The 288,358-nt window shown below is 40.4% G+C and overlaps 1 protein-coding gene and 1 long non-coding RNA gene across 5 annotated transcripts; one reads left to right on the top strand and one right to left on the bottom strand.

Annotated features, from left to right (window-relative positions):
- Positions 1 to 42,213: 42,213 nt before the first annotated feature.
- On the bottom strand, positions 42,214 to 48,170 carry MARCKS (myristoylated alanine rich protein kinase C substrate). Its single transcript, XM_047762987.1, has 2 exons — positions 47,649 to 48,170; positions 42,214 to 45,856 (listed from the first exon to the last, which is right to left on the bottom strand). The coding sequence occupies exons 1-2, from the start codon at positions 47,748 to 47,750 to the stop codon at positions 44,960 to 44,962; spliced, it is 999 nt and encodes a 332-aa protein (XP_047618943.1). The 5' UTR covers positions 47,751 to 48,170; the 3' UTR covers positions 42,214 to 44,959.
- A 2,287-nt stretch (positions 48,171 to 50,457) lies between these two features.
- On the top strand, positions 50,458 to 241,570 carry LOC125117228 (uncharacterized). 4 transcript variants are annotated; one of them, XR_007132549.1, is made up of 6 exons: positions 50,458 to 50,813; positions 51,310 to 51,430; positions 53,479 to 53,616; positions 161,947 to 162,026; positions 212,036 to 212,136; positions 240,906 to 241,570. It is a non-coding gene; the product is annotated as an uncharacterized LOC125117228 (long non-coding RNA). The 4 variants fall into 4 exon arrangements; XR_007132548.1 differs by lacking the exon at positions 212,036 to 212,136; XR_007132550.1 differs by lacking the exons at positions 161,947 to 162,026; positions 212,036 to 212,136; positions 240,906 to 241,570 and adding an exon at positions 130,779 to 130,959.
- Positions 241,571 to 288,358: the final 46,788 nt, after the last annotated feature.

Raw genomic sequence — 288,358 nt, 5'->3', positions numbered from 1 at the left:
GATGATCAGTCAATATTATTTAATATGGTCACAACCCATTTACACTCTTCTCATGAGGTGACATCTAAAACTGGGCAGGCTTTTCTGATTGTGATGCTATGTAACTTCCAAGGCAAATTCAAAAAAGGCAATGATGGGAGTTCCCATACAGCGGAAATAATCCAACTAGTATCCATGAGGATACGGGTTCGATCCCTGCCCTTGCTCAGTGGGTTAAGGATCCAGCATTACCATGAGCTGTGGTGTAGGTCACAGATGCAGCTCGGATCCTGTGTTGCTGTGGCTGTGGTGTAGGCTGGCAGCTACAGCTCCAATTCAGCCCCTAGCCTGGGAACCTCCATATGCTGTGGGTGTGGCCATAAAAAAATTTCCAACTTGCTTGTGGGAGTACTTGCTTTTGAAAACTTCAGCTTCTCTATAAGTAGCCTGACTATCTGAGGCTGCCATGTTGTGAGGGAGCCCAAACTCATCTATGTGGGATATTGAACATAACTCATTCATTTACTGTCATCATTTAGATATCACATAAAGTGGGGGCTGGAAACTCCTGGTCTCCTTGCTTTGGAGAGATGTTTAAATTTTCAGATGCTTAGGAGTTGGATGGGGACCCTGAAGGGCATGGTTTTGAACCTAATGACCCCTTTAAAATGAGATTAGAGGCTGGATTAAGGTTTGGTGTGAGCCAGTATAAGGTTGTTAGCAGGTAGGATACACAATAGCTATCAAATAACTTTGAACCGTCTGCTTTTTCACTCCTGTTTTAGGCTAAGTGCTCAGTGCACTGTTCTTTCCTTTAGTTCAGCGTTTGAAACTCTTTATTTCTTTAAAGATAATTTTACCTAAAACTTAAAGACTTACCATGGGCCCTATGATGTGAAAAGCCAGGAAGAAAGTGGTTCTGGCATGTTTGGGTGAAGCTAAGGTTGGAGGGACCCCAGTGCCAGAGGACCTGCGCTCATTCCTTTTGTCCTTCTGCCCTGCTACTCATGCCCCTGTAGCACAAACATTCTTAGGGAAAACAAAGTCCACTGACCTCATTCCAAGAAAATCAGTAACAAACACCCAGTTGTCTTTGAGAAAGAAAGGAGATGATATTGAGAAACACAACAGAGAAAAAGAGCTAGAACTCCTGGTTACTCTTTGATAAACAAAGCACAGACAGGAAGGAAGCTCAAAGTCAGAGGAGGGGGCTGGCAGGCCCATCCCAAGTAGGGACAGTTGGAAGAGAAGCCTGGACCTGGGGACTCCTGGGGAGGCCTCTTCTTCGATTTTGTGTGTGTGTGTGTGTTTTGTCTTTTCAGGGCCTCACCCTCGGCATAAGCAGGTTCCCAGGCTATGGGTCTAATCAGAGCTGTAGCTGCCGGCCTACAACAGCAATGGAAGATCAGAGCTGCGTCTGCAACCTACACCACAGCTCACAGCAACACTGGATCCTTAACCCACTAAGTGAGGCCAGGGATTAAATCCGCAACCTGATAGTTCCTAGTCAGAATGGTTTCCGCTGCACTATGACGGGAACTCCCTCTTCTTCAATTTTTGTGTCCTTCTTTCTGAAACAAGGATTCTGGGGACACCCTCTGGCCTGGTGGGACGTGGGGGAATCTGAAGTGCCTGGAGAGCAATAAATGCAGGTTTTCTGCTTGTAAGTGGGAGGAAGTGGGCAGCACTGGAAGCTATCAGGGTTGAGGGTAGGAGGGACATTCTTGCCAAACCTGTTCCCAGGCTTTCTAACTCTCTAGGAATGGAGGGAAGAGAATGCCTCGGTCAGTTTCCTGTAATTCAGTCCCCGGAGCCAGGGCCCCTCTGAGAAAACAAATGCACAAGAGAAAAGGACAAGAAGGAGGAAACGCCAGCTAGGCAACTCCAAAGGGATCCACGGCTAAGCTCACGGGCAAACTGCTTCAGTGCAGGAAGTAAGTAAAGCGCAAACAGGATCTGAGCGAGGTCATTTGTTTGGGAGGAGAAAAGGGGTGAAGGGCAGTCCTGTGAACGTGCAGAATTATGTCAGAGCTTCCAGATCCTGGGCCACCCCCACCTGCCTCACATTGCAGTGTGGAGGACTCCGCTGGGCTACACAACTCTCACCAGATCTGTCAGGATCATTAAACAATGAATATCCCTCTAATCACAAGATCAACACCAAGAGTTACTTTCCTGGGGAGCTGCCTGGCGGGAGGGGAGGAGCAGAGTGAGAGTTCCTAAAAGAACTTTTGTGATCTGCTCAGAATACTTTTTGCAAATTTTTAGATGTATTCCATGAGTTTCCTTTTTTAAAAAAATAAAAATAAAAAGCCATTCCCTGAACAGAATCTACTGATTTTTTTTTTTTGGAGTCAATTCTTCAGTACACTTTTACTTTATGAACTTGAACCATCAGCTTTCTGCATGATGTTACATTGGCAGAACAATGGATACTAGAACTTTCTCCCGGACTGTTTTATTCTACATTTAGCTTTTCTAGAGGCAGTGTTAGGAGCTTTAAAGTATGAAAGACTATCAGCATGGCCTTATCACATGGTATTCCTTGGTACCCAAAGATTAATGAGTTTAGATATTAGAAAAGAAAGCATAAATCAAGAATCCAAAAAGGTCAATAGCTCAGTCTTTGAAGAAATAGAGATTCCTTCCCTCTTGGGTGGTATTTCCCACTCCTAACAAAAGGTAATACTTTTATTTTTGGACTTGATTTGGTTCATATTTTCCAGAACTCCAAGTAAGCAGATTTTATAAACAAAAAAGTGGGAGTGGGGAGGTCAAGTGCTCAGATTAAACCGCCCCCCCCAACCTACCTCTCCTAAGGACTTTTAAGTGGATTCAGCTACTCTCACCTGATACTTACTATCTTCTCTGGCACTTTCTACTCTGGGCCACGTCATACCAGCCACATGAGCTCACCTGTCGCCTTTGTGGCCCTAGAAGCAAAGGTGAGAACACGTTTCTACAATCCTGGACCCAGGATAGGAGCGCAAAGGGAATGAGTGGCTGGCCAAATTAAAAAGGCAACTTTGTATCCCAGGGAGTTCACCCACTGCTTCTGGACCTAAACATGATGCAGCACCATGATTGCTCTGTAGGCTCATTGCATGTGCCACAGAGAGGGCCCAACTTGAGCCCATCTGTCTTAACATTTTCCTTTACACTTTTTTTCCACCTGATACTCTAACGTGATGATTTTTTTATTCCCTAGAAAAAATCACCTGGTAAGGGTTAGTCCTAGATATCACTCAGGGGTCTCTAGACACACAACTGGATTCTTACACTGGTAGAAATGTGTCTTTTTCTTTTCTTTTTTTTTTTTGTCTTTTTGCCTTTTCTAGGGCCGCACTTGCGGCATATGGAAGTTCGTAGACTAGGGGTCGAATCGGAGCTGTAGCTGCCAGCCTATGCCAGAGCCATAGCAACACAGGATTGGAGGCACGTCTGCAAACTACACCACAGCCCATGGCAATGCCGGATCCCCAGCCCACTGAGCAAGGCCAGGGATTGAACCCACAACCTCATGGTTCCTAGTTGGATTCATTAACCACTGTGCCACGACGGGAACTCTGAAATGTGTCTTTTAAGTAGAGTGTCCTGAAATGATTCATGGGGAATCCAGTGAGCTCTTTGTGGTAGAAGGCTTTGTTGCATAGTTGTTAGTCAGGGCAGTGCTTTTTCAAAGTAGTAGAAGTTACAATGGAAACTTAAGACAATTTAAGATCTATCCTATTATTTCTCTCCTGCTGCTCTTCTATTTTTGATTGCATGCTTGAAGCGGAAAGCATTCTTTCTAGAAGAAGTCATAATAACTATTGCCCAGTGGTTGGCTCACAAGATTGAAAACTGAAGAGTTCACTGTTGTGATTATTTAAGTATAACAGCTACAACAACAACTTCAAATGCCTATATTTGATTTCATTAGAGTCTCATAAAATGTGTGTTTAAATTATCCAAATTCACCCATTGAGGTAAGAGCTGGTAATTGTGCCCTCTAGTTCTCTCAATGGCAAGTTATTTGGACTGAGCTTCCAACAGAGGCTGACCCTTCAGATGTTGCTCTACCCATAGGGCTACTGCTGGAGGAAAACATCGCTTCCTGTGACTTACTTAGAGATTATGCGGGGGAAGGAAATTTTGAGATCAATTTTTACTCTTCATGATTGCTATTTTACATGTATATAGGGGTAAATGATGATATCCCAGGCCTGTTCTGAGTAAGAAAAATGGGGTTCCCCAGGGCATTTTGGATGTACTTCTATTGACATAAAGGCTCAGGAGTCTTCTGGGAGAGACAACTATTGACTCATATGAGGAGCCAAAAGCTCATCTCTCCATTTGCTAAACTTGGGGAACAGGTAACATCATTCTATCCCTAAAGCATAGGAGTTCTGCTGTGAATATTCAGGTTAAAAGATGTTCTAGTGACCATTTTCATAGTCTCATTTCTCATCTATCCCAAAGATGTGTGGAAAGAAGTATGCACAAGACCATTCGCTGGAGAGTGTATTTGTATTTTAGAAACAACTCAAATATTGATCACAAGGGGACCATCAACTGTGAAAATGAAATTAATGCAATGAAATATTACATAGCTATAAAAAGAAATGAAGAGTAATATCTCAGTAAAATCCTATGATAAGATCTCCAGGATATATTGTTAATGAGTAAAGTTTTAAGACATGTTCACTAAAACAAACAAAAGTGAACATTTGAACTTATATATTGGATGAATGATGGAACATCCTCTCATGGAGAAAATATTTCAAGTGACTTTAAAACATGGGAATTGAAGATTTCTCTGGTGGCCTAGCATTTAGGATCCAGCGTTATCACTACTGTGGCTTGGGTTGCCACTGTGGTGTAGGTTTGATCCCTGGCCTGGGAACTTCTGCATGCTGCAAGCATGGACAAAAAATTAAATTAAATTAAAAAGATGTAATTGACTGTAGACCCCAAGTAGGGTATACATATCCTTAAAATGGAAAACAAAACCAAAAAAACTTCAATACTTTCAATAATTACATTGTTGCTATTGTTAGTTGGATATGTTTTATGGGGTAAAATGAATGAGTAATTTTGTAGGTGTTGTTGGGAAGCAGGATTCGGGATATGAAAAGACGTATGACAAGGGCATATGAAAGGACATAAGACAAGATCAAATAAAAGCCCTATGGTCCTGAGCTAGAATTTGCATTGTAAACATTAGTATAATGTTTTATCTACGTCTGTGTGTCTACCCATCCTTCATCATCTGTCCATCTCTAATCTCCTAGCAAACAAGAAGACTGTTGACAGCTACTCTGGTTGTGTCAAAGGAGTTAAGAACTGCCTTTCAGGGGCTCTCATTTGAATAGCCATAAAAATAGTAACTAAAATCAACCGAAGAACATCGACTGTGTTTAAATCTATGTCTCTATCAAAAAAAAAAAAAAAAAAAATCCCTGGAAATGGATATCAGGGTGGCAGTAACAAATCCTAAGGACAGGTAAAGGGTGGTGCCAACTATGTGACCACATCAGTGGCAGCCACAAGGCAGCCGATCAGGGATGGGGACTGGCACCTGCCAGTGGGCAGCTCTGGGGCGTGGGCGCCATGTGGAGTCAAGGCCTGTCCAACAGGGACTGATGAAGACCAGCAGCCTCTGTGTGGTCTTGGTCCTGATGCTGTGACATGGTAGATGAGACTTAGGAGCGTAAACTTTAAGGACACCAAAGTCAGTCATCCTAAGAATCTCATATTATTGTAGAAAAATCTAAAGATAGAGCTTTATTATTAAAATCAATGTTATTGGAAGCCAGGAGTTCTCTAGTGGCACAGTGGTTTAAGGATCCAGCATTGTCACTGCAGTGGCTCAGGTCACTGCTGTGGTGCTGGTTTGTTGTCTGACCCAGGGAACTTCCATATGCTGCAGATGCAGCCAAAATTTATAAAATAATGGCAAAACTAAACAAAAAAATGTTAGAAGCCAAGATATTTTCCTGCTCTTTTACTTCAAGTATAAAATTTGCCTAAAACTAAGATCTTGTGCAGCCATCTTCCTGGGATTCTTATCTGAGAGGGGGTTTTCACTCTCAGTTGAAACTCTCCTCAACCCACTGCTAACCCTTCTTCACACAGGCTCTGGGGGCTAAGTAAGTGATTCAGCTCCTACTACTTGAAATCATAGCTACTGCTGGGTGTTTGGTGGGGTGTTTGAGCAGGGACTGGGGCTAAGCTTGTCGGGCTTATCAAGCCTGATTTTTTTTTGACTGAAGTGCTATGATTGAATTTGTTTTTATGACTGCAGGCTTATTTCCTGGTTTTTCAGATTTAAAGCAACTATTTGAAATAATAAACTTCCTTTTTCTCTTGTGATTGAATCTAGAGTGGTAATAAAAAAATAAAGAACAGCTGTGCAGAGGGGTAACCATGGCTTCATAACTTCTAGCCAACTTTGGATGACAACAGAGGCCTGAAATGCAAGAAATGAACATCTTCTTTGGAGCAAACATTCTGGTCAGTATCCTAACTCTTACAGTATCCACGCCACGTGTTTCTTATTGGAGACAGAGATTCATAGGGTTTTAAGCTTTGAGACGGAATTGGGAGAAGCTGTTTGGTAGAATTTCCTTTTTGCTACTTGGTCTCATTTATTGGTAAATCTAAGCCCTACCATCTCTCCCTCTTTTCCTCTTTCCCAGTACGCATACTCTCCCAACTTCCTAATGAAAGTAAACTTCAACATCAGATCTCAGGGGTTCCCACTGTGGCGCAATGGATTCAGCAGCCTCTTTGGAATGCAGGTTCAATTCCGGCTTGGAACAGTGGGTTAAGGTTCAGATGTGGCTTATATATGATACTGCAGCTCAGATTTGATCCCAGCCCCATGGGGCGGCCAAAAAGGAAAACAAATAAAAGTAGATGAGCCAGGGAAAGAGAAAACAGTGAGTGTATGTACTGCGTCAGAAGGTGTAGATTTTGCTCAGTGGGCACTGGAGAATCGCTGATGAGTTTTCAAACCAGGGAGTGACATGGTCAAGTACACACCTTAGAAAAACTCAATTTGAGCAGTAGGAACTGTAGATGAAAGAGGAGCAGACCCTACAAGTGAGACTATTGCTTGGAAGAGAGTTATTTAAAGAATGACCAGAAATCCCATTTGCTAGAAAATATTAGTTCTGAGGATGCCAAGATCTGAGCGACATGGGCTAAATTCCCATGATTTTCAGACTAAAGAGTGCTATGGGACTTCCCTTCTTGGCTCAGTGGTTAATGAACCCTACTAGGATTCATGAGGATGCAGGTTCCATCCCTGGCCTTGCTCAGTGGATTAAGGATCCGGCATTGCTGTGAGCTGTGGTATAGGTTGCAGATGCATCTCATCCTGCGTTGCTGTGGCTGTGGTGTAGGCCAGCAGCTGTAGCTCTGATTCGACCTCTAACCTGGGAACTTCCGTATGCTGTGGGGTGTGGCCCTGAAAAGTTAAAAAAAAAAAAAAAAGTGTGCTTTCATGTCTAATGTCTAATGTACAGCTAGAATGCAGAGAGTCATCAGACAGCTAGGAGTTGATTTTCTCCAGAAATTGCAAAGAAAGCAAGAATGCACTTGAGTGAACAGAACTTGAAAAGGGCTGTAAGTTTCCAGAAATTTGACCATTTCTTCTAGGTTGTCAAATTGTTAGCATATAATTGTTCATAGTGTTCTGTCATGGTTTTTTGTATTTCTGTAGTATCTGTTGTGACTTCTCCTTTCTCATTTCTTATTTTGTTTATTTGGGTTTTTTTCTCTCCTCTTCTTGGTGAGTCTAGCTAGAGGTTTGTCAATTTTGTTCACCTTTTCAAAGAACCAGCTCTTGGTTTTATTGATTTTTTTTCTATTTGTTTAAAAATATTAATACCATATGATATCACTTATATCGTGAATCTAATATAGAGCACAAATGAACCTTTCCACAGAAAAGAAAATCATGGACTTGGAGAGTAGACTTGTGGTTACCAATGGGGAGGGGGAAGGAGTGGGATGGATGGGGTGCTTGGGGTTGATAGATGCAGAGAATTGCCTTTGGAATGGGTTAGCAATGAGATCCTGCTGTGTAGCATTGGGAACCATGTCTGGTCACTTATGGTGGAAGATGATAATGTGAGAAAAAAGAATATATTCATGTATGTGTAACTGGGTCACCATGCTGTACAGTGGGAAATTGACAGGACACTGTAAACCAGCTATAATGAAAAAAATATATATAAATCATTATATTAAAAAAGAAAAAAGAAAAGGAAAAGGGTACAGAATATTCTAGTTCAGATGTGAATTGTGGAAACTGCCTATGTCTGCCTAATCCCTTCATAGCACCACCTAGACTAGTGTTTGCTTAAATAATTGGGAGATGTTCTGTATAAACTACAAAGTGTCATCATCACCCTCCCATCCTGCAGCTCTCCTGAGAGAATATCCTTATGGTCCACCTGACCCGGAAGCATCCTAGAAAGGAAATTCTAGGAATTTGGTTCAGACTAACTATGTTGACAGATGATACTGCCATTCTAAGACCATTTTTTTTTTCAGGTGGAGAGCAGTATTCTGAAAACTCTGAGAGCTGGAAATGCAAATTACATTCCTTCTGGTTTTGCTAGCCATGAGGCTTAACTTTGTCCATTCAGTATTGTGAGGCTTTCCTGCCATTGAATGAGAATGTCTTATTTCAGAAAATATGAACACTTTTGGTACACTTTCTTTTTGTATTAAATAAGAATTAAATTAGAATTCTCTTATGGCTCAGAGTGTTAAGGATACTGCATTGTCATTGCAGCAGCTTGGGTCGTTGCTGTGGTCTGGGTTTGATCCCTGGCCCAAGAATTTCCACATGCCACAGGTACAGCCAAAAATAATAAGTAAGTTAAATAAAAAGCCAAATTTCTCTTTAAAATAAATAAATAATAAAGACATACATTCAATTTAATAAACTAGACTAAATATTTACAATTCAAATAAGGGACAGTCATATTAATTGACCAATCTTAAAATCAGAACACCTAATTTTCCAAGGAAAAGTCAGAATGCCATGGCTTAGGTTCTAATTAGCTTAGTTACCTTGACCAAATCATTTACCCCCAAACCTGTATCTGAGTTTTCTCATAAGTAATAAGTGTGAAGTGACTGGTCAGATGTGTTCCAAGTCCCTTTCAAGTTCAAGAAGTCTCTTGACAAAAATTTATAAACACCTCCTACCACTCAATACCAAAAAAGCAAACAACCCCATCAAAAAATGGGCAGAAGATCTAAACAGACAATTCTCCAAAGAAGACATACAGATAGCCAAAAAACACATGAAAAGATGTTCAGTATCACTCGTCATTAGAGAAATGCAAATCAAAACCATCATGAGGTACCATCTTATACCAGCCAGAATGGCCATCATCAAAAAGTCTACAAACAATAAGTGCTGGAAAGGGTGTGGAGAAAAAGGAGCCCTCTTGCACTGTTGGTGGGATTGTAAATTGGTGCAACCACTGTGGAAAACAGTATGGAGATTCCTCAGAAAACTAAACATAGAACTACCATTTGACCCAGCAATCCCACTCCTGGGCATCTATCCAGAGAAAACCATGACTCACAAAGACACCTGTACTCCGATGTTCATTGCAGCACTCTTTTCAATAGCCAAGACATGGAAACAACCTAAATGTCCATCGACAGAGGAGTGGATCAAGAAGATGTGGTCCATATACACAGTGGAATATTACTCAGCCATAAAAAGGAAAGAAATAATGGCATTTGCAGCAACATGGATGGACTTAGCAATTATCATGCTAATTGAAATTAGTCAGTGAGACACCAGCATCAAATGCTTTCACTGACATATGGAATCTAAAAAAAGGACAGAATGAACTTTGCAGAACAGATACAAACTCACAGGCTTTGAAAAACTTATGGTTTCCAAAGGAGACAGTTTGGGGGGTAGGAGGATACGCTGGGGTTGTGGGATGGAGCTCCTATAAAATTGGATTGTGATGATCATTGTACAACTACAAATGTAATAAATTCATTGAGTAATAAAAAGAAAGTCTCTTGGCAACATTCATAAAAGAAATTGTAAGTTATTTCTTAAAAACTGTCTATTTGATGTTATTGACTAAACTAGTTACATAGAAATCCACTCAAATGACCCCATACCTCCTAGTAAACTAGCAACAGTTCCTATTGTTTTCTCTGTCTGTAACTTTCTAGCAATCTATATTGTACCAAGGGCCCATCAATGTCTTACAAGGTAATCTTCTTAGCTTCTGAATGCTTCACACTTCACTGGATGGGAATCTGAACTGCAGTGGGTTCGCTATATGAAGACTAAGCTGACAGCTGTTGCGCTGTCATGGAACATTATCATGGAACATCTGTAACATTGGAGAGGCTCGTTTCCTAAGTCCGAAATGAGCACACATAAGATCAGGGCTTCCCAGCCAGACTTGAAGAACATTGACTCTGTTATTTTAGTCAAGTTCTGGTCTGGCTCTTTCCTGATTTGCTTCAGGATTTCAGCAATATGCACTAGTCAGCCTTAGGTTCCTAAAGAGAATGAAGATGTCTGGAAGTAACTTCACAGCTGATATTTGGTTCACATGAATCATTTTTTTCCCCCTAGGAGGTGCTCTGTCTATCAGGGGGGTACGATTATCATCAAATTCTTGGAACAAGCTCCTGGGACAGGATCTGGTAAGAACAAGTCAAAAGTCCAGCTATTCTGCAAGAAAATGATGTCAAACAGTTGAGTTGCCTCCACTTTTGATGGGAAGAAACACGAATGAGAGCAAACTAGTGGCAAATTCTCATTCTTCTCCACTTTTTTTTTTAAGAAAGAAAATAAATATAAAATATCAAGTCAAGCAACATAGTAAAAATCTCAAAAGACTAAGACAATGTAAGTATGGAGATGGAAGGTATGAGATTGCTGAAAGGAAAGAGCAGAGAAGGGAAGGGAGGAAAGGGGACGGGAAGGCATCTAGGCTGTCTTCGGCTGGATAGACACCCAGTTCCACCTGCTGCTCTGGCCTCCCTCAAGTGCCTGGACTTTCTATTAAAGAGTAGTCATGTGAAAAGCCATCCTTAACTTACATTGCTGAAGTGATTCAACAAATATTTATTAAGCCTCCACTAAATACCAGGCATATGGCATAGATGAGAGCTGGAGAAACAGCAAGGGGCCAAGGAAGGTCTGCTGTGGGTAATTCTCTTACTGTGCCTTTTCTCAGTCTTGTGCCAGTCTAAGTAGGAATAGATATCTGAAATGTGGCATTCTAGGATAAAAATCAGAAGGTTCACTAAAGGAAAGCACAAAAATGCTATTTCTCTGATGCTTCTGTGTTTTTATTTTCATAGAAGGAAATTATGATTATTACCCCTTTCTAGACATTGCTAGGCAGATGTTATATTATTTATCCAAAATTATGCTTGTCCCCCCCCAAGTTTTTTTGCTTTTTAAGTCTGTGCCTGTGGCATATGGGGGTTCCCAGGCTAGGGGTCTAATCAGAGCTGTAGTCGCTGGCCTATGCTAGAGCCACAGCAACGTGGGATCTGAGCCATGTCTGCAACCTATACCACAGCTCATGGCAACGCCAGATCTTTAGCCCACTGAGCAAGGCCAGGGATCAAACCTGCAACCTCATGGTTTCTAGTCGGATTCCTTAAGTACTGAGCCACGACAGGAACTCCTCCCAAAACTTTTTTAATATAGATAACAAACAAACAAACTCCAGTAAAGCTGTGATTTTTCACAACCTTAGACTTTGACCATCAATAATTTTCCTTGGGCCTTCAGGAATTGAATTTGTTTAAAAGTTTATAATTATCTTATCAGAGCCCTTGTCTTTTAAATATAGAGACTTAAGTATTTCCTATTGAAATAATGTGATGTCTGGAATTTTCTTCTGAATAATCTGGAGGAGAGAAAGTATGGGAGGATATGGATGAAGAGGAAGGAGTTGATGCTTATGAAAGCTAGGAAATGGTTGCATATCACTCTTTATACTCTTTGGTCTACTTTATATATATATTTACATATTTCATATATATATAGTATGTATTTGAAAATGTCCACAGTAAAACACTTTTTATACTCTCATGTGCCATATACAATAATATATCTAATTTACATGGACATATGTCATATAATATATAATGATGTCTAGTATTAGATATATAGATTACATGACTTTTTGAGTGCTTAGAATCAGAATGTGAATGACAGATGAATTCAATCCATAGAGTGAGAACCCTGCCACAACAGTCCTTCAACAGAGCTTTCAACCCCTGAGTGAAATTCTAATGCGGTTTTATAAGTCAAGTTGATGGTCTTTATAACAACATTTCATGTGTAATAGCCTTGAGGGTGATGTTCTTGAAAAAAATTAGATAACTAAGAGAGAGAGTGAAAGAAAAGGAAAACCTGTTAACATCTCAGTTGTTTAACTGATTTGGGAGGAGAATAAACGAAAGTGTTTTTAGAGCTAACTTGAACGTTTGGTGTCTGTGGAGAAATGAAAGTACTCTGTGAGTTGAGATTGTAGATCCAAGACAAAGGATATTACATAACCGAATGGGGAACTGGGCTGAGCTGTCACATTGTGTGTGCCGTAAGCGCCCTCGCCTGCTGACCCCACAGGCCACATGTTTTGTAAAAGTGCTTAAGTGATTCTGTAAACACAGACTATATGAAGAATTGGGTCTTGTGAGACAGCATCTATGCAGTAACAGGTACCTGATTGGAAAGCTTAAATTATAATCAGTTTAGAACATCTGGGGGTGTTCCCTGGTGGCCTAGTGGTTAGGACTTAGAGCTTTCATCACTGCAGCCCAGGCTGGATCCCTGGTCTGGGAACTAAAAGCTGACATCTCAGTTCTCAGTGCTGCACACAAGAGCCCCCAAAACTAAACAAACATCTGGGCTTCTGGTACTGGTAGTACTTCTGGTACTAGTCTTTACTGAATGTTTATGCTTCCTAGGCTTTGCTTCAGGAGCAGAAACAAGATGAGCAAGTTTTTGCCTTTCTGAGGCTTATGTTCTAATGGAAAAAGTTAGACAATAAACATAACAAAAGTTAGAGATATAGAGAGTTCTCTGGTGGTCTAGCAGGTTAAGGCTCTTGCATTTTCACTGCTGTGGCTCAGGTCACTGCTGTAATATAGGTTCAATCCCTGACCTGGGAACTTCCACATTCTGTGGGTGTGGGAAAAAAAAAAAAAAAAAAAAAGAGGGAACCTGAAATAAAAGTTGCAACTCTCATTAAAAAAAAAAAATTAGGGAGTTCCTGCTGTCACTCAGCCGTATCGAACCCGACTGGTATCCATGAAGATTCGGGTTCGATCCCTGGTCTCGCTCAGTGCATTAAGGATCTGGCGTTGCTGTGAGCTGTGGTGTAGGTCTCAGGCATGGTTCAGATCTGGTGTTGCTGTGGCTGTGGTGTAGGCAGGCAACTGCGGCTCCAAATTGATCCCTAGCCTGGGAACCTCCATTTGCTGTGGGTGTGGCCCTAAAAAGACAAAAACAAACAAACAAAACTGAGAGATCTATATGTTGAGAAGGAAAATAAGGCAGGACCAAGCAACAGGGAGAGTAGGAGTTGGGGAAAGGGAGCTCAGAAAAGAGCTCAGTGAAGAAGAGACATGTGGGCAAGTCAACCACACAGACAGACCTCTGTGGGGGAAAGGATCCAAGTGGAGGACAACAAGTCCCAAGGCCCTGGGGTAACTGCCTACCTGAGGCATTAGCACCAAGGGGGCCATGTGTCTGGATAAGAGCAAGCACAGAAAGGGATGGAAGATGAGGGTGGATCTTGCAAGGTCTCTCCACCCTCCTGGGGATGTTGGTAGCAGAGACTGGTCAGAGAGTGGTCAGGCCTTGGTCAAAAATGGTGGAGTCCTTGGGCCACCACCCTCGTCCCTGGCAGGGCCGCTGAGGAGATACTGGAAAGCTGAGGATGACCCTGATGAACTCAGCTTGCTCCCCACAGCTGAGCAGAAGTCTTTCTGGAAGAAGGATCTGAGCAGAGATTAGACACATATTTTGAGACACAAGCAGAGCCCCGTCTCAAGTAAGTAAAGTGTCCAGACTGACAGAAATATCTTCAAGCTCACTTCACACTCAGAGCCTTAGGCTTCCTTGGCCTGCTTTAGGCTTGGAGAACCCTGAAGGTTCTCCTTGTCTCACCTCTCTCCCAGTAAGTGAGTCTAGCCTGGAAGTGGTGCGGTGGGGGGAGAAGAGGTTAGAAGGAGGAAGTTTCCATCCACTGTGCAGTGGGGCCCTAGGGCCTAGTGAATAGTCAGTGCTGATGATCTCAGAGGCAGGGCCAGGACTAGGGTCCAGAGTGAGGCCCTCACCTGGGCACAAAATTTAAAGGGGCTCCCCAAAATGCATTAATCGTGGTAAAAATAATGTCTTATTGGAATTTTTTCTTCTTTTTAGGGCCACACCTGCAGCATATGGAAGTCCCTTTCCATTGCACCCATTCATAGCTCACACACCCTCTTCGCAACCATTTTGCATCTCCCCAGTAAACCGTGATTTCCTCTAAATCACAAACACCTTTCTTGAATTTCTTCAGGACCTGCCGAGTATCTGGCACATAAATACCTTGAATTTTCTCTCAAAAACCTACTTGGACATTGTTGTTTCTTGTTTTATTTCTTGGCTGCACCCACAGCATGTAGAAGTTTCTGGGCCAGGAATGGAGCCCAGGCCACAGTAGAGACCTAAGAAGCTCCAGTGACAACATCAGATCTTTAACCTATTATGCCACAGGAGAACTCCTGTTGTTTCTTCTTTTAAACTATTTAAGCTATTCCATTTTACCGATGTACGATAGTTTGTTAAACAGTCACCTAGAAGTGATTACGTTTTTTTAGTCTTTCGCTGAAAAAATAATGCTGCAGTGACTATTGTTGTATTGATATTACTTTGCACATGAACTGAATAAATATTTGATCAACAATTCAGAGACAAGGAAGAATCACATTTGAGATTCTGTTCAAGCTCTATGTTTTACCGAGACATCATAAACTTTTAAATTCTCACTATGTAGCACCTTCTTTAGCTTTTTTCTCTTTTGCATATGTCTGATTCACAGAATTGTTTAAATCCTAAAATAGCTTAGATACAAACAAATTAAATGTCTGAGGCATCTTTATCCAATTTTTTGGTGAAGACAGTGAAGCTCAGCATAAAATTAATGGAAAAAAAAAGAAAAGCAGAGGAAACACAGTCATGACTCCAAGGCATCGATTGTGGAGCAGCTCTGCTGGGACAGATCAACCACGTGGAGTTTTCTGAGTGTTACTTTGCAGATTTAAGGAAATAGCTACACATGAAATCAATTACACAGGGGAAAAAAAAATCAAAAAAATTTAAAAGAATTTTTAGGATAAAAAAATGCAGCAGAAACACGTTTAGAAACATCTTTGAAATTCAAACTAGATTTCTTCTTTTTTTGTCTTTTTTTTTTGTTGTTGTTGTTGTTGCTATTTCTTGGGCCGCTCCCGCGGCATATGGAGGTTCCCAGGCTAGGGGTTGAATCGGAGCTGTAGCCACCGGCCTACGCCAGAGCCACAGCAACGCGGGATCCAAGCCGCGTCTGCAACCTACACCACAGCTCACGGCAACGCCGTATCGTTAACCCACTGAGCAAGGGCAGGGACCGAACCCGCAACCTCATGGTTCCTAGTCGGATTCGTTAACCACTGCGCCACGACGGGAACTCCAAACTAGATTTCTTGAGTTATTTGGAGTGACTGGAGGGCAGATGGGAAGAACCACATACCTCAGACACAAATGTCTCCCCACCAATTCTGTTGCTGTTCTGTAAGGTATTGTGTATGTGTGTTTATAAAATATAATGTTCAAGAAAAAAATATCATTCTAACCATTTATAAACAAATCATCAATTTGTTGATGATTTCCAAGAATTTTCTGACAAAATATCATCTCAGAATCTTAAAGCCCCCCAAACAAGCTAATTAGCTCAAGGCTGTCCTCAGAGGTTACTCTTCAGGCCGTGTTTCGGATGCACAGGGCAGAGCAATGGAAACGAATATCTGAAGGCTCGTCTAGTGCTGTCCTCAGTAGGCTCCACAAAAATGCAGCCGTAGCAGAGGAAGCCTCCATTTGGTGGTCACTTACTGACCTTTCTCCGGCCTCAGACCAGAGTGAAGGGGTCAGATGGGCAGCTGGGTTTCACCTGGAAGAAAAATTTCTACCTGAACCATGCTAGCTCTTCTGCCCCTCAGGTGAACAAAAACAGTCCAGCGAGCTCACACCACCCTGCAGACCTTGGGCCGTCAACGTGAGCCCTAGTGACGTACGTGAGCCCTAGCCCCTAAGCTCCTACTATGCCAGGTACCCCAAAGCACATAGATCCTCAGTGTGGGCTGAGGCTGGGAGCCCCTTTGCAGGTGTGCACACACTCGTTGTCGTCACTTCCCGGGATCCCTGGAGTGGGATCCTTGCCCCAGAGATAAACAAAAAAGATGCCTGCTGTTCTTCGTGCTCCCCTTTTCATTTCCCTTCCACCTTCGCTTTGTTTTTCTGTGATCTCTAACCCCAGCCCTCTCCAGTCTGATACTAAACACCAGCTTTGTAATCAAACAGATTAAGTCCTAACCTGATCCTGCCACTGAAACTGTGTGCCACCCTGGGCACCTTATGCCATTGCCCCGAAGAGCTGGTGCCTGTCTCCTCCCCTCTCACCGTAAACCCGAAGAAGCCCATGTTATTGCAACCCCCTGCAAAGCTGGCATATTCGTTAAGACAACTCAAAATGGTGCATGAGACACTCATACAGCAGTTGGGTATTGGAGGGGTGCAGGAACTGGGTGACTTAAAGACAAAGATGGGAGGGATACTTTCTGTTGCACCTGTTTTTGAACTTCTGGTTCTTGAACCAATACATTCTTCTACAAAAGTATAATAGAAAAATAAATAAGAAATGTGGAGTTCCCGTTGTGGTATAGCTGAAAGGAATCCAAGTAGTAACCATGAGGTTATGGATTCGGTCCCTGGCCTTGCTCAGTGGGTTAAGGATCTGGAGTTGCTGTGAGCTGTGGTGTAGGTCGCAGACGTGGCTTGGATCTCACTTTGCTGTGGCTGTTGCATAGGCCAGTGGCTTCAGCTACAATTCAACTCCTAGCCTGGAAACCTCCATATGCTGCTGGTGCAGCCCTAAAAAGCAAAAAAATAAATAAGAAATGCATCTGTAGAAAAAAATTCCCTCATGCTAATCAAATATACCTTTCTCATAGAGAAAATATTATAATATGAAGTTCCCTGGTGGCCTAGCAGTTAAGGATTCAGTATTGTCCCTGGTGGCATGGGTTGGACCCCTGGCCCAGGAACTTCCACATGCTACAGGTGCAGCCTATATATATATATATATATATATATATAGCTTTATTTTGTTTAATGTAGATTAATTTTGACAAATGTTTTCCCTTTTACTGAAATAAAAATTGTATTTGCATTCTAGTATAAAGCAATAAAGTAAAAACTTCAATTTTCCTTTCCTTTTTTTTTAGGGTCATACTTGAGGCATATGGAAATTCCTAGGCTAAGGGTCAAATCAGAGCTACAGCTGCCAGCCTACACCACAGCCATAGCAACACAGGATCTGAGCCTCGTCTATGATCTCCACCACAGCTTGCGGCACCTCCGGATCCTTAACCCACTGAGTGAGGACAGGGATCTAACCCATGTCCTCATGGATACTAGTCAGATTCGTTACTGCTGAGCCACAACCGGAACTCCCTCAATTTTCCTTTCTTATTTCATCCAATACATGACAAATATTTCTTGAGTAAAATGTTACCATTTGTAAGGCACTTTAAAGTTTGCAAAGTCCTTCCCACGCTCTACCATCTTCCCAGAAGCAGCCAGGCACAGTTCTTCACTTCCCAGATGAGGAAATGAGTTCTGACTTGTTCAAGGGCACAGAGAAAGCCAGTGGCAGAACTGGGATTTGAATTCAGTTCTCCTGGCTCTGGATGGTTCCATAATGTTTCCTCTAATTTCAGGCAGAACTCATACATGGAATGTTTAAACTTAGCTTGAAAGACTAGAAAAAGAAAAGTCAAACTTAAATCACGTGCTATTGACAGCACCATCATAACTCAAACATGCTGTGTTTAACGCTTCACTGTTTCCATTTCTCCACTCTTAGGTCTCCAGTGTGTTGCCCAGAAACGCTTGACACCATCTCAGAATCCACAGTGGACATATTTATAGTGTCTCCCTATTTTGAAAAGAGCTAGGAGCAGAGAGCTGAAAATAGTTGGTCTGAAGGGGAAATGAAAATCAAATGTTCTCTTACTCTGAAAAGCGTGATAAATGAGGATTAATAACATAAGATGCAAGATGTGCCATGTAGCACCGTGAGAAGAGATGATGCCTACATACTTTTAATTTAAGGGAAAATAGTAAGGATTTTTATGTATGTAACATATTATGAAAAAATGTGAAGAAAGCAGAATTTCACTGGTGTTGAAATTGATCTTTTTTTTTTTTCACTCCCACAAGCAGGTCTCTTTTTAGCAGTAACTAGACACAGCTAAATATTTATTTACATCTCTTTTTTTTTTTCTTTTTGGCCGTACCTGTGGCCTATGAAAGTTCCCAGGCCAGGGACTGAATTGGAGATGCAGCTGCAACCTATGCCACAGCTGCAGCAACACCAAATCCTTAAACTGCTGTACCAGAGGGGGAGCTCCTATTTATATCTTTTAATTGTTTCATTTTGGTTTGATCCCTGGCCCTGGGAACATCTGTATGCCATGGACGTGGCCAAAAAAAAAAAAAGGCGGGGGGAGGTTTCAGGAAAATCTCCCTAATGGCTTATACCACCTCTGGATGTCTGGGCCTCTCAATCCTACTCCTGCCACCAGCACTGAAAAGTACACCAGCACAGCTGTCGTGTCATTCAGCTAATGTGTCTAGGTGGGACTCAGCCTTCTTTCATCACATTGCTCTCTGCAGTGTGACCAGTGCCCAATGGATTTTCTTGGACTTGGCAAAGTCCCTTGTTCCCAGTTTGAAGCTCTCTTTGAAGCAATTGCCGTGTCTGGAGAAAAGAAGCTGCTGAACCTGCGGTCAAAACCTGGTACTAGACCTTTTATTACTTTGCAGAAGATAGAGTCATTTTATTATGGTGACCCCACTTAGCTTCCCCTTTTACTTCTGACTTATTGTTTCCTTTCTCTCTTTCTTCTTCTTTGTTAAGCTTCTTCTCCCAGATTTCTGCTTTTCATCCTCTCTTTTTTCAGCCGTCTTCTCACCTCAGGCTACGAAGACCCTCGGAAGCAGTTTGCCATCCAGTGAGTGAGGACATCTCAGACTATAATACAGAACAGAAAGCGCCTCTGTTCCTAGGCCCATGTTATCTGGGCAGCTTGAGTCACCTAAAAGCTTCACCCAAAGCTCTCAAGACAGAGAAGGAGACAGGGCTCTGTGCATCAGCCCTGTGGCCCCGGCGGCCCCACCTCTCTGAGTCTTAGTTACCCCAGCAAACACAACTGCACTTTCTGGTTAAAGCTTGTGTTATAAGTCAGAAGTGATACTTGAAAAGCCCTGGCCCCTTGGCACTGCAATGCAGCTGCCGTGCGATACACACGAACGAAGTTTGGAGGGATTGTGGTGAACTCATTTCAGTGTTTGGCATACGGTAGGCACTAAATAATGAGAGTTATAATTACCTCTCTTGGCAACATTCTCTGCCATTTTCTCTCTGAGCCTGGTCCTTTCTGTTCTTCTCCTCCGTCTAAGATGGGCTTTGTCTCAGTTTCTTTGCGCCCCTGCAGCAGCAGGTCCTTTCTTTCTGAGTCTAAAAACCCTGGCTTTGGTCTAGGGCACATGTCGCTTTTTCACAGCGAGGCGTTGGCAGTGCCAGGGCAGGAGCATGGGCTTCTTGACTGTGGGGAGGGGGCTTGTCCCTCATGGTGCCATCTGGCCTGGGAGGGCTGTGTTTGATTTTCCTTTCATTTGATTTTGCTTTCCTTTCCTGGAGAAGATCACAACAATAGCATTAGCAGTCACCAGCCCCTTTAACTGTCAGAATAATCCCTGTCTGTTTTTGTGCAGATGTTGTCTTGCCTCCCAGGCAGCTGGGAGTGTGTGAACTAGTCATCAGTGAAGTGGACACTGCCCAAAATGGTAATCAGCACAGAAACCTTAGAAAATTATCATTAGATCACGGCTTCTGTCTGTCAGCACTTTTGATGCCAGCCAGCCTGGGGGCTTGTTTGGTTTTGGTTTTGGTTTTGGTTTTGGTTTGCCACTGGAATAGGTTGCGATTGAGAACGGGTCTTTGTGGACTGTGAATGAAGCTGTAGGCTCACACCCAACTAAACAGCTTTGACAAATCACAGGGCACATACGTGATATATTTGCAAGAATGAACAACAAGGGACTTTTTTTTTCTCCCTTCTCTTCTCTTAATCCAGGAGGAATTGGGAATTCCCTGGTGGCCAGGCAGTTAAGGACTCAGCATTGTCACTCCTGTAGATTGGTTTTGATCCCTGGCCTGGGAATTTCTGCATGCCACAGGCAAGACCAGAGACAAAAAAAAAAAAAAAAATGCAGGGCTGGGAGTTCCCGTTGTGGCACAGTGCAAACGAATCCAACTAGTATCCATGAGAGCACAGTTCGATCCCTGGCCTTGCTCAATGGGTTAAGGATCCTGCATTGCCATGAACTGTGGTGCTGGTCACAGATGAAGCTCAGATTCCACATGGCTGTGGCTGTGGTGTAGGCCAGCAGCTATAGCTCCAATTCAACCCCTAGCCTGGGAACTTCGATCTCTGGCCCCCAGGAACTTTCACGTGCCCTGGGTACAGCCAAAAATAAAAATGGGTGAGGCCCTAAAAAGACAAAAATAAATAAATAAATAAATAAGTAAATAAATAAATAAAATAAAGATAGGTTTAACATTATTGCCATCCAAACAGTCCCATACACTATTTTCTCTACTCTTTTCTGTCTTCCCTTGGATGCATTTTCAGCTGTTTCCAAAAAAATCAGTTCCCTGTGAAGCATGAATTTGTAAATATTTAGATCAATTTTTGTTTTTGTTTTTATCTCTATTGATTTTAACTGAACAGTTTGTCCTGGTATATTATGTGAATTTAGATTTAAGAGGTCAACTTTTTTTTTTCAGAGCCCCACCTATGGCATATGGAAGTTCCCAGTCTAGGGGTCGAATCAGAGCTTCAGCTGATGGCCTACATCACAGCCACAGCACCATGGGAATGGAGCCACATCTTCGATCTATACCTCAGCTTTCAGCAACGCCAGATCCTTAACCCACTGAGCGAGGCCAGGGATTGAACCAGCATCCTCATGGATGCTAGTTGGGTTCTTAACCCACTGAGCCACAGCAGGAACTCCCTGATTCTTTTTAATGTATGTTCTGCACTACATTTGGTTTAGAAAGTATTTCTAAGTTCTGTGCTATTTTGTGTTTTAAAAAGTGAAATTATAAGTATTAAAAAGGTAATATTTTAAAACTTTACAAGCACTGCAGAAACCAAAATCCTATAATTAATGTAGTGTGCCACAGAGATCATCAACACAGTGATTTAAACTAATATTGCTAATGCATTTAAATGTCTTATTAGGTATCAGATACTATTTTCCATTGTAATTCAAATGGAATAGTCTGAGGCCTTAAACTTCACCATAAACACTGTGCTCTAAAGCAAACCTCCCTGTCCTTATCATTAGTCTTGGAACCCAACCAAGGGAGTTTCGTTACTGAGTTGCTAACATAAAGCCCTCGTTGAAATGATTCTCCCTGTTAAGTGATCCTAATAGTTAGAATTCAGCTGTTATCCTGTAGGTAGCAGTGTGTTTATGTCAAGTCACTGTATTCCATACCCAATCAAAAGGACACAGGGAAACTTCAAAGCTTATTAATACCATGCTGACTAACATCAAGTAGCTTTTCTTTTCTTTGTAATTTCCAGCTCAGCAGTATCTTCCAGTAAAATATGACAGGAAGTCTACAAACTCGAAGCCTAGCCTTTCCTGCTATAAATTAAACCTGTTTCCTTATTTATAAACAAAATGCTTCATTATCACTCTCCTCTTTCACAGTCCTTTCATAGCACTCAAGAATCTTTGGTCTTCCTATTTTTCCACCTCGAGAGAAGGACATTTTTAAAACTTCCACCCTTCGAAGGGCTTACCTAGCAACCAGATGTAACTAAAAAACTGGGTAGAGTATTCCCCGTGATAGCTGAGTACTTGCTACCTACCAAGCACTGTGTATAATACTGTACTTTTACATAGATTATTACCTCATTTAATCCTCACAAAGCCTTAACAATTAATTCCGTTATTCTCATTTTACAGGTGAGAAAACTGAGGCCCAGAGAGATTAAGGTTATGCCATTAGAATTCAGCAGAGCAGAACCTGTGCTTTTAACCACTGGTCCCCACTCCCTATTTCCACTTTGTATTTGCTTGTCTGGTAGCCAAATTTTTTTCTTTTCTTTATTTCTTTTTTTTTTAATGATTTTTATTTTTTCCACTATAGTTGGTTTACAGTGTTCTGTCAGTTTCCACTGTACAGCAAAGTGACCTAGTCACTCACACACACACACACACACACACACACACACACACAGACACATATTCTTTTTCTCACATTATCCTCCATCATGGTAGCCAAATTTCTAAATGCTGATGATGCATGTAGATTTAATTGCCTTCAGAACACTCTGCTGGTGTTACTGGAAGTCAGGAGTAGGCTTGCTAACTCATCATTACAGAAGGAAGGAATGCTCTGAACATGCCTGGCCTGGCACTGTCTCCTCCCAGACCACTCCCACCCTGTTTTTTGATTGATTGATTTTTTGTTTTGCAAATGGTGCCTTTGATATTGCTTTTTCTGTGTTGAATTTCACTTTAACTGTGAGATAGTGTCTGTACAGCATTTTAAAAGGAACTAAAAGGAGCTTCCCTTGAGGTTATCAGGTTGAAGATCCAGTGTTGTCACTGCTATGGCTCTGGTTACAGTTGAGCTGTGGCACGGGTTCGATCTCTGGCCCCCAGGAACTTTCACATGCCCTGGGTACAGCCAAAAATAAAAATTAAAAAAAGAAAAGGGGAGTTCTTGTCGTGGCGCAGTGGTTAATGAATCCGACTAGGAACCATGAGGTTGCGGGTTTGATCCCCGCCCTTGCTCAGTGGGTTGATGATCTGGCATTGCCATGAGCTGTGGTGTAGGTTGCAGACGTGACTCGGATCCCGCATTGCTGTGGCTCTGGCGTAGGCCAGCAACTACAGCTCTGATTACACCCCTAGCCTGGGAACCCCCATATGCCGCAGGAGCGGCCCAAAGAAATAGCAAAAAGACAAAAAAAAAGGAACTAAAAATATAAGAAAGTACATAGAAAACTTTAGAATTGGTAGTTGAAACTTAAAAAAAAAGATAAAATGTCAAATATAAAAATAATATAGTCTTCTGAATTTTTCATAAGGCAGGCTAAAAGACTTCCGTAGAAATAATTTTCTGCATGTCATTCTCGCTCAACCACTAAATGGTCTAAGTGTATGTTTTCAAATAATTGGGGCAAAGCTAATAACTTCAAAGTGATAGAAGTCAAAACAAACTATTTGAAGGCTAAAAGCATATTTTCAGTAAGTCTAAATTTTCATACTTGAATTGCTCAGGAATGTTGTTGGCCTTGGAATTGAGATACAGCACACCAGTGACCTTGTTGTGTCACTGGTGAGCTTTCCCGGGCCCCTTCCACCTCTTCTCTTGAACAGGTTTCCACTCAAGTGCCATAGATGTTCTTACAAAGGCCATTAGAGATAATGGCCTTTATCACAGCTTATCTTTTCCCAAGACATATAGTATTCAGGATGAAAAGCACTCTCCTGGCTAATTTATAGTGCTTAGAAAACCAAAACAGATAAAGGAATCACCTTTAAAAATCACCACCACACTGTAATATTATCAAGAACTGGGTAAATTCAACAATGGAAGGAAGTCGAATAGACTGACCTTTCCCACGTTGTTTTAAAACTGACATATGAGTGGAAGCTACTGGTGTGGTTTTGTTGCAACTTCTGTTTTCCTAAGGAATTTGCAATTTGAGTGAGGAAGTAGCTTTGTTCTTTAGACGTAGAACGAGAGAAAGAATACACACATCCTTCTTGGGGTTGGGGTAGGGGTATTATTGTAGCTGGGATTCATCTCCCCAAAAGACACAAATCAAATCACCAGCCCGGAACTTAAATGAGAAGTATTGTTTATCTCTTACTACTGACCCTCGCAGTTCTATACACTGGTAGAGCTTGAGAGGAACAAGGACTCCAAAGGAGTATTAGAACACACAGGGTTAATAAAAGGTCTCGTCTCTCAGAAGTTTTTTCAACCTAACTCAAAATTTTTGCATTTTAAACATGTTTGAAAGTATCTAATTTCTTGAATTATCATTTGTCATTTTATTTTTTTTCTTTCTTTCTTTCTTTTTTTTTTCAGGGCCGCACCTGCAGCATATGGAGGTTCCCAGGGTAGGGGTCTATTCGGAGCTACAGCTGCCAGCCTACACTGCAGCCACAGCAATGCCAGATCTGAGCTGCATCTGTGACCTACACCACAGCTCACAGCAATGCTGGATCCTTAACCTCCTGAGCAAGGCCAGGGATTGAACCTATGTCCTCATGGATGCTAATCAGAATCGTTTCCACTGAGCCACAACAGGAACTCCATTAGTTGTCATTTTATTTATTTATTTTTTATTTTATTTTTTTATTTTTATTTTTTGTCTTTTTACCATTTCTTGGGCTGCTCCCACGGCGTATGGAAGTTGCCAGGCTGGGGGTCGAATTGGAGCTGTAGCCGCCAGCCTACACCACAGCCATAGCAACATGGGATCCGAGCCGCGTCTGCGACCTACACCACAGCTCACGGCAATGTTTATTTTTATTTTTTTATTTTTATCATCAGTTGTCATTTTAAAAGTTATGTCTAGGAGTTCCCATCATGGATCAGTGGAAACAAATCTGACTAGCATCCATGAGGACGAAGGTTCGATCCCTGGCCTTGATTAGTAGGTTAAGGATCCAGTGTTGCCATGAGCTATAGTGTAGGTCACAGACAAGGTTTGGATCTGGCATTGCTACGGCTGTGGTGTAGGCTGGTGGCTGCAGCTACGATTCAACCCCTAGCCTGAGAACCTCTATATGCTGTGGGTGTGGCCCTAAAAAAACAAACAAACAAAAAGTTATGTCTATAGTTATGTTATAAAAGTTATGTTTATAGTGTCCACATAAATTATGATTCCTGAGTTTTCTAACACAGTACTAAAATACCATGTATGTTGTATATTGTATTGTCTTTTCCTGTAAATACTAACAAATTATCATAAAAGTAGAAGTCATCATTAAACCATGGGGTTTTAGTTGAGTTTATAAACTATGGTGACTTGAACTATGCCTCAGTGATATTAGTGGACTTACCCAGTTTGTACTTAGCAGTCAAAAAGCAATGTTCCTTCTGCCCACTATTGTGTATAGAATGAATAGTCAGTGGGGACCTGCGATAGAGGACAGGGAACTCTATCCAATATTCTATGATAACCTATATGGGAAAAGAATCTGAAAAATAATGGATGTGTGTATATGTTCAACTGAATCACTTTGTTGTACAGCAGAAATTATCACCATGCTATAAATCAATTATACTTCAGCAAAACTTTAAAAATGAAAAAAAGGTAACACCCCTAAATAAAACAGTGTCAATACATTTCTAACAGCTGATAATAGAAACAGAACCCAATGATCAGTCATTCCTTGGATTGTATATTCCTCCATAATCATCCCATGTTTGAAATCTTCAACTTCAAACCGAGAATCAAGGTGTTTTCTACTCGTCTGTCTTCACCGCCCTTAATCCTATTCTGGGTCCTCTCCACGCTGCTCATTTCCCATTGTCTCCCCTTTCTTCTCAATTCCTGTCTAGAAACGCAAGGTCCATCACCTTCCCATCTCTCACACCAGAGTCCTTCCACATTTCTTTGTCCTCCTCCTGCACTTGTTCTGTCCACCTTCAGTCTGGTTTGTTATCTGTTTTTCTCTGCATCTGAGTCAGTGGAGAAAAATCTCATCACTGTGTTGATGGCAGGATTACAAGCTTGTATGTTTTGACTTGGCTCATCTACTTGTTCTTGCGTCTCTTATTCATTTCCTACAGAAATCCTGCCAAGCTTTTGTATTCTCTCGGTGCCTTCCTTCTTAACCTGAAAAACTCATATTCAAGGAATGACCTTGCCTTCCCTTCCACACAGAAATAGCAACCATCAGGGTTATCCTCTTAATTTCTTCTTACTACAATGTACCAATATTTTCAGGCCATCTTTTCACTCTTCAAGCCCTTGCATAAAAGCTAGTCTCAGTCATTGTTTCTCATTACAGGTCATCAGTTTTCTGTTTTCTGAGCTCCAATCACATTATGAATATAATCATTGTTGAAACGATAGATTTTTAGAAAGAGATTTGAAGTTTCCTCCTCTCAACTAAGAATATTTGATGAAGCAAAAATTCCTATTTTTAAGGCAAGACAAAAAATTTAAATTAAAATCTTTTCTCTGCCCCTCGGCCCCTCCCTCCCCACATCGTGCATTGACCCAACTTCCCCAATGGTAGAGGTATCTGCTCAGCTATGAAGATCAAGTTTTCTTCTTTTGGAGCCAGCCATGTCGCTCCTTAGAAGGTGACCTTCCTACTTCAATCCTGCAAGGGGTCACAGTGACTCACCACTCACCCATAAAGGTGCACACTCTTTGGTGAACTTTATGTACAATGCTGTTATAGCATTTCCCTGAAAGATAGTAACTGGTGCAGAACAGATTGGGTCAGATGACCTGGGAGATACAGGGCCTCACCTAATGGAAGTTCTTAGCTTAAATACTTACTTATGACCTCAGTAATGTTACCAGCTGTATTACTTGTATTCTGCCTATTTTACAAGATTATTGTTTCTTGTGCTACAAAATGTGTGACTGAGCCTCTGATAAAATTAATGTTGAGTAGGTGACGTGAAATGATTGATCAGATATTTAGACCTATGAGGAGTTCCCATCATGGCTCAGTGGTTAATGAACCCGACTGGTATTCATGAGGACATGGGTTCAATCCTGGCCTCGCTCAGTGGGTTAAGGATCTGGCGTTGCTGTGGCTGTGATGTAGGTCAGCAGCTACAGCTCTGCTTTGACCCCCAGCCTGGGAACCTCCAGGTGCCGTGGGTGCGGCCCTAAAAAGACAAAAATACCAAAAAAAATATTTTAGATCTATGAGATCAGTGATGATAATTGTATAACCCTAGATATGGGAATAAGTCACAAAAGGGAACAATTTCCTGGACAGTAACAGACTAGTGAGCCAGGCAGTCCTGAGCCTTTTGGCTTCTGTTAACAGGGCCTATTCCAGTAATAGCATGTTGAGTGGGCCTATCGATGAAATCCTCTCCTAACCAGGGAATGAGCATTCCTGGCAACATGGGACAAGTTGGTCGCAAAATGCCTCCCAAACCTTGGTAGAAGTGAAGACCGTAAAGGAAAGGAAGGAGTTCCCATCGTGGCTCAGTGGTTAATGAATCTGACCAGCATCCCTGAGAACACAGGTTCAATCCCTCGCTGTGCTCTCAATGGGTTAAGGATCTGGTGTTGCCATGAGCTGTGGTGTAGGTCGCAGATGCGTCTCAGACCCTGCCTTGCTGTGGCTTTGGTGTAGGCCAGCAGCTGCAGCTCCAATTCGACCTCTAGCCTGGGAACGTGGATGTGGCCCTAAAAAGCAAAAAAAACCAAAAAAACAAAAAAACAAAACAAAACAAAAAAAGCCAGGAAAGGAATTATAAAATAAAGAATGCTAGAGTTCCCTGGTGGCCCAGCAGGTGAAGGACCTTGCATTGTCACTGCTGTGGCTTGGGTTCATTCTCTGGCTCCAGAACTTCTGCATGCTGAGGGTGTGGCCATAAAAAGAAGAAGAAAAGGAAAAAAAGTATGTTGCTCATTATTCAGTTCTTTAATAATCAAGCCAATGCAGAGACTGACCTACTACACCCCTGAAAGGAATTCAGGATGAAGATCAGGATGAGGCCCTTTGCGCTCTGGGAAAACTGGCAGAACCGGCCTTCACGTTGTCAGAGATTTTCTGGAGAAAACTTTATGAACTCAGTTTCTTGCATGTTCCCATATGCAGAAGGCCTCTAGAACTATTAACTAAGATAGCTGTTCCTCACAAACAGCAGTAACCCTGCAGTGAGCTATGTGACTGATCGCATACCTCCTTCTTCACAAATCACACATAAACTGGCCTCCCACCAGCTCTTCAGATCAGCTCGCAGAGCTTTCCTGAAAGACCATTTCCCCAGTTAAAATCCTCAGGTTGCTTGAATAAATGTTTTCCATTTCTTTTTTAGATTGACTTTTGATTAATTCTTTCATCAGCATATCATCGGGAAATGTAGCTTATAATACTTATCATGTTGTAATTTTTAGAGTTTAACTTTTTATAATAGATATACATTTATATTGCACAAAATTCAAAAGCTAAATCAGTGAAGATTTTTTTTTTTTTGATGCTTTTTAGTGCCTCACCTGTAGCATATGGAAGTTCCCAGGCGAGGGGTTGAATCAGAGCTGCAGCTGCCAGCCTACACCACAGCCACAGCAACATGGGATTGGAGCCACGTCTGCAACCTACACCACAGCTCATGGCAACATCGGACCCTTAACCTACTGAGCAATGCCAGGGATGGAACCTGAATCCTTCTGGATACTAGACATGTTCATTACTGCTGAGCCACAATGGGAACTCCTATGAACATTCTTCCACTGGGTCTAGCAACACAACCTCTTATGTATTCTCTAGAGATATTTTTGGGGAATATAAACAATTAAGCATTCTCCTTCATCCACATTTTTCTGTATATACAGATACTATCATATTGTACACACTGTATTATACCCATCAATTAATGATGGATACCAGAAATTATTCCAAATCAGTATATGAAGTATTACTTCTTTCTGTTTTACAGATGCACAGTTTGGTGGATTAAAGATGGTCACAAATTCTTTGCCATACTTTTACTTGAGGGATGGAGTCTGTTTCTTTCCCCTTGGATCTGGGCTGGCCTTATCATTTACTCTGTCAATAGAATGAGGTAGAAGTGATAACTTCCAAGGCTGGCCCTTAAGAGATCTACAGCTTTATGCTCTGGCAGCACTCCCTCTTGGAAGCTTGCCATCCTGCTGGAAGGAGCCCAAGCCATGAAGAAAGGCCACATGGAGAAGAGCTAATGCTAATACACTCTGGTCAACAATCCCAGCTGATTTTCAGTCCAACAGCCAGCACCAACTGTTAGCCATCTGAATGAACCATCTTGGACAAGACAACCTAGCTGAGTCTCCATTGGACTGCAACCTCAGGTATATCACCTAGAACAGAGCTTCCCAGCTGAGTGTGGCCATCCATAGGATTTTGAGAAAGAAAAATCAGTAATTGTTATTGCGTGAAGCCACTATGTTTTAGGGTGGTTTGTGAATAGCAATAAATAACCCCAGATACACAGTATTCCATCACATAGATGTAGCCTACTTTACTTAACCTCTATTGATGGATACTCAAGTTGTTTCTACTCTTGCTCCTTTTTTGTTGTTACCAACAATGCTGCAACCAATAGTACTATATATGTGTCATTTTGCATGTCTGGGTATGATTGTGGGATGAATTCCTAAAAGTAGAATTTCTGGATGCCAGAAAATGTGCACTTAGAGTTTTGATAGCTATTACAAATTGTTATCCTCAGAGATTTTACTAACTGAAACTTCTATCATGGAGTTCCCATCATGGTGCAGCAGAAACAAATCTGACTAGGAACCATGAGGTTGTGGGTTTCAATCCCTGGCCTCACTCAGTGGGTTAAGGATCTGGCATTGCCGTGAGCTGTGGTGTAGGTCATGAGCTGTGGCATAGGTCGCAGACACAGCTCAGATCTGCTGTGGCTGTGGTATAGACTGGAAGCTGTAGCTCCGATTGAACCTCCATATGCCACGAGTGCAGCCCTAAACAGCAAAAAACAAAAAACAAACAAACAAAAAAACTTCTATCAGTAATATAGTAGGGAAGAATCTTTGTTCTATTACGAATTCATCACTAAAGGGATGTTACCTATAAGCTTAAATTATACATCATGACCCATCTCTGGGAACCTTGCCTCCCAAGTAGTGAGCATTAAACTAAAATACCTCTGTTTAGCTCATAGGAAACATCCTGACTAGGCCCACCGGTGAATGGTGGCAGGAAAGAAAAATGAACACATCCCCTGGCAAGAATCAGGACTTTATCCCCTCCTCCTTTTAGTATAAAAGAAGCCTGTAACTCCATTAGGGTGGTTCCTTGGAACACTAGCTGACCATCTTCTAGGTCTGCTGGCTTTCCAAATAAAATCACTTGCCCCAACAACTTGTCTCTCGGTTAACCAACATGTCATGCAGTGAGCAGTATGGGCCTGGACTCAGTAATAATAATATAGGAAAGTCATTGTTCTCTCACACTCTTGCTAACACTGTTTTATCTAATATGTAGAAAATGGTGTAATTTCAATTGTATTTCTAATTTCATAAATGAAGTTGAATATTTTAATATATTTCAGAGCCATTTATATTTTCTCTCACTTAAGTGAAAGATCCATATCACTTCCTCAGACTCTATTAGGATTTTTTTTTTAATTTATAAAAAACTTTTCAGGGAATTTAACCCTTTATAATAAAAACTGTATATTGGTCATTTTTTCTTTTGACTTTGCTTAGAGTAACTCTTGCTATGTGTAACTTTTTATTTGTATGTGGTGAAATTTATCAGAGTGGGGTCTTTCACTCTGAGAAATTCTGTGTTGGATATTTCTAGTACTTCTTTTTATATTTTGATTTTAATTGTTTTTAGCATTTAAATCTTCTCCAAGATGTGCATCCACTTTTTTTTTTTTCAAGATAGCTTTCTGTTGCATTTTATAATCTATTTACAGGTATTGCTTGTAGCCCTTGTAGTCCTCAAGGGCGGGAAACCTGTATCTTTCATGAATGTATCCTGAAAACCTAGCTCATATATAAAGACTGTCAATAATTATTCATAACTGTATGAGAGAAACTTCAGTCCTGCACCCAGTTCCACAGATAAAACTGCTCTTTCTGGCATTATCTGGTAGGAATCTGTGAAGAAAGAATAAGGAAGCTACCTTTTGAACCAGCATGTTGGAAACACTAGGAATTCCTCAGTGATAGAGGAATGTGTTAGAGTCTCTTTTTTTACCTAAGTCTGTCCCTCCATATCCTCGGTGATACGTTCCTGGACCACTGATGATACCAAAATCCCTTGGATGCTTAAGTCCCTTATATAAAATGGCGAAGTGGAGTTCTTGTCATGGCTGAGCAGTAACGAATCCAGCTGGTATTCATGAGGATGCAGGTTTGATCCCTGGCCTCACTCAGTGGGTTAAGGATCCTGAGTTGCTCTGGCTGTAGCATAGGCCAGCAGCTGTAGCTCTAATTGGACCCTCACCCTGAAAACTTCCATATGCTGAAGATGTGGCCCTAAAAAGACAAAAAATGAAAAATAAAATAGGAGTTCCCATCGTGTCTCAGCGGTTAACGAATCTAACTAGCAACCATGAGGATGCAATTTCGATCCCTGACCTTGCTTAGTGGGTTAAGGATCTGGCCGTTGCCTTAAGCTGTGGTGTAGGTCGCAGACATGGCTCGGATCCTGTGTTGCTGTGGCTGTGGTGTAGGCTAGCAGCTACAGCTCCGATTTGACTCCTAGCCTGGGAACTTCCATATGCTGCGGATGCAGCCCCCAAAAGGAATAAATTAATAAATAAGACCCTAAAAAGCAATAAATAAAATAAATAAATAAAATTAAAAATAACAGAGTATTTGCATATAACCTGCACACATCTTCCTATATACCTTAAATCATCTCTTGATGACTTATAACACCTAATACAATGTAAACACTATGTAAATAGTTGGGAATATAATATAAATGATATGTAAATAGTTGCCTACACAGAGCAAATTCAAGTTTTGCTTTTTGCAGCTTTCTGGAATTTTTTTTTTTTCCCAAATATTTTCTGTCTGTTGCTGATCGAATCTGAAGAAGTGAAACCCACATGTACAGGAGGGCTGACTCTTATTTACTGTCTACCAGGTATGACTGCTTTTTCTTCTGATGCTAATTATTAACTTAATACTTCAAATGCCAAACCCTCGTTTATTATCTTACACACACAGATCTCTACTAGAGGTCTGGAATGTTGGTGGGTAGGTAGGTACTTTAATCTGGTCTAACCTCTATCACAATAATTAATTTTAATTACTCTTCACCTTGGGTACATGATCTCCCAACTCCTTGGTAGTGGTATAACTTTGTAAAAAAACTAATTAAGTGGGGGAAAAAACCCTGATATAAACTTCCTAAAAAAAATGTGAAATATGTTTTAAACATTCCATAAGCAAATATATAAGCTGACCAAACAAAGGAAACGTGTTGTTTTATTGCTCGTTTTGGGTGTCTCCTCTATTCTCCCAAGGAATGTCACAGTCTTCAATTCTGTTCCTCAGCAGACACTTCCTGCTCCTGTAAATCACCATGCAATTATCTATGATCAAAACTCTCTAAAGGAATGAAATTCTGGCATTTTTAGCAACATGGATGGACCTAGAAATTATCATGCTAAGTGAAGTCAGCCATGAAATGAGACACCAACATCAAATGCTATCACTGACATGTGGAATCTGACAAAAATGAACTTCTTTGCGGAACAGATGCTGACTCACAGACTTTGAAAAACTTATGGTCTCCAAAGGAGACACATTGAGGGGTGGAGGGATGTGTTGGGGTTGTGGGATGGAAATCCTGTGAAATTGGATTGTGATGATCATTGTACAACTATAAATGTAATAAATTCATTGAGTAAAAAAAAAAAAACCAAAAAAACTCTCTACTACCTGGTCACCACTCTAACTCTAGAATTCCAAGTGACCAACGTTTTTAATGGTTCTCAGGAATCTCTCTGATATGGAACTGTATGCAAGTACATGTGCACTCAAAGATTCTTTTTTCCTTCTTTTCATTCCTGTGTGCTTTAGTCTGAAGAGGAAATGTTTTAGGAATGAAGTTATAGTAAGAAACATGAGAAACCACTGGTGGTACTTGAGATGAGCTCTGGTTGAGGTAAACCCAAAAGCATGACATGAAATGGTTCTTTCTGTCCAAGTACAGCTGCTTACCCAGAAAAGTAAGGATGGTTAATACATTTATTTAATTCCCCTTAAATGAATCCGGTCCCTCTCTTCCATGGGTAAACCATACTATACACTGCCTTTCCTTTGTGTTTCTCAAAAACAAAAAACAAGAAAAACTACAATAAAAAATTCTCCTAAGAGGTTTACTTGATATATTTCATTGACATTTTTTTTTTTTTTTTACTATTTCTTATGTTAGATGGACACAGTTCACATAGTGGATGAACATGTAAGAAAGATACATCTTTACCATGGCTTGATGGCATTATGCTATCCTTATAGAAAATTGTATTTATTCAGAAATTATGAGGCCATCTATTGGAAATGATCTCTAGTAAAGTTTGTTAAAATACAACAGATTCATTTGTAAAGCTACAATTCTCCCCACCTACCACCTACCACCTTTCACCCTGCCCCAACCAACTTTTTAAAAAATAGAATTCTTGAAGTTCCCATTGTGGCTCAGCAATAATGAACCCGACTAGTATCCTTGAGAAAGTGGATTCAATCCTGGCCTCATTCAGTGGGTTAAGGATCCACATTGCTGTGACTGTGGTGTAGGCTGGCAGCTGCAGCCCCAATTCAATCCCTAGCATGAGAACCTCCATATGCTGTAGGTTTGGCCCTAAAAAGAAAAAAAAAAAAAAAAAGGAATTCTTTTAAGTTCAGTAGATTCCCAATAGGGAAATTCCCTAGGAAAATAACATAAATAGAATCTGATATATCTACCTCAAATGGTTTTACTGAATCATGTTTCAGTGACTATGGAATCTTGATAAGAAATTATAGCCTAAAATATACCATTAAATGATACAATATTCTCTAATACAAAAACAATGGCGCCTACCATATGACTTTTGTATTATATCCAAAATGCACCCATTTATAATAAATGAAGGCAGGGGTTCCCTTGTGGCACAATGGATTAAGGATCTGTCGGAAAGTGAGCATAGAGGGAACCTCCTGCAACATAATAAAGGCCATATGTGACAAACCCACAGCTAACATCATTCTCAATGGTGAAAAGCTGAAAGAATTCCAGCTGAGATCAGGAACAAGACAAGGATGTCTGCTCTTGCCACTACTCTTCAACATAGTTTTGGAAGTCCTAGCCACAGCAATCAGAGAAGTAAAAGAAATAAAAGGAATCCAAATTGGAAAGGAAGAAGTAAAACTATCACTATCACTATTTGCAGATGACATGATACTATACCTAGAGAATCCTAAAGACTCTACCAGAAAACTGTTAGAGCTCGTCCTCGAATTTGGCAAAGTCGCAGGATTAAAATTAATATGCAGAAATTGATAGCATTTCTATACACTAACAATGAAAGATCAGAAAGAGAATTTAGGGAAGCAATTCCATTTACCATCACATCCAAAAGAATAAAATACCTAGGAGTAAACCTTCCTAAAGAGACAAAAGACCTGTACTCTGAAACTATAAGACACTGATGAAAGAAATCAAAGATGACACAAATAGATGGAAAGACACACCATGCTCTTGGATTGGAAGAGTCAATATTATCAAAATGACCATTCTACCCAAGGCAATCTACAGATTCAACACAATCCCTATCAAATTACCAAGGATGTTTATCACAGAACTTGAACAAAATATTTTAAAGTTTGTTTGGAAGCACAAAAGACCCAGAATAGCCAAAGACATCCCAAGAAAGAAAAACTGAGCTGGAGGGATCAGGCTCCCTGCCTTAAGACTATACTACAAAGCTACAATCATCAAAAACATATGGTACTGGCATAAAGACAGAATTATAGATCAGTGGAACAGGATAGAAAGCTCAGAATTAAACCCACACACCTACAGCCAACTCATCTATGACAAAGGAGGCAAGAATATACAATGGAGAAAAGACAGCCTGTTCAATAAGTGGTGCTGGGAAAACTGGGCAACCACATGTAAAAGAATGAAATTCCTAACACCATACGCAAAAATAAAGTCAACATGGATTAAAGACCTAGATATAAGACCAGATACTATAAAACTCTTAGAGGAAAACATAGGCCAAACACTCTCTCACATAAACAACAGCAACATGTTAGATCCACCTCTTAGAGTAATGACATTAAAAACAGAAATAAACAAATGGGACTTACTTAAACTTAAAAGTTTCTGCACAGCAAAGGAAACCCTAAAAAAACCAAAAAGTCAGCCCACAGAATGGGAGAAAATACCTGCAAATGAATTGACTGACAAGGGATTAATGTCCGAAATTTATAAACACCTCCTACCACTCAATACCAAAAAAACAAACAACCCCATCAAAAAATGGCAGAAGATCTAATCAGACAATTCTCCAAAGACATATGGATGGCCAAAAAACACATGAAAAGATGTTCCACATCACTCATTATTAGAGAAATGCAAATCAAAACCACTATGAGATACCACCTTGCACTGGCCAAGATGGCCATCATCAAAAAGTCTCCAAACAGTAAGTGCTGGAGAGGATGTGGAGAAAAAGGAAGCATATTATACTGTTGGTGGGAAGGTAAATTGGTGCAACCACTGTGGAAAACAGTATGGAGATTCCTCAGAAAACTAAACATAGAACTACCATTTGACCCAGCAATCCCACTCCTGGGCATCTATCCAGAGAAAACCATGACTCGACAAAACACACATAGTCCAATGTTCATTGCAGCACTATATGCAATAGGCCAAGACATGGGAACAACCTAAATGTCGTCAACAGAGGAGTGGATCAAGAAGATGTGGTACCTATATACAACGGAATATTACTCAGCCATTAACAGGAAAGTAATAACAGCATTTGCAGCAACATGGATGGACCTAGAAATTATCATGCCAAGTGAAGTCAGTCAGAGAAGGAGACACCAACATCAAATGCTATCACTTACATATGGAATCTGAAAAAAAGGACACAGTGAACTTCTTTGCAGAACAGATACTGACTCACAGACATAGAAAAACTTAAGGTTTCCAAAGGAGATAAGTTGTGGGGTGGGGGGATGCACTGAGGGTTTGGAATGGAAATGCTGCAAAATTTGGTTGTGATGATTGCTGTACACTTATAAATGTAATAAAATTCATTAATTTAAAAAAATTAAAAAATAAGTTTGTAAAAGTTAAAAAGAAAATAAAAGAAAAGGCTTTGGGAATGGAGCCATTAGCCTCCCTGTAGCTAGATAAGAAAGACAGTTAAGTGAATATTTACCTAAGAGTTGCCGTAGTTTAATCTCCACTTATTTTGCCTCTTGTCATCATAAAACTTTATTTCTAAGTCTTGTAACAAAAAGGGGCAAAAAGATTTCCCATAAAATATTGAAAGTTTATAATACAATAATATTTCCAATAGCTATTTACTTGTAATTTTGACAGTATACATGTTTGTTATAGGTAACATACACACACACACACACACACACACACACACACAATGTTGTAATATTTTAAGTGTGAAGAATAAAAAAATGTTTAATAAAAAAATAAAAAGGATCTGGCATTGTCACTGCTGTGGCTCCGGTTGATGCTGTGCTCCGGTTGATGCTGTGGTATGGGTTTGATCGCTGGCCTGGGAACTTCCACATGCCATGGGTGTAGTCAAAAAAAAGAGAAACAAAAAGAAAGGAAGGAAGGAAGGAAGAGAAAAGAAAAGAAAGAAAAGAAAAGGAAAGAATGGAAGAAAGGAAGAAAGAAAGAAACAGTTTTAGGTCTCCTAATCCTAGCAAACACCCCATGAAGAAAAATGAAGATCCCAGACATATGGCCCCAATCTAGTCTTCCCAGCAGCTCCCAGCTATTCAAGCAACCCCAGCTGTGGCCATAGTCACACACAAGACACAAGCTGTCCCTTCTGTGTTTGGTCTAATCCCTGACCCAAGAATCATAAGCATCATGGATATGGCCATTATCTTGATTTCACTGAGAGTTTCACAGTTGTGTATGTATTTGTATCAAATTGTACCCTTGAAATATGAGTAATTTATTGTACATCAGTTATGTAACAATAAAATTATTGAAAAAAATTTTTAATCATTGTTCTGTACCACTGAATTTCCAAGAGGTTTATCATCTGACAATAGAGATAACCCGAATATGTACCTTCTTCATTTTATGTTCATTTTTCCCTGCTATTTAGTAATATTAAAATATAAACTTGACCTATACATTTAAAAGATACATCAAGTACTTTTAAAAATAGTATTCAATTTGTTTTTATCTAATGTCTATATAATCAAGATTATAAGATAATTAAATGTGTTTTCCTCAAAAAATCTTATGGGTAGTAGTATTGGTATTGGTATTGTTTTTAAGTTGAGTGGTTTTTCTCACCAGAACATATTCTAGGCATGTACTATATTCATTCCTATGTTCCTAGATCCCAGTCCCTTCCCTTTTCCTTTGTAGGTGTTCAACAAATGTTTACTAAAATAATAAATGAAGTATGAAGTAAACACAAGTGGAAAAGTGCAGGGAATTTCTGTTGTGGCACAGCGGAAATGAATCCTACTAGTATTCCTGAGGATTCAGGTTTCATCCCTAGCCTTGCTCAGTGGGTGGCGGATCTGATGCTGCCATGAACTATGGTTTAGGTTGCAGACACGGTTCAGATCCTGCGTTGCTGTGGCTGTGGGGTAGGCTGGCTGCTACACCTCTGATTCGACCCTTAGCCTGGGAACTTCCCTGTGAGGCAGGTGCAGCCCTAAAAAGGAAAAAAAAAATGTATTTGTTTTAACATCTTAATCTTGGACCTCTTAATTAAAACATATTGAGGAGTTCCTGCTGTGGCTCAGTGGTTAAGGAAAAATCCGACTAGGAACCATGACATTGTGGTTCCATCCCTGGCCTAGCTCAGTGGGTTAAGGATCTGGTGTTGCTGTGGCGCAGGTCTCAGAGGTGGCTGGGATCTGAGCATTGCTGTGGCTCTGGTGTAGGTCAGCAGCTACACCTCCAATTGGACCCCTAGCCTGGGAACCTCCATATGCTGAGGGTGCAGCCCTAAAAGGACAAAAGACAAAAAAAAAAGGGAAAAAAAAAAAAAGAAAAAATGATTGCAGAGCACCAGCAGACTCTCTGAGGTAGAGTAGTCAATATTAAACCAAAAATGCAGACACTATGGAGTACATAATACTAGCAAACATTGATTGAATACATCCTAAATGCCAGATGTCAGACTAGGTACATTCATTCCTACTAACTGGCAGGCTTTTCAGTCTCGATTTTACACGAGGACATTGTGGCTCAGGTAAATAAGTACCTAATAATGTGAAAAGTTTGCACGTGCCAGAGCCAGATTCTTTTGACTCCAGCACCTTAGTGCCTAATCACTACTTCATCCTTGTGTTTCATTAGAAAATAACACTCTGACCACAACAATAACCAACAAAAATAAAGCCTACAGAAGAACATTAAAGAAAAGTCATTAATCTTTATTTGCCCATTTTCTTCTTTATTGTATGTCACATGTTCATGATGATTATTATAACCTCACATCATGAAAGATTCCAAATTAAAGAATCTCACACAAAGAATTTTTAGAGAAATCAACTTCTGGTAAAAAAAATTCTCTTTTAATCTTAAACCTCATTCCATCATTGTTATCTATAATCTTAGGAAACATTCAGAAGATACGATACTTTCCGAAGATTTCAGGTAGCAAATGAGGGAAGTGAATAATTAAAAATGGAGGAGAAATTTTGTTTAAAAAATTTTTTTAACGCTTTTTAGAGCTTCACCCACAGCAAATGGAATTTCCCAGGCTAGGGGTCTAATCCGAGCCACACCACAGCCACAGCAACGTGGGATCTGAGCTGTGTCTTCAACCTACACCACAGCTCATGGCAAAGCCGGATCCTTAACCAATTGAGCCAGGCCAGGGATTGAAAGCACAACCTCATGGTTCCTAGTCGGATTCATTTCCGCTGCACCTATATGGGAACTCCTAAAAATTTTAATAGTAATAATAACCAGAAGTTTCCTGGTGGCTCAGCAGATTAAGGATCCAGGGTGGTCACTGCTGTGTGGGTTCAACCTCTGGCCTGGGAACATACGAATGCTGCGGGCACAGCCAAAAAAAAAAAATAGGGAGCACACATTCAGATTTTTGCTTATGTACATATGTATTAGATCCATAAAATATATGTGTGCTTACTATTAATTATATATATAACTTTATATATGAAATATATATTTTACTTGTATATACTTTTTTTCTTTTGATGGCCACACCTTTGATATATGGAAGTTCCTGGGCTAGGTGTCAAATGGGAGCTGCAGCTGCAGTCCTATGCCACTGACACAGCAACACCAAATGGCAAGCTTGCAGCAATGGTGGATCCTTAACCCAACTGAGCGAGGACAGGGAACTCCCAAAACTAAGTAATTTTTTTTTTTTTTTTGGCTGCCCCTTGGCATAGGGATTTCCCAGGGCCAGAGATCTGAGCCGCAAGTTATGCTGCAGCTGTGGCCACACCAGATCCTTTAATTCACAGTGCCAGGCTGGGATCGATAATCTGTATCCTGGTACTACAGAGATTCCTCTGATCCCCTTATTTGAACTTAATTACCTCTTTAAAGGCCCTGTCTCCAAATACAGTAGCATTCTAAAGTACTAGAGTTTAGAGCTCCAGTATGAATTTTGAGGGGACAATTTGGCCCACAAGTCCTTTCAGTATTTCACTGTGTTTATTTGCAACATCCATACTATCTTAACTACTTAAAATGGTTTGAAATCTAGGAAAAAACTTCAATGTTGACTCAAAAGCTAAGCCCTTGAAATTCATGGAATTAATTACGCAAGGTACACTTTGCAGTCTGTGGCCCAACATTCCTAGTCATTCCTTCACTCTCAGACCCTCATTCTCCAGACGTGTGCTCTCCAATATGGCAGCCACATGTGACCAGTGAGCTCTTGCAATGCAGTGGGTCCAAATTGAGATGTGCTGAAAGTTTAAAATACTCTGAATTACAGAGACATAGTAAGAAAAAAAAATGTCAACTATCTCAGTAATTTTTATATTGATTCCATGTTGAAATATTTTGTATATATGAATTATTAAGATTAATTTCATCTGTTCCTTCTTTTAAAGAATTATGGTTACTAAAAAAAAATTTAAGTTACATATGCAGTTGGAATTATACTTCTACTGGATGGTGTGTTTCCAAAATGTAGGTATGTGTCATCTGAATTAAGACTTGCTTTGGAGTTCCCATTGTGGCTCATCAGAAACCAATCCAACTAGTAACCATGAGGTTGTGGGTTTGATCCCTGGCCTTTCTCAGTGGGTTAAGTATCCAGTGTTGCTGTGAGCTGTGGTATAGGTTGCAGACTCGCTCAGATCCAGTGTTGCTGTGGCTGTGGCCAACAGCTGTAGCTCCAATTTGACCTCTAGCCTGGGAATCTCCATACGCCACAGGTGTAACCCTTAAAAAAAAGAAAAAAAAAAAAACAACAAGAAAAGACTTGCTTTGAGGACTTTCTTAGATTTCCAATTTATAACTCTCCCCAATATTTTCTTTTCTCACCTCCACTGATTCTAGCACTATATCCAGTCCTTAACTCACATTTCAAAACTAAAGAACACTTGCCTGTTTATTAGGAAGACAATCTGTAATGCTAACTTAACAAATTCAACTAAAATGTTGTATTTATTGAAATGCTAAGTTATGGGTAATGCTATTGCCTTTCATCTTTACCCAGAAATTAGAGAAGTTGTAATAATAACAACTGATAAAGATATTCTCATTTCTCACTTACCAGTAGTACTAAAAAGGTTTATACTCTAATTTTATCAAAACACTGCAACTGAGATGATCATTTTCCAAAAATTGTGAAATGATTATTTTATGTACTTGCAACTACTAGATCTTATGATGGGGTAGATATTTTGGGTTGTTTTAAAGCTGATGTTGAATCATTGAGAGAAAGAACTACACATAGGAGTATTTCAAGATCAGTAATTCATTTTTTCAGTAATATAAAATATGATTAATAGTCACACCTTTTAAAAGTATTTATTTTCCATTTTAAAAATAGCATTGCTGGGTGTAATTTAAAGGAGTGCTGGAACTTGAATCCCCAGTGGAGACTCGAGTATTCAGATTGAAAGCATTTTCAAATTTCTTTTTCCAGAGATCTCTTGTGGCACAGCAGGCTAAGGATCCTGTGTTGTCAATGCAGTGGCTTGGGTTGCTGCTCTGGTGCGGGTTTGATCCCTGGCCTGGGAATTTCCATATGCCAAGGGTACTGCTGAAAGAAAAAAAGAAAAAAGAAAAAGGAAATAAAAAAATCCCGTTTGTTACACCCTGCTTTAAGCACTTTCATATAATTGGGAGGTGGAAAGGCAAAAAAATGCTCAATTAGCAGAGTGAATGATTAAGATAAAAGCTAGTAGCCCTGTTACTTAACCAAATTTTTTAATTTTCAAAGCTAAACTGGCCTTTGTTAAAGTACATGCCCTTCCTAGCTGGATCTACCTAAAATACATGAAACCAAGTCACCCTTCCCCCAAATCCTTAATCTCAACAGCAAAATGGTACTAAGTTTATTTTCATATGAGGACAATGTGAATAAATGACGTTGTTTCTCAAATATGCTATAAAGTTCTATCATTACAATTTGTATAATTCACCTTCAATGGATATAATTTTATATCCTAATTCTAGTGTCATGCATGCCTTCTAAATTCCTTAAACAGTACTTATCATCAACACAACATTTAAAAATTTTCTCTAAAACTTGTTTTTAAAATTAAATTTATAAAAAATCCTATTTTAGCAAGCTTGATTATATCAACTGGTAAAACTTTATTTTACAAGCAATAGGAATTGGATCAAATGATTATTATAATCCAGAGGAAGTATTTTATAACCACAGCAAATGCCATTATACATACTGCCAATACAGACTTAATAGACAATACTGAACTGTACAAGAGTTATTTATTTTTCCTTAATCCCAAAGCTATTTTAGTAATACAAAAAGCCATATTAACATTTTTCCATTAGAAAACAATGTGATGTACAAAACTTTGGATGAAAAGATATATGTCAAATGTCACTTAATCATTTGGTGGAAAATCCACCACTCCATCAATACCACCCAAAGTGTTTTAGGCAATGATTAAAATCAAAGTAATGCATCTTAATAAATTCCAGCTGTTAAAAGAACAAATCTAGCAATATAGTTGACTACACAGTATTTTTGACTACTCAGGAGTTACTTTTTTAAATGCATTTTTTTTTTTTTCTGAGTCCTACCACATACCAGGTGCTGTACTTGTCCAAGCAGATATTTAAGAAAAAGTTGGTAAGGAGGAAGACCCCATAAAGCAGCCCTTTGGTTACCAGATTTAACTTCTAAACATCCTCCAAGAAACCCCAACTAAAAGGACACAGGCTTCTAAGTGTTACTTGCTTTTATCAGTGGGGAAGGTATTTGGTAAAGAGAGGTCATGAACTATTATTTATGATCTATTATTCCAATTAAAAGAGCATGTCAAAAGCTAATTTGTTATTTTTCTAATGAGTTTAAGATTTGGCATTCAGTTGTTACAAATGTGGTTCACTGATTCATTGTGAACCCTACAAGGCACACTGCTCAAAAACAGCAAAGCAGGTGTGCATAAACATTTTGTTTGCATTTAGTGAAGTAATGGTATTTAATACCCATCTTTATCTTAAAACTCAGTTCAGTTTAGGGTCCAGTGAAGAAAATAAATCCAGTTATGGGGCGGAAAAAGTAAAGAAAGTAGACTAGTAAGGATTATTACTATATAAAGGAGTTTTATTCTCTTTTCCTTTGAATAACAAGATGCTAACACTACTTTCATTAAAATAAACAAAAAAACCGCTTGCAACTACTGAATTGAGGCAAGTACTAAAGGCCCATAAACTGACAATGTCATCCATTCATTACCATTACTTCTTTACATAAGCCTGTTTTCCTAAAGCATAACACATAATCTAAACTATAATTTGGAAATCAGCCAAGCACTAACAATTACATTGGCAGGTAATACACCATCAATTTTCAAAATATATTCAGTCACTTTTCATGATCCATCTGCAGTTTGGATTAAATAAGTAAAATTTTATTTCTGGACCTGCATGACAAAAAATGTAGTTTTTATAAAATTTTCACATAAGACATTTAAATAGTCTTCGGATCATACCATTTTCATACTTAAGTGATTCATCCTGACATGCTATATAACCAGAATAAAAATAACGGTTCAATTTTTAAATGAAAACTAAATGCAGATAAATGGTAACAGATTTGACATGGAATGTTGTAAGATACTTCTATCAGTAATCTTATACTACTTTTTATAAATTTCTGAGTTTGAAAGCTTCAGATTAAAAACCACAAGATCTTGATGGCATGTGAGATCTTCCTCAAAATGAAACTAAGACCTCAAAGTCTCAGTATTTTATCAGAACATAAAGAAACACAACAAATTTGTACATTTTATTCACATTTATTTTTCGCTTTTAGTGTGCTCACAGAAAATTAGAACACCTTAAGCAGGAGTTTAATAGCAATTTTTGTAAGCAAAGTTACATTCCATCTCTAAGTCAAATTGGTCAAAGCTTCTCCAGTATTTACAAAACATGATAGACAAGATGCTACACAAAACCATTGCATCTGAAGTTTTTCCTTAATCTCAAAGACGACTGGAAAAGAAAGCATTGTCTGCTGTAATCAAAAACATACCACAGTATAAACAGTAACCATTCCACTTATCACAGCTTGGTTGAGTTTAAAATTTGTGTTTAAAAGGTCCAAGATGACTGCAGTTTTACAAAAATGGGCAGGGTGGAAAGTTGCAAACTTCATGTGCTTCTGGATATCAAGATTTGTTTTTATACAATAGTCACAGTTAAAAACACCCTGCTGGTAATACATAATTACACTTTATTAAGGTCATAAACCAGCAATAAACAATAAAGCCTATACAACTTGTAGTTCTACTTAATCACTGACTGGTACAGCTAACATGAGATAAGTGAAAAGTTCCTATGGTTTAAATGAACTCCTAAGACTATGATCTTTTTAAAAATCTGGGTATTGGGTTTTGTTTTTTTTTCCCTCTCTTTCCTTCTTAGTCAAGACTTGTAGTGTTGTAAACCTGCCTCACAAAATACATCGTAATAACTTTTCTTTAAAAAAAAAAAAAAAGACTAAGCCTTTACACCATTTCTAGTGGTACATTATCTTGGCAATGTTACGTACCACTTAAATTTCCCCATCCTGGCCGCTATCACTTCATCTGATATCCCTTTTTGACCCACCCATCTCCTTCATATATGGGCACGTCGTCCACAGATTGACAAAGAAAGTTTACATTTTTGAATAAAGATGCAAAGTATGCAAAAAACATTAATACTGATGCAAAAAATAAAAATAAAAGAGAAACAAGGCAGAGGAAGGTATTTAAGCTCTCCTCCACCTGTTGGAATGGTGGTAACAGAATGATCTGAGATGGGATCTGCGGGGAGGGGAGAAAAAAAAATTTGCTGCTTAAAAAAAAAGTAAAATAAAAAAAGACATCTTTAAAATCAATCCCTGGTTGTAGACAAGTTCTCCAAAACCAGTACCTGGCACCACTCCAACAAACAAACTGGGGGGAGAAAAGTTCTTCGATTATCTCAAAAAATCTCGCCCTTTTACTCTGCCGCCTCCGCTGGGGGGGCTTCTGGACTGCACTCGGGCTGGGTCTCCTGTGAGGGGGCTGCGCAGGCTGACGACGCCGCGGCGGCCGCCTCCTCCGCGGGGGCCGCCTCCTGCTCCGCTGGGGCGCCGAGCCCTGAGGCTGAGGGCGCCTCGCAGGCAGCCGCGCTGGCACCCGGCTCCTCGACCTTCTCCTCGGCCTTGCTGGGCTCCTCGGCGGCCTTGGTCTCCTCGCTGGCGGGCGGTTTCTCCGGCGCGACGGCAGCCTCTTCGGGCTTGGCCTCCTGCGGGTCGCCCCCCGCCGCCCCCTCCTCGCCTGCAGCAGCCTCCTCGCTCGGCGCCGCCGCCGGCTCCCCGGAGGCTGCGCCCGCCTCACTGGCCGCCGCAGCCGCGCCCCCGGCGGCCTCGTCCTTGCTGCCTTCGGCGGAGGCACCGGCAGCACCCTCGGCCTCACCGCCCTCTCCCGCCTCCTTCTTGTTCTTCTTGAAGGAGAAGCCGCTCAGCTTGAAAGATTTCTTGAAGGAAAAGCGCTTCTTTTTTTTTTTCGGGGTCTCGTTGCTGGGTGAGGGCGTGGCCCCGTCCTCGGCCTTAGGCGAAGACGTCGAGGAGGCGGCCGACGCGGCCTCCCCCTCCGCAGCCGTGGGGGAACCGGGCTCCGCGGCCTCGCCTTCCGCGGGGGCCTCTTTCTCCGCGGAGGTGGCCCCAGCTTCGGGGGCGGTGGCGGCCGCCTCATCTTTCTCGGCCCCGACAGGCGACGCCGCCCCGCTCCCGGCGGGTGCGGGCTCCTCCTTGTCAGCGGCCGGGGCGCTGCCGTTGGCCTGCAGCTCCTCCTTGGCGCCGGGCTCGGCGGCCGCAGGAGACGCGTCGCCGTTTACTTTCACGTGGCCATTCTCCTACGGGCAGAGAAAGCGGGAGCGTCACTTGAAGTGGCCGGGGCGCCGTCATTACCGCCCCCGCCCCTGGAGCTGGAGGGACCAGTGTTCTCACGGGCTAGCTTTGGAGGCCCTCTCCCTTACGGGGACGCGGGATCGGATGCCCAGACTAGGGTTCCTGGAGGAAGTAGGGGCAGTGCTATTTCAGGTGCCTAAAGGTACAGTGGGAGCCTAGACGACTCAAAAAATGCCCAGAGGACTAAAAAGGGCCGAGTCCAAAACGTGGAGAGCAACGGGTAAACCATTCCAGCATTCCTTCACGAGCTTTGGAATAAAGGAGCCATGTAATATGATACACCAAACGCCCTTTGGAAGAAGGCACAGAAGCCAGAGCTGGTGGTGATCTGCGCCTAGACTGCACATCCCTCTTTCCCTCTAAACTCTAAAGGCAGCTTCAAAGCACCAAGAACTCCCAGGGGGCAGCCCAGCGTTTCTGCCAGAAGCGCCTAGGCTGCCCGCGCAAACGCCTTTCGCCCGCCTAAGGCCTGGGGTCGACAGGGGGCGCTGCGCCTCCACCGCTCGGAGCTAGGCGCAGGAGGGCGCCGAGGGGCGGTGCCGCCGGCCACCCCGCCCTGCCGGGTCGGGCCCTGCCCGCTGGCCGAGGCGCCCCCGAGCCGGGATCGCGCAGCCCAGAGTCCGCAAACAAAGCTCAGGTGGCATCCTGGTTGGGATACAAACAAGGCAGAGAGAAACCCATTATTTCGTAGGTCTTGCCTTTCTTCCACGCCCACCTTCGCCCGGGATTCTGCGAAGCCGCGGCGCACCCCAGCTGTTCATTTTGCATTTTTAACGGGTTCAGAGCCTCTTGGCAGAGCTCGCCTTCCCCATTAGGTTAGGGCAAGCGAAGCAACACGGCCTCTGCTCTAGGAAAAGAGGCGTGGTGCGTGCCCGGTGTTTGTGAAGCAACCACCCTTGGCCGACCTCTCGCGCCCACCCAACCGTGGCCGTCCGCCTAGGTTTGGGCAGCGCCGGGGCAGCCCCTGCAGTGGTCCAGGCGCCACGCACACCAATAGCCCTGACTGAAACACACGAATTGCCTCTTGTTGACCATCTGGACAGGTTCTTCAAGGACCCAGTCTTCCCATCCACTTAAAAGTCAGATGTGTGTGTAATTACACAGACAGCTACGAACAGAGATTTAGAACAGTAGGAAAGCCCATCAAAAGGTAGTGAAACCCTTCTGTCCACTTCCAGCCAGCCAACCGGCCAGTCACCTTTCCAAGAACCCAGGGCACGCCGCCTCGGCATACAATGAGACAGCCCTTCCCTCCTAGGCTTTCTCCACCGCCATCCCTATTGCGCCCCCCCACTTCCCTACCCACTTACACAACCACACCAGTTCAGAAATCTTGAAGGCGACTCAGTCTCGACAACAAACACGAGACACCCAAACACCTTTGTGCCCACCCAACAGAAATGCAACCTGCCTGGGGGCGGGGGTGTGGGGTAGCACCTAGCTAGTCACGTTCTGCCAAGCTCCAAACACGCCATTTTAGACAATTTATCACTTCTTTCCTCCCGTCTACACGAGAATTCGCCAGGATTCTCTGGGAACCACCACTTTGGGGCAGGGGGAGACCCCACCTATGAGAAATTTACAATTTAGGCTATCGCTTCCCATTCAACTTTCATATTGGAATCTGGCTCTCTCCTTTCCGCCTAATGCGCCTCAGGCACGACCAGGAGGGAAGGGGAAGCGTAGGGACTAGAGAAAGATACCAAAGAAATGACCAGAACCACAGGTAGAAATTACCTGCCCATTCGCTTTGGAAGGCGACGAGGCCACAGCCGCCTCCCCGGGCCTCTCCCCAGCGGCTTCTCCCTTCGAAGCGGTCTTGGAGAACTGGGCACCCATGCTGGCTTCTTCAACAAAGAAACTCAACAGATCCAAGGGGGGAACAAAGAGCTTCGGGTTGGTGTAACGATGGGGCGAGCAGCAGCAGCGGCAGCAGCGGCGGCGGCAGCGGCAGCAGCAGCACACACACACCGGAGGGAGGGGGGAGTGGGGGTGGTGAAGAGGACAGAACAGAGTCGATTAAATACACTCCGGATAAAAAAATTTTAGTCGAAGAGATCAAAAAGCAGCAGCGCAGGAGGGAGGGAAAAAGGGTGGAAAAGTCGAGCACAAAAAAAGGAGCCCAAGTGTAGTTTAAAAAAAAAAGAAGTAATAAAAAAAATCCCAGATTTGTAGCCGCACTGTAGACAAGAGGAAAATGGAGAAATCTCCCTGGTTGCTAATAAGATGCGGAGTCCAACGCCCAAGTGCACAGATGAATGGGCTCACGGGCGCTGACGCGGCCCCCGCGCACGCCGGCCAATCCGCGCGTTGCACACAAAGCAGGGGGCGGGGCCAGCGCTCGCCTCGAACAATGGAGCCGCGCTTTGCAAACGGTTTGAAAATCAGCCTCTTACCGAGAATTAATGTCCTCCAAATAAATAAATCAATTAAAAAATACATGCCTCTCGCCTCCCTCGGCTTAAAAATAATAATGCATTACTTGATTGGTTTGCTTTGTTTGTAATTAATTAAAGCGGGAGGGGGAGTACTTGTGGATGGGGGCGGAGAAAACGTTAACTTGACTTGCTTTGACTCTCCTCGGTCTGTATCTGCGTCTGTCTCCTTCCACCCTCTCACCTCCCCCATCTTTCCGTGTGTTTATGTGTATGTGTGTCTATGCGAGTTTTTAAGACAATGGTTGGGGTTTGTGTGCAGCATGTTTTCTTTCTCTGTGTTCCATATTGACTTCACAGATACTCAACAGCATTTTTTTTTTAACGGTTGCAAATGCGAAATCGCCCCAAATTGAAAGGTATTTAAACCAAGAAGATCGAATTTCATCAAACGAGATCGCGAGTTAGAATTAGGTCTGTAGGCCAGATGTGGAAAATGCAAAAGCAGCAAGCAGCCGAAGCCACACTCCCTTCCCTATCCCACATTGGCATGAAATAAAATATTTCAAGATTGGCCTGCGGCGCTCATCAACCTTCTCCCCCGCCCCAATCCAATTAATGATTCCCCCCTCCCCCCAACAAATTAAGTGAGGGCCATGTACAAAAGATCGAGAAGGTTTACATTTTATCGCTGTGTGAAATGACAGTTTTCTCTAGGGTGAAATGAGATCCTACAGCATAGAGTGTACGAATCTATATTTACAGTTAAGAGGCAATTCGCGTCGATATGAATTTTTTTCAGCCTACTGCCAGGATGGGATGGACTCTTTTTTTTTTTTCTGAACGTGCGTAAGTGTTCATGCAAGCCAGTGGGCTCCTGGAAGGCAGGGAGACGGCAGTGATGAAACTCTGAACAACCGGATTGACTATTACAGTTCTAAGGAGAAATTACACATTGAGAGATAGCAAGAAGAACCCTGAACGCTTCAAGTCTAACTTGAGTTAGAAAGGAAGCTTCTATTAAGGAACCCAGGGTACCTCCATCTGTAACCCTTGCCACTGAAGTATCAGAAGCTATTTGTGCGTGAAAGACAGAGCACTGATTTAAAGAATAGAAGGTGAGAGGGTGGGGCTAAAAATCAAGGATACACACTTATAAGCATTCTCCTATCACCTACATTTCTGCTCCCAAAGTTTTCACTTGTGTCCAAATCAGGCTACCTTTAGTGATCCTGAAATGAATTATCTTCTGCTTATGGAGGTGAGAAGCAGTCGAAGTAGTGGTTCATTTCTCCTGGTGCTGGCTCTGAATTCTAAAACAGTTTTATTTTTCAGCTCATTGTAGGGAAATGGGTCACACTCTGAGTGAAAAAGACGGTTAGTTCAAGCCAATAACTCTTTGTTCAACTATTGCTTTGAAAATCAAGCTGCATATCTTTTCATGAAGCCTCGTCTTCTCACTGTCCACTTATTCAGATGCATCATTCAATCATGAAGTCATATCCCCCAGAACTGATGTTAAGGTGTTTCCGTAAAAGTGTATCTTGCCAAACGTGTTATCACCCTTAAGGGAGCCCGCTGGCCTGGCCCAAGACCCCAGTCGCCGCGTTGGATGCGAATCCCTTGTATTAGCGGAGTTCCAACTTGAAAAGCCAACTGGGCTGACCCAAACCTACCATCCAGGCGATTCTCAGAAGACTTTTAGGCTGTTGATTACCGCCCCCGCTCCCCAAAAGTGAACCAAGTCCCTTCGTCTACATCCCCCTCCCGGTTAAATTTGGGGTGACTGGTAGCTCGTTTTCAAATTTTCTCCAGACGTGTTCTTAGCCCTCCATTTGGGGGCTGCTTTTATTGCTTCTTTGTTACCAGGCTGCCTTGTAGCTTTCCCCCCTTTTCTTTCTCTAATGCCTATTTGCCTCGTATCGGCTTGTCTCCTTGGCAACGGCCGGGGAAGATTCGGAGCCCCGAGCGGGGGGAGGGGGAAGGGGCGGAGCCGGCGGGGGAGTTGCAGGGAAGCCAAAGGGATGCTGAGCGAGAGACTGGAGACAGACAACCAAGCAGATGGCCGCGCAAGGGGGCGGGGTCCAGGCGGGGCGTGGGGGGGGGACCCCAAGCGTCGCGGGCGCGAGGGAGCCAATCAATTCTCTCCGCAGCTCCGGGGATAGAAAACAAGTGTAAACACATAGATTTCACTCCCCACGAGCGGTCCGTAGTTTGGGGTAGAAAAGATCTTTTTCTTTCGATAAGAGCGCATTTCTAGCGTAGGTTGGGAACCCGACACTCCCCGGTAACTGGCAGGGGGAGGCGGTTTGCGGGACGCTGCCGGGGGGGCGCTGAGCTTTGTGCCAACCTCTCCCAGCGTCCGGCCAGCCAGGAGAAAGCTGCGAATGCAGGAGGGGATGAAGGCGGAGAATGGGTGAGGAAGGAAGGGGCTGGGAAATGGGAAGAGGTCGTTCTGCCCCCGAAACTACATAATGGCTGGGAAGGACCGCCAAACAAGACTGGAACCAGTAGGAAGTTGTACGGTGTAAGTACATAGTTCCTCAGGAGTTCAGCGTTTTCCAGAGCTAAAGGTTTCAAATAAAGCTCTAAGTATAGAAATATGATTACTTATATGAATATGATTAAAGAGCCCAGTGGTCATAGTGAAAATGTAGAACTGGTAATGCCTATAAACCAACTCACCAGGAGGAAACAGGCATTTATTCTTTATTTGCACTCTTCCCCATGCACTAGGATATTTCCAAGATGATGACAATTTGTATATGTTTTCTCTGGAAAAAGGACGATTTATTTAGGATACCTCCAAGTTATCTTTTCTTTAAAATGTTAGCCGATAGAAGGAATTTTTAGGGAGATTTTCACAAATTCTTGAGGGCCTGCTGTATGCAAGACATACTGATGGCCTTGTTTTCACATCAGTGAATGAGAGATACAGTCCCTGTCCTTGAGGAGTTTACAGTGTAATAGATTATCTGCTTTAGGTGAAGTGGATCATCTGGTTTCATCTCCTCTCTTGCCAGATGAAGAAACAGGCCCATGGAAGCTTCCAGATTTTGTCAGATGGTAGATTCCAAGTCTCCAACTTCTACTGCTGCTTGGTGCTGTCTAACCGTCCCTTAATGGCACAGATTCACTGGACAGGTTGGTTATTCATTCCTGAAGTGTTTATTCAGCTTCTGCTAAGTACCAGGAAGAGGCTGGACATCAGCTGCCACCAGCAATAAGCATGAACATGTCTGTCCTCTCCTGTAGCTCCCACTTCACATTATCTCTTAAAACTTCTTAGAATATGAAGAAAGAGAACAAAGAACGGGATTAACTGTGTGCTTAAAAAAATGATAAAAAAATAAAGACGAGAGCCACTATTTAGATTGCCTTTTTCATCTGAAAGCATTCATTTACCATGTATTCATTCACAAAAGATAAGATTCCACTGTGTTTATGGCCCTGTGCTCCACTTTTCATCTTGGATTTTATATTATCTGAACTTTAATTCCTCAGAAATTGAATATAGTGTGGAGCAGAACAGACACAGCCCCTCATTCATTCAAAAGATATTTATCCACTTCCTATCACGTGCTAGGTGTTTGGAACATATCAGTGAACAAAAGAGATAAGAAAATCTTTATGAGGCTTACATTCTAGAATGGGGAGAAAAATACAATTTAATAAACCTAAATTCTATGGAAATAAGCAAATTCTATGGAGTACTAGAAGTATGTAAGTGTTGAGTTGGGGCTGGGGCTAGAGGAAGTAAGGGGGTTGTGAGTGCAAGGTTGAAATTCTATATAGGAGGTCAGGGGAGGCCTCACTGAGAAGATAAACTGAGCAGATTTGAAGAGGTGAGGGAGGTGATAAGGTACTTCTGGCAAGAGAAGGAGAAGTCAGAATTGAACACAAAGATCACAAATAGATAAGTAATTGTAAAAGATCAGCTTACAATTGATCTAAAGGGTGCTATAAGATATTCTAATTTAGTTCAGATTGTTTAAGAATGCCTTTTCAAAGGAGTGACATCTAAGAGGAAACCTAAAGGTTGAGTAGGCCAGAGCCAGGGGAAGAGGTTGGAGAGTTTGTGTTCAGATAGAGCGAAACCCCTAAAGGGAGAAGAGTTCAAATGGGTTTGGGAGAAAGTTCTAGAGATTGGTTTGGCTATATTTTGAGGTGTCTATAAAATATCCTAGTGGGAAAGCTAAATTTGCAAAAGAGCTCAAAGACTAGTTTGGACTGTAAATATAGATGTGATCATTGCATATGTACATATTTTCTGAAGCCAGAGTAGACAAAGAGAGTGCAGGACCACACCCTAAATACATTTCACCTTAAGAGACTGGGTAGATATTTGTCCACTATACCTTAATAAAGCCAAGAATAATAACATAAAGTAATAAAGTAAAATAAAAATAAATGAAGAGAAAAAAAGAAAGAGGTTGGGTAGAAAAGGAGGTTGTCTGGCAAGGAAGACTGAGAAGGAAGAGTTCCCCGTTGTGGCTCAGTGGAAACGAATCTGACTAGCATCCAGAGGACGCAGGTTTGATCCCCGGCCTTGCTCAGTGGGTTAAGGATCCGGTGTTGCCATGAGCTGTGGTGTAGGTCGCAGATGCGGCTCAGTGCAGCCCTAAGAAGCGAAAAGACTGAGAAGGAATCCCCAAGGAGAGAGTGTGGTGTCTGGAAAATCAATGAAGACAATGTCTCAAGGAGTGTTTAGTTTGGTCAAATGCTGTTGAGAAGTCAAACAAAATAAAGACAGAAAACTTTCCATTGACTGTTGCTAGTTACAGAACAGCATTCTGTATACTGAATACAGAAGTTACTAGATACAGAGTCTAGAGCCATTTTTTTCCTGTGTTGAAAGTGGAATCCAGATTTAGTGTGTTGAGTAAATGGGAGGTAAAGAAGATGGCAGCATAAATAGTCCCTTCTTTATGAAGTTTGACTGGGTCCAGAGAGTGTAGAGAGACAGGGCAGTAGATAGAAAGGGATGGTGTAGTGTTTTTTTGTTTGGGTTTGTGTTGTCTTGGATGCAAAATAGTAGAGCAAAGTTGGCTGCTCTGGAAATTAATCCAGTAGCAGGGAAAATGTTATAGCTATAAGAGAGAGAAGGAAAAGAGGCCCCTAAGAATGAAGGAGGGGATGGCGAGGGAGGGCACATTGCCAAGTTTAAAGCAGAGTCTACTTTCCTGTAACAGAGGAAGAAGAAGATGGCCAAGATTTACTGGTTGGAAGACGAGACAGCTCCCTTCTGATGCTTTCAATCTGCCTTTGAAATTCATCAGCTAAGGGTGAGGAAGAGATGGGAGAATTGGAGTTTGATTATGTCATAGAAGGTGAGGAATAATGATTGGGATGCAGGGGACTGAGACCTTTGGGGCCTAGTAAGATTTTCTTTTCTCTTCTCCTTTCTTTTCTTTTCTTTTTATTGTCTTTTTATGGCCACACCCATGGCATATGGAAGTTCCCAGGCTAGGGGTCAGATCTGAGCTGTAACCTACAACACAGCCACAGCAACTTGGCTGAGCCTCGTCTGCAGCCTATACCACAGCTCACGGCAACGCCAGATCCTTAACCCACTGAGCAAGGCCAGGGATTGAACCCTCATCCTCATGGATACTGGTCGGGTTCATTAACCACTGAGCCACAAAGGAAACTCCTGGGCCTTGTAAGATTTTAGAGCAATGATGAATGCCCATTTGAGATTGCTAAATTCCAGTGATGCCTAATCAGCATATCAAAGTTTTTCTCTCATATAAACTTTTAACTGAATAGCTGTATCTATTACAATCTTTGTTAAGGTTACCATCTATTCAGCTTCCCAACTTATACCCAATTTGTATTATACCTATACAGTCAATATGTGCAAAAAATATTTAGATTAAAATGGCTTTGCTTGTATAAAACTCCATTTTAGTTAATCCTCTATGATTTTGTACAGATATGGATAAACAGAATGAGGAAGGGAAGAGAACCTCTTGGAAGACATGTGAGCCTGTGCTAGGCTTGTGTTTCACCCTTCCAGCAAACCCATGGACCAGTATTATTATGCCCATTTTATAGAAATTGATGTTCAGCAAGGTTTGGAAAATGAAATTCAACTATTGTGTTGCCCATTGTCTGTTGAAGGCTATCTGATTTTAGGAATCTAATAAGATCTCAAATGGTCCTAATAGCAAGTGGGGTCCCATATTTTGTTTATAGTAGGAGCTTTATTAACTTTTTAAATTGGTACCATGTACTGAAACTTTAAACTTTGCTTTAGTGTTCTTTATTAACTCTCCAGTAGTACTCAGATTCTTTCACAGTTAGGAAACCTCAAAGTCACTGATTATCTGATCTGAAGATTCTAGGACTAACACACCTACAATAGGAATGAAGTTTCTGAAACTTTAGACCCCCTCCAGATACTTAGCTGATTACCACAAAAACCACTAAAAGCTTGAGTATATTTTTAATCACTGCTCTTCAGGCATATTGATTGGCTTAGCAAGAGTTTTTTATATTGGAAAAGATTACCAAAGAGTAAGATATATTGTAAATCAGAGAAAGATGAAAAAAAAGTGCAAGGAAAAACAAAACAAAAAAATTTTCTAAAGAAATTTTGAATCAAAGCTTATCTACATAGCATTTCCTAGAATTTGCAGTATTTAACCCTCCAAGGGACAGGCTGAAAACTTCCCATATCAGCTTTTGAAAGAGCTGAGTTGGGAGAGGGAGATAATTCCCTTCCCATCTTTGTTTCCAGAGGTAACAGGCAAGTAAATAAAGAAAAGCAATCAAAGATTACATTAAAAGAATCGGTTTCCTAGTCTTAGAGAGTTATCTAATTAATGGGTCAGCCAGAAGTGAGAGTGGAAAAAAGAAAGTTAACTTTTCAGCATGATAGCATAGGAAGCATGCAAAGGTTAATTTTCCATTGTTATTTTGAAGTCATAAATACTTTCTGGTATTAAAAAGTAGATTAAATCCCTGGCCAGAAGGAGATACTTGAACTATTCTATGGCTCTAGAAATTAAAGTATAAATATATTGAACATTTATCTTTATTCCAAATGGTAATGTAGTTTTTATTTTTTAAGAAAAAATATTTTATTTTAATTGATTTACAATATTCTGTCAATTTCTGCTATACAACAAAATGATCTAGTCATACATACACACTCTTCTTCTCACATTATCTTCCATCATGTTCTATCACAGTGATTGGATATAGTTCCCTGTGCTGTACAGCAGGACTTCATTGCTTATCCATTCTAAATGTAATAGTTTGCATCTATTAACCCCAAATTCCCAGTCCATTCCACTCCCTCCCCCTCCCCCTTAGCAACCACAAGTCTATTCTCTGCCTGTGAGTCTGTTTCTATTTTGGAGACAGGTTCATTTGTGCCATATTTTAGAATCCACATATAAACGCTATCATAGAGTATTTGTCTTTCTGTTTCTGACTTACTTCACTTAGTATGAGATTTGCTGGTTGCATCCATCCATGTTACTGCAAGTGGCATTATTTTGTTCTTTTTTGTGGCCAAGTAGTATTCCACTGTGAAATGTACCACATCTTCTTAATCTACTCCTCTGTTGATGGACATTTAGGTTTTCTCCGTGTCTTAGCTATTGTGAATAGTGCTGCAGTGAATTTAGGGGTGCATGTATCTTTTTTTTTTGTCTTTTTTTGCTATTTCTTGGGCTGCTCCCACGGCATATGGAGATTCCCAGGCTAGGGGTTGAATCGGAGCTGTAGCCACTGGCCTACGCCAGAGCCACAGCAACGCGGGATCCGAGCCATGTCTGCGACCTACGCCACAGCTCATGGCAACGCCGGATCGTTAACCCACTGAGCAAGGGCAGGGACCGAACCCGCAACCTCATGGTTCCTAGTTGGATTCGTTGACCACTGCGCCACGACGGGAACTCCCCTGCATGTATCTTTTTGAATAAAAGTTTTGTCAGGATATATGCCCAGGAGTGGGATTCGATTACTGAATTATATGGTAGTTCTATATTCAGTTTTCTGAGGAAACTTCATACTGTTTTCCATAGTGGTTGTATGATAATGTAGTTTTTTAAAAAAGATGTTGATCTTTGGAAATCACTTGTTGCAATCAATAAATGGACAAGTTTTTACTAAGCTTGCTAAACCAGACCTCAGTAAGACTCCCCAAGTCTGATAGGCTTTCTGATGGAATGATTGGGAAGGATGACATTTGTTTTCTCAACCCATGTTTATTAAGCACCTACTTTATACCAGGCACTGGGTGATTGTGCTTTGCCTGCGATAGCTTATTGAATCCCCACAGTAATTTGCTTTTTATTTTTATTTTATTTATTTATTTATTTATTTTGTCTTTTTGCCATTTCTTGGGCCGCTCCCGTGGCATATGGAGTTTCCCAGGCTAGGGGTCTAATCGGAGCTGTAGCTGCCAGCCTATGCCAGAGCCACAGCAACGTGGGATCCGAGCCGTGTCTGCGACCTACACCACAGCTCACGGCAACGCCAGATCCTTAACCCACTGAGCAAGGCCAGGGATCAAACCCGCAACCTCATGGTTCCTAGTCGGATTCGTTAACCACTGCGCCACGATGGGAACTCCGTAATTTGCTTTTTAGAGCCACCCATGTGGCATATGGAGGTTCCCAGGCTAGGGGTCGAATTGGAGCTGCAGTTGCCGACCTATGCCACAGCCACAGCCACAGCAACACAGGATCAGAGCTGCATCTTCAACCTACACCACAGCTCATGGCAACGCCAGATCCTTAACCCACTAAGCAAGGCCAGGGATCGAACCCACATCCTCATGGATACTAGTCAGATTTGTTACTGCTGAGCCACAGTGGGAGGAACCATTACTTCTTTTGTTTTCACAAATCAAGTCCTACAGAGGTTACATAACATGCTCAAGTTTTTGCTGCTTGTTAAGTGGTCTGGGCTGGGTTGGGTTCTGAATCCTGCTGTTGGTGGTTCCAAAGCTTGTTGCACTGTTTCCCTGGATACCATGCTGTCTTAGGGTAAGAATTTTATGGGGTATTTCCAGTTCTTCTGGAGGTTACAAAAATGCCCCAAAGACACTAAAAATTAACGAAAGGATATTCAGCTTTATCTATGCACTGTGAGAGAAGTATTTAGTGCCACATCTATAAAATGAGAATTAGCATTCAAACACACACACACACACACACACACTCTCTCTCTCTCTCTCTCTCAATCTCTCTCTCCCTCTCTCTCACTCTCTCTCTCCCTCTCTCTCTCAGAATCTGACAGATCAGCTTCTTGAACCTGGAAACATCTTTAGTAACTTTATCCAGGAACTAACTGCATTAGTTATCACAAATTAGATATTGGTTGTAACTCGATAACATGGTTAGGTTGCACCCGGACCTCACTTCTATCTTTTCTGGAGGCAAAGTGTGAGTCTTGCCAAGGGCAGAGTGAAGCCATTGAGGTGTCGGTAAAATAGGGTGTTGAACTAGAGAGAGGAAGTTATGTTTGGGAATGAAATCAAGATATGTGGCTGGGAGGTCAGAGCAGAGATGAGAAGGTGCAGACCTTTGCAGCACCACTGTAGGAAGGCTGTAAGCATTCCTGGGAAGAAAGAGAATCATAACAGAGAATGTAGGGGTGATAACAATCGGGCATTCTTCCATTAAGTCTGCAGTTGGAATGTGATTTACATTTCAGTTGTAGGTTTTAAAATTTAAAGCAGTTTCATACATGTTATTTCATTTAGTGCCCACAATAAATTGACATCAATTAAGTTAATTCCCAATTATAAGAGAGTTAAGTAATTTGCTTGAAGTCCTAACTCTAGGTTCTTGGAGCAGCCAGTATCTCGTGGTCAGCTGGAACAAGCAGGAACTTTCTTACCGCACCATCTTGCCTTGTTTAGCATTTTTTTTTCCCACTTCCATTCTACTTTGATAGTAAAAAGAGTCATGGCATGTTACTAATTGACATTGAGTTTTATTCTCATTGCTTCAAATACTGCCTCAGTGCTGGTGATGACACTAACATCATAATTTCCCATCCTAATTGCTAGCCCAAATTCCACATCTCTATTTTTCTGCTGCCTCCTTACTGATCTGAGCATTTCTGTATATTGGTTTCTCCCCTCTCCCTCAAACTCAGGTTATCATTTTCCCACCCAAACCAACATCACATTCCGAAAAGCTTTCTTGGAGACATTTTTGACTCATTCCTCTCCCTCACTTTCCAGGCTAAGAATAGAACTACATATAAGACCTCCTTAGGATTCAGTATGGCTAAACTCTCTACTACCACTTATTTATATATGTATGTATGTATGTATGTATGCATGTATGTATGTATGTCTTTTTGCCTTTTCTAGGGCCACTCCTGCGGCATACGGAGGTTCCCAGGCTATCGGTCTAATTGGAGCTGTAGCTGCTGGCCTACACCAGAGCCACAGCAACGTGGGATCCAAGCCTCAACTGCGACCTACACCACAGCTCATGGCAACACCATCTCCTTAACCCACTGAACGAGGCCAGGGATCAAACCGGCAACTTCATGGTTCCTAGTCGGATTCGTTAACCACTGAGCCACCAGGGGAACTCCTCTACTACCATTTAGAATTAAAAACTAAAATGAAAAATAAATGAAAAAACTAAAACAAAGCCTAAAGCTTTGGCTTGTTTGGTGAGCCCACAAACTTCTCTTTGCATCTCCACTGTCTTCTTTTTATATCTAAGACACATTTTTCCTTATGTTGCCTTTCCTCTCTCTCTCTCTCTTTTTTTTTTTTTGTCTTTTGTCTTTTCAGGGCTGCACCCACGGCATATGGAGTTTCCCAGACTAGGGGTTGAATCGGAGCCACCTCTGCGACCTACACCACAGCTCTAGGCAACACCGGATCCCTGAGCAAGGCCAGGGATCAAACCCGCAACCCCATGGTTCCTAGTTGGATTCATTTCCGCTGCGCCACGCCGGGAACTCCCTTTTCCTCTCTTTAAAATGACTGTTAGTTCGATTTTACGAAATATAAAAATAATTCAGTTGCAAGGAAAGTAATGGAATTCTCATTGTTTGATTTACTACAGCTCAGAACACCCCATGGATTATCTTTGTCAAGTTATGTTCATTTTTAAACTTTCAAACATCTCCGGTATTTTCCTAACCAGTGCTAAAACTGAAGTAGAGCTTTTTGATGTGTTCTGCCTGAGTTACCTCCTAGGTAGTTCCTCTCCTCTCCAGGCATTAAGGCCACAGATTTCTCCCCTGGAACTCCCTTCATCAAAACCTCACTTTCAGGAGTTCCCAATGTAGCGCAGCAGAAACGTATCCAACTAGGAACCATGAGGTTTCAGGTTTGATCCCTGGTCTCTCAATCAGGATCCAGCTTTGCCATGAGCTGTGGTGTAGGTCGCAGATGTGGCTCAGATCTAGCACTGGTGTGGCTGGGGTGTAGGCCGGCATCTGTAGCTCCCATTCGACCCCTAGCCTGGGAATCTCCATATGCTGTGGGTGTGGCCCTAAAAAGGCAAAAACAAAAAGCAGAAAACAAACCAAAAAAAACCAACCAAACAAAAAAAACCACCTTACTTTTGGTTACCTGGAGTCTAACCCTCCCTGGCTGACTCCCAAAATTTCTTTATAATCTGTCCCATAATCTCCAGGCAGAGGAGTGGTTTGGGTCACAGTGACATTTTATTAAACTCTTCCCTATAATTTTTTTTCATCCATTTCCTGGCAAAGAACTAGCAATATTACAAGTTTTAGCATAGCTCTATTAAATCTTCTTTTTTTTAAAAAAAAAAACAAAAAACTTTAAATTTATTGTCTTTTTTAGGGCCACACCTGTGGCATATGGAATTTCCCAGGCTAGAGGGTTGAATCGGAGCTGCAGCTGACAGACTACACCACAGCTACAGCAATGCCAGATCCTTAACCAATTTAGCAGGGCCAGGGATTGAACCCAAATCCTCATGGATACTATTCAGGCTTGTTACCACTGAGCCACGATGAGAACTCCTAAATATGCTTTTTTTTAAAAATTTTTCTGTCTTTTTGTTTTTTTAGGGCCGTACACACGGCATATGGAGATTCCCAGGCTAGGGGTCTAATCGGAGCTACAGCTGCCGGCCTACACCACAGTCACAGCAACGCCAGATCTGAGCTGCCTCTGCGATCTACATCAGGGCTCACAGCAACTCTGGATCCTTAACCCACTGAATGAGGCCAGGGATGGAACCCACAAACCTCATGGTTCCTAGTCAGATTCATTTCTGCTGTGCCACAATAGGAACTCCAAGATATGTCATAATTTAAAACAATTTAGGAAGCCAGTTCTCCACTAGCTTCTCTTCTTAGGGGTGAAAAAGGAGCAGGTTTAAAGGGCATGATGGACTAATCTCCCTTTTGGCCCAGGAGAGAGCCTTGATTTTGAAATTCTCATGTATTTTTCCAGTATGTTTGACTCAGTTGAAACCACACAACTAAGGTGGGAATTGAACTTAGCCAGAACTCAGATTGGGACCTGCAACCAGTGCCTTTTAATTAAAATCACACACTTGGTGTCAGGACTTAATGAAGCTTAGGTTCTTTATGTCTCAGCACAGAAAGAATTCAGTGAGAGACAACATGAGAGGTAATTGGATTTATTTAGAGAGATACACATTTCATAGACAAAACACATCTCAAAAGGCAGCTCTTGGAATGCCCATTGTAGCTCAGCGGTAATGAAGCTGACTAGTATCCATGGGGACGCAGGTTCAATCCCTGGCCTTGCTCAGTGGGTTAAGGATCTGGCATTGCCATGAACTGTGGTGTAGGTCACAGACTCAGCTCAGATCCTGCATTGCAATGCCTGTGGTATTGGCCGGCAGCTGTAGCTCTGACCAACCCCTAGCCTGGGAACTTCCATACGCACAGGTGCAGCCCTTAAAAGCAAAACAACAACAACAACAAAAAGGCAGTTCTCTGGCCCCAAATGTGGGGTAGTTAGTTTTTATGGACTGGGTTATTTCATAGGCTCATGAGTGGGAGAATCATTCCAATTATTTTGGAGAAGGGGTGGGGATTTCCAGGAATTGGTCCACCACCTACTTTTTTGCCTTTTATGGTTAGCCTAGGAACCGTCATTTCGCCTGTGGGCATGTCACTTAGCATGCTTTAGTGTTATAATGAGGCTTGAGGACCACAGGAAGCTGAATCTGCCGCCATCTTGGATCTAGCTGGTTCTGATCAGTTGTATCCTCCTCCATGGTTCCATCATTCTTTGAGGGTTGCGTCCTGCCAGCTTCCCTCCTGTTTCACAACCATAGCAAAAACTGCACCAGAAGAGGCAAAATGTTCCCTTAAGAGGAAGAGAAGAGAAAACAGCAATTGGTAAATCAGACATTTCTTTGTGGTTATGTAGATAAGACCAGGTTTTCCTTTTATTTTAACTTTTAAAATTTACTTTATTGAAGTAAAAGTTATTTACAATGTTTTGTTAATTTCTGCTGTACAGCAAAGTGATTCAGTTTTATATATATATTATTATTATTTTTCTTTTTTAGGGCTGCACCTGTGGCATATGAAAGTTCCCAGGCTAGGGGTTGAAATCATGAAATCAGAGCTACAGCTGCTAATCTACATCACAGCCACAGCAATGCTGGATCCTTTAACCCACTGAGCAGGGCCCAGGGTTAAACCCCCATCCTCATGGATACTAGTTGGGTTTGTTACCACTGAGCCACAATGGAAACTCCCTACATATTCTTTTTTATATTTATTTTCATTGTGGTTTATCTTGGGATATTGAATATAGTTCCCTGTGCTACACAGTAGAACCTTGTTTATCCATCCTGTATGTAATAATTTGCATCTGCTAATCCCAAACTGCCAATCCAGCCCCCCATCCTAGTTTTTCCTTCTTTTTTTTTTTGTATCTTCTAGGGCCCCACCTGCAGCATATCGAGGTTCCCAGGCTAGGCGTCCAGTTGAAGCTGTAGCTGTGGCCTAGGCCAGAGCGACAGCAACACGGGATCCAAGCTGTGTCTGTGACTTACACCACAGCTCATGGCAGTGCTGGATCCTTAACTCACTGAGGCCAGGGATCGAACCTGCAACCTCATGGTTCCTAGTCAGATTCGTTAACCACTGAGCCACAATGTGAACCCCCCAGTTTTTCCTTCTTGATGAAAATATTTTTTCATATCCTTACCATTTCATTTTCTCACACTAACACTTAATTTCCTTGGCCAGATCTCCCTGTCCCCCCCCCCATACTTTTTTTTTAACTCAATGAATTTTATTATATTTACAGTTGTACAGTGATCATCATAACCCAGTTTTATAGTATTTCCATCCCAAACCCCCAGCCCATCCCTCACACCCCCCCAACCAGATTTAGATTCCTCATATAAGCGATAGCATATGACATTGGTATCTCACTGTCTGACTACACTTAGCATGATAATTGCTAAGTCCATCCATGTTGCTGCAAATGCCATTATTTCTTTCCTTTTTATGGCTGAGTAATATTCCACTGTGTATATGGACCACATCTTCTTGATCCACTCCTCTGTCGATGGACATTTAGGTTGTTTCCATGTCTTGGCCTATTGCATATAGTGCTGCAATGAACATTGGACTATGTGTGTTTTGTCGAGTCATGGTTTTCTCTGGATAGATGCCCAGGAGTGGGATTGCTGGGTCAAATGGTAGTTCTATGTTTAGTTTTCTGAGGAATCTCCATACTGTTTTCCACAGTGGTTGCACCAATTTACAATCCCACCAACAGTGCAAGAGGGTTCCTTTTTCTCCACACCCTCTCCAGCACTTATTGTTTGTAGACTTTTTGATGATGGCCATTCTGGCTGGTGTAAGATGGTACCTCATGATGGTTTTGATTTGTATTTCTCTAATGACGAGTGATGTTGAACATCTTTTCATGTGTTTTTTGGCTATCTGTATGTCTTCTTTAGAGAATTGTCTGTTTAGATCTTCTGCCCATTTTTTGATGGGGTTGTTTGTTTTTTTGGATTTGAGCTACAGGAGGGGTTTATAATCTCTTGTCAGTTGCTTAATTTGCAAAGATTTTCCCCCATTCTGTGGGTTGTCTTTTCGTTTTGTTTAGGGTTTCCTTTGCTGTGCAGAAACTTTTAAGTTTAATTAGGTCCTATTTATTTCTTTATTTGTTTTTATTGTCATTATTCTAGGAGGTGAATCTGCTGTGGCCCGCTGTACTTTAAACATTCTAAGTACTTTCAGTGAATTTAAACTACATAGTGTACATTAATTGACTAAAACAGGTAGTAACTTTTCCTACATTTGTTTTATATTCTTTTCACTAGATGGCAAAAAATATCTACAACTTTTGACCTTACAAAATCCATGTTATTATAATGGTGGGGTTTTGTTTTGTTTTGTTTGCTTTTTAGGGCAGCACCTGCAGCATATGGAGGTTCCCAGGCTAGGGGTCCAATCGGAGCTACAGCTCCTGGCCTTCAACACAATCACAGCAACACAGGCTCTGAGACAAGTCTGTGACCTATGCCACAGCTCATGGCAACGCTGGATCCTTAACCCACTGAGCGAGGCCAGGGATCAAACCCGAAACCTCGTGGTTACTAGTTAGATTCGTTTCCGCTACACCACAATGAGAAATCCTAATCATGGTGTTTTGAGAGTATCCTATAATAATCAAAAAGAACTTTTATGTATTAGACATCATCACTACTTTTTTGAAAATAATTTGATTTTTACTTTATCCTCTTTTTACTGATATAGTAAAAAGATTCATTCAATTTAGTGGCAGAAAACAGTAAAAAAAATATATATATTTGACACCAGACAGGCCAACACCTAGTTATCTTTTGTCAATGTTTTTATATTTAGTTTCTTTTTAAGTCCTTAATGGGGCTTCAAGACTATTTCATAAAACATTAAAATGTTTATGTCACTCTATAAATATGTATAGGGTACATTATGTATTGTTTATATTTACATTATACGTATTATATGTCACATATAATAATAATGTATGCATGAAAGGGGTAAAATATGAAGTTGAGAACATTGATTTCTATTGTCATTGTATCAGCATGCATAGAAACAAACAACTGTCCTTTGAAATGATCACTTTATCAGAACACCCGTCAGATAAATGTTGATCTTCAGATCAGTTTGGGGAACAATCCTCTTTGAGTCAGACCTCAAAAGCCACATTAGAAACTTCATCTTAATACTTCATAATTGTACTTATTTGTAAAAAATTATATATATTTTGGCTGTGTCTGCAGCATGCGGAAGTTCCTGGGGACAGGAATCTATCCCATGCCACAGCAGTGTAGAGCCACAGCAGTGACAATGCCAGATCCTTAACTTGCTGAGCCACTGGGGAACTCCCATGATGAAAATTTTTATTACTATAAATTGTTTTACCCATTTTTATCACTCAGTTTAATAATACTAACACCTTTTAGGTACATTAAAAAGTATTCAGTTAACTTTCAAAATATAATTTTATTCACTGTGCTTTTTGGCTGTCTCTAAAATTAATACTTGTCCTTAGAGGGTGTAATCACTCTTGGCCTGAAGCAGCCATGGTACAGCGGGACTACCATATTTGAGGACAGGGGTTCAATTTCAGGTGCCAACACCTGGTAGCTCTGTTGTGACCTTACATAGTTGATTCAGGTTCTCTAAGCCCAAGTTTCCTTCTTTGTAAGATGAGGATAAAAATTCATATCTTAAGTATTGGTTAAGATAATATATTATTGTTGTTTTTGTTGTTTTAAGGTGTGGTTTGTAAGAAGTTTTCTGTTATGATTTGAATGAAAATAGGTACATGATAAGATGAATATTCTGAGATAATACATGTATTAGCCTGGGACCTAGCTCTTAGTAAGTCCTCAATAAAAGCTGGGATTCTTTTTCTTCTTGGAATAAGGGAGAATCAGAGAAAACCTCTGAATAGATTTGGAAGCAAAAGGGAAATATGCAAATATGTATCAGCAGAGCTCTCCTTTAAGTGAGGACTTGGAGTGAACCCATGTCTTCACTTCTCCCTTGGGGCAGAATTCCTGAAGGAATTCTGAGAGAAGCTGACCAGAGACCAGAGAAAGTGCTAGAGTGCAGCAGAATTGGTTGTTGTCTTTTTCTTTCAGCAAGCCAGCAACTATCATGATGGAGGTAGGATTATATTTCACAATTAATATTTATTTTAATGAGCATTTAGACTTTTTACATGATTAAGAAACTGCTATATCCCCTCATTTTGCTTTTTTTTTATAACTATCTTTTCTTAATCTGTGCATTTCCTCAAATATCCTACAAGCCAGAGCTGTTTAATATAAGTCAGTGTTTAAACCTCCTTCCTTGGACATTTCTTCTGAAGCTTACCTAGCAGAGGCAAGCAGAAAGATGTTGGAATAAACAGTACTTGGAAAAAGTTGCACTAGATTTTTTTTTAATCCCACCCTTCTCACAGAAACTCCATATAAAGTAATCAGATTTCTTCAGCTTCTTTCTCTCCTTCTCTCTCTCCTTTTTTTTTCCTGGGTGCTAATTAGAAATCTTGTTAGCAGCAATCTACTAATAATTTACTTCTGCCCTGGATTTCTTTTTTTAAAGTTTTTTTTTTTTTTTTTGTCTTTTTGCTATTTCTTTGGGCCACTCCCGTGGCATATGGAGGTTCCCAGGCTAGTGGTCGAATCGGAGCTCTAGCCACCGGCCTACGCCAGAGCCACAGCAATGTGGGATCCGAGCCGCGTCTGCAACCTACACCACAGCTCACGGCAACGCCGGATCATTAACCCACTGAGCAAGGGCAGGGACCGAACCTGCAACCTCATGGTTCCTAGTCGGGTTCGTTAACCACTGCGCCACGACGGGAACTCCCTAAAATTTTTTAAATTTCTTATTTTTTATTTTTTTTCCAAGTTAGGTTTTATTTATTTATTTTTAATTGTTATTTCCCCAGTACAGTTTTTTTTTCTACTATACAGCATGGTGACCCAGTTACACATACATTCTTTACACATACATTACTGCATACATTCGTTTTTCTCACATTATCATGCTCCATCATAAGTGACTAGACATAGTTCCCAGTGCTACATAGCAGGATCTCATTGCTAATCCATTCCAAAGGCAATAGTTTGCATCTCTTAACCCCAAGCTCCCAATCCACCCCATTCCCTCTCCCTCTCCCTCCCCCTTGGCAACCACAAGTCTACTCTCCAAGTCCATGATTTTCTTTTTTGTGAAAGGTTCATTTGTGCCATATATTAGATTCTAGATAAGTGATATATGGTATTTGTCTTTTTCTTTCTGAGAGTCTCTAGTTCCATCCATGTTGCTGCAAATGGCATTATTTTGTTCTTTTTAATGGCTGAGTAGTATTCCATTGTGTATATGTACCACATTTTCCTAATCCAGTCATCTGTCGGTGGACATTTGGGTTGTTTCCATGTCTTGGCTATTGTGAATAGTGCTGTAATGAAAATGTGGGTGCATATGTCTTTCTTAAGGAAAGTTTTGTCTGAACATATGCCCAAGAGTGGGATTGCTGGGTCATATGGTAGTTCTGTGTATAGATTTCTAAGGTACTTCCATACTCTTCTCCATGGTGGTTGTACCAATTTACATTCCCACCAACAGTGTAGGTTTCCCTTTTCTCCACACCCTCTTCAGCATTTGTTATTTGTGTACTTATTAATGATGGCCATTCTGACTGGTGCGAGGTGGTACCTCAGTAGTAGTTTTTTTTTTGTTTGTTTGTTTTTTGTCTTTTTTTTTGCTATTTCCTTGGGCTGCTCCCGTGGCATATGGAGGTTCCCGGGCTAGGGGTTGAATCAGAGCTGTAGCCACCGGCCTACGCCAGAGCCACAGCAACGCGGGATCCGAGCCGCGTCTGCAACCTACACCACAGCTCACGGCAACACCAGATCGTTAACCCACTGAGCAAGGGCAGGGACCGAACCCGCAACCTCATGGTTCCTAGTCGGGTTCGTTAACCACTGTGCCACAAGGGGAACTCCTTTTTTTTTTTTTTTTTTTTTTAGTAGTAGTTTTGATTTACATTTCTCTACTAATCAGTGATGTTGAGCATTTTTTCATGTGCCTGTTGCTCATCTGTATATCTTCTTTAGAGAAATCTCTTTTCAGGTCTTTTGCCGATTTTCAATTGGGTTGTTGGCTTTTTTGCTGTTGAGTTGTTTAAGTTGTTTGTATATTTTCGAGATTAAGCTCTTGTCAGTTGCATCATTTGAAACTATTTTCTCCCATTCTGTAAGTTGTCTTTTTGTTTTCTTTTTCGTTTCCTTTGCTGTGTAAAAGCTTGTCAGTTTGATTAGGTCCCACTGGTTTATTTTTTCTTTTATTTCTGTTTGCTTTTCTCTGTTGACCTGAGAAAACATTTGTAAGGCTGATGTCAGAGAATGTTTTGCCTATGTTCTTTTCCAGGAGTTTGATGGTGTCTTGTCTTATATTTAAGTCTTTCAGCCATTTTGAGTTTATTTTTGTGCATGGTGTGTTCTAGTTTCATTGTGCCCTGGATTTCTTTGGGCTCCATTTTGTTATCCATATGCAAATTGTATTTTTGCAGTTTTTTTTCCTCCATTTTAAAAAAAAGTATTAAAAAGAGATAATTTAGAACAATTACAACCCTCACAATGATTATCATCATCATCATGATTACAAAATGTGATTACACAGGAGGCACCATACATTCTGTCTGTTGTAGCAGTTAAAAGTTCTAGAATTGGGAGTTCCCTTCATGGCTCAGCAGTTAATAAACCTGACTAGGATCCATGAGGATGCAGGTTCTATCTCTGGCTTTGCTCACTGGGTTAAGGATTCGGCATTGCTGTGAACTGTAGGGTAGGTCACAGATGCGGCTTGGATCTGGCATTGCTGTGGCTGTGGTGTGGGCCGACAGCTGTAGCTCTGATTTGACCCCTAGCCTGGGTATTTCCATATGCGACAGGTGTGGCCCTAAAAAGCAGAAAACAAAACCAAACCAAAAAGCTCTAGAATAAGCTTACCTTTGGGTCCAGGCTCTGTGAGGTAAGCCTTGGTATCATTTCAGTGATGGGATAGATACCAAGGACTGGAAAAGTGAAGAGATTTTACTTAGATCACCTGGAAATAAGCAGGAAAAAGTGGCTCTCAAATGCTGGAAACTGAATTTAAAAGTTCCCCTTCTGTTACAGAGCAAGGACCTTAGAACTTCATGTGCAATTAGACTTCAAATTGTGTTCTTGCTATGCAGAGCCATCAGTATCATGTGATTCAGGGTTTATATCCAGCCCAGTGCATGGATACACCTACAGCATCATCTGGCAGTGGAGTCATTAGCCCTCTGGAGTCATTGGATTCTTTAAGGAAAAATTATGGACTTTTACTTCATGGCTACATAGAAGGACAGCTTTAAAATTTGGCTTTGCATATACAGTTGTCCCTTGGTATCTACCTGGGTTTGGATCCAGGGCCACCTAGGATACCAAAATCCCTGGATGCTTAGGTTCCATAGTTTTCTCTCCTGTATCCACAGATTCCTTATCTGGGCAGTTAGCCAGCTGCGGGTCCTAACAAAGTATGTGATCCCTGGTTGGTTAAATCCATGGATGGGGCCAGATACCCAGAGCCAGCTGTATATTCATTGAAAAAAACGGGTAAAAGTGGACCCACGCAGTTCAATATTTTACTCTTACAAATTTTTTTGGTGCTTCTGTATTAGTCTGACCTTTAAAAAAACTAGAGCTATTTACATAAGTATGAAAAATAGGGAAAAGAAATGAATGTGTAACAAAAGAAAGCTCTAGACTTTCAGACTTTGTAATCCTGCTATTTTATTATGTGACCAAGTAGTTCTGTATTAGGTGGGAGCTTTGTTAATAAAAATACTCTACGTTGCTAACTTCTATTTTCTCCATAAAAGATTTTTTTTTTTGTATTTTTAGGGCTGCACCCACGGCATATGAAGATTCCCAGGCTAGGGGTGGAATTGGAGCTGTAGCTACTGGCCTACACCACAGGCACAGAATGTGGGATCCGAGCCACATCTGTGACCTACACCACAGCTTACAGCAATGCTGGATCCTTAACCTACTGAGTGAGTCCTGGGATCAAACCTACATCCTCATGGGTACTAGTCAGATTTGTTTCCACTGAGCCACGACAGGATCTCCTACATAAAAGTTTTTAATGAGAAAAGATAAATGTGCTAATTTCCGTTTTTAAAAGTGGGCTAGGGGAATATAAATTCAGTGAAAAAAAATTTCCTTTTACTTTTTCATCTTTTCAAAATTCCTGTATATTCTGTTAGCAGGTTGTGATGTATCTTTCTGAGCTTTTTCTACTTCCCTCCCTCCCTTCCTCCCTCCCTCCCTCCCTCCCTTCCTTCCTTCCTTCCTTCCTTTCTTTCTAGGGCCGCACCCACTGCATATGGAAGTACCCAGGTTAGGGGTCGAATCTAAGCTGCAACTGCCAGCCTATACCACAGCCATAGCGATGCGGAATCCAAGCTGCATCTGTGACCTACACCACAGCTTGTGGAAACACTGGATTCTTTAACCCACTTAGCGAGGCCAGAGCTTGAACCCGCTTCCTCATGGACACTAGTTGAGTTCTTAATCTACTGAGCCACAATGGACACTGGTTGAGTTCTTAATCTACTGAGCCACTTCTTTATTCATTTTCATGCTCACACACCGATATGGACCTGAGTTTTACAAGTGAAATGAGGGAAACTATTCTCTGTGGTCTATCTGTTCTATGTTATTATTGTTATTTTTTTGTCTCTTGTCTTTTTAGGACTGCATCTGCGGCATATGGAGGTTCCCAGGCTAGGGGTCAAATTGGAGCTACAGCTGCCAGCCTACACCACAGCAACACCAGATCTGAGCCACATTTTCGACCTACACCAGAGCTCACAGCAACGCTGGATCCTTAACCCACTGAGTGAGACCAGGGATAGAACCTGAATCCTCATGGATCCTAGTCAGGTTCGTTAACCTCTGAGCCATGATGGGAATTCCCTGTTACTTCTTTTTAAAACTTTGTCTTATCTTGAAGAATTAACCCCAAGAGTACTTATAGAAAAACCTCATTCTTTTTAACAGTCATGTTGTTTCATAGTTGATGTAGAAATATTAAAATGTATTTACTCATTCTCCCTGCTTGTGAATGTTTTGGTTGTTTTAAACTTTTCTCTACAGAATTTTTGCCATGGCTCAGCAGAAATGAATTTGACTAGTAACCATGAGGATGCAGGTTTGATCCCTGGCCTTGATCAGTGGGTTAAAGATCTGGTGTTGCCGTGATCTGTGGTGTAGGTCCCAGATGCTGTGGCTGTGGTGTTGGCTGGCTGCTACAGCTCTGATTCAACTCCTTGCTTAGGAACCTCCATATGCCGCTAGTGCGGCCTTAAAAAGACAAAAAAAAAAAAAAGTCTCTACTATATCATTAATAGTCATGTATATATTTATCCACATCTATAAGTATTTTTGTAGAATGGATTGTCAGGATTAATATTGTTTCACCAAATGCTATGATTAGTCATTACGATCCTTAATGTATTAATGGATGTTGCTGAATTGATCTACAAAAATCTTTTAATTGTTTGTTTTTAGAGGAATAGTGATAAAAATTCCCATTTCTCTATTCTGTTGTCAAAACTACGTAATACCGATTATTAAATTTTTTCCTAATATGATGAGAAATTATTAGCTAGATCAGTCTCTTTTCATATTCTTTGATCATTTTTCTTTTGTTCATTTTATTCTTTTACCTTATTAGATTGTTTTTCTTTTTATTATTGATTTGAAGGCGCTTTTTAATATTTACATATTATAGCAATTAACCTCTTTCTGTTATATGTTGCAAATATTTTCTTCCAGCAGTCTGTAACTTTTTTTAACTTAGTGTATATAGTCTTTTGTTCTGCAGAAATGTTTAGTTTCTGTCAATTTTTTCCCTTAAGGCTTCTGTTTTTCTTTTTCTTTTTAAAATTTTATTTGGGAATGACTTTGCTGGTTTAATTGTACATGTATATTCTCCTGTACTTTCTTCATGTTCGTTATAATTTTAAAATGTTATAATTATTAATTGAGTTGGATTTTATTTTGAAGCATAGTATGAGGAAGGGATCTCACTTGATTTTTTTTTCCCTTCTTATGTTCTACCACAACTGATTTGAAATGTTGCCATTAAGATATACTACTGGAGTTCCTGTTGTGGCGCAATAGAAACAAATGACTAGTATCCATGAGGATGTGGTTCGATCCCTGGCTTTGTTCAGTGGGTCTGGGATCTGGCAGTTGCTGTGAGCTGTGGTGTAGGTTATAGACATGACTCGATCTTGTGCTGCTGTGGCTGTGGTGTAGTCTGGCGGTCACAGCTCTGATTTGACCCTTAGCCTGGAAATTTCCGCATGCTGTGGGTGCGGCCCTAAAAAAAAAAAAGGATACACTATGGGTTTTGTTAAAAACATGGGTCTGTTGCTGGATTCTCTCTTCTGTTTTACTTAACTATCTTTCTGTTTCTATACCAATGTAATTACTGTAACATTGTAAGAAATTTTGATATCTGATATGAAAAGTTATTCTTTCTTGCTCTTCTTTTTTAAAAAGGTAATTTTTTAGTCATTTACTTTTTCAGATGAAACTTAAGATCAGCCTTTTTTTTTTTTTTTTCCTTTTATTTTAGGGCCTCACTCTTGGCATATGGAGGTTCCCAGGCTGGGGGTCCAATCGGAGCTGTAGCTGCCGGCCTACACCACAGCCACAGCAACACCAGGTCTGAGCTGGGTCTGTGACCTACACAATCGCTCACAGCAACACTGGATCCTTAACACACTGAGCGAGGCCAGGGATCAAACCTGAGTCCTCATGGATGCTAGTCAGATTCTTTCTACTGCAACACACAGGAACTCTAAGATCAGCCTCTTAACTCCAGAAACATGAAACCCTTAAGCTCAATCAGGCAAACCTCCTGCCTCTTTTATGAGGCAGTCGTACCTGGAATAAGAGCAGCTGGGGGTCTGGTACCCAGACAAGAGCTGGAAGTGGCTCTCTCAGGGTCTTAGCTTTTCATTGAGGAATGGATACTTCTTTTGCTGACTCAGGTTTCTCTACTAAAGTACATTTGGAAGGGAGCTTTGCATTGTGTAACTTGCCTGGTTGGCAGTTTTGTTACTTTTCTAGCCAAGATGAAGCAAGGGGCTCATCAAACCAAATTTGAACCTTCAACTCCACTTGAAAAATCATGGTGGTTGGTGTAAGAATCAGCAAAGTCTTTGAAGTTCTCTGGCGTGCAAGGGAAATTATAATTTGCTTCTTAACTGAAATGTGAGTTTTCTTTTGAGTTGTTTGGTATCCTGGGCACAGAGTTCCCAGACTTCCATAACCATCATCTTGGGGTAATTTTTGTATTACAATTATACGTTATGTTTCATCTTTCTCTCACTAGGTGTATTTCATCCTTTATTTGAAAAATTAGGCCAAGAGAATACAGATTTAGTTTTGAGTAGGATAAATTTAAGTTACATAAAAATCAAGTGATTATTGAAAAAGAAGCATTTCATTACCCTTGTGCTCTGTTTTTATATCCAGTAGAGCATCAGCAGTGGAAGTTTTTGTAATCAAATATGATAGAAGATCACTAAAAAAAGCTAATTTTTTTAATATATATTACCAGTTAATAGAAACGGATAGCCGGTAAAACAGTCAACAAGTACTTATTAAATGCTTCTGAGTGTAAAGATTTTAAAGTACTGCTATCAGACTATATTGTGATGATGAAAGAACTAGAACCTGGAAGGGCTGGTATTCTCACTGCACCAGATTTGAGTATATAGTTATAGTGGATCATTCCTTCAGTGAGAGGCAGCTAACTGACCCCTCCCTCACAACCCCCACCTTGATCACTGGCCTCCCATACTAAAACATGGACTGCTTGTTATGGTCACAGAAAATAGAACCATGAAGCTTTGGTGAAGTTTTTTTATTCTTTTTTGCCTTTTTAGGGCTGTACCCACGACATATGAAGGTTCCCAGGCTAGGGGCTGAACCAGAGCTGCAGTTGCTGACCTACACTACAGCTACAGCAATACCAGATCCAAGCCACATCTGTGACCTACACCACCGCTCACGGCAACGCTGGATCCTTAATCCACTGAGTGAGGCCAGGGATTGAACCTTCGTCCTCATGGATACTAGTCAGATTCATTTTTGCTCTGCTGCAATGGGAACTCCTGGTGAACTTTTAAGTTGAGGTAACATTATTGAAATTCACGCAATGTGACATAGCAGCGTGTGATCAACAACTGAAGTAAATGATTAGTATTCTTTATTTTTGTGAGATTAAGACAAACTGTAAGTTAAATACAAGCATGTATGGCAAGAACTTTCCTCTCTTCTAATTGCCCTGTTGTCTTGAAGTGCTTTTATGTTCTTTCTAAGCCCAATATTGCCTGGTTGGTTGGCCTGTGGTAAGTTACCCTGTACAAATTTTCTTCCAGGGCACAACCTTCTATATCAAGAGTTAGCAACATGTTTATGGAAAGGGTCAGATATTTTAGTTTTGGTGAATGTGTTAGTTTCCTAGACTGCCATAATGCCATACCACTCAATGACAGAAATTCATTTCTGTTAGTGGTTTTATTTATCTATTTATTTATTTATTTGCTTTTTAGGGCTGCATCCATGGTATATGGAAGTTCCCAGGCTAGGGGTTGAATCGGAGCTAAAGCTGCTGGCCTACACCACAGCCACAGCAATGCCAGATCTGAGCTGCAACCTACACCACAGCTCATGGCAATGCCAGATTCTTAACCCACTGAGCGAGGCCAGGGATCGAATCCACATCCTCATGGATCCTTTGGGTTTGTTACCAATAAGCCACAAGGGGAACTCCCTCTGTTAGTGTTTTACAACAACAGAAGTCTATTCTCTCACAGTTTTGGAGGCCCTGAGGATGAAACTCTTCATGTTTCTTTTCGAGCTTCTGGTGTGAGCTTGGTGTTCCTGGGTTAGTATAGCCTCACTCCAGTCTCAGCCTTTATCTCCACACGATTCCTTCCCTCTGTGTATCTCCAAGTCTTTTTTTTTTTTTTTTTGTCTTTTGCCTTTTCTAGGGCTGCTTCCACAGCATATGGAGGTTCCCAGGCTAGGGGTCGAATCAAAGCTGTAGCCACTGGCCTACACCACAGCCACAGCAACGCGGGATCCGAGCCTCGTGTGCAACCTACACCACAGCTCATGCCAATGCTGGATCCTTAACCCACTGAGCAAGGCCGGGGATTGAACCTGCAACCTCATGGTTCCTAGTCAGATTCCTTAACCACTGCGTCATGATGGGAACTCCTCCAAGTCTTTTCTTATAAGGATATTATCATTGGATTTAGGGTCTACCTACTCCTACTCCTACTCTTTTCTTATAAGAATATTATCATTGGATTTAGGGTCTACCATACTCCGGTATGACCTCATACTAACTTAATGTCATCTACTACAACCCTGTGATCTACATAAGATCACATTTCTTTCTTTCTTTTTTTTCTTTGGCTATGCCCATAGCATATGAAAGTTCCCGGGCCATGGATCAAACCTGTACCGAGGCAGTATCCCAAGCTGCTTCAGTAATGATGCTGGATCCTTAACCTGCTGCACCACAAGGGAACTCCATAAGATCACATTGTGAGGGTCCAGGCTAACATAAATTTGGGGGAGATTCTGCTGAACCTGCTACAGAGGACCATGTGGTTACTGCTACAATTCCTCAACTCTGTTGCACCAGAGCAGCCATAGGCCATACATAAACGAAGGAGTGGGCTGTGTTCCAATAACATTTAATTTACATGTACTGAAATTTTGAATTATATATAATTTTCACGTGTCCTGAAACATTGTTCTTCTTTTGATTTTCATGCAACAATTTAAAAGACATTTCTTAGTTTGTGGGCCATGCAAAAACAAGCCAGGGTAGGGGAGAGCCAGACTGGACCCACAGGCCATCGTTTGCCAACATCTGATATATAGTGTTGGTGAGCAGGCTGAGGTAACAATAGGGTAATTTTTCTTCCTTCTGCATGTAAATGAAAGAACCAAATTCTGAGAAAACCTGTTTGTGATTTACATCAAGCAGTTTTTGTTAGATTGCTTTGTGTTTCAGCAGAGAGGAAACCAGACTGATCAGAAATGATGGTCTTTGGCAGCATCATTCCTTGTGTGTTTGCCAAAATTTTGGTAATGTGAAGAGGCGATGCAGGCTTAAATGAAGAATGTGACCTGGAGTCCTTACGTTGAAGGATTAGAGCATTTCCTTCATGGGCTCTTAGTATTCCTGGTGCCAAGTGTTTGAATATACTTTTGAGGTGACTTTAAACCAAAGGCATTCTGGAGTTCCCGTTGTGGCTCAGTGGTTAACGAATCTGACTAGGAACCATGAGGTTGTGGGTTCCATCCCTGGCCTTGCTCAGTGGGCTAAGGATCTGGCGTTATCTTGAGCTGTGGTGTGGGTCACAGACGTGGCTCGGATCCTGTGTTGCTGTGGCTGTGGTGTAGGCCGGCGGCTACAGCTCCGATTAGACCCCTAGCCTGGGAACCTCCATATGCCATGGGAGCAGCCCTAGAAATAGCAAAAAGACAAAAAAAAAACCACCAAAAAACAAAAAACCAACAACAACAAAAAAAACAAAAAGCATTTTGTGACTCAATACTACCTGGTATTCTGGTAAGACATTGTCAATCCCTAGATTGACATTCAAGGCCAGATATTAGACAATACTCTGCATATCTGAACAGACTTTATCTTCTAATGCTAAGAGTTGTTAAGTCATCCTGGGGCAAAAATAAATCTAAACTTTCTGGTTTATCACACATATTGTTTCTAATAAGATTTGGGTAATAAAAATCTCTTGAGGTTATTATTAAAGATTATGATTATATAGCTGCTTTTTCTAATTATGAAACTGGTACATGATCTTGGTAGAAATGAAAATAAAGTTTCCCATAATCCCAAATTCCCAGGGATAATTTCTGAGGAGATGCTGGTAGTTATTTTTCCAAAAATTCCTGCCCCATCTAATTGTGAAAACAAAAGAAAAACATGTTTTACAGAGATCTGTGGACAACATTTATGACCATAAAGAATAAGTATGGAGTTCCCATTGTGGCACAGTGGTTAACGAATCCGACTAGGAACCATGAAGTTTTGGGTTCAACCCCTGGCCTCGCTCAGTGGGTTAAGGATCTGGCGTTGCTGTGAGCTATGGTGTAGGCTGCAAGCTACAGCTCCAATTCGAGCCCTAGCCTGGGAACCTCCATATGCCGCGGGTGTGGCCCCAGAAAAGACAAAATAAAATAATAAAATAAGGAGTTCCCATCATGGCTCAGTGGTTAACGAATCCAACTAGGAACCATGAGGTTGTGGGTTCGATCCCTGGCCTCGCTCAGTTGGTTAAGGATCCGGCGTTCCTGTCAGCGGTGGTGTAGGTCGCAGACGCAGCTTGGGTGTGCCGTGGCTGTGGCCAGTGACTACAGCTCCGATTCAACCCCTAGCTTGGGAACCTCCATACGCCGAAGGTGTGGCCCTAGAAAAGACAGAAAGACAAAAAAAGAAAAAAATAATAAAATAAAAAAAGGAAAAGTATGATTAGGTATGGATATCTAAGTACATGATAAACTCATAATATTCTGATAGCAGTACATGAAAAAGTCATATTTCCTGATCTTGAGATATAGCTTTTGTTTCTAAAAAGTGGAGAATGACCCAGTATAGATAATTACTTGCATCAGTCCTGTTATTCAGAAACTTACTATGCCTTGGGTTCAGCGCTGGATCTTTTCTCTCTACTGCAGAGAGGCTCTAAACAGGTACCTGACTTCTTTGATGTCATCCACACTTTAATGAGGTTTTATCATCCATAACACAGGGGTAGGAGTTTTATCTGGCTGGGATTGAGAAAATCCTGTGAGCTTCAGTTTGGTGGAGGGGAGAGTTGACTGCCAGGATCTCAGATGGATTTCAGTGATGACTGGCATGATTTATGCACTTAGCAGCCCAGAACAGAATGGCTGAATTATCATCATCTCTAGATGAAATGGAAATCTTGTCTACAAAAGTGGGTAGATAATCATCCACTTGTACGCAAAAGTGGATAATCTTAACACTTACAATATGCCTACAAGATGCCAACATACTCTATCACTAGTGTCTTACAGGCTTTGGAGCCAAGCAGATCTGGGCATGAATCCTAATTTTACTCTCATTGTCTATGGACACCTTAGATTACTCAAACAGAGTTTTGGTTTTCTTATCTCCAAAAAGGGTATAAATAGTACCCACTTTGTAGGAGTGTTGTAAAGATTAGTGTTAGTATGTATGTAAAGCGCTGAGCCAGTGTCTTGAACATAGAACTCAAATAATGTTATTTCTTTTCTTTTCCTTCCTTCCTTCCTTCCTTCCTTCCTTCCTTCCTTCCTTCCTTCCTTCCTTTCTTTTTTCTTTCTTTCTCTTTTTCTGTTTTTGCTTTTTGAGCTGCACCCATGGCATGTGGAAGTTCCCAGGCTAGGAGTAGAATCAGAGTTATAGCTGCCAGCCTACACCACAGCCACAGCAACACGGGATTCAAAATGTGTCTGCGACCTACACCACAGCTCATGGCAATGCTAGATAGATCCCAGACCCACTGAGTGAGGGCAAGGATCAAACCCGCATTCTCATGGACACAAGTTGGATTGGTTTCCACTGCGCCACAATGGGAACTCCCAATTTCTTTTTAATTTTTACTATTTGAGAGATCTTCAGATGATCCAATCCAGTCCTATTTAACAGAAGGAGAGATTGGAGTCAGAAGGCTTTTTGCTCTTAGGTTGCTCAGGTAGTTGATGAACAGAGCAAAAAGAATAATTTTGACATTCTGATCTTTATTCCAATCTTCTTTCCATTATTAACTTATTCATCCATTTATTTTTTTATTGACCATTTATTATGTACCCATTAATTTCCAGGTATTGTACTGAACCTTGAGAATATAAAAGAGAATAAAATGCAGAATGTCTTGGAGTTCCTGTCGTGGCACAGTGGTTAATAATCCAACTAGGAGCCATGAGGTTGTGGGTTCGATCCCTGGCCTTGCTCAGTGGGTTAAGGATCTGGCTTTGCTGTGAGCTGTGATGTGGGTCGAAGTCTCGGCTTGGATCCCGTGTTACTGTGGCTCTGGCGTAGGCCGGCAACTACAGCTAGGATTCGAGCCCTAGCCTGGGAACCTCCATATGCCGCGGGTGTGGCCCTAGAAATGACAAAAAGACAAAAATAAAATAAAATAAAATAAAATACAGAATGTCTTGAGAAGTTTATGGTCCAATGTAAAACAGATGCATAAACAGATAAATTATTGGCCAGTTTCTTAGATACTGTAATGGAATTACTTTATACATACTTAGGAAAAAATGGTTGAGATAATAATCTGATTCAGCTTGGGGAACAATTAAATCTTCATAGCGACAGCATGATATTTGAGTCTAGCCTTGAAGCGTACATTGAAGATGGCAAAGCCATTAAGCTTGTGTATGTGTTTTTGTGTGTGAGTGTATGTTTGGGAGGGGATCAGTGGTTGGTGGTGATATTTTAGGTAAAAGAAACAGCCTGTGCAAAAATTATAGAGATGTTGGAGCCTGGCAAATTCAGGGCAGCTTGGATATTTTGATGCTTTTGGGTTGTGGGAAGAGGTGAGACCTAATGATGCAACGCAAAAGGATCTGGAAGGCAGCACGTCTTTTTCTATTGGAAATGCTGTCATGTGTTGTTTGGTAGCTGGAGTACTAATGAGAGTTAAATGTACGTAAGGGGATAAGTGAGCTTCTGTGAACTGATTTGGGAGATGGCCTACCATTTATAGCACTCTTTTCGGATAAAATATGAGCCAACTTCAAAATAATAGGACCAAAATAAACATTTAGAACCCAAATTGTATGAAGAAATGCCTTATAATGATTGATATACCCATAGAAGGCACTGAATAAATACTGGTTAAATATTTTGTTTGTTTTTTAGGGCTGCACTTGCAGCATACGGAGGTTCTCAGGCAAGGGGTCGAATCAGAACTACAGCTGCTGGCCTATGCCATAAGCCATAGCAATGCCAGATCTTAGCAGTATCTCCTACCCACACCAGAGCTCATGGCAATGCAGGATCCTCAACCCACTGAGTGAGGACAGGAATCGAACCTGCAACCTCATGGTTCCTAGTTGGATTCGTTTCCACTGAGCCACAGTGGGAGATCCCTGGCTAAATATTTTTATACAGTGATCCAGTTATTGTAAAGTTACTTTTAATGTGAAACTTATGGGCAACATAGTCATTTATATGATTCTATAGAATACAATAAAACTTTGTTGACCTGTATTATAATGAGAGGTCTCCAGTTATAATTCACCATTACAATCTATTTGACTTGTATTCTTGGGATTAATCCAGATAAATTTGATTTTGATGGTTACTAATTGGGCAAGGGGAATAGTCTATACTGTCATAACTGTGTGTCCTTATTTAATTACATTATATTTCCATGTCCAGTTGAAGTTATGTCTATACTCAGTACTTTACTATCATTATGTATTACATGCTTTTATTTTGTTGAGGTGACTTGTGTAATTTTTTTTTTTTTGGTGTGATTAAAAAATCCCATCACATGTCTTTTCTGTGTAATCTAAATTATATCATCTTTGGAAAACAGTATTTGTTTTCAGTCTGTTGTCTAGGCCTGACATCCTGACATAACCATATTTCCATATTCCTTCATATTTTGTTGATTCTATGATATGTTATTTTTCTTCTTGGTTTTTCATAGAGTTATTGCTGGGGTGTGTTTATTGCATTCATTTACTCAGAAATCTTACATCTTTGTGATAGTATTGTGAATTTGATCTGATTATAGAAAATTTAGGCTTTGTTAAGAATTTCTTTTTTTCAAAACAAACAACTTTTATTTAAGTATAGTTGATTCACAATGTTGTATTAGTTTCAGATGTACAGCAAAGAGATTCAATTATATGTATATTCCTGTTGTTTATCTGTTTTCTATAGAGTAGTGTGCATATACATGTCTTTTGTACCTTTTTTTTTTTTTAAGGGCCGCTGCATAGGAAGGTTCCCAGGCTAGGGGTCCAATCGGAGCTATAGCTGTCGTCCTATGCCACAGCCACAGCAACACAGGATCCGAGCTCTGTCTGTGACCTACACGGCAGCTCAGGGCAACACTAGATTCTTAACCCACTGAGCAAGGCCAGGCATCAAACCCGCAACCTCATGGTTCCTAGTTGGATTTGTTTCCACTGCGCCACTACGGGAACTCCAGTGTGTATACACATGAAGTTCTACTTTATCCCTCCCCCTGATTTCCTCGTTGGTAACCAGAAATTCGTGTTCTGTGTCTATTTCTGTTTTGTAAATAAGTTAATTTGTACCAATTTTTTAGATTCCACATAGAAGTAATATCATATGATATTTGTATTTCTCTTTTTGATTTACTTCCTTTAGTATGATATCTTTTGTTATAGGTCCATCTATGTTGCTGCAAATGGCATTATTTCATTCTTAAACAGGATTTCTTACTTATATTCTCTAATGTGTGTCAGTCAGAATTATCTGCAGTTCAGAAATAAGAAAATCTAAATAGGCTGGCAGGCAGCTGCTCAGAACTTTGCTATGCTAGGCGCAGGGGTAGGTGAGGAGTGGCGAAGTGGTGGCATAAAGTGTCAATTTGAGGGTTTAGTTGAAGAGAAATGTCAGCTAAGGGAGTCTCTGACAACATTTTTTGCAACTGGCTTTTAAAAACTTAAAAACTTCTGTTTACTTCCTGGATCATTTTCAGGGATTCTTAGTCTTACAGAATTTGCTCGATCCCTTAGTTCCATCTTTTTTCATATAAAATGATAACTGCACGCAAATATAGTGTTTCAAGGTCTTAGAGGTCTTTTGATCATAGAGGTAGTTATTCCTTAAACAAGTCACTGCAGAGAGTTTTCTGGAAATTTCTCTAGCTATGGCAACCACTCTAGGCCAAGGCATCAGTTAGCTTTTGCTAACTAACAAACCACTGCAAAACTTAATTGCTTAAGAAAACAGCATTTGGATTTCACTTGTGGCACAGCAGGTTAAGGATCTGGTTTTTCACTGCAGCGGTTGGGTCACTGCTGTGACACAAGTTTGATCCCTGACCCAGGAACTTCCCCATGCTGCGGGTGTGACTAAAGGAAAAAGAAAAGAAAAGAAAACAACATTTATTATTTCCTCTGTTTTGCTGGGCTGGTGAGGTTGAGATTGGATCATCGAAGGTGGTCACACCCACGCACATGTTTGGGCCTTATCTGGCTGGCTTGGATGATTGAAATGCCTGGGGCCTTTCTTCAAGAAGCATCATCCTGCAGCTAGCAGGTCTGGACTTGTTCATAAGGTCCCAGAAGCAAAAGAGCACAAGTCCCAATGTGCCTTTTTCTAGTCTCTACTTCTGTCATATTTTCTAATAATCTCTTGGCCAAAGCAGATCTTATAGCAAAGCCCAGATTCAAAGGTGAAAATATAGACTCTACCTCTGGATGGAGTGAACAGCAAAAGGGGCTTGTGTACAGGGCTTAAATTTATGATCATTTAAAAACTGGTCCTCGGAGTTGCTGTTGTGGTGCAGTGGAGACGATCTGACTAGGAAACATAAGGTTGTGGGTTTGATCCCCGGGCTCGCTCAGTGGGTTAGGGATCCAGCATTGCTGTGAGGTGTGGTGTAGGTCATAGACATGGCTCGGATCTGACATTGCTGTGGCTGTGGTGTAGGCCAGCAGCTGTAGCTCTGATTTGACCCCTAGCCTGGGAACTTCCATATGCCGCAGGTGTGGCCCTAAAAGGCAAAAAAACAAAAACAAAAACAAAAAACCACCCAAAAAACTGATCCTCACTGGGAACTTATCCTCACTTATGATAGAACATGATAGAGGATAATGTGAGAAAAAGAATGTATATATATGTATGTGTGACTGGGTCACTTTGCTATACAGTGGAAAATTGACAGAACAACAGAACGCTGTAAACCAGCTATAATGGAAAAAATAAAAATCTTTAAAAAAGAATAGAAAGTAAAAAAAAAATTGATCCTAGCTGGTCACTGTTGGAAATGATTCTACATGTTCAGATAAGAGGTTATAGTAGTGAGCATAAATGTATATGGCTTCAAAAATTACCACACTCATATGATGTTTGCTACATGCTAAGCCTATAAATGTAAAAAAGAAAAAAGAAAAAGAAAAAGTAACCCCCGCAAATCTACCAATTTAGAGGCAGAATTTAAGAAGGGAGATAAGAAAAACCACCAACATTTCTGTATTGCTTCACATTTTACAAAGCACATTCATATATATTGCTCTTTAAAAAAAAAAATCTTTCGGAGTTCTGTTGTGGCGCAGTGGTTAATGAATCTGACCAGGAGCCATGAGGTTGCGGGTTCAATCCCTGGCCTTGCTTGGTGGGTTAAGGATCCGGCGTTGCTGTGAGCAGTGGTGCAGGTTGCATACGAGGCTCGAATCCCGTGTTGCTGTGGCTCTGGTATAGGCTGGCAGCTACAGCTCTGATTAGACCCCTAGCCTGGGAACCTCCATATGCCACGAGAGTGGCCCAAGAAATGCCAAAAAGACAAAAAAAAAAAAATTCTTTCAAGCCTCTTGATGAGGTATTAGATCATTATCTTCATTTCATAGATGTGAAAACTGATGTTAAGAATGTGACTCAAAATCACTTACCTAGTAAGAGAAGTGGGTTTTGGACTTAGTTCCTTTGGTAGCCAGGCCTGCTGACTGCACCCAGAAGTCTTTGGGTGCCTCATTGACCATGTAATGCAGCAAGGGACAAATAAAAGTAATTATTGGGGATCTCTGTGATTTTTTCCAGCCATACCATTACTCAATGAAAAGTTCAAAGATCTATATAATTTTTTTTTTTTTTTTTAGGAAAAATGGGTGTATAAATGGTACTCTCATTAAGAGCTTAGTGATTTTTGAATTCTCTTGTTCTGTCTGTCTCATTTCTGGAGTTCGTTAATATGTTTATTCACTTAATGTTTACTGAATTCACAAGAATTGCTGAATTTCACAAATTTTTCTGGAGCCTAAATATTAACAATTCCTACATCCATCCTACTGTAAGAAACTGGTTTATTTTATATATATACATGTATACTGAAATTATGCATATGCATGTGTGGGGGAGTATAAATATGTCTGTATACACACACACACATATATACATGTACATATATATATATATATACACACACACAGACACACACACGTATGCATGGTTCTCCAAGAGAACTTATGTATGTAAATATGTGGGAGTTGTGTATATAAATATAAATATATATATATGTATATATATCCCTGGGAGTGTGTATATGTATATTTATATGTCTATATATATATACGTGGGCATGGTTCTCCAATAGAACTTGTAGACTTTCCATGGACTCAATAGATAGCACCTAGGGAGAAGTAGGTTCCCAAAGATTTCTTTAGTAAGAGATCAACATTCCTTAAGCCTGTACTTTCACGTAAATGTCATCTGGATGGGAGGTTCAAAGGAGGTAATATAGGTAAAAATCATTTGTAAACCCTTAAAAGCTATAGAGCCATGAGCTATTAATATAAACATGCCTTAACAAAGTACCATTAAGTGGGGCCAACATAATTATTTTAAAGTCTTAATTACTAGGTTTATGAAAATTCAGGGATTTTGGGGGAATCTCTCTCTCTCTCTGCTTTTTCTATTCTTTTTTAAAAATTTTATTTATTTATTTATTTATTTTCTTTTCTTTTTTTTTTGCTTTTTCTATTCTTTAGGCTCACCATTCCTCAAGAAATATCCCAAATCTGGGAGTAATCACCACTGCTTGTGATGGTATGAAGCCAGGAACTTAGTCTAGCAGTGAAATTTTTATGGTTCACTTCTTGTCCCCATCACTGGGCCTCACCCCCCAAAAGAATGGAGAAGGCCTGCAGAATCTCCTGGGGGTCTGTCCAAGAGGCAATTAACATTCCTGCCTGACCTTCCTCTGGTCGCTCCCTTCACACGGCAGTACTTAGGCCAGTCCTCACCCTTGGTCTGGATTCTTTTAGTGAGTCCTAATTATATTCATGGCCTCAGCTTTCAGGCTGAGGTAACCTTTATGGCCAATGTATGGGCTATTTTCAAAGGAATTTCCTAGTGTTTTACAGGGATTTTATTTACTTTCATAAGACCCCATCAATGTATTCGTTATAAAGGACCATACTGGTTTGCTTTTCTACTCTTTCCTTCATGCTGCCACCTCTACAGGAAATTACATTGCGGGCAGAGGCTTCCCACAGAGAAAAGATGTCTGCTGATTCAGTGGGAGCAATTTCTGTCTTATGTGTTACTTTGACTGTCACAACGTTCTCAGGCATGAACCTCTCTCCCTTGATTAATATTTATAACCTCCTCTTTAGGTACCTGTAATGTCAGTGCCTGTGCAGGTAGGAAGCTCAGTACATGGCAGATGGGAGAGCTGCTACAGTCTGTTGATACATAAAGGGCCTGAGGTCATCAAAGGGTCCCACTGTCAAAGGAAGCCCTGGGACTAGTTGTGGTTGCTCTAAGTCGTCTTGATTGGAGGTGTCATGACCCACTGGACTTGGGGCAGGAGACCCCAGCCCTTTGCTGCTGCGTCTAGTTGCTGCTGGTTTGCTCTGTGACTTGGGGCAATTCCCTGGTGTTTGATACCTTCATTGCCCCAACTGTAACATGTGCCAAGTGTCTACATGGGGCTTATTATAAATAGGACAAATGGCATCTGTGAAGCTGCCTTTCTCCTGCTCTCAGAAAGATCAAGGGCTAGAGTATTTCCCTCCCCCAGGGTAGAAGAGACTCCCAGGAGCAGCGTAGTTACAGGCACTGAAAAGGCATGTCTGTATCCATCATCCGCTGGTTCTCAGATACTGCCCACCTCTGGAACGACACAGCTGTGTCACAGAGCTCTAGTAGGCTGTGAGGTAAGATCCGGGCAGACTTGAAGATTATAGAAAAGCAAAAGACTGGAGGAGTTCCTGTCGTGGCTCAGTGGAAATGAATCTGACTAGTATGCATGAGGACACAGGTTCAATCCCTGGACTTGCTCAGTGGGTTAAGGATCTGGCATACTGTGAGCTGCCCTGTAGATTGCAGAGGCAGCTCAGATCTGGCATTGTTGTGGCTGTGGCATAGGCCAGTGGCTACAGCTCCGATTCAACTCGTAGCCTGGGAACCTCTATATGCTTTCAGTGTGGCCCTAAAAAGACAACACAAACAAACAAAAGGCTGGAATGTCTAGTGGATTGATTACTGCTATGAACTTTTTACATAAGCTTTTTTAATCTTTGTCGTTAAGTTAGTGGGTAATTTTCAGTATTCACTAATTCATTCATTCATTGTTATTTAATCAGCACATATTCCTGAAGAACCTAGTATGTCTAAGATACCATAGAAGGCTGTCTAAATTTTAGGGTTCAAGTCTAATGCTGTCTTGTCTGTGAATTTTTTTTCCCCGATATCCTCAGTTGTAAATAATCTTTCTTTGCTCTGATTTCTTCCTCTCTAACTTTCTATAGTACATACCACATGATGATACTTTTCATATTATTTAAGGTACATGTTTCTTTCCTATCATATTTCTTATTTATCATTAAATACCTAAACTTCCTAGCAAATCCCCTTGTACTTCACAAATACTCAGTAAATATGTAATAGAAGACACATAGTGAAAAAAAAACAGTATAAGACAATATATGATGTTAGATGGGCATGTATATATATAATGCTACATATAATAAATGCTCAGGGAGATAAGAGAAGATCAGCTAATGTACAAGAAGAGCCAGTTGGAAGTAGTCAAGGTGGTAATGGATGGAGATGAAGAGAAGGCATTCCAGGTAGAGGAAAGGTATCAGCAACTGGCACATATGGAAATTAATACATCTTAGGGGAGCTAAGGGACATGATACAATAAATAGTCATTAGAGGATGGGACATTGCAAATGCCAAGCTAAGACAATTAGATTCTTCTGAAAGCAAAGGCTGCTACTCTAAGATTTTTGAGCAAGTGAGTGACAAGATCAAAGAGATATTTTAGGATGATTTCTCAAGTAATAGTATCAAGGTAGTGAGGCAGCCTGGAAACAGGAGGAATTAGAAGAATTAGTTGTTAGAGCAAGAGTGAGAGTATGTGAGCACGTGGGCTCAGAGGTAAAGGCATGAAGCAGTGAGATTAGAGAGCAGAGCAGATTCCAAAGGGTATGAAGCAAGGATCAACAGGATCATGTGGTTGAGTTTGATGATAAGGAAAAGGGTGGAATAAACACTGACCTCTAAGTCTTGTGTTTGGATGGCTTTGAAAATAGTGATACCATTTTTAACAATTGGAAAATCAATTTTAGAGGGAAAATAATGCATTCATCTTTAGACATTTCAGCTTGAGAAATGCTATCTGGGTGCAGAGGAGACAAAGTTCAAATTCAGGACTAGAATTAGAAGGGAGGTCAGGGGTTAAGATGTAAATATAGATAAAATAGAGTTGTTCAGTGACTTGCCTTTGTTATAAGCTCCTTGATGTTAGGACCAAGTCCTATTTGGTTTTGCTAACTACCCAGCACATAGTAGGCATTTTTTGAATCATTTTTCTTGAAAGCTGCCTAGAGTTATAGACAACTCTATGCTCCCCATGCTTGTGACTATGGTACAAAAAAATAAAACACTTAAATGTGAAATTCACAGAACAGTGAAATATTCAGGAAACAATCTCAGTCTTTCTCTCTCCTGGGAAATATTTCATTAGTACAAGTCACAGAATTAAAATTTATATTTTATTTAAATATAAAGTAACTTGAAAGGCTTTAAGCCTGTTGCAGATAGGATCCCTCAGTTAATTGGTATTTTGTACTGGCTGACTTCTCAGGTCCCTTAAAATTCTGAGACATATGTTTCTCCAAGTTAGGTAGACAAAAAAAAAAAAAAAAAACTACGTAGTTGAATCTACTAATCCTTGAAATATTGAGAGTGTCTATTACACCAAACATCTCTATTTTCCCTCCATGTTTCCCCATAAACTCATCCGGCATTGAGAAATGATTGCTGAACTTTGTGAAAGGGTCCTTTTTGGTTCAACTTCCATAGCTTCTTAATCTGCTTCTCCCCTCCCAGCCTGGGAGAGCTCAAGCAGTGCATCTTTCCAAGGATGGAGGGAAGAAGTCAGCTTCCCCCGGCTGGGTCAGTTCTCAGAGGTGCTGGACCGATGCCTGGTCGCCCCTGGAGAATTGTGCGGCTGCCAGTGCAGCTGCGTTCCTAGTTACACAGTGACCAAGAAAAGTCCCTTTCTATGCACTGATTTCTTAGCCTGTAGACACTGAGGCACCAGGAGGTTGCAGGGATTTGGGAGGGCCTCTGCCCTATAAATATGGCTTCTCAGAGTTGCCCCCTCCTCCTCCTTGCTCTAGTAGACCCTGCAGTTTACACTGTAAGACAGCAAAGACACTGCGGCAGCCTTTTCTCTCTTCAAGAGAGAGACTCTCCCCCCTGCTGAAGTGCAGAGAAGGGAGGGAGGGTGGGATAATAGAAAAGAGTCTTTTTTTGGGGTGTCCCTTCAGTGGTAGAGTCCTGGATTAGGACACAGCAGGAGGTCTGCTACTTCTAGCTCTGTGACACTTTTCAAGTGACTCTACTGCTCTATCTCCATTCCCTCTTTGCAGAAGGAGGAACTCTAACTAGATGATCTCTAAAGCCTATTTCCTCTCCTAATATTCTAGTTTTTAAAAATTTTATGGGATGAAAGAGAATAAACATTCCAAGGTAGTCTTGTCATAATCCCAATGGAGTACTGGGCAACATCGAGCTTGAAGATAAATACTTCTTTATGCTTTGTAAAGTTCTTTGGGAAGAATAAAGAAAAAGTAACAATCAGAGGATGAAATTGATCCTGACAATTCTATTATATGCAGGAAACTACAACCTACAACTACAGCCTTGAAGTAGTGTTCATAAATTGGCCAGAATTTGCATTTTGAGGAGATAACCACTTCCAGGCTGAACTTGTGATTTATGCTGGCCTTGAACAAGCCAGGGCTCCCAGCCTGAAGGAGGCAAACTGGCTTTTGATTAAATTGTTTCATGTTGCTTTGCTCCTGGTTGTTAGGGGGTGTGCTGTCAGTCACCACTGTGAGTGAGCAGTGGGGTCCATGTGGGTACTTGGTAAGGCTTGGCATTTATAGGGTCATGTGAGTTGTTCGTGCTGAAATCCTGTAATATCCCCAGGCAGTTTAATTCTGTGGTAGAACCAACTTGAATAATTAAACAAAGCAAAGATTTGACAACACTGTACTTGTGGTACAACACAGCTGTGATTCCATGAGCTCAGCGGAGAGAAGGAGTCGGGGGCATCTGTCATAGCAAAAGCATGCTTTGGAACAAATAACAATTTAGCAGACATCCAAGTGCTACAGAACAGAGGCTGCAAAGAAGATGGTATGTCAGGAGTGCAGGGGTCTGGGGTGTCTGCTTGAGGGATGTTAAAGGGATTGCTGATCACATCTGCTTGGGCCTCAGCATCTTTTGAAATGAAACTGTGCCGGGGGAGTCACCCCACCTTACTCTTCTTTCATAAACACTTTTTATCAGCTGATTTATAGGTGATGAGTAAGCAAACAGTGGAGGGGAGAAAAGGTCATTCTTTGGAACAGCTGCAAGTTTGATACCTTTGGTGCGTATCTGCGATAACCCTGAAGAGAGAAAAAGTCTACAGACTGTCTTTTGCATGTAACAGAAGCTGGTACATTTGAAGGGATTTCTTCCCTGCCTTTTCTTATTGGGTGAGGCTTTTTACAAAAATAAACAGATTCTTAAGGAGTAATTTTCTGATGCTGGACCCTGAGATCTCTATTGCAGTAGGATTCTCTTTTATTTTATCCTAAATGTGATGGCTCTTTGTGTTCCCCAGGAGTACAGAGTAGGTTTTGCAATAGCTGTTTCCTCCCCAGTCACATTCAATCCTGCAGAAGCCATTTGTACAGCAAGTGAGTACCAGAGCATGGTAAGCACAGGGATAATCCTACTGCACTGGATTTCCACAGAGGAGAAATGATCTAGGATCTTTTTTTTTTTTTGCTTTTTAGTGCTGCACGCGAGGCATTTGGAGAGTCCCAGGCTGGGGGTCGAATCAGAGCTACAGCTGCTAGCCTATAACACAGCCATAGCAACGCCAGATCTGAGCCGCGTCTGTGTCCCATACCACAGCTCACAGCAACGCCAGATTCTTAACCCACTGAGCAAGGTCAGGGATTGAACCTGCAGCCTCATGGTTCCTAGTCGGATTCGTTTCTGCTGCACCACGATGGGAATTCCATGATCTTGGATCTTAATGTTCAATACCTTTGAACTGTGGGGCTCAGTTACATAAACAGATCAGCATATGATTCTAAAAAGCAGTTGTATTATTTGTGTGTTTTGAACTTCAGAAATTTCCAAGAAAAGTTAAGTTACTGTCATGCTCTGTGAAAAAAATTTTTCTCAAAAAAATCAATTTATGTCAAAATTCAATTTTTCCTCATTTTTAACATGGGCAGTTTATGCAGTTTGAGATTCCAGTAAACTGAAAATATACATTTCAGATTTTTATGGAAGGTTGTGAAAACAAATATTAAATATTGATTTTTTTTTTTATCTCTTTAAATTCTTTCTTTAGATCTGGGCTGTCATGGCACTGCTTTTTTTTTTTTTTTTTTTTTCCCGCCCTTATCTTTCTATTCATTTTCCCCTTCCTGACTCCTCTTTTGGAGACTTTTCCTCCTGTCTGTGGAATAAGGTTCCTGTGAGTTGGCACTGTTTTCCTTGCACAGCATCTCTTCTGTACAGTGTTGTCATCCTGGTTCAGTGACCTCAGCACCATCCAAGTATCTGTCCATCCCTCTGGGTCCTCCTCCGTCAGAGTCTGTCTTCGCAGCCAGCTGATGGGTCAGTCTCCACAGCCCAAGTTGTTTTCTGCAGAATATTCTTCACTTTCCTCAGTTTCTACATTAGGCTGCCCTCCTCAGAACTCTCAGCTCTTCTCACTCTGTGGTTCCAGATCCCTGGCGAGTCTGTGTCTCCACGGCTCGCCCTCCCATTTTTAGTTCTCTCCCACCTGGATACTTTTACTTGGTCTCTCAGGCTGAGGAATGATCAATGTTGATCACTTCAAAATATTTCACAACCCAATTTCTTTTCTTTCTGGTGTGTTTACAACTCACTTTTCTTCAGATTCTTTTATCAGATGTTTCTCATCTGTAGGTATACCTTAGATTTATCCATACATAATTTTTTGGGCAAAGCTCCCAGATTCCCACTACTTCTATTTCTTCATTGCGCCACTTGTCCCTTTTCTATAAGGCCTTGCCTGCTGTCGGACACCTTCCTTCCACAGGTTTACTTCCAAAGATGCTTAACCTCTTTTCTTCTGTTCCAGAATGGACGCCCTCCTTTTCTTGGTCAAACCCACACCTATACCTTGTAGTGGTTTGGAACTTGCATGTTGGGACCAGACTGCCTAGGTTCAAATTCTAGCTCTGCCATTTACTAGCTGATTTGTGTTGAGCAGGGCATTTGATCTCTTTGAGTCCCCGTTTCTTCATCTCTAACATGGGAATGATAACAACAGACCTTACTTTATTAAGTTAAACAGACTGAGTTTGTTTATTTATTTATTTATTGTACCTGCAGCATATGGAAGTTTCTAGGCTAGAGGTCAAATCAGAGCTACAGCTGCCAGCCTATACCACAGCCACAGCATTGCCAGATCCAAGCCATGCCTGCAACCTACACCACAGCTCATGGCAACACCAATCCTGAACCCACTGACGTGAGGCCAGGGATCAAACCTGCATCCTCATGGATACTCATTGGGTTCGTTACTGCTGAGGCACAATGGGTACTCCAGACTGAATATATACATGAAGTGCTTAGAATGGGGTCTTGACAGAGTGAGCACTAGTTAAGTGTTTGCTCTCACTCACCTGCATTCAGTGTTTCACTGATCTTTACAGTCTGAAGGTTATATTGCTCTCCACAATCCCTTTTGTCTTCATCCTCTGAGGATCTAATATAAGATTCTGCACATAAAAGTTGCTCAACAAATATTTGTTGAAATAATCTAGACAGTGTTGGGAGAGCTGAATTCCCTGGTTTTGGAACTTGACTTTTAGTTGCCTGAAAATAGAGCAGTCATATGTCTTACACTGTGTACCTGGAAAAGGGCTTGACATGGGTAAATGCTTAAAAAAAAATTTGCTATAAATGTTCAAATAAATGAATAAATGAAGTGAATTATCATTTTTCTCCAAGTTTAACTTAGGAATCTCTTGGGTCACAAAGAAATGATTTATTTTTAGGTTGAAAATAATTATTAGTACAGATAATAGTATATATAGTATAAAAATATATATAAAATATAAATATGTAATATATGTATACATACAAAATATGCATATGTATGATATACAGTATATCTGGTAAGTATATATATTATAAAACTATATACCTATAATTTATATATATTTATACTTTTGAAAATTAAAAAAAGTGCTTAATCCCATAATCAAAAATATCTATTTGGTGAATGTACCTTTTTATTTCAGATATTTTTCTGCACATGTAAATAAAATTGAATCATACATACCTAATATTTTATAAACTCTATGACTTTATTTAAAATTATAGGTGTTCCCTGGTAGCTCCGTGGGTTAAGTATCCAGCCTTGTCACTGCTGTGGCTCCAGTCGCTGCTGTGGTACAGATTTTATACCTGTCCTGGGAACTTGTGCATGCCATGGGTACAGCTAAAAAAAAAATTCTAAGGTGAACTAGGTGTCTACACTATGATGAAAACTAAAATTGGGTCAAACAGGCTATCAAGTTTTTTTCTTTTTCCTTCGTAATCTTCCCTTTTAGTCCTTATGCTTATGAGTGCCTACTTTGAAATGGTTTTATTTATTTATTTATTTATTTTTGCTTTTTAGGGCACACCCACAGCATATGGAGATTCCCATGCTAGGGTTCGAATCGGAGCTACAGCTGTTGGCTTACACCACAACCACAGCAATGCAGGATCTGAGCCACATCTAGGACCTATACCACAGCTCATGGCAATGCCGGATCCTTAACCCACTGAGCAAGGCCAAGGATTGAACCCGCATCTTAATGGATCCTAGTCAGGTTCGTCAACCACTGAGCCACAAAGGGAACTCCAGAAATAGTATAATTTAAAATGCAATTTCCCAAGAGTGGGGAGGTAGGTCTAACTTATCCTAGAACATTAGCTTTCTAGAAAATATGCTTAATAACTTTATTTTACTCTACAACTTTGATTTTCCTTTTAAAGTGTTTTTTTAATATTTTATTTTACACAAATTTATAGCTGTAATTCCCCATTGATTTTAGAACAAGCACTGAAATTAAGGATTTAATAATAGAGCATAAATGTGATACACACCTAGGTAAATGTGTTCAAGGAGATCAAAAGTATTTTTTTTCTTTCAGCAACTATACAGTTCAGTTGTGTTGGAGGACCTCACCATCAGGTCTTGCTCCCTCTTAGTAAGTGTCAAGAGAGACCAAGGTCACTGTTACTTCTTCCAAATTCCATTTTATAAGGACTCTCAATTTTAAAGGTGAGTATAATGTCCAAGTGGCAGAGCAAAAGGGCACAGCAGTAGACAGAAAAATAACTACAACTTAACCAAAATGCCACCATTTACATTGTAAATGAGATAAAGTACTAGAAAATGTACGGAATCTAAATAGCAGTTTGGGCTGCTCTGATGAAATCCTCTTGCCTGGCTTCATGTGGTCAGGTCTGGAAGAGCCCCGGGTCTGTGCTGTTGAACCAGGAAGTGTCAGGTTGTCAGTAAGCTATCTTGGCTTTCACAAATATTTACCAACCACCACCCTCTTCTCCTCATTGCTATAGAAATCAAAAAACAAGGGGAAAAAAATTGAAAAAGGACATGAATTTCAATTTCAGGTTTATGAGGAATGCTAGATAAGGAATTATAGTTTGGGGGCCCTTTTTTGGTTTTATTTTAAAACAGTAAGGTATTTGACTCCCTCGATTTGGTTAAACAGCATAGTAAGTAAATGTTTAACGAAAGCTTAAGGTGTAAGAAATGAGTCTCAGGTAGAATCTATAAGTGAAAGGTGCCTAAATATCCAGTTTACTCCACAAGTTAGCTGACTTTTGTGTCTGGAGGCTAAAAGGATAGGAGAGGGGAAATAATGGTATATATCATATGAAGGCTTATAGGTATAATTTATTTATGGTGGAGATAAATAATAATATTTAATGAAATGAAATTACAAATGAAATCATATTTAATGAAATGATAAATCATAATATTTAATGAAATAACTAACCCTGCAGGAATAGATAATTTCTATAATGTCCCTACACTAAACTCTAAATTTATACAAACAAACAAAAATTACAGTGTATATACCCATCAGAGTGTCCTTATAAGTTTGTATGATTGCTTGCGGCATGTTTTCTTAGTCCATTGGTTAATATTATGCTCGAGTCAGATATTTATTATTCCTAAGATCTTATAAAATGAGTTTTTGGTAATGTCTCTGTAGCTACTGGAAGAAAAGTACATTTTTGTGACATTAAATTTTATTTGCTTAGAGTTTGTCTTCTAAATGTATCATGTCTAAAGAGAATGACAATCTGAAAGAGTGCTACTTCAGCTGGGCAGTTTCATTTCTCCCTCCTTTTAAATCTGTCTTTGGCTTATGCAACACCAACAGAATGGGGTGAATTCTAAAGTATTTATTTACTTTATAAAGATATTAATTTTTCCAACAGACTTCATATATCAGAAGGTCCTTGGGAATCAAATCTTATCTCTCTCTTTCCTTCTCCCTGCCCTCCCCTGTTTGGTAAAACTTGTAAATTGTTTCATTGACCTTGAACATTTTGTTCACATCCTTTGAAAAAAGGCAGGGGTGAAAAATGATGTTTTTCAAAGTACTGTATTACAAAAGAAAGAGTGCCTGTTAGTCCATGTTCTGGATAATAATACTTCTCAGGTTTCTAATTTGGGAATGCACAGATAACAAGAATATCAGAGCTAGGTGGAAAGACTTTTAACGATAACTTCAAGCCTTTGAGTTACTAGAACTGGAAGAGATTTAAGAGGTCACTTAGTTCTGCTCTGAACCTAGACAAAATATTGTCAAACAAATTTTTCTTAATATAAATATGATATAGAAGCTCAATGCAAATAATTGTGAAAAATTAAAAATACTCCTTTGTGATGTTCCCGTCGTGGCACAGCAGAAACGAATCCAACTAGGAACCATGAGGTTGCAGGTTCAATCTCTGACCTTGCTCAGTGGGTTGAGAATCTGATGTTGCTGTGAGCCGTGGAGCAGGTCGCAGATGTGGTTCCGATCCAATGTTACTGTGGCTGTGGCATAGGCCAGCAGCTGTAGCTCTGATTTGATCCCTAGCCTGGGAACCTCCACATGCTGCTAGTGCAGCTCTAAAAAGAGAAAAAAAAAAAAAAAACAAATCTTCTGTGCACTCTAGTTTGATTTTCTAATTTTTTTATGTTTTTTGTCTTTTTTGGGGTGGGCACACTAGCAGCATATGGAGGTTCCCAGGCTAGGGGTCAAATCAGAGTTGTTGCTGCTGGCCTACACTAGAGCCACAGCGATGCAGGATCCGAGCCACCTCTGCGACCTACACCACGGCTCACGGCAATGTTGGATCCTTAATCCACTGAGCAAGGCCAGGGATTGAACCCGAAACCTCATGGTTCCTAGTCGGATTTGTTAGCCACTGTGCCATGACGAGAACTACATCCTGATTTTTAAAATAAGCAGAAGGAGTTCCCGTCGTGGCACAGTGGTTAACGAATCCGTCTAGGAACCATGAGGTTGCGGGTTCGGTCCCTGCCCTTGCTCAGTGGGTTAAGGATCCGGCGTTGCCGTGAGCTGTGGTGTATGTTGCAGACGAGGCTTGGATCCCGCGTTGCTGTGGCTCTGGCCTAGGCTGGCGGCTACAGCTCCGATTAGACCCCTAGCCTGGGAACCTCCATATGCCACGAGAGTGGCCCAAGAAATGCCAAAAAGACAAAAAAAAAAAAAAAGAAAGAAAAAGAAAAAAAATTAATAAAATAAGCAGAGTTTATTTTTATTTTAATGAATTTTCTCCTTTAATCTTTTAGTGTGCCAAATAAAATTACATTCTCAAAACATTAAACTATTTCTTTTCTTGTGGTAAACCTAACTTGATCTTTATATAATATCTTTTGTATACATTGTTAAAGGCAGATTTATAGTAAAGCTAAGAGAATTGAAGCTTCAGGACCCCATACTTGCCCAAACACTCTCCAATATCTATCAATCTATTTGTACATTTCTGCTCCCAAATTATACCATTTTTGTTTTGTCTTAGATTATAAGATTGTCTAAATGTCACGTAGGACAAGATTTATATTATTATTTTTTTTCAAAAATTTTTTGGTTGTTTGATTACATTTTTACTTTATATATATACATATATATATATATATTTTTTTTTTCTTTTTGCCTTTTCTAGGGCCGCTCCCGCGGCATATGGAGGCTCCCAGGCTAGGGGTCTAATCGGAGCTGTAGCTGCCGGCCTATGCCAGAGCCACAGCAATGCGGGATCTGAGCCGCATCTGCAACCTACACCACAGCTCACAGCAATGCTGATCCTTAACCCACTGACCAAGGCCAGGAATCGAACCCACAACCTCATGGTTCCTAGTTGGATTCATTAACCACTGAGCTACGATGGGAACTCCTAGATATATTTTTAAATCAACAAGCTCATTTAAAAGAAAAGATTTTGTGGGCTTTTGATTGGATTTATATTAAATTTATGCTTTACTCTGAGGACAGCTGACATCTATACAATCTGGCCATGGTGGAATACCAGGGACTAGGTTTACCCCTTGTCTTAAACAACTAAAGGCATATAAAATGATTTTGAGACATTAGACAACATTAATTAGACATTAGACAACACAGGGTGCAGAACTGTGACCGCTTAGAGGGGAAAATAAATGAGGAGGGCCATACGAATGCCCTGCATTGCTAGCTGGAGAGACTTTCAGGCTGCAGTGTAGTTGGGGAGAACCCACACATAGCCTGGTGTGCTACTCCAATTCTGTATTTTTAGCATAGATTCAGGGCTGCCAAGGCTGCTAGAATTCACAAGGCAGAGTACCAGAGGAAAGAGCGAAAGAGAGCTCTGGAGTTCTGCAGAGGGTTCTTCTTAAAGCTGCAGCTGAGTAATGAATGGCACACATGTGTGGCAAAACTATCTAAGGCTGGTAAAGAACATGAAAAGATCATGTAAACAATCCTAAAATTTCATACAGGGCTGAGAATAGCTTGTGTTTCTGTCATCCTCTGTGGAAAGGCCTAACACACAGGATATCAAGTAGAATACTCACAAAGGGTACTGAGTGGTAGGACAAATTAGTCTTAGACTAGCAGGCTCTTCTGGTCCCACACTCTTAGGTTTTAAAAAGCAGGTTTCAAAAGGATTAAGTAACTTAACCATGTCCCAGAGCAAGATTAAGAATATGTATAAGAATACAGAAATATCCAGGACCAAAGTAAAATTCACAATATCTGGCATCCAGTTTAAGAAAATAACAGGCATACAAATAAACAAGGAAATACAATTCATAATGAGGGAAAAAAAAATCAATCAGTTAAAATTAATCTAGAAATGACACAGATGAAAAATCAGTAGAAAAGAACCTTGAAATGCTATTGTAAATATTCTCTATGTGTTCAATAATGTAGAGGAAAGAATGAGCCTTATGAAAAATCCCAAATCAAGCTTTAGAGATGAAAACAGTGGCTGAGGTTAACAGCAGGTTGAAATTTTAGAATAAACACTAGTGGACTTGAAGATATAGCAATAAAAACTATTCAAATGAAACATACAGAGAAAAAACAAAAAGGTTAATAGGTCTAGTTGTGGAACAAGGTATAGAGGAGATAATATATCTTTTATATAAAATTATGTATATATAACATTAGTGTCCCCAAAAGAGAATTGAAAAAGTGAGGTCAGAAAAAAATGTCTAAAGAAATAATGTCTGAAAAATTCCAAATTTGATGAAAATCATAAATCTAGAGATCAAAGAAGCTCAACTAATACAAAGGACAAGAAACATACATAAAACTTCACCGACATATATCGTAATCAAATTGCCTAAAACTGATAATTAAAAAATATTAAAGTGGTAAGAGAGGAAAAAAAAACCATAAACAACATAAGCAGAATACAGATGGGCAACATCTCTAAAGCACTGAAAAAAATAATCCATCAATGTAGAATTCCATACCTGCCAATTTATCTTTCAAAACTAAAGGGCAAAAACAGACTCTTTCAAACCTACAAAAGCTAAAAGAATTTACTACCAGCAGACTTACTATAAGAACTGTTTGTGGAAGCCCTTTAGGCAGAGAGAAAATGATACAAGTAGAAATCTAGATCTATGCAAAGGAATAAAAAGCCCCAGACAGAGGTAATAGGTACATAAATATAAATGACGTTTAAACAAATCTTTTCAAGTGATAATTGAAGGCTTAAAGCTAAAATAATAACAATACATTGTGAGTTTTATAACAACAGCAACACATGTGGATTATACAATATATAAAACTACAGCACAAAGCCTGGGGGAGGGAAACTGAATATAAGCTGTTGGAAGCTTCTTAAACTATTTGTGAAGTGTGGACAATATGGAGCTTTCTTTTCCAGGATCACTGTTTATTTTTATATTTTATCATGTTTGCTTTTATGTCCTTCATAAACAGCCTAAATTTTAAAACATATGCCTTGCCAATTTTATATTATATTTATTTTTAAATTCAGCTGTAATTTTTATCAAGGACCATAAACATGTAGTTTAAGTCATATGATGTTACAAAAACAATATTCTTCCAACTTTCTCCATCCACATCTTCCATTATTCTACAATAAATATTTTCCAGTCTTTCAAGTTAGTTCTAATAATATTTATTTTCACCTTTCTTTCCTTCCTTCCCTCCCTCCTTTCTTTTTCCTTCCTTCCTTCCTTCCTTCCTTCCTTCCTTCCTTCCTTCCTTCCTTCCTTCCTTCCTTCCTTCCTTCCTTCCTTCCTTCCTTCTTTCTCTCTTTCTCTCTTTCTCTCTTTCGTCTTTTAGGCCTGTACCTGTGGCATATGGAGGTTTCTAGGCTAGAGGTAGAATCAAAGCTATAACTGCTGGCCTACACCACAGCCACAGCAACACAAGATCCAAGCCGTGTCTGAGACCTACACCATAGCTCACAGCAGTATAGGATCCTTAACCCACTGAATGAGGCCAGGGATCGAACCCGCATCCTCGTGGATACCAGTCAGATTCATTTCTGCTGAGCCACGATGGGAACTCCAATTTTCATATTTCTAATATCATTCTTGTACTACTATTTAAAATTTTTCCATTTGTTTTACTTTCTACTTATTTCATGCTTTAGGAGAGATTTATCTTTTTTACATTCCCCCACACAGACTTCTCCACCCCCACATACTCCTATTTGTTACACCGTAAGTATTTTGTTAAATGAATATTCAGTGTCAATATTAACATGACCATAAAAATTTTGTTCACATCTAAGCTACACAGTATACTATAATTACATTTCCTTCCTTGTGCAATCTTATTTTTTTTTGCTAAGTTTTTTGTGTATCTATTACTAATTGAGCCTCAAAATTCCCAAAACAACTGCAAGATTTCTTTCAATATGATCAATTTAAGTAATATGAATATTTCACTTTTAAAAATCTTAAAGACATCCTTCTTGTTCTTGCTATTATGGTAATAGTCATTTGTTAACAACTTTCTAGAAGGGAACTGCCCTTTTGGCCTGATTTCTTTTTTTTTCTTTTCTTTTTTTTTTTTTTCCTGTCTTTTTAGGGCCACACCTGTGGCATATGGAAGTTCCCAGTCTAGGGGTCAAATTAGAGCTGTAGCTGCTGGCCCGTGCCACAGCCAGAGCAACGCAGGATCTGAGCTGTGTCTGTGACCTACACCACAGCTCACGGCAACGCTAGATCCTTAACCCACTGAGCAAGGCCAGGAATCAAACCTGTATCCTCATGGATGCTAGTCAGATTCGTTTCTGCTGAGCCACGTCAAGAACTCCTGGCCTGATTTCAAAGTGACTGTAATAAGCAAGGATTGTCTGCTAACTGAGCTGATCTATGATGGACATGTAGAGAGACAGAGAAATTCATCTTTTCTTCTAATTCACTGAGGTTTTTTTTTTTTTTTTTGAGTTGTTTATTTCTGCAGCATAATTTAGTCTGTCTTGACTGTAATAGTATTCGTAGCCAAAAATAACTGCTCTATCTCAGGCTGACCTTCACTCATCCCATCCTTTGCTTCTGCCATCAATCTAGGAAGTCCTTTACCTCTTCCTTTTTTTGCATCTCTTGTTTTTTTGAATGGCAACTCTTCGTCTTTCTTATTTTACTCTCTTATTATGGTAGCACATATTCTCCAGTAGCTTCCTTGGAAAGTAAGGTTTTTGAGACTCTAAATGTCTGGAATGTATCACACTAAATGTGATTTATAACTTGGCTGAATTCAGGTATCTATGTTAGCAGTATTTTCCCCTCAACATTTGGAAGATGTTCATTCTTTAATCACTTGCTGAAAGTGTTATTATTTGAAATCCAGTGCCATTTTAATGGAACCTGTTTTTCATTTTGGAAGTTTACAGAGTCTTCTTTTTGTCCTGAGGGTTCTGACATTTCAGTGATGTGCCCTCGTGTGCCTTTGTGCTTTGTAATTGAATCTGGCAATGCATGTACATTAATCCTGGAGATTTTCTTATATTGTTTCTTTAGTAATGTCCTCCCTGCCATTTTCTCTGAGTTCTTTTTAGAATTCCTATTAGTCAGCCTTGATTGATCCTGTAATTATTTTATCTTTTTTCTACCATTTCAAACCCTTCATCTTTCTGTTCTATTTTCTTAGAGATTTTCTCAATTTTGTCTTCGAATCCATTGCTTGGTTTTGTTTTGTTTTTCATCTGTATCTATCATCTATCTGTCTGTCTATCTATCTATATATCATATATCTATAAATCTATCTGTTTTTTTTTTGTTTTTTGTTTTTGGCTTTGCACAACATGCAGTGTCTTGCCTTTTTTTTAGGGCCACACCCTTGGCATATGGACATTCCCAGGCTAGGGGTCTAATCGGAGCTATTGCTGCCAGCCTACACCACAACCACAGCAATGCAGGATCTGAACCACATCTGCAACATACATCACAGCTCATGTCAATGCCAGATCCCCAACCCACTGATGGAGGCCAGGGATCAAACCCGGTACCTCATGGTTCCTAGTCGGATTTGTGTCCACCGCACCATGACAGGAACTCTAACACGCAGTGACTTGATGTGGGATCTCAGCTTCTAGAGTGGAGACTGAACCCAAGGCCACAGTGGTGAAAATACTGAGTCTTAACCACTAGACCACCAGGGAACTCCTTTCATATATATATTTTCAAATTTCCAGAGCTCTTTTATGTGGTCAGAGGGTTGTCTTCCTTTCTTCCTTCTTTCCTTTTTCCCTTCCTTTTTTTCCTTCCATTTTTCCTTCCTTCTTTCTTACCTTTCTCCCTTTCTTCCCTCCTTTCTCTCTATAGTTTTTTTTTTTTTTGAATCTTGTTGTTCTTTTGCTTCCTGAATTTCCCTCCTGTGTCCTTGTTTATTTTGATCTTGCTAGAGGTTTTAACCAATGTCTAAGGTTAAATGTTTTTACCAATGTCTAAGGCTCTTCATTCATATTATGAGTCAGTAAAATCTAATTGCAATTTCTGGGAACATGAATTTCACCATTATGATTTTTGTTGTGGAATTCTGGTAAGTTCCATACAACACTTTAAGAACATTTATTTCCATTACTAGCTAGCTAAGGAAATTTTTAAAAAAAGAATGGATTTTGTACTTCAACAATGCTTTCTTGGCATCTATTGAAATCATCATATACTCTTTAATGTGTTAATGTAGTTTCTTAATGGTGGGGTTTCTAACAGCATATTTCAGAAGGGCTTTGTTGCCCTTTTCCTTCTCAGAGGAGAAGCTAGAATTTTCTGTTTTCTAAGAAAGGGGAAACTGGGGTGGAAGGCTGACAATGCTGTCCATGCTGCCTGTGTTTAGGGCTGGGGTTGCACTCTCTTTGCTCCATGCACTGCAGAAGTTAAGATTTTTCCCTTCAAAACAAAGATTTGACCTAAAAAAATGATGACATATTTTAAAGAGTCACGTAAGTTTGTTGCTACTCTTAGACTTTTTTTGTGTTTTTGCTTTATCAACAGCCCCATGGAATTAAATCTCCTTACTAGCATGACATCTAAGGCATATCTTTTGACACTTTTTAAGGATAAGAAAAGGTATTTATAAGATGTTTTTTTCAGTGAGCTCCTCATCTGTGGTTTAGCTACTTTCCTTACCACAGCATAGCTTTCCTCCTACTCTTTATCGTCACGTGGCAATCAAAAGACCAAGAGTTTTTTTTTTTCCTTCTTCGGTATTTTACTCTTTTACATAATTCCCCAAAGAAGAAGGAAGACTAAGAAGCCTGTTTTAATCATTAGCATCAGCTATGAAAGATTGTCTTATTTGCCTGGTATGCCAAAGGATATTTAGCTAAGATTTTTCCTTAAGCATTAGGCTAAGAAATTATATGCAGAAGTCTCAGAGATTATTGGTAGATTGAAAAAATGGAAGGCAGCCTAAGGGGGTCATGGCAGAGCTTAGACCTGGGAACAAAGCCAAGAGGTGTTAGGCCTGCTTCTCTCTAACTAGCAAGTCACTAGCCTCTCTGAGCCCTTGTTTCTTCACATATGAAATAAGGAGACTTGACTTCACTACATTGTCTCTACAGTCTTTTTGGACTTGAACATTCTTTTGTATTCAAAACAATAGCAACTCCAAAAAATATTCAATAAATGGGTATATGCGCTTCATTGTTTATGTATAAACTTCATTATTACAATTATTTTAGAATTGGATATTTTCCTTTTTTGTTATCCTTTTATTTTCAAATATATGAAATAAAAGGCTCCCTGGAGAACCATAAACTATCTCTACAGTAGGCAGAATAATACCCCCAGCCGCAGATGTCCATGACCTAATCCCTGAAACCTGTTACTGGGTTACCTTACATGACAAAAGGACTTTGCAGATATGACTAAGTTAATGATTTTGAGATGGATAGTTTATCCTGGATTATCAGGTGGGCAGAAACAAAGGTCTTTATACGTCAAAGAGGGAGGCAGAAGAGCTCAGAATGATGTAAGGAAGGAATCTGCCATTGCCTGCTCTGAAAATGGAAGGGTGCTATCAGCTGAGGAATGCAGGGGGCCTCCAAAAGCTAGAAGGGCCAAGAAAATGGACTCACACTTAAGAGCCTCCAGGAGCGAGTGCAGCCCTGTTGAACCCTTGATTTTTACCCTCATAAGACATATTTGAGATTTCTAATCCCTAGAACTAGACAATAATAAACTTGCTTTGTTTTAAACCTCTAAGTTTGTGATAATTTGTTACAGCTGTGGTAGGAAACAAATATCTCTATGCACGTTGTTCACATAGTGGCAAACTATTCTAAATAACCAAGAGTTGTGCCCTATTGAATTAGTGGTTTATATTGTAGCTAAAGGAATAATTATAAAATTAATTAATCATGCTTCTGTGTACCATTGTATTCCTAAGTCTAATTACTTCCTGGGACTATGTTTTATTCTTAGGATTCATAGCATGTTGGATCTGGAGAGAACCATAAATGATCAAATGAAGTCTAGCACCCTCTTTTTTATGAGAAGAAATTAAGATGCTTTGAGATTAAAACAGTGAGTTTTTCTATAACCATCTAGCTAGCTGCCTGTAGACATTAAGATTAAAATTGAAGACTTCTGGCTCCCAGACTAGTATTAGTCCCACTACACCATACGCTTTCCAGCTGCAAGTGTTAGAGCATGAAATGTTTATTAAATCTCTTAGTGTGAAATATTAAGGATTATGAAATTCAAATGTGGCTTGTATGATTTAACTCATTCTCACTAAGAAGTAGTGTAACAGAGTGGATCTGATCTAGGACCCCAAAGACAGATTGCTTTTATGCAAATCCCATCTCTAGTACTTCCCAGCCTTGTGATCCTTGACAAGTTACTTAACCTTCCCATGCTTTCATTTCCTTATCTGTAAAATGGGGATGGTGGAGTTCCCATTGTGGCTCAGTGGTTAACGAATCTGACTAGGAACCATGAGGTTGCAGGTTCAATCCCTGCCATTGCTCAGTGGGTTGGGGATCCAGTGTTGCCATGAGCTGAGGTGTAGGTCACAGATGCGGCTCAGATCCAGCATTGCTGTGGTCCTGGTATTGGCTGGCAACTAAAGCTCGGATTAGACCTCCAGCCTGGGAACCTCCATATGCTGTGGGTGCGGCCCTAAAAAAGACCACAAAAAATAAAATAAAATAAAATAAAATAAAATAAAATAAAATAAAATAAAATAGGGATGGTAATACTACCAAACTCATAGGGTGGTGGGAAAATTTAACTACATTACTGTAAGGCTTATAGAAAAGGGCCTGGACTATATTTAGTAGTAAATAATTATGAGTAATTGCTCTTATGAACAGAAGACTGTATAATAAGAACAGACTATTTCAGTTAAACAAAACAATATTTTTATTGTAAAAAATAATGTTTATGAATAATATTAATTTCCTTTTCCTGTTGTGATTATTAGCCACCTCCTACGGTGAAAGCATGAACACTTAATCCTAAACCAGGGGCCAGATATTCTATATGTTGCCTGTCATCTGAAAGTCGTGTCCTCTCCCATGCCACCAGACATTTTGTGGACAATTAGCACATGACTGTCACAAGCAGTCTTGCTAATTAAAGTCACATTAATACCAAAGGACTGTACAATGCCTAGCTCTATACTATCGTTTCTGCCAGCTGGATTGTTTCGAGAACAAAGTGGCTGATGTTCTGTTTCGTTTCTTTCATAATGCTGAGTATGGGTATCTGATAGACTTGCTTAGGCTGGCAAACTTGGGAGGAGAAGTACTAGATTTGTATGCATCTTCAAGAATGAGGCAGTTCAAAGCTAAAGTGAGCCAGGAAAGAAACAGGAAGTGAAAACATACAACGGAAAGACATAGGTAGATAGAGGAAGAAAAAAGAGGAAGGAAGAAAGAAGGAGCCGTGAAAGGACATGAAAGATAAATGAAAACACTAAATAGAGAAGAAACTTTAAGAGGCAGTTTAGGGAAACAAGAGACATGGTTTTATGTGAAGTGTTTCTGCTGCCTAAACCCATGCTTCTCAAACTTGAATGTGCATCAGAGTCACCTGGAGAACTTGGGTTTTTTTTTTGTTGTTTGTTTGTTTAGGGCCACACCCGTGGCATATGTAGGTTCCCAGGCTAGGAGTTGAATCAGAACTGTAGCTGCTGGCCTATGCCACAGCCACAGCAATGCAGGATCCAAGCTGTAGCTGCAACCTATACCACAGCTCAGGGCAATGCCAGATCTGTAACCCAATGACCGAGGCTGGGGATCAAACCTGCGTCCTCATGGATACTAGTCACATTCACTTCCACTGAGCCGTGATGGGAACTCCTGGAGGACTTGTTAAGCTAGGTAGTATCGGCAGAGATTCTGATCCTGCAAGTCAGTGTGGAGCACAATTACGCAGAGTCTAACAAGCTCAAAGGTGATACTGATGCTGCTGGTCTGGAGACACTGAGATATTATTTGCACAGATATTATTAATGTTCTTGGTTTCTTAATATAAATAATTCCCTAATAGGTCATATAAAGATCTACTTTTTCCCATGTACTGCCTCTGTCAAGGGGACCAAGAGACATTTGGAATAAAGTCCTAGTGGCTTGATATTATTTTCCATCAGAATGATATAAGGAACTTCAGTAAGTTTTTTAGCTTTTTGAAGAAAAGCATGAATTTCTGTAGTCTGGAATTGGATGCCAAAGAACCAGAAAACATCTGCATTACTTTGGTTACACCTGGAATTCTCCAGGTCTCATCTAAACTACAGCCTATTTTTTTTCTCTCTTATTTATTGTCCCATTTACAAGGAGGATATTTTGGTGTGTTATATTGAATTCTTCTTCATTTCGAATTAGCAGATTACTGGTTTCTATAATGAATACTTTGAGATGTTGGGCAAGGAAGTGACTGAGATTGAAATCCTTTAGCTGTGCTTTTTTTTTTTTTTTTTGTCTTTTCAGAGCTGCACCCACAGCATATGGAGGTTCCCAGGCTAGGAGTTTAATTGGAGCTGTAGCCACCGGCCTACACCATAGACGAAGCAATGCCAGATCCAAGCTGCCTCTGCAATACACACCATAGCTCACAGCAATGCCGGATCCTTAACCCACTGAGCAAGGCTAGGGATTGAACCTGTGTCCACATGGATGCTAGTCAGATTCGTTTATGCTGAGACAAGATGGGTACTCCTAGCTGTGCTTCTCAAACTTCATGTGTGTCAGAATCCCTAGGGATCTTGTTAAAAATCCAGATTCTCATTCAGCGGGTCGGGTGTGGGGTCTAAATTCTGCATGTGTAACAGACTCTCAAGTGCTATTGATGCTGCCAGTTTACAGTTCATACGTTCAGTAGTAAGACCCTGGGTGGTGCATGTGCAGGTGGTTCTTGAACTTTAGTAAGGATAGGTATCAGTGGAGGGCTTGTTAGAACAGATTTTTGGCCTATAGCCCCCGAGTGTCTGATTCAGTGGGAGTGGGGCCTGAGAACTTGCATTTCAAGTCTGAGATGATGCTGGGAAGAGTGCAGTTCTGACAATGACTAATCTATTGTCTAACCTCCTCATTTTACTGATGCTTAGTGCATGCCAGAGATTGACTGCTAGTTGTTAAGATTTGCTTTCAAATATGTCTGACCAAGTCACCGGTGGTTTCTTCATTGATAAATCCAATGGACTTCTCTCAGCCTTCACATTACTTGGCTTCTTGGTGGCTTCTGATGTGGTTACTCCCGTCTTGATAGCCTCATCTCTCTTGGTTATTGTAGTAGAATTTTCTTTGTTTCCTTTTACTTCTCTAATGCCGACTCTTTTCTATCTCAGATTCCTTTGTAAGTTTCTCTCTTTATCACCCTTGTGCTCTTATCTCACCACTCTGCGGGATGTTGGCCTCTATCATCTGTTACCAAGACCACATCAGTGATCTTCTCTCAATCTCTCTGCCTTGGTCTTGAGTCTCCACACCCCCCTGTCCACCTCTACCAGAGTGATCTTTCTAAAATACTAAAGTGGTTATATTCTCACTGTACTCAAAACCCTATGGTAGCTTCCTATTTGTTCCCATTGTTCTGTTTGGATGTATTCCAAACTCTTGAGTTTGGCGAAATGGCTCTCTATAGTCTAGCTCTTATCTACCTTTTCTTCTCATCATGCCTACTTGGGAATCTTCACAGACATACTTAAAAACAACCAATTTCCATAGAGGCTCCATAGGAGTTCCCTGGTGGTACAGTGGGTTAAGGATCTGACACTGTTACTGCCGTGGCTCGGGTCACTGCTCGTGTTTGATCCCTGGCCTGGGAACTTCGACATGCCAAGGGTGTGGCCAAAATAAAACCCCAAACAAACCAAAAACATAGAGACTACATGATTTCATGCCTCCGTACCTTTGTTCATGCTCTTTTCTCTTCCTTAGGTGACCATCCCAGGAAGCAGTGACCACTTTCTTCTTGTCCTCACACATTATAATGACATCAGGAATACTTTACATCTTAGTTTACATGTCTGATTCTCTCTACCAGATTGTAAAGGTCTTGAGAGCAAAATTATTTTTTCCACTCAGTGTCCCTGTGCATTGCTCAGTGCCTTACACATTGCCTGCCTGTTTTCTGAGCAAATAAATGAATAGCAGAGATTGAGGAAGCAGCAGCTGATAAAGACCTGGGTGACTGTGTCAGTTTCCTAAGTCTGCTGTAACAAATTGCCACAAATTTGGTGGCATAAAACAACAAAACTTTATTCTCTCATAGTCCTGGAGGCCAGAGGTCTCAAATCAAGGTGTTGGCAGGGCTGCACACTCTCTGGAGATTCAGTGATTCCTTCCTCCCCTTTTCCAGATGCCGGAGGCTCTAGCTATTCCTTGAGTTGTGGCTGTATCACCTCAATCTCTGTTTTCCACTTTTCTCTTCTTTGTCTGATGAGGACACTTTTCATTGCCTTTGGGGTCAACCTGGCAATCCAGGGTGATCTCATCTTGAGACGCTTAACTTAATTTCATCTGCGTCTTCAAACTTTTTCCAAATATGGTCACAGTCTCAAGTCTGATGGTTAAGACATGGACATATGCTGTTTGGGGTCATCATCCTCCTCACTACAGTGACCTTGGAAAAAATAAGGGTGATATTCCTAAGTAGAAATCGGAAAGAGGCAGAAGCTTCTCTTCTACCCTCTGGATCCCATTTAATAACAATGAGTAGAAAGGGGTAGACATGCACTCTGCTTTTCCAGTTCTCTTTAAGCCAATTATCACCCACAAACTCTTACTCCTTAAAAAAGTGTGTGTGTGTGTGTTTTGGGGACATGGGTCAAGCACTAAGAACAGTCTTCTTTTTGCTTAAATCAGACCAAATTCTTTTCCTGAAGCTTAAAAAGAACAAAACAGAACAAACCAACAAAAAGCACAAGGATCTCATCTATTAGTCTTTGAAAAGTAATACTTTCTGAACTGATCGGTTTTCTTATAACTTTACATTTATCCTGGAGGAGGGGAAACTATTTCATTTCTTGTTATGGTACCTTGTCTTCTTTAATGAAGTCTTTGGATGAAAATATGAATTTGGGAGTTCCTGTCGTGGCGCAGCAGAAACGAATTCAACTAGGAACCATGAGGTTGCAGGTTTGATCCCTGGCCTTGCTCAGTGGGTTAAGGATCTGGCATTGCCATGAGCTGTGGTGTAGGTCACAGATGTGGCTCGGATCTGGCGTTGCTGTGACTGTGGCATAGTCCAGCAGCTGTAGCTCTGATTCGACCCATAGCCTGGGAACCTCCATATGCCATAGGTGCAGCCCTAAAAAGCAAAAATAAAAAAAAAAAAGAAAATAAGAATTTGTACTGGATGAGAGCAAGTGGAGAAGTAGAGTTGGGAAAAGCAGTTGTGGAAACTGCGGGGATGGGAGACTGGGCAAGGACCTGAGCACACTGGTCCAGATCCCAGCCCCACCACTTACTCTGCATTTTGTACATGATCCCCTAGCACTGAAGCCAGAGTTTCCAGAGTGAACAGCTTTCATTTCCATTAGGGACTGACTTACAGTCTCCAAGATCAAACCTTTCCCTCTGACTTTGCAATTGAAGGTTGAAGGCTTTCTCATCTAGTCCACAACTATGGGAAAGCTCAGGAAGAGTGAGGAAAACGTGAAACTACAGGATGAAGAATCTATAGAGCTACATTTCCCTTTATTTTTCCACAAGACAGGATACTGTAATTTGTCAAACCCCCAAACAAAACAAAACAGGGCTGTTGTTAATACAGACAAATGAGCACAGCTGCAGAAAAGTTTCCACATGAAATCTTTCAGTCCTAAATAGTCGTTTTTGCAGTTTTGTGATCGCTTTTCCAGGATTCTTTTTCCCCTCAGTGTTTATTCATTTTAACTATTTGTTCCATGCCACAAGCTCTGTTCTGTTAGATATATTTTTGACAGTGCTGCTTTCCATAGAGCAGTTTTGCAATATTCTACTCAATGTCACCAGTACATATGTGTCATTTTGGTTGGCACAATAGCTTTAGCAGTGAAATGTTTTGATTATGTAGTCTACTGGAAGAACTGCTGTTTCGCTCCCCTCTGTACCCCCATTCTCAGCATTTGGATGACATAGCACCTCCCTCCCCACCCCCTGAAGCTTGCGGCTAAACTGTTGTGCCACAAATTAATTCAGTGAAAGCTTGAAATCCAGTATGTCATACAGCTCAAATGTAGGCCAGGTGTGTTGAGAGTTTTCCAAGTGTTTGACTATATTTTGGTTAAGTTGAATTTTCTAAGCTGGCTTGAATTGCTGTGAAAGTGAGAAAGCCAGGCTGAAAAAACTGGTGTTTGATCATTTCAGGCTGAAATTTAAACCTCAAGTAAAACTCAGGGAATCCAAAACCTATTCAAAACAGAAAGAAGAAAGTTTGATGTGACATTTCTGTGATGGAAACTGATGACTTATGCATTTTTACTGTTGATTCTTAGCTTGTCTTCCTCTTTTGCCAGTATATATTTATCTCTTTGGGAATAATACCATGTTACAGTAAAACTGCTTTCATTTTGACTGCATTGTTATACTCAGACACATAGGGTTGATGTTTACTTTTGCCCTGACAAGAAAGAGTTTCCAAAGAATGCCGTACGTGCTTGTGAGATAAATGTTTAACCCATGTAGAGAAGAGGGATCTCTGGGCCTTTGTAAAACTGTATCAGTACAGAAATGATTTGAATATAAAGAACTCCAAAATCAAAATGACAGGGTATTCATATCTAAAAGCAGAGTCCAAAGTTTTCTACTTGGCAATTTTATGGGCTTTCAGAATTATGCAGTATAAATGAAAGTAATAGAAATTGAGCTTAAATATAAAATAATTTTATGATACTTTTTACAATGTGTCTACTTCTTTAGATGGACTTTTATCTAAATTAGTAAGATAGGTGCTTCCGTCATGGCTCAGCCATAACATACCTGACTAGTATCCATGAGGACTTGGGTTCGATCACTGGCCTTGCGCAGTAGGTTAAGGATGCAGAGTTGCTGTGAGCTGTGGCATAGGTCACAGACATGGCTGGGATCATGCGTTGCTGTGGCTGTGGCTATGGCTGTGGTGTAGGCCGGCAGCTGCAGCTCTGATTGAGCCCCTAGCCTGGGAACTTCCATATGCCATGAGTGTGGCCCTTAAAAAAAAATTAAGGAAATACAGAAAAAACAAAACAAGACAAGAAACCACCTCTAATCCTACTACTTATTAGTAATAGTTATTCACATTTTTCGGATTATTTTTAGCATTTTTGTGTATATGTTACCTTTTTAAAAAATAAATTAAGACCAATTAATGTGCTGTTGGAACAACTGAATATCCATTTGGAAGAAGACAAATGATCTTTGACCTGTATCTCACTCCATACACAAAAAATTAATTTGAGATAGGTCATAGACCTAAACTTAAAATCAGAAACATAAAGCTTTGAGAAGAATAAAAGAGGCTATCTTTACAATCTTGGGATAAAAATTTCATGGAAAAAAACACAAAAAGCATTAACCATAAGAGAAATAATGTTAAATTGAATTGTGCAAAATTTCTTTGCTTGTTAGACGACACCATTCAGGTAGGACCAGATGAATTATAAACTAGGAAAATATTCTCAGCCCTAAATTTGGCCAGTGGAGAGAAGAAGTAATATTTTAAATCACTTTAGATTGTTTTAGGCCACTCTAGGCCTCCAAAAGTCCTTCCATAGATTTTCAAATCAAATTGTTTTCCTTAATGTTTGAAAATTATGTCCAGGTTTATGATACTAAATATTTGGAGATCGCTTTCTAAAAAAAAAAAAGAAAAAAAATCCCGTTTGTAGTGTTTGCTCATTTCCGTGGTTATACATACTCCTGCTTTGGTTAATTTCAAATTTGCCAATGGGGAGAGATGCATGATAACTTGCTACCACTTTGTATTTCTACCATGCACATATAAATATAAACAACTTCAAGAGCATATATAATAGTCAAACATAATCAAATTATTGAAGTGAGAGTTTTGAATGTTATTACCTTTGTGTTTAATGTCATTTATTTAATAAGTTTGTGTCGTGATCTCTTGTGTGGTGGAGCAGGTTAAGGATCCGGTGTGGCGGAAGCTGGGGTGTGGACTACAACTTTGTTTTGGGTTCCATCCTTGGTCTGGGAACTTCTGCATGCCATGCATGCAGCAAAAAAAAAAAAAAAAAAAGTTTGTGTAAGTTTGTGTAGTTTTTAAATAATATCTGTGTTTAACAACTGGCTCACCAAATATCTTGCCAAAATTTAACAACTTTGTTATTAACAAAGTTATGGCTCTTATGAGCAGGTACCTGATCCCAGTCTCTACTACCAATCAAGGTCTGAGCTTAGCTTTTAGCTTCAGTATTAATTAAATGTCAGTAAAATGATACTTAAAACCAGATTAGAAAATCTTAGCATTTTTCCCCGCAGAGAAATCACTTTGTCGGAGAAATCAGTTTTCCTCCCTTTTCTCTGTATACATTTGATGCTTTTAGTTTAGTAGTGTCAAAAACTGTTAACTGTCTTCAATTTACTGAACTGGAAAGTTCATAAGAATTTCAGGTAATGTGTGAAGGAGAAAGGAAAGGCCATCTAAGGACAAGAAGTACTGACATATCACCCTGTTCAGATCTTCTGTGGGAGAATATACAAGTTCTTCTGCTCAGCTTCCATCCCTTTTATTAATTAATTATTTTTTCTTTTTTTGTCTTTTTAGGGCCGAGTGCTCGGCACCTGGAAGATCCCAGGCCAGGGGTCAAATCGGAGCTGTAGCTGTTGGCCTACACCACAGCCATAGCAACGTGGGATCTGAGCCGCATCTGCAACCTACACCACAGCTCATGGCAATGCCAGATCCAGGTGGCTCAGACCCAGAAATTCATTTCTCATAATTCTGGAGTTGGACGCCCAAGATTAAGGTGTCAGCATGTTTTATTTCTCCTGTAGCCTCTCCTTGGCTTGGAGACCACTGCTTCTCGCTGTGCCCTCTCATGGCCTTTCCTCTTTGTGCTCATACTCCTTGTGTCTCTTCCTCATAAGGACATTACTCTGTTAGATTAGGACCCCAACCTCATGGCCTTATTTAACCTTAATTACTTCCTTAAAGGCCCTGTCCCAAAATGCAGTGACATTGGGGTTAGAGCTTCAACCTAGCAATTCTGGGGGGGACAAGAATCATTCTATAGCGTACAATTTCTAAAATGAGCTTGAACGTTAATAATTGTTTTAAGATAAAGCAGTGGAAATCCTGAATCTAAAAGAAATTTCCATGTAGCTTGCTTTAGCTGTTAATCATTTGTATCATCTTTGTAGACTTAGAAACCAGTGTCTAGCTTCTAAAAAAATGTTACCACTTCCATTTCCCACATCTACTACCCAAACATTTTCTTAACTAATTGTCATTTGAGGAATTCCCATTGTACCTCAGTGGTGATGAACCTGACTAGAATCCACGAGGGTAGGTGTTCAATCCCTGGCCTTGCTCAGTGGGTTAAGGATCCAGAGTTGCTGTGAGCTGAGGTGTAGGTTGGTAGCTTTATCTCCCATTCGACCCCTAGCCTGAGAACTTCCAGATGCCACAAGTGCAGCCCTAAAAAGAAAAAACAAAACAAAACAAAAAACCCCCATATTGTCATTTGATTATGTGAGTATAAATGATATTATTGTTAAAAATGCTCTGTACTTTTAAAAAAATTAATTTATTTTTTGCTTTTTAGGGCTGCACCCGCGGCATATAGAGGTTCCCAGGCTAGGGGTCTAATTGGAGCTACAGCTGCTGGCCTACACCACAGCCATAGCCATGCAGGGTCCGAGCTGCATCTGCAACTTACACCACAGCTCACACCACAGTGCTGGATCCTTAACCCACTGAGCGAGGCCAGGGATCAAACCCACAACCTCATGGTTCTTAGTTGGATTCGTTTTCACTGTGCCAGGACAGGAACTCCAAAAATACTCTGTACTTTAAATATGAGTTTATCTTTGAAACTTTTTAAAATTACAGTGCATTAATTTTCTTTCGTAAAACACAACCAGGTGAATCTTCTTCCAAATGAGTTGATATAGCTACATTATATTGAATGAAAATTTATATTTAGGCCTATGGAAATTCAGTCCTAAATATAAGAAGAATTTAGAGAATTTTATTTTACTGTGTCTGTCAGTATGGTAAATGGTAACATATGTACCATTTTCTCCATGATAAATGTGCCTATACACATATGTATATATACATAGAGATAGATAAAACCCATATTCTCCTCTGATTTAAAAGTAGCATATGTTCAGGAGTTCCCTGGTGGCCTAGCAGTTAAGGATCCAGCATTGTCATTGCTACTGCTATGGTTCAAGTTTGATCCCTGTCCTGGGAATTTTAGCATGCTATGGGTTCAGTCAAAAAAATGGTATATGTTCATTGTAGAGATTTTAGAAAAGACAGAAAAGCATAAAGGAGAAAAGCATACCATGAGAGATAATAAGTGATTATTGTTGCTTTTAGCCCTTAAGTTTTGGCATGATTCATGATGCAATAATAGATAATAGAATATGCTTCCAGTTTTTATATTTATTTTTTCATTCAACAGATGTTCATTGAGCACTTGCTTCATCAGTCAGGGTGGACCCAGGGAAACAGAACTAGAAGGGAATATATACATGAGGTGTGTGTGTGTGTGCACGTGTGCTTGTGCATGTATTTATTACAAGCAGTGGACCTACATTTGCTATCATAGGGGTCACTAAGCAAGCCTGAAGTCCATAGCAAGGCAGTGGACTTGGAAGGGTCATCAGGTTGGCACCCTGTGAACACAGGCTGAAGCTTGTCCATAGGCAGCAGGCCCTCAGGAAGGAAGATCCAAGGGAAAGGGAGACTAATTGCTCATCCAGTTGCTGTTTTAAAGTCTTTTAGCTCAGGGAAGCCCTCAGCTTCCATTTTGCACTTTTTTATTATGTGTAGATTAATACTGTCTTGCTTTCGGATTAGGGTTTTCCTCCTGTTTTCAAAATACTTTCACATCTGTATCTTATAGGTTCTCCACACTATCCATGAAGGTGAGCAGGGCAAGATGTCCCATAGCACAAGGTTGAAGGAGGTCTTCTGATTCATTGTGAGTCTACGAAGGCTAAGATTTAGAAGGTGCAATGATAAGAAGGACAGTTTTTATCTTAAGGAATTGTTAATCACTAGGGAAGAACAATATATCAACAGATAACTGTAAGAGAAGATTTTGATGTGATAAGAAATGTTATGAAGAGCTGACAGGGATGGCTTTGGTGAACAGGGAGGCAGAAGGATCAGGTTGAGGTAAGTCATAGAAGATGCCTAAAATACCTCACCAGAGAGCCTATTCTGGTGTTCTTGGCATTTGTTTGCAATGAAAAGTTGGGCCAGTGGAAAGTCGTGAGTGTATGTAACGGAAGTAATGTTTGAGTCTGCCTTAAATAATGTTTCTTTGAAACTAAGCTGAGAAGATATTATTTTATCCCGAGGGAAAAAAAGCTCTTTGGAAAATGTTAACCCTTCGAAGGCTCCAATGAAACAATAAGTTTTCTGTGGCTGAGAATTTTCATCAAGATTGTAAATGACATTGGATTACATTGATCTGGGAGAGGATGGAAATCTTTTAGTATTGAAATATATTCATTATTGACACTGAAAACCCATGAGGCTGAACACAAGTGGAGCAGGATGAGAGAGAAAACAATAATAACAGGAGTGTGGAAATCTTCCTGCTTGATGACCAAGTTCAGGAGGAGGCCTGACAACTCATTCCTGCCCTGGGGTGGCTGTGCTTCCAACTTGTGACTGGTGGAACCACAGAGCCTGCCCTCCTGGAAAGATCCTTCAGGCACTACTAGACTAGTGTGTGCATTTCTTTTCCCAGGGGTCCTGCATTGCCTGATTTCAGTCTTCAGTGTAGGTTGTCATCAGTACTGGCAAGAGAAAAGGCAAGCTCTGTCCTCTCTGTATTGGGGGAATGAAGCCAGTGATCATTTACTTTACATATTGATCTTTTATGAGGCATTTCTTCCAATTTAGCTTAATAGTATTGTCAGTAAGTCAGAATATTCCTGTCACAATATGCTAGAAACTTCTCTCAGCATGATGGTTCTTTTATTGCTCTTTTAAGGTGTTTTACGGGCACAGTTTGAGTATCATTGTTTACTTGCTCAGGATTAATCTCACTAAATTGATGCATGTATATATGTATGTACATATGAATATGCACATGTATGTATGTCTGTAGATGAAATCCCATAGCAAGAAAACTGGTGCGATTGCAGATCTCTACATGATGGAACTGTTCTGACAGCTTGCTTCTTTCAAGCTCTCTTTCCTTTAATACTCTTCTGACCTCTTATAAACATAGACTTTGTTAGATGTCAAAGTACATAAAAGATTATTTCTAACATCTGAAAAAAAATGCAATTATCCTTTAAACTATTTACAACCAAAGGAGAAAAACAGAGAAATATTCAGGACTTAAAGAAATGCTCTTTCCTAACTTTTAAATAAAGGACTCAAATAATAAGTATAGGTAATTGCACAATAGAATTCAATTGGATGAATCAAGAATGGAACCTTTTATTTCATGTGTATATTATCTTGATTTGGATTTAGAAACCTTTAATTAGCTGGGATTCAGTAAAGTGAAATTATAAGGAACCGTCATTTGCTTTCTTAGGATTTCTCTATAAGAAGAAGAAAGACAAATCATAGCAATTGGCAGGATGCATGGTGGTCCAATTGAGAAAAGAATGTGACTGCACCATACTTCTGCTAAGGGCCTCTGAGTAGATCTAACATACAAACAAGAAAAAAACAACTCCCTTTAGGCTTTAAAAGGCAACAAAATAATTTCAGGGTATTTCTTGGGGTCAATGTAAATTCATAGCAGTATGTCATTCTTTCCCAGTCAAATCTGCACAACTGTTCAGTTGTAACTGTCATCAATGTCTCTAAGGCAGTGCAATATTTTTACTTTTTTTTCTTTTTCTTTTTAGTGCGGCACCCTCAGCACATGGAGGTTCCCGGGCTAGGGGTCGAATGGGAGCTGCAGCTGCCGGCCTACACCACAGCTGTAGCAGTTCGGGACCCTAGACACCTCTGCAATCTACACCACAGCTCATGGCATTGCCAGATCCTTAACCCATGGAGCAGGGCCGGGGATTGCACCTGTGACCTCATGGATCCTGGTCAGATTCATTTAACTGCTGAGTCACAACAGGAACTCCAATATTTTTAATCATGAAAGAGATTAACGCAATTTTTATATACTTTGTTTACTAAAGTAGGAAATCTACTAAAATATTAGAAAAAATATCAACCACTAAGTTTGAAATAAAAAGGGATTTCATTTGAGTCCATCTAAAATTTTTATTACTTAGGACATCTTTTTCCTCTAACTTTAGGCAATCACTGACAATTTTCCATTTTGTTTGGGGCTAGTTATTGTTACTTCTAAAATGAATTTCAGCAGCTAAAAGCATAATGTATTTAGGAATTATTAGAACCATTTTCTAAAATTTGGAAAAAAGTTAAAAATTTCAAAATAAGAGTGTCATGGAATTTAAAGTTACCAATATTCTGCTTCCAAATTAATTACGCATATAGTCATGATCAAATGATCATGCGCTTTTCACAATGTATGTACCTTTTTTGTGTGTTTTATTTTGTTTTTACTGTTATCAGTGCCAATTCACTCAACAAGAAAGGTCCCAAATGCCTGGAAAAATATTATTTGTCTGGTTTTGTAACATCCATAACAAAGGAAGTTTAGCCAGGCATCCCATTTTAGATTTAGTGTGGATGACAGGTTTGGCAGGAAGAAGAATATGATTTTCAGATTGAAAAACAGAATATCAAAGTGAATAGATATTAAAAAAAACATTTAGAATAGACCTCTATTTTTATATAGAAAGCTGATGAAAATATTGTATTAAAAATAGGAGCTATTGGAGTTCCTATTATGGCTCAATGGGTTATGAACTGGAATAGCATCCATGAGGAAATGGGTTCTATCCCTGGCCTCACCCAGTGGGCTAAGGATCTGGCGTTGCCTTGAGCCGTAGTCACAGATGCGACTTGGATCCTGTGTTGCTGTGGCTGTGGTGTTTGCTGGCAGCTGTAGCTCTGATTCAACCCCTAGCCTGGGAACTTTCATATGCCACAGGTGCTGTCCTAAAAAAGAAAAAAAAAGAGCTATCTCTTTAAATTGATTCATATTATCTTGATTAACATTTATTATATGAATATTTTATGTGCTATATGTCCTTTGGTATTCTTCTGTTTTCAAGGACAAGGCTTGGTATATACATGTGTACTTATTGGCAGTAAACGCCAGCATCTTCTCACATCAGATCTTATTTAAAACTAGGAGATACATTCTGGATTTTAGGTATATATTCTGTAGCTTTTTCCCCCCACAAATTAGTTACTTTTGTAAAAATTCTATAAGGTCTCCTTATTGTAAATATTACGAAAGCATGCATAGAGCCTGGGGAAGCTCATCTAAGGAAGACCATTTTCTTCTAGTGATTAACTCAGCATCACCAAGCAGTACACTTTGGGTCCAGTTTCCTGATCTGTAAGTTGAAAGTTTGCAATGGTTAATACTAAAGGTCCTCTTTATGATTCTATAAGACAGTTTCCTTTTACAATAAGAAATGTGGGAAGTTTGGGATCTTTTACTATAAGAACTTAAGAAAATAGGAATCAGGAAGATATAAATGGATGTTTACCTAAGATATACCCTTTCATCATAAAAATTCTCACTCAGCACTAGGTAAAATGAGAATCCCAGCCTCAGTGTCTGCATGTGTTAGATATTTTATTTTGGTTTTAATATGCTTTAATACACTGCTATGCCAGCACTAACCAAATGAGTTTTCAAGCAATAATGTTTTCCCTAAGGAAAAAATTAAATACCCATTTTGTCTGTGTAGGAAGTGTGTAGGCAGGACTCTCAACTTTCAGGAAATTTTTTGTCTTTATAGAAAGATGTTTTCCAGCTACCCTTTGTATTACTTGCATGAAAACAACAAAAAGACCATAAAAATTGAACTGTTACAATGACCGGTTTGGTGGCGGAGGTGATCTCTGGCTCTTTCCACCTCTGCTGAGGTTGAGAGCAGAATCTGGGAAGAAGGAGAGAGGATGTGTTACAGTGTGGCTGTGAAGGCAGTGGGCCCAAAGCTGCTTCAGAACATGGTCTGACTGGGAGTTCCCTTCATGGCTCAGTGGTTAACAAACCTGACTAGGATCCATGAGGATGCAGGTTCGATCCCTGGCCTCACTCAGTGGGTTAAGGATCCAACATTGCTGTGAGCTGTGGTGTAGGCCGGCAGCTGTAGCTCCAATTCTACCCCTAGCCTGGGAACTTCCATATGCCAGGGGTGTAGCCCTAAAAAGCAAAAAAAAAAAAAAAAAAAAAGAGCAGGTTTCCATGAGTGCTGTGATTGTCAACACCGGGTATGTGTTAAAATGAATCTCACCCAAATTTGTCTAAGTCCTTTACAGAGGTAATCAAGTTCAAGGTCATTAGAGTGGGCCTCGATCCAACATAACTGGTGTTCCCACAAAAGGGGGAGATTTGGAGACAGACACATACAAGGAAAATACCATACGACTATGGAAAAGGCCATTGCCATTGACAAGCCAAGGATCAAGGCCTGGAACAGATTTTTCCCTCATAGATCTCAGAGGGAACCAATCCTGCTCACATCTTGATTTTGGATTTCTAGCTTCCAGAACTGGGAGACTACAAATTCTTTTTTTTTTTTTTTTTTTTTTCCTGTTTTTATAGGGCTGCACCCACAGCATGAGGAGGTTCCCAGGCTGGGGGTCTAATCGGAGCTACAGCTGCCAGCCTACACCACAGCCCCAGCAACGCCAGATCCAAGCCGTATCTGTGACCTACACCACAGCTCATAGCAGTGCCAGATCCTTAACTCACTGAGGGAGACCAGGGATCAAACCCACAACCTCCTGGTTCCTAGTCACATTCGTTTCCATTGCGCCACAATGGGAACTCCTAATGGAGACAATAAATTGTTGATGTTTAAGCCACCCAATTTGTTCAGCAGTCCTAGCAAACTAATACAACATCCAAACTGAATAAATTTAAGGGATAAGAAAGCAGCAAATATTCTGATTGTATTTTAGTCATTCCACAGAATAAAGTGAAATTTTGTTTGTTTGAAATGGAATCGAGTAGAGGTTTTTGTAACCAAAAGAATTTTAACTAAAAACGTGTGAATATATTCACACGCAGACATGTTTAAAAAAGTTAAACTCTACATAAATACAGGATATAAAATGAAAATTATTCTTCACTTCTCTTTCCCCAATTTTAATTGCCTCCCTAGTGGTTAGCTATTTGAGATCTAGAATTGTATTTTTACAGTGATGGATTCATAATATTATGCTGTACAAACTTGGGTAAAATTCCATCCTGATACTGGAGCTTTGCTCAAACATCACATTTGGAGTCTGTCCTGTGGGACAATTTTTAGTTAAAAGAATAGGGAGTTCCCGCTGTGGTTAAAGAATCAGCGTTGCTACAGCTGTGGTATAGGTCACAACTGTGCCTCAGATTTAGTCCCTGGCCTGGGAACTTCCATATGCTGTGGGTATGACCAAAAAAAGAAAGAAAAATAAATAAATAAAAGGAAAGAACAACTGACTACATCTGGTAAAATCTCTTTCCTAGGAATCAATAATAAATTACCTGCCTTGTAAGTAGTTTGAGTCAGTAATAGCAGAGTACTACTGTTTTTATGGAGAACTTAGAAATAGCCGGCAGCTCTCCTACCTGATATTATAGTCTAGGACTTGAGCTATATAAAGACCTCTCAATAGATAACAGAAATGTTGTCAATAGATAACATGAAAGTCCACACAAGAAAGTTCAAAGCTGTATTGACAGACATGTCCCTGAGTCCTCAGCTGATGTCTATGTACTCAGGATTCACACAGTTGCAACAACTGTTCTTGACATAGTTTCTAAGTCCAAAGCAGAGTCAAAGTCATAAAAAGAAGGTGACATTTTGCTCCTCCTGTGCACAATCAAAAGACTCAGAAGGAAAATTTATTTGTTTAATTTTTGCTTTTTAGGGCTGCACCAGTGGCATATGGAGGTTCCCAGGCAAGGGGTCTGATCTGAGCTACTGCTGCCAGCCTACACCACAGCCACAGCAGAGCCAGATCCAAGCCGAGTCTGCAACCTACACCACAGCTCATGGCAACACCATTTCCTAAACCCACTGGGCGAGGCCAGGGATCCAACCTGCAACCTCATGGTTCCTAGTCAGATTCGTTTCCACTGAGCCAGGACAGGAACTCCTCAGAAGGAAAATTTAAATGCTCAGTGGGCAGGAAGGAACCAAAAACTATAAAATGCTATAGTAAGTTGAAAATAGTTGCCTGGAATCATTTAGTAACAGAGAAAAGAGTTATTTAGGTCTTGAGGTCATTTTTGTATTAGAGTGTGATATAGTAATTGGTGCTCAAAGTGGCCCTGAATCTTTTTTTTTTTTTTTTTTTAGTCAAGAAATAGATTTATAAAGATAGGATGCTTGTGAGAGATGCAAGTGGGTGGGCACAGAAGCTCTCCCTGAATCATTTTGAAAAAAAAAAAAGTATTCTTGCAATCAATATGCCCTGTTTCAGGTGGTAGAAAATTGTGTACCATATTTAAGAATGATTTCCATTTAAAATTGTTCAAATATCAAAAGAATTTGGCACTAACAGAAGGAAATATTTAGTAATAGGAAAAAATTTGCTCTCTATTTAGTTGAGTTTTATTAGCATCCCGATGAAAGTATTTCCTTTTCAGAGTTCCCATTGTGGCTCAACAGGATCTGCAGTGTCTCTGAGGTGCTGGGACTCAGGTTCGATCCCCTGCTGGCACTGTGGGTTAAGGATCCAGCTTTGCTGCAGCTGCTGTGTAGGTCGCAGCTGTAGGTAGGATCTGATACCTGGCTAGAGAACTCCTTATGCCACGGGGTGGCCAAAAAAGCAAAAAAAAAAAGTATTTCCTTGGCTAAGATGCCTCCATTTATGATTGTACCTTAATTTATTGGCACTAACTTTGTAATATAAAGCATTTATTCCACTGGTTGAAAGTAAATTATGAAGCAATACTTAAATGTTTGTAGAAATTTTATTTATTCAGGCACATCGAAAGCTATGTTGTGTCAGAATAAGGGCTGCTCCATAGTATAAACATACAGGAGAAGTTCATCAAAATGAATGGGCTTCAGAGTTCCTATCGTGGCTCAGCGGTTCATGAACCCGGTCAGCATCCCTGAGGATGCGGGTTTGATCTCTGGCCTTGCTCGGTGGGTCAGCAATCTGGCATTGCTGTGAACTGTGGTATAGGTCCTATATGTGGCTCAGAGGCTGCATTGCTGTGGCTGTGGTATAGGCTGGCAGCTACAGCTCCGATTAGACCCCTAGCCTAGGGACCTCCATATGCCACGGGTGCAGCTCTAAAAAGACCGAAAAAAAAAAAAAGATGAATGGGCTTCAAGTGAAGAGACTTTATTAACACATTTATTAGCTCTCATTTTCCCTGCAGCTCAGGGAAAAGTAAGAGGCCATAAATAAGGTGGAGCATTTTCAGCAACTTTACAGGTATTGCCTTTTCCTCAGCACAAATCAACAGGTACATTTTTATTTAAATTATATTCAAATAGTCCAGTAATATCAGTGTTAGGATTGAAACACAAAGGCTGAGAACATATTAGATGAAGTTTTCAGTGTTACAATTAAACGAAGGCAATATTTGTCATATTGAATGAAGAAACTGTCTAATAAAATGGACCCCAAGCTTTGAACAGTGGGCTTAGGCTTGTTTGCTATTGGAAGTGATTCCTTGACTTCCATCCAAGTGTGAAGGTAGGTGTGCAATGTGAACAAGAAGAACAGCTTATTTACAACAGCATTGCAGACAGAGGTCTTTCAAAGTGCAAACACACCATCTTTCCTTTCCCAGGAGCAATTGCTTTGCCCATATGCTCTACGAATACCAAGTATAAGGGACCTGATTTTTAATTACAAAGTAAAATACCATTCCCAAATTGCATAATTGGTGGTTGCCTTTTGCAATGCAGTGAACATAAGGGAACCTGACATTAAATGTTTGATGTGTTGCCATGACATTTTCTGAAATTTTATTTTGTACCACTTTTAAGCTGCAAACTATGTTAAATTTGTATTCCTTGTTGGGGGTGGGGCTGGATAGTAGAGTGATACAGAATTAAAGTACCTAACCCTGATGTTGGAATGTCTTTGCTCACAGATTGTACAGTTCAGATTTTAGGAAAAAAAGGGTAAATACAGAAATAGAGATGCACTGGGGTCTTTAATCTCTCTGTACACTAGTTCCATGTTTTTTTTGGATATAGAGGCCATTTAGTCAGGGAGGGATGCCTCTAGCTTTCCGTTTGAGTAAAGAGAAACTTAATAGAATGGAGGAAAAGGCATTGGCAGTCAGTACCCACCACATTTGAATGTACAGGCCACAGAAACCAAGAGAAAAGTTCACAGACTGTGCAGTTGAGATGTAGCTGGCTTCGGTATGTGTGGTGGAATGGGTTTCAGGACCTCCTCCAATACCCAAATCCACAGATGCTCAAGTCCCTTAGGTAAGATGGGGTAGTAGAGTCAGTCCTCCAGATCCCAGCAGAATCCCGGATGCCGATCTGGAAGATCTGGGCCGACTGTATCCCTGAACATTTCAGAGTTGCTGCAAGAAGCAGTAGTAGGGCTGATGTTGCTCTCCTTCTCTCTATTCCAAAGGGCCTTTTAGAGGCAATATTATTTGCTTAGCAGGTCCAATAAAACCTGCAAATGATGGCACCACCCCTATAAACCAGAGAATACTGAACACTAGTTTTTCCCCTTCCTGTACTTGAATTTTCTACACCTGCAACTTCCTTTTGTTTCTTATTCCTCCAAGATGCCTGACATTTTGAAAAGTGGAGAGCTCAGGTCTTAAATCTGGAAGACACTTCAAGACCTCTGTTCTGTCACTGTGAGAGCAAATGACATTTAGGTGTTGAATTTTCATCCCCATAATAATGTAAAGAGTAAAATAGATTCCTAATGGTGAAAACAAAAAAAATCTTGGGTTCGTTCGTTCTTTCTTTCTTTCTTTCTTTCTTTCTTTCTTTCTTTCTTTCTTTCTTTCTTTCTTTCTTCCTTCCTTCCTTCCTTCCTTCCTTCCTTCCTTCCTTCCTTCCTTCCTTCCTTCCTTCCTTCCTTTCTCTCTCTCTCTCTCTCTCTCTCTCTCTCTCTCTTTCTTTCTTTCTGCCACACCCATGGCATGCAAAAGTTCCCTGGCCGGGGACTGAACCCATACCACAGCAGTGACAATGCCAGATCCTTAACCTTCTAGACTACCAGGGAACTACTTGCTTATTCCTTCTTAGAGCATCCACTGAGAAGTATGGAAAAAAGTCTTCCAGAGTGGGTAAAATATAATTTGAATGCTTCATTAGATCTGAAAGCTTAATGTTCATATCAAAATAAGTATCATCAAAAATGCTGAGAATGAAATGGGGTCTAAAGAGGCTGTGTTACACCAGCCCTGTCCAAACAGTTCTTTCATATTTTCCTAAATAGGAACATTTTTCACTGTCAGATTTTAGGGTTATTTCCTTTGCCTCAAACAGAACTTTTTGGTTTCAGTGTTATTATTCTGATGACCAAAATGACTGAAGTAGGGCTGCTTAAATACATGAATAACCTAGCTATTCTGGCATTTTCCTTGATCTTAGAAATATTGCAAGCAGAGCATGGCTGAGTCTCTCTCCATTAGTCTGCTGAGAAATGCTTAAGGCTCAAAGCTCAAATTCTCTGCATCAGGGAGTTCCCATTGTGGCTCAGTGGTAACAAACCCGACTAGTATCCATGAGGGTGTGGGTTTGAACCCTGGCCCTGCTCAGTGGCTTAAGGATCCAGCGTTGCTGTGAGCTGCAGTGTAGGTCGGCTCAGATCCCATGATGCTGTGGCTGTGGTGTAGGCCAGCAGCTGCCATTCCGATTTGACCCCTAGTCTGGGAACTTCCATATGTGGTGGATGGCCCTAAAAAGCAACAAACAAACAAACAAACAAAACTCTGCATCACCCACCTTCTTACTTTTTTAAGTGATGACATTTATTTAAAATACCAAATTATTTTTGTTACTGATATTAACAATAATTTTTTGCATTTATAAAGCAATATATCTATAAGCTTTTTATGAAGTATTTATTTATGTTTGCTGTTTTGTAGGGAGTTGAAAAGCTTCCTCAGAATCAACCAGCTTTAAGACTACAATCTTAGAGCTACTTACTGTTCCAGGGTTCCTTTTTGTGGTTTTTTTTTTTTTTGCGTTTTTGCTTTTTAGGGCTGTACCCACGGCATATGAAGATTCCCAGGCTAGGGATCAAATTGGAGCTGTAGCGGCTGGCCTACACCATAGTCACAGCAATGCCAGATTGAGCCATGTTTGTGACCTATACCATATCTCATGGCAATGCTGGATCCTTAACCCACTGAGAGGGTTCCTTTTTGACTGTTGCTCTGGGTACCATAAAGATATTAATCTGTCTCCTAACTAACAGTCCCCTGTTATATTGTCTCTTTAAATGTCATGCAAAAGTACACCCAAATTAAGTCTATGATGACATGCATATAGGTTGGGCTAGTGTGAAGTTTTTAATTTAGCCACATGATTCTACTTTTTATTTTTATTTTATTTTTTGTCTTTTTGCTATTTCTTGGGCCACTCCCGCAGCATATGGAGGTTCCCAGGCTAGGGGTCAAATCGGAGCTGTAGTCTCCGGCTTACGCCAGAGCCACAGCAACGCGAGATCCGAGCCGCGTCTGCAACCTACACCACAGCTCACGGCAACGCTGGATCGTTAACCCACTGAGCAAGGTCAGGGACCGAACCCGCAACCTCATGGTTCCTAGTCGGATTCGTTAACCACTGCGCCACGACGGGAACTCCCGGTTCTACTTTTTAAAATTATGTGTGCTATATTTTTATTGAGTTGAAGATCAGAATAATTGATTTGATTATCTGTATAAGTGGTTTGAGATGGCATTGCAGGTTAATAATTTAAAATTATGTAAAATTCCTTGACCTACATATATTATCCAAGTGTGATTGCTGATTTAGTGAAACTACTTAAAAGCTCTAAGAGAGTCAGAACATCAGATTAATGAGGGGTGAAGATCTTTGAGGTTGAAAGTGAGAGTTTTAGAAGGTGTTATAATCCCAATTATGTTCCTTTCTGATAACAATATGCAGAAATATTTTGCCAAAGGGGGAAAAAAAAAGTAATCTTCAAGAGAGAATAAATATATACCTTTGCAGCCAGGATTGAAAACAATCCTTTCAATAAATGATCAGCAGCTTTAATTGGCATTGGAAAGCTAAATTTAGTCATTAGATAAATGTGGCAACTTTATTTTACTCAGTGCACATCTCTGTGGCTTTTTGAATAGTGATGATTTATAGTGCCTTGGCCCAGAACCCTAAAACATGCATGCAGAGAATAGCATTTTCTGAATTTAAAACAAAAATGGAAACAGAACCTATCAAAGGAGATAAACCAATTTAGAAAAGACTATATTGGATCAAACCTGGTCTTTTGAAATGACTGCAAATGAAAGTGAAAATGGTAGCCATGATAGATTTTGGCACTCACAGACTATGGCTATTGAAATTATAAGCCAGTTTCATTTTCTAGTGTTAGCAGTGGACTAATGGTACAGAAAGTCTTATAATCTTAATTAATTTTTAATTCCTTATTCTTGGCACATATGCCAAAATTTTTTTAAATTTTAATTTGTTGAATTTTTATTAAGGAATGCATGGCACTGAATTGTAAAACAATGTAAACTGATTTCATTGGTGTGATTTAAGATCATATCTGATTTTCTCTGTATTACTTATGAAATTTATTAGTAGTAAACTTTCATGATTATAACATGGACTTATATACATAAAACATGATATAAAACGTTGGGTCATCCTACTTGAAATGGTTTTCAAAGTTTCAGTATGGGCCAAATGACTTTGACCTCTGAAACATCCAATACAGCTGAAAATGATATAGTAAGTTTATTGAGTGAATAGTAACTATTTTTTAGATTATTGTGAGCAAAGTTGATACAGAGGCTTTAAAAATCTATTGTCTTGTTTTTAAGTTTCACACCAATGGCTCACATATGCACTGCAACCCCAGTAGTCAGCTAAATGTTTGGGAATTAATCTTTCTTTCAGCCCCACCTAGACTGTTCTTGCCTTCCCCTTTGTCTGTCCTAACCTTCAGAGCCAATCCAAAAGGTCACCCAAGAGGGCTTGTCTCCATGAGACCCTGAAAATTCAACCTTAATATTACAATCTTTATTGAGCTTTTATTTATTTTCTTATATCCAGTGTGCCTAACAGAATGTTTTGAATGTAGCAATTATTTAATAAACATGTGTTGACCTCAGTTAACAGCTGCCTTCCTGCCAACCTTAAGATACAATTTAGAATTTTCCTAGGGTCAGGAGCTAAGTCATCTGCTGGGAGTCATCTACTTGTAGATGTTTTCCTACTCCACAATGATAAAATGCATTCTAAAATAGATTGAGCTCACCCCAGTTCTCTGCTAAGAACTTAAAAATCACATGCAATAGCTCACATTTATTCTGATTTTACTAGGTATTAGGCACAGCAGGGTCACTGTGCTAAGACTTTTATAGTCACGATCTTAGTTATGTCTCATAATTTTGCAAAAATAGGTAATAATGTTGCACCCACTGAGACCTAGATTCATTAATGAATTTGCGTGATGCTACTCAGCCAGTTAAGAAATAGGAAAATCTAAGTTCTACAGTTGCTAGTACCTGTTTGAGCAAGCAGGTCATTTTAATTCCTTAATGCTTTTTAAACAATAACAACAACAACAAAACTCAATATTATAAATCTAGTAACACATCTGTACTGCTAGGTACATAGAAGTCTTGTGGAAATATTAAGCCAGATTTTAAATATAGCATTTATGAAAAGATGATTAGGTCTTTATTTTTAGGGCCACACCCATGGCATATGGAAGTTCCCAGGCTAGGGGTCTATTTGGAGCTGCAGCTGCCAGCAAATGCCACAGCCGAAGCAACACCAGATCCGAGCCATGTCTGTGACCTACCCCACAATGCTGGATCCTTAACCCACTGTGTGAGACCAGGGATCAAACACACGTCCTCGTGGATACTAGTTGGGTTTGTTACCACTGAGCCACAACGGGAACTCCTTCAGGTCAAGTTTTAATCCAGAAATTATGTTTCATTTATATCAAGTGCTATAAATGACAAAGTATGTTCATATGTTATCTCATTGGATTCTTAACAACCATTGAGTTCAAACACTATATGGCTTTATGGCAGAGGATTTGATTTTGAGAAAGGTGACTTCCATCAAATCTTACAGCAAGTGAATGTGTAAGATTAGTTCTTTTTATTACACAATTCTGAGTCTAGAATATCTCAACATATATTAATATCTCAACATACATGTGCATTCACAATCAAGATTTCATTGGAGTTCCCAGGTTGCTCGAATTAAGGATCTGGCATTGTCCCTGCTGTGGCTCTGGTTTCAGATGTGGTGCAGGTTTGATCCCTGACCCAGGAACCTCCACATGCCAAGCTTTAAGACCAAAAAAAAAAAAAAGACTTTACTAAACTACTAAAAACACATGTTTATAATTTACTAATAGCAATAGTAGCAGCTTTACCAGTTTCACACAGGTTGAACACATGAATTGTCATCCAAACCAGGGTCTTCTGAGAATGACAAATGCCAAACGAATTGGGAAGCTGAAACAACAATCGTAAATTAGATCAGCCCAGGCAAACTGGGACATATGATTCCCCCTGTTGAAACAGAACCCATCTTGTGTTTGGTTGTGTTCTAAACACTTCATATGAATTTACCTGCTTAATTCTCAGACCTCACGAGGCAGGAATTATACTCATTTTTCAGGTGAGCATTTTGTGATGTGTTTAAGGTCACAAGGCATTTGTGGATTCTTTTCAGTGCTCTGTGCTCTGAACCTCTAAATCTCTTTGCTTGCTTAAAATAGGGGAAGGGAAAGCAAAGGCTGAAAGAATACAGACCTGGGAAAAGGCAGGTGATGATTATGAGAATTTAGTGGCTGAAATAGACGGCTAGTTGTTTTCTGATTCCAAGAGCAGAGTCAGGCGAATAGTTGGTGGGAAGCAGTGGCGATTAGCTAAGGAAGTATGTAGATCAAGTGTCCGACAATCTTGCTGGATGCATTTTAAAAATTTATTGCGTATTTACACACATTAGGAGTGGTTTGATGTACTTGGTACTCTTGGATAATTATTTAGATTGTAAACAATTAGTTAAGTGGAGCCTCTAGCAGAGGACTTTTTTATATTTCTAGGTAGAACAAGTGAACCAATCAGGATTAATTTGTTGTATTAATTGGATCCAGCCTGGGGTAGATCCTAGTTTTTTACTGTGAGAAGCACTTGGGCGGTTCTGCCTCTGCTAAGGCCACAGTTTGTTTTTTCCTAAGTGGGTATCATCTGCATGAAGTCCTGGACCCTTTCTCTAAGTACATTTCTTTTCTTCTCTGCTCTGTCCCCTCTTAGTTTGTTGAAAAGAAGCTTGTCAGCATTCCACTTCACTTGTCAGGCTGCATATAAAGGCAAAGATGGGAGATCTACACGTGAAAAGAAATATTTCAACAACAATGCCTGGTACTTTCAATCTGATCACTTTACAAACAAGTAGAAGCTTTCTCTATTGTACAAAATGACCTCATCAAGGAAAGTAGATTAAGCTCTGAATCACGGACTCAGAGTGATCCTCCAACATTGCTCACAATCACAGGGCTGTGCTGCTCTATTCTTCCTTAAAAACACAAGGACATCTCTAAATAACATTTGTCTCATTTTTTTAAAATGGGTACATAATTATACTGCAAATCATTACATGTAAACAATGTTTCAGTAAGTGTGACAAATTGCATTCGCAATGATTTTAAAGCAAACTCTATTTGGGGCAGGTATTATGCTAGAATTTCTCTCATAACTTATTTAATTCTTGCAATATTCTAGTACTACTATTTTCCCCCCCCCCTTTTTTTTTTGTCTTTTTATGGCCACACCCAAGGCATATAGATGTTCCCAGGCTAGGGGTCGAATTGGAGCTGTAGCCCCCAGCCTATGCCACAGCCACAGCAGTGCTGGATCCTTAACCCAGTGTTCGAGGCCAGGGATCGAACATGTGTCCTCACGGATGCTACTCAGTTTCATTTCTGATGTGCCATGATGGGAACTCCATACTTTCCCATTTAAAAAAAAAAAACATTTTTTTTTGGCTACGCCCATGGCATGTGGAAGTTCCTGGGGCTGCAGTGACCAGGCCGGATCCTTAGCCTGATGCACCACAAGGGAACTCCAACTTTCCCATTTTAAACATAAGATAACCACAGGTTAGAGAGATTACATAACTTGCTCAAGGCCAGCAGTAATCCCTTTAAGAGACAAATACTTTGTTTTGGTTTCTGCCAAAATTAAATGAAAAAAAAAAAGACACAGGAGTATTTGTACTTCTCTTTAATAATATATTTGATGATATATGACTTTTGTGCATTTGCTATATACTAATCATTATGCTAAATACTCTTCATAAATATTCATATTTTAGTTTTACCATAACCTTATGGAAAAGTCACTGTTATCTTCATTTTACAGATGAGAAAATGGTAGCTAAATAATTTACCCAAGATGATTAATAACTAGCAGAGCTGGAAATTTAAACCCAGGTCTGCATCACATCCAAGAAATATTAGTTATAGTAAATTATTTTCAATAGCACAAGTGGAGTCCTTTAATAAAATATTGATTTTGCCTAGCATTGTTAGGCATTTTATAATTTTATATATTTTAAAATTTAAGTTCGACACTTTCTCTCCCCTCACAATATTAAATACAGGTTGTTAACCTTTAATTTCCTATTTGGGATTCTTAAATACTTCTGTCAAAGATAATTTTCTACATCATTTAGACTCAGAAAGATTTTAAGTATCCAAGGAAGTGATTTTAGAAATCAAGTAGTTCAATGGATAAAGAAAATGGCATAAAGGAAAGTAGGGTTTGTCACCATCACATGGGTTTTAGATAAAACATTTCCTAACTTTGCCGACAATCCCCTTCCCATCACATCTGAGCTATGAATAATTTCTACAATTATTTGTTTTTGTGGATCAGGCCACAGTAATAATAATAATAACAGTATTGGTATTACAACAATCAACACTTATGGAGACTTTGCCTTGTATGGTTCTTTTCCATGTTCTTTACATTTATTACCTCATTTAAGCCTCAAAAACATTGTAAGGCTGGTACAGTTATGATTCACATTTTATAAGCAAAGGATTAAACTCAGAGAGCTTAAGAATCTTTCAAGGTCACAGAGCAGGTAAACCGAAGTCAGCCTAGATCAGACTGAAGGCTCTTAACTTTCACGCTGTAATTTCTCTGCAGGCCATGCTCAGCGCTCAGTCTTGCTATTTCTTCCCTCTCCACAGCAAGGGGCCCTTAACTTTTATGAGCATGCTGATCCCTGGCTAAGCCACCAGAACCAATTATGATCTGAAGCTGGAGAGATTTGAAGTCAACTCTGCTGCTTGCGTGGCATCTGCTCCCCATCTGCACCTCTTGCCTCTTCTTACATCACTGCAGGTATCCTCTTCCAGGTAGCTGGTGGTAACTCCTCCTGGGAATGCAGGTCTCTGGGATGGATTGTGAGCTCCTACCCACTGTTGGTAGAGTCTGAGCACTGATAGTTAACTTCTGTTATAACCACTTTCACAGTTCACTCCTGGGTGAGAACTTATTTTCTATTAGGATATTAACCTGGGAAGACCAGTTCTAGAGAAAGTACTGATCACTAGGACTAAATTATATTTAGCATGTTTTCAATATATACAGGAGAAATCATTTTGATGTTGTCCCTTTTTGGACAAAAGAGCCTCTTAAATCCAGTGAGTAGAATGTTACCATATCAAGAGATAATTTCTTCCTCAGAATTGACCTTTTGTAGGTGAATATCTTCAGTAGAATAAGTCTTCTGTTAACCTGAGCCATATCATGAATCTCTACTGTCAAACTGATGAATGAGAACTCCATTGCTGAAGACCTCCATTTTGACCTTAAAATGAATTATTGATTTTTAAAATTTGGTATTGGATGACTATGATTTCTTTTTTTTGGTTGGTTTTGTTTTGTTTTTGCTTTTTAGGGCCAAATCTGTGGCATATAGAGGTTCCCAGGCCAGGGGTCAAATCAGAGCTACAGCTGCCAGCCTACACCACAGCCACAGCAACTCAGAATCCAAGCCATGTCTGTGACCTACACCACAGCTCACGGCAATGTTGGATCCTTAACCCACTGAGGGAGGCCAGGGATTGAATTCACCGTCTCATGGTTACTAGTCAGATTCATTTCTGCTGCACCACAATGGGAACTCCTATGATTTCTTAATATTACATTTCTTGGTAAAAGTTTACTAGTTGTGGACATCTAAGAAAACAAGTGTTCTAGTATCTCAGGAAATTCAAACCAAGCTTATGTATTAAAAGCATTATTTATTTATTTATCTGACTGTGATAGAACCCATGCCAAAGCAGTGACCATGTCAGATCCATAACTGCTAGACTGCCAGAAAACTCCTAAAAAACATTTTAAAGGTAATTGCTATTTTAAAATTATTTAATAAGGAGGATTTCCCATAGTGGCTCAGTGGTAATGAACCTGACTAGTATCCATGAGGATATGGGTTCGATCCCTGGCCTTGTTCAGTGGGTTAAGGATCCAGCATTGTTGTGAGCTATGGTGTAGGCCAGCAGCTGAAGCTCTGATTTGACCCCTAGCCTGGGAGCTTCCATGTACTGTGGGTGTGGCCCTAAAAAGACGAAAAAAAAATTGTTTAATAAGGAAAGATTATTATTTGTCATTTCTAAATCCCTTGAAAAATCAGGCAAATGGAAAATAAGGATCTGACTGCTGCAAGTCTTATTCTAGTAACTGAGGAATCTAGATTCAGAAATTCAAAGTAATCGCAAGCTGCTTGGGGCAAAGGTGAAGAAAGGAAGGGAGAGATAATAAAAATCAAGCATACAGTTTCTATAAGATTTTTGGGCAGTAAATCTCAACTCTTATATCTCAGTCCTATCCTAAAATAAACATGTAATGAAGCATACCAATGCTGTGTGTTGTTAAGAAGTGTCATCCAGTCATATAGAGTTTAGAAGGAAATTGATGGAAAACCACTAGGATCCTTTTAGTGAGGATTTCAGAGACAATTAAAATAAATTCTGTTCTGTCTGGTCAACACTGATAACTTGTGAAAAGGAAAACCCATCCATACTGCTATTATTAAATGTTGAGGATCTGGAAAAATCACATACAGATGAGGGCACAGATGTTTGTTTTGGGCATAATGCAGTTGTACGAATCTGTAGACTTACTTGTAAAATGGCATTTTTAGCTAAGTATTTTATGTTTTCAGTGTGCTTGAGTTAGACAGAGGAATGCAGTAAGATAACTGCCAAATGCAGGAACCTGGTCAAGAGAAGTTTACTGTCTCTGTGGTTGAGTAAAGTAAAAATCAACCCAGAGTGCATAAGAATTTCATGTGAAGAGAAACCTACCTTGCTGATAAATTGAGGGTATTTCTCAAGTCTTTATTTAGAGAGTGGGTGTGCCCTTAAAGAATTTACGATGAGAATGTGAAGGCAGATGTAGAGAAACTGAAGTCACCTCAACGGTGTAGTGGTCTGACTAATCTGTGAGGTAAGGATGAGTTAGGGAAGGAGTTACTTAGAGCCCAGACTTGTCTCCTAGTTCTTTTTGCCAGTAACCAGGAATAACCATTCCTAAATGAAGTGTTGATTCTCTTGGATTAAAATTATCCCAGAGATAATTCTATATGACCACAAATTTAGTGGAATTTTTCTGGGGAACCTTTCTGACTTTCTTGTCCTAATTTATTTCTCACCAGTCTTCCATCTAAAACTCAAACAGGGAGTTCCCATTGTGGCGCAGCTGAAGCAAATCTGGAAACAAATCCGACTAGGAACCGTGAGGTTGTGGGTTCAATCTCTGGCCTTGCTCAGTGGGTTAAGGATCTGGCGTTGCCGTGAGCTGTGTTGTAGGTTGCAGACGTGGCTCAGATCTGGCGTTGTTGTGGCTGTGGTGTAGGCTGGCAGCTGTAGCTCGGATTAGACCCCTAGCCTGGGAACCTCCATATGCCGCAGGTGTGGCCCTGAAAAAGACAATAAATAAATAAATAAATAAATAAATAAATAAAACCCAAACAGGAAGGAAACCTCAGGATACATTATAAGCTCTATTCTTCTGCATCAGTTCTGTGCTCTTAAATAAACTGACCATATAAATCATTTTATTCATTAATTACTTAAGTGTTTGGTAAAGGTGAGTCAGAGATAGAAAGCAGAAACTTCAAACTATTGCTAGTGTTTCAACAAAGCTGATAAAAATTATGTTTTTCATCGATGGGGTTATACTAGTCACTTATTCTAGACAAAGATTCTTTGCAAGAGTTATATCACATTACAGGGCAGCACAGTGATTACACTGGTTATTAGGGACTATCTGTGTGTTTGAGGATGGGGGAGTGTAAAAAGAAAATAATGACTGGAATCCTTGAAAACAAGATAGGAATCACTATCTGAACAGATACAATCTGGTTTAATTAATACAACCAAGTTTCTTGATCCATAAAGCCCAAGGTTTCACTGTGTACTTAATGTTTTTTTAGAAGAGGTTCCCATTTACTGTCATATCTCTTTAAATACAGGGAAGAGAAAATAATTTAGAATTTTGAATTTTGGGGTAGGTGGGCAAAAAGACATCATAAAAAAGCATCCTAGTATTACTGAGTTAACCATGTCTGAGTTAATCCCATTTCTGAGTTAACCAGGGAGTGAAATTGAAAGATCAGTCCATTCCTAGACAGCTATGAAGAAACAGGAAAGAGTGAGAAAAAACATTTAGAAGCTCAGGTAGGAATCTAAGAAGAGTCCAAAAAATTACCCTTGACTTTTCTGTAAGAGAATAGTATGTGCTATAAGGCAGATTTTCCACCTCAGCGCAATTGACATTTTGAGCCGGACACTTCTTTGTTATGGGGGGGAATGCCTTGTGCTTTTTAGGGTGTTTAGCAGCATTCCTGGACTCTACCTACTGCATGCTAACAGCATCTTCCTAATGGTGACAATAAAGTGTCCTCAACATTGTCAATTGTAGGGAGGGGGTGGGGTATGAAATTGTTCTGGTAGAAAACCAGTGCTCTGCGTGGACTTGGGGTACAATTACCCAACAAAAGAATTTTTCTTAGACTTTATGGTTTTCTTCTGCTGTATTATATCTTCAAGTATTGGAGAAACCAATTAATTGAGCACACGATTCTCAGATGTTGAAAAACTCTATTTACAGCTTATCAGTTGGCTTTGATGCAAACAATGCAGGTTCATGTATCACAAAGGAGCTAAAGACATCAAATGACATACATTGTGTTTCATTATCTGTCATTAACCCCACCCTCTTCCATATTATCTGGTAAAATATGCCATTCAAAGGATAGGCACCCACTTTTCCAGGATGACCTGTCTTTATATTTTGTTCTTATTGATCTTCTAACAAAGTGAAAGAGGAAATGCATCTTGTCCTATGACTTATCTTAAAACCACATTTTATAAGTTGTTTTTAACCTTTTATTTTTTAGAACTCCCGTCCTTAGACATCCGTTGGGAAAAAAAAAAAATCGGCACTTAAAATAGATGAAAATAGTATCCTAGTAACTAGTAACCTAGGTGTAAGGTTAACATATAGCATTTGCTTATTGTAAAGTTAATCATAGAGACTGTTCCTATGAATATTGGTCTTCAAAATTGGGAGTTAGGAAAGATTAAAAAAATAAGAAGAGTTGGGAAAGATAGTTGCAGAGTTCTTATCAGTTTTACCATCCAATTTATTTCTGTATTTTTATTTGAAAAATAAAATTGATTCAAGAAAAGTTATGTGGTTCATTCTGTTAGGGATTAGTATCTTAATTTGCAATTTTAGCTATGCAGACAGAATCTGCCCTTAATTAAAAGAAACACAGGGACATTTGTTAATTATCAATAAATGACACATTTGCAGTAAATTCAAATGTCTATATAGAGGTGGCAAGAGAAGGTAGCTCAACTTAATGTATTGGTGGTTGGTATAGAATTTATTTCAGTGAGTATAGATTTAATTTTTAAATTATAATTCTTATATGTTGAATTATTTTTATTATATTTTACTTATTCAAAAGCATATTTTTATAATTAAATTTGAGCTCAATATTTATAGAACAATTTATACCTCCTGGTTTCATCTCCCAGAAACTCTGGGAAAGGCAGTTTGAAAAGCATTAACTTACTTTTCTTTTTCATTTTTCTTTTGCTTATTCAAATGCCAATGATAACTGTGAATCAAAACTGCAAAGCATTTTATCATCTGTACTTGACAGTTTTCATAGAGTTTGGTCAAATACCTATGGAATGGTACTTAATCTTTTTTTAAAAGTAAATAATTAAAACCCTTTTATCTTAGCTCCTGTTATGAAGGAATCTCTGAGCACTTATACTTAAAAATTTTTTTTCATATGTGTTGCAAATTTCTTCCCCCAGTTTTAACTTTTCTTTAAATTAAAAAAAATTATTTCAAACATAGAAAAGTTGCATAAACAGTTCAAAAAACTTCCATTTCTCATGAAGACACAAATGTCTAAAACTCCAATGAATATGTCTCAAAATCAAAGACACTATCCTCTGAATCCCAAACAATCTTCCTCATTAGGAAATGATACAATTCAATCCACAGATCCCATTCAGATTTTGACAGCTCTCCCAATAGTGTCTTTCTCTTTTGTGGTCCAGACTCATGCATTGTGGTTGTTTTTTTTGCCACTCTTTGGTCTTTCTTTAATCCAGAACTTTCCTTTAGTCCTTCCTGTGACTCATGACCTTGAAAGATTGAAAAATATAGACATTTCATTTGATAGAATGTCCCTCAACATGGACCTTTCTGAGATTCTTCTATGGCCACTTAGATCATTCATTCCTGTCAGGCAGACCTCAGAAATGAGGTTGTGTTCTTCCCAAGTTGATCCCATGGTGGCAGCTCAGCATGACCATCCATCCCACCCCTGGGGATAACAACCTAGAGCACTCCGTCAAGGTGTCAATTGCAACACCTTAAAATCACCATTTCTGAAGTTCCTGTTGTGGCTCAGTGGTAACGAACCTAACTAGTATCCATGAGGATTCAGGTTCCATCCTTGGCCTGCTCAGAGGGTTAAGTATGTGGCATTGCTGGGGCTGTGGTGTAGGCCAGCAGCTACAGCTCCAATTCAGCCCTTAGCTTGGGAACTTCCATATGCTGCAGGTATGGCTCTAAAGAGCAAAACCAAAAAACAAACAACAACATCAACAACAAAAAACCAAAAAACAAACACCCCCCCCCCGACCATTTCCCTCTTTTGTGATTGATAAAGATTTTATGTTGAGGCCATACCAATAGCTTTGAACCTACTAAACCTTTACTCACCATCCTTAGCATCCTTTCCTGAGTTCTGTCTGAATTAATGACTATTATATTACTGTCAAATGGTGATTTTCTATTTCCATCATTTATCAGTTGGCCTTCGGTGTTGGAAAGATTTTTCACCATCTCCTTCATTTATTTCTTTATTCAATTATTTATTTATATCATTGCAGATTTATGGATTCCTACTTTATTCAATGGACTGTGATCTGTTACTATAATTATTCTGATGCTTAGTTTTCCAGAATTGACCAGTTGGAAACTGGTTGGAACCAAAAGCCTCCCAAGTCTTTTTGACAGTGTTTACATCATTCTTTGAACACGTCCCTACTTTCTGCAACAGTAAGATAATCCAAGTCCGTGTCATCTCTTCCCCACCCAAGTGCTGGAATCAGTTGTTTGTCTAAGGAGTCCTGGTTCCTTTTAGTAGAGAATGTTATTAGAAACCAGAATTTGCTCTCAGAGTGCTCATTGCTACTGGAGCATCACTGTTTCTAGATTCTCTTGGAAAAGAGAGCTGAAATTCTATATTTATATACATACAGATGCATATATATTTACATACATATGTATTCAACACATAAACCTCTAGTTATTTATTTATCATCTACTTAACTAAAACTACATCTTCACTCCACTATTTCCAATTCCAGGTCATAATCCCAGGGTTATTCTGCTTTCTCATTTCTTTCACTTTCTTTGTCAGTGAGGAACTTGGCTCTTACTATTGACAATAGAGTTACATTTTCTCAAAGTGATGGTCTTAACTAATCTTCCTATCATGCTTTGTTCCTCTTTACCATCTTCAAGGGAAGGGGAGGGAAGGAAAGTGAAAGTTGCCATTATACTTTTTAGTGTACAGAGCACTGGTGGTTCTGAGCATTCAGTACAGTGCTTCCTTGTCATTTTACCTTTCAATTTCTCTCTCACTCCAGGTATGGTAGTAGAATGATTATAGAATATTTTATGGAATTAGAGAATAATGTTCAACAATTGTCCTCAGACAAGCTACCTAGCTACCGTTTCTAAATTTTACCCCCCTTCCTGTTCATCTGTTCTTCCATAGCTATTGACTTGTTTCTTGCCTGAATTGCTTTAATAGGCTCCTAAATGCCACCCATCTTGTTCCTCTTAAGATCTTCTTCCACATAAACATCAGAGTGATCCCTTTAAAACACAAAGCCGAATACAACATTCTACTGCTTTAAAATTCCTCAGTGGCTTCCATATTGCTCCAAAAGCATTACTGTGGTTTATAAGAACATCTATGACTTGATGGATTCTTGTTTTCTCTCCAAATCCATCTCTAATCTCTTTCTTCTCTTGATCTTTCTATGTGAGCTACCACAGGTGCTTGTGAGTATATAAAAAAGTCATTAAAAGAGTGGGGTTTTGATACCAAGCTTTCTGGATTTGAATTCTTTTTCATTGCCTGATTAGGCATGTGTTTTTTTGTGACCCAGTTACTATTGCTATGAAACTAGCCACCCAAAACTTAGTGATACAAAACAATAGCCATTTTAAGGCCAGGTTTTGTGGGTTCAGATTCAGAGAAGGGCCTGTGAGGACAGTTCTTCTCAAATGATTCTTACATGTCTGGCTGATGGCTAAAGGATGGTCTCTGCTGGTAGTTGGACATTTTACTGGTAGCTAAGGGATCCAAGCTGTGTGTTTCAGCAAACCAGGTGGAAGCTGCTTGGCCTTTTATGATCTGGCCTCAGGAGTCACTGATTGTAGCAAGAGTCAAGGGAAGGGAATGTGGATCCTTTTAATGTTTTAAAACTATCTGACTTTGGAGGTAAAATGAAGGTACTAGAAGTATGGGTTAAATGGGATATTTTATACAGTGCCCAATACACAGGAAGGCGTTGATCAACAATGGGTACTTTTGTTTTTCAATGACATTTCTGCCTGGAATTCTGGTATTGTTCCTCATTGTTTGATGAAGATGGAAATAGGTCAGCCTCTCTTTCTTCTTTTGCTTCTTTGTTTTGTTCTTTTTTGCTTTTAAGGGCCGCACCTGTGGCATATGGAAGTTCCCAGACTAGGGGTTGAATTGGAGCTATAGCTGCCAGCCTACACCATAGTCACAGCAACACAGGGTCTGAGCTGCAACTGCAATCTACACCGCAGCGCATGGCAACACCGGATTCTTAACACGCTGATTGAGGCCAGGCATCAAACTCGCATCCTCATGATATTAGTCGGGTTCATTTCCACTGAGCTGTAGCAGAAACTCCCTTCTTTCACTCTTAAAAGCTGCCTCAAGTAGCTTGCAGGTCCCTGCCCTCTACAGTGATTTATAAATGCCTGTTTATGTGCTTATTTTCCCTACTAATCTGAGGCCTCCAGGACAAAGGCAATTAATACAGTATCTCTGCCATATAGGGATCCAAGACCCTGAGATAGGATGATCATATATCCAGTTTGTCTGGGTCATTCCCCATTTACATCTACAATTATTAATAGTGCCACATTTTATTGTATTTATTTATTACAACTTTTACATCAAAAGTTTCCCTGTTTGGGTGATAAATTATTCAGTATCTGCTCAAAGAGCCTTCTAGAGTCTAAATCATGTTGGTAAAGGAAAGACTGCCCTTGACCTTCTGACATGCTTGCTCGCATTGTAGCAGCTGTGCTTATGAGTAACACTGGAGCCTGGGAAGCTGGTCTCTCATCAAGGGGGTGGGCAGGCTGTGAGGGAAATGTCCCTTTATGCCATCCCAGTGAGGCAGCCTGTAGTGCTGAATCACTGGCAGCATTTCCCAAAAGCGAGTGAAGAAACTATTTCCCACTGAGTCAAAGGGTGTGGGGCTGTCACTGGTCCATATGACTAGAAAGGAATCACATGATTGGCTATGACTTCTGTTGAAAAAGTAGCTTAGGTCCACTCTGACATCCCATTTCCTGTTATTCTCCCAGGGTCTTTGCATATTTTCTTTCAGGAAATATTGGCTGGTGAGTGCTCTTAGGTTGTGTTACAGAGGAGTTTGAAATGGAATAAAATTGAATTAGGACTAAATTGTAAATGAGCTAACACTCTGATGTTTGTACTTACCTGGAAAAACAGGTTTAAAAGACACAGGAAATCAAGCCATAGGATCACTCAGGAAAGGAGTTCTGAAAGAATGTGTCATCGCCTTGGATAGTCCTGCCAATTGCCATTTTTGGAAGTGAACGAGGACTTTTTCACCTTTTGGCTGGTCGTCCTCATTTTTCAAGGCCCAGTTTAAGTTCTGCTTTGTCCAAGAACCTTTCCTGGGTTGCCACAGAGAGCCTCACCACTCCTTGACCTTTGCTTCTTCCCAGCTCGCCTTTATTTAAAAATTTTGCTTATCTGGTAGTTCTCCTGTAAGGTCAATATCCTTTAATGCAGCACTGACATATGCCCAGCACTGTGCTGAACTCTTTGCCATAATCATTCCTTTTAATCCTTACTGCTGAAAATGCACAGCTCAGGTTGGGGCTCGAACTCAATTACTGAGTTCAGATAGAACCTGAACTCAGCCAAAACTCAGACTGGGATTCCAACACATGCGCTGAGACTCAAACTCACTGTCTTTTTTTTCTTTTTAATTTCTTTAATTTTATTACGTTTATAGTTGTACAATAATCATCACAACCCAGTTTTACAGCATTTCCATCCCAAATCCCCAGCGCATCCCTCCACCCCCCCCAACCTGTCTCATTTGAAAAACACAAGTTTTTCAAAGTCCATGAGTCAGTATCTGACTAACCCACAGCCTTTTAATTAAAATCACTCACCTGGAGTCAGGACTTACTGATGCTCAGGTTCTTTATCTCTCAGTGAGAAGGAATTCAGTGAGAGGCAAAGTGATAGGCAAGACACAGATTTATTGGGAATTCCCATTGTGGCTCAGTGGTTAACGAATCCGACTAGGAACCATGAGATTGTGGGTTCGATCCCTAGCCTCGCTCAGTGGGTTAAGGATCTGGCGTTGCTGTGAGCTGTGGTGTAGGTCAAAGATGAGGCTTGGATCTGGTGTTGCTGTGGGCTGTGGTGTAGGTCTCAGACACAGCTCGGATCCCGCGTTGCTGTGGCTCTGGGGTAGGCTGGTGGCTACAGCTCTGATTCGACCCCTAGTCTGGGAAATTCCATATGCCTTGGGTGCGGCCCTAGAAAATGAAAAAGACAAAAAAAAGGAAATACATTTATTAACATAGGATGCTTGTGAGGGATGCAAGTGGGCAGGCAAGGGATCTCTGCCCCAAGAACTACTTGAGAAAGCAAGTTTATTTAGGGAGAAACACACTCCATAGACAGCATGCAGTCTGTCTCCAAACATGAGAGCAGTCCTATATATGAGGTGGTCAGTTTTTATGGGCTGGGTAATTTCAGAGGCTAATAAGTGGAAGGATTATTCTAACTTTTTTGGGGAAAGGGTCAGGATTTCAAGGAATTGGGCCACTGCCTACTTTTTGGCCTTTTGTGGTTGTCCTTGGAACTGCCATGGCACCTGTGGTCATGTCACTTAGCATGCTAATGTGTTATAATGAGCCTACAATGAGGCTCAAGGACCACAGGAAGTTGAATCTGCCACCATCTTGGACCTTCAATGGGTTGGTCATTCTTTTAAAGGTTGTGTCTTGCCCCCCTTCGCTCCTGATTCACCAACAGGAAAGTACTGTTAACTGCGTTTTATAGGTAAGGAAACATAAGTAACAGTGTTTATTATGTTATTAGATTACATCACCTCTTTCTACCTAACTCATAATCCTTTAAAGAACTGCAACAGCTTGGTATCTTAGCTTCCCCACATGCAGTAGGAACGCAAAAGAAGCAAGTTGTTGGTGTTAATGGCTGCTATTATTTCTGTCTACTCCATGAAGATGGAATTTTATTTAATTTTATTTTTTTGCTTTTTAGGGCCACACCTGTGGCATATGGAGGTTCCCAGGCTAGGGGTGGAATCAGAGCTGTAGCTGCCAATCTATGCCACAGCCACAGCAATGTGGGATACCTGATCCACTGAAAGAGGCCAGGGATCGAACCCACATCCTCATGGATACTAGTCAGATTCATTTCTGCTGTACCACAAAGGGAACTCCTGAAGATGGAATTTCGAATGTAAGTACATAGATGCTCCACAGGCCATCTTTTTTTTTTTTCTTTCTTTCTTTCTTTTTTTTTTTTGTCTTTTTTGTCTTTTCTAGGGCCGCACCTGTGGCATATGGAGGGTCCCAGGCTAGGGGTGTAATCGGAGCTGTAGCTGCTGGCCTATGCCACAGCCACAGCAATGCAGGATCCGAGCTGCGTCTACGACCTACACCACAGCTCATGGCAATGCCAGCTCCTTAACCCACTTGGTTTCTATTTGGATTCGTTAACCATTGAGCCATGACAGGAACGCCGACAGGCCATCTTTAAAGCCCTGGAAACCTAATATCAAGCTAGGGAAATTAAACGTGATGAGAAGGAATAATATGTATGTGGGACTTGCCATTTTGAGAGTTTATTGCCCTTGCTTTTGAGACATAGGAAACTTTGCTTCAATATTTATTTAAAAGAGGAAGAAAATGTTTGAAATGTTAGGTGCATTATGACTATTTGAATATTCTTTTGGGTTGATTTCCTGCATTACATCTTTGAAAGTATTCTGATTTTCATATGTATTCCACTGCTGAGTGGTATTTCCTGTCTCAGACTGAAAAATGGGATTTGACTCTTAACGGGAAGTGTCCATATCATCAGCTGCTATGACAGAGATGTTGAAATGGTGACTAGCAACTGGGAAATGCATTTGAATTTTGATCTTAAAATAATCCACACATGCTGAATAAGTGTATGTGAAATAAATGGGAGTGCTCTGCCCTAACTTTAATTCTGATTTTTATTGTCAAGAATGTTTCCACTTAGAGGTCTTTAACTTTTGCCTTGAAGGGTTGGTCAAAGATCATTTTGTGTGTTTTTCAGTCTCCTCTACCCGAACTGTCAGATATTACATGTGGAGAGGCTATTCAGGGCAGCATCATGGAAGTTACAGATGGAAAATTAGGTCATTTTCTTTCTCCTTTTCCAATACAGACTGCTCTCCTTACAGAATAGTCTCAAATATTTTTTCCACCCTCATTTAGAATTGTGTTCATTAATGATGGGGCTATTACAGGTTCCCCTAGGAGATTATTCTGCAGAATAATGACACTTGCTACAGGTATATTTTCACCTAAGTTTTAACCTAAAATTTTTTTTGATCAATTTCATTCTATTACCTCTTGGACCTCCTGTACAGTTCTTCACAGAAGGTTGCAAGATGCTTCTTTTGATAGGAATACTCAAGATAATTAAAGGGAACTAGGTCCATTTACAGTTGATGTGCCTAAGTCTTTTTTATTTATTGTGTACTTATTGTCATAGCCTAAGCAGGCATAATGATAGCAGGCAATTTTTGAAACATAATTGCAGAACCAGATTAGAAAAGGTTTATAAATATCCTTTTAAGTAGGTGTAAAAAATATTAGGCCCCTTCTTTTGGACATATGCTAGTCCTCTCATTTATGGGAAAATGAATGAAATAAGCAACCTAATTAGTTTGGTCTTGGATTGTCTAGAACTTATTCTCTGGTAAGGTGCACTTGCATTGGTATGTTTGGTTCAGTTTCATACTCTAGCCATAAACTGGGACTTTCCAATTTGCTGTATTCTGGAGATACTATATTCAAGGCTCCATCTGTGCTTTATTGGTCCCTCTATGTCCACAGCCGAACCTATGACTAGCAGGCATCAGGTGCTTTGTTGGATAATAGAATCATGAATTATGCACTAATTAGATAAACAAGTAGTAAGAGCAGCAATATATCTAGTATTTTGGACACCCAGCACTGATAATTTTTAGTAGTCAGGAATGAAAATGTTTTTCAATAATAACTCTGTTGGGAGTTCCCTTTGTGGCTCAGTGGTAACAAACCAGACTAGTATCCATGAGAATGCAGGTTCAAACCCTGACCTCTCTCAGTGGGTTAAGGATGCGGTGTCATGGTGAGCTGAGGCGTAGATCGCAGATATGGTTCGGATCTGACATTGCTATATGGCTGTGGCATAGGCCAACAGCTGCAGTTCTCATTTGACCCCTAGTCTGGGAACTTCCATATGCTGCAGCTGTGGACCTAAAACAAAAAAGACAAAAACTTATGTTTTGATATGAATAATAATAACAGCCAGAAGAGAAACTAGAGAATAAAATTTTATTAAACTTAATAATCATGCAAATAAATAATTACAAGTAAAACAAATGTTACAGAGTAAAAATATTTTAGTTTTATATATTTTAATATGTCTATATATTTTTAACTTTACATATGTGTATGTAAATTAAAATATAACACATTAACGATTACTTGGGAAAGGGAAAATATTTTATACTGCCATGTATGTGCTCCATTCCTTCCAGAGGCAATCTTGAAGTCACTCAAGTTTTCCTTCTTTGTCTTCACAACCATTGCTTGTTTTTAATCTATCGTTTTATTTACTTATTTATATATTTATTTTGCTTTTTATGGCCACACCCATGACATGGATATCCCCAGGCTAGGAGTCGAATTGGAGCTGTAGCTGCAAGCCTATATCACAGCCATGGCAATGTGGGATCTGAGCTGTGTTTGCAACCTACACCACAGCTCATGGCAGCACTGGACCCTTAACCCATAGTGAGGCCAGGAATCAAACCCACATCCTCATGGATACTAGTTGGTTTCCTTTCTGTTGCGCCATAACAGGAACCTTGAATCTATTGTTTTAAACACCGGACCGACGCTGTAGTACCCTAGGATTTGGGGACATTAACTGCCCTCTGGGAAAGCTCAAAAGATTCCAAACCATTTTGAATGTTTTCTCGAAATGAATGTAGGCAGCTGAGTCTCTGGGTGTATAAATGGAAGTTCTTTGGCTACACTCCCATGAACATAGAATGCAATGTTTATTTAAGAATAATATGTGTTTTATCTATTTGAAGATGACATATACATTACTAAAACAACAGTAACCACAGCAATTCCTTAGAACTTGGACCAAAAAGAGATATTTTAAGTCGGAGGAGTATTTTATCATTCACATTGTTTTGAGTTGACAGGGCATAGGGAAAATAAAAATCAGCATGCTGGAGTTCCCATCATGGCGCAGCGGAAACAAATCCTACTGGAAACCTTGAGGTTGTGGGTTCAATCCCTGGCCTCGCTCAGCGGGTTAAGGATCTGACGTTGCCATGAGCTGTGGTGTAGGTCGAAGACGCGGCTGGGATCTGGCGTTGCTGTGGCACTGGCATAGGCTGGCAGCTGTAGCTCGATTTGACCCTAGCCTGGGAACCTCTATATGCCATGGGTGTGGCCCTGAAAAGACAAAAGACAAAAAAAAAAAAAAAAAAGGCTGGCTGCCTTTGAGCTTATGATTTTTTTAGTTTATTATTGAAAATTACTTATTACTATTTACAAATTTTAAAACATTTCTACAGACAATAATGACTTTCTTGCTTCTGGGACAGGCCATGCTCATTGCTCTGTCTTTGATTCACCACTGGAAGATATTAATTTTGCTTTGAACACAATCTTAGGAAAAAAATTGTTAAACATCTCAATTATCCACTATAGTTTGACTTTCATGGTTTGCAGGTATTCAATAAATATTTTTTGAATGGCTAACTAGGAGAGAGAGTGGAGGATAGGTGAAATCCTTCAGAAAGGAGATGTGGGTATTGGAGAGTAGCAGGCCAGTATCAGGCCTGTGGGGGCAGAAGAACAGGGGCATCAGCAGTTTAGAAAGGGAAGTGAGCAGTAGGCCAGAGAACTGATGTTTCATCCTGTTGGTGATTGTCCTGCACTGCCAGTGGAAAGAACAGAAGCAAGAGAGTTTTTCTAGGCTTAACTTCCCATCTCATTCTTTTCATTTCTACCTTTGACCAGGGTTAGCCATGCATGCTTTCCCCATTCTCTTGCTCAGTTGCTGAGAAGACCCTTCCCACTCTTCCTTCAGTGGCTGATCTGCTTCTGTCAATAATCTGGCAATTTTAGAGCAAAACTGCAAAGTGGAGAAGCATTAAATGCCTCTCATGATCAGTGTGGAACATTTGTATGCCAGATGCGTGGTGCAAGTAGGGTGCACTTTGCATTGCATTCTTTCCGACATTCTTTCCTTCTTGGGCTCAGTTTTCTCTTGCTGACTTTAAAATTAGCAGGGAAACCCCCAGCATCCTTTGTAGGCATTTTTGTACACTTCCTCTCCAGCCAGAGCAAAGGTTACCAAGAAGTACAATTCTCTGAGATAGTCGCTCTGTTTTAGTCCTCATCCCCACTCTGTCCAAGGTAAATCTCATGCAAATATATGTGAATGCCCTGTAACCTGTTTCATCTTAGCCCTTCCATCTCCTACTCTCTTATCAAAAATAGAATTTCGGAGTTCCCGTCGTGGCGCAGTGGTTAACGAATCCGACTAGGAACCATGAGGTTGCGGGTTCGGTCCCTGACCTTGCTCAGTGGGTTAACGATCCGGCGTTGCCATGAGCTGTGGTGTAGGTTGCAGACGCGGCTCGGATCTCAAGTTGCTGTGGCTCTGGCGTAGGCCGGTGGCTACAGCTCCGATTCGACCCCTAGCCTGGGAACCTCCATATGCCACGGGAGCGGCCCAAGAAATAGCAAAAAAAAAAAAAAAAAAAAATAGAATTTCAACATACCCATTAGGATGACTACTATAAAAAGAAAAAGGAAAATAACAGGTGTTAATGAGGATATAGAGAAATTGGAACCTTTGTGCACCATTGGTGAGAATGTAAAACAGTGCAGCCACTATGGAAAACAGTGTGGTAGTTCCTCACAAAAATTTAAAAAAGAACATATGATCCAGCAATTCCATTTGTGAACATATTCCTAAAGTAATTGAGAGCCAGGTTGTGAGGAGATATTCGCACACCCATGTTCACAGAAACATTATTTATTCATAGTAGCCAAGAGGTAAAAACTTCTAAGTGTCTATTGATGGATGAGTGGATAAACAAAATGTGATTTATATGTATGATGAAATATTAGTTGGCCTTAAAAATGAAGGACATTCTGGCGTTCCCATCCAGGTTCAACGGAAATGAATCCTACTAGAAACCATGAGGTTTCAGGTTCTATCCCCAGCCTCACTCAGTGGGTTAAGGATCTGGCATTGCCATGAGCTGTGCTGTAGGTTGCAGATGCGGCTTGGATCTGGTGTTGCTGTGGCTGTGGCATAGGCCAGTGGCTACAGCTCCGATTGGACCCCTAGCCTGGGAACTTCCATATGCTGAGGGTGCGGCCCTAAAAAGCAAAAAAAAAAAGGAAGGACATTCTGATACATGATGTGACTGGAATGAACTTTGAGGACTATGCTAAGCGAAATAAGTCAGTTACAAAAAGACAAATACTGTATAGCTTAATTTATAGAAGATACTTAGAGTAGCTAAGTCAGAGAGACACGAAGTAGAATGGTGGTTACCAAGAGTTAGGTTCAGAGGAAAAGGGAGAGTTTGTTTAATGGGTACAGTGTTTCAGTTTGGGGAAGAATGAAAAAGTCCAGGAGATGAATGGTGATGATGACTGCACAACAGTATGAGTGTACTTAATGCCACTGAATCATACACTTAAAAATGTTTAACATAGAGTCTTACTCTTGCACAACAGATTATACTTAACAGTACTGAGCTCTACCCTTAAAAATGCTTAAGAAGATAAATCATCTAATGTTATGTTTTTTTTTTTACCACAATCGAAAAAAGAAAATCTGACAAAATTATACACCTTAATCCCAGAAAACTGCATGTGAAAAATAACTATGTGTCTTTTACTATAATACAAGATTGTTACAAAAAATAGAACTTCAGGAGTTCCCATTGTGGTGCAGCAGAAAGGAATCCAACTAGTATCCACAAGGATGCTGGTTTGATCCTTGGCCTCACTCAGTGGGTTGGGGATCTGGCATGACTGTGAGCTGTGGTGTAGGTCACAGACATGACTTGGATCCTGAGTTGTGGTGGCTGTGGGTAGAAGCTGGCAGCTTTAGCTCCGATTAGACCCCTAGCCTGGGAACCTCCATATGCCACAGGAGCAGCCCTAAAAAAAGCAAAAAAAAAAAAAAAAGAACTTCAAACTTGATTGTTACTCACCACTCTTTCACTCTTTCTTTTTTCTTTTTAGGGCTGCACTGTGGCATGTCGAGGTTCCCAGGCTAGGGGTCGAATCCCAGCTACAGCTGCCGGCCTACACCGTAGCCACATTAGATCTGAGCCACATCTATGATTTAACACCACAGCTCATGGTAATGCTGGATCCTTAACCCACTGAGCAAGGCCAGGGATCCAACCCACATCCTCAGGGTTCCTAGTTGGATTCATTTCTGCTGTGTCACATTGGGAACTCCTACACATCACCCTTCATATTAAATGAGAGAGAGCTATTTTAGAGGAGTCAGAGTCTGATGGCATGGGCTGCCTGCTCTTGCTCATCCCAGGCAAGTCTGAAATAATGCTTGGTGTGGTGTGAATAGAACATTTGGTTGAGTGGTGTCACCTGATTCTTTCCAGGTCAGAGAGCCCCACAGAAGAGTAAATCAGAAAAGAAGAGGGCCACCACTGTCTAATTAGACAGTACCCTCTAAGATCGAGAGCTTATATCCCTAGCTCGTCTATATCATATTCAAAGATCCTAATGTTCACTTTGGCTCCTGTTGCATCTTTGTGGAAGTTGCTTGTGCAAAATGATTTTTGGCAAAATGAAATAAGCAAATTAGGTGTCATGTGTAAATTAAAAGTAAAGTGTTAGGAATTCCCATTGGGAAACGAATCCAACTAGTATCCATGAAGATATGGTTTCCATCCCTGGCCTCTCTCAGGGAATGGGGATCCGGTGTTGCTGAAAGCTGTGGTTGTAAGGTCACAGATGCAGCTCGGATCCCGTGTTGCTGTGGTTGTTTTCAGCTGGCAGCTGCATCTCCAATTTGACCCCTAGCCTGGGAACTTCCATATGCTATGAGTGTGGCCATAAAAAGCGAAAAAAAAAAAAAATTAAAAATCGAATAAATAAAAAAGACTCAAAATCTTCAAAAGCTGCAATGTGAAGTCCATCTTTTGACATGTAGGTTACCAGGCCAGAGGTAGCATGGGTTATTAGTAAAAGAAAGTCATGATTACCATAGAGACTATTTGGCAATAAGAAAAAGCAATAATGATGCTTTGATTTCAGTCATTTCTCCCCAGGGCTCACATATGCAATAATTTCTTTTCACAATATACTGAGAAACCGGAGAGGAATGGGTATTATTATCTCCACTTTATAGTTGTAGAAGATGAAACCAAGGTGCAGAGAACTGAATTTGAGGCAGTGACTCATTGGCAGGGCTAGAGGTAGAAAGTAGGCTTCTAGTCTCCTGATCTGGGGCATCCTATCCATAAATAGCTTGCCTTCTGTTGTGTTGATCCTGCTCAACAAAGCTGTACCCCAGTGTCCTTATTTGAGTTGACTCCTCAAATAAGCTTTTTTGTTTGTTTACTGTTTCAATATCTTTTTTTGGTTTTGTAGGACTGTGCATATGGAGGTTCCCAGGCTAGGGGTCTAATTGAAGCTGCAGCTGCCAACCTACATCATAGCTATAGCAACGCATGATCCTTAACCTACTGAGCAAGGCCAGGCTTTGAACCTGTGTCCCCATGGAAACCAGTTGGGTTCGTTACCTCTGAGCCACGACAACAGGATCTCCTTTTTCTATGTCTTTTAATGTTCGCTTCCTTTAAAAAAAAAGTGTCAATCCTATTTCTCTTTCTTTTTTTTTTTAATCCATGCTTTGGCACGTGCAAGTTTCCAGGCCAAGGATTGAACCTGAGCCACAGCAGTGACAACGCTAGATCCTTAACCACCAGTCCATCAGGGAATGCCCCCTGAATAAGTTGTTTAATCAAAGAAGCCACTCAAAGAGATTGGACCCCTCGGGCCCCTCTAGAGGCAAGTAAGGTAGTAGATGACAGTCCCATAACTTCAGTGTTATTTGGAGAATCTCAATTTCCTTGACTGTCTTATTTCTCTGTAACTTCACTTGAGCAGGAGAAAAAAAACAGCTGGAATTTCAGTGAGCGCCATTTTCTTGGCTTAGAGCTCATAAGCTCCAGTAAGTGCTGCCCTGAATAAGTGGCTCCTCTGTGTTGAGGGAGAAGCCACCCCCGACGCAGAGATGCAGTTTCAAAACACGCAGATGGAGGCTTCCACAGGTCCTCAGCTGGAGCGGCTAAATGTGACTGAGACAACACAGTCCCACAGACAAAGGTCAGACCTATTTTAATCTCTGAGTGAGGCTATTACTCTGGGACAAGGCCCTTCTTGTCTGATTTCCTGCTATTTTCAGTGATTCACAAGCCTAAATCTCTTTCATCTGCGAGTGCAGAGCCCTAGCCCCCTTTCAGATTTGTTTGGGAGTTAAAAGAGTTCCCACCCTCAATCTTCTCAGAGTGTCTTCTTCCAGCCTCAGAGTCCCTCAGGCTGTGACCTGGAGGAGTCCCAGGGAGGGGAAGTTCAGGGAAGGCTTGGAATGTGAGCTCAGAGCAGGAATCCAGAGCCAGCAGGATGTGGGGCTGTGGCTAGGAGGGTCCCACAGAGGCTCTGAGCCATAGGTTGGTCGGTTGGTCAGGAGCCTGGCTTCTTCAGGAGGGGACAATGCTCTGATGGTTCCTCACCATGGTCGCTGTTGAGGTCTGTGCACGTGCGGGTCTTTCAGTCCAAGTCCAGTCACTCTAGAATCCAGTGGAATTAGAATGAAAGATGCTTCCTTTGTGTCTTGATGACACAGCCCTCGTGTTCTATAATTACGGCCCCATTTGGATTAATTGCCCTCATAGTTATGGGTTATTGCTCCAAAGTGAATGCTGTATCATAAAAGCTGCTTATCCAGTTTTCATATGTTCTGTGGGTTTTGAGTTTGTTAGTTCTCTCCTTTAATTTTTTTTTTTTTAAATAACATCCTCTACTGTGGAAACATCTCAGATCACCATTTCTTAATTATTTAATACCTCAGTTTAGTGTGGACAGAGAAGAGTCTGAGAAATGGAGCCAAAGCTGGCCTTTGGGGAATCTGCCCAGAGGGATAATAATCTGTACTCCTTGCTACGTACCATGCAAACGCATTACTTATATTATCTAATTTAATCTCTCTAAGGATCCTGTGAGATCACTTTACTAAAGACTGAACAAGGTTCAGAGAAAGTTTTCCCTAAATCACACAATTAGTTGGGGGACTGAACTAAGATTCTATCTCAGCTCTTCGTACTGCTATTCACAGGAGAGCAATTTGCTAAAACTTTGAGAATACTTCTTGGATCTTCCCCCAGGTCACCGTCTCTGTAGATATCATAAAATTAAATATTTTCTAAATTTTCTTCTTTCTCTCTTTCTTTTTAAAGAAAAGGCCCCTGAAGTCAGCGAGAAACTCTGGTGAGTTGCCCTTTTCATTTGTTTGTAAGAGGAAATGTGAACTTCTGTGATTATTCCACACATTTGTGCCACTTCCCTAAATCAAAGAAAAAAAGAGCCACAAAAGCATGGCTGTAATGCCTGTTTTCATATCAAAAGGTCAGAACCCAAAGATCCTTTAGCATGCCACGAGGAAATAATGGGAAGAGAGTATTGTCACAAAAATACCAGGATTTGCAAAAATAAATAAATAAAATAGATAAATAAATAGAGTTTCGAGAGGCACAGAGAGAAGGGATTAACATTTCGTTTCTGACTTCTGATGCAGTGTTTTCTGAAGTCACAATTCATCCAGCAAAAGACTGACAGCTTTTGGATTTGGTTGTATCAACACTCCACCACAAAGTAAAATTACCACCTCTCCTCTTTTCTCCTGAGGTCAAGCAAACAGCAGAATGCTTTACTTTTGCTATAGGCTTTGTCTGCACCCCAGAGCAAGGTAGAGAGATAAGCCAATTACCCAAATTCTCAAGCCAAAGAAAAAGTAATTTGGCTTTAATTATCTGGTAAAAAGTGTTTGGAAACCTGAATTATTTACACAGATTTTAATCTTTGTTTGGTATGTACAGAAGGACTTTGTGCTCAGGCCATTTCATTTTGTAGTGATTTAATATTTTCTACTTATTAGACTTGTCTCTGCTCATGTAAAGAAAGGAAGCTTCAGGTTCAACAGGAAGAGAGGGGCCAAGATCAGAGATTTGGTTTTTAGGTCACTGCTGATAATGGAGAAGGATACAAACAGGCCTTCTCAGCCCTAACTTTGCCTACGGACCACCTAGGGAGCCCTTAGAAGTGTACCAGTGGCCTTGGTCCCATTTAAATCCAACCAAACTGGGATCTTTGAAGATGGAGCTGAGGCTAGGATGTTTTCTAAAAGCTCCCTAGAGATTTGAAAGCATCTGTGGTTAAGAATTACTGGATTCATCAGGGATATGATCATGTTGATAGTGGGAAGTATAGAAATGATGGAGAATATTTCGGCTCCATTGTCCAAATGGTCCATAGACATTTGATTTTTAAGAATATCAAAAAGAGATAAGGGAAAATGACAGTGTAGTTTTATCTTCTTGCCCTTTTCACCAGCATTGTGGTCTCCTATATCTGTCTAAAGTAAAGTATGTCTTACAGTGCTCAAAGCTAGTTATGAAAGTGCATTCTATAACATAAAACTCCTTTAGAAAGATAAGGAAGAAAAAAGTCTCTCTCTCTCTCTATATATATATATATATATTTGTGTGTGTGTGTGTGTGTGTGTGTGTGTGTGTCTTTTTTCTTTTTAGGACCTCATCCATGGCATATGGAGATTCCCAGGCTAGGGGTCAAATTGGAGCTGTAGCTGCTGGTCTCTACCACAGCCACAGCCACAGCCACACAGGATCGGAGCCGAGTCTGCAACATACACCACAGCTCACGGCAACACCAAGTCCTTAACTTACTGAGAAAGGCCACGGATCGAACCTGCGTCCTCATGGATGCCAATCAGATTCATTTTCCACTGAGCCACGATGGGAACCCCCCCCAACAACAGCTATACATTTCAGTGATTTAGAAATCACTTTCATAAATCCTTTGGCTTTATACTTTTTATACCTATTTTTTGGTTTAAAGAAGTAGAGGTTCTTAAACTTTTTTTTTTTTTTCCTTTTTTTCAGGGCTGCACCTGCAGCCTATGGAAGTTCCCAGGCTAGGGGTCTAATTGGAGCTACAGCTGCCAGCCTACACCACAGCCACAGCAATGCAGGATCTGAGCCACGTCTTCGACCTGCACCACAGCTCACAGCAATTCTGGATCCTTAACCCACTGAGTGAGGGCAGGGATTGAACTCGCAACCTCATGGTTCCTAGTCGGATTCATTTCCACTGTGCCATGATGGGAACTCCTGGTTCTTAAACTTTATTGTGCATATAAATTATCCCCAAATCCATATTGCCGAGTCCCATTCCTGGAATTTCTGGTTTGGTGGGTCTGGGGTGGGATTCAATAATTTGCATTTCTAACAAGTTCTTGGGTGAGGCTGGTCCTGGCACCAAAGCAAATGAAGGCAGAACTTGAACATCTCTTCCAAAAAACTTATTATAAGTGTGTGAAGAATAATGTGAATATCTAATTTAGTATTATTTTTATTCCGAAGTGGATTTGAACAAATCTCTAAAAGTATACATAATAGGTTAAATTTTAAAATTAAAAAAAGGTAGGGAAATTTGAGTGGGAAATTTGTGTAGTAAAATAAAATCATACAGCACATACATATAAAAAGTGTTTTAGGAGTTCCTGTTGTGGTGCAGTGGAAATGAATCTGACTAGTAATCATGAGGTTACTGGTTTGATCCCTGGCCTTGCTCAGTGGGTTAAGGATCTGGCATTGCCATGAGCTGTGGTGCAGATCACAGACATGGCTTGGATCTCGAATTGCTGTGGCTGTGGTGCAGATTGTCAGCTGCAGCTCTGATTGGATTCCTAGCCTGGGAACCTCCATATGCCACAAGTGAGGCCCTAAAAAGCAAACAAGACAAAACAAACAAAACAAACTATAAGAAGTAAGATATAGAAAATAAAATATTTTGTTATTTATCAAAATAAACATTTGAGAGTATCAGTTCTATATAGTAAGTCTTATATCATTCCTGAGCTTTTTCTTACTTCTGAATTGCTTTGAAACTTAAGTAATATAATGTTTAGCTATTCTAAAATGAAGTAAAAACAGAGACTTTCCTGGCAAATCCTAGGGATACTGGCCATCAGAGGGATGTGAGATTCCATTTTGCTCTTCCTTATGGACATAGACTTCTTTCAAACAGAATATAGTAAAATGAGTAGTGACATGCTTTGTTTATTTAATAAAGCTGTGTACTAAACTGAAAAAATGATTTGGAGGCTTGAACTATTTATTTATTTATTTATTTATATAGGCTTTTGTCCTTTTAGGGCCGCACCGTATGGAGGTCGCCAGGCTAGGGGTCTAATCGGAGCTACAGCTGCCTGCCTACACCACAGCCACAGCAACGCTGGATCCTTAACCCACTGAGCGAGGCCATGGTTCTAGTTGAATTTGTTTCCACTGCGCCACCATGGGGACTCTGACTTGAACTTTATAGAGTCTTTGTCTACACAGGAACACAAAGTCAAAAGCAGGAGGCAGTCTGCACAAATGAAACAAGTCAGGTAGAAACTATAATCCCCTGACGTGGCACCCTATCTAACAGCGCACATGGGCCTGTGCTATGAGACAGCTGATTTGTCGAGAAAAGTCAGGACTTGAATTTTTTTTTTTTGCCATACCCATGGCACATGGAAGTTCCTGGGCCAGGGTTCAAACCTTCATCATAGCAGTGACCTGAGCCACTGCAGTGACAATGCCAGATCATTAACCCACTGCACCACAGGAGAACTCCCTCAGGACTTGAATTTTTATACAAAATGTCATGAATTTTAAATGTTAATACATTTAATTAAAATAAATAATACTCTGTGAGTCAAACAAAATAGATTTGGGCCAGATTTGGCTATGCTAATTTGTAAACTCTGTCTTCAGGAATTCATTTTTCCTGGTCAGTTACCAACTCCTCTTTGCACTCTGGATGGTTTTCTACTGAGGCAGCTCATCGAGCAGAACCAAACAATTTTCTGATTCCTGTTTGCCTGGTTTTCTTTTAACCCACTGGTTCTCAAAGTGAGGTCCTAAGTCGAATCAGCAGCATCTGGGAACTTGTTAGAAAAAAAAATTAGCCTTACCCACCCCGAACAGGCTAATTTCAGATGGCCCACCCCAGACTTGCTGGTCAGAAACTCTGGGAATGGAGCTAGAAATCTATTTTAATGAGGCTCTCCATGTGATTCTGATCCCCACTAAAAGTCTGAGGCCCCCAATTTACTTGAAGAGAATTGAAGGCAGCCTCATTAAACCAGAGCAGATCTATGGGGGTGGTAATAAGATGAACTCTTTACCAGTATCCAGAGCCAGACCTCTCTGGTTGTGTGACATTTCAGTGGTGTTGGGTATCATTACCCTGTTAATAGACACTTTGGTATGTTTCATTTAAAAATATGTAATTCCAGAGTAGCATGCAGCGTCTCATTTGAGAAGTCTGCTAAAGAATAACTGTCAGTTTAGGGACTGTGTCAATGGTTATTTATTCTTTCTTACCAACTGCTCCAGTTGTGGTGGTTAGTGTCCGCTGAAAATATTCTCATTTCCTCTCTCACTCACGCTTGCCAGTTTTCTGAGGATCACTAGAATGTGAAGAGAGCTACTTTTCTAATGGGAAAACAGCTTCAAATATACAAATAAGGGTCAAGGTATGTCTGCAGAAGGACGCTTATTTATTTATTTATTTTTTGGTGTTTTTAGGGCTGCACCTGTGGCATATGGAGGTTCCCAGGTTAGTGGTCTCATCAGAGCTGTAGCCACTGGCCTACACCAGAGCCACGGACAGCAACTCGGGATCCGAGCCGCATCCGTGACCTACACCACAGCTCACGGCAACCCCGGATCCTAAACCCACTGAATGAGGCCAGGGATCGAACCCGCAACCTCATGGTTGCTAGTTGGATTCGTTAACCACTGAGCCATGACGGGAATTCCCAAAGGACACTTATTCCTAATGGAAAAGAATTTAATCTTAAATCAATGTATTTATCAATAGCCAGCTCTGTGGCAACTGATACCAGCCTTTCAAATGCACATGCTGTTTTCTCCACCTATGTATGACGTCTTGAAGTTAGCTGGAGTGGTGTATGGTATAAGAAGCACTGGTGGGCACTAAGGAGTCTTGTTTTCTTCCTTTCTGTCTCTATTCTTCTGTGTGCCTTGGACTGGTCATTTGTGACTTCCCTTTTCTCAGCCTATAAAATGAAGGACCTGCACTGAATGATCTCTGAGAGCCTTTCAGCCCTGAAAACATTCTATGATATTAAAGGCTTATTGTCATGCGGGTTGTGAGTCTTAGCTGAAACTTTAGTTGTTTGGCTATCTGTGGATTGTGTATTCACATGCATTCCATTTAAATCACATGCTCTGAGCTCATTTACTTGAACTTTTATAGTAATACTTAAGCATTTATATATTGCTTTTCATCTTCAAAGCACTTAACATACTTAAGGATCCTTCCAGCAACACTTTGAGGTAGCTAAGTATTATTAAAACAGAAAGAGGGAGAGAGAGAAAAAGAGAGAAGGAAGAGAGAGATTTTAAGTCATTTAATGGTTTGCCTCTGGCTAAAGGAAGAGAATATGCCAGGGCAATAGAATTAAAATGATTTTTTTAAATATTAAGAGAAAAGGGGGGAAGGTTGGAGAAAGAGAAAGGGAGAATATACCAGGGCCAGAATTAAAACTTCTTTCCTATTTCCTATTAGACTTTGTATCAAATCTTTCTCCCTCTAAACTTTTTAAAGGGTTTAGAATCCTCCTGGATCTACTCCAGGATTTCCTAGAACTTTTGTGGGACGAAGGCATTTTGATGTTGTCTGCCTCCTTGGAGAGCAGAGAACACATCTTGCACAAGGACAGTTCTCTGTTCATAACTGGAGTTTGCTGTTGGTGATGGTGTTATGAGTCCTTTCCTATTTTTAAGCTGATGTAACCAAAAGCAGAAGGAAAGAAAGTGGTTTTATTGCAAGAAAGCAGCAAATCCATGGAGTAGATGCTTTGGGCTGCTAGCTTGCAGGTTTGTAGTCTTCATTTTACCCTGTAGTTTACCAGAGAGCAACACCTTTTCAAATAACACCAAACACATGTTGAACTTTAGTAACCTTTACTCTTTAATGAAAATGTAACTCTGAGCAGGGTGTATAATCAAAGATCTAATTATGAAACTATTGCTTAGAAATTAAAACTTGGCTTGAGGATTTATCATGCTGACTCGGAAAGAACAGTATGAATGGAGAGAGAACTTGTGTAGAGGGATGGCACTTTTTTTTTTCTATCCACTTTAATCCAATAATTCCTTTCTTTGTAAATTTCTAATCTACTGTATGACAGTTTTAGAAGTGTTTTATGTTTATAAAAATTTGTGAAATGGCTGCTTAAGCTATATTTATGCATAAGGTTTTATGTTCCAATTTACACTACACACAGCTCACGGAAATGCTGGATCCTTAATCCACCAATCGAGGCCAGGGATTGAACCATCATCCTCATGGATACTAGTCAGGTTGGTTACTGCTGAGCCACTGTGGAAACTCCCTTATGTTCCAGTTTTAAAACAAACAAAAAAGCCCCCCCCCCAACAACAAAAAACCAACAGAAAAAACAACCTGAAGTTAGTTCATCAATAATTAATGGTGAGAGGTGAAAATAAAGCTTTGGTGAACTGAGTTTTTGAGTTGGACCATCTTCTGGCAAATATTTCATATGGTCTGCCCTGGGACTTGTTGTGACTGCCTTGCTCACACTGTTGTAAACACATGCATTTGCCTCAGAAAATACTTTTCTGTTTTCATGTACGTTGGCTCACTGAATTTTCTTTTCCAAAAGTACAAGAATTTACTATCAGATGAAGTGATGTCTTAGAGGAGGCGGCTGTGCTTGGCCTCCTGTTTCTTTCTGGCTCCGCTGCTTGCTCCTGGTTTCGGCACTTCCCCCAGGTCCCAGCAGTCTTATGCCTGGTGCTCATCTTCCCAGGTTCTGAAATGTGAGGTTTTTCTGTTGATAGGGGTTGTTGGTACTTTGAGGGACTTTCTCATGCTAGTCTACTCATGACAGACTTATTCATACAGACAGTAACTTTTACTGTGAAATAGAGATGGTTCATTTTTGGAGTTCCTGTCGTGGCTCAGCGGAAACGAATCTGACTAGGAACCATGAAGTTGCAGGTTTGATCCCTGGCCTCCCTCAGTGTGTTAAAGATCCTGTATTGCCCTGAGCTATGGTGCAGGCCAGCGACTGCAGGTCTGATGAGACCCCTAGCCTAGGAACCTCCATATGCCACAGGTGCGGCCCTAAAAAGACAAAAAAAAAAAAAAAAGATGGTTCATTTTTTGGAATTGGACTCTTGCAAAGGATTCCTGGGTGTCAAAACATCCTGAGTCAGTAACTGGAAGATTTCTGAGGGTGAAAAGAATCACCACATACAAAGGAAGCTGGTGAATCTTGGAGGTTGTTTTGTCCAGACAGTTGTAGAGCCAGGGAAGTTGTCTCATCTTCGTAAGTGACTGGGAGTCACTTGAAGTCTTCAGAAGGCTTCCTTCCTTATGTGCCATGGAAGGAATGCTCATAAATTTTCTTACTTTGCAGTTCTTGTTTTTCTTGACAGTGCAGCTATCCAGGTGGAAATGATTTCTCTGTGCTCTGCAAGTCTGTTCCTTAATGGCTTACTACATTCTACTTTATATTTGGATGAACTGTCTACATGTCTTATTTGCTGTATTAAATTTAAGCTCTTGCAGTTCCCGTTGTGGCTCAGTGGTTAACGAATCCGACTAGGAACCATGAGGTTGCGGGTTCGATCCCCTGGTTAGGGATCCAGCATTGACGAGAGCTGTGGTGCAGGTTGCAGACAAGGCTCGGATCCGGCGTTGCTGTGGCTCTGGCGTAGCCCCGCGGCTACAGCTCCGATTAGACCCCCAGCCTGGAGACCTCCATGTGCCGTGGGAGCGGCCCTAGAAAAGGCAAAAAGACAAAATAAATAAGTAAATTTAAGCTCTTTTTGGTAGGAATCATATTTTAGTAATCTCTCTGCCTGTCTGTGTGGCTATAATTCCTACTTGCACTCTGAGAAAATGCAATACTTAGGACTTATCTATTTGTTCTATGCATGTGTGTGTATTCTACTTATCATCCTCTTTTTTTTTTTAAAGAAGTGCTTATTAATGTCAAATAGACATTGAAAACTAACTCATGTAACCTGCTTTGCTAACTCTAATTCACTGACCTTTTAAAACATCTCTTTTTTTCCTATTTAGTTAACTCTTATTTATATCGGAGTATAGTTGATGTACAATGTTGTGTTAGTTTCAGGTATACAGCAAAGTGATTCAGTTATGCATATACCTATATCCATTCTTTTTCAGTGTCTTTTCTCATGTAGGTTATTAGGGAATTTTGAGTATAGTTCCCTGTGCTATACAGTAGGTCCTTGTTGCTTATATATTTTATATATAGTTGTATGTATATGATAATCCCAAACTCCTAATAAAATGTCACTTTTTATACTAAAATTTTTTGAATAAGTAATATGGTTCCATGGTTCAAAAACTGAAAGATGTAAAAACTATTGAGGTAAGTCTCCTATTCTTATCCTTGTCTGGTTGTCCTCCCCATCCCTATCTTTGAGTGCTAAACAATATTCTTGGCAATCTTTTTATATTGGACATAAAGAGTTTTCTCAACATCTTTTATTGCTACAGAGTACTTGCTTGTAAGGATGAACTATAATTAACATAAAGTCTTCTATTGATATATATTTGGTGGTTTTCCATTATTTTACAATTATAAACAATGATTCAATGAATCAATTTGTATAAATGTCATTTTGCAAGTTGGCAAGTATATCAAATAAATTTTCAAAAATAACATTATTGGAAAATTTTCTGCATGCATTTATTAATTAGTTAATGTTGACAAATTGTCATCATAGGGATTTCGTACAGATTTACACTCCCACAGGTATATTTTGAAGCCAGTAAATTTTTGTCAATCTCCTAGATGAAAAATAATATCTGGGTATAATTTAATTTTTATTTTTCTTGTAATGAGTGATGTTAGTATCTATTCATATGTTTAAATCATTTATAGTTTCACCCACTTTTTGAATATTCTGTTTATATAGTTTGTCCACTTTTGGGTTGTTAGTCTTTTTATTATTGATTTTTAAGAGCTCTTTATATTTTAGAAAATTCATTTTTTAATTTAACTTGAAATTTATTTTGCCTGTTTGTTAAATATCTTGCATGTGTGTGTCTATGCGTATGTTTTGAAATTTCTTTTAAATGTTGTTGAATTTATCAACTTCTTTTATAGCCTCTAACTTTTTTTTTTTTTTGGTGGCTGCACCTATATCTTATGGAGGTTCCCAGGCTAGAGGTCCAGTTGGAGCTATAGTTGCCGGCCTACATCACAGCCATAGCAACGCAGGATCCAAGCTGAGTCTTCGACATGTACTACGACAGCTCAGGGCAATACCAGATCCTTAATCCACTGAGCGAGGCCAGGGATCGAACCCATAACCTCATGGTTCCTAGTTGGATGCATTTCTGCTGCGCCATGATGGGAACTCCTGTGGCCTCTAACTTTTGAGTCATATTTAGAAAAGCCTTCTACACTCCAAAGTTAAAATATTCTTCTAAATATTCTGTGGTTTAATTTTTCATATTTAAATCTCTGGGCCCCTTGGAATTTATCTTGGTGTACAATATCAGATGTAGAATAATAAATTATCTTTTGACATAATCAGGAAAATGAAGATTAAAACCTTCCTATAGTTTGGAACAAAAACTGAATCTACTAAATGAATGGCTCAGATTGGTGGTCTACAATGATGCCTCAACCAAAAATCCCTTTCACTGTTTATATTATCTGTATAACTTCCAACTTTCCCAAACTCAAGATTCTAATTTCTCACAAGGCAAGACTAATTTATCAAAATATATTTTTAATTATTTAGCCTTTAAAGGCCACAGCACCAAACACAATATATTACTTAGAGTTCCATAGTCAAATTTTAATAATCTAATATGATGATAAGACCAGGAATCAGTCAAAGGTGAATACAGAACAAAGACTGAATTAGATGTGGAAAATCTTTACTATATAGTTTAGATGGGGTATAAAGTTCCAAAAAAAGAGCATAAAACAGTAGGTAAAATTTCCTAGTTATAACTGGAAGACATACATTTTGACAGTACTTCTGCAGAGAAATGGCTACAGGAGCAAGTCGAACAGGGGCACAAAGTGGCCTCTTGGTAGAAAGAGCTTCTTGAAGCTGCTGGACAGATTTTTACTGGTGGGGACGCAGAGCAGGTGTGGCTTGTTGACAGAATTTGCTGTCACTTTTACAGGCCTACTTAGGGAAACCAAGTGTGAAAGAGCCCATATGTTCCTAAGATAAGACTATACAGTGGAGCTGTTGCTAGAATCCTCTATCTCACCCCAGATAACAGGCACTTGAAGATGACCAAGCCAACAAGAACAGATGAAAAAGGGCACACCTCACTCAATCCCCAACTCCACACCATCTAGTTTGCAGCAGGAGGACTGGCTCCTGGTCGGATTGGTCGGTAATGACCACGATGAGTGAGAGTTTCATGGATTGTTAGTAGCCTATTAGTTGCCCTCAGCCTATAAAGAAAAATTAATTGGACAAAGCTGTGGTCTTGGAGTAAATTGCTTTTGCAGATGTTCTAAATATGTCAGTAAAACATTCTGTGTAGATATTTAAATCGGTCATTTAAAGAGCTTTGAAATATGGAGAGAACACTGGACTGGATGTTTAAAGAACTGACATTTATTTCTGATTTTGCTGTGTAGCTGCCTAAATATGTAAACTTGAGAAAATCATGTATCCTTTTTGGCTCTGTGTTCTAAATTACTCAGCTTTGCTCTAGAAATGAATAATTGTACAATCTTAGTGGCTTACAGCAACAGAGAACAACATTTGTTTTTCATGTTCTTACCAGTTGAGAAGATGGATCATATGCCTATCTGCTTCCAGTGTCGTCTTCCTTCCAGGCTGAAGGAGCTGTGTTCTCCAGGACATGTGAGTCTGTGGCTGAGAGAGTGGGCAAAGTCACATGATGACTGTTAAAGCAATGTCCCTTCACATATCAATGGTCAAGGTCCATGGTCAAGCCCAATGTCAGTGGGATAGACATATATACTTCTGTACAAGGTATGGAGTGTTACATTGCAATGGGTTGAATTAATTAATCCTTTCATAGGAGAGGGAAATGAATATTTAGGAACAGGGAAAAAAAAACATATCCCAAGTTCTAATCATAATTTTTTTGTTTTTGTTTTTGCTTTTTAGGGCCACACCCATGACATATGGAGGATCCCAGGCTAGGGGTTGAATCAGAGCTACAGCTGCTGGCCTACACCACAGCCACAGCAATGCCAGATCCGAGCCTAGTCTTCAACCTATACCACAGCTCACTGCAAGGCCAGATCCTCAACCCACTGAGCAAGTTCAGGGATTGAACCTGCAACCTCATGGTTCCTAGTCAGATGCATTTCCACTGTGCCACAGTGGGAACTCTTCTGATCATAATTTTATCACTGCTTCCTGAGTATGCCATACAATACTCTCTGATTGTCAGCTTTTAAATGGGGGACATAAATGATCTCCATCTTTCTTTCTCTTACGAAGTTCTATGATTCTGGGAAATAGTGATTTCTATTTATTGTCACGATATGGCTTGAAGAGAGGACTGTTGCTTCTGGGCCATGATGACCTAAAGGCAGGGCTCTACATTCTACCTCTGCACATTAGAGTGCCTGGGATGATGAATGGCAAGTAGAGCTGGTTATAGTTATTTGGATTATCTCTTTTCACTAGGTGATAACTGATGGAGTTTAGATTAAAAAGTTGTTGGATTCTCTAAGCTCAAAAGTTCTTGTATGTTTGGGTCTGAGTTCCCAAATTTGTTTGTCAATAGTATACATTTAAAAGTGATGGGGGAGTTCCCTTTGTTAACCGGCTCAACATTTGATGAATCCGACTAGCATCCATGAGGACTTGGGTTTGATCCCTGGCCTTGCTCAGTGGGTTAAGGATCCGGCATTGCCGTGAACTGTGGTGTAGGTTGCAGATGTGGCTTGGATCCCATGTTGCTGTGGCTGTGGTGTAGGCTGGCAGCTGTAGCTCTGATTTGACCCCTAGCCTGGGAACCTCCATATGCTGCAGGTTCAGCCCTAAAAAGTAAAAAAAAAAAAAAGAAAAAAAAAGTGATGGGACAAGAGTTCCCGTCATGGCTCGGTGGTTAACGAACCCGACTATTATCCATGAGAACATAGGTACAATTGATCCTTGGCCCTGCTCAATGGGTTAAGGATCCAGCATTGCCATAAGCTGTGGTCTAAGTTGCAGACTTGACTAGGATCCTGCATTGGTGTGGCTGTGGCATAGGCCAGCAACTATATAGCTCCAATTTGACCCCTAGCCTGGAAACCTCCATGTGCTGTGGGTGAGGGCCTAAAAAGACAAAAGATACACACACACATGCACACACACACACACACACACACACACACACACACGCAATAAATAAATAAATAAAATAAAATGTTAAAAAATAAAAATAAAAGTGATGGGATAGCAACTGGAGCTCATGAAAAATAGACTTGGATTAACAGAAATCATAAAAGAGTCATGAAAAAATTAATTCCAATGAGACGCTTTCAACATTTGATTTATTTGCAAATACACAATCAATGTTGGGTCACATTTAAAATACATGCTGAAATTATGGTCCTAACATGGACCAGTAATAATAATAAAAGACAGAGTTTGGCAGCAGCTGCTAAGTTGGGGTAGCCTGTGTAGCAATGGTGGACCTCACATCACATGGTCTGTGATATGTCACCCCACACTGATGCTTAACATCCTTGCCTCCCTCTTGTAAAAGGGAAGTTACCAAAAAAATTAAAAAGCTAACTTATGTGTTTGATATTCCTCTTGTACATATTCTAGAGTAATTTGAGGAGAAATCTTGCTAATGCTGAGAAGGTATTTTCTTCTGTGGAACACCCATTAATAACTCATAGACGGCTAGCAAGGTTTTTCTTTGTTAAAAGATAAACTGAGACATGTTAGAAATTATGAGTTTATTTGAGCGAACATCCATTCATAGTGGCAGATCCACTTGGGAAGTAGCTAGGAGTGCTCCACAGACAGGAGCATGTGGTATTGGCCATTGTTGATGCGTGTGAGTAGAAGCAAGTCTCAGTAAATCCCAGTTCTGTGTCTCCCTCTGATGAAAACAGGTTTTGTGGGTGGATTAATGAAAGGGCCCATTAGTTAACATTTGCCCTCTCCTTTTGGAAATAAATTATAAGTCGATTTTAGAGTTCACAGCTAGTAGTCCTGAAACATGTAGATACAATCAAAGGTTCAACACATCCATATTCCTTTACTAGCATTGCTTAGCTAATTTATATATTTGAGTTCCTTGGTGGCTCAACAGGTTAAGGATCTGGCATTGTCATTGCTGTGGCACAGGTTTGATCCCTGGCCTGGGATCTTTTGTATGTGCAGGCATGTTCCCCCCCAAATGTATACATATTAAACATGTATATAATGATAAAGTGTATTAATTAATTTTTTTCATCAGGACATATATGCTATAAATCCAGAGAGAATTTTGGATCAACTGTTAACTAGAATTATTTCTTTCCTTTTATCTAAATCATGGGCTTCATGCTTTTGAACATTTGACTAAGGAGTGATTTGGATGAAAGCTACATCTTGTTTGATGTTATTCTAAAGGCTGACAGGATTTTAGGCTTCTGCTGGGAATTGAGCACTTGGTTGCCTGAAGGCAAGTAGATGACCTCTTAAGATGTTCTCCATTACTCTGATGTGACTTCTGATGTGCAGAGGTAGAAAACGTTATTTACAGAGAAGTGGTTGCATAGTATGACTTTTAAAAAATAATAGCTTTATTCAGCTATAATTTGGATACATAAAATTCACATCTTTTAAAGCATACCATTTAGTGGTATTAGTATATTTACAGCATTGCACAACCATCATCACTATGTAATTTAAAACATTGTCACCACCCCCCAAAGAAACTCCACACCTATTAGTAGTCACTTCCTCATTCTCCCACTTCCCCAGCCCTGGAAACCACTTATTTTTCTATCTCTCTGGAATAGTTACAGACTATTTAAACACTGGCGTAGGCACTAGATTAATTATATATATGTGTATGTATGTGTATATATATGTGTATATCCACATACACCTACATGTGCTGTCCCTTTTTCTTCTGTGGAACACCCATTAATAACTCATAGAAGAATAGACATAGACACAAATACACATATACATGCAAACACACACACACACATATATAAGTACATTTGTGTGTCTTTATAAAGACTTTGTATGAGAAACTCTTTCAGGTTGCAAAAATGGAGACATACTCAGGCATTCAGGCACTCATGTGCATTCAGATATTAGAGACAGCATGAGGTCCTGCAGGTTAAGGGCTCACCCCTACAAGGCTCCCTATCTCCACTGCCCCCAACACACACACGCGCTCACACACACACACACACACACATCAGACTCCTATAGCGAGTCCAGGTTGTCACCTATGGTTCTGACCCACTAGCTATAGGTGAAAGCTTCCCATAACTCTTTGCCCAAGTTCCATTAATTTGCTAGAGTGGTTCACAGAACTCAGAGAAACATTTTTCTTACTAGATTGCCTTACAGTTATAAAGGATATAACCTAGGAACAGGCAGATGGAAGAGATGCACAGGGCAAGGGATTCCATGTGCTCTCTGGGTACCCCACTTTCCCAGAATCATCACGTGTTCCCCAACTCAGAAGCTCTTTTTTTTTCTTATTACTCAATGAATTTATTACATTTATAGTTGTACAATGATCATCACAATCCAATTTTATAGGATTTCCATCCCACACCCCTAGTGCATCCCCCCCACCCTACAACCTGTCTCCTTTAGAAACCATAAGTTTTTCAAAGTCTGTGAGTCAGAATATGTTCTGCAAAGAAGTTCACTGTGTCCTTCTTTCAGATTCCAATGTCAGTGATAGCATTTGATGTTGGTGTTTCATTGTCTGAGTGACTTCACTTAGCATGATAATTTCTAGGTCCATCCATGTTGCTAAAAATGCCATTATTTCGTTCCTTTTAATGTCTGAGTAATATTCCATTGTGTATATGTACCATGTTTTCTTGATCCGCTCCTCTGTCAATGCACATTTAGGTTGTTTCCATGTCTTGGTTATTGAAAATAGTGCTGCAATGAACATTGGAGTACATGTGTTTTTTCTTTTCTTTCTTTCTTTTTTTTTGTCTTTTTTTTTGCCATTTTTTGGGCTGCTCCCATGGCATATGGATGTTCCCAGGCTAGGGGTTGAATCGGAGCCATAGCCACCGGCCTACGCCAGAGCCACGGCAACATGGGATCCGAGCCGAGTCTGCAACCTACACCACAATTTACGGCAACGCTGGATACTTAACCAACTGAGAGAGGCCAGGGATCAAACCCAAAACCTCATGGTTCCTAGTTGGATTCCTTAACCACTGAGCCATGACGGGAACTCCACACATGTGTCTTTTTGAGTCATGGTTTTCTCTGGATAGATGCCCAGGAGTGGGATTACTGGATCAAATGGTAGTTCTATGTTTAGTTTTCTGAGGCATCTCCATACTGTTTTCCACAGTGGTTGCACCAATTTACATTCCCACCAACAGTGTAATAGGGTTCCTTTTTCTCCACACCCTCTTTAGCACTTATTGTTTGTAGACTTTTGGATGATGGCCATTCTGGATGGTGTAAAGTGGTACCTCATAGGGGTTTTGATTTGCATTTCTCTAACGATGAGTGATGTTGAACATCTTTTCATGTGTTTTTTGGCCATCCATATGTCTTTTTTGGAGAACTGTCTGTTTAGATCTTCTGCCCATTTTTTGATGGGGTTGTTTGTTTTTTTGGTATTGAGCTGTCGGTGTTTATAAATTTGGGAAATGAATCCTTTGTCAGTCAATTCATTTGCAAAGATTTTCTCCCATTCTGTGGGTTGTCTTTTCGTTTTGTTTAGGGTTTCCTTTGCTGTGCAGAAACCTTTAAGTTTAATTAAGTCCCATATGTTTATTTTTGCTTTTTTTGTCATTACTCTAAGAAGTGGATCTGAGAAGATGTTGCTATCATTTATGTCAGAGAGTCTTTGGCTTATGTTTTCCTCTAAGAGTTTTATAGTGTCTAGTTGTATATCTAGGTCTTTAATCCATGCTGAGTTTATTTTTGTGTATAGTGTTAGGAAGTGTTCTAATTTCATTCTTTTCCTTGTGGCTGTCCAGTTTTCCCAGCACCACTTATTGAACAAGCTGTCTTTTCTCTCTTGTAAATTCTTGCCTCCTTTGTCATAGATTAGTTGACTGTAGGTGCATGGGTTTAATTCTGGGCTTTCTGTCCTGATCCACTGATCTGTAATTCTGTCTTTGTGCCAGTACCATATGTTTTTGATGACTGTTGCTTTGTAGTATAGTCTAAAGTCAGGGCGCATGATTCCTCCAGCTCCATTTTTCTTTTGCAGAATGTCTTTGGCTATTCTGGGTCTTTTGTGCTTCCAAATAAACTTTAAAATATTTTGTTTGAGTTCTGTGAAAAATGTCCTTGGTAATTTGATAGGGATTGCATTGAATCTGTAGATTGCCTTGGGTAGTATAAATTTTGCTGATACCGATTCCTCCAGTCCAAGAGCATGGTATGTCTTTCCATCTGTTTGTGTCATCTTTGATTTCTTTCATCAGTGTCTTGTAGTTTTCAGAGTACAGGTCTTTTGTCTCTTTAGGTAGGTTTACTCCTAGGTATTTTATTCTTTTGGATGTGATGGTAAATGGGATTGCTTCCCTAAATTCTCTTTCTGATCTTTCATTGTTAGTATATAGAAATGCCATCGGTTTCTGTGTATTAATTTTGTATCCTGTGACTTTGCCAAATTCATGGATGAGTTCTAACAGTTTTCTGGTTGCATTGTTAGGATTCTCTAGGTATGGTATCATGTCATCTGCAAATAGGGATAGTTTTACTTCTTCCTTTCCAATTTGCATTCCTTTTATTTCTTTTTTTTTCTCTGATTGCTGTGGCTAGGACTTCCAAAACTATGTTGAAGAGTAGTGGCGAGAGCAGACATCCTTGTCTTGTTCCTGATCTCAGCTGGAATTCTTTCAGCTTTTCCCCATTGAGAATGATGTTCGCTGTGGGTTTGTTGTATATGGCCTTTATCATGTTGAGGTAGGTTCCCACCATGCCAACTTTCTGAAGGGTTTTTATCAGAAATGGGTGTTGGATTTTGTCAAAGGCTTTTTCCATGTCTATTGAGAGGATCATGTGGTTTTTATTCTTCAGTTTGTTAATGTGGTGTATCACACTGATTGATTTGTGGATATTGAAGAACCCTTGCATCTCTGGGATAAATCCCACTTGATCCTGATGTACAATCCTTGTAATGTATTGTTGGATTCTGTTTGCTAGTACTTTGTTGAAGATTTTTGCATCAATGTTTATCAGTGAAACTGGCCTGTAGTTTTCTTTTTTTGTGGTATCTTTGGTTTTGGTATCAGGGTGATGGTGGCCTCATAGAATGAATTTGGGAGTGTCCCTTCCTCTGCAATTTTTTTAGAATAGTTTCATAAGGATAGGTGTTACCTCTTCTCTAAATATTTGATAGAATTCGCCTGTGAAGCCGTTTGGTCCTGGACTTTTGTTTGTTGGAAGTTTTTTAATCACAGTTTCAATTTCAGTTCTTGTGATTGGTCTGTTCATCTTTTGTATTTCATCTTGGTTTCATCTAGGAGGATTGTACTTTTCTAAGAATTTGTCCATTTCTTCTAGGTTTGCCATTTTATTGGTTTATAGTTGCATTTAGTAGTCTCTTATGGTCCTTTGTATTTCTGTGATGTCCGTTGTTACTTCTCCTTTTTCATTTCTAATTTTATTGATTTGAGTCCTCTCTCTTTTTTGCTTGATAAGTATGGCTAAGGGTTTATCAATTTTGTTGATCTTTTCAAAGAACCAGGTTTTCATTTCATTCATCTTTTCTATGGTTTTCTTCATTTCTATTTCATTGGTTTCTGCTCTGATCTTTATGATTTCTTTCCTTCTACTAACTTTAAGTCTTGTCTGTTCTTCTCGCTTGAACTGCTTTAGATGTAAAGTGAGCTTGTTTATTTGCGCTTTTTCTTGTTTCCTGAGGTGGGCTTGTATTGCTATAAACTTTCCTCTTTGAATGGCTTTTGTTGCATTCCATAGGTTTTGGAGTGTCGTATCTTTGTTGTCATTTGCTTCTAGGTATTTTTTAATTTCCTCTTTGATTTCTTCAGTGATCCATTGGTTGTTTAGTAGCATGTTGTTTAGTCTCCACGTGTTTGTGTTTTTTGCAGGTTTTTTCTTGTTGTTGATGTCCAGTCATATAGCATTGTGGTAGGAAAAGATGCTTGATACGATTTCAATTTTCTTGAAGTTACGAGGTTTGATTTGTAGCCTAGGATGTGATCAATCTTAGAGATTGTTCCATGTGCACTTGAGAAGAATGTGTCTTCTGTTGCTTTTGGATGGAATGTCCTATAAATATCTATTAAGTCCATCTGGTCTAATGCTTCATGCAGGGCTTGTGTTTCCTTGTTAATTTTCTGTCTGGATGATCTGTCCATTGATGTAAGTGGGGTGTTAAATTCCCCCACTATTATCGTGTTATTGTCAATTTGTCCTTTTAAGGTTGTTAGCAGTTGCCTTATATGTTGTGATGAACCTATGTTGGGTGTGTAGATATTTAAAATTGTTGTCTTCTTCTTGGATTGACTCAGAAGCTCTTTGAACCCAGTGGTTTTGGAGTTTTATGGAGGCTTTAGTACATAGGTGCAATTGATTACATCATGGGCTCAATCTCCATCCCCTCTCCCCTCCTCAGAGGTCAGTGAGGTGGGACTGAAAGTTCCAACCCTCTAATCACATGGTTTGTTTCTCTGGCAACCAGCCTCCATCATTAGGTTCGGTCCCCAAATTACCTCACTAACATAAACTCAGCTGTTGTTGAAAGAGGTTTGTTATGAATATCAAGATCCTTGAATATCTCTTGTCACTTAGGAAATTCCATGAGTTTTTGGAGCTCTGTGTCTGAAAAGGAGATGAAGAACAGATATATTTCTTATTATGAAAACCAACCCAAATATATTTCTTATTATAAAAACCAACCCTCCTGAGTTTGAATCTTTGTCAAGTCACTTAATAGCTTTGCTCCAGTGTTCTCCCATTTTAAAAATAAGGATGATAGGAATTCCTGTTGTGGCTCAGCAGTTAACAAACCCGAATAGTATCCATGAGGTTCCAGCTTTGGTCCCGACCTTGATCAGTGAGTTAAGGATCCAGTGTTGCTGTAAGCTGTGGTGTAGGTCTCAGATGTGGCTCAGATCTGGTGTTACTGTGGCTGTGGTGTAGGTCAGAAACTATAGCTCCAATTCAACCCCTAGCCTGGGAACTTCCATATGCTGTTGGTGCAGCTGTAAAAAGCCAAAATAAAATAAAATAAAATAAAAATAAAAATAAGGGTGATAATAGTACCTACACCATAGGACTGATGGAGAGCTTAGACTGAAGGATACACATAGGGAACAAAGAACAACTTCTGATGTTAAGCGAGTGTTATGTAGATGTTAACTGTGGTTACGAGATTTCATATATCTCTAATGACTCAATTCTTTGATCAGCTTTTGAAAGTAACAGACCATTGGCTTTGTTAGTGATTTACACAACAGGGTGACTCAGCTTAATCTGAATGGGCCACAATTTCTCTCTACTCCACTATGTGTCATAAGTTATATTGCCTCATGGTTCCTGCTTTATTGCCTTTTCTGTGGTTTTCTCTGGGCTTCCTCAACATTCCATCAACCACCAACTCTTACCTTCTCTGACCTGCGACAGAAAATCTGACAGATTTGGCATGTCCTATTAGAATAGAGAGTGTGTGTATTGAGTACAATGTCAGCCCTAGTTCTGAATCAAGCTAAGGTAGCAGGGTCACATGGCACAGAGCCTGGCTAAACACACACACACACACACACACACACACACACACACACACAGACACAGCTATGAGCTTGATGAAAACCTTGGGGCTTCTGAAAAGAGGTAGGTGTAATTTTCAGGTATCCTTCATAGAATATCCACTACACTGTCATAACAGGGGATGTATTTGCTGTATTAAGTGGGAAAAGAAGAACACAACTTTTTACAACGCAAGTAAGATGATGGGAGAAAAAGAAGAAGAAAACACACAACTTAAAACAATTGATTTTTGATTTAGTCAGTCAGTCAATGCGATTTTTCCTTTCTAACCTTTAATATAACCAAATTCTATCGCATATGCAGATACTACCTTATACAGCATACCTTATAGTTAATAAAGTCTAACTCAAGTATTCTTTTTTCTTTAAAGAATAATGTTTTATTATCATGATTTGTGAAAAGAGAGTAGACAGTTCAAGAAAGGACACAGACAGTGTCCTGTTTAAGGTCCCAGATTTCTTCTTTTTGATGGGGATGGGACCTGATGACATCCGGAGGCCATTCTAATGCCACCAGTGTTCTTTCATCCGGAAGGTTCATGAAGAGTAGAAGTTAATAATATCTTAGAAATTTTAAAGGCATGAGCTGTAATGTGTTCTTTAAAGTGTAACCATTTCTCCGTCTAAGGAGATGTCAATGGTGTAAAAGAAAAGTTGAGAGTGATAGTAAATTACTTAGATAATTTAGTTGGGGATTTTATAATTGAGAAAGGAAAAAATATTTCAGATCAGATTTGCCTAACTGACACAATGATATACTCCTCACCGTCTTTATTTATTTATTTAATTATTTTTTGCATTTTAGAGCCACACTTGTGGCATAAGGAGGTTCCCAGGCTAGCGGTCGAATTGGAGCTGCAGCTATCTGCCTATACCATAGCCACATCAGATCCAAGCTGTGTCTGCGACCTACACTACAGCTCCCGCCAGTGCCAGATCCTTAACCCACTGAGTGAGGCCAGGGATTGAACCCACAATGTCATGATTCCTAGTCAGATTTGATTCTATTGCGCCACGATGGGAACTCCCGTCACCATCTTTATTTTTGCGAGTGTGGAGACCACGTAAAGTCCTTGGTTCACCCTACTTGTTCTGGACATGCCAACTCTTCAAAACAGTTTTAAAAAATTTCTCTACTTGGAGGAATCTATGACATATGGCTCTCAGTTTGTTTTCCAGCTGTTTTCTGTTAACCTAGACTCTGGGAATTTTTTTCCCAACTAATTTATATATAAAGGCAGGATGCAAGTCAAGTAGGGAGTTGTACTTTGGACGTGAGGTTGTTCACAGAGCATGAAAAGAGAACGTGATTATTTTAGCAAATTACAGATGGATGACTATTTATAATTTTTTTTTTGGTCTTTTTATTGTCTTTTTAGAGCCACACCCTCAGCATATGGAAGTTCCCAGGCTAGGGGTCAAATTGGAGCTGTAGCTGCCGGCCCACATCACAGCCACAGCAACATGGGATCCAAGCCATGTCTGCGACCTACACCATAGCTCATGGCAACAGAGGATTCCTAACCCACTGAGCGAAGCCAGGGATCAAACCCACATCCTCATGGATACTAGTCCGGTTTGTTACCACTGAGCCCTGATGGGAACACTTATAATTTTTTATTCTTTCTCACTCTCCCATACTCTTCCTTCTCTTTCCCTTTTCACCTTTATAAAATTTTCAGATACACTGTTTTATCCTTATCTGATTGAGGATGTACACCTGGAATAATTCTAAACCTGTATGAGCGGCACCCCTTTTAAAGTCACAGGATCATGGAAGCAATTAATTAAAAACAGCAGGTTCTTACCTGATGTCTTCAGAATGACTTTTAATTACACCACATGCCCTACTTTTCCCAATGAGGATGCTCTGTAAACCTGCACATGGTTTTCCCCCACAATCCTTGCAGACAAACCCTCTGTCCAGCAGGACTGCTGCTGCCTGCCAGACCAAATCCTTTATCTGCGACAAAGCCTGCCATTGTGTCCCCCATGCAGCCCCATTGATCTCTCCCAAAGGGCCTTTTAGAACATGTGCACACTTATTTCCATTCCCTGATGTGCTGGACGCAATAATAGCCAGAGAACCATGGTAACTTGCTTGGACTCAACGCTCTCCAGTGTTCTCTGAAAGCCGTATCTGGCAGCTGGACTTGTGTGTGTGTGTGTGTGTGTGTGTGTGTGTGTGTGTGTGTGTGTGTCTAGTTAGGGAAGGGCAATCTCTGGTGCTTTTGTTGGAGGGTGAGGAGGGAATAAAGAGCTTGAAGAAGTGACAAGGTGTCAGTGTCCTCCTGACTCAGCTGTTCAGCGCCCTAATCCCAGCCCACAACTGGATGTCTAAGGGATTGAAGGAGAACGTTTCTTCTGGCTAATTTCCAACTGTTTCAAAATGCACTTGATAAAGTTCCATGTGATTTTTTTTTTTTTTTTATGTACCACCTGCTCTAGCAATCCCAAAGCAACTTTTCCCCCACTCCATTGTACTGTACATCTGTTATTTTGCTGACATGGAAGCTAGCATAACAATTAGATTCATTACTTGCCCAATAAATGGATTCCAGCTAAACTTAAAAGACCTCAGTGTATTCTTTGAGCATTTATCCAATGAGAGAATGAATTTTAAAATCCTGTTTAAAAAGGCTTTTTCAAGTTAGACCAGTAACTTGTCATTCATATAAGCTTGTTTTATTTCAAGGTGGTGATGAGATGAAATTAGAAAGCCTGAATGATGGGTAAGACAATGAGAGGTGTCTGGGAATCATTTTCACTTTCTTTTAAGCAAAAGAAATTTTGGGAAGGTATTTAAAAAGAAAATCCCAAATTTTCTATCTGCAGAACAATTTTAACAAATGAAGACCTTGATGGAGTGACAATTGCTCCCTCCCCCCCACTTCTTCCCCATAATAAAAACAAAGAAACAAGTTCTTCTCTAGAGCTTTTTTTTTTTAAAGAAATATACATATATATATATATATATATATATATATGTACACTTTCGTTGGGTAAGGAAGGAAGGTAATTTGAAAATATATATTTTTTTCTTTTTAGGGCCGCACCTGCAGCATATGGAAGTTCCCAGGCTAGGGATCAGATCAGAGGTGCAGCTGTCAGCCTACATACCACAGCCATAGCAACGCAGGATCTGAGTCAAGTCTGCAACTTAGACCACAGATCAAGGCAAGGCCGAATACTTAACTCACTGAGTGGGGCCAGGGATCAACCTGCATGTTCATGGGTACTAGTTGGGTTTATTACTGCTGAACCACAATGGGAACTCCTTGAAAACAGTTTTCTATGTTGAAGTACACGTCATGGTTCAGCCCTAGGCACTGTCTTCGTGTGTGGCTGTGTGGTGTAAAGTTTCACTGAACATTTTCTGAGAGAAAGGGACTAAATAAACTCATTAAAGGGCTGCTATGGCTGGAGGTGCTAAGCCCCCCAAAAAGAAGCTGGTAGTGGAGTTGAAGGAAGTTCTTATCCCTAGTGGGGAATTTAAATTGACAAGATAAACTTATGTATGCCTAAAAATAGCCAGTTTATATTATTCAGACTCAGCAATTGCTGTCTAAAAAGTTTACTTCAAATTTGGTTTAAAAAACACTGATGAAGCTTTTTAAAAAATATTAATATTCTTATACCTAAATTCTATACAACAAATATAATTGAGTACCTCTTATGTACAAAGAATTGTGCTAGTAGCTGCAGGGAATACAAATGAATAAGACAGAACTTTCTTGAGGTGTTTTTAGGCTAATTGCAAAAGATAGAAGTAGAAAAGAATGAGGCCACACCCCAAACCTCTGTTTCAGGCAAAAGAAGAAAAATCCCACAATTAATACATATTTTAAAAAGTATTTGGAGCTTCAAATAGATAGGATTGTAATCCATGGAAGGGTACGCCAGGTCCAGTTAACATGATGAGTTAATGCTAAAAAGTTGTAGCCATGTTATTTTTTCCAATTAACCCACAGAAGTCTAACATGTAAATGTTACTTTAATAGTATGTTTAGCATATATGTATATATGAATAGATATATAATTTGTATATATATGAATACATTCATATATATTAACTGTAATCTGACCACCATTATATGTTTTGTTTATATATGAACTAATTTATAAGATTATCAATGAGGGGAAGAATATTAGAAGAAAGGATTTGTTTTTCAGGGTTCTGGGAAAACCTCTGGTATACTTTGCCAATTATAGGTGTGAAGGTTTAAAAGTTTGAAATTTGGGAATTAGCTACAAAATATTGATCTCATGCATTCTTTCAACAAATATCCTTGAGCACCCATGATATAAGCCACATCTAGGCACCGGAGATGGAATGATGCAAAATCCTCACTATTCTGAACATCAAGTTCTCATGGTGAGAGTTGACGGACATTAAGTAAATACAGGATGCGTCAGATGCAGGTAAGATCTATGGTGAAAAATGCATTAGGCAACTGGGAGAGGATGTATGTTATATAGGTTGTCAAAGAAGACATGCTATTTGGAGTTTCTGTTGTGGCTCAGTGTTAATGAATCGACTAGGAACCATGAGGTTGGGGAGTTGATCCCTGGACTCGTTCAGTAGGTTAAGGATCTGGCATTGCCATGAGCCGTGGTGTAGGTCACAGATGCGGCTCGGATCTGCTGCAGCTGATTAGACCCCTAGCCTGGGAACTTCCATTTGCCCTGGGTGCAAAAAGGCAAAAAAAGAAGACATGCTATTTGAACAGAGAGCTGAAGTTGGTTTGGAGGAAGGGAGATCCATGAGCAGGAGCAGGAAGTACAAAGGCCCTGAGGCAGGAGGGTGCCTGGGGGTGTGAGGAACAACTTGGAGACCAGTAAGATTTGAGTAGAGTGATGGGAGATTTAGGAGTAAGAGAAGCCTTTAAAGCCATTGTGAGAACTTTGGCTTTTACTTTGATTCAATTGGAGACATTGGCTGCTCTTAAAGAGACAGAGCCCACGATCTGACTTCCATTTATTCCAATGTGGGTGACTTGGACTAAGGTGGCAGACATAGAATTTGGAATATTTTGAAGAGGATCCAGTAGGATTTTCTAATGAATTAGAAGTGGAAAGTGAGAGGAAAAAAAGTCAAGAATAACTTGGAGGATTTTGACTTAAGTACTAGAAAGAAAGGAGGAAGGAAAGGAAGGGAATGATGGGAAAATCGTAAACCAAAACTGAATCCCAGTCTCCAACGTTGGGCCCCCAAATTTCTCAGACATTCTGTGAGAGGTGGCATTTCATCCAAGAAGTAACATCTAGACTAGTGCTGTCTACTAGATGAGTAATGCAAACTATGGGTATAAAACCACACGGGTATTAAGAAGGACAAGGAAACAGGTGAGAATTAATTTTAATAATATATTTTATTTTACCCAATATATCCAAAATGTTATCATTTCCACATGTAAGTAATATGAAGATTATAATTTTACATATTCCTTTTCCTATTAAATCTTCAAAATCCACTGGTTATTTAATACTTAAGAGTATGTGTTTTATGTGGTTAATAGCTACCATTTTGGACAGCTTAGATTTAGACCATTCATAGGTTTTGAGTCAGTTCTTCCATATTTAGGAATCACAAAGAATGATCCAACTCTTTTTGGATCTGGATAAGTTCTCCTCAGGTCATGTGTATATAAAATTCCCACTATGGGAGCTTCTGTCATGGCTCAGTGGTTAACAAACTCGAGTAGTAACCATGAGGTTGAGGCTTTGATCCTTGGCCTTGCTCAGTGGGTTAAGGATCTGGCATTGCTGTGAGCTGTGGTGTAGGTTGCAGACATGACTTGGATCTTGCATTGCTGTGGGTGAAACATAGGCCAACAGCTACAGCTCCAGTTTGACCCCTAGCCTGGGAACCTCCATATTCTGTGGGTACAGCTCTAAAAAAAAAAAAAAAAATTCCCACTGTGGTGCAATGGGATCAGCGACATCTCTGAAACACTAAGACCACAGGTTCAATCCCTGGTGCTATATAGGTCACAGTGGGGCTCAGATCTGATCTCTGACCCAGGAACTCCATATAGTGCAGGGCAGCTGAAAAACAAACTATATATATGTATGTATGTATATTTACAAAGTTTAGATATATGGTGTTTACATAGAATTAGACATAGCATTGCATTCATCCAAGTTAAGGTTTAATTGACAATCACTAAAAACCAAATGGAAAAAATATTTTCCCTCACTTTTCCACTTTGGGGAACATCTTTTAGTCAGAGGAAGGATAAAGTGTTATTTTGGAGTCTCTGTGTGTGTGTTTTCTTGCGTACACACACTCACTTGCATATTTGCTTATGCGTCTGTGTTCCCTAATAGATGAGTTGCCTCATTCAATCAAAGTCATAATTCCATGGAAGTATTGGTAAAAATCCTGGCCCTAGGACATAGCAGAGTGCAGTCTCCTGACTGCCATCCAGTGTGGAGAGACCAGGTTAATTGTTTATGATAAATAAAAGCTATTGTACATTCCTGAAGTTGAAGGATATATTGCTTCTGAAAGAGAAAAAGTCTTGAAGTTTTGTATCTATAATCATTAGCTATAAAAAATTATTTGTGGAAATTCCCATTGTGGCTCAGTGGGTTATGAATCCAACCAGTATCCATGAGGATGTGTGTTCAATACCTAGCCTCGCTCAGTGGGTTAAGGTTCCAGCGTTGCCATGAGCTGTGGTGTAGGTTGCAGATGTGGCTTGGATCCTGTGTTGCTGTGGTGTAGGCTGGCAGCTGCAGCTCTGATTTGACCCCTAGCCCGGGAACTTTCATATGCCACAAGTGCATCCCTAAAAAGAAAAAAAAAACAAACAAAAAAACAGACAAACTTGAAGTTGTTAGTTTGCGAGAGGAATGCTAACATACAGGATCTAGGAAAGTAGATAAAGTAGGTGAAGAGGAAAAGCCCATACCGTAAGAAGGTAATCAGAAAGCGAAGTGAAAGGACTGGAAAGCCACACTTACCCTACTTAGCGGTTTTGCCCAAGATCAGCCCAACCCTAGTGCAATGCTCCCTGCAGGCAGAGGGACCTGTAGTCCCCTGAGCGCCCCCACCCTGCCCCAGCAGAGAGGGCAGGTAAGAGGGAATGCAGGTGAGCTTATTTCTCACGCATTCCACCAACCTGAAAGTCACTCAATTATGGATATCTTTGGACAACAAAGGTCTCATTGTTTGACTGCCTAATTAAACTGCCCAGGGAAGGAGGAAAACAAACATTTGGGACTTACTCTCAATTCACCATCACTTGCTTATTTATGTTTGCTTTGAACTGGTGTTTTTGGTTTTGTTTTGTTTTGTTTTTTGCTTTTTAGGACCACACTGGGGGCATATGGAGGTTCCCAGGCTAGGGGTTGAATTGGAGCTGTAGCTGCTGGCCTACACCACAGCCATAGCAATGCAGGATCTGAGCCAGGGCTGCGACCTACACCACAGCTCATAGCTACACCAGATCCTTAACCCACTGAGCAAAGCCAGGGATTGAACCCACAACCTCGTAGTTCCTAGTTGGATTCATTTTCGCTGCACCACAACAGGAATTCCTGTTTTAAACTGTTTTAAATTTAGAGATGATGAATGAATACATGCTCATTGAAGCAAGAAAGTAAATACAAATCCATTGCTACACATGAGGCTGCAGAGCTTCAGGGAGGCTTAGCAATTGGGTATGAGGCAGAGATTGGATTTGAAACTAAGCTTTACTTCCTTATCACAAGAGTCTCCTGAATGACTTCGCTAAGCTCTGGATAGTTTAATGTGGAGTGGAAGAGGGGTGAAGAATGACAGCTACTTTCGTCAAGTGAGAACTCTGTGAAGCAGGGTAGAGGGCTGTGAAGGAATGGGAACACCATGCTTCAGGCTTCCTGTTCCTGGCTTCCTTGTGCATATGTATCAGTAATAAACCTTGCTTGTTTTGTTGATCCAAGGAGATAATAAAAAGGACCTTTTATGCTGTATGGTGGTATATGTTCATAATGCTAATAGTTATGTAGAGTGTTTGCCATTCATAAGGGTGAAAAGTGAAAGTGGAGGCTTTGGACAACTGTTGGGTAGTGTGTAATAGACATCTCAGGCAGAGAGAAAAAAATCCCAGAAAACTGAGAGGGAATCAAAGGTACACCTCCCATACATACCTGTGTTGCCCTGGTCCGGATCATTTATCTTTCAGTTTGTTCACCAGATTTTCACTGATCACTTTTCCAGTCAAATACTAGGTTGGCACTGGTAGTCCCAGGCAGCTTTGTGTCCCTAGGAAGTTCGTCTGGGAATCAGCGTCTGGACCCCGCAAAGCAGGTCCTGTAAAATCTAAATCACTGGCCCCACCACAAAAATGAATACGTGCAAATTATTCACACTGAGAAAATCCAGTCAGCTCTGAAAAAGGAACAGGTGATCCCTTTTAAAACAAAACAATACAATGCAGAATATGTAAACAGAACTTCCAGAAGGGTACAATGGGGGAGTAATTATTTATCTTTGCTTCACTTAAAAGATTTCAACAAAGAGTTTCTTTGAATATGGAACTGTCTCTTAATGCTCTTAAACATATGTTCATAGATGACGAAATACTTGGTCGAGGGCCAGATGGAACCAGCCCACAATGCAGTGTTAGGATGCAATGCTAAAAGGTCATTCATCAGCTAAGAGTATAAAGACTTCTGGGAAGACAGTTTAAGCCAGTGGGGTCTGTGGTGTGGTGATGTGCAAAAAGAACACTTCTGTCAAGTTTCGCTTATTTGTTCTTCATTGAAAATAAGTTATTTTTGAATTGGGTATCTGTAGATGTGAGGGTGCATTTATGTCAAGCTGGAAGAATTTTGAAAACGTTGTAATGTACTTAATTATAGTTCCTTCTTCTTTTAAATATACAACCTCTCTACAGAATTCTTCATGGATTTAATAACCTCTTACACATTGCAACAGATATTTTTGACCCTTGGAATTTGAATCAGTCCCTCTGGTACTCTCTCCTGTGTCACTCCTTCATTTTTGAAGAAATAGATCAGATCTCAAAATGCTGTCCCTGGATTGGGAGAATCCATGTGATTTACTAGAAAGCGACTCAAAATGAAAGTAGGAAAATCTTGGGTCTCAACCAGGATTTGCCACTATCTGGCTGTTTTTTGAAAAAATTACTTATTTATTAATTTTTTTAAGGGCCTTACCCACAGCATATGGAAGTTCCTAGGCTGGGGGTTGAATTGGAGCTGTAGCTGCCAGCCTATGCCACAGCCACTGCAACACCAGATCCAAGCCGTGTCTGCAACCTACACCACAGCTCATGGCAACGCTGGATCCTTAACCCACTGATGGAAGCCAAGGATTGAACCTGCGTCCTCATGGATGCTAGTCAGATTTATTTCTGCTGAGCCACAACGGGAACTCCATGTTTCTTTCCTTTTTAATTAAAATGAGAGTGTGGGATTTTATAATTTCTAATGGTCTGACAGTTTCAAAATTCTATCCTGTGAGTTCACTCTTTCAGATGCCTTTTTTAGATGGCTGTGAATTGCTCAATATTTCTATCTATCTAAGCATAGAACAATGTCCTTCCCAACAGGTTCCTGAGGAAATCCAAATCCAAATGGACAAATAGTAAGAGAAGTAGTCTTAGGGTTTCTTTTCTTTCTTTGGCATTTTGCCTGATTTCTTAATTTCAGTCTGATTTCTTTGAAGCTGTGTTTATTGTTCTTGCTGCCACAGAACACTTATCATGAGCCCTGTCATTATTTAACAGAAAAAAAAAAAAAATTGGCTAAGCCCCTGGATGCCTTCTACAACCTCTCTGATGAGACGCTAATAAATTTTACTCCATTTTTCCAAGCTTACAACAGTGCTCTTCAAGGCTTCAAGCCTTTGTCTTTGCTGTTCCTTTTCCTGGTTATTCTCTATAACCCTCTCCATCCTTTAAAACTGATCTCAAATATCACTTCCTCTGCAAAGTCTGCCAGAGAACTTCCACTTTTGCATTCATCACATTGCACTGTAATTGTTTGTTTACACATCTGTTTCCTCTACTGGACTCAGAGCTCCCTGAGGTCGGAAATCTTGTCTTGTTCAACTTTGCAGCTTCCTGTTGGCTGCAGGGAAGTCCAGAGTCAGAAAGGTGACCCGCCCTTAGCAAGTATGTGACCCTTTAGGAAAGTTTTCCTGCCTCCACATTTGCCCCCTTCTTCTTCCTCCCTTGGCTTTATCAATCTTATCTACTTCTAATTCCTGTTATCTGGGGGCGTTGTTTATATCTTAATAAATCATCTAATTTTTTTTAAACTTGGACGGTTTAATAAGGAAAATATTTATCTGTGTATTCCTAGGGCTTGATACAGCACTGGTGCCTGGAAGATACTGAGATATCCAAGAGATGTACTTAAATACATGTCATAATAGCAATATTTAATGTTACTATGGACTAGGCTGATTACATGCATTAACTCATTCAGTTTTTCCAACCCGGAAACAGAAACTATTTTTATCCTCATTGTACATATAAGAAAACTGAGGCTCCGAAAGTTTAAGTACCAAGAATAGGGTACACATTTTGAAAATGGCAAGGTCAGTATTCGAACAAAGGTGACACAGCAGGAAGAAGTGAATTCATTTCTTAGTTAAATCACCCACAGGGTTTTGTGAGTGAAAGTTACACAGGTTAATTGAAGACTTAAGTACCACAGATCAGGTATTGGTTTCACATACAAACCATGGGTGGTGGGTGGGTTTTTCCTTTAATTTACAAAATCACTTAGGGGCAACTATGCTCCTGATATTTCTGGGGATATTGACAGGAGGCACAGAACTGAGCAGCACATGGCTCTGTCTCCATAACATGTGCCCACAGCAGTATCTGAATCCCCTGGATAATGCAAAGAACTATGGAATCAGCAGCAAGTTCGCTAATCCTCATTTTAACCTGGACTGTGTAACATGAAAGACATTCCTTCAGTGATTTCTTAACTGACCGACTGAGTCGTTTCAAGGGTCTCGGGTCCCAGGTCCTTGGGCAAAGTGTGCCTTGCTGTGGGAGAAAGGCCAGGAGAACAAGGTCTGCTTTCCCTTGGCTGCCCTCTGGGTCAGCCTCCTTAAGTAGTTCTTGCTTTCACAGCCGGATCAGGCTTCTTCCACTTTGAAATCTCCACTGCTGTATCTAGTATCACTAGATTAGCTCTGTGCCTCAGTTTCCTGCTCTGTAAAATGAGGAAATAATAATAACTATGTGCCAAGAGAGAAACGGGAGGTACCATGTACGATGGGATCTGTGTCTGGGTGGATGGGGCATTGGAAGAAGAAAGGATGAGATGGAGACATGAGTGGAGAAGCTCAAAAGATAAATATGAGTGAAACAGGTGGAGGAGGGGCGGCCAGAGGGAGAGATTTGGGCTATTTCAAGTAAGCGTTCTGTCTTAAAGAGACAAAGGGAGAATGGTCTGACTCAAAGCCTGGGCTCTTCTTCCGGCAGCAAACGTGGTCCTCTTCTGATGCAGGTGAGACCACCAGGAATGTTGTTGGGGGAAAGAACTGACCCTAGTGCCCGTTCTCATCTAGCAGCCAGATTGTCACCCCTACTGCATAGACATTCTCAATCTGCCACTGGTACAGTGACATCATTATATAAGATTACATGAATTCAGGTTCCCATCATGGCGCATCAGAAACAATCCGACTAGGAACCATGAGGTTGTGGTTCGATCCCTGGCCTTGCTCAGTGGGTTGTGGATCTGGCTTTGCCGTGAGCTATGGTGTGGCTTGCAGATGTGGCTCAGATCCTGTGTTGCTGTGGCTGTGGTATAGGTCAGCAGCTGTAGCTCCGATTTGACCCCTAGCCTGGGAACCTCCATATGCTGCTGGCATGGCCCTAAAAAGATAAAAGACAAAAAACAAAAAACAAACAAAAAAAAAGATTACATGAATTCAGAGTTCCCGTTGTGGTGCAGTGGAAACAAATCCGACTAGTATCCATGAGGGCTCAGGTTCCATCATTGGCCTTGCTCAGTGGGTCGGGATCAGGCATTGCCGTGAGCTGTGGTGTTAGATTGCAGATGTGGCTTGGGTCCCATGTTTCTGTGGCTGTGGTGTAGGCCGGCAGCTGTAGCTCTGATTCAACCCCTATCCTGGGAACTTCCACATGCCACAGGTGAGGCCCTGGAAAGCAAAAAAAAAAAAAAATTATATACGAATTTATGATTTTGAGTCACCCATTGGATATTTTTCTATGATGATCACAGATTCTAATCTGTGCATGTATATATTTAATGTTGTATTCAGAAGAGGGATGGTAAGCCCTAGACAAAAAAGCAGAGTGGTCCTGAGTCACCCGTAGATGGGGCAATGTTGGCTAATTTGTCACTATCCTGATGAGACTTTCCCTGCAGTAAAATTGCAGTCATAGACCTAGGAAGAACCTTGAAAGTCATATAATCCCTTTCTTGGCTTCTCAAGCAGAGCAGACAGATAAGGAGATTAAAGTCCAGGTAGTGATTTGAGGACTTGAATGACTGGGTGGTTCCACTTCCGTTAGTTGACCATAGATGAATCTCCTAAGCTTTAAAACACTAAAGTTGTACTGTCTGAGTTTGATGCATTTAAAAAATTTTTAATCTCCCATCCCTGCTTTGTAAGTATTTAAAGACATGGACTCATGCTCTACAAATTGCTCTGCAGTTTCTCCAGTGAGAGAAATTTTCTAAATGACCGTCTTGAGGCTGAGCAGGCTGAGTTTGAAGGCAAGGCCAACTCTATCATTCATCTCAGCGGCATCCACCCTGAATGGAGGAGTCTAACTCCAAGGTAAAGATAGAGGTGGCAGCCTCTGGCACAGACAAAGGGTACTGTGGATAGATTTTAGATGGATGGAAAAGCCCATGTGATCAAAGTTACATTGAGTATATACAGCCCCCAGACAGTCAGCCCTTTCAGTTTTCAATGTGCTAAGCTTTTCAAGGAGAATCTTAACTTCACTGAGTTAACATTCCCCCAGATGCTTCTTTTTGAGAACCCCTCACTCTTACTTTGTTGGATGCGGTAGGAAGGACCATCTGACTTAGGAAAGTGCAAGCTTGCAATGGAAAGATTATGTAAAGGCTCTGCCTACTCCTGAGAGTACCCTGGAGGAGGACCTTATTATTTCAGGGAAGAGAAAGAAAGATTAAGGGAAAACCGAAGACTGGAGAACAATAGTAACAAAACTGAGCTATTTTGCTATTTCCTAATGATGAAGGTGGGACTACTGATATAGACAGGAAGAAATACCTTCTAATTCCATATTTATTTTTAGTTTTTCCTCCCCCTCCTATTCCTCCACATTCTTCTTACAAGACCCAAGTCAGTATTTTCTAAGGAAAATCCCTGAGTCCCAAGTAACCAAAATCTTTGCTTAAACAGCTTTGGAATTCCCGTTGTGGCTCAGCAGAAACAAATCTGACTAGCATCCATGAGGATGCAGTTTCGACCCCTGACCTTGCTCAGTGGGTTAAGGATCCGCTGTTGCTGTGAGCTGTGGTGTAGGTTGCAGATGCGGCTCAGATCTGGCGTTGCTGTGACTGTGGTGTAGGCCAGTGGCTACAGCTCCGATTCAACCCCTGATCTGGGAACCTTCATATGCCATGGGTGCGGCCCTAAAAGAACAAAACAAAACAAAAAACAGCTTTATTGAAATATAATTCATATATCATACAATGCACCCATTTTAAGTATGTTTGGTTTCTGGTCTATTACCTTATTAATTTTTAAAAATTGTAGCAATATATATACACATGTAGTATAAAATTTGTCACTTTAACCATTTTTAAGCGAACACTGAACACAGAGTTCTTTTCTTTCCTTTTGTTTTTTTGGCCGCAATATACAGCAGCTTGATAGAGAATCTCAGTTCCCAGACCAGGGATTGAATGAATCCAAACTACAGGAGTGAAAATGCCAAATCCTAATCACTAGACCACCAGGGAACTCCAAATGCAGAATTTAAAATTTTTTTTTTTTTGTAGGGGAATTCTGTGACTTACTTCTTGCTTGTAAATATTAATCTGAAAAGAAAATAAATATATTGAAATATCAAAGATCAATTGACAAGACCTGTTGACATGGACTCTTCTGTAAACAAGCAGCAAGTTACTTTTTTTTTGGCCTTTTAGGGCCGCACTCACGGCATGTGGAAGTTCCCAGACTAGGGGTCGAATCGGAGCTGCAGCTGCCAGCCACAGCCACAGCCATAGCTGTTTGGTATCTGAGCGGTGTCTGCAACCTACACCACAGCTTATGGCAATGCCAGATCCCCAGCCCACTGAGTGAGAACAGGGATCGAACTGGCATCCTCATGGATACTCGTCAGATTCGTTTCTGCTGTGCCACAATGGGAACTCCACTAACTGTTCTTAAGAGGCCCCATCAGCAGGGAGTTCCTGTTGTGGTTCAGCAAAAATGAATCTGACGAGCATCCATGAGGACACAGGTTTGATTCCTGGCCTCGCTCAGTGGGTTAAAGATCTGGCATTTCCATGAGCTGTGGTGTAGGTTGAAGACATGGCTCAGATCTGATGTGGCTGTGGCTGTGGTATAGGACAGCTGCTGTAGCTCCATTTCGACCCCTAGCCTGGGAACCTCCATATGCAGCAGGTGCGGCCCTGAAAAAAAAAAAAAAAAAAGAGACTCCATCAGCAGCCAGGTGCCCTGTGGCTCCCAAGGGCCTTAAAGATCCCAGACTACCTCAGCAGCATCTGCCTGGAAATACTGTGCCAGGGTCATTACCACAAAGATGTGAATGGTCAAATGGGAGGGTTCTCACAGCTCCTGGGAATTCTGTGGCTGATTAGCATGGTGAGAGAGCTCTCCATGTGATTCTGATGAGTGGCCCTGGCTAAGAGCTGCCCCATCATGTAGTCCAATTCTCAGGTTGTCAATTGTCATTATTTGAGGCCTCCTTGGTTTGAGTTTCACAGTAGCATCATTTTTATGTATTGGCCAAGTTTTTGGTTGAATATGATAGTAGCTAACACTTTCTGAGTGCCTCCCAGGTACTGTTCTAAGTCCTTCACATACACCAGCTCTTGCAATTCCCACAGCAAATCTGAGAGGAAGAGGCCCTCGTTATCTCTGACACAGATGAGGAAACTGAGGTTTGGAAATATCTGGGAACTTGCTGGCCCAAAGTCAGGTATCATAGCTGGTAAGTGGCAGAGCCAGGACTCCAGTCCAGGACCCTGGTGAGTCAGGATGCTGGGCTGGGAGGATAGATCCCAAGTAAGGTTCTCTGGTCACTCCACCTAAGCCCCTGCTGTGGAAAGGCTTCTAACATCAAGAGCTATATCAGGAAAGCTCTGAGCCAAGCCAGCTCCAATGGGAGATTCCTGCCTGGCAGTGGCTTTCAATCTAGGGCAAGAGTTCGAGGTAGAGTCCAACAAGGTCTATAAAAAGGCGATCAATGAAGGAAGTTGGGAAAACTTTTACAATGTCAATTTCTTTTTTTTTTTTTTTGCTTTTTAGGGCCGCACCCACGGCATATGGAGGGTCCCAGGTAGGGGTCTAATCGAAGCTACAGCTGCTGGCCTAAGCCGCAGCCACAGCAACGTGGGATCTGAGCCGCGTCTGTGACCTACACCACAGCTCACGGCCATGCCAGATCCTTAATCCACTGAGAGAGGCCAGGGATCGAACCCGAAACCTCATGATTCCTAGTCGGATTCGTTTCCTCTGTGCCACCACAGGAGCTGTGACAATGTCAATTTATTAATGGCTGGATGCGTTTTTGTCCCAGATATAATATGCAATTCAAATGGACCAGGGTAAATGATAGACCCCATGTAAAGCATTTTTTATTTTGTAATTATTTTATAATTTCTGCTACTTCATACGATAGTAGCTGCTGGACTAAGAGGCCTCCAAGGTTTTGCAGTAGCTTTGAGAAAACAATGCTTGTTCCATGCCCAGAGCAAACATGCTGGTCCTTCCAGTGCTATCGTACTTAGTATGTGTGTGGGAACACTTGAGCTGAGTTTACTGGGTGGCAAACTGAAGCCTCTATCACTTAAGGGTTGGGTACTTTTCCATGAGAGATGTCAATTACTGCTTTGTAAACTGTATCAACTTCTTGGCAAAATGGCAGTCAGTTGTCAATGAGAACTCAAGATGAATCACCCACAACTCAAGAAATGTAGAGGTATTTGCAAAAGCAAACTTTCAAAGAGCTGGACAAGCCTCCGAGCCTTTGGTTCCTTCATCTTTCACATCAGCAAGGTATGTCATGCTTAAAAAAGATGTTAATCCTTTTTAGGTCCATGACCTCTATATGCCTTTCTAACTTTTCTCTTTTGACATGGTTTGCCTCTATCTTTAAAAAGTGCTAAAGCATAAATGCTATTTTAAACTGTGTTGTTTGTGAAAATACTTTAAAAATTATTTCTGTTGCCAAAAGTAAAAAAGTTAAGTAAAGAAAGTAAAGTAAGTAAAGAAAGATTTTTGCTTATGTTACTTAATCATGGATTTAGAAGCCAGGGATGGAAAAGAAATAATCCAGGATAGTGTATTAAGTATTAATATCAAATGCTTAGGTTAGCAGAACATCTGTTTTTCAGAGCATGGGCTTCAGATCACCTGCTTCGAAATCTCTTTTAAAAACTAGACTCCAGAGAGTTCTTGCTGTGGCTGAGGGGAAATGAATCTGACTAGTAACCATGAGGATACAGGTTCAGTCCCTGGCCTCTCTGAGTGGGTTAAGTATCTGGCGTTGCCAGGAGCTAAGGTGTAGGTCACAGACATGGGTTGGATCTGGCTTTGCTGTGGCTGTGGTGTAGGCTGGCAGCGGCAGCTTGATTGGACCCCTAGCCTGGGACCTTCCATATGCTGCAGGTGCAGGCCTAAAATGAAAAAAATAAAAATAAAAAATAAAAATAAGAAACACTCTCCAACCAAGGCCACTGGAACTCAGCTCTCTGGAAATAGAGTACAGTAATCTGCATTTTTAACCAGCTTCCCATGATTCTGTAATATATTATAGATGTTTTTACTCTTTTCTGATTATAAGTGACATACTAGGACCTTCACAGTTCTGGCAGCCACACTTTCCTCAGTGACTGTGCTTGCTGCCACAGTGGGGGCTCCTAAACTTCTGTATGCCGTGCACCCCACTGGGAATCTAGTAAGTCTATGACTCTCTTCTTAGGATGTTTATAATGCATAAATAAAACACATAGGATTACCAAAAATGAACTATGTTGAAATTCAAAAATGAATTATACTGAAATATAATGAATATATAAATGAATATATATATTCATTAAAAAGGGTACTATATTATCTGCCCTTTATAATGAATATATATATATATATTTTTTGTCTTTTTGGGGCTGCACCCAAGGCATATGGAGACTCCCAGGCTAGGGGTTGAATCGGAGCTGCAGCCTCTGGCCTACACCACAGCCACAGCAATATGAGATCCAAGCCGTATCTGGGACCTACAGGACAGCTCATGGCAATGCCAGGTCCTTAACCCACTGAGTGAGGCCAGGGATTGAATCTGCGTCCTCATGGATGCTAGTCAGATTCGTTTCTGCTGAGCCACGATGGGAGCTCCTAATGAATATTTAAAATAATACTGAATGATAGTTGTAACAACTACCAAAATTTCAAAGCTGTGATTAGCATAAATGAAAATTTGATATCCTGGAGTTTCATTGTGGCTCAGCAGAAACGAATCTGACTATTAATGGGGACGCAGGTTCGATCCCTGGCCTTGTTCAGGGGGTTGAGAATCCGGCGTTGCTGTGAGTTCTGGTGTAGTTCAGCAGCTGCAGCTCAATTTGACCCCTAGCCTGGGAATCTCCATATGCCGTGGGTGCAGCCCTAAAAAGACCAAAAGGAAAAAAAAAAAAAAAAGAGAGAGAGAAAATTTGATATCCTTAACCACTGATGTATCTGTGATTGTATTAATGATTTCTATTTCTGTTGTCGGTGTTGCTAATAAAGTAGGTTTTACTGCCTCCATTCAACATGGAAATGCTAAATGTCAGAGATTAGTGAAAATAAAAGTGATTTTTTTTCCTCATCGGGGAGTTGACGGTGCTCTGTTGCTGGGTGAGTGTGGGTCTGCCACTGTGACCTCTGTTGGTGCTTTAGAAATGACCCTTTGGTGGCTTCCTGAGGTGGGGTTGCTCACTTGGGGAGCTGAGCACACTGAATTGGGTGTCAGAATGCTAATGGACTGTGAGACAAGAGCAGCTCCCTTTCTGTCCCTCTGCCTTGGGTTCCGGGTTCCTCAGCTAGAACTGAGAGGTTGTATTTGGTGATCCTTGCATTTAGTGATTGTTTTCACTTGCTATGGCAGCTGTAACAGTCAATCACAGCCCCGAGACGCTTAGCCAATGAAAATGTGTGGTCTGACTTCTGGAGGTTGGAAATCCGACTTAAGGTGTTGCCAGGGTTGGTTCCCTCTAAGGGCTGTGAGACCCTGCCCTTGGCTTGGAGATAGCCGTCTTCTCCTAGGTCTCTTCATGTCATATCTGTCTCTGTGTGTCTCTGTGTTCAAGGCTTTTTCATGATGATCCCAGTCTTGGGATTAGAGCCCACACTAGTGACCTCATTTTATCTTGATTACCTCTGTAAAGATCTCTGTCAGAGTTCCCAGCTTAGAACATCACTACTGCACCTCTTGCACAGGGACCTCACTTTTCACCTGCATTGAAACCCCTGGAGGGAGTTCCCATCATGGCTCAGTGTTAACAAATCCCACTAGTATTCATGAGGACAAGGGTTCAATCTCTGGCCTCCTTCAGTGGGTTAAGGATCCGGTGTTGCTATGAGCTGTGGTGTAGGTCACACACATGGTTCAGATCCCTTGTTGCTGTGGCTGTGGCTGTGGCTGTGGCTAGCAACTGCAGTTCCCATTCCACCCCTGGCCTGGGAACATCCATATGCAGGTGTGGCCCTAAAAAGGCCAAAAAAAAAAAAAAAAGACCTCTGTCTATATAACATCACATTCTTAAGTACAGGGGAGTAAGACTTCAACATAACTTTGGAGGGGACACAGTTCAGCCCATAACAGTGATCTTTTGGGTCTCCTTGATGTTAGATGATCTTAGGCATTAGATAATTGTTCAAATCACTCCGAGGTGTAACGAGTGATGCTGAGATTTTCCTGCAGAAGCCAGAGCATTGGTTCCTGAGGTGCTGAGAGGATGTGACCTGTTTGGGGCAGATCTCTGCAGTGGCCAGAGGAGATTTGCAGGGAGACTCATTCCTCACCCTCAGAGCAGAGGCTAGAAGAATGTGACTCTCCTCTTTGGGAAATCACAGAGAGCAGCCACCCTAAGAGGCAACCTGAGGAAAACCTTCCCCCAACAAAGCCAGTTCCAGCTCAGCTCAGACTCTGTGCAGGAGGGCGGGGCCGGGGGGGAGGTGCTCAGGGATGTTTCTCAGCCCAAGGGAGAGTCATGGTTCCCCCTGACCCACTCCCTTTCAGCCCTACCTTAGACACACAGAGCCAAGCAAACTTTCCATTAGGGAGAGTGCCATACAGGAGCCGACTCAGCTTTCACACGCTTCCCTTGGATTTTAACAGTAAATCTGGGTGTTCTCATAGTGTGTTATTTACTCTATGGCACTTTATCTGTGTTTATAAACCGTCTACTTGGTTTGACTGCCAACTTCAGTGTGGGATAATTGAAATTGAAAAAAAAAAAGAAAGAAAGAAAGGAACCAAGCGCCAAAGTCTGAAATTTTCACCTATAAAGCAAAAAGCAAAAAAAAAAAAATTTAGCTGACTTTCTAAGCTAAAATAGTACAATCTGATGTAGAACAATCCTAAACTAATTTTTTTCATGGCCACACCCACAGCATATGGAAGTTCCCAGGCTAGGCATTGCATCCGAGCCACTGCTGCGACTTGAGCCACAGCTGCAGCCAGATCCTTGCTAGGCTGGGGAGGGAACCCACATCTTCCACCATAGCAACCTGAGCTGTTGCAGTCAGATTGTTAACCCAGTGCACCACAGCAGGAGCTCCACAATTCTAAAATAATTTTAAAAACTAAATCCAAAGATGGGTATGTCTTCTAATTACCAAGAAAATTTGAACAATTGAGAGAAAAAAAAAAAAGCTGTATAAAATCTTATAGTGATTTTGATTCCATTAACATTTCCTTGTTTATCAGGTTACCTTACTTATATACCACAATCTATGAAGTGTGAACAATTTAAAAGTTATCTAAAATTATATTACAATGAAATAAAAGCAATTTTATTTTATTTTATTTTTTAGGGCTGCACCCACGGCATATGGAGGTTCCCAGGCTAGGGGTCTAATCCAAGCTACAGCTGCCAGCACATGCCACAGCCACAGCAACGCCAAATCCAAGCCGCATCTTCAACCTACACCACAGCTCACAGCAACACTGGATCCTTAAGCCACTGATCAAGGCCAAGGTTTGAACCCGCAACCTCATGGTTCCTAGTCAGATTTGTTTCTGCTGTGCCATTATGGGAACTCCAGTAAAAGCAATTTTAAATCTACTTGGAATTGCGAATTTTCAAATTCTAGATTTTTACATTAAAAATTTATATAACAGGTGTTCCCATTGTGGCGCAGTGGTTAACGAATCTGACTAGGAACCATGAGGTTGCGGGTTCGGTCCCTGCCCTTGCTCAGTGGGTTAACGATACGGCGTTGCCGTGAGCTGTGGTGTAGGTTGCAGACGCGGCTTGGATCCCACGTTGCTGTGGCTCTGGCATAGGCCAGAGGCTACAGCTCCGATTCAACCCATAGCCTGGGAACCTCCATATGCCGCGGGTGCGTCCAAGAAATAGCAACAACAACAATAAAAAAAAAAATTTATATAACAAATTTATATAAATCTTTGTGTCAGGCATGCTCTTTTTTCCTCCCACAAATAAGTTGTCACCCTGGTCCCTGATATGCTTCTTTAACTTAGCTCTTTTTGTAAATTGAATTCAGTGATTTTGTTCTCATTCAGGCTCTGCACAGTCTGGAATCTAGCTTGATCTACTTTATTTTGTAGTTTTTCCCCTTGTGTGAGTTTTTGGGACTATTAGTCTTTTACATATAGTTATTGTCATGCTTAATTTTTATATTACAGAAAAGGGAGCTGTTATTTACATAACCAGTTCTCTTTCTTTCTTTTTTTTTTTTTTTTAACATTTTTCTAATGTTAATCTTGTCAGCCATTTTCTGCAACCCTGCTTTGTTTGGAGCCACTCTAGTTTTTGTCTGACCTAGATACCTCATTGTAAACTCCTCAGGGTAGGGATCTTATCACCTGGTGTATTTGTAAGGTGTTCCAGAAACTTCTTACTGGCTTTTGAGTAATCATGATAAGCAATCCTGTGTTATTAGATTATGAATCTGTGAATGACAGGTATAACCTGCAGATGACATTCTATAGCTAGATTAGGGTGTGGCCAAGCCCCTGCAGTGGGAAAAGGATTAAGCCAAGGGAAACTGGAGAATAAGTTTACTCAAGGTAGAAGGGAACCCAAACCTCTTGCAATGTGGCTATTAGCACCAAAGAGAAATTGCAAGTAAACTCTTAAGCCCTGGAGAAGATTTGTATTTTAAGAAGCATGTAGGAGTTCCCCTTTGTGGTGCAGTGGAAACGAATCCAACTTGTATCCATAAGGACGTGGGTTCAATCCCTGGCCTTGCTCAGTGGGTTAAGGATCCAGCGTTGCCATGAGCTGTGGTGTAGGTCGCAGACACAGTTTGGATTCTGTGTTGCTGTGGCTGTGGTGTAGGCTGGCAGCTACAGCTCCAATTCTACCCCTAGCCTGGGAACTTCCATATGCCGTGGGTGTGGCCCGAAAAAGGCAAAAAAAAAAGAACCATGTGGATGGAGCAAGCTAAATAAAATAAGAAATCCTATGGCTGCTCTCTGTGGGTTTGTTGAAAACTGGCAAAGAAGAACTATTCCTAGGGTACAAAAAGTCAATGAATGTTTTTAAAATGCGGTGGTAATACACTGCCCTGCTTGAAAGCTGATCTGACTAGTCTACGAGCCCAGTGAATTTTTCCGTCTCTATACTGTTGTAGCTATAATCACCATGTCTCCTAGGAGCTTGAGCAGTGACAAGTCAGAAATTTGGGAACATTCCTCCAGTGTCAGGTCACCTCTGGCCACTTCCTCATGGGCTTTATTAAATCAACTGGACAGCTATCCACAAAGTCCCCATCAGGTATCTGGGGACCAGTATTTATAAATATCAAAAATGCCTTCTTCATTCTCTTTCAAAAAATAAAAAGAAGATGAATAGACAATTTTGAAAAATTTGGAAAAATTATAGAATTAAGAAATTTAAAAAACACCAATACTTAGGAGAAAAAGAAAGCCCTCCTCATAGAGATTGTCCATGGCTTCTAGGAAGCCACTTTCTGGTTATTGCCCCAGGACTTTTGCTGCAGCCACCTCCTCCCGGGAGCCTGGCATGGACTGTGGTTCTCTGTTAACCCAGAGGACACAATTATAAAGAGCTGTTTAGACATTGGGGCTAGGATGCTGAGGCAAAGCTTTGCAGAAGGACATTTGGCTCCTGAATCTTAGTCCTCCTGAGGCTCCCAAGTTCATGAGGCATTGTCACACATAACAAGTTGACAGCAGAGTCTGGAGGAGCTATCGCCTGAGTTGACTCAGGCAGCAGAAGCGTGGGTGACCTCTCAGTACAATCTGACCTCTTGGAGGGGAGGAATGTTGGCAGTCTCTGCAGAGGTCTGGGGAAGATCTCTCCCTAGAGGAACAAATAGGCACAAGAAGATGTAAAGGTGGCACGAAGAAGGATGTGAACTCTCCACCTGTCTTGGAAAGCTCTCAGAGGTGACAGGGTTGAATGAGAGTTACTAAGCAGATCTTGCAAATCTCTGTTGCTCCCTGGCAAAGCTCCCTAGGTCCTCAGAGTAAAATAAAAATAATGTAGGGTGTTATGGACTGAATGTTTATATGTACCCCTAATGAGTATATTGAAATCTTGACCCCAGTGTGGTGGTATTAGGAGGTGGGGCCTTTGGGAGGTACTAGATCGTGAGGGTGGAGCCCTTGTGAATGGCATTAGTGCCATTATAAGAAGAGAGCTTGCTTCCTCTCTCTGCTCTCTGCCACATGAGGGTATGTAACAGCCATCTACAAGCCATAAAGAAGGCTCTCGCCAGACCTGCTGGCACCTTAATCTTGGACTTTGTGGCCTCCAGAACTATGAGAAATAATTGTTTGGTTCTTTAAGCCACTCAGTCTTAACTAAGACATAATGTATGCCCAGAATCCCATGGGAAAATACTTGCTTTGGGGTAGTTTGCAAAAGGATGAGAAATTAACGAACTATCTTTGGGGACAAAATGAGGATGATTTAGTGTCAAAACCTGTGTAAAGAATATGACCAAGGAAACCCTGATTTAATGTCTTTCCTGTTTACTGACTTTGCAAGAATCCTCCCTATCATCTAAAAAGGTCCTTCAGGAGTTCCCGTCGTGGCGCAGTGGTTAACGAATCCATGAGGTTGCGGGTTCGGTCCCTGCCCTTGCTCAGTGGGTTAATGATCTGGCGTTACCGTGAGCTGTGGTGTAGGTTGCAGACACAGCTTGGATCCCGCGTTGCTGTGGCTCTGGCATAGGCCAGAGGCTACAGCTCCGATTCGACCCCTAGCCTGGGAACCTCCATATGCCGCAGGAGCGGCCCAAGAAACAGCAAAAAGACAAAAAAAAAATAAAATAAAAACCTTTATTGTTAAAAATAAATAAATGAATAAATAAAAAGGACCTTCATTAATCAATCAGAAAATTTACACTCTGAAAACACCCCATAGATCAGTAGTTTTGTTATTGTTTCTGACTCGGCTTATTTCTTTTTTCTTTTTTTTTTGTCTTTTTGCCTTTTCTAGGGCCGCTCCCGCGGCATATGGAGGTTCCCAGGCTAGGGATCTAATTGGAGCTGTAGCCTCTGGCCTACGCCAGAGCCACAACAACACAGGATCCGAGCCGCGTCTGCAACCTACACCACAGCTCATGGCAACGCCAAATCCTTAACCCACTGAGCAAGGCCAGGGATTGAACCCTCAACTTCATGGTTCCAGTCAGATTTGTTAACCACTGTGCCACGACGGGAACTCCTCTGACTCGATTTATACATAGTTTATATATAAAGTGTAACATCAAGCGTGTCAAACAATAAAACAGTTTTCCCTCACTATAATCAGGCTTTGCTCTCTCATATCAAATATTGCCAATTAAAAATTTTTTTCTTGCAAGCTTCAAAATTGTTACAGGATTTCTTTTAAAACAAGCTGCAAAGCTCAATTGGCATTACCTTCTATCCCTGAAGTGAAATCTAAGGAAGTGTAGTTTAAAATTCTCAGTTGTAACTATAAAAATTGAGATTAAAGCCACTGACCTCAGAGGACCAAATAGAAATTACTAAAATTAGAGCTATCTTAAGATATGTTACCAAGAATAGTTTAAATACCAAGTGGTCACAAATTCTATAGCTCAATTTCTAAACAAGATATTTTGAAACTTTTGATAATTATGATCTCTTTAAAAATGTAAGGGGACTTTAGCAGATAGGGTTATTATTCCCATTTGTAAACCTATTTGAAATGTATATGGTTGAGGAAGTATATGGTTCCTGTTGTGGCTCAGAGGTAACGAACCTACCTAGTATCCATGAGGACAAGGGTTTGATCCCTGGCCCCCATCAGTGGGTTAAGGATCTGGTGTCGCTGTGAGCTGTGGTGTAGGCGAAGACACAGCTCAGATCCTATGTTGGTGTGACTGTGTTGTAGCCCGGGAACTGTAGCTCCAAATCCAACCCCTGGCCTGGGAACTTCCATGTCCCCAGGATGCGGCCCTGAAAAGACAATGACAACAACAACAACAACAACAACAACAAAAAAAAAAAAAAGAAAGAAATTTATATGGTTGACAGATAAGCTTTTTTTTTTTTGTATTTTATTATTTACAGTAATCCCTCCAGAGATGTTTCTAAAATAACCCAAAGTAATATGTTTATCATACAACTTATTTTCTTTGTGTGTACCTGGTGTTAAATTGGTCAGAGTTTAGAAAACTCAGAGCTTGGGGATCCAAATAACACAGGAGGTTTGTCTTGAAGTGATGCTTATTTGCAAGATTGTCACTTTCTCAAGTAACATTAAAGGTATGGTAGACGCTAATGAAAATAAAAATAGATATTATATATACATACACATGCAATTACACACATTCTTTTCTTTGTATAATTAGCATCTCTCTATGTGTGTTATAAACCTGAGCATACTTTTTTTCCGTGTAGTATAAAGCATGTAAGAATTGAAGGGGAAGATTTGGAGGCTATGGTGGTGATGGATCCTTGGGATAAATCCATTATGTTGGATGTGTTTGGCATTCCTGTGCTGTGCAGAACAAGTGGCCTTCTCACATTTCCTCTAAGATTAATACCAACTCCTTATTTAGGGTTCAAGATGCCATAAATCTGTGCTTGTCAGCCTAGTCTTCTCTGATGAGTCTCACCCTTTAGAAATAATTTAAATTTTTTTTTTCCATCCTCTCAGCATTTGGAGTTTCAGGTTGGATTTAGTTTTTTTCTGGATTACCATTTTCCAACCATTTCAATATGGTTTTGTTTCCAGTGCTTCCTCCAAAATGTTCTTTTCCAGATTACCTACCATTGAAATTCTTGTACCAAATCCAATAAACACTTGTCAGTCAGCATCTTGTCTGTTCACAAGTCGCCAGCATTGTGATCCCTCACTCCATCCCCTGGGCTCCTCTGTTAACATTCGGTGTTTATTTACCTCTTAACCTCCTGGATAGTTCTCTTTCGTCAACCCTTCCATATTGGGTTGCCTCTCAAACCTGCTCTTCATTCAAAATCTGCTGTCTTGTTTTGAGAGCACCTATCCATGCCTGAGGGTATGGATGATGTGATATTATTGTCTGATAAGTAAGGCAGTCACAAAACTTGTCTTTGCCGTTTTGGGTCCTCTTGTGAAAATTATGTTACTGTATCTAAGCTTCCTTACAATAACTATGCTGTGGGATTATTATGAAGATTAAATAAGGTCAAGGGTATGTACAGCTAGCTCAAAGCGTATACATAGAAAATTAGCGTTTTTTTTTTTTTTTTGTCTTTTTGTCTTTTTGTCATTTCTTGGGCCACTCCCACGGCTTTTGGAGGTTCCCAGGCTAGGGGTCGAATCGGAGCTGTAGCTGCCAGGCTATGCCACAGCCACAGCAACGCGGGATCTGAGCTGCCTCTGCGACCTACACCACAGCTCACGGCAACGCTGGATCCTTAACCCACTGAGCAAGGCCAGGGATCCCAAAAACTCATGGTTCCTAGTCGGATTCATTAACCACTGAGCCAGGATGGGAACTCCCTAATTTGCATTCCTAGTGGCTCCCTGGTGGAGTTCACAGTCAAGTCTGTCCGGCAGTAGAGGGGTGGAGTGCTTCCTGACCCTGCTTATCATTCTCCCTTCGGAGTTAAACTCCTGCTACTGACCACCACTGATCACACCTGGATTTTCTTGAAAGTCTCTTACTGTCTCTACCTTCCCATGTGTGGTTCTCATGCCTTAGGCTCTTCTTCTCATTCTCCTCTGATTCATATGGTTACCCCCAGACTTCCCTTAAAATCAGCTCAGGCTTTTCCTCCTCTAGGAGAGCATCCCAATGAGCCAGCCTGGTTTACCTGCTTTTCCTTCCTTCCTCTGTGGTTCCTATCACCATGTACATAGCATGGTCACGGCAAGGATTACATCATTATTTCCTCATGATTTAATTTTCAGTTTCCCTTCTAGACCGAAGCCCCTGGGGAACATGCTCAATCTTCTGGATAGAGTATATGCCTTATATATATTACATCTCCATAGGCGCATGTTGAATGAAGGGAATGTTGAATGATTCATTGTAATGGAGTGAAAGTTGAATAAATGAATGCATGCATGGATGGATAGATGGATGGACTAATAAAAATGACCAGAAGTCTCCGGAATGGGCCAGATTGGAGGTATTCAGTTCTTTTCACAGATTGTTTTCAATATCTGTTCACCCTTTTCTATTTGCCTAACTTTTTGCCTTCCTCTGTTAAGTGCCCAGCATCTGAATCCTTTTAACACCCCATATGTATCTCTATATTAACACTTGCTAGCATTTTCCTGACAAAAGACAGAAATAAGTTAATGTCAGGGTAGTTTCTCAGTAGAGTTCAGAGTCTAGACTTAACAGTGAGCTCTAGGGCCATGGCCTTGTCTGATTTATCAACTGTGCATTGAGGAAATTATTGTTAACCCTATTTATAGATGAATAAATCTACTTAGAGAGGTGAAGTGTATTGCTCAAGTTTATAGACTTCTGCAGTGGCAGAACTAAGATTTAATTTCCAAATGCCATGCTATTCTACACCTCTTCTAGGAGTCACAAACGGAGTAGAAAAAGAATCACATTTTTATTCATTTCAAATTTTATTTATGTAACTGTTATATCTAAATTAATTATGGTCTCATTTCTGGTCACTGCTATATCTAAATTAATTATAGTCTCATTTCTGGTCCTTAATTGATATATGAAGTTCTCATTAGCCATTTTAGGTGAATGTTAAGATTTCTTTTAACAGTGACAAACCAATATGAACCACTTCCTTCTTGTGTATAATCAGTGAGGAGGAAGAAAAGACATGGATTACAAAGTTTTACTCATATTTTGTTGGTTTACAAACTATCATATTATCCAAAATAATAAATGTAGTATATATGGTGATTTCTGAGGCAGTTTTGTTTACGTGTTGTGATTGACAGCAGAATAAAAATCCAAATATATTGAGATGAAATAGTTCCACCTGAGCAGATGTTTGGTCTTAGCTGGAAACTCATTTTTTTCCTCTTTCCCACCCCTCTTTTTTTCTTTCTGTCATTAAACTGTTGTTTCAGATCTCTATTTCTTCTACATAGAAGGGAGGCCTCTAGACCAGGCCTTGTATGGGTAGTTAATGGTCTCACCTGGACAAGTTCCCACCTTATCTTTCATTCTTTTGTGTACACTGGACAAATACAACAGATGGGGAACAGTATTTTGAGCCAAAGAACACAGTACAGTTGGAAATACTTGCCTCATGTAGCCACAGCCATGTTTATTGTTGTTGTAGATAATAGATGCTGAAACACTACAGAGTGGAAGATAGGGAACCCTAAGCATACTGCCCTGTTTCTCACGTCCACACCTTTGGTCCTACTGAGATGGCTAGTGGACTATGCTTTCTCCATCTCTTGGGTGAAGAGTTCATCTTTGAAACCTTAGTTCTCTAGGAGACCCTTTAAGATCTGCCTCTGCAGAGGTAGTAACTGCCTCTTTTAAGAAGCCTACTTTGGGTGTAGGTCACAGGTACCCTCAACCTTGAATAATACCCATCTCTTTGTATATTTGTCTTCTCCACTAGGTTGTGAACTCCTTGGGAGCAATGGATTGTGATTATTTCACAACCAGATCTTCAGAGCCAAGCTGTAGTTAAGCCAGACACATACTAGTCACCATGTTTGCTGAGTAAATGTGAAGCCCTGGCTGTAGTCTGAGATGATGTAATATTTACAACCACTGACACAGAAGATAAAAGCCTAAGTGATCAATTAGGCAACATTAAGAAAAATGACTAAGGTTCTTTGTATTTACCCAAAGTATACTGGATGTAGTTATTTTAAAGCCTAGGCAAACATTTTGGTTGAAATGTGTCAGCTCTGTAGGGAAGGTTTGAGGTGGAGAATGGCATAATGGCTGTCTGTGACATTTGAAATCAGGATGCTGGGTTGGAAAGCTAGTTTGGGTGTGTAGTAGATTTGTGGCAATGAATCCCTCTCCTGCCTCAGTGCCGTAATCTGTAAAATGAGTACTGTCATGCCTACCTCACAGAGTTTAATTTGAAAATTAGAAAAATTTCAGCAAAACTCTCTTCATGGTTCTCAGCACAGAGTAACCAGTGGACAAATTGCCTCTGTTCCTAGTGGCCATGTGTTCCCCAGGCACAGCTTAGCTGTAGAATTGTGTGATTTGGGTCCAACAGTTTTGTTTGTTTTCAAATGTCCTCTAGTGTGTAGCCTGTTTGCAGGTGCTGGGATCTGACCTTAGCCTCTTGCAGACTCTCAGCCCAGCTTTACAGATGACCCTGGGCCTCACAGGATGACAGATGACAGAGGACCCATTTAGAGTGAGAATACAAATGGCATTTTAAGGATAGGCTTTTTCACTGTCTTTTCATTTCCACTCAGTTCTCTCCCTGTCTCTTTCCTATTGCAAGACTTTCATCATAGTGCTTGATGATGAGGATGTGAGGATAGAGGGCCAGATACTCATCTCCAAACCCTGCTCCAGACACTGGGTTAGTCTTGTGTCCTAGAGGCTTGAAGAGGGTATAGGACCAAAACCCCAGGAACTTCTAAGGTATTGCATGTGGAATAGAAATTGATGTAGAAAACTAACTGGGCAGGTCAACTGGAATGTCAATTCAAAGGTGTTAGGCTGACAAGCAGAATTCTGGTGTCAAGTCATATGATGGAAACTGGAGAAAGCAGACCTGAGAAATAAGGTGAAAGGAGGACAGAATAGCACAGAAGGATGAGCAGAATCACCCAAAGGGAGCATGGAATAGTGGAAAGGTCAGAGGCCTTGAGACCAGACAGGCTGTATGCCCCTAAGGCGAACAACTGATATGTTTGAACCTCTTGTTACATCTGTAACATGGAGATACTAGTGATCATCTTGTTGGCTTTCTGGGAAGATTGAGAAATAAGGTGTGCCTAAAGCATTCAGTACTTTCCAGATAGCCCTTAGCCTTGGCTTTGACAGAAGAGGGACCCATCAAGCTGCTGAGCATGACAGAGATCTCAGTCTCCAGTCCTCTCTTCCGATCCAGGCTCGTAAAGATAGAGCATGGAAAATCAGACTGAGTGTTGTTGATGTTTAAGAAGAAGGTGCCTATGAGTTGAGAATTTGTATTTGTTATGGACGGCTTACCGGAAGGTTGGTTCTGACTGCGTGCTGCTGATTGCGTGCCTCTGACTCAATTCCTGACTCTGTTTTGGGATGGAAGAATGGCAAACATGGAGTCCTAGAGAAAACATTGTCCCAGGATAAAGCCGCATTCTCCTTAGAGATCTAGTGCCTACTTTCCTGATGGGGTGAGCCAGCCTAGTTTCCCTAAATACTTTTGGAGAAACCACGCCTTTTGGTATTTACTCTGATTTCCTCCACTGGCAGGAATGACTATGAGAAGGCACGAGTGTTGAATCGAAGTGTATTGATCACGCGTTGTTTGAAATCATGGTTGAGTATTTTGGACAAACGGCAATAATTATATAGAATAGCATTTTGTAGATGATGATGTGAGATTCATTTCCTACTGATTTTACTTAATGGTGTTTCACTCCTTGCTTGGGAATAAATTTAGTTTGCTTTGACCTAACTAAGGACACTTGGTTGAGTTCCTTGTCTTGACTGACTTAGTGCTCAACTGGGTGCCTTTGGAAAAAGGCAAAAGAAAACGGATAGTAGACAATAAGTTTCCTGGCCTTGTGTGTGTTTCATTAGTTTTTTTTTTTTTAACTGCTTTTACATTACTCATTCATTTTTCTAAACTGTCGTAAATATCAGTGACTAAATATAGAAAGAGGAAACGGATATTGATAAATAAGAAATGCTCTTGATTCTTGGGAAACAACTGTTTGCTTGTTTCTTGCTTATATTTCCAGAGTCATTTGTCAGGCTACAATCATGGGGGCCTTTATAGAAAGGGTCTCATGTGAGAGAAACAATAAAATGAGAACATTTTATGGTTAGAATTCATCACAGTTCTTTTAATTTACTCTTTCCCTCCGAGTCCTGCAGGAGCCATGATAATGAATGAAGGGAAAAGTATTTAAAGCATGTGTTTCTCATACCTTTCCTGTAAATGGGCTGTTTTGGCTTCTTCTGTACCCTGGTCCATTTCCCTCAATTCCACATACTTGAGTGCTGAATCTCTCTCTGCTTTTTGTTGTCTTCCTAGCAGAAGATAATCCTCCTAAATCAATAATCTTTTTTTGTTTTGTTTTGTTTTTTAGTGCCACACCTGCAGCATATGGAGGTTCCCAGGCTAGGGGTCTAATCAGAGCTAAAGCTGCTGGCGACAGCCACAGCCACAGCCACAGTCACAGCAATGCCAGATCTGAACTGCATCTTTAACCTACACCACAGCTCATAGCAACACCAGATCCTTAACCCACTGAGTGAGGCCAGGGCTTGAACCCGCAAACTCATGGTTCCTAGTTGGATTCATTTCCACTGTGCCACAATGGGAATTCCCAATAATCTATTTTCATCTGAACCGACTTCATAAAGAAAATATCATTGAAGCATAATTATTAGAATAAACCTAAAAAAAATATGGAGAGAATTATGGAGAAAACTCTGGGTCTACAGATCTGTGTTTGAGTCTTGATCCAGCCCCTCCTTTGTAATCACTTCTGTGATCTTGGGAAAGTGAATTATCTTTTTGGAACCTCAGTTTTCTCATCTGTGAAATAGAATGATACTTCGTAGTGATTATAAGAACTAAACGAGGAGTTGCCATCCTGGCTAAGTGGTTAATAAACCCGACTAGTATCCAAGAGGACACAGATTCCCTGGCCTCACCCAGTGGGTTAAGGATCTGGCGTTGCATGAACTGTGGTGTAGGTTAAAGACATGGCTTGGATCTCAAGTTGCTGTGGCTGTGGTGTAAGCTAGCAGCTGTAGCTCTGATTTGACCCCTAGCCTGGGAATCTCCAAATACTGTGAGTTCCGCCCTAAAAAGACAAAAAAAAAAAAAAAAGAGAAAAAAGAACTAAATGAAATCATGTCACCAAAGTAGAGCTGCTTGTAAATTCTAACAGTAAAGCTTTTAGATATTTTTTTTTTCCGCTAAAGGGCAAGCATGTTGTCTCCATCATATTTTCATCCTCAGCACTGAGCAATGAGCAGGCATATAGTGGGCCCATAGAAATGTGTGTCGAAGGAGTTATTGATGTTTTCACAGGTGCCCGCTTCATATCAGGGCTTCCTTATCCATCTGTGAACTCCTTTGTGACCCCTGCTGAACATACCAGGATGTTCTCACAAATCCTGACACTGTTCCTGGCATAACAGCAGTTATCTCCTGAGGATTCTGGAATGAAAGCATGGGGCCATGCTAGCAGCAAGCTGTGCTTCTGAGAGAAGCAAAATCTACTGTCTCATGTATAGTTGGCCAGTCATTGTAGCTACATCATTGAGCGGAGAGGTCTTTAAACACCTTTAATGACATGGAACCCTAGACAAGCGTTCATAATGAACGAATCATGCATTACATTGGGAATAATAAATAATCCCAAAGTGATCGCAGATGTTCTATCATAAGTACTTCAATAAACTTTATAAAACTATTTCCAGAATTAAAGCAGATCCTCCAATGGCAGTAATTAGAACCTATAATAGAACCAAAGAATTGGAAGAGATCATTTACTGTGGATAAACACGCTAGCTATATTTGCCCAGCTGCATTTTCTACCTCTTTGTAAAAGACATGTGAGTCAGGGTCATAGCTATGTACTTAAAGCAGACCCTGTACAGCTTATCTAGTCATTTTCATTTCTGTATTGGCCTCAAGTCCAGAGCAGTGGACTAGAGTTATGGATTCTAATTCTTATTCTGCTTTTAATGTGTAAAATGGATAAAAGGAAGTTAATTAATACCTATGTGCCTTAATTTCCTAAACTCTAAAATGAATATTACAATACATTTGCCTTATCTACCTGTCAGAGTGGCTATGAGAGTTAAATGAGGGAATATAAGAATGTGCTAGAAAATAAACATAAAAATCTCTTTACCCAGATATTTTGTAGTGACTCTGGATATAGCAATTGCCAGTTACAAGCCTGTATGGTTTCTTTCTTTTTTCTTTTTCATTTTTTTTGTATTTTTAGGGCAGCACCCATGGCATACAGAGGTTCCTAGGTCAGGGGTAGAATCGGAGCTCCAGTCCCCGGCCTACCCACAGCCACAGCAACGCTGAATCTGAGTTGTGTCTACAACCTACACCACAGCCCACAGCAATGCTGGATCTTTAACCCACTGAGTGAGGCTAGGGATTGAACCCACATCCTCATGAATACTAGTCAGATTTGTCTCTGCTGAGCCACTGGCAAGAACTTCCTGTATGGTTTCTTTCATAATCTTCAGTGAGGAAGATTCTATCATGAAAATCACCTTTTCAGGGGATGGTTCACACTTGAAAAAGTTGGAGCTTTGGCTATTGAAAACCATAGTAATGGGAGTTCCCATTGTGACTCAGTGGTTAAGGAACTCCATTAGGATCCATGAGGATGCAGATTTGACTCCTGGCCTCTCTCAGTGGGTTAAGGATCTGGTGTTGCCATGAGCTGTGGTGTAGGTCCCAGACTCAGCTCAGATCTGGTGTTGCTGAGGCTGTGGTGTAGGCTTGCGGCTATAGCTCCAATTTGACCCCTATCCTCCATATACTGGGAACCTCCATATACCTGGAGTGTGGCCCTAAAAAGACGAAAGATAAAAAAAATAGTAATAATGTTTGTTTAATTTTTTAAGAAACCCTTATTTAAAGTTATCAATCTCTGAACAAAGAAAGTGTATGTCTTGTTCCTTACCTTATCTTCATCTTCTACTATAGGGCTGGGCATATAGCCTATGCCTAATCAATATTTACTAAATAAATGAATTATTAGAGTATATTATCTAGTGATTTTTTCCCCCCAAAGGAGTATTATTAAGCACACTATCCGTTTCTTTCAAAAATTAACAATTAACTTGGGAAGAAAAATGTTTGGAGTAGATGTGATCAGTCATCAGATAAATACTTGAATCATTAGGTTAAGAACCATATGCATGGACTGCTAATTTGATGGATATTGTCTGAGCTCAGCCTCTGTGACCGGCAGGTCAAGAAGACCTGGAGCTAAAACCTGGCGACATCAGATGACACAGTGGCTCATAGTGGGATTTTTCTGGGGACACATGAGCTCAAAAAAGCTACCAGTTTTTCTCTTTTGTTTTTCCTTATTAGTAGAATGATACTTTTACAAAGACTTAAGAAATGTATTTGTGCATTAAATGGATTCTTGATGTTTGTCTTCATTTATTCAATAAATATTCCAGTGCTTCTTATTTATCAGGAGTTGGGCTATACATTCAAGATTAAAGGTGACTAAGTAAAACCTTCTTCCTGCCCTTGTGGGTATTATTGTAAACTGATGATACAGACAAATGAACAAGCAAGTATGACCTTTGTGATAAGGACCCTGGGAACACATGATCGGATCACCTTAGAGATTAGGATAGGAGAGAAGGTTGAGATAGGTTTTCTAGAAGAAATGCTGTCTGAACAGAAAATGGAGAAAAAAAGATTGCCACGTGGCATGAAAAGTGAACAAACAGTAGAGCTGGTCCAAGGAGTTCGGGGGAGGTGAGTCAGAAAGAAACTTTCCTATAGAAGTCACCTGGGATAGATTGCCCATGGTCTTGAAAGCAACGTTAGAGTTTGGATTTCATCATAAGACCAATGTCAGGCTCTTGAAGGAGTTTAAGCTGAAGAGTGATCAGATCAAATTAGCTCTTTAAAGATTCTCCTGGCAGGAGTGTAGATAATGGTTGGGAGGGTGAGACTAAAGAGAAGGCTGTTACAGTCATCCAGGAAGAGAGTATTATGGCTAGAACTTGGGTACTGGCAATGTTGATGGAGAGAATCTGAGAGATGAGATGTCAAGGGGTTGAATTTAACAATTACTACAATTACAGGGATCATGACTGTGGATCTGAATATAGTGCAAGAGGGACTCTCGTACTAGGGTTTATGAGGCCACAAAAACTCACAAAGAGCAAGCTGTGTGAACTTGGAGGACAGCCCTTCTATGAGGCCAGCTTCACGAGTGTACAACCTGGGCTGTCACACAGAGCCCTGTCTCAGAGAGGTGATACACTTGTTAGCAGTTTCCTGCTCCATTGTTGCCATTTTGAAATTCATCATAGTTTTGGAACTGGGCCTCACAACTTATATAGCTGGTTTGGACACTGCCACTGTGGTTAAAATATAGTAGGTGTTCATAAAAATCAGTTGAATGAAGATTCCTTCTTCTGTTTGTAATAAACACCAGCAGTCAGCTTAGGAGTCACGAAGCAAGCAGGAAGTAGCAAACTCTGCAAGGCAAACAGCTCCTCCACATTGGCCAGGGCTCCTGTGTCCTGCTATGCGAGGGTAGAGAGGACTGGAAAGTGTGTGCTGGCAGTGAAAGCCGAGCAGTCACGCCTCAGGGACTTGTAAATTGGGTCTGCCTGTCCAGTCAGCTGATTCGGCTTCTTAGGTTGTCTTTTCAATTACTTCTGGAAACCATTCTTTTTAAAATACTTATTTAGATTATCCAGCAGCTGTTTCTTTTTCCTACTGTTTTGACTTCTAGTTTTGTTTATAGGTTATTCAGATCATCTCTGAATCCTGGATTTTTCTTTGTCTTCTTTTCCATGCTGAGCATCATTTCTCTGTGTTCTATTGCCATGCTGTATAATTATTTTTTAGAGCAAGTATACTGACTGCTTCAATTGCTGAGAGCAAATTATATACTGTATATATCCTGTAAGTCTGTTGTTAGATTTAGGTATTATGGAGTTATTTTATTCTTTACTCTTTCTTCATGTTAACTCTTGAGTTTTTCTCTTCTATATATTTTCTTGCAACAATCTCATAGCCTTTGTTGACATGTGTTCATCTGAAGAATCTTATTCCTTCCAGGCCCTTGTACTTCAAATATTGCTGAAATCCAGTCATTGGTTAAACATGGTGTCTTGGTGTGTTCCAGCTACTATCACAGAAATACCATAGACTAGGTGGATAATAAACTAAAGAAATTTATTTCTCATAGTTCTGGAGGCTAGGAAGTCCAAGATCAAGGTGCCTACAGATCTGATGTCTGATTCCAGCTTTCTGGTTCTGATTCTCACTGTGTCTTCATGTGACAGAAATGGACAAGCAAATTTTGTAAGGGTACTAATTCCATTCATGAAGGCAGAGCCCTCATGACCAAATCACCTCTCGAAAGCCCCACCTTCTCCTGTGATCACATATTGGGGGGTTAGGACCCTAACATATGAATCCGAGGTGGATGCAGACATTCAATCCACTTGGCAACCTAAGAAGCTAAACAATGCCTTTGCCTCACTTTCAGAACGTGGTTGGCATGGACCCAAAATGGAAAAGCAAGGACTTAGGAGTCACTGAAATCTTAGTTTGAATTCTAGTTCTGCCAGAATAAGCTGTGTTGATTTGGGCAGGTTACTTAATTTATTGGACCCTCAGTCTCTTTATCTGCAGAAGATAATAATGCCTATCATGCATGGCAACCTAGAAGAATAATTAATGTGTTAAAAAACTCTAGGATTCACTCGGAACTCAACAATGGCAGCTACTTTGGAAAATATATTCTGCATTTTCTTTTTAAAGCTTATATAACTCAAGAAAGACATGAAATATTATGTAAGAGGTAAGACAGAAGATTCTATTTCTTTTTATCTACTTATTTATCTGTCTGTCTAGACATCTGTCTGTCTGTCTATCTATCTATCTATCTATCTATCTATCTATCTATCTAATCTCTAAGGCTCACCTGGTGTGTTTTTTCTTCTTTCATAAGGCAAGGGGACCCAACTTCGAATTTTTAGTTTGAGAATTTTCAAATCTACATAAAAGTTGAAATACTAGGAGTTCCTATTGTGGCACAGCAGAAATGAATCTGACTAGGAACCATGAGATTGCAGGTTTGATCCCTGGCCTCCCTCAGTGGGTTAAGGATCTGGCATTGCCATGAGCTGTGGTGTAGGTCACAGAGGTAGCTAGGATCTGATATTGCTGTGGCTGTTGTATAGACTGGCAGCTGTAGCTCTGATTTGGCCCCTAGCCTGGGAACCTCCATATGCCACGAGTATGGCCCTAAAAAGCAAAAAAAAAAAAAAAAAAAAAAAAAAAAAATTGAAATACTAGTTGTACAATAAACTTTTTTTCTAGGTTCATCAATTTTTCATATTAATCAATTATTAATAATTACTAATCATGTCTATTGTATATACATACTTTTTTGTTGAACCATCTGAAACTGTGTCGAAGACATCATAACTCTTCACCCTTAAATACTTCAGCATAAGGGCATTTTCTTGCATAACCCAACTATATTACCTGTAGGAAATTTAATTATAAAAAGTCTATTATTTTTGTTCACTCCCATCCCTCTAGAAAAAGCAAGCCATTAAGAATTCTTGTCGGCAGAGTTCCCGTTGTTTTCTCAGTGGAAACGAATCTAACATGCATGAGACCGCAGGTTCAATCCCTGGCCTTGCTCAGTGGGTTAAGGATCCAGTGTTGCCGTAAACTGTGGTGTAGGTGGCAGACTCAGCTGGGATCTGGTGTTAATGTGGCTGTGGTGTAGACCAGCAGCTACAGCTCTGATTTGACCCCTAGCCTGGGAACCTCAATATGCCTTGGGTGTGGACTGAAAAAGACAAAAACATTAAAAAAAAAAATAAATTTTTATAAAAGAATTCTTATCAGCCCTGGTTTTAGCAGAGACAGAGGTTCTCTGAGAGGGCAGCTTGGTTCTTGGAAGTCAGACCTCATGGCCAACTGTCAACAGTATGAACAAGCAGAGACCCAATTCCTAACGTATTAGCTCTCTAGCTCTTCTACTGAAGGCTGTGCTTATTCAGACATTTTTTTTGTCCTTCCTCAGTGTCTCTTTACTTATCACACTCACTTGTACCTTCTTCTTCCATTCCTGATTCTAACACTTTTCCTATTCTACCTGTGGGAATTCTACCACAGCCTCAGGTTTCACCTTGTCTGCAGACTTCCCTGAAGATATCAGCTCACACCTGTCAGCCTTCTCTGAATTGTTGCTGTACCCCTAGCCCACATCAGTTTATTGAACACTGTCTTGCATTGGAGTTCTCCAATTGTTTTGTGTTCTTTTTATGAAACAACATTTAGGCTCCATATGGGCAAGGTCTTTGAGAACGTAATAGGAGCTTGACAAATATGCATTAATTGATGGGCTTTATTTATAGTTGTGTATGTCTTTGAGTAACAATGGCATTGAACTGACTCAGTGCCCTTTACTCAAGAGTACCCAGCTTTGTCAACAAAAAATGATTTTGCAACTAGCATACTTCCCATCAATTACTCTCACCGTTGCTTTGTATTAGTGGTTTGTCTTTGTCAAAGGGTACAGATTCATTATTTAAGGCAAGATCAGTAGAGGCATCTCCATTTAGGCTGAGGTTTCAAAGCCAGCTGGATCCCAGGTAGCGGAACATCAATCAAACTGCTCTGTGGCCAGAGTGATTCAGATGTTTGAGGTAATTGACATAATTGCAGTGTCACACGGTTTGCTTCGTTATTTAAACTGTATTATCATTTGATTGGTAGAAAAAGCAGTTGTGTACTCCTCCAACCACTTTCTTTCTGGAATCCATATAATTTAAAGTCTCAATTGATATTTTAATTGATTCAATTGTGCTGTATTGGATTTGTTAACAGGCACGATAAGCTTCCTAAAATTGTAGATTTTAATTAATCATTTCTTAAAACTTTTAATAGGGTTTATTTCCTCTTTTATGGAAACTGGGATCATTTTAGATTATTTTTATTTTTTTCTAAAATGCCAAGTAAACTTTGATTCTCTCAAACAAGACAATCTGTTTAGTCATAAAAATGACTCCATTTTGGCTATGTAATTTTGGTTTAAGTAAGAGCAGGAGGTTCTCTTTAACTTAGTGTATTTTTAAGTGTGCTTTTGACCAGAGTTTATTGTTATTCTCCAAGTTCTGGTGCTCGTTTGATTGATGTGTTTCCAGAATCCACAAATAAATCAGTTTCTAGGAATCAAGTCTGCTCCTCTTAGCAGTTTTCAAGAGTACTTGTTCTGGTCTCCACATCCCAGTGCTGTGGCAGGTGGGAGTTTGGGTTCCCAGGTGACTGCCCTGGGGCCAGAACTCCTAGTGAAGATCTCCCCCTAGTCTTGTGTTCTGAATTGAGGAAGTCTGCTCTGTTCCGCACACATGCACTTGAGGGCTAAACATACACATTACATTTTAGCTTTTTCCATACATCCACCTAAATTCAAATTCCACTGAATTTAGGAGAAGCAAAGCAAAACAAATACTATGTTTCGAAACTAGTATAATTCGTTAATTTGTCTTCCGTGACAATCACAATAATCAGTTTGACTGAAATGTTCATGGTTCAACCAGTTTGGTTTTTTTTTTTGTCTTTTTAGGGCTGAACCTGCCCTAAAACAGGCATATGAAAGTTCCCAGGCTAGAGGCTGAATCGAAGCTGTAGCTACTAGCCTATGCCACAGCCACAGCAATGAGGGGTCTGAGCCGTGTCTGTGCCCTACACCTCAGCTCATGGCAACGCTGGCTCCTTAACCTACTGAGCAAGGCCTCATGGATACTAGTTGGGTTTGATGCCACTGAGCCGTGAGGGGGACTCCTGATTCACCCAGTTTTGAGAACATACTTTTCTAGAACTTCATTGTCATAAGTTCAGCAAGTTAAATTGGCTCAATCTATCATAACATAAATGCTTTCTCATAATTTACTGTTGTTTATATTTATTTATTTTAAACTTTATTTAGATGCCATTTCAAATGTTTTAATATTTGACAACTTATAGGACTGTGTTTAGAACGGGCACAACTGTTAGGTAAATGTCATATATGTTTCCTCCTGAATCTTTGTCCTGTGTGACTTCATTTTTACCTCGATATTAATGCCTGGGAGTGATAAAGATCTATTCACATACCTCTTTGGGGACTTGAGCTTTCATGCTGAAAGCTGTTCCTGTAACACTTAATGCATAAATTGTGGTGAGCAGTTTTTATGGTGTGAGTAGCTTAGCTTTTTAAAACCCCTCAAAATACTTTAGTATTGAATTTAGATTCAAATAACACATATTGGGTAGAAAGAAGATGAAAATAAATAAGGTTTAAGAGAATCGAGATTTACTGAACAACTATACTTTAACATAAGCTAAAACTGAAGAAAGTTTTTTTTTTTTTTGAAGATTATTTGAAAACTGTCCATTTCTTATTTCCCTTGCCCTCTTTTACCTTTTTTTTTTCTTTTGTCTTTTTTTAGGGCCACACATGTGGCACATGGAGGTCCCCAGGCTAGGGGTCGAATCAGAGCTACAGCTGCTAGTCTACACCATAGCCACAGCAACACCAGATCTAAGCTGCATCTGCGACCTGCACCACAGCTCACATCAATGCCAGATCCTTAACCCACTGAACAAGGCTAGGGATAGAACCTGCAACCTAATGGTTACTAGTCCAGTTCGTTAACCACTGAGCCACAATGGGAACTCTGCCCTCTTTTACATTTTCTGGCTTTTTACAAGTCATTTTCATTGGAAAAGTCATTTATTTCTTAGAACAACCTACTATGTATGAATATTTAGCTAAAGATTGAAACATGGACAATCTTACAATATCAAAATTATTTTATTCTCTCTCTCGCCTTCCTATCTTGAAGCCCTAGAAATGTAGTCTGTTCCTTGAAGTAGATCCTGAAGGATGTTTCTGGTTTTGTTTTTTAATCAGAAGCATTTCCCATAGCATGAATCTTTTGTCTTTGATTTTTTCACTCTGGTTTTAGAGAAAATAAATTTAAGGGGGCTAAAATCTCTCATTGTCTTTTATTCAGCAAGTGGAAGTATTCTAAATTCTAATTATGTTTTCGAAATACATTCTCTTTTTTCTAAGTAGCCTGTGGGTTGCTCTTCCTTCCATATGTTTTCATTCTTACTTCACAAATGTTGCTTCTATCAAAATCTGCATACTAGACAGGGTTTTAGGCCTTCCTATGTGGCATGTACTTTGCTTACAAAAACCTGCAAATTTTTGCAGATGAGGAAACTGAAGCTAAGACAGTGTGGTTGGAGGAATGAATTGCCCCCAAAGAAGTTTACAGTCTCATCTCCAGAACTGTGATTATGGTCCCTAACATGGTAAGAGAGACTTTGCAGAAGTGATCTCGGTTCAGAAATTGAGATGCGACATGATCCAGGTGGGTCCAATCTAACTATATGAATTCTTAAATACAGACAACTTTTTTTTTGGCTGAAATAGCATTATGATGAAGGAAAAGGTTGCTTTGAAGATGATAGAATGGCTGTGAGGGAAAAAAAATGCTGTCAATCTCCAGAAGCTGGGAATGGTAGGGAAACATTTTCCCTAGAACTTCCAGAAGGAACACAGCCCTTCTAACACCTTAGTTTTAGTTCAGTGAAACTTCTGCCCTCCAGAACTGTACAAGCATACATATATATAAGTTAGAGCATATGTTGTATTACATTTAGTGTTTAAGCCGCTAAATTTGTGTTAACTTGTTATGCAACAATAGAAAACTAATACAGATAAAGTCACTTGTGTATGGTCATCCAACTTTTTAAGAGTTGGCGCCAAAACGTCATGGCTAATGGATTAACCTGGCCTTCTTTCATGCCATGCTGTCTTGGTAGCCAGAACAGAAATGACTGGTACTCTCAGCACATGGAGTCTATGCAAATCTTCACTGTCATGCTTCTTTCCAGCCTTTGGGCTGTTAATTCATTTCTGCTCTTCAATATCTACAACAGTGTCTATTTCTTAATAGAACCCAGTTTATGAATGATAGTGGAAAAATTCACATACTCTATGTGAATATCCTACAGTACTCTGTTAACAATGAGCTTGAAAAGCAAGAGCTGAAAATAGAAAAACATTAGAACTTTTATCTCTTGTGTAGTATTGGCTAACAACGAAAAAAGCCTTTGATTCAACATTGTTACAAGAAAAGGTACATTCCATTCTATTATAATACACTTGAGGTTAAAATTACAAGTTCATTTAGTATCTAGTTTGTGTCACAGGCTGTAGCTAAGTTTTATATCCACACACTATTTTGCCACTCTCCTTATTTTACTGTCTACTGTTCCGTAAAGAAACAAAGAAGTTGATTTGTAAAATTGACTAAACAGAGGACACTGTAGAAAGGATTCTAAGAACTCCCTGTTCTTTTATTGCCATTACTCTGAAGTTACCTTTTGGAGAGGCAAAGATCGTAACTGAAAACATTTCAATCGCATGGACACCTTGACAGACTGCATTGCTACAGGTGAAAATTCAGGACAGAAAATAGCAGTAGAGGAGTAGGGTGAAGAAAATGATTAGATGACTGAAGTTATTTTAAAGTACTCCTGAACATCTTGTTTTGTACAAATATTTACGGAATAAAGTCTCTTCCTTTCCACTATGGGAATTCTTCACAATTCTGTCTGAAAGCTGAATAATAAGCTTGGAGGTAAAGGCTTAACAAATTCATAAATATCAAACAGCTTTTCTTCTCTAAAGATTGCTAAATAAATACTGGTATGCAGTACTAAAGGAAATCATGAACTACCTACCTACTTATTTATTTATGATTTTTTTTTTCTTTTTAGGGCTGCCCCTGTGGCATATGGGTTCCAGGCTAGGGGTCCAATTGGAGCTGCAGCCAAGGGCCTACGCCACAGCCACAGCAATGCAGGATCTGAGCCACGTCTGTGACCTATACCACAGCTGGCAATGCTGGATCCTTAACCTAGTGAGCAAGGCCAGGGATTGAACCCATGTCCTCATGGATACTAGTTGGGTTTGTAACCCACTGAGCCACAACAGAAACTCCCTATTTATGAGTTCTTGTAAAACAGTGTATGTTTTTTATCCATCAGTGATTATTGAAAATAAGGCCAATTCTGAATTTGAGAGAGTGGCTTTACTGAATACTTAAGATTTAATGTTTTTTGAATTATTCCATGACCACTTGTGGTAAGCACTGCTATCTTCCTTGATCCTGACCTTGAAAACTGAGGAGGTGGTTTCCTTTAGATATAAAGGCATCTTCCTATCAGCATACAGCTTTAAAGATAGCAAAGTATTGAAAAGCTTATTAAAAAAAATTAAAGTCACAGTAGTACATCAAACAAGGCCTGTCATCTAGTTCCTTCAGATGCTAGTTGTTTACTTTTTCTAATTTACAAAATTGATACACTCACCATGATGCCAAGCATGTGGTGTTCCAAGTGAAAATAGGGTTACAGTAGTGATGGAAGACCATCTCTTCTTGGTTTTGACAGCTACTGTACACTCTGGTAGAAGTTTCCACTTGAAATTGACCTGGGAAGTCTTTAATATTGGGATTCTTGGGCTCTCTGGAGTTTAGTTTTTTTTTTTTTTTGTCTTTTTGCTATTTCTTCGGGGCTGCTCCCTCGGCATATGGAGGTTCCCAGGCTAAGGGTCGAATCAGAGCTGTAGCCACCAGCCTACGCCAGAGCCACAGCAACGTGGGAGCCGAGCCGCGTCTGCAATCTATACCACAGCTCACGGCAACGCCGGATCGTTAACCCACTGAGCAAGGGCAGGGACCGAACCCACAACCTCATGGTTCCTAACCACTGCGCCACAATGAGAACCCCTGGAGTTTAGTGTATTATAGCAGGAGCAAAGATAAAATAAAGCAATATAGAAGTAAATATCCAGTCTAGTTAAGGGTGCCTTTTATCCAAGGCCACTCTGAATAAATTTGTTTACCATAAATAATGCCTCCTGCCATTATATGTTTTAACTTGAGGATCATTATTTAGTGTTCACGATCCATTTCTACTTATCTTCTTTCCTATGTAAGATTGACATTTGTATGCCTTTGCTTTCTTTCGGTCTATAATAAGCTTCAATAAATACAGTACAGTGTATACTCGGAGATGAACGTATGCTATTTCTGGGCATTTGAATGGCAACAACTTCCTCTTTTCAAACAAAAGGGTCGATTTTTTTCAACACCTCATCATGCCAGTGCTGCTAACCTTCCATTGCCTAACTTTTTGTTTCCTAGGCTGGGTGAGCCAATCCCGCGAAACATCTGTACAGACTAGGGCTGACCAACATATCCCTCTTAGTGCCCCCTTCTTGCTTACTAAATCCGAAGAACCCTAGTGTATAGATCTGTTGGTTTTGCTGCCCTGTACCTTCTTCCTTCTTCTGTTAGCCATATCCAGATTACTTTTGGGGAGCCGCCACTATCCCAAAACATGTTGTTCAATTAGAGGCGCTCTCACTCCTTGGTGTCAGGGTTGGAATTGTCTCAGACCTGGTTGTCCTGTATGGTTCACCCGCTTGGCACAGTGATTGCCCAGAGATGGGCATATGATCCAAGACATTCAGTATGTCTGTTCTAGATCATTTACTGGTATTATTGGGGAAGAGACATCCTTTCTGCTGCTAGTATAGTAGGTCATAAGCCTCAAATCGTTGAAAGCAATCTTATCACACATGGTGAGCCTGCTGTAAAATAAAGCCCTGAGTCAATTGGAGCTGAGGCTAGAGACATGTTCTGAATGAAACTGTCAGAGAACGTGGATCCAGCCATGACTCTTCCCTGAATTTCTGAATTATGCGAACCTCAAATTGTCTTTTTTTTTTTTTTTGAGGGGGCCACACCCATGGCATGCTGAAGTTCCTAGGCCAAGGATCAGGATCGAACCAGCAACACAGCTATAATCAGAGCCATAGCAGTGGCTATGCCAGATAGTGCCACTGAGCCATGAGGACTCTCCTTTCTTATATATTTTTGAGTTGCATTTCACTCACTTGCAACTGAGCCAAGCTATACTGGATGATGAGAAGGGTAATGAATAACATTCTAGTTGTGTCCCAAAGACCCCACAGTGAATTAGGAATCAAATGACTTCCTTATTCATTTCAGGAAACAAACTCTTGTGTGCTGTCTGCAATATCATATTTTTCTTGTGCCCACAACAGATATTGCTAATCAATCACTATCATGAACACTGAGTGCTGTATAGGACTGCATTGTACTCGACAAAGGTAGACCAGAATACAAAATAACCCCATCATGGTTCTAGTATTGTCTTGGTCAGAAAAAAATGAGGTACCATGTGGGCATCAACAGGTGCTCCAAGGACCAGCAATGTCCCACTTGCTTGCGTTAAGTGGTTGACACTATCTGATCTCAGGAGCTTTTGAGGACCTATGGTCTTCCTCTCCCCAGTACTCTTCCACTTCTCCTTGGTGCTCTCTGAATCCTGAAATTTTCTATCAGCGCTTCAGTCTTTGTCTTTACATCTCAATGGTTGTTTATTTTTTTTATATATATATATATATACACACACACACATACACACACACAACACACACACAGTACACACACACATGCTTACATATATGTATGCGTGTGTGTGTGTCTATATATATATGTGTATGTATATAACACTTATGAGAAATTTATTATAGTGCCTTCTTTTGGGGGAAAGATCTGGACAAAATGGAACAATTGGCTCTTATTTATTTATTTTTTTTGTCATTTCTGCATGGTTGGACTTTTCAAATACACTTAAAATTGAAGTATAATGGGCTGAATTTTCTAACTTTGTACACAAGTTATTTTATTTTTTAAAAAAGGCAAATGGATAATCTGTTTTCTTATTTGTTTAGCGCTGCATTAAAAAGCAGTTTTCATAGTATCTACATGTACACCATGTGCTCATTCATTCAGCAAATATTTGAGCCTCGACTTTGCACTGAGCTCTGTTCTAGGTCATGATCATAGCACAGCCATGAGCTTAGCAGACAGTCTCTGCCTTCATGAAGCTTCCATTTCAGTGTCAAGAGCTTTTCTAATAATGTCACCTGGATTTTTTTCATTGTGTTTTTACTACAGTGCTGGGGTGAGGGTTTTATTTTACAAAAGAGGAAGCTAAAAATATAGAGGTGCTAATTCCTTGGCCCCAGGTCACAGAGGAGCAAGTGCAAGGGGTGGAATTTGAGTAGCGGGAGTTGATGTCAGAGCCTGCAGGTGGCATTGGGACACACAGATGGCTCCTAGCATTTGGGAGAGAATATCTGATTAATACCTGTTAATGCATAGATGTCTTTGGGGAAAGCATACTTAAAAGATTTATTCAATCATTTGAGTTTGGCTAAAAGATGTAAGAACAGGTTTTTCTAGAGCACAGAATGTAAAGAGCAAGAGGGCTGGAACTAGGACGATGACGACTGGAAGAGAAAGAAGAAGGGGAAAGGGGGAGGGGAAAAGGGGGGAGGAAGGGAAAGGGGGAGAGGAAGGCAAGAGGAGGGGGTCAACTCACCTCAGGGAATAGTGACCCTCCCCTTGTGGCTTAGCACATTTTGAGTTATGTATGGTAACTTGGCCACTGGCACTGAACACATGATATCTTTCCATCCCCACAACAGCTCTGTCTGGTTCCAAAGCTCAAGTTTTTGCATCTCATTTCCAGCCCCTGTACAGTGTTGTCTGCACTCATTTCTGGAGTAAACCAATCTAGCATGCCCCTAAATGAGGAGATGGAGATTCAGAGGCATAGCATCCAGAGTGGCACAGCCAAGCCAGCCCTGTCTGGGAAGAACACCTAACAAAAGGCTATTTCCTATTAAAACGTCAGTGTTATTTGATAGTGATGTTTTTGGGTGTAAAGTTGGGGTGAGCCCCAAGACTGGATTCCATCTTTTCTCTGATTAGGTATTTGGTCCGTGGAGTTCCCATTGTGATTCAGTGGCAACGAACTGGAGTAGCATTCATGAGGACTCGGGTTCGATCCCTGGCCTTGCTCAATGGGTTAAGGAACTGGCATTGCCCTGAGCTGGGCTGTAGGTCTCAAACGCAGTTCAGATCTGGTGTTGCTGTGGCTGTGGTGTAGGCCGGCAGCTGTAGCTCTGACCCCTAGCCTGGGAACCTCCATGTGCTGTGGGTGCAGCCCTAAAAACACAAAAAGGCTGAAAAAAAAAAAAAGAATTTGGTCTGGAAAAGAACAAGTTTTTATTTTTTGTTTATTTTTGCTTTTTTAGGGCTGCACCCTCAGCATATGGAAGTTCCCAGGCTAGGGGTCAAATCAGAGCTACAGCTGCTGGCCACGAAGGGAACTCCTGAGAGCACAGTTTGTTCCTGGTTTAATGGTGGGTGTAAGTGTATGTGACAGTGTCCACGTAGTGTGTGAGTGTGTGTGTGTGTGTTTGTGAGAGCGAGAGAGAGACAGAGACAGACAGAGGGAGACCAGAGTGGAATTCCAAAGAAATCATTCCCCTGGGAGGTATTAGTTCCTCTTGGGCTGAGCCCTCTGTGGCCAAGCATTCTTTTAAACAGAAGCCCAGGGGCCAGGCAGCCTTCATGTTAGCAGTTATTTTCTCCCTCTCCCGGTTCTCTGTAGAAAAGTTCTTCTGCAATTATTATCTTTAAGTTACCAAGAGAAAATTTCAGGCACACTTAGACCATCTTTAAAAAGCCAACTCTCCTTTATGGTTATTACACTCAGATCTGGGGCTGTGTGTGACCTCACTTAACCCTTCATTCTATCAGAAAGGAGTCCGGTGCCCACAGCTGTTGTTTTCAGGTGGTTTCCTTCAGAAATTGGGTTTTTATATATTCTAGCAGAAGTACACAATCTTTAGTATAAAGTAGAAATTATAGTCTGCATTCATTATCTAGTGTGTATAATGAATCAATCACCCCAAATTTAGAGGCTTAAAACAAGCAACATTTGGAGTTCCCCTTGTGGCTCAGCAGTAACAAATTTAGTATCCCTGAGGACGTGGGTTCGATCCCTGGCCTCCCTCAGTGAGTTAAGGATCTGGCATTGCCATAGCTGTGGTGTAGGCTGGCAGTTGAAGCTCCCATTAGACCCCTAGCCTGGGACCTTCCATGTGCCACAGGTACAGCTCTAAAAAGCAAAAAAAAAGGTGGGGGGGAGTTCCCGTCGTGGCTCAGTGGTTAGCGAATCCGACTAGGAACCATGAGGCTGCAGGTTCGATCCCTGGCCTTGCTCAGTGGGTTAACGATCCGGCATTGCCGTGAGCTGTGGTGTAGGTCACAGACGCGGCTCGGATCCCGCGTTGCTGTGGCTCTGGCGTAGGCCGGCAGCTACAGCTCTGATTAGACCCCTAGCCTGGGAACCTCCATATGCCGTGGGAGCGGCCCAATAAATGGCACAAAAAGGGGGGGGGGCATTTATTATTTCAAAATTGCTATGAGTCAGGTATGCCAAGAGCACTTGGGTGGGTCATTCTGGCTCAGGGGTTCTACAAGGCTGTCATTGAAGGACTGTCAGTCCTTTCCAGGCTCAGCTGGGGGAGGAGCTCCTTCCAAGCTCATCTTGTGGTGGCTTTGAGGGGTCTTGGAAGATCTGCTTCCAAACTCACTCCAGTTTGGAGTTCCCGTCGTGGTGCAGTGGTTAACGAATCCGACTAGGAACCATGAGGTTGCGGGTTCGGTCCCTGGCCTTGCTCAGTGGGTTAAGGATCCGGCGTTGCCGTGAGCTGTGGTGTAGGTTGCAGACGCGGCTCGGATCCCACGTTGCTGTGGCTCTGGCGTAGGCCGGTGGCTACAGCTCCGATTGGACCCCTAGCCTGGGAACCTCCATATGCCGTGGGAGCGGCCCAAGAAATAGCAAAAAAAAAGAGACAAAAAAAAAAAAAAGAAACAAACTCACTCCAGGGCCTCTTAGTAGGGCTGCCCAAGAGCAAGTCATCCAGCAGAGAGGAAGGGAAATCCCCCCTCAAGACAGAAGTGACAGACATTTGGTAACCTAATCTTGGACATGACATCCTATTACTGCTGCCACATTCTGATTGTTAGGAGTGAGTCACCAGGTCTGGTCTGCCCTCGAGGGAATTGATTGCATGAGGGCTGAATAGCAGGGCGGGTGTTGGGGGCCACCTTAGAGGTTACCTACGACAGGCCTGACACAGAAACCTTCCTCTCTGTGGGTTTTCTTGGTCACCCAATACAAACAAACATTTAATTGAGGTTTACTGCATGAAATAGTTTGTGAGATCAAAGGATGCTATTAATTATTCTAAAACAGAGTGAACTTGTATTTGCATTAAGCAGACAAAAGTAAATGATGGGAGGTACATGTGAGAGACCCAGACTCTGAGAAAGTGGCTTCTGAGAACACTGATGACAAGGGAGCCAGCTCTCAATCAGCATTTATTAAGACCTCCGCATAGTGTAGACTGTGCTCAGTGTGAAGTTAACTTCATAGTTCCCCTCACACAGGAAGTGCATTGCCTATTTAGGAAGGCAGGATGGAAAGAAAATGGGATAATGGTAGAAGGATTGACATTACCATGAAGCCCCTAAGATGGTATGGAGGGACTGTTCTAGAACAGGGGTCAGCGAATAGCAGAGGATATACTTCAAGCTGGGTGGGCCGCATATTGTCTCTGCTGCATCTTTTTCTTCTTCTTTTGTACACTCCTTTACAAATGTAAAAATCACTCTTATCTTGCTGGCCAAACAAAAGCAGGCCACAGCCCAGCCTTGGCTTATGGGCTGTAGCATGCCGGTTTCTGCCCTAGATCCTTACTCTAACCATGTGTGAAAAAGCAGTTTCTGCCTCCTAGTCCACTGCCCACAGATACATTTGCAAAAGCTGATAAAAATCAATGACTAGAAAAAAAGACATTTGGGTGGATAATTTTACTTATCAAGTGGGAAGGTGTTTTTGAACAAGGTTAACATTTAATTTGGTGAACTCTCAGCAAGCAGATTGCTCACCATAATGTGAGTAGTGGTTAATGAATCGGACTAGGAAGCATGAGGTTGAGGTTCCAAGCATGAGGCTTGGATCCCACATTGCTGTGGCTCTGGCGTAGGCTGGTGGCTACAGCTCCAATTGGACCCCTAGCCTGGGAACCTCCATATGCCATGGGTGCGGTCCTAGAAAAGGCAAAAAGACCAAAAAAAAAAAAAAACCCCAAAATGTGGGTGGGTCTTATCCAATCAGTTGAGGGCCTGAATAGGGAAAAAAGACTGGCCTTTGCAAGCAAAAGGGAGCTATTCAGCAGACTGCCTTCAGATTAGAACTGTACCATCAGCTCTCCTGGGTCTCAAGCCTACTGGAGCACACTGCTGGTTTGGACTTGCCAGCCTCCATAACTGGGTGAACCAGTTCTTTAGAGTAAATTTCTTTCTGTGTATATGTCCATTGGTTCTCTGGTTCTCTGAAGAACCCTAGCTCCTACAGGCACACAAAATTCAAGTCTCTATTTTTTATTACTAGATTTAAAGACATGCTTTTTATTGGTTGAATTGTTACAAACATTTTTCAATGCTTATTCTTAATTTCTGTACTTATCCCATTGCAGATCAGTACAGGTTATGGCCTGGTCCTCTTCTGCAGACCATTCTCTAGGTAGAACTGCTCTAGGAGGTCAGATACACAGAGCCATCACCAGGTGTTGTTCTGCCAGAAAAGCTCAGATTGAGCTGTGCTCTGTAGTCCTGCAGGCAAGGGAGCAGGGTACCATGTCACTGCAGGCTCAGGCCCATGAGTGGTATGTGTGCATGTACACGTGTGAGATTTGGAGTGACTGAGAGAAGCTGAGTCAGGTAAAATAGTGAGCTTCCTCTGAGTAGAAAGAGAAAAGTTAGAGCTTAGCCCTGTAGGTGGTGAGGGACCACTAGGTTTTTGAGTGTGGTTGTTACTGACTCAACCAACAGTTGTTGCTTTAGGAATGTTAATCTTGGGCAGTGGAAGGGGAGGGTTGCTAGGCAGTTGGGGTCTAGTTCTTGGGCAGTGGGTGGGTGGGTAGTGAGAGATGACATTGAATATCTAGAAGGAGGCCATATTATGAAGCTAAGGAGTCATGGAAATGTCAAAGTAGGGGTTATTTTGACCCATTAAGAGCAATGTGTAGGACTTTACATTAATCCAGGCATGATGAAATGATAAGGGCCTGGATTGGGCTAGCAGCCAGGCCTCTATTCATGTTGCTTAGCTCAGGATTGGCTTAATAAATGATTAGGTGGCCCTGAATGGTGATAAATGAGCACTTCTTCAGACCTGGGCAATAGCTGAATATCTGGTCTCAGCTACTGCATATAAGTACTAATGCCCACCTATATACATATATTAAATACACAACAGTGTTTGAGGCTGATAATCTTTTCTTTTAGTATTGCAAAAGGCCCTCTGGATAATCATCCTTTCTGGGGCTTAGATCTATCATGCAAATTCCATTTGATAACTAGACTTTTTTTTTTTTTTTTTTTAAGTGCTGTATCTGTAGCACATGAAAGTTCCCAGTCTAGGGGTCGAATCTGAATCTGAGCTGAAGCTGCTGGCCTATACCACAACCACAGCAACACCAGAGCTAGTGCATCTGTGACCTATGCCACAGCTTGTGACAATGCTGGATCCTTAACCCACTGAGTAGGGCCAGGGATCGAATAGGCGTCCTCATGAATATAGTCAGATTTGTTTTTGCTGAGGCATGACGAGAACTCTAGATTTTGTCCCTTTGATTAACAGACTATCTCTTAATTTAGGCAGAACTTATAAACCCTAAGGTACGAGCAAAGTGATGTAATTTAGTCATACTCCAGAAATTTGGATTTATGGGCAAATATTTGAAATATTATGATTGACTTGTAGCAATATAATTTAGAAAATTTGTTCCATTACTTATACTTGGAAAACCAGCCCCTTACTCTTCATAGGAGACATTAAAAGAAGTTCTCTAGGCCTCCGTTGTCTTGGGGGTGACCAGACATACCCTCCAGCCTGGGTGGTACTCATTATACACGAGCCTGCTTGCAGAATTGCTCAGACAAGGCCGACACAGTTTCTCAAGCTTGGAGTATTAGGAACTGTTACTCTACATTTCCAGGGAGGGAAGTGGACCATGTCTTTCTCCTCGTAGGAGCCTAGGGGTAGCTGGGCTAATTAAAGCCAGGTTTATCTCTGCACACCTGGTGAGCTGATAGTCCCAGCAAAGTAGCCAATGTGTTGAGAAGAGTGGTCCTCAGAGCTGGTCTCCACACCCGCAGCATCAACATCACCTGGGAATCTGTTAGAAATGCAAATATGTGGAGTTCTAGTTGTGGTGCTATGGAAAGGAATCCAACTAGGAACAATGAGTTTGCGGGTTTGATCCCTGGCCTCTCTCAGTGGGTTAAGGATCTGGTGTTGCCATGAGCTGTGGTGTAGCTTCCAGACTCGGCTTGAATCTGGTGTTTCTGTGACATGGCAGCTATAGCTCTGATTGGACCCCTAGCCTAGGAACCTCCATAATCTGTGAGTGCAGCCCTAAAAAAGCAAAAAAAAAAAAAAAAAAGCAAATGTATGCGCCCCCCCCCCCAATAAGACCCGCTAGGGTAAGGGCCCACCCATCTGATTTAACATGGCTTCCTGATGATCTTCATGGATGCTAAAGTTGGAGAGGAAAAACTTTATTCTGAGTTCCATATTTTAACCCGGGATTTAGTCTTAAACCAGATCAATAGATCTCTGCATCTATTGTGGCAAGAAAGAAAACAATATAGTCACTGTCAGGGATACAAGCAGTATCAAACAGACTGTGAAGGGATAATTGGAGATAATAATGCAGGAATCAGTTCCCTGGGAATTCCTGCTTGAATCTGTTTAGGGATATTTCCAACAGAATTTTTGCACGCCATACGGGAATTTTCTGCACATAGAAAAAGGATGTGAACTTGATAAGCAAAAATGCGTTAAGTTATCAACAAACACCGTCTGTGGCTCCCAAAGTTCCAGGCAGGCAGCTGTAGCTGGTCAGCCCAGCCTGGCTATGAAAATCGAGAAAAGTGTCCCCTGTAGGAGAGGCAGGGTGGGAAGGGTCAGGATTCCTGTTTATTGCAGTTTGCTGGTGCCACATCCCCATCCCCCTCCTGTGTTATAGTTTCTTTGAGAACAAGCTATTTAAAATGAGATACTAACCAATGCCAAATGCAGGGAGAAAAAAAAAAAATCTCATCTCTTTCTCACAAAAAATGCATTGGAGGCAGATTTCCCCAGAATCTAAGTTATTCATTGGCTGCAAATGTACCTTTGGAAGGGGTACAGCAGGGTCTCCCCACATAGGAAGTAAACCAGCTGGGTGTACTTTGTACAACAGATGGATTTTGCCTGAATTTGAAAATCATACTTTTGTAAATCAAATTATATTTGAAATTCAGCAGAGAAATTGCCATTTAAAATGAATTTCCCGGCAGATCTTTTGCCAAGAGTATAATTATTTCATTATTTATGTCATACTGCAAAAAGATTTCCATATGCTTAACCTCAGTGAAGCAGGACTTTCAAGGAATTGGGGAGTCCTCCTCCTTCCTCTTCTTTCTTTTTTTTTTGATTGACAAAGGCTTGACTGAAAGAAAAGAAATCTTGTTTCCAACTTTTATTGAAAATCTTTCTAAAGTACTTAATATTGATTTTTAAAAATTAGTGGGTAGTGGGGAGTTCCCGTCTTGGCTCAGCAGAAATGAATCTGACTAGTATCCATGAGTATGCGGGTCAATCTCTGGCCTCACTTTGGGTTAAGGATCTGGCATTGCTTTGAGTTGAGGTATAGTTCGCAGAGGTGGCTCAGATCTGGTGTTGCGGCACCTGTGGCATAGGCCCATGGCTGTAGCTCTGATTTGATCCCCAGGCTGGGAACTTCCAAATGCCGCAGGTGCAGCCCTAAAAAGCCAAAAAAAAAAAAAAAGAGTTGGTAGTGGATATAATCAAGCCTTTCTTGGTAATTAAAAATTTTGCAGCACTTTTCTATCAGCTGGATAGTGATGGACAGAAGATTAGGTTTAATTTGTGTTGATACAGTGAAAATTAGTTACTGGAATATTAGAATATAACTCCTAGTTTTATTTCTTTTCATTTGGTAGAATGGGGGCTAGGGTGGGGGTAGGGGAGCCAGGTTTAGTACCTTGATCCCTAACCTTCACTGCCATTAATTTAAAATTGAATTAAATTTAAATTCAGGGCTTAATCTACATTTACCATGACTCTTCGTCCCTAACTCTTGGTGCCCCTAGAGATACAAAGACAAACAAGAGATGACCTCAATCCTCAGCGAGCTCCCAGTCTAGGGGGGAAAAACTCTGGTGGACAGGGATGGGGGTCAGGGGTGGTTATAGGGTGGTCCAACCAAGGGATGTGCAGTCCGGGAATCTTTAAACCTGTTTAGGTGATGAATGCCATCACAGAACACAATGGAATGCTGATCCATTTTATTTCACCATGAAAACTAGAATTGATCTTACAAACAGAAAGCATGGCTACTTAAATCTATATATGTACTGTAAAATCAACCCCAGCTGTTGAGCTTAGCAGGATGGACTGTTCCCCAATTTTTTTTTTTTTTTTGGTTAATGTTCATAAGATCCTTGTGAATTCAGTTTGTCACTTGCCAGCACTTGTCGCCAGACAAATAGTAACTAACAGGTGCCAAAATTTGAAGACAATGAAGACTTGTGAAATTTCTACCCATCAATTTAGTTTAAAACTGTGATTTAGGAAATGATGATCCCTCAATTTCTGCAGCAGTGCAGGGAACATCAGGGCTCTGCTGAAGGGTGTGGGAGCATCCGAAGTGCTGAGGGAACGGGCAATGGGCATATTCCCAAAGGATTTATTGCCTTTCTAGCCCCACCCAGGAAGTCCCTTCAGAAGGTACCTGCTCTGCTCCTGGGGGCAGGGCAGGAGTAGAAATCCTACACGGTAGGAATGCACCTGGCTTAGCTTTCTACCTTTCTTTGGCACAATATTCCTTCAGAAAGTAGTTGCTTAATAAGAAAACTGTTGAAAGTTGCCACAAGCCGGAATTTGGAGCATAGTTCTCTATAAAAACAATACTATAATGACCATTAGGTTTACATGACATAGTGTTAAATTAATAAAAAGATACAAATGGGTTGAATAGATTTTATGGGCTGGTCTTAGAAATTACCCTATTTATGACATTATTTGGAGGGAATGGTGATTTTGTATTTTTTAAGATTTAGGGAGTTCCCATTGTGGCTCAGCAGGTGATGAACTTGACTAGTATCCAAGAGGATGTGGGTTCAATCCCTGGCCTCCCTCAGTGTGTAAAGGATCCAGTGTTGCTGTGGCTGTGGTGTAGGCCGGCAGCTGCAGATCCGATTCTCGATCCCTAGCCTGGGAACTTCCATATACCACAGGTGCAGCCCAAAAAAGCAACAAGCAAACAAACAAAAAGATTTACTTTGCAAATGTTTATCTCAAGACTATCATGTTTCAAGGACCTTCTGGACATTCTGGGTCTTAGTTTCCTCTTGTGTTAAATGGAAACAAAAAGAGTTCTTAACCTCATAGGATTACGAGGATTAAATGAATTATAATATATAAAACTGCTCTGAAGAGTGCCTGACTTATGGAAAGTGCTTAATAAATATTGGCTAGCCATTCTCAGTATTACTATATAGTAGTATAATAAATATGGTTCCTCCCCACATGGAAATTCAAACAATTTTTCTAGGCCTGTTAGTGCAATTAGAGTTTCTTGGCATTCTAGTCTTTAAGGGACCAGCTGTTCTCTTGCAGTTGGAGCTGGACTGCCCTGTGAGCAGTTGGTATTTGTCTGTGTGGCTTGACTGGTAAGCAGAGCCCTTTTCACTTTTCCCCTGGGGCTGGAGCATGGCAGAGCAGGGAAGTGGTAGAGAGCTTTTGGCTGCCTCTGGAAACTCTAACCAGTGGCCTTGCCTCATGAGAATTGCAACCCTACCCCCTGCATGTTTATTTGGCAGCCTATGAGGGCTGCAGGCTTGCATATCCATTGTCGCAGGCACTCAGCTTTGTGGACGTTTGGGGGTCTCACTGCCCGTGTAAATCCTGTGAAGGCAAAATTCCATAGTTTGTTATAAGGACTTTCTGGCCTGATCTGGAGGAAGCAGGCAAGAGGTAGAGTTTGACTTTTTCACTTTTCAAAATATGTCAAAAGTCTTACAGTTAGCTTCTTCAATTATGAAGTTCCAGAATTGTTTTGGACATCCTAAAGCAAACACACCAGCTTCAGAAGCTGTCAAAGGTTTGGGACGAATTTCTTACAAGCTTCCTGCTGCTAAGCCTTGCATAGCTCCAAATGAGTCCCCAGTGGATTGAAAGGTGAAAGAACTACACTTTCTTGTGTTGAAAATCTTGGTAAAATGAAGCTTATTAACGTCCAAGTTACACCAAGGTACACAGCTCTGTCAAGTTTCAGGTGAACAGCGACAAGGTAGATAGGACCTGTCTCTTGTAGAACCAGGTGTCCTCCACAACTGATACTCACCTCACCATTTACTCTCGTCTTTTCTAACTTGTCCTTCATAATTAGCCCCTCCCTGTTCAGGGGAATTCTGAGGTCTCCCTAAATTCCCATTCTTTATCTTACCTCATGATAGAATAATTTCCATCCATTCAACCATTGCGGTATTTTTTTTTTTGTGTGTGTGTGTCTTTTTTAGGGCCACACCCGAGGCATATGGAAGTTCCAGGCTAGGGGGTGAATTGGAGCTGCAGCTGCTGACTTACACCACAGCCACAGCAACACAGGATCTGAGCCACGTCTGCGACCTACACCACAGCTCATGGCAATGCCGAATTCTTAACCCACTGAGCAAGGCCAGGGATTGAACCTTTGTCCTCATGAATGCTAGTCAAATTTGTTCCCACTAAGCTATGATGGAAACTATTTTGGTATGTTTTCACGTTTAACTGATTTTCATGTTACCCATGAGGACCTGGCCTTTATGGGAAACAAAACGAAATGAAAACCAGGTATAAAGGCCTTTAACCAAAATTATATAGATTCAATTTTCAATCTGGGTAGGGGTTTGCAGAATTTTATTTTGTTAATTTAAACTTTTCAGCTTAAAACTTAGACCAGGATTTACTAACAGGAAATGTATTTGTTTTTTTCTCCTGCTCTTGAAGTTCTTTAAAAAGTAACTGTCAGAAAAAAAAAGGGGGGGGGGGAGTTCCTGTCCTGGCTTAGCGATAACAAACCCAACAAGTATCTCTGAAGATGAGTGTTCGATCCCTGGCCTCTTTTGGCGGGTCAAGGATCTGGCATTGCTGGGAGCTCTGGTATAGATTGCAGACGCAGCTGGATCTGGTGTTGCTATGGCTGTGGTATAGGCTGGCAGCTGTAGCTCCTTTGAGACCTCCGGCCTGGGAATTTCTATATGCAGAAGGTGTAGCTCTAAAAAAAAAAGAAAGTAACTGTCAGAAGGAAAGCTTATGAAAGTGTCTCTATAGTAGTATTTACTATGGGAGATACTAGACATCTTGAAGAACTACTAACTACTTCCTTTGGTATCATCTTTAGATACTGAGCTTAGGTTTAACTGGTTTTAGTTCAAGGTGGGTCATGAAACTAGTTTTCATCAGTACAGAGAAGCTGTTGTTATCAGCAACTCAGGGGCTGAATACTGCCTGCATCTTTTGAATGTTGGTGGTGGGTGTGGCAGTGGCCCCAAAAAAACATGCAGGTAGACTTCAGATAAATTCTCTTTTTATTATCAGATCTTTACAAATTAATTACTGATATAGTGATCCTTCAGATTTTATATAGGACTGATGTTTGGATTTTCAAACAGGGAGTATAGACAAAAAAAAAAAAAAGAGAACTGCTAAGAGGTAATGTTTTCTGTGTTCTGTTTCAGTGTCAAACTTTATAAGACTGTAACACGACAGTGAAACCTTGATTTCACTGTGGCAGCATGGTGTTCATGGAGCTCAAGAGCAGGGGTCTCAATAGAAAGGGAAGTGGCAGCGTGTGGCACACACCAGTGCAATCTCACTTCTGCTAGACCCACTGTTTGACACACAGACCCAGTGTGATGGTAAAAGTGACTTTTGGGCATATTTAGCAAGTGCTTGAATTGTGTGATTCTCTGAACCAAGCTAAGGAATAGGTACAACTACCTGCAACCAAGATTGGTGACCTTCATTGAATGAAGAAAAACTTACCTGCCTTAAGATGAAAAGATGGAGAAAGAGATCAAGAAGCTGTATTGTGCCATGGATTCACTGTATGCTTGGGATCTGCCCCATTTTACTTCTAGCTGTGTGACCCTGGGCCAGTTGCTTAACCCCTCTGGCTTAATTTTCCTCACTGTACAGTAAGGATATATACATAAAATAAAATGATAAACATGGAAAGGGCTCAGCCTAGTGCTGGGGCATAAAAAAACCACACTCAATAATTGTTGGTAGTGTCCTTTATAGTTTAACTGGTATTTCAAGAGTAGGAACTAATAGGGAGTTCTCTGGTGGCTCAGCAGGTTAAGGATCTGTCATTGTCACTGCCATGGCTCAGGTTGCTGCTGTGGCACTGTGTTCTATCCCTGGCCGGGAAAATTCTGCATACTGTGGCTATGGCTGGGAAGCAACAACAACAACAACAGCAAAAAAAAAAAAAAAAAAAATCACATCAAAAAGCAACTTAAAGACTAGGGAAGAAAAAATATGTATAGTTACTCTTTTAGGAGGTAAAATTGATATGACTATCAATATCATCCAGGAAATTCACTCAGGAGTTTGATCTGTACCTTAAAGAAAAATGTCTATATTAGTTTTATTTTGTTAAAAGATAGTTTCATGATGAAAGTCATTTTATTTTCAAGAGTCTAAGGAAATGAGAAAATTAGAAAGGAAATAGTATATGAATGTGACTATATTATAAAACAAGTAGTGATAATGAATGTGGAAATGTATTTACCTTCTTCGCTTCTCTGGGTAGATGAAGAAGATTTTATAAGTACAAAATGGAAAATTCAATGTTTGTACTATTTAATTCTTTGGTATAAATAAAAATATAATTATGGCATACTTTTTCAATTATATCATACTCCTTTTTACTTTTAAAGCTAGGTGGCTAATAATGCTATATTATTTGTTTTTAAATTTTAACTTTAGAATTTGCAAAGTGATTTTAAAGTTTTTTGAAGTACTTTTATGCTCTTTTAATAATTTGATCCCCAAATAATCCTCTAGTCAGAGCAAGTATGGTACTATTTTTTACATTCTGAAAATGGGAAATGACGTAGAATGACATAGAATGACACAGCTAGTGGAGGATGGGCTTGACATTCAAGTTATGTTATGCTTAGAACTTAAATCTGTTTAGAATTTATAGTTTGAAATGATTTAAATTGATCTACCAAACAATCTTTGACTGGAGGCAGAATATTTTTTTAAATCTCAATTTTACTCTTTATTCTCAGCAATGGGTCTTTCCCATGGGTCTTCTTCTTTTTTTTTTTTTTTTTTTTTTGTCTTTTTAGGGCTGCACCCAAGGCATATGGAGGTTCCCAGGTAGGGGTCCAATTGGAGCTCCAGCTGCTGGCCTACCCCACAGCCACAGCAATGCCTGATCTGAGCTGTGTCTTTGACCTACACCACAGCTCACGGCAACGTCAGATCCTTAACTCGCTGAGAGAGGCCGGGGATCAAACACGCAACCTCATGGTTCCTAGTTGGATTAATTTCCACTGTGCCACAATGGGGACTCCCCCATGAGTCTTGCTTAATCACAGCCTCATTGTCAGAGGTCTCTATAAATTATATTCCCTTTTTTTGAAAAATGATGTCTTTTTTTTTTGGTCTTTTTAAGGCCACATCTGCGGCATGTGGAAGTTCCCAGGCTAGGGGTCCAGTTGGAGCTGCAGCTGCCAGCCTACACCGCAACTATAGCAATGCTAGATCTAAGCCCTGTCTGCAACCTACATCACGGATCCAGGCAATGCTGGATCCTTTAACTCACTGAGCAAGGCCAGGGACCAAACCTATGTCCTCATGGAGACTAGTCGGATTTGTTTCTGTTGAGCCACAATGGGAACTCCAAAAAGTAATGTCTTAATCTCCAATATGATTATGTGGCATCTGTGTACTATTTCTAAATGAATGTCTTACTGTTAAATTGAAGCTAGACCCTAAAACTGTCAACTTTAGTGACAAGTTGGATAAATATTGTAAAATCCAACCTCACATTTGGGTGAAAACTGAAAACTTCGAGAAATCTGTGAATACTAGATGGTTTAAACATACTTCTTTTAATTTTTCATATGGGATCTATGGTTTCATGTCCACATGACTCAAGTGAGGAACGTTTGGGAAATGTTTCTGAATGCCCCATCAAGTGCCTTTTCATTTGGGGTGTTTTCATGTGCTTTTGAGGAAACTTTCACTCTCCAGAGTCTGATTATGCTTGGGACCTGCTGGAGAACAAATATTTATCTGTTAGCTCCTAGTGGGGTCTCAGCTGGTGTGACTTTCATTCATTCTTAGAGAAGATCTGTCTACGGATATGCTGCAAACGACATCAAGCCAGTGGCCTTCTTGCCCAAAGCAGACTGAAGAGAAATCCTTTAAAAGATAATCCTGTGAGTTAAAATTGAGATGCCATTCATGAATAAAGGGAAACTGCTTCCTCTCTTTACATTACTTTGGAATTCATTCCTCCCCTCCTGGACCCCACCTTCCCTGAATCAGTTGAGTCACTTAAGTGATGGGAATTAAATGCTGCGGAATCTGGAACACAGGTTTAAAAGAGTTTGGGGAACCTTTACATAGGGCTTCCCTGAGTCCAGGTAAATAAGGAAATCATCATCTCTTTAGGCCTTGGGAACTCCTGATTTTTTGCTTTGGAAACATTTATAACTTTTATGGCCTGTAGCGATTTCTTTGAGGTTGGTCCCCTTGTGTGGTGTTATTTCTGCTCTTACCTTTTTTTAAGCACGTGCCTTGCTTTCCCAATTAAACTGAGGAATAGGATCATTGTATAGCTGTATATCTCTTTAAGGTCTTACATATTTACCCTGGAAAACTACGCAGAGGAGGTAACAACACAATGGTTGCAGCTAATAATAATTCCAGATTTCCTCTGGGAGACTCTGATACTTTCCATACCCTGTATGAAAATGGAGAGTGTATCATTTTCCTAGCAAGGCAGTTGTGACCTTGGTGAGTTGGCACATGGATGAATTAGAGAAAAAGACTCAAAAATGATTTCAAGAAATCAGTTTAAGGGGCATTCCCATCATGGTGCAGCAGAAACAAATCTGACTAGCATCCAGGAGGACACAGGTTCGATCCCTGGCCTTGCTCAGTGGGTTAAGGATTCAGCGTTGCCATGAGCTGTGGGTAGGTCATAGATGAGGCCAAGATCTGGTGTTGCTGTGGCTGTGGTGTAGACTGGCACCTACAGCTCTGATTCCACCCTTAACCTGGGAACCAACTTACGCTGCAGATGTGGCCCTAAAGAGACAAGAAAAAAAAAAAAGAAAGAAAACCAGTTTAAGTTAAATACCCAAGAGTTAGACCATTTCTCTGCTAAGAGATCTAGTTAGATTAATCAATAATGTAACAGCCTGTATGGCCAGGCTATCCAAGATGGCTGTTCTCCTGCTCTTTCTGCATCTGCTGCTCAGCTCCTGCTTTGTGTATAACATGCTCACAGGACTGACCTTCCTACAAACTTGCCCCCACTCCAGCTGGTGATTGTTCTAACCTTTAGATCAAAACATCTCCACCTGAAAGCTTTTCAAAGGGGTGGTGCTAATTTCCTTGGTAACTAATGAGCCAGCCTGACATCACTTCCCCCTACGACTGGTAATCTCCCTCTCCCTCTGACAGAGAAGCCTACCACCATGTCTTGCCCACCTCTGGCTGCACATGGTGGAGTGTTGCTGACCCAGGACCTTGCTTCTGACAAGTAAGCTGCCCCATCCATTAAACCACTAATGTTTCTGTTGCTGACTCTGGGCTCTAACTTAGGTCTTGAAGCTGGGCAAGTACAGACTTTGCAGACCCTCGGGGTACAGCCCAATACAGCCCAAACTGAGATCAATCAGTGTGAAGTCTTCACCTTCCTTGTAGTTAGTTGACCACATTTCAGACAAGAAATTATATTCAGAAAGGTTGTTGGGAGACAAGATAAATCGTAAACTGAATTTTTTTTTTTTTTTCCATCTGGGAAGGGACAGCCAGAGAGATCTGTTTACTTAATGGACCAAGAGAGGCACACAAACTTCACTGAGTAGCCTAAGTAAATAGTATCTTAATTACTTCTCCAAACAAGACACTCTTGAGCTGATAATCACACACAGGAAGGTGTTTCAGCTCACAGCCCTCATTGCAGTAACTTCGACAGCATCACACCTCTCCTTCTCCACCTCCATCCCCTTGTGCCTTTTTCAAACTTCAGGTTTACCTTCGTTTTAGTGGGAGGGGATCTTGACCTGTGTCAGTGAATGGTACTTTGGAAGCCAGTCGTTCTGGGAAACAGCAAGTGAGAAGATCCTAATGGAAATGAAGGCTCTTCCTTCATGGGTCAACCATGGAACCAGGCATTTCTTTTGCCTTGCTCGGACAGAGAAAGATGTGGCTTCACTGTGTCTGTGTGTATGTGTGATGTCATCAAAGTAGCAGAGCATGCGATTCCAGGGATTTTAAAATAATACATGGCTGTGAAGTGAAAAATGGAATTACTATGTTTGAAGTGTTGGGTCACTCTCTATTGAACTGAACAAGTAATGTGGCCGAAACTTGGCCTGTGCTGTTGCTGAGTAGAAAATCGGAGGCAGAGTTTTGGGAGAAGGAGAAAAAGATAGCTTTATTGCTTTGCCAGCAAAGAGGGCGACAGAAGCCTAATGTCTTAGAGGCTGTGCTCCTCTTGGGAGATTTAGGAAGTGGTTTTATAGTTTGGGGAGTGGAAAATTGGGCTGTAGATAAGGATGAGGGTAGAGGCCAGCTTGCATTGTCTTTCAAAGCCGATGTTTAGTGGCCTCAGGACTGGTTGTGGTGGCTCTCCTTCTTCCTAGAAGGAATTATGCTTCATCAAGTAGTTCTTCCATTTGGTGGGGGTTTTAGTTCTGCAGAAAGGCTCAGATACTGTTAGGTATATTCCTTGAGGGGGAACCAGGACCCTGCCCCAAGGCTGCACTATTGTCTCTTGACTGCTCCTCTCTGGTCTCTGCGTCCCCTGCCTTCTCTGATTAGTAACTGCCCTTTGGAACTTAGGGAAGGTCATGGAGGCTGAAATTTATTCCGAAAAAATAAGAAATGGAGGATACAAAAGTCTTGTGTGCCCAGGAGCCCTATGGGGCCCAGCTTGGTTACAGTAATATACATGTTTTTTCAGATAATTGCCTAATTTTGCCAAGGCAGTTTGTCTAAATAGCACAAATAACCTGAGCAAAACTAAAGAATGCCTTGAATGAGACTCTCTCTGTTATGTTCATAATGGCATTTTAAGTTTGGCTTTAGGATTTGAAGATATTTGCCTAGTGTGTATCTCTAAAAACAACTGTGTGTATAAATAGGGTTTATTCTGAAGGACATTGGACTTACTGCCTGCCCAAAATACCTCTGCTAGACCTCACATTGCCTTGGTTGGAAATTCCTTTCATTAGGAGCCAGTCTGCTCCCCAGACTTGATGAGTAAACTTCTGTGTTATTACAACCGTCCTAGATTCGATTCCCTCATTTGTAAAACCTTTTAGGTTGATGAGCTCTACTTTCTCTAGTCTGTTTTTCCAGTTTTCCTTTCTCTTCCAATCACTTAGTTTTGTGTTTAGTGTTTTTCTGTATTCAACTTGCGAAATGTTAGCGATAACTTTAATTATGCTACAATCAAAATGTCAGCTTCTAATCTTAGGAAAACAGATTCTAATTGACTAGGATTGCCTTTAAGTACTTTCTTATCATAGAGTTGTCCCCTATGCAAAACCCTGATAACCTTTCTCTACAAGGACTCAAAGAAGTCTTGACCTTCACTTGAACTTCCTTTCTTCTTTCAGACCTTTATGTCATCTCCATTACCTTCTATGCTTCTGCTAGTGGGCTCATAACTACTGGTAGTTGATATAGAGATAGCCTCAGTTTGATCAGATCTTACACTTTATTTTAAAGATCAGACAGAATAAGTACAGCAGTTTTCTCTACTTTCTCATAACATTTTAAGCCTAGGGGCACACATCTCTATTGTGAAAGAGATAATTTAAGCAAGGCCAAGCCTGCCTCCTATGTCCACCATTATAGGCCTTTGGCCTTAATCTCAGTAATTCTCACCTGGCTCTATCTCCCTTAGTTTGTGTCTAGCAACAACAGTTGTGCAGTGAAGGAAACACACTATACATATACAGAGTTTCATACATGCACTTCTCCTGGCATGAGTAAAATACCACCTAATGGATACATTTGGAGGAGGGTGGGTCGAAGATGAGATTGTCAACTTAAAAAAAAAAATTGAGATATAATTGATACACAACATTATATTAGTTCCAGGTGTACAGCATAATGATTCGATATTTGTAGGTACTGAAAAATGATCATCACAGTAAGTCTAGTTAAGATCCATCACCAGACATAGGTACAGAATTTTTTTTTCCTCATGATGGAAACTTTTAAGATTTACTCTTAGTAGCTTTAGAAATGCAGTATAGTGTTGTTAACTACAGTAATCATGCTATACATTACTCTCCCATGACTTTTACATTTAATTAATTAGATTTTTGTAGCTGGGTCTTTTCATTTATTTTTATTATAATTAAAAAAATTCGCTGTATTTAAACTAAAAAAAAACAAACGGCTCCACCCCTTTCTCCCACCACCTATACCCTACCTCTTGCAAACACCAGTTCTCTGTATCTATGAGCATGGTTTTTATTTTATTTTTTTTTAGCTTTCACATGTAAGAGAGATGATATGGTATTTGTCTTCTGTTTGATTTATTTCACTTAGCCTACTGCCCTAGAGGTCCATCCATGTTGCTGCAAATTGCAAGATTTCATTCTTTTGTATGGCCAAATAATATTCTATTTTATATATATTACCACATCTTCTTTATCCATTCATACATTGAGGGATGTTTAGGTTGTTCCGTATCTTGGCTTTTGTAAATAATGCTGCAAAGAACATGGGGTGGGAGCATATATCTTTTTGAATTAGTGTTTTCATTTTCTTTGGGTAGGTACCTGGAAGTGAAATTTCTGACTCGTATGATATTTCTACTTTTAATTTGTCTGTAGAATCTCTGTACTATTTTCCCTAGTGGTTGCTCCAATTTATATTTCTACCAACAATGCACATGTGTTCCGTCTTTTCCACATTCTCATCAACTCTTGGTTATTTCTTGTGTTTTTGATAATAGCCATTTTAATAGGTGTGAGGTAATGTCTCACTATGCTTTTGATTTACATTTTCCTGATGATTAGTAATATTGAGGACCTTTTTATGTGACTATTGCCCATGAGTATGCCTACTTTGGAAAAATGTCTCTTCAGATTCCCCCCCTCACCTTTTTCTTTTTAGGGCTGCACCTATGTCATATGGAAGTTCTCAGGCTAGGGGTCGAATTGGAGCTGCAGTTGCTGGCCCACACCACAGCCACAGAAACATGGGATCTGAGCCATGTATGCAAACTACCTCACAGCTCCTAGCAATGCCGAATCCCTGAGCCACTGAGCAAGGCCAGGGATTGAACCCACATCCTCATGGATACCTAATACTAGTCAGATTAGTTTCGGCTGTGCCGCAATGGGAACTCCCCATTTTTTTTTTCTATTGAGTTGTATGAATTCTTTATATATTTTGGATATTAACTGCCTTACCTATACATGATTTGAAAATACTTTCTCCTATTCTATAGATTGTCTTTTCATTTTATTGATGGTTTCTTGTAGTGTACAGAAGCTTTTTATTTTATTTATTTATTGTCTTTTTTTAGGGCCGCACCTGCAGCACGTGGAGGTTCCCAGGCTAGGGGTTGAATTGGAGCTGTAGTTGCTGGCCTACACCACAGCCACAGCAACCTCAGATCTGAGCCATGTCTGTGACCTACACCATAGCTCATGGCAATGCTGAATCCTTAACCCAGTGAGCAAAGCCAGGGATCAGACCTGTGTCCTCATGGATACTAGTCAGATTTGTTTCTGTTGAGCCATGGCAGGAACTCCCAGAAGCTTTTTAGTTTGTTATAGTCCCATTTGCTTATTTATGATTTTGTTGCCTTTGTTTTTGGTGTCAAATCCAAAAAATACTGCCAAGATTGATGACAAGAAGCTCAACATCTATGTTTTCTTCTGGAAGTCTAGGGTTTTAGGTCTTACATATAAGTCCTTAATCCATTTTGTGTTCATTTTTGTGTATAATGTAAGATAGTGATCCAGTTTCATTCTTTTTGATGTGGTTGTCCAGTTTCCCTGACAGCATTTATTGAAGAGACTGTCCTTTTCCCATTGTATATTCTTGGGTCCTTTGTCATAAATTAGTTGATCATGTATGTGCAAATTTATTTCTGGGCTCTTTATTCTGTTCCACTGATCTATTTTTTTAAACCAGTACCATACTCTTTTGATTACTCTAGCTTTGTAATATAGTTTTAAATCAGAGAGTGTGGTTTCCTGCTTTGTTTTTCTTTCTCATGATTTCTTTGGCTATTCAGATATCCCACCTTATAGTTAGGTATATTTCCACATGGCATACAGACATGTATTGAATATCCATTATGTGTTAGCCATGGGGCTGGGTTCCAGGTGGGAGGTATACAAAGATAAATTGTATGCTTGTTGATTTCAGTTTCTCACAGTGGAGCTTCCCTGTGCCTCCTGATGTGTCTCATGATTTATGTGGGATTAAATGTATAAGCCTGGCAAAACTTGACAAGTCTTGAATAGCACCAGATTCCAACCTGAAACTGTAAATAGCCTTGGGTTTATTCAGACCTTGGCTTTCAGACAGATCCCTCAAGTTCCATTCTCTATGAAAGGTGAGCAAGCCTTGAGGATGCTCTCAGTAGTTCAAGCATGAGTTTAGAAAAGTAGTGAAGTAGATACCCAGATGAGGACTGTTGATTGAGAAATCTTTATACCACTCTCCAAATTGAAAGTGATTGCAGCAAAAGGACATTTCCATCCATGTTCCCATCTTTCCTTCTTTCCTCCCTTCTTCTTTCCTTATAAAGGATATAAATATTAATATAATCTGTTGGACTTTCCAGAAGAATAAGTACCCCCCCCCACACACATAGTATACTTTATGAAATACATGCTGGAGACAGCTTGAAAAAAAAATCACTCAAAATTTCTCCACTTAGTGATTCACTCTTACAAATGACAATTTAGACAGTTCTGGGCTACTCTAAAGTAAGTTATGGTGCCGCCAATTTGGCAGTTATTTCCAACAAGACCTCTTTTTTTTTTTTTTCTTCAATAATCTCTTTACTGCTATCAGTTGAAAGCACTTGTGCAGACTCATGCTGTCATTCCAAATGTTTCTGCCAAGTTTCTGCTACCAGGAGCTATTAAAGAATTTACTAAACCTTAAGACAGTATGTGTTTTCTCTCTGATGAGTGATTTAATCTGATTTATTGGGGAAATCATATTTTTGAGAATGATTTAGTATCTTAACATTAATCCTTTGTCATTTTAACTTGCTTCTTAAAGGATTTTACCTTTACTGTTATTTCCCTTTTATTGTTTCAACTTAATGTTTGTTCCAATCTTAACGTAGAAACAGGGTATAATTTTTTAAATTTATTTGAACATTCAGGGGTGGGTGGGTATAGTTAAAGGGGAAAAGTTTCAAGAAACATGGTCATAGACAGGAAAACAGTCCTGATGGTAGTAAATGTGACCCATTTCAAAGTTGTAATTTAAAGCTTCTCAAATATTACTTTCCTTAGAAAAACTTTCATGATTACATGAGGTAGAGAGTTAAAAAGGGAAAAATCATCTTTCTAAAATTATTTTTGAGGATTTTATTATTTCACTTGTGACTTACAGACTTGCCTTTTGTCTTTTTAGGGTCACACCAGAGGCATATGGAGGTTTCCCGGTTAGGGGTTGAATTGGAGCAGTAGCCGCTGGTCGATGCCACAGCCACAGCCACAGCAATAAGGGATCTGAGCCTCGTCTGTGACCTACACCACACCTTACAGCAAACCCGGATCCTTAACCCACTGATCGAGGCTAGGATTGAACCCACATCCTCATGGATCCTAGTTGGGTTCGTTAATCACTTAGCCATGATGGGAACTACTTTCAGGTATATATTTTAAGAGCAATACATTATTACTTTTTTTTTTATTATAGTGTTTAAGCTTTTTCAAGTGAAATGTGTAAGTTTTGATCTTGAATACAACACCCAACCCAATTTAGTTGGCTTTTTATACCCAAAGTAATCAAAAAGTCCTAACTGTTCTTCTTATAAGAACTCTACATCATATGCTGCTTCTGATTGCTATAAATAGGTAACAACCAAGCAGATAAAGCAAATCCATCTTTTGGGTTTAAGCAGTAGAATGGATAATCATATTAACTCTTAGCCCTCTCAATGTTTACAAGGAAAATGCATTTCCTTGTTCATTTATTAATTCATTCAGCAGTTAAAGAATTCTTTTTTGCAAGCATTCTATGTGTAGCAGTAGCTGTTCCAGATCAAGGATTGTCAAACTATGACCTGTAGGCCATAAATCTGGCCAGCTGTTTGGTTTTGCATAGCTGACAAGATAAGGATGGTTTTCACATTTTTAAATGATTAAAAAAAGAAGAAGAATATCTTGTGAAATGTTAAAATTATATGAAATTCAAATTTCAGTGTCCAGAAATAAATTTTTAATGGAACTCAGACGCACTCTTACTAGTACTGTCTGCAACTGCTTTTATGCTAACAAACCAGAGCTGGGGTGATTGAAACAAAGCCTGTACATCCTACAAATTCCAAAACATTTACTGTCTGGCTCCTGATGGAAAAAAGTTTGCTGCCGATCCCTGCTCTAGACACTGGGAATTCAACATGAGAAAAATAAGAAAAATTTCCTTACTTATGAATTTACATTCTAAAGCGAAAACAGAAAGAATGAATACATGAACAAGATCGTTTCAGACCTTTGAATGTATTATGGAGACAGTGAAATATTTGATGTGATAGAGAGAGAAGGTGGTTAATTCAGACCAGGTGTTCAGAGGAGGCCCCTGTGACAGTGAGGCAGAAAGCTGAATGGCAAGGAGTCAGCTAAGAAGGATCGGGAAACAGAAGGTTCCAGTCAGTGGGAACAGCAAGTGGTAGGTCTGAGAGACAGGAAAGCGTGGTTGGATCTCAGAGAGATGGAGGTGATCAGAGAGGGAGCTGAGCTTAGGCAGGAGCCAACTCACAGAAGCCTCTTAGGATGAGGCAAGTTTGCATTTTTCTCTGTGGGCAAAGAGAATTCTTTGAAAGGTTTTATGCACAGGAATGACATGGTTTGCATTACATTTTAGAAAAATCAACTTGATGGTTGTATGGAAGAGATTCTAGAGGAAGTCCAAGTGGACATAAACAGGGCCTGTGGCAAGAGACCTAGTGAGAGAGGGAGATGGCTTGCATTGGGGGGTGGCTGAGGGAGGGGAGGAATTGGATAGATTTAGAGTTTAGCTTGGAGGTGAGCTGCCAAGGCTAGCTGTTGTGGAAGACGAAGGAAAGAGAAAAATTGAGAATTACACTTAAGTTTTTGGGTAAACTGGTGCCATTTCTTTATGTAAATTGTACTTGAGACTATTAAAATGAACTTACGTCAGGAGTTTCCGTTGTGGCTCAGTGGGTTAAGAACTTAACTAGTATCCATGAGGATGTGGGTTGGATCCCTGGACTTAGTGGATTAAGGATCTTGTGTTGCCATTAGCTTCAGTGTAGGTCACAGATGAAGCTCGGATCCCGTGTGGTTGTGGTGTAGGCTGGCAGCTGTAGCTCTTACTCATCCCCTGACCTGGGACCTTCGATATGGTGCAGGTGTGGCCCTAAAAAGAAAAGAAAAGAAAAAAAAAAAGAACTTATATCTCAAACAGGGCTTTCTATCTAATGGGTGTTTCCTACCAGAAATGCAGTTGTGCATCTACATCATGGTATTTTACTAATTTTTTTTCTTTACTGTCTTTTCTGAATGTAGGGAATTATTGACATCATCTACAAGGCATATTAACCATGAAGAAAGACAGATTTCAACTGTACGTCCTCTTTCTGCAGAGACTGAAGAAGAGGTAGGTGTGGCCATGAAAGACCAGCTTAATACCACTTGTGACCTTTGCTTTATACAGGTGACCTGTGGTTGACTTATGAATAACAGGAACATAACCAGATTTCCTTATGACATTCTCACTATTGCTCTTAATTCAACATATATTTGTGACATTGACGTGGTTGTTCACTTGAGCCTGCTCTAGATATTTAATTGATATAGCCAGCTAGCTAAGCAGCAATAACTTGTATCTTTCTAGGTTATAGAACTATGTTTGCGGAAAGAAAACATGTCTCTCCCGATTTCATCAGCATGATCAAACATTAATGATGTGTATCTGCAAAAAATTGTGAGAGAATTGAGTATATCATCTTATCAACACTATCATTAAAAACAATGAGAGGAAGAAACAGAAAAATCTTTCCTGGATTTTTTTTCTTGATCTTCTTTAAAAAGAAAACCAGAGATTTAAACCTCCCCACAGGGGATCATTTTAGCTACACTTATGACTTAGGAAGGTTACATGAGGAAGAACAGTTTCTGTCCCTGAGATGGTTGAAAAGAGAAGATGAAGTGGGTGAGAGAAGGTTGAAGTAATTGGCATCAGAATCTACAACTTCTTGTGGATTGAATATGTATGTGTGTGAGAGAGAGGGAGACAGACAGGGAGATGGAGGGAAGGAGGGAAGGAAGGAAGGAGGGAGAATGAGATATGAACGTGGTTTAGACCTGAGCAATTGGCTGGGTATAGCTGTTACTGAAACAGGAAACCTCTGGAGGGAAGCCACCTGGGAGATGGAGGGATGACCTCAGTTTGAGACCTATGTTGCATTTGGGTTTCTCGTGGATATCCATTTGGAGACATCCAGGAAGTAGTTGGAGATAAGGGTTTGATGTTCATGGTAGAGAGTGACCTGAAAGATCTAGGGGGACTTTATAATCTTGGGAATAAGATAGCCCAGGAGTGCCTGTTGTGGCTCAGAAGGTTAAGAACCCCATGTTGTCTCTGTGAGGATGCAGGTTCCATCCCTGACCTCTTTCAGTCGGTTAAGGATCTGGCATTGCCACAAGCTGCAGTGTAGATCGAAGATGCAGCTCAAGTCCTGTGTTGCTGTGGCTGTGGTGTAGGCCAGCAACTGCAGCTCTAATTTGACCCCTAGCCTGGGAACTTCCATATGCCACAGGTACAGCCGTAAAAAGGAAAAAAAAAAAAACAAAAACCCCAAAACCAAAAAAACCCAGAGAAAATGTGAGAATTGAAAATAAAAGCTAATGTTTAAGGATTAGAAGAGAAACTTGTAAAAGAGACTGCTAAGGAGAAATCAGAAAAGTACGTAGTAAACCACCAGTGTGAGGAACCATAGAAGCCACGAGATTTTAAAAGGTGATCTATGGTGTCAAAAGCTGAAGAAAAGGCGAGTGAGAAAACAACTGAAAACGTCCACTGAATTTATTTATGTATTTATTTATTTATTTATTCATTTAGTCTTTTGTCTTTTTAGGGCCGCACCCTTGGCATATGGAGGTTCCTAGGCTAGGGGTCCAATCAGAGCTGTAGCCTCTGGCCTATGCCAGAGCCACAGCAACGCCAGATCCGAGCTATGTCTGTGACCTACATCACAGCTCACTGCAACACCAGATCCTTAATCCACTGAGCGAGGCCAGGGATCAAACCCGCAACCTCATGGTTCCTAGTCAGATTCATTTCTGCTGCTGTACCATGACAGGAACTCCAACACTGAATTTATTCATACATAGATTTTGGTGATCTTGGTGAAAGCATTTCTGGTAGAGCAGTTCATGGAAGCGAAACCTAGACTGTAGTGTTATAAGAGGGATGAGTGATGGAAAGTGAGGGAATAAAGTGAGCATTGTCAAGTTGTCCAGGAAGTTTGGCTGAGAGTAGAAGGGCAGTAGGACATTGGATTAGAGAGGCTGGAAGGAGGGAGATTTCCCCCTTCCCCACTGTTAAGATTTGAGCTTGTTTAAATACTGATGAGCTCTCGTCGGGGCTCAGTGGTTAGCGAACCTGACTAGCATCCATGAGGATGAGGGTTCAACCTCTGGCCTTGAATAGTGGGTTATGGATCTGGCATTACTGTGAGCTGTGGTATAGGTCACAGATATGGCTCGGATCCCGAGTTACTGTGACTGTGGCTTAGGCCGGAGGCTACATACAGCTCCTATTGGACCCCTAGGCTGGGAACCTCCATATGCCACAGGAGTGGCCTTAAAAAGACCAAAAAAAAAAAAAAAAACAACAAAAACATACTGATGAGAAGGAGTAGGAAAGAAAGAAGGTTTCATCTATGAGAGAGATTAATTATGGAACAGGGTCCCAGAGAACACTGGGATGGAATTCATAGTACTTATTTAAGGGTTGGCTTTCTATAAACTGATGGACAGTGCTATTTTTTTAATAGGAGAAGAGAAAAGGAGAGTTAAAAACAAAATTAGAGGAGTTCCCGCTGTGGCGCAATGGGTTCTGCAGTGACTCTGGAACACTGAGACATAGATTTGATCCCTGGCCCAACTGTACCTTATGTTGTGACTGCGGCTCAGATCTGATCCCTTGCCTGGGAGCTCCATATGCTGAGGGGTGGGTAAAAAAAAAAAAGTAGATCTGATAGATTTGGTAGAAGTTAAGAAGTTCCCTTATGATGACTTCTATTTCTCAGTGGAGTAGGGGGAAAATTTGTTGGATGGAAGTGTAAAGTAGAGAGAGAGTAGCTGTCAGAGATTTGAGGGCCGGGGAGGGGGATTAAAGCAGCATGGGGAAATGATCATAGCTATGGGATCCTCTGACCACCAGGTTTTAGAGTTCAGCTGAGAGTGGTGATTGCAGATTAATGACTGCAAACTGCCCAGTTGTTACTTCTTACTGGCACCATATAGCCTGTTAAGTGGCACAGAAAAAGTAAATGGTTGAGTTCACCTAGGGGTGGGCTTTTGCCAAGCAGGTGCTATGGAAAGACAAGGGGGTGGGGGAACCTTGGGTATGTGAGAGAGAAGTCAGAACATTCAAAGCACGGCCTCTAAGCGAGGTCATTACAGAAGTGAAGACAGGAGAGGGTTGCTGGGCAAGGAAAGTGTAGCAGAAAACTGAAGGTCCTGATGAACTCCTAACATTGATTCTGAATTCAGTATGCATTTAATAGTTACTCAATCAATAATATGAATATAGAGATGGCTGCTTCCAAGTTCAAACACCAAAGGTCACCAGACTCCCATGCATATGTCCCATTCCTCCATTACCCAAATTCCTGTAATTAATTCCTAATTACCATTATGCCTCTATTCCAACTGAAGGAGTCAGTTTATTAAATCAGAATATGTCACCTGCTTCTGTACCTTTTGTCATAACAATATCCTATATGAATATCGCTTCTACTCCTTTTTGCCTGTTCAAATCTTGTACAGTTTTTAAGGCTTAGCTCTCACTTGATTCACAAAACTTTCAGCTGATGGAAAACAGGGAGAAAAAAAAAATCCCCTGATGTTTATTGAGCACCTATTATCTTCCAGGAAATCTTCATTTCATATGCAATTCTAATTCAGTTTGGGCTTTGGAACTCTCAACTTCCTTTTGAATCTGCATTATCTTTATGGTCACATTCCTATTTTGTGGCATTCCTCTATGATTACTTGTTTTGAGAAATTTTTGTGTCAATGTCTTAACCTTATACTCTATAGTAATTTTTTAAAATTTAATTTTATTAGAATATAGCTGACTTACAATGTTGTATTAGTTTCAGGTGTACAAAAAGCGAATCAATCATATATTTAAATATATCCATTCTTTTTCCCACATAGATTATTACCAACTATTGAGTAGGTTTTCCTGTGCTATGCAGTAGGTTCTCATTAATCATCTATTTTACAAGTAGTGTATATATACATTATTCCCATCCTCCCAGTTCTTCCCTCCCGTCAGATAGTAATTTTTTTGGTGGCTTAATTAGGTTGTACTTTCTGTAACATGTTTCAGAATGAGTTGGACATGATAGGCATAAATTCTTAGTTGATTAAAAATATGAAAATACAGATAATAGATTTAAAAAATATGGGAAAAATGAAGAGAAATGTGAGTGACAACCATTATCCCTTGAAAATTCATGATATGTGCTAGGAATTGGGAAAAATTGAGCATTATTGCCCTAGTGTTTGAAATATACCAGGAGTTCCCATTGTGGCTCAGAGGTAATGTAACCGGGAGAATGCTGTTTTGATTCCTGGCCCTCCTCAGTGGGTTAAGGATCCGGCATTGCCATGAGCTGTGGTGTAGGTTGCAGATGTGGCTTGGATCTGTCATTGCTGTGGCTGTGGTGGAGGCTGGCAGCTGTAGATCCAATTTGACCCTTAGCCTGGGATTGTCCATATGCCGTGGGCGTGTCCCAAAAAAGACAAAAAGAAAAGAAATAATAATATACCTTATATTTATTTATTTTGCTTTCTAGGGCTGCACCCAGGGCATATGGAGGTTCTCAGGCTAGGGGTCACAGCAGAGCTACAGCTGCCTGCCTATGCCAGAGCCATAGCAACGCCAGATCCAAACCGCATCTGCGACCCACACCACAGCTCACGGCAATGCCAGATCCTTAACCCCACTGAGCGAGGCCAGGGCTTGAACCCGCAACCTCATGGTTCCTAGTCAGATTCATTTCCGCTGCGCCATGACGGAAACTCCTAATATACCTTCTAAAAGTGGGTAATTTACTACTCTTTCAGTAGACTCAGACCTGATACATTTATTACAGAATGTCTTATAGCCAATTCCACATGGCTATATCATTTGAAATGTAGCAAAATGTGGTATAATTATGATGGGTAGAGACAGATTTTTTTCATCAGTTTTATTTCTGTATACTTATATGAGTTTATAATTCTATAAAATGTAATTCAGTATTTGACTTATTTTGAAAAATGAACACGTATAATTTGGGTAGTTGCACATTAAAATATCTGATAAGAGGTTGATATCCAAAATATGTGAGGAGCTCATACAAACCAATAGCAGAAAACCAAAACCCCAAACCAAAACCAAAGTGATATGATTACAAAAACAGCAGAGGACCTGAATGGACATTTTTCCAAAGAAGTCATACAGATGACCAATAGTTATATTGGAGGATGCTCAACATTACTTATAAATATAAGTAAGGATCAAGGAAATATAAATCGAAACTGCAATGAGATATTGTCTCCTACCTGTTAGACTGATACTTATCAAAGACATAAAAATAATGGAGTTGGTGAGACTGTGGAGAAAAGGGAACTCACGTGCACTGTTGGTGAAAATGTAAATTGGTGCAGCCACTGTGGGAAACAGTATAGAGGTTCCCCCAAAATTAAAAATTAAAAACTGCTATGTGATCCAGCATATCCACTTCTGGTTATTTATCCAGAGAAAACAAAAACACTAATTCAAAAGATATATGCACCCCCATGTTCATTGCAGCATTATTTATTATTTATAATAGCCAAGATATGGAAGCAACCTAAATATCCAATGGTGAATGAGTGGATAAGGAAGATGTGCTTTCTCTCTCCCTCCCCTCCTCTCTCTCTATAATGGAATAATATTATATATAATATTAATATACATAATATGAATGTATGTAATGAAATATTACTCAGCCATAAAATGAATGAAATCATGCCATTAGCAACAACATGAGTGGACCCAGAGGGTAATATACTAGTGAAATAAGTCAGACAGAGAAAGACAAATACCATATGATTTCACTTACTTATGGAATCTAAAAAACAAAATGAATGAACAAACAAAACAAGACAAAAACAGGCTTATAGATCCAGAGAACAAACTGAGAGTTGCCAGAGGGGAGGTGGGTGGAGGGACAGGCAAAATAGGTGAAAAGGTTTAAGAAGTATAAATTTTCAGTTATAATCAGGGGGATGTAATATATATCAAAAAGTATATCATTAATACTACTGCAATAAGTTTGTATGGTGACAGATGGTAACTAGACTTATTGTGACCATTTCATAATGTGTAAAAATATTGAATCTCTGTGTTATACGTGTGAAACTAATATATTATTGTCTGTCAATTATAATTCAATAAAAAGTTTATATTTTATTTTGTAAAAGCAGTTAGCTAAAATTTTAAAAGACTTGGCCTGTATAAACAATAGTGATGTTTATATGTCAGAGGTGAAAACCAATAGTTCAAATTTCAGCAACAACAGTAGTTTTTTGGAGTGAAAGCACTGGAATTGACTCCTTAAAGAAATCTTGTAGCATCTCAGTGAGAAATGGCTATGAAATTTTCTTGACTGAAACATCAAAAGTTTCCTATCTTCCAGATTCTCCTCTACTTCATTTTTAGGAGGTTTATAATATTTTCATATTCAAATGCTAAGCTTCATTTAAAGGCTTTGCCAGCATGATGTTCACTTCATAGACGAATTAATTCAAGCGCAGACAAGTTACACTTGTCTGAGTTTCTGCAGAAAGTTTTTGCCGGAACCAGCAATAGAATTGGAGTTTCCTATTTGCAAATGAGGTAGCTATTTTAGAACACTATATGCTATATATTTAGTGGGCAAAGACTGTTAAACTTGTTATACAAACAGGAATGGATTGGTTTTTCTTCCCTTTTTACAAGGTTACCATCACCTTCTGCATGGAGATGATCATTTTCTTTATTAACCTTAGTTAAGTTTAGTAAACGGAATGTTCATTTTAGTGAAAATTTGTAAAATGTTTCAGTATTTATTTTTTTGCTTTTTAGGGCCACACCCATGGCACATGGAGGTTCCCAGGCTAGGGGTCAAATTGTTCCCAGCCTACACCACAGCAACACGGGATCCAAGCTGCATCTGCGACCTACACCACAGCTCACAGCAATGCCAGATCCTTAACCCACTGAGAAAGGCCAGGGATCAAACCCGCAACCTCATGGTTCCTAGTCGGATTCGTTTCTACTGCGCCATGACGGGAACTCTCCCAGTGTTTCAGTATTTTAAATGCTTAGTCTCTTGTCATGGAAAAAGAAGCTTTTCAATTATAAATTTACAGTGACATATGTATCGTTGAGATGACAAAACCTAGGCCATGTTTTTTCTTTTTATGGTCGCACCCGCAGCATATGAAGTTCCCAGGCTAGGGGTCAAATCAGAGCTGCAGCTGCCCACCTACACCACAGCCACAGCAACATTGGATCCAAGCCTCATCTGTGACCTACATCACAGCTTGTGGCAACGCAAGATCCTTAACCCACTGAATGAGACCAGAGATTGAACCCACATTCTCACAGAGACTAGTCAGGTCATTAACCTACTGAGCCACAGTAGAACAGTGGGAACTCCCAAGCCTAGGCCATTATATAATTCATAAGTATATAATGCTCTGATCCCTGGGTACACCGTAAGAGTAGAGTCTATATAAGCTACCAGAATACAATAATATTTTGTATTTGTAAAACAAATGTCACAATATGTTTTTGTATGCTTTATTTCCCTTTCTAAACATAAAATTATTTTTCCTTATTATAATAGAAATATATGCACATGGTAGAAGAATTAGGAAACACAGTCACATAAACAGAAGAAAAATATATCACTCTGAGTTAAACTCTGGTCACTTTGAGTATAGTTACATACCTCCTCCACCACATGGATATGTGTGGATCATATATACAAAATTTTTGCTTGTACACTTAATAATTATATTTTATACACCATTATGTACCAATAGCTATATGTGTATGTGTGTGTGTGTGTGTGTATATATATATATATATTTTTTTTTTTTTTTGTCTTTTTCCCTTTTCTAGGGCCGCTCCCGAGGGATATGGAGGTTCCCAGGCCAGGGATCTAATCTGAGCTGTAGCCACTGGCCTATGCCAGAGCCACAGCAATGCAGGATCCAAGCCGCATCTGGGACCTACACCACAGCTCATGGCAACGCCAGATTGTTAACCCACTGAGCAAGGCCAGGGATCAAACCCTCAACCTCATGGTTCCTAGTTGGATTCATTGACCACTGTGCCACGACAGGAACTCCCAATAGCTATATTTTTAATTTTCACATTATTTTTAACAGTTGTATAGTACTCTTCTATACAAATATATTCTAATTTATTTAATCAGCTTCCCATCATTGGACAGTCGATTGTTTCTAATATTTTCTTATTTCAATCAACATACTGGTAAATATCCTTTTATATACGTCTTTCTACACTTTCTTAATTTTTTTCTGAAGCTAAATTTCCAGAAGGGGAATAACCAGGCCAGAGTTCTGGACATTTTTCATAAGGATAATTACTACCAAATTGCTCTTCACAAAGTCTTATAATTTACACTCAGACCAAATACATATAAGAATGTCTCTTTTCCTCATTAATAGAAATTAAACTCTTGGAGTTCCTGTTGTGGCTCAGTGGAAACGAATCTGACTAGCATCCATGAGGACACAGATTGAATCCCTGGACTCGCTCAGTGGGTTAAGGATCCAGCATTGCCATGAGCAGTGGTGTAGGTTGCAAATGTGACTTGATCTGGCATGGCTGTGGCTGTGTAGGCTAGCAGCTGTAGCTCTGATTGTCCCTTAGCCTGGGAACTTCCATATGCCAGAGGTGCAGCCCTGAAAGAAAAAGGAAAAAAAAAAAAAAAGAGAGAGAGAAAAGAAATTAAACTCTAAATTTGCATTGTCTCATTCTAATTCTTAGAATGATTGTCAGGAGAAATGCTAATCATTACACATCTAGAAAGAAACAAGATGGGGGTCAAATTTTCTGACTTGCCATATCACATATTTCTTATATATCACACATTTCTTGCCATTGTGCCATTGATGGCAATTCCAAGTGAACCTTCAGGAAAGAACCTCCAGCAGGAATTCATGCACGCCACAGCCTGACTCATGCCTGTGTTGCTGGCAGTGCCCTGGCCTCCAGCCACTGGACTGTGGGTGGCACAATTCTTGTATTCTGAGAAGACGGCGATGCTGTCACCCTGCTTGTCCAGGCCAGCACTGAAGCCAGTGGGAAAGGGAGGAGGAAAGAAAGTTGGAGGCAAAGAGGCAGTGGAGGGTGACCGAGTTATAGACCTTGTAACAACATGTCCCTAAAACCCTTTGAGCCTTGCCCCATATTATGAGTGAAATAATCCAGGCTGTCCCTCTGATCTTAATATTTTTAATTAATGAGTTTATTTTTACAGTTTTTTTTTTTTTTAAATTGTTAGAGTCAAAGAAACAGGATCCTGTTTTTGTTTTCATTTATACAAAACATTCAGGGATCCAAGTTCTCATAAGTGAAACCAAGGAGGTGGCGAAGGAGAAATTCTATTTTGGAAAGACATAAAAGTTGGATTTTTTAAAAAGTTTTAGTTTTTGGTATCTTATGGTTTAGTAAATTTAACTCAAGTTTAAAGAAAATTTAAAAAAAAGACTAGAAATGAGTTCAGTTATGTAGGTGCTTGCAAAGTTCTAAAAAGTATTTGGCTATAGAATTGCGTAAGGAAACTCTTGTTTTGTACCAGTGCAGCCATATTTGTGAAGGACTAATAAGTCAGATGTGCTAGTAGGTATTGTAGGATTAGTAAAATGAATTAGCTACAGACCGTCCTTAGGAACCATCTTGTAGTGGCAGGAAGATTGCTCTAGGAAGCTTTCCTGACCGTTAACTGTTTTCTCATCACCCAATGTACTTCATCAAGTGAAGTCACCTATTTGTCAATTATACCCATTGGACTATGAGTCCCTAAGGGGCAGGTGCTGTGCTGCCTACAGTGTTCACCTTGAAAATCTGTATAGAAGAGGGGCCATAGAAACTTAATGGAACAAAATTATACTATAGGAAACTTAGCGTCACATGTGACCATTTGGGGGGAAAGAATTATTTTTGATTACTGTGTTCACTGTCTCAAAAATACTGGGCTATACTTTTCAGATGTATTAAGGTAAGATAATATTGTGCTATTAAATTTCAGTTTTTATTAATTTTGCAAACCTAGGAAGACCATTTAATTTATGTCTTTTCTCATCCTCAGAGTAAGTACCAACAATTCTCAGCCGATGTTGGGGAGAGCTATCCTCAGCATCTTTATTAGGATATTTGTTGTTTGAAAATAAACATACTCAATATCATTATATAATTTTATATTTGTAAAATAAAAAGGAAGGTTCTATTTCTGGGATATTAAACGATAGAAAAAAAGGTTCTGGAAAATGTTGGCCTCCAGGCTTCTCAGAGGTTGTGGGCCAACTCTTCCAAGGAGATTAGATAAGAATCTCTAAGTTTAGTGTGAGAAGGATTATACTTCATCTTTTTTTTTTAAATGTTTTTCAATGAGTTCAATAATGGAAAGAGACACTGTACTAATCCCAAGAAGCTCCAGTCACCTAGAGGTTCACCATAGCTGACATAAATCTTGTTTTTCTTTGCACGTGTTAGAAAAGTTCAGTCAATTCTTTTTTTGTTTAATTTATTTTGAAAAGAGGCAAAAGCTATAGATCATATTAATACTAGGCTCAGGACGATAAAGAAGATATGAAAACCAGCCGGACTGAGTTATTGAAGCATTGATGTGTAGAATTGCTCTGATTTCTTGGATGTGCCCATGTTATCAAGGACAGGCTGATAGTTTAGTGTGATTCTAGCTCAGAAGATCCTGTGAGAGAACTGAAAGTCAGCATAATGTGTTTGGCTGACAGGTATTAAATTTTTAAGGGACTAGAGGCTGTTGTCTGGGGTCTTTATTTGAAGGAGTTTTTGAGTATTTGCTGTTTGACATTTAAATGACTCCGTTATACAGTAAAGCCCTTCTGGATCAAAATCAACCTGAGTTTCATATACCTTTCTGGCCATGAATATCCACATCACAACAAAAGCAGAGAATGTTTAAAATGCTCAATACAAAGTCAAACAAACAGATTAACATGTTACCTCATTGCAGCGAAAGTCAATTCCTGCACTCCTTTCTCCTCTGGGGCCCTCCTCAGTTGGCTAGCAATGGAGACAGACACGTTACTTATATTTGGTAACTTTTGGAGGCCTGGTGCATGCTCTTTAACCCCTTTAGCACCTCGGTGACTTGGCCACACTCCTGCTGTCCCAGGAATCAACAGCATCCTGACATTCCTCAGTTATTGGCCAATCTGGGCTACTTTCACCCTCCATTTTTCCAGTGTGGACTTCAGAGGTGCAGAAGCAGAACCCATTTGTCCTATCTTGTGGTCTTTTGAGCTCTGGTTCTAAACTCCTATTTAGCTTTAGACTAAGTTAGGGCATTGTTCGACTTTGGGCATGGTCTGCAGATTTAGAGTAGCATTTTATTTTGATATTTTTGCTTTTTGGGGCCATGCCTACAGCATATGGAGGTTCCCAGGATAGGGGTTGAATTGGAACTGCAGCTGCCAACCTATGCCAGAGCCTCAGCAATGCCAGATCCTTAACCCACTGAGTGAGGCCAGGGATCAAACTGGCATCCTCATGGATACTAGTTGGGTTCATTACTGCTAAGCAACAATGGAAATTCCCAGAGCAGCATTTTCAAAATTCAAATTTTATTTTATTTTATTTATGTATTTTTTTTCCATTTCTTGGGCCACTCCCATGGCACAAGGAGGTTCCCAGGCTAGGGGTCGAATCGGAGCTGTAGCCACCGGCCTACACCAGAGCCACAGCAACGCGGGATCCGAACCACGTCTGTGACCTACACCACAGCTTATGGCAACGCCGGATCCTTAACCTCCTGAGCAAGGCCAGGGATTGAACCCACAACCTCATGGTTCCTAATTGGATTTGTTAACCACTGAGCCACGATGGGAACTCCTCAAAATTCAAATTTTAGACTTAAATCTTTAAGTATTTCTGTTAGTTTTGGTCTTCTGAAAACAGATGTCAAGGTGGGATTAGATGGATGAGAGATTTTGGGGGAGAAACACTTTTGTGAAGGAAAAAAAGAAGGGAACATGAGTAGGCCAAGAGCTTCCATACCTTGATGCAAATATGTGAAGAGAGAGTCGGGGGGTAGGGGGACTGGGTTGAAAGAAGCCTCAGACCACCGTGTAGTTCTGAGAAAGTCTCAGCAAGGCCGGGGGCGGGGTGGGGGGGAACTCCTGAGCTCCCTGAGCAAGTTTCCCATGAGAGGAGTCTTGTGTCTAGCAGAAGTAGCCTGGGCCCACTGCGTTTACCAGGCTCTGTCATTGGCTGGGAGCAGACCGTGGGAAGTGTGACCTGGATCCAAAGGTGTGACAGTTGGAGGCTGTCAGTCAGCCATCCCTGTGGCAGGTCCTCTGGATGGGAGAGTTGAAAGGGACACCTCCACACCACTGAAGTCCCCAAAGGTGGACCTCAAATCCCAGGATCCTCAGCAGGGCTTATCAAAGTTTACAGGCCTTATTCTCTCTGCTGTCCACTCCCATTTCCTGCCCAGTTCATTCCTTCTACTCCTGGACTCTTAATTCCCTCAAAGTCAGTTTAGATAGGGAAGCTAGACCTTGAGAGGCTCACCTTTTTTTCCTAGCTAATAAAACCATTCCTTTAAAAAAAAAATCCCAATTCTATGAATCTTTCAGTGATGAAATTCCCAGCACGGTGTTAAATACAGAAGACACAAGGCAAATGAGACAACACAAAGGACTCACACCCTGGAGAGGGTTATGTACAAATTAGCATACATTTTATTAATGTGATAAAAAGAGGAATAGGCTGGACACAGAAGAGGACTATCTTGACCAGCCTGGGCAAAGGCCGAGCAAAGTCTCTAAGGACAAATACAACTTAGAAAAGGCAGGCAGAGGCAGGTCTAGGCAGAGCTAGAAACTATGAAGAACAGACTACAAGAAGTGGGGTGTTTGTGGAGGATAAAGGGAAGGCTTCTGAGGTAGGCAGGATCAAGATTTATGCTTGGGAACTTGCAGTTGACTGTGTCAGCTGTGGGCACGTGTGCATTTTACAAGTGTGGCAGAGGATTTGGGTGGGCAAGACTAAAGAGCAGAAGGAAGCCACTGCCTCTCTACTGTTTATTTCCATCTGTTCCCTGATATGTCTGTAAGAGAACAGGAGTCCTGGTGAAAGACTGCCTGCTTTATCAAGTCAAAAGACTTGGATTCGAATCTCAGGGTCAAGGTCAAGGTTTACCATAGGTTAGGCCAGTCATGTAACTCTAGAAATGGAAGTTTCTGTTACTTATAAACTGGAAATCATGATAGTTGCCCTGACCTCTATTGAGCTGTTCTGAGGATCAAATGGGTTGAGATAGGACTTTCTGAAGGCACTTTGCAAACTTTCAGCACTGTAAAAATTAAGAGGCTGATATTATGTACTGCTCAGGAAATGACAGACACCTGGGAAAACCCACAGAGTGTGGTTTTGTAAGAAATTGCTCAGCCTCCAAGGGAGAAAATGCCTGGCTTAACACTGCCAAGAGGAACATGTTTGGGAAATTACGACATGAGGTAAAGCAAATGGGGCTTTCTGTTTTGTTTTCAGAGATCACAACTGCTTGTCATTCTCATTGTTTACCCTTCCTCATGGGTGGTTCTGAAGTGAGAGGAAGTTGGGGCCAGGGAGTATTAATAAGGCAAAGAAGATGGTTAAAATGTACTTTGTGTAACAAATAGACACTGAACCTCTTTAAGGTGGGGAAGATAAGAAAAGCTAGACATTGGTTATATGAATAGGCACATGTGTAGGGACGGAGAACAAACTCAGCTTTGTCAGAAAACTCTGACTTTCCCAGGGCCTGACAGGGTCCTCATCCTCACACTCTCAGGGAGAAATAGCAGTATAATACTGGATAAATAAAACTTGTCCTAACAATTTCTGGAAAAAAATTTTTTTTAATTTTATGATTTTATTTTTTCCATTACAGTTGATTTAGTGTTCTGTCAATTTCTACTATTTAGCAAAGTGACCCAGTTATACATATATACATAGATTCTTTTTCTCACATTATCCATGTCCCATCATAAGTGACTAGATATAGTTCCTTTTGCTCTACAGCAGGATCTCATTGCTTATCCACTCCAAATGCAATAGTGTGCATTAACTCCAAACTCCCAGTCCATCCCACTCGCTCCTCCTCCTCTTTGGCCACCACAAATCTGTTCTCCAAGTCCATGAGTTTCTTTTCTGTGGAAAGTTTCATTTGTGCTGCATATTAGATTCCAGGTATAAATGATATCATATGGTATCTGTCTTTCTCTTTCTGACTTATATGAGAGTCTCTAGTTCCATCCACGTTGCTGCAAATAGCATTATTTTGTTCTTTTTATGGCTGAGTAGTATTCCATTGTATACATATACCACATCTTCTTAATCTGTTTATGTGTTGGTTGACATTTAGATTGTTTCCATGTCTTGGCTATTGTGAATAGTGCTGCAATGAACATGCAGGTGCATGTGTCTCTTTCAAGGAAAGTTTTGTCCAGATATATGTCCAAGAGTGGGATTGCTGGGTCATATGGTAGCTCTATATTTAGTTTTCTGAGGAACCTCTGTGTCGGTTTCCATAATGGTTGTACCAATTTACATTCCCACCAACAGTGTAGGAGGGCTTCCTTTTCTCCACACCCTCTCCAGCATTTGCTATTTGTTGACTTGTTAATGATGGCCATTCTGACTGGTGTGAGATGGTACCTCATTGTAGTTTTTTTTTGTCTTTTGTTGTTGTTGTTGTTGTTGCTATTTCTTGGGCCACTCCCGCGGCATATGGAGGTTCCCAGGCTAGGGGTTGAATCGGAGCTGTAGCCACCGGCCTACGCCAGAGCCACAGCAACTCGGGATCCGAGCCGTGTCTGCAACCTACACCACAGCTCACGGCAACGCTGGATCGTTAACCCACTGAGCAAGGGCAGGGACCGAACCCGCAACCTCATGGTTCCTAGTTGGATTCGTTAACCACTGCGCCACGATGGGAACTCCCCTCATTGTAGTTTTGATTTGCATTTCTTTAATAATCAGTGATGTTGAGCATTTTTTCAAGGGCTTGTTGGCCACCTGTATATCTTCTTTGGAAAAAGGTCTCTTCAGGTCTTTTGCCCATTTTTCAATTCGGTTGTTGATTTTTTTTGCTGTTGAGTTGTATGAGTTGTTCATATATTTATAGATTAAGCTCTTGTCAGTTGCATCATTTGAACCTATTTTATCCCATTCCATAGGCTGTCTTTTTGTTTTTCTTATGGTTTCCTTTGCTCTGCAAAAGCTTTTCAGTGTGATTAGGTCTAATTGGTTTATTTTTGCTTTTTCTTCTGTTGCCTTGGGAGACTGACCTAAGAAAACATTTGTACTGGAGTTCCCATTGTGGCTTAGTGGAAACAAAGCTGACTAGCATCCATGAGGATGCAGGTTCTATCTCAGGCCTTGCTCAGTTGGTTAAAGATCTGGCATTGCCTTGAGCTGTGGTGTAGGTTGCAGACATGGCTCAGATCTGGCATTGCTGTGGCTGTGGCATAGGCCAGCAGCTACAGCTCTGATTAGACCCCTAGCCTGTGAAACTTCCATATGCCTTGGGGGTGGCCCTAAAAAGACTGAAGAAAAAAAATTCTCTCTCTGATTAACTGTGTTTTATTGATGGTTTGTATGGAAAAAAAAAACAGTGAAAAAAATGAAAAAAAAATATCACTACCATTAATATTCTTGTTCTTGTTGAGACTCAGAGGCCAGGCCTTTTACATATATTATCAATATATATCCTTATAAATATATTACCAGTGTCCTTCTAAAGGTGTGGAAAATCTCTACTTAATCCTATGGTAGAGACCTTTCCTGGATGTCCTGAAAGAGTTATCTATTCCATGAAGAAAATTTTATTTTTTTTTTGATGGAGGAATCCACAGGAAAATTGGCACATGAGTTGAGATAATTAGCTGATTCATATAGGGGACTTGCTGGCAAAAAGGTTAATTACTTTTTCTTGAATACTCATATGATAGATTGATTTTGCCAACTTAAAAAAAACTGAGGGACTTTTTGCCATATGACCTATGATACTTTGGAAAAGAATTCCCCAAAGAGCAGGGTGACTGATATTAAAGACTGATTCATTTAATACCAGCATCAGCCATTTTTAGCTTTTCTTACTGAATTTTAGAGGGCAGAAAACTAAAAATGACATTTCTCTCAAACCCTTGGGGTTCATCTTTGGGGACCAACATGGACTCAGTCATGCAAAGTATGAATTTTCTACTGTCATATAAAAAAATCATACAGATTTAGTGGCTTACAATTTCTGAAGATCAGAAGGGCAGGCAGGGGTAGCTAGATCCCTCTGCTCAGGGTCCCACAAGGCTGAAATTGAGATGTTGGTCAGGGCTTCATTCTCAGAGTTCTCTTTCAAGCCCACTGGTTGTTGATAGAATTTGGTTGCCTGTGGCTATAGGACTGAGGTCCTTGCTTTCTTGCAAGAGGTCACTCACAGCTCCTAGCGGCTTCTTTCATTCTATGCCACGTGGCTCCCCACAATGCAGCAGTTTGCTTTTTAAGGCCAACAGGAGAGGAGTTATTCTTATTGTGGCAAAGTGGAAACGAATCTGACTAGGAACCATGAGGTTGCAGGTTTGATCCCTGGCCTCACTCAGTGGGTTAAGGATCTGGTGTTACCATGAGCTGTGGTGTAGATCGCAGACGTGGCTTGGATCTGGCATTGCTATGGCTGTGGCGTAGGCCAGCAGCTGTAGCTCTGATTGGATCCCTAGCCTGGGAACCTCCATATGCTGTGGGTGTGGCCCTAAAAAAGCAAAAAAGGGCAACAGGAGAACATCCCTGGCTTTGAATTTCTGACTTCTTTTAAGGGCTCACTTAATTAGGTCAGGCCCACCCAGGATAATACCCCTTTTGATTAATTCACAGGCAATTGACTGGAGACCTTAATGACATTTGCAAAATCCCTTTCTTCTGTATAATATCAAACAATCATGGAAGTGATCTCCTATCTATTCACTAGTCCTGCTCACACTTAAGGAGAGGGTCTTGCACAGGACATGTACAGCAAGGAACAAGAATCTTGGGGATCGTTTCAGAGTTCTGCCTACTACAATGTGTCATCTATAGGTGGAAGAAACTAAGGTGAGGTAGTGCTGACATGCCAGGAGATTGTGCCATTCAGCAAGCACCGTCCCATGGATGATGCTTCCGGGGAGGCTTTTTGCTTCTGCTTCCTAGTTCCACATGTGCAAAGCAGCGGGCAGCAGCAGAAAAGGGGTTTTTGCTAGAACAACTGATGTAATTGTGCATTTTTGCTGGACAATTTTTTCCTGTGTTTTCCTTGGTAATGGTCAACACTGGTTCTTTGGTCCTCCTGTAGATGGTATAAGCTAACAATTATTTTGTAATAAATCTGTTTCTGCTTAAACCAGCTATAGTCAATACTTCTATTTGCAACATAAAGCCTTCATTGATACAACAGGATCAACCATGATCTCTTTTTATATCTCCATTAAACGTGTGTCATTCCGTATTGCCCGTATAGATTCATAGAACTTTTGATGTGGAAGGACACGTTCATGTCTAGAACTTGTAAAAATATATCCTATAGAACACTTGTAATTGAGTCCAAGAAGAGATTTTTTTTTGGGAAAAAATGCTCAATGGTTCTGCCAGCTTGGAATACAGTACATGCTCATTAGCATATCATAGACTCTGAGACAGATGCTACAGAAAAAAGAACCCCCAAATCCACAACTATTAGACTTTTTATTAATCCCACTAAGGGGATTATCAAACCAAGATTCTCAAACCAACACCCTAAAAGTTTAACTAGGTTACCAAAGTCACCTGGTAGGTTTGTGATTGAGGGAAGGCTGAAACTAAGCTCATTAGGCTTTCTGACTCCCAGGAACATGAAGCTTATTCCTTACTCCCTGCATTTGCCTGAGGTTTAAGCTTCAGTGAATATACACATAGACTCATGAGGAAGTAAAAAATATTTCTATAAAGAGTTCCTCCAGGAGTTCCGGTCACGGCTCAATGGTAATGAATCCGACTAGTATCCATGAGGACGCAGGTTCAATTCCTGGCCTAACTCAGTGGGTTAAGGATCCTGTGTTGCCATGAGCTGTGGTGTAGGTCGGAGACAAGGCTCAGATCTCTCATAGCTGTGGCTGTGGTGTAGGCCAGCAGCTGTAGCTCTGATTCAACCTCTAGACTGGAAACCTCCATATGCCATGGGTATGGCCCTAAAAAGAAAAGAAAAAAAAAAGTTCTGCCAAATATATTTGTGCTATCTCCATGAAAACCTGTCATAGCTCTTAAAGAAGCTTGGAATTCCACTCATGTTCACCGAGGGAGATGACTGCCTGGGGAGGGGACCTGAGGAGAATGCTTATTTCCCTGCCTCTCTGTTATTCATACAGTAGCCTTGCCTAGGAGCACAAAGCCAAGCCTTCCCAGGCCAAAGGGAAAAGGAGTAGTGAGATGAGCACAACTTGTAGCACAGTTACCCTTCATGCAGACAGTTTGGTCTTCGGGCTTGAGGAAAATGAATCATTTTAACCTAAGTCCAAAATTAAAATGAAAAAAAATTATTCAGCTCACCACAGAAGGCCATACGGATCTCGTACATAATCGTAACCTGATTCCTGGATCAGAACACTTGTGAGCACATGCCTCTTGGGCATATTCCAGAGTGTAAATCACATCACACACATCTGACCAAGAGAGAAGAGGTTCCAGGAGGTGCATAGTTTCAGCATGAAAACAAGGAGCCATTAGCGTTACAAGCACAGTCAGCTGGCTGGCCTGACACACCTTGGCAGTTATTGTTCCCCGAGGCCACGTGGTTGTGGTTCCATCCTATGATTTCATTCAGAGGCTGGGATGGATGTGGATGTGCTGAAGTAGCTTCAGTCCCCAAGCTCAACACCCCCTGTGGTCCCCCCATCAGTCCCCTACCGCCTGCCTTGCTCTTCTTGGAAGGAACTAAGATTACGTATGTGAAGAATTTAGTCTCCACCACAATTTTATTATGGGAAGATTTCCCCTGTAGGGCAGAGAGGTAGAGTCTCGGGTTATACATCTTACATTCTCTCCCAGGGCTTTCCCTTTTCCTTCCTTTTGGGAGCAGCTTTTCTAAAAGGACTTATGTATTGGTTAAAAACAAAGCCCCAAAGCCAGCATACTGTCGTTACGGCCATGTTTCATAGCCACCCAGACCCTTAAAAGAAAGGAAATGGTAAACAAACCCAGCCATGACACTGAGTCATAAAGGCACTCACACCACAACACACAGCTGCCGCAATTCTTTGGGAGAAGCCTCCACATATGTGTGTATTATTTGGGGTTTGTGGTATTCCCCAGAGCTTGGACAGAGGCAGGATTGTGTGGCACCCTGTGAAAGGCTCCGGGCTTTGTGGGCTTGCATTTGCTGTGCTAGAGGAGTCAGAAAAAGGCAACTTAGGAGTTTGGGTAGGGCCAAAAAGTAGTTACATTTGTGTTTATGTGCCTTGTGTTCAACAGACATTTTCTGGCCTTTTTGGTTCAGCTTTTGAGCCTCCACCCAGATGCTTATAAACTAAAGCTATTGGGCCAGTGAAAGTGGGTTGTGTGGATACATTTGAGGACTACAAAATAGATCTATTTCTTTTTTTTTTCCTTTTTTTTGGCTGTGCCCATGGAATGTGGAAATTCTCGGGACAGAGATCAAACCCATGCCACAACAGTAACAATGCTGGATCCTTAATCTGCTGAGCCGCCAAGGAACTCCAGGGATCTTTCTTTTAAAATACGACAAAGCAAGCATCTAAAGAATGGGATGTATTTCAGCTTTTAACTATTATTCTGGGACATGCTTATGAAGAGCAAAATCATTGGCAAAATAGTTTTCAAGCTCAAAATGTTACATTTTTTTTTTTTCTTTTTAGGTCTACAACCATGGCATATGAAAGTTCCCAGGCTAAGGGTTGAATCGAGGCTATAGCTACCAGCCTACACCACAGCCAAGCAACACTAGATCCAAGCCGTGTCTGCGACCTACACCACATCTCACAGCAACGCTGGGTCCCTGACCCAGTGAGCAAGGTCACGGGTTGAACCCACGTCCTCATGGATGCCAGTCAAATTTGTTTCTGCTGAGCCACAACAGGAACTCCAAAATATTGCATATTTGTTAAGCAAGAAGCAAATAATCTTTTCCTCTTCCGTTAGTCCTCAAAACTGGGCTCTGATGATAGTCCATAATTGATAAAATGTAATGCACATTTTAAACAGAAAGATTTAAGATATAATCAACCCTCATGCTTTGTTGGGTTGTATACAATCAGGACAGAGTTATCCTATATGAGAGAGCACACACACTGGATGTGGATGGTTGTGCATTCCATTCTAGCAATGAGACAGAATATTTACAGCAGTCAGGGGTGTCCAGAAAACTCTGAAAGCCCAAGTTGTTTGATGTCTTTATAATGCTTCTGTCTTTCCATATTAGACAAAAGGTCTCTAGGAAGTGTCAGGTACCTACCCTCCATTCCAGGATGACATGATACTTCACCATATGGAGAGCTCAATATTTAGTTTAGTTTAGTTTTTTTTTTTTTTGTCTTTTTAGGGCCACACCTGCAGCATATGAAAGTTACCAGGTTAAGGGTCTAATAGGAATTATAGCTGCCAGCCTATGCCACAGCCATGCCAGATCTGAGCTGCCTGTACGATCTACACCACAGCCCACGGCAACACCAGATTCTTAACCCAATGAGCGGTTTCTAGTCAGGTTTGTTACCACAGAGCCACAATGGGAACTCCGAGCCAGCATATTTATTGTAAGAAAATTTCCCTGGGGATTATTTATGCTAAATTTGTATTAAAAATCAACGCTTTGAAACAGTAGGGTTTCCAGGGCTAGCTATGGTACAGAAGACCGTATTTCCACTCTTTTTATCTAATGGCCTGAATTCATTTCAATCTACTAAACCAAAATGAAATCACTTCCTTGAAAACCTTTGGTTTATAATGACCTGAGGAACAAAAGGAAGATGTATGGGGAGTTCCCGGTAGAATGCACCTGTGTTTTTCCCGTCACTGCCACACACCAGGGACTCCAGGTCAAACTCCAGGAAGGTGACAAAAACAGTGTTGAGGGTGTGGATGAAGTCCCCCTAATTATTTTTCTTCTTTTTATCAGGCTGTAACCTGAAATGAATGTCTTTCTCGTCCAAAGCAGGAATGACTCCTAAGGTTTCAAATGAGTACTCAAATAGTTGTTATTGAGCCTAGTTATGGCCATATTTTTGATAAGTGAATGGGAAAAGCTGATAGCTCTGTTTCAAAGCAGCCAGCAGCAGGCCAGAGTGAGGTGGCTGTGAGGAACTTTCAGGGGAATACTCATAAGCTTGCTGATAGCCCGACAGGGCCTTGGTCCTGTACTTTGGACTCTTCACTGCTGTGCTAACAGGTGAGGCCCCAGCTACAAATATTTGGTATGACCCTTTCTTACTGTAAACACTGCTGCCCTTAGTATGATGTAAAGTTTTAGAATTTATGGCTCTTTACTTAGACATTATCAAAATAATTGTAAAATCTACTTTCTTGTTATTTCTCAAGGGTACCTAGCCTGGCTGGCATTTGGAGGAAGGGGTTTGGTAAAGGTAGGTGAAGAGGAAGTTAGGGGGTGAAAAGTGGCAACAGGGCAAATGAATCTGAGGACCTGGCGTTTACGTTCAGTCACAAGGTTAGAGCATGGAGCAGTCTTCTAATGAGTCCAAATTTCATGCCAGCTCAGGAAAGGCGATCAATAATGACCTCAGTAGGGTGTTCATCAAAGCAAAATTCCACACAGGCTTGTCCTCTCTGCTTTTGGTCCATGACCATCCAGGATGGTTCTTCATCACCCTCCTGGTCACATTGTATTGAATCTTATCTTGTGTTTTTTGTTAACATTTTCCCTCTTTTCTTTTTTTTTGTCTTTTTGCCATTTCTTGGGCCGCTCCCGCGGCATATGGAGGTTCCCAGGCTAGGGGTCTAATCTGAGCTGTAGCCGCCAGCCTACGCCAGAGCCACAGCAATGCGGGATCCGAGCCACGTCTGCGACCCACACCATAGCTCACAGCAACGCCGGATCATTAACCCACTGAGCAAGGCCAGGGATCCAACCCACAACCTCATGGTTCCTAGTCGGATTCATTAACCACTGCGACACCACGGGAACAACTCCTCCTTTTCTGATAAGTATCCACCTTGCTTCTCCCTGTAGATGTCAAGCATCATCAAGACAGGTCCACTGGGTATGAGGACACAGTACAGTAAGTAGGAAAAATGTGAACTGTGGCAGCAGCCCACCTGCTCTCAAGTTTTGATTCTTTCACTTAACTACCTTTGAAAAAACATCAGGGCGTTCATGAACTTCTCTGAGTCTCCATTACTTCATCTCTCAGAGATAATACCTACTCTTCATTTTCTCTGAGGTATAAGGTGAGATAGTAAATATCAAGCCCACAGCTCAGATCCAGTTCCTCGATAGCCTTACTTTCCTTCTCTGGCATCCCTGTGATAACTGCTTGCCCACACTTAGCATATAATCAACATTCAGATGTGTAAGTTAAATATAGTAGAAATGTCTATGCTTTTTGAGAATGGATTGGAAGGTCTAGAAATTATCAGTTTGGATCAGTTTGGGGAGACTCAGTCCTTAAGCCCCACCTCCATCCTTTGGATCAAGGATCAGGAGGTTATTTCTTGTTGAATGCTTCTCAAAATAGTTGCCTTAGCTCCCTACTTTGCCTGTGTAGACACAGCCTTAATACTCTATTCACTAGTATGTTTAAATATAGAAAATATATTTGTCAAGAGGCAAATGACAAAAGATCAATGGGAAGGAAAATGAAGAGCAAAGCCTGGGAAAGCAAACTGAGTGAAATAAAACAACAAAATTTCGTGTAAGCACTGTGATTCTTGTATTGTAGAAGGGATGAGGTTGAAGACTTGAGTAGGCATGATCCAGTCTAGTGCAGGCTTGGGTGTTGGGTGGCACCTGCAAATTTAGATTCCCCAGAGATCAAGAAAGCTGAGGGATAGGGCAGAAAGTTTAACAAATAAAAAGAATCAATCCTGTAGTCTAAAAATGCGGACTTGCATGGCCAAGTTAGACATATTAAAGACTTGCTGAAATATAGAAGCTAAAAAACAGTGGTATGGAGAAACAATGCCAATTGAGTTACTCATTCAAATCTTGAAATAGGGTCTCATTTAGGAGATTTTTGTGTGATATATGCAAATGCATATATGCATGTATGATATATACATATGTGTGTACATATGCATGTATATACACATATATATTTTAATTTTGTTATGTATGTAGGTTTTGGGATCTTCTTTTCATCAACTCTATACTTCACCCAGTTCTTATTTCTCTCAAGGACATTATTACCCATTAAAACATCATAAATCTACTTTAAGAAAAATCTCAAAGTTGGATTTCCTAAAAGTTTGAGAACATTAAAAATGTAGCTAAACTGTTCATGAGGATTCCTGAAGACTGTACCAATACCTTCCCGCCAACTGAAATATTGAGTCTTACTAGCCCAGTTAATTTTAAAGTGTTGGGATTATAAGGAGTATAGAGTCTGGTATGGATGGAAGGATTATTCAGGTCCTTTCTTTAAAAAAAATAAAGGCGTTCCCGTTGTGGCTTGGCAGAAACGAATCTGACTAATATCCACAAGGATGCGGGTTTGACCCCTGGCTTGGCTCAGTGGGTTAAGGACCAGTGTTGCCCTGAGCTATGGTGTAGGTCACAGACACGGCTCAGATCCTGCCTTGCTGTGGCTGCAGTATAGGCTGGCAGCTGTAGCTCTGATCCAACCCCTAGGCTGGGAATCTCCCTACGCTGCGAGTGTGGCCCTAAAGAGCACACACAAAAAAAAAAAAAAAAAAAAAAGAAGAAGAAAGCTGTGAGCCCACCCAATGTGATTACAGCCAAATATGTGTTCCAGCAGCCCTGTTTCTCCAGCAATGGTTGTTGAGCTCCATTTCCAGGGAAGCCATGGAGGTGGAGTGGCTCATAGTTATTTAGTCAAGGCACAAAGCAAAGGTTGCTCATGGGCAGGAGACCAGGCAGACATCTCTGTACCCCTACCAGGGATGCTGCTGGTCAGACATCCAGAGTGACCATCCCGCTTGGTGAAGCCCTTTCTCATCATTCCCACAGTCTGACCCTTCTTTGGTAGTTACGTGCTTCCCAGGCAATTTGTCTGCTTGTCCATGACAACACTTCCCATCTTGTGATTACCTGTATTAGGTTGCCTCCCCACATCATGATATCTGGCATTTAGTAGGGAGATGAATAGATGAATTAAATAACAAACAAATAAACCCTCTCTCAGCAGTCAACTTTGGCTGCCCTAAGATCTAGGAGATCTCCCAATTTACCTAAGCAGTGGACACCGCTTGTTTAGTCAGGAGATAAATATACTGTCTTCCTAGTGCCATTTGCTTTTTTTATATATGATATGTTATTTTTTTCCAAGACTCACTCATATGGCCTTTGATTTTTCAAAACTAGAATATTTTTGTGAGAGATAACATAAGATTATTGCCTATGAGGTCTTAAATTATTAAGATAAATGTATTAAATCTAAAGTCTATATAATATATTAGAAGCAAGATTTTGATACTTATACCCCTACTCATAGTCAGAAATTTTTTGTTTTTGTTTTTTCTGTCGTTGAGGGTCACACCTGTGGCATATGGAGGTTCTCAGGTTAGGGGTCGAATCGGAGCTACAGCTTCCTGCCTACGCCATAGCCACAGCAACACCAGACCTGAGCTGCATCTGCGACCTACGCCACAGCTCATGGCAAAGCTGGATCCTTAACCCACTGAGCGAGGCCAGGGATCAGACCCACATCCTCATGAATACTAGTTGGGTTCGTTACCACTGAGCCACAATGGGACCTCTGGAAAAGTGTTTTTTAATTGTTTGAAGCTACTCAGAGACTGGTCAGATGTAAGCAGAAGGAAATGCCATGTGAAAGTATCATCATTGGGTTGTACTTTGCACTCGGGAGCTGGCTTCGACAAATATTTTGTATATCATTTGAATTTGGTGTGTATAACATTGTGATCTGGTGAGTCCTGAAAAATCATAGACTGAGCTGTGCCCCTTTACAGGAGAACAAACCAGAATTAATATCGGATTAAAGGTTTGGGGAGGGGAAGGAGATGGGAGTTTTTATCTTCCCATCTCTGTTCTGTGCAGCCAAAGTTGATCAAAAATTTATTCAAACTTTACGAGTTCCAAAAAAATGATTTAAACTGTAAGAAAGCAAGTGTAAAGGGTAAATCTAGAGGTTGACATTGAAGAATAGCTGTGGGCTTTGCCCCTGAGCCTGCTCTCCACTCAGGAATTAGAAGCATTTAAAGATAGTACTTGTACCTGGATTACCTACTGACGGCCTATATCTGTAGGGAGATGGGGTCAGTGTTTGCTCTCTGTGCATGGAAGGGTCAAACCACAAAAACATTTTTTTTTTTTTCCCCAGGAAATGAATCTTGATTATGTTATGAAAATTGGTGACAACATTTAGTCTTTTGTTGTTTCTCATTAGTTCTGTGTAGGCACAGATTCCTTCCAATACCAAGTGAATATTTAATTACAGACTTAACCTGTTTTGAATATTTAAAGGACAGACCTTAATAACCAGTAGTTGCCTGTCCAGGGTGTACAATGTAGTAAAAGGGAATATTAAAAAAATAGCTCTAAGCTGTTTTTGCAGTAATTTGGAAATTAAATGAGAGTAAAAAGTCTATGCCCAAGGTTCACGTTTGTGTTTTTCTTCTTGTGCCTCTTTTATCTTAAATCTAACAAATGACTAGATAGCTTTGTCCAGAGGCAATGACAAAGTGGGGGGTGAGAAGAAGTGTAGAAGAGCTGGCAAGAAAGTAGCAAAAGGGAAAACAAAAAGCAGATTCATAATGAACAAGCTGAACTACTCACATTTAAAATAATAATGCTGCATCTAATTGCTGTGAATATTGAAAGACCCAGTGAAATCAAAAGTGCAAGGATAACTTGTTTGTGCAAGCATGGAAGCTAAGGCATTACTTGGGAAGATGCAATGATGGAACATAATATGAGAAAAAACAATGTATATATATATGTAAGAAATTGGCACATTGTAAATCAACTATGCTTTTAAAAAAAGATGCAATGATCTCACATGCTCTCTGGACTCTAGCAGAATTCTTAATTTTATTTCAGCTTTAGCTCTAGTTTAGTAAATATTAGTTGAGCATTTGCTGTGTTATAGACATAGCCAGCAACTGGCGTCCTCAGGTAAGCAAGGCAAGAATTCCAGCATAGTTGTGGGGATGGTGAGTAAGCAGAAACTTTCACCATGATAAAATAGGACGCTGTAAGATTAAACAGATATAATAGACATGATTACTAATTAAAAAATATTTTTCGTTTAATCCAGTTTGAAGGAGGTAAATGGCGAGATGTAATATTCTGGAAATAACTAAGCATAATTGTGAATTCTGAATGACTCCACCCTTGCGTGACTGAGCAAATTATTTGTAAAGGACTCATTATGTATAAAATATAGGCACTGTATTTAAAAAACATATATGTCATATAGTAATTCCAAAGTTCAACTGCTGTTACATATTAATTATCATTATTATATGTATTTATTAGGTATTGAACAAATACTATTTTGTCATGTTTTCATAAAACTATGGAAAATAATTAGATCCAAGCAGATCATAGAATTCTTTAACTTTATACACTGTGGGTTTATGAAATATAGGTTTAGTCTTCCAAAATATCCAGATGTTTGGCTTTTCCAGGAAAAAACTATTGCTTGTATTTCTCTCTTTTCATTCAGATGCTTTGGCATTACATAGACTCTAATGTTTTTGTTGTCAAGATGTGATTGGAACCTTCTAAATTATCATCTCGGGTTCAGCATTATTTATAGATGTGACATCACACATTTAATAGTCGCTTCAGAGTTTTTAAGATTTTTTTATATCATACACAATTTGATGCCAGAGCCTTTATAGCAGATGTGTTCAGTAAGAAAAAGCTTTATGAGGAATTTTCATCTGTGTATTAGTCATCTCCCATCAACATACTTCTTCCTGATAGAGTTTATCTCTGTCTCCTCCAGCCTCTAGAGTCAAAGCTCCTTGGACAAGGTCATGGCCATGCTGTCTATGTCAGCAGTTAGGCATTACAGGGTATGGCCCTTCCTGGGACTCCCCTGCCTTCACCTCTCCCCAAGCACGTCCAGCTTTGTTGGGTTTCTCCTTATCCCCATGGACCAGGTCCCCCTAGCCGCCCCTGGCACCCCCACCAGCCTCAGTGCCAGAACTTTCGTTTTTCTCTTTTCAAACCGAGTGTTCTCACATAAGTCTTTCTTTGATCATTTAGCATTCTTTCCTAGGTTGTGTGGGAAAGACACCCCTAGCTCCCAGTTTTGTTAATTTCATTGGATTCTCCCAAATTTCTCATAGACTCATTTTGTCTGAAAAAACCTTCTGTAGTCTCCCTTGTCCCTTGGGTGTGACTCATCAACGGAATCTCCCTGCTTTTCCTTGCCTGAGTGTTAGTGTCGAGTGTAAGCCCACCAGGAATTTCCATAACTTCTTGTCCACGCAGAGGCTGACAAAAGCATTGGGCTCACTTCCTCATTTCAGGGACTGTGGGACTCACTCCACCAAGAGCCCAAATTTGGGGTGGCTCTCAGAGTGATTTTTAGACAAAAGTGTGAATGAGGCTGTTTGCCCTTCAGAGATCTTATTCTCCTCCTCCCCCTCAACATTTCCCTCTTCAGATGGAGAGATCTTTCCAACAGATTTTCCCCTTTCATCCTCCCTTCTCTGCCCTGTCTGTAACATTTCAGATCCTCTTAGCACTTTTATTAGTCCACAGGGCCTCTTCCTGAAGGTCACATTAAGATGTTAATAGTGGTTTAGTAGGTTTCCCTGCCAAAGAGTCTAGAAAAAACAACACATATATGTACTTTTCAATGAGAAGTGAAGGGAGCCACCAGTGCTCTCCTTCTCAGGGGGTGGGGGCGATTTTGCAGATTGGAGCATCTATATGGCAACTGAAGGTGAGAGTCTAGTGCTTTCCTGCTCTCTTCCAATACCCAAGGCTCAGTCCCGTATTTTATTTTTTTAAACTGGTTGTGCCCGGTATTTTTTTTTGCGCTTGTAGCAGCACTCTCCATCTGAAAACTCAAGTCCTCTCCATGTACAAGTAGAAGAACCAAGTGTGTCAGCCCCATATCTTCCCCCAGCACTGCCTAGACATGGTTTTGAGTTTTGCAGGCAGAGAGCCCTTGACCCTGTGTTGCATAACTACCCTGGAGGGAGAGATGTTCTGTCCCCTTCACGTAACCTTGTTCTCTTAGAGAAACTGCTCTACAAGATTAGATACACTGGAGGGAGAGTGACATTACTGAGGAGATGCTCGTTGGTTGTTCCCTCACAATCCATTCAGCAGGACTCCGGAAATATACAGGGAGATAGAAGTAACTCTTTACAAGCGAGCCAACCAGGGGCCTAAACTCTTTGATTTGGTGATTGCTTCTCAGCTCAGTTGCCTTAAGATCAGTCTTGGTACTACCAGGCTAGTTAGGATTTTAACAAGATTATTTAGAGATTCACAACCTTTCTGGGCTCATTTGATAAATGAATTCTATAAAGATGGGCAAACTGTAAGTGGCCCCCAAATGAGGTGCCTATTCCTTTTGATTTATTGATGTATGGGGGGAATAATAAAAATAAATGAATCTTTAAATATATTTGCTTTAAAAAATTATATTTTTGAAGTTCTTCTGCTGGCCTAGTGTGTTAAGGATCTGGTGTCATCACTGTTGTGGCTTGGGTCACTGCTGTGGCATGGGTGCAATCCCAGGCCTAGAACTTCTGCATGTGTGGGCACAGCCAAAAAAAAAAAAAAAAAAGTTCTATTTTTGTGAATGCTTTATATTGCTCATAGTATATTAGTTGACAGCATAGTTATATAACTCATACATTAAAAACGTAGATATATTGGGGTACACGCTTACTTTTTTTCCTCTTTTGGCCACACCCATGGCATATGGAAGTTTCCAGGCCAGGGATCGAATCTGAGCCATAGCTGTGATTTATGCCGCAGCTGCAGCAATGCTGGACCCTTAACCCACTGCACTGTGCCAGGGATCAAACCCACACTGCCACAGAGACAAGGCTGGATCCTTAACCCATTGTGCCATAGTAGGAACTCCACCTTTTTTTTTTTTTTTTTTTTTTTACTTAGTAAGAAGGTGAGATCAATTAAGATGAGAACCTATTGATTAGGTAGCACCCTGCCCTTAATACCCACCCCCAGTGCATGAGTGGTAAGGAAGGTGGGCTCTCAAAGACGTGAGACATCGTGTGAGCAGTCTGTCCAAGAAAATAAAGACATGGTCCTTCCTCATTTGGAATCCAAAGTTTCTTCTCTTAATTCCAGCCACCTTTAGAAGTGGAAGCTGAGTACAGTTATCTTGAGTGTTCAATATTAGGTAAGATAAAGTTGAAGGCAGCTCTGAGGAAAAACACTGATTTTTTTAGGTCAGGGCACATACATCTTTTCATAATCCTTTAGTATCATGACAGTCAGGCATCCCCACCAGATACACTTAGTGAAGTAGGGATCTGAGGAAGCCACAGATGGAAATAAGTGAGAAATATGTGTGTTCATGAAGATAACCTGAGGTCTGTCCTCTCTAGGGGAGGAAAACTAGAGCTTGTCTTCCTTTAGACATCATAAAAGAGGAGCTTCTGTGAGAGAGTTCACCTGCATCGAATTGTCACAGAGGATGTTCTAGACATAACTCCCACCTGCCTGTTTCTTCAGAAGTTTGACAATCAAGGGACACCAGGTGGAGGGAAGGGAACGATAGAAACTTTTTCCCTCCTGCTGCCTAAGCCAGCTTCAGCTGCAGAGGAAGGAGCATGCTCTGGATGTGGAGGCCTCCTTATCTGTTTTCAAATCCCCACTGGGCTATATCACTGCACAACTCTGGGTGCCCCATTGCCTCCAGAGTCTGGGTGACCAGAAACCACTGCAGCTGTTCTCTAGTGGAAGGTGCCTGCCTGAGACTCAGTACTTTTAGTCACTTGGTATGTGGTCTTGGAAGAATTGCTTATTTTCCCTCCTGGCAAATGGGGTAATTATTCCTACCTCTCAAAGTTGAGGATACTGCAAGCCATCTAATTTATCTGCCTTCCCTTTCCTGGTCAGTTTGACCCATCACTTGGATAGTGTCCCTGGACCATCGTTTTTCGCATTAGTATCTTACCTTTTGTGCATCACTGATCAGAAGCCCTGTGTGGAGCCCCTTCCATGTAACTCCTCCCCTTTCCTGGTTCTATTCTTCCTCACCAGCATTTCACTAAAAATTGGTCCGAAAGCACTAGTTATGCAGGATTAATAGTTGTCATATGAAAAATAAAAAGAGGAAGGGGACCGTTCTGAGGCCTTCAGTAAATTTGGGACGTGCTGGGTCTGTCAAAGTGCCCAGGTTTCATCATTAAGGTCGGTGTGGTGAAGGGAACATCACTCTTCAGGGTTTTCCAAATTGTCTACTTTGGGGCATAAAACATTTATGATTAGGGACTCATGGACCTGGAGTTCTGTGGAACTGATGTGGAGAAATATCATTCTATCCTTATTCTAACAGCATTAGAATGAGGCTTTCATTCTCTCAGTTTTTCAAGTCCACAGACCTGCTGTTTCTAACATCCTTCAAAGGCAGATGTTAAGTCTACAACCAATGCTAGGTTAACCAGAGTTAACTCTATTTTCATTTCATTATCCCAGTGACCTTCCTCTAGTTCCTTAATCCAAAACCACCAACCCCATCTAACATCCCCTTCCAGGACTGGGAGAATTTTGAACATCTTCCCTTCTGCATTACCACAACAATTTTCTTCTCTTTTCACTACTTTTAAGACATTAAACAAAGTAGAGTACAATCCTTGGAGTAGTTGAGAGGTCAATTTTCCTATCAGCTTCCATAAATTCCCAGGATTTTATATATGCAGTGTGTAATTTCAACTCTCCATGCCTTTGATCACAAAACAGCTCCTTGTTCAAACCAAACACGTTTCAAAGACATCAAAGACCATGGAGAAAAATATAATATAAAAAGTATTTGCAGTAGATAGGCCTTAGCTTACTGGCAACAAAGAAGAAATGATAGCATAATATTTGCTGAAACCACAGGGGGCAGGGTGTTTGTGGTGTGTACCTCTCATGTGTTTCTATTCTAGGATATGAACACTGACGTGGCACAAGTTAACCCCTTTTTTGTAATGTTTGTCGGTGTTTTCAGGTGAGGAGGAGGTCTCTTACACAAGCATCAGTGAACAAGCCAGTTGCCTGTCAGGACAAGCCTGGGGGTGACATTATTATTTGCATTTGTTGATCAATGACTCTTGGAGGCTATGAAGACTCAGACCCAAAGAGTGACTCAGAAAACCAGGGGCCCATGTCATTTTGCCCTCGACTCAGCCACACAGCCTAGCAATGTTGGGACCCTACAGCCCTGCATCTCACTCAGCTGTCATGTTCATCACCTTGTGGTACCATGAACAAAACTCTTGACAATTCAGAGTCTATACCCCAGCTTCGCATGCAGCCTTTTCCCCTGTAGTTGGTGCTTGATCCGAGGCTGAGGACAACAGTATAATGATTCATAGGCCCTGCCTCCTAGCAAGTAATCATTTTTCCACAATGATGATTTATGCCGAGAGAAGGGGAAAGAATGTTGATTTGCCTTTTTTTTTTTTTTTCCTTAAATTCAAACTTTCTGTTAACAGAGGGTTGGGGCTGGGGTACTTTGACTCCATTTGCAAGTCCTTCTAAAAAATGTTCCAAAGCAGTTTTGTGTACTTAGCTTGGGATTCTTAAATGAATGTTATTTGTTGAGAATGGAATGTGATAATCCCATTACATACTTTGTCTAAAACAAGAAAAACCATTTTGAAATTTCCTTACTTTGATAGGTGAGGACTACGTGTGCCTCATAAAGTTGAAAGCTGGAGAGGCCCTGCCACAACTCCATTTTAGAGATGAGAAAACTGAGACCCAGAGAAGTTATAGGAATTGTCTGTTTCCAAAGGACTGGTTAGTGGCAGAGGCAGATCAGGTTTGAAATCAGCTAATTTTAAGCTACGATCTTATCTGATGTTAGGCTTACCTGTACTTATCATAAGAGAAAATCTAGATATGAAGAAGTCTATAATATAGACAGTGAGTCATATGAATTGGTGTCAGGGGGGTCAAGGTCAGAAGCATGGTCATTGGTATCAGATGGTTCTTGGTTTGAACTGTGGCTCTGGAGCTGTGTGGTATTGGCTACTGTTTTTCTTAATTACTCTGAATGTGTTTTCTCATCTTTATAGATGAGAGGCAGATATTTCACAGTGTCTGCTGTAAGGATAAGAGAGAATGTATGCAAAGCTCTTGATACACAGTAGGCACTTAATGAACGGAAGCTCTGGTTATTATTGAAGACTAAGAGGGCTTTGCCCTTCCCCTCTCTGCTGTTCCCTTTCAAAGCAGCATTTGCTCTTCTTCACACCCTTAGAGTTCTGCTTTGTCAGTCTGGGGATGGTTCAGCTCATTTTCTCAAGGCATGGGTGAATTTTTTTTTCTTCATAATTTGCATCAGTGTTGTCTCATTTCCCTGAAACCCTGTCACAAGCCAGGAGATTGTTGCAGAACATGATCTGAAACCTCACTAGCAAGGGAAAGTCCCCTCCAAAAGAGGCATTTTTCCTCCTCTAGAGTTTTACACTTCTCTTTCACATTGTGCGGGCAACCCCTCAGCCTGGTTGCTGACTGCAGGCAGAAAAGGGCCGGCCCCAGTGTCTGTGCACCTGGAGGCATTGGGAGGTGAGGGTCTAGCCACGTTGGCCCCTGTGGCTTCACTGCCACCATTTCTGCCACTGTGCCTCCCAGTGCTCCCAACTTTCCCCTCTCACCAGGTCTCACTCTCGAAACCACCAATGGAAATTTAGAGGCTTCTGTGGTTCTTAGGGGGTTATTGGGGCTTTGCATTTTCTCTTTCCTCACTTCCTTTATAGCTCTCAGGGATTTCCTAAGAAGCTTCTTTTGTCCTGGTAGCCCAGGCTGGCTCCTCCCTCTGGCATGGGGGAGTTGCCATGTTTGTGCTCAGGTCTTCTAATTTCTACTTCTTCTTCTTTTTTTTTTAATACATTTTCAAAAATATACTTATGTTCAGGTCTTGTAATGAAAAGAAAATTCTCTGGTTGTTTTTGTGGAATTTTTCTCTAACTCAAATACTATGTACATATTATGGTAAAATATAATCCGTTTAATCACACAGATTCATCCTTTTATCCCAAATGCGTATGTGTGTATGTGTTTTTTTTGTTTGTTTTTTTTTTTAATGCCCTACTTTCTAGATATTTTGTCACCAGGGAATTTTCCCACTTGAAGATATGTTGCAACACAAGTGAACTCTCTTCATTACTTAAAAAAAAGTACAGCTCTGTGTTAGTGCTTTGAAAATACTTTACATAACTGTAAACATCTTCAAGAAATTTTTTAAGAAGAGAAAATGTGGCTGTAATCCCACCTTTTGTGTAATAACTGGTTTCACTTCTGTGTAACTTTCATTTTTTATTCACATACTATTCATGTGTTAGGATAGGCTTTAAAAATTTGTGCCATAAGAATGAAACTAGATCTTGCCTACAGGTTACTGCAGTAGGCCTGCCCGCTTCTCTGCTGTTCTGTACACTGTCTTCTCCTACCTGTAATGCACCAAGTAGTGATGGAGCCAACATTCTCTTGCCCTTGGGCTTGGTCCCCAGTGAAGTCCCTGGATCAAGCTCCATTTTTGGTAGTTTCTCTTCCTTGTAAGAGTGAAAGAGAAGAGTTCCAGAATTTTTTTTTTCTTTTTTTCTTTTTAGGGCTGCACTGGCAGCATATGGAAGTTCCCAGTCTAAGGGTCAAATTGGAGCTGTAGCTGCCGGCTTACACCACAGCCACAGCAGCGCATGATCCAAGCTCTGTCTGTGACCTACACCACAGCTCACAGCAATGCCAGATCCTTAACCCACTGAGTGAGGCCAGGGATTGAACCCACATCCTCATGGATACTAGTTGGGTTTTTAACCTGCTGAGTCACAACAGGAACTCCCAGTTCCAGCATTTTTAATTTCATTTATTTTACAAATATCTATTGAATACTCAGTTAAGTATTGTGTATTACTGTGTGGATTAAGACAAAAGGCATAAAATCACTTTGACCTGTTGAAGATGGGAGTGAAAAGCATGAAGGAAACTTATACTTTGGCTTTTGTGATTCCACAAGAGGTTTGGGGCCAATTTGAACAGAAGGATAATCTCTTGTATTATGTCCCACAACATGGGAAGAAGGGGAGGTGGAGGCAATGAAGTCAAATGAGAGGGTATTGTTAAGTCATGGGCTGGTGGTGGCATTGAGCTTGGACTTGGGGAAGGATAAAGTAATGGACTCTAAGGATAATAGAACTAAGCTGAATCAGAAGCCATGGATGGAGAGCTTACTATCTGGGAGCAGCAAACTAGTATAATGGCTTTGTTATTTGTGTGTGGGGAGTGTTTAAAGTGAATTAATTGTATTAATTCTCGCTAAAAAGGAAAAACAATTCTAGCACATTGGCACAGAAACTAAAATGTATTCCTTATTAACTGAAAAATCTTAAGCTAGATTTGGCTTCAGCTTTGGGTGAAATTATGTCTTCTGACAAAAGTTGTTAGTTTTGTCTTTCTCCAGATTTCCACTTAGCGTCTTTCTTCCTTGTTGGGTTCCACAGGCAGGTTTCTGAACACATTGGTAAAGATGATCGTTGGCCGCTTGTGGCTTATGTTCTGCAAGTTTTGTAGCCCTGATGGAAAATGTATGCCTTTTTTCTTTTTCTTTTTTTGTTTTTTAGGGCCACACCTGTGGCATATGGAAGCTCCCAGGCTAGAGGTCGAATGGAGCTGCAGCTGTAAGCCTTTACCACAGTTCATGGAAATGCCAGATCCTTAACTGAATGAGTGGGGCCGGGGATTGAACCTGTATCCTCATGGTTAACTAAGTCTGATTTGTTACCGCTGAGCCACAATGAGAACTCCCCAAATGTTTGCCTTTTTAATTTCGATAGGCCTGCCTTGGGTCACAGACCCACCCTAGAGCCAGGTAGGGCAATTAGCTCCATCTAAATCATGTGAATTGACAATGGCAAAGTGGTACTTCTTTCTCCAAAGAGAAAGAATGGGCTTTGCTATCAGGAGAATGATGCTGGGCAGGCAAATGGCAGGAATGACTACTGCACAGATAGATGCCTCTAAGAATCTGAGTATCTGCTGAAAGGACAAACCTTGCGTTTCTAGGAAATTGTTCATAAGTACATCTCAGTATGAATCAATTCTGCTTGTAATTACTGGACTTCACAGAACTTCTGAAATTTCATATCTGTACTCTAGAGTTCCATGGACCCCCAGCTTCAAAAAACATGACTCTACAGTATGAAATAATTGAGGGTAAGCACTGCGAATTTTTTATTTTTTTTGGGGGGGGCCACACCCACAGGCATGTGGAAAATCTCAGGCTAGGGGTTGAATCGAAGCTGCAACTGCCAGCCTACACTACAGCCATAGCAACTTGGGATCCAAGCTGGGTCTGTGATCTACACCACAGCTCATAGCAATGCTGGATCCCTAACCCCACTGAGTGGAGCCAGAAATGGAACCCAGATCTTCATGGATATTAGCCAGATTCATTTTCACTGTGCTGCAACGGTAACTCCACTGTGAATTTGGGACATGATATCTCCCACACTGAGTAGATAGTCTTGTACATATTGAGTCCTGAAAACACTGAATGAATGAATCAAATAGCCTTTTTTGGAGATCCATTGTACTGGTAGTATGCTATGTGTTTTATGTATGTTCTTTCATTCTTCTAATGTTGTTCTATGGCTGAGGAAACTGAAGCTAACTAGAAGTAAAAGAAGCTGAAGATCTAGAATTGACATGCATAGAAAGGAGATATGAATAGATCTGAAGTTCAAGGGGAGGACTCCTGCATGAGCAGGGCTTTAGTCTGGGTGTTGAGGCATGTTGTGAGATTCACCATCATGGCTCAGCTGGTCCTAGTTCCAGGCCCAGCTGTGGGGGGCCATCACCTCTGAGGTCTTCTCAGGCCACCATGTGGCGGCACCATTGTCAGGCACTTGTCAGTGACAAAAATGGACTTCCTATTTGCTCCTTCTAATAGCCCCTTAAAATAACACATCAGTCTTTCATAGTTTTAGCTTCCACTTGAGAACCTGCATTCAGACTAAAACCTTTTTTGTTGTGGTTGAGATTGATTTGCAATCTGACTCTTGCATTAGATAGCCATTCTTAGGCTATTAGGAGCCCCATAGAAAATTGCTCCAATGGATCCATATCACTTTGGGAAGTTCCCGTGGAATTGTTCTTCCGGAGAAATGATAAAAACTCTGGGTCAGTCGCTAGAGTGTCAGCAGATTGAATGGCCAGAAAAGAGAATGCCTCCCATCTGTGGCCCTGAAATGCTGGGTCAGCAGAGGAAAGTGGTTAAAATAATTACCGTGGAGTCAGGGAATTTGGCAGATTTGGGAGATCACACATGTAAAGGGACCTTTTTTCCTCCGTTTTCTTATCTCAGACCCATGTGAATTGATGATCATGAGGGCACCAAGGGGACAGAAATAGACGTTATCCTGCTCTGGTCCCAAACCGGGAAGAAAGAAATAACCAACCCTACTTCTCTACATGGGCGGAATGAGGGCTGACTAGTATGCAAATGGAAGCAGACATATGGTTATGTTCTGATTAGCTACTAGTGATTTGAAGCCATGCATATGTGTCAACTGCTGATGTATGTATGGACAATACATCTGTTTATACAAATAGACTTGAAGCATTTTTTTTTTCCATTTTTCTTAAGGACCTATTACTGGATGCCCATAGGAAAAGATGTTTTACTTCCTTTTCCCATTAATTTTGATCAGCCTGAATTAAACTACTTTGTTTTCTCTTATTCTTACTTTTGTGAAGGAACTTTTTCTTTGTGTGTGTAGCTTTACTAACCATATTGTTTGGGCTCTTGAAAAAGGAGATATGGGAGTTCCCATTGTGGCCTAACAAGATTGGCAGCATCTCTGGAGTACTGAGATACAGGTTAAGTCCCCGGCCCAGCACAGCATATTAAGGATCTGGCATTGCCTCAGCTATAGCATAGGTTGAAACTGCAGCTCGGATCTAATCCCTGGCCTGGGAACTCTATGTGCCATGGGGCAGTCAAAAAAAAAAAAAAAAAATAAAGAAAGAAAGAAAGAAAAGGAAAAGGAGATATGATATGGTGTTCATTTCAAATAAACCTCTGTTTATTTAACAAAAATTTCTGTTTAAGATGCTGTGCTATGCAAGGTGAAAAGAGATATGGAGGGATGGAAAAGCAAGATGGGGCCAAATGTTTAAAAACACCTGCCATGAATGTTACCTAATATGTTGAAAGGGTCTCTGCAGATATATTTTAAGTTAAAGATCTTGAGATGGGGCACTTACTCTGGATTATCCCAGTAGATCCAATGTAATCACTGGCTCCATAAAAGATAGAGGCAGGAGTTCAGAGTGAATAGTAGGAAATGAGATGATGGAAAAGAAGGTTCAATGATGCTCTTGGAAGACGGGACCTCAAGTCAAGGATTGCAGCTAAAATGACTAGGAAATAGATTCCTTCTGAACTTCCCAAGGAACACAGTGCTGATAATACTTGATTTGGATTTTGGAATAATCATTTTGCTTTAGGTCATTATGTTTGTCACAGCAGCAAAAGGAAAATAACACACATACTTCTTCGGCTCAAGGAGAGACATTTAATCCAGTATATTAATATGTGTTTTTTCTGTTTATGTCATATACATATGGTCAATCCAATTAGCTGCTTTTCAAGGTGCTAGTCCATAAATATATATACATATATATTTATGGCTGCACCTGTGGTATATGGAAGTTCCCAGGCCAGGGGTGGAGCAGAGCCCCATCTGCAGCCTACTTGAAGCTTGTGGCAATGCTAGATCTTAACCCAATGAACGAGGCCAGGGATGGAACCCACATCCTCATAACTCTATGTTGGCATCTTAACCCACTGAGCCACAACAGTAAAGTCCTCCAATATTTTCTTATTAGTTCTCCTAAAAAATACATATGAATCTAAGGTTAGCAGGGAAGTTAAGGAGAGGCTAGACAGTACTTGAGGACATGCTTAGGGAGTCCAGGGAGCTTGCTGTGGGAGGGCTTGTTGTCTCTGATGTGGTTAGAAAGGCTAGGCTGTGCTGTCGTAACAAACAACGTCAAACCTCAGAGTGACAGACGTTTCCTTTCTGCTGGTTCCAAGTCTGTGCCTGCCTTAGTGACTCTCCAGTTCCCCTCCATGTGATGGTCTGGTGTCAAATTTCCACATCAACATCTGCTTCCCTGTTAGCTATGGCAGGGCAGGGGGAGGCTGGAGAGTCTCACACATGTTTCTGCCTGCAAGTGACACTTGTACCTCATTGGCCAAAGGCAGTCACATGGCTACATCTAATTTCAAGGAAGTGGGAAAGTGTAATGATAGTCTCTTGTGCCAGGGGAAGGAAGCTAATATTGTCACAGACCCAGATTTCATTTTAATTGTTAGTGCTAAGAAAGTGTTATCATGAACAAACTCAGCTGATTTTTAATACCATATTCTTTTATTTTAAAAGGTCTTAAAAAACCACTTACAAAGAGCTAGACAAGAAGAACAGTAGGAAGCTAATAATAAAGACAGTGAAAACCCAAGTGGTGCTAAATTAAGTATTTAGTAACATTTGTAAAGAAGTGGAAAATCATATCTCATTATTTCACTGTGATTACCTTTTCCTCAGCCAGAAAGCCTTTGGCATGCAGTGTATTTCTATAGGTATTCCATACTGATTTAATATCAATTAATATCTACTTGCAGGAAAATGTTGACAGGAAGTTTTAAAATTCCTAAGCTTGACATTTGGCAGCATAATTGGGCATAAATGAAGGAGCTTTCCAGGTTGCTGCTGATGGCACCTCAGATGGATGGGAAGTGGCGTTTCAGCCTTGGCCAAGGAGGCCAGCTGAGCTCACTTGATGTAATTTAAGATATGTTGCGTCTAGGAATATGACAAAAGAATTGTGTTTGTTTATTCATTTATTTTGTTTTTCCTTCTTACAAGTTAACTAGTGTTTCCAGCACTCAGTATTTAGGCCCCATATTCCTGACAAGAGCATTCTGATCCAAGTGGCCTTTAAATGTCTCTTGATGGATTTCCTGTCTAATTTAGGCTTTTTTTTTTTTCCCCCCTTGGGAAGGGGTTAATAGTTACTATAGTAACTATAAGTATAATAGTACTATAGTAATTATAAAGTCTTCCAACTAGGATTTTCAGTATTTTGTTTTTTTGTTTTTGACCTTAATTGTAATTACCTTCTTAAGAACATTCTTCCTAACCCTGTCAGGGCAAGATTGTGGATTTCTTTACACTTTGGTCTTTAACTTTGATATGTGGTTACTAATCTCCAAATCATTGAGTCTCTTTTGCCTTTTCTTATCTTGCTCAGTGTTTCCTTGGAGAGGAGTCAAACCTGGAGTCCCTTTGAATTTAATGGGAATGCCAGGTAGTCTGAAAGTCAAGTAAGAAACAGGCCTCCTTTGGTGTAAAATTTACCAGGTATGAGGTCTGCATTATCCCGCATTGAATGTGCATAGAAAAACTGGTCTGCAGCCTTCCAGAGCATACCAGAAGTTTGGAATATTCTTATTATTGTCAATAAATCAAAGAAAATAGCCATCCCAGGGGAATTAACTTAGAGATTTCTAGACTCCCACTCTGTGTGGATCTCATGATGAAGGGGAATCTCCTCTTACTGGATCCTATAACCACTCACACCAAGCTCCTCCGTACAGTTCCTGCCTCTACTTAACTTAATAAGGAAGTTGCCTCTTCTTGATAATTGAAACAACCAGTAAGGTTGGGAAAGGGGAAATCCCACTTCTGGCTTGAAATACAAGGTAAGAAATATTTTTTTTTTTCTCATCAGTGTACCTCCCTCATGTTGAGCTAGTGGTTTCATGTAACTTGGTTTACAAGATCATCAGGAAATATTTTCAGAGTGCTAACTACGTGCTAGGCATTAGGCCAGGTGCTAAGAATTAAACTTGAAACAACACTGAATCTCTGTTCTGGGAACAGCTAGTGTGAAATTCAGAACAACAACAACAACAAAAAGCTAAGGATAGCACAGTATGATAATGAGATAGAGAGAGAGAGAGAGCATAGGTGCTCTGGGAAAACCAAGGGGCACCTAACCTGTATTGGGGTTGTGGGGGAGGGCTGGGAAAGGCTTCCTGGAAGAGGCAGAGCCAAAATAAAGGATAAGCAGGAGCTGGGGCAAAGCTGGGAACGAGGCTGGGAAGATAGCATGATAAGCTGAAAAAGAGCAGGAGCCAAGACTCAGAAATGAGAGGGGGTATTTGAGGTGGGAAAAGTATTTAAGTGGACTAGAAAAGTTAGTGTTGGGGCTGGTGTGGCATAGATGGGACTGGGCAGGAGTTTGTAAGCCACGTTAAGGAATTTTGCTTTATCTCTAAGAACAATGAAATTTATTGAATTTTTTTTTTTTTTTTTTTAGGCATAGGGTGACATGATCAAATTTACATTTTAGGAAGATCACTTGGGCCTCAGCATTAAGTGACCTAGAGGACTTAAAACACACATACATCTTTAGAGAAACTGGTTGGAAGAGGACTTCAGTAATGTGAGAGATGTTGATGCCTAAACTAGTCTGGTGACCAAAAGATAAAGAGGTGTATGGAGGAAGGAAACCTGACAGCCATTGATGATAGGTGGTTCGCCAGGGCAAGAGGTCTGGTCTAAGTAACCGAGTCAGTGCTGATACCATTTTCAGAGATCAGAAACATGGGCATACGAGCAGATATGAAGAGGGAGGATGATGGCTGTGGTTTGTGTTGTGCAGGGTTTGAGGTACCTGTGGACATACCCATGGAGATGTCCAGGAGGCTGTCGTTTATATGGGTTCACTGCTCAGAGGAGATCTCTGAAGATAAGTTGCCAGTCACCAGCATGTAGACGGTAATCGAAGATACTACCTGGAGTGACTGCCAAGGGAGCAGCAGTAGGAACAATGCTGAGGAGCACTACCAACCAAGGGTTAAGCCACAGGCAGGAACCCACGAAGGAGACTGAGATAAAAAGGAAACTGGGAGCTGATTCTACAGAATTATGACCCTAAGAAAAACGAGATGAAACTAAACATAGCCCCAATTCTTAGTATGTTTTACTGTAAGAGAGCAGGAAAGGCAAGGAAAAGTTCAGAATTGGGCTAACAAAAGTGAAACCATAGACTTCTGTTTTAATACTTACCAGTGTGTGTGTGTGTCTGTATGTGTGTGGTTGTTTGGGACTTAGAGAAGGAAACAGGAGACATAGGGAATATTGTCACCAGATATTACTTATGTTCCCTTAGCTCAGTCATCTATGGAATGTTTAGTCCCTTAACATATATTTGTTTAGAGCCTACATATAAAACATTTCTGCTAGGGCAGTGGAGGATATACAAGAAGTATATCTGTTCCCTGACAGCTTGTGATCTAGTTAGAGATGTGACACCTGTATAATAGCATCAGCAGTAGATACAATGTATGATGAGTTCAGGAACTTGCATAGAAAATAAGATCTGGGAGTTCCTATCATGGCTCAGGGGTAATGAAACCAATTAGTATCCATGAGGATGCAGGTTCGATCCTTGGCCTTGCTCTATGGATTAAGGATCTGGTGTTGCTGTGAGCTGTAGTGTAGGTCATAGATGCAGCTCACATCTGGCGTGGCTGTGGTCTAGGCTGGCAGCTGTAGCTCTGATTCAGCCTCTAGCCTGATAACTTCCATATACTACAGTTGCGGCTCTATGAACAGTAAAAGCAAAAAAAAAAAAAAATCAGTAAGAATTTAGAGGAGGGAGGTATTAATTTTCACCATGAGTGTGGAACAGAAAGACAAGACACAAGGGCTGGGCATATAGTTCTGTGAACTGATTAAAATTTCACAGGTTTTGAATTGTTATGAAACCACGTACAAGGAAGATAAGACCCTAGAATTATTCTCCAACATGCTTCTTTCTGAACTCACCAGGGTTAACTCTCCATCTTTTCAGAAGTGCCTCAGGCACTTATCATGGGAAGGAACAATTAGTCTTTGTCTATCATTAGTAATAGAATCAACAGCTCTGAAAGGGAAAGCCAGCAGTGACTTTGCAGTCACCCCTTCAACCCGCTAGATTGTTCTGAGAAATCCCCAAATTTCTTGTAGGAAGAACATGCAATATATTTAGCAACAAGTTCCTCCTTGCCCTGAAGTATGCTAGAAATATAAACTTTCAAAGTGCATGGAAAATACAGAGAACTTGTGGGTTTTGTTACTTGGCAACTGAGAGCTAAGCTGTTAAAATAAGAAATGTGCATTATTTTACAATTTGAAAAATGCAGTACATGTTATTTTCCTTTCTAGGAGGGGAAAGGTCTTGTAGATCCAATATCCTATTGTTTCAAAAATGCACTTTTGTTGGATTGGCTTTCCTCTGATGATATCCTTATTATCCAAATTGGGTAACTTGAGGGCTGGTGGTTTATAGGTAAAACAGCAAGTCTAGCTAGAATTCCCAGGAATGCCATGGGAAAACCAAGTAAATATTCAGAAAGATGAAAAGAATTTTATCAGAGAACTAGGAAAGCTCCCTTACATGTTGGGTTGGTGGAGAGGACATTGGAGAGACAGAGATCAGAGCAAAGACATCATCCTGAGATTATAGAGGAGGCTGCTGGAACTGCTCTTCTTCTGGGATGTCTGCCTTGCCTCTAGCTGCCCAGCTCCACCTCCCTTCTGCCACCCCTACACTTTGAGGTTGTCTTTGACTCCATGCCCAATGCAGGAGAAAGTGTCGGTGTGGCACCTGTACTTCCCAAACCACATCCTGGGACTCTGACAAGAGTGACTGAATGATGAGGAAAATGGAAAGACTATTTGACATAAATTCTTAGAGAAAATGAAATGGAGGATGCCTTTCTGTATAAGTCAGACTTGGTTGAATGATTTGCTTTGTGTCACCTGAAACTCAAAAGGTGTATTAGGTATGGTGGACACTCCTAGATTCAAGGGTGCATCTTACTTCATCTCTACTCTCATTCCAGTGTTGCAGTGAAAGGTTTGGGATTGTTGAAGAAGAGATCCTGCAGTCAAACTGCACTTTGGTGTGTCAATAGGAGAGGAGCTACCGGGATAAAACATTCTCTTTTTCCCAAGGGTTCTAGCTAATAACAACCTGGTGCTGCATCAGGGGTGATTCTTCTGCATTTAAAAAATGGAGAAGCTAAATAATGACATTGAAATTTGTATATTATATACTTTACAGGGAAATGGTCTATCCCACCTTTATTGAGAACTTAATAGAAAGCATTTCCTTCTATATTATTTTATAAAAATCCTATAGTAAATTCAGAAGGATGTACTATTACAATATTGACACATGGACTAAAACATAAGCTTTGTTATTATTTTCACTGATATATCCCAAACTACCTAGAAGAGTTCCTGGTATGGAATTGATGTGAAATAAGTATTTGTTGAATAAATGGACTAAGAGAGTATCCTATGCATAGATAGTACAAAATTGAGCATTTTCTTCTAATATTTCATGAGATTAAAATTTTCACTCAAGTTAATGAATTATCTTTCTAGACAAAGATCTCAGGTGATGGCCTTTGTAAATCACAAATTATGCAACATTAGGTAACATTTTCTTTTTTTTTTTGCTTTTCTTTTTTCTTTTCACTGCCACACCTGCACCATATGGAAGTTCCCAGGCTAAGAGTTGAAAAGGACCTTCAGCTGCAGGCCTACACCACAGCCACAGCAACACTGGACCTGAGCTACATCTGTGACCTATGCCACAGCAGTGGCATTGCTGGATTCTTAACCCACTGAGTGAGGCCAGGGATTGAATCTGCATCTTCACAGATACTTTGTTGGGCTCTTAACCCACTGTTTCCCAATGGAAACTCATAACATTTTCTTATCTATTAATTGAAAGAGGTTTAACTATGTACAACAAAATGTTATCTAAGGATGGTTTTCGATCTAAAAGCCAACAGATCTATGTATGTGGATTTTTCTCAAGCTGCTTCCACTTAGAACATTTCACAATTCTTATAAAAACATGTCCGTTTGTTTCACTTGACACTTACTCTGTCCTTTGGAGAAGAATTTGGGAGATTCTGAAAAAGTGGGGACAAATCATCTTTGGTGGTTTTCCACGGCATCACCACATGTAGAAGAAATGTTAATTATTGACCTCCCGAAGAGTTGTAGCTGATTATCTGCTCAGAAAAATCATTAACATGGAGAAACTACTATTTATTAATCATCTTCCAGGCATTGTGCTAATACTGTCCCATTGGCACTTGGAGTATAGTTGAGAAGACAGACAAAGACAAATAACTAATAAGTACAAATCATGAAAAATTACAAAAAAGTAATGGGGCCAAGGTAGAAGGTGAGCTATTTTGAAAGGGGAAATCAGGGAAGGTTTTTCTACAAAGGTCTCATCTGACAGATGAGAAGGAGTCAGCCATATTCAGGGCAAAGGGGCTGGGATTTCAAGCAGAGAATCCAGCATGAGCCAGTGAATCACAATTTTAGAGCTCCTTCTATTGACAGATGAAATGATATGACACCCAGGATTTAGTTGAAAATAATCCAGTGGAATGCAAAGGAAGGGGAGTGCATGTAGGCAGATAATATTGACTATATGAGGATGACTGTTGAAGCTAGATATGGCACTTGAAGATTTAGTATGCTGTGCTCCCTTTTGTGCATGTTTGTAATTATCCATAATGAAATTTTTTAAAAAAGGAGTTCCCGTCGTGGCGCAGTGGTTGACGAATCTGACTAGGAACCATGAGGTTGCGGGTTTGGTCCCTGCCCTTGCTCAATGGATTAACGATCCGGCGTTGCCGTGAGCTGTGGTGTAGGTTGCAGACGTGGCTCGGATCCTGCGTTGCTGTGGCTCTGGCGTAGGCCGGCGGCTACACCTCCGATTGGACCCCTAGCCTGGGAACCTCCATATGCCACGGGAGCGGCCCAAAAAGAAATAGCAAAAAAGAAATTTTTTAAAAAAGACTGGAACTTCTTTTGTTTGTGCGTCAGGTTATTCTCCAGTTTCATTAGTAGTTTTGGAAATATGATCCTCTTTCATCACTCACCATTTTTTTTTTTGGTGGCAATTGGTTTTCCATTTGAAAAAAATAGAATTAGACCTTTATTTTACATCATACATAAAAATAAAGTCCAGATTAAAGATATTTTATATATATGAAAATATACACACACCCATATGCATATATAAGAAATGATAACAGCACTCGCCATTTTGAAGAATATTGGAACCATTGGTCTGAAGAGAGTAATGTTTGGAGCTGAGAAGGGAGCTCAGTAAAGTCTATGGTCCTCAGTATAGACTAATCTCTGTTCTAGAAGAGAAAGATTTTCATATATTTTTATGAAATGAGAGAAAAACAATATTGAAGAAAGTTTGGGAGTTCCCTGGTGGTCACTGTAGTGGCTTGGGCCACTTCTGTGGTGTGGGTTTGATCCCTGGCCTGGGAACATCCACATACCATGGGCACAGCCAAAGAAAAGAACAAAGTTTGACCAAGTTCAGCTTTTAAAAATTGAACTTTTGAAAGTAAAATTTACATATAATAGAGTTCACATATTTTAAATACATAGGTTGATGACACTGTGGAACTACAGCCTGAATTTTTTGAAAGTAAAATTTACATACAGTAGGAGTTCCCGTTGTGGCACAGTGGTTAATGAATCCGACTAGGAACCATGAGGTTGCGGGTTTGATCCTTCGCCTTGCTCAGTGGGTTAAGGATCCGGTGTTGCCATGAACTGTAGTGTAGGTTGCAGATGCGGCTCAGATCCCATGTTGCTGTGGCTCTGGTGTAGACCGATGGCTACAGCTCCAATTAGACCCCTAGCCTGGGAACCTCCATATGCCATGGGAGTGGCCCTAGAAAAGGTAAAAAGCCAAAAAAAAAAAAATTTACATACAATAGAGTTCACTTATTTTAAATACATAGGTTGATGACACTGTGGAACTACAGCCTGATCAAAGTATAGGACATCTCCACTTCTCCAGAAAGTTCCTCTTTGCCACTTGTATTCAATTCCCCTCCCCCACTTGAGAAAACTACTGATCTGATTTCTATTAATTAATTTTGTCTTTTTTTTAAATTTCATATAATGGAACCATGCACCATCTACTTCTTTATGTCATCTCCTTTCAGCATAATACTGTGGTGATTCATTCTTGTGGTGATGTGTTATCAGTAATTCATTCTTTCTTATTATTGAGTAGGATACTCCATCTCATGGCTATACCACAATTTATTTATTTATTCACTTGCTGTTAGACATTGGGTTGACTCCTGATTTAGACCACTATGAATAAAACTGCTGTGGACTTTGGAACATTTTGTGTACGAGTCTTTTGTGTGCACATGTGTTTTCATTTCTGTTGAGTAGATACCTAGAAGTGGAATTTCTGGGTCATATGGTCAATATATTTTTAACTTAGAAACTTTCAGTCTGTTCTTTGAGTCAGTTGCATCATTTTACACTGTTACTAGCAATGCATGAACATTCCAGTTGTTCTGCATTTTTTTAACTTTAGCCACTCTAGAGGGTATGAAATAATGTCACATTGTGGTTTTGAGTTACATTTCCCAAATGACTAATGTTGAACATCTTTTCATATGATTATTGGATATTGGAAGAGTTTACAGAAGGCTTTTGACCTTTATAATAAATTGCATTGTCTTATCAAGTTGAAAAAGTACTTTTTATATTCTGAATATACTCCTTTATCAGTTATATGTGTTGCAAATATTTTTTCTTGGTCTGCTTCTTTGTTTTCTTTTGAAGAGAGCAGAAAGATTCAAACCTAATTAAGTCCACTTTAATCAATTTTATTTTATTTTTAGTGCTATTTCTGTGCTAGCTAAAAAATCTCTACCTACTACAAGGTCATTGTGAATGTTTGGGTCTATTTCTGAACTCTCTATGCTATTCCACCAACTTGATTGCTGTAGCTTCATTATGACTGTTAAGAAGTGTGAGTTCTTCAATTCTGTTTTCTTTTTCAAAATTATTTTTTCCTATAGATCTTTTGCATTTCCTTGCAAATTTTTAGAATCAGCTTGTCAGTTTCTTTAAAAAAAAAACTGCTGAAATTTTGATTGGGATTATATCGTGTAGATTAATTTAAATAGAGAACACTACT

Source organism: Phacochoerus africanus, chromosome 2 (genome assembly GCF_016906955.1).
Source record: "Phacochoerus africanus isolate WHEZ1 chromosome 2, ROS_Pafr_v1, whole genome shotgun sequence".
Lineage (NCBI taxonomy): Eukaryota > Metazoa > Chordata > Mammalia > Artiodactyla > Suidae > Phacochoerus > Phacochoerus africanus.
Note: the sequence above shows the minus strand (reverse complement) of the source record. Positions and strands in the feature narration are given on the sequence as shown.

What these genes read in the sequence shown, in the direction of transcription:
- MARCKS (XM_047762987.1), bottom strand. Translation starts at nt 47,750, where the DNA reads ATGGGTGCCCAGTTCTCCAAGACCGCTTCGAAGGGAGAAGCCGCTGGG. An exon ending in CTTCCAAAGCGAATGGGCAG is followed by an intron (nt 45,857 to 47,648) that starts GTAATTTCTACC and finishes CTCTGCCCGTAG; the next exon opens with GAGAATGGCCACGTGAAAGT.